This window comes from Engystomops pustulosus, chromosome 1 (assembly GCF_040894005.1).
Source record: "Engystomops pustulosus chromosome 1, aEngPut4.maternal, whole genome shotgun sequence".
Taxonomy (NCBI): Eukaryota; Metazoa; Chordata; class Amphibia; order Anura; family Leptodactylidae; genus Engystomops; species Engystomops pustulosus.
Window position 1 is genome coordinate 257,247,617 of NC_092411.1, and position 288,358 is coordinate 257,535,974.

A 288,358-nucleotide genomic window follows, 5' to 3' on the forward strand; every position below is an offset into this window, starting at 1 on the left:
CATTAATAAGGGAAATTGTTTTATTTTTTTATTTTTTAGAAAAATTTGTTTAACACTTTTTATGTCCCACTTGGGTGATACCATGACCATTCAAATAATAAGCTGCAATATTTTTGTACCACTGGCTGGGTCTAATAGGCTTAAATGGTGGACACTGAGGCCATTATCATGCATCCAGTTGCCATTCCAACCTAGTTCACCCCACTGTCTAACTCCGTAGATGCCACTATCATCATTGACCACAAAGTTGAAGGGAGTAAACTGCCATGGAAGTTTACTCCATTAACAAAGTTTATGTTACTTAATAAACTGGGACCGAAGCTGGTTAAAGAAAATATTGTATGTATGTATATGTGTTTGTATAGCAACTTATTATTAGGACCTGGTGCAAATTTGACATTGACATCATGAATGCAGCTACAATATTTTGTTCTGTACTCAGTCATACAATGGACTTTATGATGCAGGTTATGATGCAACTAAAATACAAATTGTTAGTATCCTCTGTATGGACTCTGGTTGCACCCTTTAGCTGCCCTTCAGTATCCCTGGAAAGCAGGGTGGTTCATATGTATCACCTGTGGGGTGAGATATGCAGGGCTTGACAGTCAGCTGCTGGGGGCGGCATTCTGGGGCTTCATATATGGCTGCTGATCAGGTGACTCCATGTGTGGTACACTTTCTGTGAATCTCTGCCGAACCTTGGACTGCTGACACTCATGGTACACCTATATGTTTCTGAATCTCTGTACCTATGCCTGAATTGGTATTGTTCAGTCTTGTGGTACGCCTGCCGGTTACCCATGACTGACTATGAGCCTTGCCCTGATACGACAACCCAGTAACCCTGAGTGAACTGTAGCCTGTGTTCTGACTAGAGATGAATGGGATTCTGTCATGATTCTGCTGTTTTTGTATTCTATCTCCCTCTGGTGGCAAGTATGCATATTGCTTGCTATCATGATTCTAGATTCTGACTCCCACTGGTGGCGAATATGCAGATTTTTCCCTGCTCTGCACTGCAGCCATATCCTCTAAATTTCTCTTGAGGTCACGGAATCTACTCTGTGGGATGGGCTATAAATGTGTTTCCTTAGTCTTTGCTCAAGTATGAGGTCTTTACCGCATGCTCCAGCCGTCTGTCTGCTCCATTAGCTCTGTGCACTTGTGTGTTCCAGACCACTGCTCCGCAACATGTTCCTGCCTCTGAGTCATGCTCTGCCATTTGCTTGTCCTCAGCCCAGACCTTGTACCAGTCACCATTAGTCGAGTTTTCACCATCTGCTGCTTCCCTACTGGTTAAGTGTCCTTTAAAACCCATCCCGCTTTGCAGCAGGCTCTGGTGAAGACTGGGGGGCTTGCAGGAAAGCATGTCCTTTCCTTTCGTGCTTAGGAAAGCTGGCGAAGCAGCCAAATTAGTGACTCCAGTTCTCCCGACCTGGACATATTGCCGGATTGGTGGCTGTGCAACCAATCTGGAAAATGTATGCCCTTACTTACTAGCCATGGCTGTGATTGGTTGGGGGTAGAGATGAGCGAACATACTCGTCTGAGCTCGATGCTCGTTCGAACATTAGCGTACTCGAAACTGCTCGTTGCTCGGACGAGTATTTCGCCCGCTCGAGAAAATTGCATCTCCCGCCGTTTCGATTTTTGGCGGCCAGAAACAGAGCCAATCACAAGCCAGGAGACTCTGCACTCCACCCAGCATGACGTGGTACCCTTACACGTCGATAGCAGTGGTTGGCTGGCCAGATCAGGTGACCCTGGGATAGACTAGCCCCTGCCCGCGCTGCTCGGATCATTCTGGATGCCGCTAGGGAGAGAGCTGCTGCTGGTCAGGGAAAGCGTTAGGGTTCTATTAGAATAGTGTTCTATTAGAATAGTGTTAGGCAGGAGTGATTCTACAAGAACCCAACAGCCCTTGGGTTGCATTATTTTATTTTTTTGCTGGTGGCTGGCACTAGTAGTGCAGCTACTACCATATTGTGACGAATTTGCAGGAAGACTTGCAAACGTTATTTTTGGCTCTTAGTGACACACATATCCATTTCAAACAGCTAAGTGGGACAATTTATTGGGGGTTTGCTTGAATTAGGCACAGGCTGACGAATTTTTTTTTTTTTTTAAAGTGAAAGTGAAAGTCACAGCACAAAACCTTTTGTGTGCTGTCAGTGGTGCAAATGCAATTTCATCTAGCTGAGTCTCCCTACTACTGTGTAGCAAGCTAGTCTCCAGAAATCCCAATCCACATTCTCTCTGCCGGTGAAGCGTACTGTACGTCACGTGTGGCGTAATCTAATACGTTTTTTTGTTCACATTAGTGTCATCGCCATGCTGTTGCCCATAATTTTGGCATAATGTTGTGATTAAGCAGCCTCAGAGGCATCCATGCATGCTGCCCCTGCTGTTTCCTGTCCATTTCCGTGGTGTTTCCATCCTTTTCTGAGGTTCCCAGGTGTTTGGCCAAGCTTCCCTGTGCAGAGCCTTGGTCCCCTTGAAAAATACTTGAGTCTCCCATTGACTTCAATGGGGTTCGTTCATCCGGAAAAGTTTGACTCGAATAACGAGCATCCGAGCATTTAAGTGCTCACTCATCTCTAGTTGGGGGTGTTCCCCTGGCCAATTACAGCCATGGCTAGTTGGTAGGGGATGCAGCTGAACCCCGGCCCGGACCCAAACTTAATTCTCATCTCTAGTCCTGATCTGGAACGCATGATCTGGTGATCTAGGGATGACTGTGCCCTGTATCTATCCCTGGGTATTCCCAGCTAGAGCCTGAGACCTGTGTACCACTAGCCTGAGTCCGGCATGTCTACGTGTACCGGTTTATCTGCCTTGAAAAAATAAATGTGGTTTTGAAACCATTATATATATATTCTTGTAAGGTGTTGTGTGCTTTACCACTGAGATGAGATTTTTAGAGAAGTCGTAAGCTATATGTCTTAAGCTATATACTATGTATATAACTTTACATTTCTTATGGTACTTACTCATAAACAGTTAAAGACATTTTTTTATTATTAATTAACTATTAACACAATGTAATTAGAAAAAATATACAGAATTATTTTGTTACTGCTGGTGATAAATACTGTACATATCAAGTATTGGATAGTTTCTTAAAGGGAATCTGTCAGCAGGGTGACTATACAAAGCTTCAGACTGTGTTAAGTAAGAGCCCTGGACATTTGTGTAACCATAACTTTGTGTGTTTGTTAGTAGCTGCAGGACTGTGAAAAAAAATTATTTATGTTCCAGGACCCAAGATTGTTTCGGAGCACTGGTATGAGAGATCTTATCACTGAAGAGAAACTTGCTGCAGGAGTGACTCAGGGCAGGGGGAAAAGGTTTTGCTGTGTTCAGTGAAGACAGGTCACATACCCCTACACCAAAGATGGAAGTCCAGCAACATAGAAAAATAGCAAAGTTCTCCAGCAAGACCAAGATAAAAAACATAGAAGATTTATTCCAGTATGATTAAAATAGAAAAACATTGTGCAGAAGAAAAGGAGTTGACACATTTCGGACCGAACACCATGTTACTACCAAGGAGAGGTTTCCGTCTACATGGAACTACCAAGTGCTTTTTTCTTCCTCCGTGCCTCTGACCTCGCCACTCCTCAGTCCTTGTGTAATCTTCTGAATGGTGAACTGAATCGGTATCTCTTTTTTTGGAAATCCAGCCTCATAAAAATACATTTTTCACAGACCTACTTCTAGTAACAACACACACAAAGGTATAGTTACACAGCTCTCCAGGACTTCTACTCAGCACTGTTTGCAGGTTTGCATGTTCAGAACTGCTGACAGGTTCCCTGTAATAAAGACGGGAAGATTTACAGAGTTGCTATTCCCCGCATGTTTGGGGCCCATTTCACTTTCATCTGTTCCACTAGATCACTTCTCCCACTCTTATGCAGATGTCGCGCTAGAAGTCGGAACTTATCTGTTGAGGTGGGGAGCCTTTTCTTCCAAAGACTCAGTAATTCATAGACCTGATTAGTCAAGTTATCGGGGCTTTTCAGTCTCACCAGCTGGATTGTACTGCGATGGATGGGAAGAGAAAGTAACAGCTCTGAGACATCTTCTTCTGAAAGTTCATGAGACACCCATTTTAGAACACTGTCCCACAACATATCTGTAAAGAAATACGGAGAAAATAAAAATGAATGAATAGAAATCAACATTTGATGTGAGTCCGAGTCCCTGATTTTAATATCATCAAATATATGTGAAACAACAAGAAGAGACAGAAGAATTTGAACTAGCTCACATCCTCACACCATCTGTTATTAGTTTTCCAAGATGTCTGAAACAACGTCCCTGCCGGGTTACCCAGAATTTCAGATTTCTTTGAAGGAAAAGAGTGATCAAGATTTTTTATTTTTTTTTTCATTTCTGTTTGTTTATACACTTTGCATTTTGTTCATTCATTAAGATATCAAGTATTAACACTTCTATTTTTAAAATCTTTGTTGCTTGTTACTAATTTCAAACTGAATCCACAACCATTTATAAGGGCAGTATAAAATCATAATGCAAGAGACAGTTAATAAGAGTCAGGAATACAGAAACCAAACAGAGTGAACGACAGACATATAACCAAATATCTGGCAGTGTATGCCAGTCTCAAGAAGGCTTTATAGTTAGTTAAAGAGTTGTCTGAGAAGCTATTCAAAGCTTTAACCTTTGTCTTCCTCTCGACTCAGCACCACTAACAGAAGACATCACAAATACGAGTACAAAAAAGACAGGAGATATGTCAGATCTTTTTTTTTTTATCAAAACAACTTACCTCCAGGACCTACTGATAACAGTTTTGTACTTGATGGCCGGCTGATATTTTTCTCCACCTGACATTACAAGATAAAGAGTAGAGTTTAAAACAAATCCTCATGGTTTCTTATGACAAAGGATTCCAATGATTGCAACAACAACAATAAAGAAGCAGTATGTAAAGAAGTAAGTACACTCTTACTGCTTTGATAAGAATCGGGAGGTATTGTGCTGCTTATCAAATCACCTTGTGTAGTTGATCACAAGCAAGTGTAACCAGCTCTATAAAAGCAAATGTTTTGTCACTTTGCTGGTTTGGATGTTTAAGTGTGTGTAAACGCAATACCAAGGAAGAGCAATCAACGCTGTGCAATATTATAGAAAGGATTAAAGAACATTTTCAGAAAATTTGCTGGTTGTAAAGAAAGTTTTATAAGTGGAAAACATTCAAGACAGTTGATAATCTTCCCATGAGAGGACATAGGATGGTTTTAGTGAATGACAGTACATTAAGGAAAAGAATGAACATATATGATATGTTTGGAAACTTTGACAGAAGAAAGCCTATTCTTTCTAAAAAAAAAAACATGTCTGCACGTCTTGATTTTTCAAAGTTACATCTAAATAAACCTGAAGTCCTCTAGAACAATGGTCTATGGACAGACAATACAGAAGTTGTTTAGTATAGTTACAGTATTTAGCAATAACAATCACAGCCTATCACCTCATACCAGCCAGTGGTGATTTAGGCTTGTAGCAATAAGTAAGAAAAAAATATTTAGGTGTTGCAATGTACCCGCCCCAACCTCAACCCAATAGAAGTGCTCCTTAAGTTTCCCAAAACAGTGACAAGTATCAAGTATTTCTAGGGTTAGACCTTATCTTCTGAATTTGGTGATAACCCAATATCAATATCATGGAAGCTCTGCATAATGAATGTCCACAAATTGGCAAGAAATGTTACAAAGAGGAGTGGGCCAATATTCATCAAGAACCATGTAAATATTAAAAAACATAAAGGGTTTTATCATGGTTTGTTTGCCAGTTTTCTGGTGTTCAAGCCGCTTAAAAGTCATAAGAGACAGAAATTGCTAAATCTTTCCTCCCTACACAAAATGGACGTGGAATGGAAGCCTCCAGACCTGGCGTAGAATCAGACGCCTCGCGTAGATGCATTATGTACCGGCTATGGGAGTATCACTACCGGTGGCGGTAACATATGTGGTTCATGCCCTACACTGTGTGATACCCTGATGTCCACGACTTTCTCATACTGCTGCCTGCTAACCATTCATCTCTGCTCCCAACCACCAGCTCTTGCATCCTAGGACACGAACCTATGCCAACTCTTCAGAGTGAAAATACAATACAATTCCGATACAATACCTTGCCAAATATTATGTAGTCCATGTTATTTCAACAAAACAGGAAACTGATACCTTTGGAAGAGTTATCGACAGCTTGCATACTGGAGGTCTCTGCTGTATAAAGTTCTCTGTCGACAGTCCTGATGTATAACTTCCCATGACTTCGTCTTTAGATATTTTATAGAAGGCGACAGTCCCTTTATAATGTGGAGAACTGTAGTTTCCAAACTCATCCACAACACTGATGTCTAAGTACTTTTTCTGCATTTTTTGTGAATGAAATGTGAGTTTGAATGTCTTCCCACACTCTGTACTATCTAAAGGTGAGAAAACAATAAGAAAATTGATGTAGGGACCTTCAGTTATACAAACCGACCTCTCTGCCAACTGTGACCTCTTTGAATGCCAAAAATTTACTGTACTTTAGTCCCAGGGTGCATTTATCAACTGTACAGTTTTGGCAATGAAGCTTTAATATTAATCCTTATTCATTGTCAACCCAAAATATTTTTAATTTTTATTGCAGAGATCAAAAATTATTTGGCTGGAATGAAACTTAGGAAATATACCTGTTCCAACTTACATACAAATTCAGCTTAAGAACATACCTATAGAGCCTTGTACATAACCTGGGGACCGCGGGTAATAGATGGTGCCTATGAAACCATTAAGGGACCTTAGCATTCACAGAACCATCATAATATCTACTTATGGGTCCTAGAGTTTGAGCTCCACTGATAAAGCATTTTTGGCCTATTCTAATCCTGGTCAGTTGGTGAAACTGTAAAGCAGTGTTGATACTTATTTAGGAGCATGTATACTATCAGGAATTGGGATGGGTCAACTACAAGGCCCTGCCAGCGCTTCCCTGTGTCTGGGTAAAATTATGAACCATTACAATGAAGAGAGCGTTTTAAAGCTCTAATTCCGCCTTTATACATCTATGATCACTCCGAAATCACAAAACACATGTCCCAAAATAAAAACAGTTTACTCTCAACAGATCATTTACATATTAATATATTGTAGAAATGTATTTTACCTGATGCTGTGATGTTTCCACCAAATTTAAAATGAATTTGATCTCCTTCTTGAAGAACAATGGGCTCAGATGGTTCGGGGGGGCCAGTGTATCCTGCCTCAAGGAGGGAAGGGATTTCCCAGTTTAACTCTTTGGATGGAACCAGTTCAACAATCACTTTGTTACAGTTATCGTTCCTTCTATACAACACAACATTGACCAGTGAGCTGTAAATAGCATATTCCAGGCTCTGAATAAAACTGACCAGGTGACTGTTGTCCATAGCCGAGGAAAGACGGACTACAATAAATCTGGAAAAGGATTGAGATTATAAATAGTAACGATCAGTTTGCTGTCTCCTGAAAGTATCTGGGATGTGTGCAGTATTTGGAGTAAACTAAGTAGGAAAAATTATCAACATGCCATATTATAGCAAAAATCTAGGAACTTTTTACTATAAACGTTTCAGCCGAAACATTCTAAGGCTCGTTTTGAGTTCAGGCACCATATCCGAACCTAAGTGCTCATCCCCTCTGGTAACATTTGTGATTGGGCTGGCACCAATCATGGTTGTTACCCTTTTAATGGTACCAGCAAAGCCACCAGCAACATTTAAGTCCCGGCAGCATGTGCATACCACCATTTTGCTTAGGATTGTCACTCCCATGACATTTAACAGTTGACATGCCCAGCATCAATCATGGGGATTAGTGGAAGGCAGGTGAGCCTGAACACTGGACCTGAAATTCTTCCTAAACAAAAACATAATACAGATGGAAAACCTGCTGCAGCATGCAAGAAGACAGTGAAGAAACTGCCTAAACTTAGGCTGAGGTAACACTTTGTTTTAATCTTCCATTATAAGCTTATATTGGGAGAAGTAGTGGATTATAATATAGGCGGTCTGGGTGGTAGCCCAGGGCCCAAGTCTTCTAGTGGGCCCATGACCAACCAAACCACCCATTAAATTTTATACTGAGAAGGACCTTCATCCATGAATTCCTATACATATGCTTTCATGTACGCAAGAGCCATTTCAGGACTTTCGAAGGTCTCCTCTGGGCTATTTTGACCTAAATTTAGTGTTGTCCACTACCCTATTCCATCCTGGGTTCCTGATGTATGCAGTCTTAAAAGGCACAAGCTGAAAGGCTACTGCATTGGCCTCCATCTGAAAACAGAAGGCTATTGAAATATTTAAATGGGTATTCCAGGAATAAGCATAATTCATATACAAATGGGTACTCAAAATATAAGCTAATGTGTAATTAGTTGTTATTTAAAATGTTGCTCTTCTTAGCAGAAAAATGCTGGTGACATAGACTGTAATGGAGAATTAAAATGCTACCGGCCCTTTAATCAGTCCATTAATTTCCTCCGCGCGGTCCGTTGCGGAGCAGACTCAGGACAGAAGATGGCTGCTGGTCACATGTCCACATCACATGTCCTGCACCTGGCTGGACAGGTCATGTGATCACCACTATGTTTGGCTGTAGTCAGTTGGTTGCGGTGCATCCAGAATGGCCAGTGTTGTCAGTTGCACATCATTACTATGGTAACAGAGCAAGAAAACCTGTTATATCATCACTGGGGGCAGGGCATAAGAGGGAGGAGGAGTTACTGAGAACTAAAGGATCATGGAACTCTAGTTTCCAGTGGCGGCCATCTTATTGATAATTCCACCTACTAGAGGCCATAAATTTTGTATCATAAAATCAAACTATTTAAGCTCCGTTTTGTGACTAATGACATTGAGTATTGTTGTATTCATTTATTTATATCATCATGGGTTTTTGTGCCAGGCGGTCATATTCCCGGAATACCCCTTTAACATGTATCTTGGGAGCTCTCCTGGTTTACACACTGAACATGTTCCAAAAACTAAGTTTGAAATAAGCCCATAGAAAACTACAAAAGAATGGCATGGCATAAACAAAATCTAAACATGAAAATTGCTATTAATACATGATCTCTGTATAATGATGTAACATAAATGTTTTTCTTAATTTTACATGTAACTAGTGATAAGTGGATTCATTACTGACCCCCCACCAGTGCTGGCAGTTGTCAACAACAGTACCAAGCTGATGGCCAATCTGAGTTGCCAATCCGGAGGACAGCATGTTATTAACATGACCACAGGGATCTGAATGCTACTGGCGACATTGTGGCTGGTAATGGCGGGAATGTGGAGTTGTCGTTTGGGTGCACTCAACACAACTAGTAAAATATTACTTTTATGACCGGTTTGACAGCAAATAAATTAAAGCTCAGAAAAAACCCTGAACTAATATTTATAAACACAAATTTCGGACAAGTGGCACAGGAGCTCATTTGTAATCCGGCCCAAACTTTTTAAATTTTACAGATTTTACATATAAATAACCACGGAAAATGTTTTTACCTCTGAATATTTTCATTCACTTCAAATGAGACTATACCATTCTGAACATTTTTGACCACCACGTCATCCACAACAATCCACTGCTCTTCTTTTAATGCCAGCAATTTGAGTACTTCACTAGGATTATCCCCGTGTTTCCTGACTGAGGCACTGACCGCTCTATGATATAGGAAGCAACATTTATGGGTTAAGTAAAATAGATTAGGAACATTGTACTTTTTGTTTTCTGTGGCTACATTTTTAAAATACTGTTTACAACTTTTAGAAATATTAATTGTGATTACTGGTAAATGGGCTATAGTTCAGTGTTCATGAGAATAACTTGTGTTTGGATTCTTTCTTAAACCAAAATCCATCATGATAAATCAGGGAAAGTTACTCATAGATCCAGGCACCGTGACTGTGGTAAAATTCTTATATTTCTTATCCATGGCCTCCTTTTAAAATTATGCTAAAGAGCCACCCCAAGCTGAAGTTTCACAGGTTGTTAAACTGTGCACTTCCCCCTGCTCTCCCAGCACTTCCCTGTCCCTCTGTCTGCTGTTATCTCACGGCAGCAGAGAAAGTTTTAGAACACAGTGGGAAAAGGAAGTGCTCCTTGAACAGTAGAAGCTACAGTACGGAGGGGCTCTGGTAATTCCCCCCAAAGCCCTCTTGTCTCATTAACAATATTTTAACAATTGATTTCAAAAGGAAGCAGGCCATGGATAACACATAGAAGAAGTTTTAATGGGCATCGATTTGTGCAAAATCCTACTAATAATTATTCTTTCATTTCTTTTCTTCTTTTAGAAATGGCTTACTTTTACTGTTTTTGCTATAAGCTGCTCAGTCCATGCTATGATATTCTTTTTTAGTCACTCCACGCGCCATTACTTTTTTTAATAGTTAAAGGGGTCATCCGAGGGTACAGAAAAACCCCTTGCTGGCCCGGATGGTGCAAGTTGAAAAAAATAAACATGAAAACATAAACATTACCTCCCGGCGCCCCCTCTCTGAATCCAGCGCTGCAGTCTTTCCGGTCCATGCCCCATATAAACAAACAGGGGAACAGACCACCACCACCGCCCAGAAGCTGACCGCACATACACACAAGAGCTGTATAGGACCTTTGAAGGTCCTGTAAGGGTCCTGAAACAGCAGATTGAAAGGAGGCAGAAGGGGCATATTCATCAATCTCTAAGAAGTTTGATTCTAGTACCATATTAGGAAGTGGTTCCCAATCTTGTATGAGCTATAATATTCATACAGTTCAGGGCCCATGGCATTCTTTATCCACCCCAGGAGGAATACATAGAAGCCTAACATCGGCCTCGCCAACTGTTCTGAATGCAGTTTAACATCTTTAAATGCATTAAATAGGACTATTCTTCAAAGCTTTCGGGGATATTATGACCATAGACACAAATTGAATTGAATTGTAGGCAGCAATTGCTTCCTAACATAATCAGCTATTGTATACCATTAATACTAGTGTACCTTGAGCCTATTTTGGTCGCCCCCTCACCTTATGCCTCCTTTATATTTTCATCTAATATCCTTTTTTTGCACCCACAAAGCTTCCATTTCTGAAGCGTATTTGAAACCACTTATTCATTCTTTCCTTATTCATCTTTTCTTGACTTATGCGGTTGTCCAATGTAATTACTGCAAAGGCTCCATGCAAGATGCCAGCAGCTCCCTGTTTCACCATTGTAGTCAACAGCATCTAAACATTGGCGAATGAAGATGGAGTTTGCATCCAGTGAGCAGCGTTTCCGGGCCCCTCTCTATATAGGCCTCAGGGAAGGTGATACGGCATTAGTTCCATCTGTGTGTAGCGATTCAAATATAACATAAACCACATATAAATACACAATACTTCTTTATAAATATAAATGTAGCAGACATAAGGCATAAGTACTTCACCAATCTTCGGCTAGATATGCCGTAGTCCATGAATAAAGTCCATACTTTAGACATCAATAGCTTCATTATTATGTCATGTCTGGGGAAGGAGGAACCTCCTCCGAAACATCACAGGACACACCGGGCGTTCGGGGTCTTAGTGGAAGCCATGGATGTCTAAAGTGTGGACTTTATTCATGGACTAAGGCATATCTAGCCGAAGATTGGTGAAGTACTTATGCCTTATGTCTGCTACATGTATATTTATAAAGAAATATTGTGTATTGAGATGTGGTCTATGTGATATTTGAATCGTTACTAAGTCACGGGAAAAAGAGTCTCGTAATTACTAGACCAGGTTCCCACTGAAAAATCAAATGGAGAATATACTCTATTTGCCACCTGTGTGTATACATTACCAAACCGCTGAATAGTGACTGCTGAATCAACCATCAACCACTAAATGAACTATTGTTCCCAAAACAGCAAAAAAAATCCCAAAAACTTAAAAAATTTTTTTAAATAAAATCCAATACTCTGTACATGGTAGTAAGAGCGCTGCCCTAGATTCTCTACAGATTATTCACACTTATAAGGTATAAATTCTCATAATATAATGCTTTTATGAATGGTTTACGATGATACTGTATGTCATTCTTTATTATAAAAGTGTAGGTTCACCAAAGGTTTTCTTTTGATCAGATAGAAATGAAGAAAACCTCCGATGCTAATGTATTCCAATAAGAAAATGTGTCTTTGTACCTAAGTGCAACTGGAATGTGGTAAAGAATTCAGTGTATGTCACAGATTATAAGACTTCTAAGAGAAGTGAAAAAGAATTCAATGTACTATACCAAAAAAAATAAAAACCTACCGAATATGATGTGTTCCTGTGGCCTTTGAAGCCGCAGTGCTCGCTGCCCTCTTATTTTCTGCATCGTCTCCTGCCTTCTTTTTCTCGGGGTTCGGAGGGCATGGAAGGAAAACTGTCACAGACTTGTGGAAAGCCTGAACTGATGGCTGCTTCACTTGAATGAGGGGGCTGCTTGACACGACTGGATGATATATATCATGCTTTGTCTTCAGTACAGAGATCAAGGATGTATCTATCGGTTGAACCTACAAGAATAATATAAAAGTTACAAGTAGGTTTGGAATGGAAGAAATAAAAAAAAAATGCGGCGAGAATCAGGCCGCGACCACTATGAGATGAAAAATAAAGTGAATATTAGATTTAAGAGCTACTAGGGACAAAAAGAAATTGTCATGAGAAGGTGAAAGTTCAGTTTGGAGAATTTGTTATAAAATGTGAGTGTATCTAAGAAGAATTTTCCTGGGTGAATGGTCATGAATAGTAATGTCTGATGCATCTATCATTAATGGAAAAGTTACAGTCAGAAACTGTAGAAGAATCTTTTTAAAACCAGGGGCGGATAAGACTGTCATGAGCCCTGGGATGTATGAATATTATATCCACTACATGTCTGAAATTTTCCTACATGTGGTACTAGAATCAAGCTTCTTGGGTAATGAAAGTTGTGTTCCTTCTGCTGCTTTCAATCAGGTCCTGAAATGGCTCTGGTGTACATGTGTATTGGGAGCAATAACAGGTATATAAGGATCTCATTGGTGAAGGTCCTTCTTTATAGGACCTTCAGGTGCTTGATTCCCTTCGTGCACGGAGATATAATTCAGAAGTCCACAAACAAGGAATAACTCCAGGACGTCCACAGGAATACTTTAAAAAATTTCTTATTTTGGCTCTTCTTATAAAACATCATCCATGGCAAACAGATAAATGATCAGACTGGACATAATGGGGCACATTTCCTCACCCGTCTCGTTGAATCCGCCAATCCGGAATGTCTGACGAGGATTCGGAGCTGCCGCAATTCACTTACAGCGTGTGCCCAATCTCTTGAATGAGTCGCTTCCCCGCTCAGGTCCGCCGGAGTTCCCCATCTTCTTCCTGGTGCATGTGAGTGCTGATTTTGCGACACAATTAGAATTTTAAATTATGCGTTTTTTCCGAATCAGTCGGGTTGTCCGACGGCCACGTCCCCCAATTTGTATTGCAATAAAGCCCAGCGCCAAAGCGCCAAAATCCAATCGCGTGAGCCAGGGCAAATAGGAAATATTCGGGAAACCCGACGGAAATGCTTCCGATGGACCCTTAGTAAATGTGCCCCAATGTGAACAGACTGACATGTTTCATCCTAAATGGACTTGTTCACGGTCATGTTGATTCTTTTCGCTCCAAACAGACGCGTCAGTTTGTTCACACTAGGCCAAGTCTGATCATTTATCTGTTTGCCGTGAATGATGTTTTATAACAAGAAATAAAGGAAGACATTTTTTAAAAGTATTCCCGTGGACATGCTGGAGTTATTCCTTGATTGAAGGTCCTTCTCAGTATAAAATTTGGTGGGGGGTTTGAGTGGCCATGTTCCCCCTTGAAGGTTTGGACTCTGGGATACTCTATTATGGTCTTATACTTACCCTGCTAAAGCCCTTTAACTCCTTAACGACTTGCTACGTACTAGTGTACTAATATACCCATTAGTAAAACTTGCGATTGATGTTGGCACAGATGAGTGTGAGTCTTAACCCTTTAACTGCCACTGGCAAATACATTCTTTTAAGACTCCAGGACCTTCCATTGCTGTAAATCTATAACATTGGGCCAATGGCACACATTTACAGATCTAGAAGAACTTCTCCGTATGTATTCCAGAATATGGTAGAAGCAATCAGACTTACTAGTGTTAAAGCACCCTAGAGGATCTAAAAAAATTGCAAACAAAAGTTAAAAACCTAAATGCTCAAGTCACCCACCTTTCCCTAGTACTGATATAAAAAATAAAAAAACAAATAAAATGATAAACATCGGGTCCCAAAGTCCTGATCAAATATATCATCATTATTCCTAAAGTTGAACCAGGTAATCGGAAATACCACCCAAATGTCTGAAATGCCATTTTTTGATCAAAAAGTCATGCAGTCCCTAAAATGGTAGCAGTGAGAATGTCAGCTAACCTCATAAAAATGACATCTTGCCCACCTCTGCGTACTGAAGTATGCAAAAGTTATTAGCATCAGATTTTTTTTTTCATTCAGAAGGTTTTACTTTTTTTTTACAATGTATTAAAGCACAATAAAACATGTATGAATTAGGAGTCATGTCATTTGGAGCACACATGAAAGCCTTAAAAAACTTATATTATAATATATCAAATATTACTTAATTTCTGAAGGTGGGGAGTGAAACAATAACAAAAAAGGGCCAATTAAGTATTATTAAGCGGTTAAGTAGGTAAGAGGACTTCTAACCCTTTGGTCTCCTTACAAGACAACTTATTTGTGGTGACTGACATGGATATTGTAGGTTAGTTGTCACATCTGTAACAACATCGTCCATCTCTCTGTGCTCTGCCTTGGTCTTGCCAGAGGTAACTCTTAGGGTGCAGCCACATGTTCGGATGCAGTTTTTGAACCCAAAAGCAGGCGTGGATCATTATGGGTGAGGACTTATCATTAAGAAGTTCTACTCCTCCTCCACATTCCACATTCACTCAACTCCTGGTTTTGGCATCAAAAACTGTATATGAAAAACTGTATATGTAGACGCACCTTTAGGCTACATTCACAAACATATGGGGGATGTATATACGGCGTATATACTACGTATATACATCTCCCATACACGGGAATGGGTGCATGGCGCCATATGGGAGCGGTACGGTGCAGCACATGTGCACCATTCCGTAACCGGGAGAAAGATATGTCCTATCTTTCACCGGAATACTGTGCCCTGCCATATATCGCTATGAAGAGCGGCAGTGGTGAGCAGCGCTCTTCCGCCGCCGTACCATAGTACGGTGGGCATACATCATGTGAATTTAGCCTTAAGGTAAGTCTGCTATTGCCTGTTCCCTCCACCTGGAGAAGGAACACTTCTAAGTGACCCTATAAATATTCAGCAGAGACCACACTTGCTGCTAGGACCAGCATCTTCTTGTGCTCTCCTGGATTGAGATTTTGTCAAAATCTGCACCCGCTGTTGCAGACCCCATTTGTCTACGCCTTATTGTGATGGATTGATGAAGGATTGTACACCAAGCACACTTACATGCTGGTACAAGCCCCATCAAGCAGGATCTGCTTTTCTTTTAGTCTGAATCTGATGGGCTTTGCGGTCCATAGGTGCTAATGGAGTCTGGAGCCCCTCAGGCTCATTTGCATTTTTAAAGCCCCTTTTTCTTAAAAAAAGCACATAAGAAGCTTAACAATGAGAAGATCCTGCCAGAGGGGGCACACACCAGTATGTCAGTGTGCTTGGTTTACAATCCTTCATCCTGGTGGTAGATGTCCTTTAGGTGGGCATTGTCTTCTAGTTGTCTAACCCCTACTTGGCAGTGGGTGGGGCTGTTGGAAAGTGGGTCTAGCAGGACCCACTCTCTGCATCTTCGGTCTGTTCCCAGGGTCTGCCTTACATTAGTAGTAGTGTGTTAAGCTGAGCATGTAATTACTCAGTACTATATAGTATTTCTACCTTGTATCAAAAGTCACCTACAGGTCAAATACATTTTCTATTCTAGTCTTTAGAAATAAAATGACAACAGTTTATGCAACACTTTATAACTTTCTGAATTAGTATCACAAAACAAAATCCTAACCGGGGTATTAGTGGTAAGCAGCTATATACAGTACTATAGCCAACTCAGCTGTGCTCAGCCCAAGGGGTTCATTTACTAAGTATGAAACTTCCATGAACATTAACTATGATTTTTAAAAAACTGAAAACAGCTCGGTTCATCTAAGAGATCAATTATCTCATGGAGTCTTTATACCTGCAGATGGTGAAATCTGAGGTGCGCACATAAAAGTCAGTATCTTGAAATACTTACCCCCTAAGGAGCACTTATCATTGCCTTCACATTACAATAATTCTAAGTTGTAATAATGCCTTTCCCACTCTTGTCTCAAGGACTGCTGCTTTGGGAAATAACTCTTACAATTTATGTGCCAGATGTAGCACATTTTAAAGAAAAGATCCAAATTCTGACTTACCTTAAACTGCACAATTACTGAAGAGCTGAAGCAGCCTGGGGGGTAATTTAAGGAAATCCGTGAATCCACGTTCAGCTTTAAAGATAATCCTTTTTTAAGAACAGTAAAATTCTCCTTCTTCAAACATGAAACCACGGAAAACGTGCCAAGTTTGTACACTTTAACCTCTGCAAAATTTCCCTGCAAACACGTGGAGAATGTAAACGAAGCAGAAATGTGATGCTAATATGAAATTGCTGCACATTACAATAAAACTGTAAAAATATCATTAAAAGACTCTCAATATGAAGAGTGTGAGCTTAGGAAAGTATGTCTGGACTATAAAGTAAGCATACTTACAGGAAAGAGCTGTGGAAATGACTGTAGCTACTGAGAAAACAAAGGGGAAAATTTATTAACCAAAATGTGACCATGTTCTGGCATAAAACCTGTCACCCTGGATTTATGGCATATTTATTATGTCATTCCCATAAGGCCTCATGCCAATAAATGAATACGCTTCTGTGCCATAGCAATGGAGAGCTTTCCCCCTTGTGCAGGAGATAGGAGAGGTCAGTGCTCCTCACCCCTCCTCTCTCCATTGAAAGCCGAGTGACCGGTGCCGTAACACAGCAAAATCTGGGGCATGTCTTGTATTTTTCATTGCAGTTGCCCAGTTCGGTCGTGTTGCATTGAGACAGCGTGTCCTCACCACACCTTGATTGGGTGCCTTAGAAGGCTGTAGGCACAAATTGTATCAGTGACTTTACTGAAGTTCTTCTCATGTTCTTAGTCGTGTTGAGAGCTGTGTGCTGGAACCTACCTAAGTGGATCGTCCACTTGGTTTCCTGTACTATGTGCAATCTGGTCAGCTCTCCTGCTGTATATTCTGCTCCCGGAAGTTAAAACATTTAAAGGGAACCTACCACTACATATCTACCTATTAAGGTAGATCCGGTGGTAGATGCCTCTAACATATGTAAGGATAGCCCTTTTTAGGAATAATCCTTTAGTCAACTTTTTTAATCTTTTATTGTGGTAATATCTTAATTTTACGACATGGCTACTCCACTCCAAAGTAGCCTCCTAGCCAGATATCTTCAGCGTGCAGCTACAAGAAGCTGTGCACCCTTGTCCGCGAAGCCGGAGATCTGAGCATGCGCAGAACACTGGCTTTGCGCACGAGTGCGTACAGCTCATCGTAGTAGGAGGATCAAGGAGGCTACTGGGATGTGAATTAGACACCTTGTGTAGCCTCAGCTCCGGCTACTTCACGCCCCCAGTAGCCTCTTTGATAAATTAGCATATTACAACTAAAGATTAAAAAAGGTAGAGGAGAGTAAAGGATTAGCCCTAAAAAGGGAGATCCTTACAAACATTAGATGCACCTACCACCGGATCTACCTTAGTAGGTAGATCCGTTGTGGTAGGCTTCCTTCAATATAATCTGCTCTGATCCATTTGCTCTATAAGATGCTCCCTGCAGATAGGACACTATGTACAATCTGTTCAGTTCTTCCTACTGTATTATTACATGGGAATCAGAGCACAAGAAAATAAAAAAAGTTGTCTTACCTTGAATTCGTGAAGAGGGTGGTATGGACTTACACCAAGAAATGGTGTAAAGTCATAAGAACATTAATTATAATCATAGAAGCCATGAACTGTGCCTCTTACCTTGTAATCTCCATGATGTCCATCTAAAGAATGAGGAGTTATATAACTTGACTGGACGTTTCCATCAATGATCTTTACCATCACATCCTTATAGCTTCCTCTGTAATGACTTTGGAAGGGAATCAATATACTAATTGGGAAAGGGATTTTAAGATGATCATCGAGACTGGATATATTCAACACATTGCTGACTAGTTCTTCTGAATCCGAGACCACTAAAGAGCTAATGTCATCTATGAATCTACACTGCAGCTCCTGTAAGATGGAAGGAGGAGCTCTAATAAAACAGGCAAGCCTTTCTTCACCAATCTCTTCATCATGTAGGGTATATCTGTAATAAATAATCACTATTACTATGCAAAGAATTATTTTTCAAAATATCTCATTTATGAATTACTATTAGAAATTAAGGATCCAGAAGAAATCAAAACTGAAATATTTTTTTTTTAAGAAGCAAAGAATAGATATATTTTGAAAGAGTTTTAGCTCTTGCATGGCGTTCAAACGGTTACTCCCACAAAGACAAGTTTTTTAAATATACTCAGGACAACAAAATAACACATTTTTTAATTCAATGATATTATCAAAAATGCAATGATCAAAAATACAGCATTTCACAGATATAATTCCAACCTGTCTCTATCAGTCTTGATGTACACAATTTCGATTCCCCTGGACCTGATCCTGAATCTTCTGACTTTAGGGTCGAGGGAGACATATTGCTCTCCTGTCTGACGCTGCACTGAGCTAGTCTCTGCACTCTAGCACCCACCCTTGCATTCCTAGATGAGCTCACACTTCTTGCCGGCAAACAATAGTGGGAGGAGAGTAAATCTATAAGATACAGGCAGATTAGGTCTTTATCCAGGGGATGAGTAGGGAGGTATATAGCAGAGCTGTGTATGTTATGGCTGTGATAGCCGAGCTGAGAATGTCATGTGTAATATGCATCTCATGGATCTCCTCATCTCTTGCCTCTGCCACATCTCTATTTCTATGTGTCAGATACTAGTACAATGTTCAGAAGCTAAATGAAAGTGTAGATAAACCTGTACCCTGGTAATCTAAGCACATTGTCAGCACACACCATCTCATAGCATAGAGGAATCATGAAGTGTCTGGTTAGAGATTCCCCGCCCACACTAAAATTGTAAAGTGAGGGGTTAATAAATATCTTTATTGTGTAAAGATTTTTAGGGGATTGAAATTTGAGAATTTTCTTTCATGGGCAAACCCCTTTAATGACTGGTCAAACTGAGCCATCACCTAGATTTGGCAAATGAGAAACCATCAGGAAACATTTGTGAAGCTCTGTCCAAGAGAATTTTAGAGATTTTAGGTCTTTAAGGAAATGTTTTGGCTATTTAAAAAAAAATACTATGTACAGGCAGCCATCTTTCCTAGTCTGCTATTATTAGCATATACAGATATCCTTTATTTCAGACACATGGTTTATGGACATGTCTACAGGTTATAGACTGAAATTTATGAGAGAGTATTGTGGGCATGCTCTGTGACCTCTGTTGAGGTTATTGTGCTGGGAGTAGAAGGAGGTGATCTGTAATTAGCATGTTTTGTTAGTGATTGAGGTGTTATTTTTAATGTTTTCCTGTATGTGATGATATTAGATAGAGAGACTACTAAGAAGAAAACAAAATTGGCAATTAATGTAAAAAATAGAATCTTTGTATTTTTTTTATATGCCATAGCTAATGACACGGACAAACAAATATACCTTAAAATTTAGATAAAAATGGAACAGTCTGTATTTTATAATCTCCCAAATCTCCCCTACTGAGTCAAGCGTTTGTGTGGTGGTGGAGGGGGTTAAGGAACATAATTGTTGGCAAAGTGAGATTTTAGCTTATACTTTAGCTTTACTGGACAGCACAGGTCAGCCAACCATTGGACAATTAAAATCATTCTACAACTGGTTAACAAAAGGAAAAAAGATTTGGAAAGAATAGTAATCCAGATCACTTTTATATACATGGAATGGATTAGTAGGACATATAAATAAAATTTATAAATGTTACCCTGTTTCTATAAAAGTAAATAGGCAATACTAAAAAAAAACTAGGAAACAAAGGGGAAAGACAGTTCCATCAAGGACTGGAGGCAGAACGAAGTATAATCTTAATTTAAGGAAATCTACCACCAGGACTGTAAACCAAGCACACTTACACGCTGATGTGTGCCTCCTATGAGAGGATCCACTATACTTTTACCATCTTTTGCCCTTGTTTTTACAAAAAAGGGTTTTAAAAATGATGCAAATAAGTCTTAGGGGCTCTGGGATCAAATAACATCTATGGAGCCCCTGAGGCATATTTGCATATTTTTTAAAGCCTTTAGAAAAAAAAACAAGGGCAACAGAAGCTAAAAGTGGATCCTGCCAGAAGGGGCACATATCTGCATGTAATTGTGCCTGGTTTTCAATCTTTGATCCTGGTAGTAGATTTCCTTTAATTGACTACTGAAGTACATGGAGAATTTTGAGGAAGCACAGAATGTTCCTTACTCTTTGTAGATCCAGCGTTCAAAATTTGATCTATTAGCTGTAGTACTTGTCCCATTCATGGTGACCTCTGCCTTAGACTTCTCCATAACATTCTCCTCCTTTTGTTGTGCTTGTGGATTGATGTCTAGGTCACAGGTGACATTTGTGTTTTGTTCCCGTTCCTCAGTAACTGCTATAGAACTCGTGTCCATACATTCTGCTTCATTGGTTTCCTCATGGTCATTGTTCTTGCTCGGTATGGAATTGTCTGGTTCATCACTTTGCACATTGGTTGAGGAATCTGTAACTTCACTTTCGTTTCCTTTGAAGTCAGGCGACTCTATGGAATCTGTGATGTCTTCATGACTATTAAGTCCATTGATATCTTCAGAAGATAATATTATTGCAGCATAGTCTTCGGAAGGTTCATCGGCACAGCGTTTTGATTGTTCATCGATATTTTCCAGATGTAGTTCACTTAGCTTCAAACCTTTTTCTGTATCCACGAGGATTTGGTTGACCACAATAAGATAATTGATGTAATCTGCATGTAGAGTACACAGGTATAAGTCTATATTCCAAGGGAATTATTTTCCAGTGAAATAAGTAACAATATACTAAAAACATATATAAAAAATGACTGACCCATAGTAGCACTCAACACACCAGTAACGCCTAAAGATCAGCCAATAGCCGGCTGGAGCAGGTCACTGATGAAGCCAGTTACTGTCAACCCTAGGCACATCCTTTATTTTAAGAGACAGCAAAATCCAAAGACCAATGAGATCTCCATGATAGAAGTAGAAGCCATTTTTACCTTTTTCAAGCTGTGACTAATACCATGACCAGAACAAAATCATTACCAAATAAAGTGTCACGTACTGTATTCACTCTATGAGTAAATCTTAACTTATACCAGTACTACAGCTATTTGAGTCCTACTTGTCATTGGAGTCGTTGTAAGATACGGAGATCAAACAAAATTCTCCTAATTGTAGAAATAATCTAATCAATTTTTTGTCGTAATCATAAGAGGTCTAAAGGTGTCACCAAAGAGGCTTATTACAACTACACAACACCATGGGCCTACGATTCCTCCAAAATGCCCATATGAAATAGAGTGTTCATTTACTTCTGAGACATCTATTTTGTGAGTAGTCTTCCTAAACTGCAAATTCACAAACTGCAATACATGCATTACAGCCTATTATAGAGGTAGGGTACAAGAAATAATGGGGCAGATTTACTTACCCGGTCCTATCGAGATCCCCAAGGTGCGTTCTCCGACAAGGATGAAGTCCGGCGTGATTCTTCAAGATCGTGCGTCCATTTTCCTGCATCTGTTGCTTCCCCGCTGAGGTCCGCTGGAGTTCACCTTCTACCCGGTGTATGTGAGTGCATGTCTTGTGACACAATTTGAATTATAAATCCCGTGCTTAGTCCAAATCAGTCGGGTTGTGCGTTGGCCACACCCCCGATTTGTGTCGCATGCAAGTCGGTGTGTTTGCACCAAAATCCAGGAAACCCGACAAAAATGCGCCATGCGGACCCTTCGTAAATGTGCCCAAATATCCTATGGGTGTAGTCACATACGGTAGGTCATACAGGATCACAATATTTCATTAAATCAATCTTATTCCAGCAATATAAGTATTAGGTATTGACCCTTAAAGGAACATGAATAATGTATGATGCTGGAACCAAAGGAAGGGGCATGACTCAATTTTATTGTATTCCAAAAACCTTACTAAAACTCTTATGCTCCTCCCTTCAGGCCCGGCACAAGCTATAATTAAAATACATCTACCACCAGGATCAGGGATTATAAACCAAGCACACTGACATACTGGTGTGTGCTTCTTATGTTCTTGTTTTTTTTTTTTAAAAAGGCTTTAAAATTATGCAAATGCAACCCTCAGGCGCATATGCATAATTTTAAAAGCCTTTTTTTTTAATAAAAACCTGGGCATAAGAAGCTAAAAGAACAGCAGATGCTGTCAGAGTGGGCACACACCAGTATGTCAGTGTGCTTGGTTATAATCCTTCATCCTGGTGGTAGATGTCCTTTAAATGAATAAGCTTTGTCTGGAGTGTTCCTTTAAGGTCTGTGTGATCATACCAATATAAGTTTGAAGCAACAGGACTTGAATCACAACTTTGCATCAAAGTGCTCCAAGTCCAGTTACAATCCTGAAGCATAAAGGCAGTTTTACAGACCTGAAGATACTAACAACACATGCAAAGGTATGGTTACACAGGTCTACAGGGCTAGGTGCAGATGGTCAAAAATTCCCCTTTAACAACACTCTTGGCAGGCTCATACTACCAATATGACCACTAAGTAGCAAATCATAGACATATATAGGAGAGATAGCAAGTCATGTTGCAATTAGAGATGAGCGAGCACTAAAATGCTCGGGTACTCGTTATTCGAGAGGAACTTTTCCCGATGCTCGAGTGCTCGTCTCGAATAACGAGCCCCATTGAAGTCAATGGGAGACTCGAGCATTTTTCAAGGGGACCAAGGCTCTGCACAGGGAAGCTTGGCCAAACACCTGGGAACCTCAGAAAATGATGGAAACACCACGGAAATGGACAGGAAACAGCAGGGGCAGCATGCATGGATGCCTCTGAGGCTGCTTAATCGCACCATTATGCCAAAATTATGGGCAACAGCATGGCCATGACAGAGTGACCGAATGAGGCTAGATAGCATCTAAAACATCCAATAATTGACCCTGACACTATAGGGGACGGCATGCAGAGGCAGCGGCAGCAGTGGCAGGCTAGAGAGTCTCATGGCGACATACCCTAAATGGACTCAGGTTTCACCAAAGGAGGTGAAATGATTTCCTATGTGAACAAAAGGTTGACGTTATATTTAGTCGATAACACAGCATGGTGGCGACATAGTGACCAAGTTCCATAACGTATCTGGTGAAACACCCGAAAAATGAGCTTGACACAGCTCTTTTGATAAGGGGACGACATGTGGAGGCAGCCATGGAGACGACTTCCATGATTAAGAGCGACAGTATGGGGCATTCATATTGCGCTGCTATGATTGCAACTTCAGGTCTCCAGCATGGCGGCGACAGATGGGCCGAGTTCCACTATGTATCTGGTGAAACACCTGAAAATTCTGCCTGACACAGCTCGTTTGATAAGGGGATGATGTGCTGCATATCCTCTCGTGCTCCAGCGTCTGGGGTATAGAGAGTTGAAATGAGACATTGGTGGACGCTGTGGAGGATCGTGGAGGCAAAATGGACAGGAAACAGCAGGGGCAGCATGCATGGATGCCTCTGAGGCTGCCTAATCTTGGGATGGAGCTGGCGGTCCACTGCCAGGCGAGCTTTCGCCTGTCCAAGCCCCTGTCTTTCGACTCCTCCCCACCCAAAATGGGCCTGGGGGCCAGAAGCGTTTACTTTGAAAAAATTATAATTTTCAAAGCAGGCCGGGTCGTTTGAATATTTCACCTAGGAATAATGGAATAGCATAGTGGTTCTATTTTTAATTGTTTTTACGGAAATGGTTCCATGATTAAGAGCGACAGTATGGGGCATCCATATTGCGCTGCTATGATTGCAACTTCAGGTCTCCAGCATGGCGGCGACAGATGGGCCAAGTTCCACTATGCATCTGGTGAAACACCTGAAAATTCTGCCTGACACAGCTCGTTTGATAAGGGGACGATGTATGGAGGCAGTGAACTAGTAGTAGATTAAAGGTGCTGCAGTTAAAACTATGTTAGTTGGATCTTGAGATGGAGCTGGCGCTCTGCTGCCAGGGGAGCTTTCGCCAATCCAAGCCCCTGTCTCTAGGCTACTCCCCAAACAGCACTTCTAAGAACCTTTTGTATAAGATCAAGTGTAGTAGCGTTCTTATAAGTTTAGGATATGGCGGGTGAGGGGAATGTAAACAGATGCGCAAGAAGCGCTGAAATAATATTGGTAAATGATAAAAGTTTGCCAGTATATTTTGTGGATTACACAGCAGGGTGGCGACAAAGTTAACAAGTTTGATGTATAAGCCATGAAAACAACCCAAAATTCTTCCCGACACAGCTCGTTTGATAAGGGGACGATGTATGGAGGCAGTGAACTAGTAGTAGATTAAAGGTGCTGCAGTTAAAACTATGTTACTAGGATCTTGAGATGGAGCTGGCGCTCCGCTGCCAGGCGAGCTTTCGCCAATCCAAGCCCCTGTCTCTAGGCTACTCCCCAAACAGCACTTCTAAGAACCTTTGTATAAGATCAAGTGTAGTAGCGTTCTTATAAGTTTAGGATATTGCGGGTGAGGGGAATGTAAACAGATGCGCAAGAAGCGCTGAAATAATATTGGTAAATGATAAAAGTTTGCCAGTATATTTTGTGGATTACACAGCAGGGTGGCGACAAAGTTAACAAGTTTGATGTGGAAGCCATGAAAACAACCCAAAATTCTGCCTGACACAGCTCGTTTGATAAGGGGACGATGTATGGAGGCAGTGAACTAGTAGTAGATTAAAGGTGCTGCAGTTAAAACTATGTTAGTTGGATCTTGAGATGGAGCTGGCGCTCCGCTGCCAGGCGAGCTTTCGCCAATCCAAGCCCCTGTCTCTAGGCTACTCCCCAAACAGCACTTCTAAGAACCTTTTGTATAAGATCAAGTGTAGTAGCATTCTTATAAGTTTGGGATATGGCGGGTGAGGGAAAAGTAAACAGATGCGCAAGAAGCGCTGAAATAATATCGGTAAATGATAAAAGTTTGCCAGTATATTTTGTGGATTACACAGCAGGGTGGCGACAAAGTTAACAAGTTTGATGTGGAATCCATGAAAACAACCCAAAATTTTGCCTGACACAGTTCGTTTGATAAGGAGACCATCTATGGAGGCAGCTATATGGACGACTTTTGGAGGCAGCTATGGCGATGACGTGTGGAGGTAGAAATGGAGACAACGTGTGGAGCCAGCTAAAAAGACGACATGTGGAGGCTTCTATGGAGGCAATTTAATTTGGATAGTGCCTGTATGTGGCAGTCCAAAAAAGTTTTCAAACCAGAGGAGCAGGTAGGTGGTCCTCCAGAAAAATTAAATAAATTGAGTGCCTGTATGTGGCAGTCCAAAAACGTTTTCAAACCAGAGGAGCAGGTAGGTGGTCCTCCAGAAAAATTAAATAGATTGAGTGCCTGTATGTGGCACTCCCAAAAATTGCTTAAAAAAGAGGACCGGGTAGGTGGCCCTCCAGAAAAATTAAATACATAGAGTACTATAGCTAGAGCCAGATCCAAAAAATAGCCAGTTTCCTATGCTTTAGTGTACAAAGAGGAGGAGAAGGAGGACAATAAGGAGGAGGAGTGCATACATTATTCAGGTTGAGCTTCTTTCACCTGGTGGAGAATGAAAATGCGGAGAAATCCAGGCTTTATTCATCTTGATAAGCGTCAGCCTGTCAGCGCTGTCAGTCGACAGGCGTGTACGCTTATCGGTGATGATGCCACCAGCTGCACTGAAAACCCGCTCGGACAACACGCTAGCGGCAGGGCAGGCAAGAACCTCCAAGGCGTACAGCGCCAGTTCGTGCCACATGTCCAGCTTTGAAACCCAGTAGTTGTAGGGAGCTGTGTGATCATTTAGGACGATGGTATGGTCAGCTACGTACTCCCTCACCATCTTTCTGTAAAGATCAGCCCTACTCTGCCGAGACTGGGGACAGGTGACAGTGTCTTGCTGGGGTGACATAAAACTGGCAAAGGCCTTGTAAAGCGTACCCCTGCCAGTGCTGGAAAAGCTGCCTGCTCGCCTACTCTCCCTCGCTACTTGTCCCGCAGAAGTACGCCCTCTGCCGCTAGCGCTGTCAGAAGGGAAATACTGTTTCAGCTTGTGCACCAGGGCCTGCTGGTATTCATGCATTCTCACACTCCTTTCCTCTCCAGGGATGAGAGTGGAAAGATTTTGCTTGTACCGTGGGTCCAGGAGAGTGAATACCCAGTAATCGGTGCTGGAATAAATTCTTTGAACGCGAGGGTCACGGGATAGGCAGCCTAGCATGAAATCTGCCATATGCGCCAGAGTCCCAACGCGCAAGAATTCACTCCCCTCACTGGCCTGGCTGCCCATTTCCTCCTCCTCCAACTCCTCCAACTCCTCTTCTTCTGCCCATACACGCTGAACAGTGAAGGACTGAACAATGGTCCCTTCTTCTGTCTCGCCAACATTCTCCTCCTCTTCCTCCTCATCCTCCTCCACCTCCTCCGATATGCGCTGAGAAACAGACCTAAGGGTGCTTTGGCTATCAACAAGGGAATCTTCTTCCCCTGTCTCTTGTGACGAGCGCAAAGCTTCCGACTTCATGCTGATCAGAGAGTTTTTCAACAGGCCAAGCAGCGGGATGGTGAGGCTGATGATGGCGGCATCGCCACTGACCATCTGTGTTGACTCCTCGAAGTTACTCAGCACCTGACAGATATCAGACATCCACGTCCACTCCTCATTGTAGACTTGAGGAAGCTGACTGACCTGACTACCAGTTCTGGTGGAAGTTGACATCTGGCAGTCTACAATCGCTCTGCGCTGCTGGTAAACTCTGGATAACATGGTTTATGTTGAATTCCACCTCGTGGGCACGTCGCACAACAGTCGGTGAGCGGGCAGTTGGAGGCGGCGCTGCGCTGCCCTGAGAGTGGCAGCATCTGTGCTGGACTTCCTGAAATGCACACAGATGCGGCGCACCTTCGTGAGCAAATCAGACAGATTGGGGTATGTTTTGAGGAAACGTTGAACTATGAGATTTAACACATGGGCCAGGCATGGCACATGTGTCAGTCTGCCGAGTTGCAGAGCCGCCACCAGGTTACGGCCGTTGTCAGATCAGTCTGCGCCGTGATGCCCTGTAATAGCTCTTGGGCATCACCTAGGCTCAGCAGTTTGAGCACCGCCTGCTGTCGCTTAGCGACAGCACTGCTGCTGTGCCTAGAGCTACTGACTGATGGCGACATGCCCACGGATGGTAATTCGGAGGAGGAGGAGGAGGAGGGGTGGGAGGAGGAGGAGGCATACTAGGCCTTTGAGACCTGGACCGAGGTAGGCCCCGCAATCCTCGGCGTCGGCAGTATATGAGCAGCCCCAGGGTCAGATTCTGTCCCAGCCTCCACCAAGTTAACCCAATGTGCCGTCAGCGATATATAGTGGCCCTGCCCAGCAGCACTCGTCCACGTGTCCGTGGTCAGGTGGACCTTGTCAGAAACGGCGTTGGTCAGGGCACGGATGATGTTCTCTGACACGTGCTTGTGCAGGGCTGGGACGGCACATCGGGAAAAGTAGTGGCGGCTGGGGACCGAATACCGAGGGGCGGCCGCCGCCATGAGGTTTTGAAAGGCCTCGGTCTCTACGAGCCTATAGGGCAGCATCTCCAGGCTAAGCAACTTGGAGATGTGAATGTTGAGGGCTTGGGCGTGTGGGTGGGTTGCGCTATACTTCCTTTTGCGCTCCAGCGTCTGGGGTATGGAGAGCTGAACGCTGGTGGATGCTGTGGAGGATCGTAGAGGCGAAGATGGGGTTTTCGCACGGGAGGTGTTTGGGCCATGGTCCTGGGCAGGGGGCTGACTAGCAGATGACACAGGGGAAGGAGCAGTGGTGTGCCCGGCCGGAGGTGAACGGGCTTGGTGCCATTGAGTGGGGTGTTTAGCATTCATATGCCTGCGCATACTGGTGGTAGTTAAGCTAGTAGTGGTGGAACCCCTGCTGATCCTGGTTTGGCAAAGGTTGCACACCACAGTCCGTCGGTCATCCGGTGTTTCTTTAAAGAACATCCAGACTTCTGAAAATCTAGCCCTCGCCACGGGAGCTTGACTACGGGCAACATTTGGCGCTGATGCACAAGCTCTGGCCCTGCCTCTCCGTCTGGCCCCACCACTGCCTCTTCCAACCTGTTCTGCTATAGGACTCGCCTCCGTCTCAGAAGAACTGTGTTCACCCGGCCTATCAACCCAGCTTGGGTCTGTCACCTCATCATCCTCCGATCCCTCAGTCTGCTCCCCCCTCGGACTTCCTGCCCTGACAACAACTTCACCACTGTCTGACAACCGTGTCTCCTCATCGTCCGACACCTCTTTACACACTTCTTCCACTACGTCAATAATGTCATCATCACCCACAGACTGCGACTGGTGGAAAACCTGGGCATCGGAAAATTGCTCAGCAGCAACCGGACAAGTGGTTTGTGACTGTGGGAAGGGTCCAGAAAACAGTTCCTCAGAGTATGCCGGTTCAAATGCCAAATTTTGCTGGGAGGGGGCAGACTGGGGGGAAGGAGGCTGAGGTGGAGGAGCTGGAGGAGTGCTGATTTCGGTGACATGGGTGGACTGCGTGGAAGACTGACTGGTGGACCAATGGCTAGAAGCATTGTCCGCAATCCACGACATCACCTCTTCGCATAGTTCTGGCCTCAACAGTGCTCTACCACGAGTCCCAGTAACTTGAGACATGATGAACCTAGGGAGTGTAGCTCTGCGGCGTTCCCCTGCTCCCTCATCAGCAGGTGGTGTCTCACCCCGCCCAGGACCACGGCCTCTGACCCCTGCAGTAGTTGGACGCCCACGTCCATGCCCTCGTCCTCTACCCCTAGCCCTCGGGTTAAACATTTTCCAAATTAATGTGTAAACTTTTAATTTTTTTTTTTTTTGTGTTTATTTTATTTTATTTATTTATTTTTTTTAACAAAACGATGCTATCCTATTGCTATGGCTAGTTTCTAACCTACACTGACAGCACACAATTGGATTTTGTGCTGTGCCTGATGACTTTGAGCTATAAAATGAAATAAAGGTAAAAAAAAAAAAAAATCAGCAGACTCTGCCTAATTCTAATCAAACCCCTAATAAATTGTCCCACTTCGGTGTTTGAGGTGGATATGCGTGTCACTAAGAGCTAAACACAACGGTCGCAGGTCTCCCAGCAAATTCCTCACAATATGGTACTAGCTGCACTACTAATGCCAGCAAGCCCAGCCACAAGCAAACAAAAAAAAGGAAAATATAACGCTATTGTAGGCCTAAGTAAACCGTTGGGGTTCTCCTATGGCTAATTTGTAGCCTACACTGAAAGCACACTGCTTTGCAAGATGAGTTTGAGCTATAAAATGAAATAAAGGTAAAAAATAAATAAATCAGCAGACTCTGCCTAATTCTAATCAAACCCCTAATAAATTGTCCCACTTCGGTGTTTGAGGTGGATATGCGTGTCACTAAGAGCTAAACACAACGGTCGCAGGTCTCCCAGCAAATTCCTCACAATATGGTACTAGCTGCACTACTAATGCCAGCAAGCCCAGCCACAAGCAAACAAAAAAAAGGAAAATATAACGCTATTGTAGGCCTAAGTAAGCCGTTGGGGTTCTCCTATGGCTATTTTGTAGCCTACAATGAGAGCACACTGCTTTGCCAGCAAGACCAGCCACAAGCAAATAAAAAAAAAAAAGTATAACGTTATTGTAGCCCTAAGAAGGGCTGTTGGGTTCTTGTAGAATCACTCCTGCCTAACACTATTCTAATTGAACAGCCTAACGCTTTCCCTGACCAGCAGCAGCTCTCTCCCTAGCGGCATCCAGACAGAGAATGATGCAAGCAGCGCGGGCAGGGGCTAGTCTATTCCAGGGTCACCTGATCAGGCCAGCCAACCACTGCTATCGACGTGTAAGGGTACCACGTCATGCTGGGTGGAGTGCAGAGTCTCCTGGCTTGTGATTGGCTCTGTTTCTGGCCGCCAAAAAGCAAAACGGCGGGAGATGCCATTTTCTCGAGCGGGCGAAGTATTCGTCCGAGCAACGAGCAGTTTCGAGTACGCTAATGCTCGAACGAGCATCAAGCTCGGACGAGTATGTTCGCTCATCTCTAGTTGCAATACAATATCACAAAAAGCAGCATTAATTACAGTTATGTGTGTCATAATGTGAAGAGGGCTCTAGATCTTATAACTATGATATCTCTGATCGGCCAACTTGACTATTATATTGCAGCTCTTGTTACTATTATGTGGTGTAAGGTTTCATGTTGTTCTGTATGAACTCTCCGTTCTGTAACCTTTCTTTGGCTTGGGGCCAGGAGTGCAGTATCCAACCAGTGTGTCTGTTCCCGGGTATGCACAGGATGAGCCCTGAGGGCAAAGTATTATCCTGTATTGTACTGGATGTAATATATGTCTCTTATGTAATATATGGCCATATATCATATTTATGGGTGGATATCAATTGTTATATTTAAGAAATCCTGTGAGCATGACTACAGAGAATTCCCTTTTTGGTACAAATGATATAAAATCTTGTGTAACATTTTTTCTTTCCTTTACACTTTTCCCTTTATTATAAATGCCCAACTGAGTCGACTAAACCTGCCAAATTCAGTAAAATCAACCAGTCACAGATATTTAGCTATTGAGCTATTGGATATCGATTGGATATTATTTTGTGGCTGGCTGTGTCTTACATGACAGGTTCCAATAGCCTATGGCATGTTGATCCCAAAAATGCCTTTGTCGTGCAACTAAATAATTTCCACTGATTTTTATTTTTTTCATTAACCCCCCATACCGGTAATATGAGCTTCCACTGCCAGAATTTTCATTTGAACTGCCCCTTCCCTGGGACTCACCACACACTGCTGGCAGGGAGCCAGATAAAGTTAAAGAAACTATTAAAAAAGCACTGGAATTATTTAGATGCGCACCAAAGACATTTTTTAAACCACCATACCAGAGCTAATTGGATCCTGTCATCATGCAAAATGACCTTTCTGATGACCGGTTTCCTTTAATCTCATCTCCCTTTGAATATATACAACACATACTGTACATTTGCATGTATATGGGTGGTTCAGATGGAATAACTTTTGGCAAAAATCTACCTAAAGTGTATGACCAGGTTAAGCCACATCCACACCCCTGTATGTTGAACAATAAAGAGCTCTTTGCTCAAGTGCAAATCTAATGTGTGCTATGAGACAATCGCTTAGAAACTGGACTATTGTCAGATCCACTGAAATCTAATTGCGGAGTGGGTACATACTGGGGCTTATTTAGTAATGGTCCGCGGATCGCACTTTCATTGGATTTTCGAAATTTTGGGGATTTGCGCTGCTGGGACAGGTATTTAACTGGGGATTATGTCGTATGTGATCGGATTATGCCGCAGCTGCGCTGATTTCATGCAACACAAATCAGGTGACGTGCCATCGGATGATCTGACTGATTGGGACTAAGCGTGGGATTTAAGATTCAATTTGTGTCACAAGACAATGCGCGTACATGCACCAGGAAGAAGAAGGTGAACTCCGGCGGACCTGAGCAGGGAAGCGACACATTCAGGATCGGGCGCACAATCTTCGTGAATCGCGGCAGATGTGCATTTTTGAGGATTGCGCAGGACGGGTAAGTAAATGTGCCCCACTGTCTGTACAATTCAATGAAAACTACTATTTGGCCATTTTTTGATGACACTTCCTGGTTAGATATCTCACACTGATTTTCTTCTTAAAAATGCAAGATGAGAAAAACTGATTTTTTGAATTTGAAAATATTAAGCATGCTACATTAAACTTCCATTTGAAAAAATCTGCTTTCATTAGGAAATATCTCTGTCTACATGGTGTCCAAAGAAACTGGCGCAATAGAAGGGACCACACAGGCTCCATACACTACCTAAAGGTTCTGTGCCAGGGTTCAGGAGCTGTGAATCTGGGTCTTGTTGGGCAGAACCTGATAGACAGGATGACATCAGTCATTGAACAAACTGATAATACAAATAGAGTCTCTATAGCATGACTTTGAGCCTTGATTCCTTATGTCATTGCATTGCTTGGGGTAAATTCTACTGAAAAATCACACAATCCTCATCATCCCTAAAATCAGCTACATGTGAATTTTCTGTACTTTGTTGCATATTTTAAAATATGGTCCTACGATGATGTTAGAGAATTTCCGAGTGAAAACTAGTGATGAGCTCATCATAAGATTAATGGGCGATCAGTGGGGGTGCAGTTCTTGTGATACTACACACATGACAGAACTGAAAGTAGATGGCTCCTTCACTAACAACTTTTCAGGTTGCTCAAGAACATGATGACCGGTGAAAATTAATCCTTGTGCTGGTCCTATCTCATTAATCAAACACAGTGCCATGGATGTGCAACACCCCTGTCAATACATAGGCAGGCTGGTAGTTGCAAGTAGCGCAGTCTCCAGGTCAGGAGCTGTTAGGGGGAGTCACAAACCCTCTATGAAGGTTCCAGAACCTGGTCATTATGTAATAACAGCTGTAGATCCTGCTTGAACAGACAATGGTAAGTGGGTGTAGGATGTGTGGCTGTATTGTTAACTGGAGTGTGATTGGAGAGGTGTTACCACCTGAATATGGTATAAAACCCCTGTGCAGTGGGAGCACATTTTCCAGACCTCATGCTCCTTCTCAGGAGTCTGTCCAATCCAGTCTACAGTGGTCTTACCACAGAGTGAAGAGAGAGTCAGTGTGTAGCAGTCTGTGACAGAAACTAATCCCAGGACCAGAGTCAGGAGACTCTAATCCAGAGATGCAGCTTCCACAGTTTGGACACAGCTCCATCAAAAATTCTCCCAGCCTGCGTCTACTACCAGGCTGGTGCACTATTTCTGTGGACCACTCTCCAAAACCACTCCAGTACCAGAATCTGCTGTTGACCATTTAGGCCCGTTGCCTGCTACCTGTTGTTCAATAAAGAATATGTTGATGTGCACAATGTTGCCTCCGTCTGATCCCTGGATACGGCTGTCTACCACCACGGGCTTCCCCATCCATTACCCAGGGACCTATCTTACAGACTATCAGGGGTTGCCCCAGGGAGAACCAGTACATCAGCCTCTCCCTCATATATTTTCTTGCACACACCACCTGCTGGAGACCTGCCAGACTGTGGGACAGCCCTCCGGTCCCCATACCAAGCACCGTGACATCAGCGTGCCCTAGGCCACAACCGCCAGCCACTCCAGTATTGTGGGCCCGGGCTACCTCCAGGCCCCAAGTAAAGGCTAGGCCCCAGTGGGAGATGTTCCAGATGGGAATCCTTGCATCATACAATACAGTACTTACAGTGTTGGTGCTGCAGTTCAGCTGGCAGGGATTTCATGCATAGTTCTGTATGACACAAGGATTCTCATCCTCATTGGGTTCAGACTAACACATGGGTTCGTTTCCATGGGTAGAACACATTCATGCGAAATAATTCTTACTTAGTCTGTCCAAAAGATGACTTTACTTTGTATTGAGCTTTCTGCTTCCAGATAACACTACTCTCATCTGATCATGGGGATGGTGGTTGTCACAAGTCTAAGATTAGATATTAATCACCTATATTTAAGATGGGTCATTAATAGTTCTTGCCTGTGTGCGGGGTGTAACTAGGAGAGGCTGGGCACCATAGCAGACTATGGAATGGGGCCTTCCCCTTAAAAAATAGACATTTGCACACATGTAAGTTACAATCTCACACATTTATGTACTCATGTATAGACACATTTATATGCTTATATACATGATATATACACCATTTCCACAGATACAGCATAAACATACCTACATTAAATACACACCATATATACATACATACCTTATATACTCAATCAGCATATACAAGACATACAGCATATACACATCACATATTCACACACATCTAGAGCATATAAACATCACCATATACAGATATACAGCATATACACACACAAACACACCAATACCCCAGATGCCGGGGCCCCTTGACACTGTGGACCCCATAGTTACTGCTATGGCTGATACCCCTGTAGGTATGCCCCTGCATGTGTGTACAATCCCTTTAATCCTTCCTAACTGGGGGGGGGGGGGGTAAAACAAATACAAATTGAAAAATATCAATATAGTTGTTCAATATAATGACCAACTGGGAAAAACTCTGTGAATGCCCATCGGTGGTCCATGCAGTGTCCTGGCTCATGGACTGTCCACACTACTGGAGATGAGATTCTATGCATCATAGTTCATATATGATGCAAGGAGTCGCTTCTTAAACAACAGCACAGACTACTTCTATTACATAGTGATTCACGGACCGACCACAGCCGTCTGAAACTGCCCTTATAGACTACTTTGCCAATTTTATCCACACCACTTATGATCCAGAGTTATTACCATATAATATATAATACCTTTTATTATCTTACCATTGGTTGTGCTGAGATCCTTAAACTTCTCCTGGAGTCCCTTTAACATCTGAAGCGTGGTCTGTAATGTCTCCGTTGTTCCACTCAGATTTGCGCAAAGACTTCTGCTAAGGTCGCGAATTTGGGAAATTAATGGACTTATGAGTTCTCTTACATCTTGCTTATTTTCGTGATGCGATTCCTCCAGTACATCCTTTATATTGTCATTGTACTGTTTAATCTGTGTCAGAATTAGATCCAGATCATCATCCTGAGCATTTGCTCCATCACTTAATGGCATTTCCATCCCTACTGTGAAATTCTATGATTCCTTCGCCAGGTTGCAGTGAAATATAGAAGTGTTTGTCCCCGCTCTGTCCGGCTTGTTAAAGTGACCTGAGCAGGTTTTGTCTAAGCACCCTGTCATTCAGTCACTAATGGTAGCGAGTTACTATAGCCACTGCGAGGAGTGGCAGGAGCAGCACAGGTACACAGAGATTACAGATAAGGAAGAGAATAGTAAATCACTTGGGTCAATGACAAGGGCTTGGAGAGGTTCTTAATAACTCAATTCTTTCCTCTGTAGTAAACAATGGCTTATCTGTGTTTGATCTCAGCATATGAAATAAGTTTACAGGTCAACATGGAACTTCTTTTGTTTTTCAATGACTGGAAATTTTTTGCATGAATAAAAAAGAATCAATTTTAAAAAATTGCAAAGAGCTTGAATGTTCTTTCCGTGTTTGCATGGGTTTCCTCCGGTTCCTCCGGTTTCCTCCCACACTACAAAACACACTGGTAGGTTGATTAGATTGTGAGCCCCATGGGGACAGGGACCGATTTGACAAGCTCTGTGCAGCGCTGAGTAATCTAAAGGCTATATAAATAAAGAATTATTATTTTTTTAAAAATGGCAAAAATTTGCAAGTTAAAGGGGTTGTCCACTTTCATCAAATAATTGATATGGTTTGTGTAAGGAAAAGTTATACAATTTTCCTTTTTGTATTACAGGCGCCCCCCTACTTAAGAAAACCCAACTTACAGACGACCCCTAGTTACAAACAGACTTCTGGATTTTTGTAATTTACTGTACATTAGTCCTAGGCGACAATGATGAGCTGTAGAAGTTATAAAAGGTGTGTGCAATTAAGATTTATTGTTAATTCTGGTTCTTATAACAATCCTACATTTTTAAAATCCAATTGTCACAGAGACCACAAAAATTTTGGCTGGGGATACAATTATAAAGTATACAGTCCCGACTTACATACACATTTAACTTAAGAACAAACCTACAGAAACTTTCTTGTACGTAACCCGGGGACTGCCTGTAATTCCTCACGGTTTTCTGGATCTCTGCTTGCTGTCCTGCTATAGAAACTTCTGTGTTTACAAATCTGCCCATGGTTTTATGATGGAAACGTAGGTGCACGAGCCATTAGTATCATAAAAAGTCATCAGAAACGTGCAATATTAACAGCTCATGCACCTGCATGTCCATTACAAGACCATGGAAAGATTTCTATCCACTGGAATCAAAAAATGAAGCTTCCTATATAAGAACAGCAAGCAGAGATCTAGAAAACTAAGAAGAATTGATACAGAAAGCACATTGGAAAATTGTATCACATTTGTACTATTTTTGTAGGCCATACCATTAGGAGCAGTGTTTTTTTTTGGTATAGACTTCATGAAAATGTTCAGCTTTCAAGTCTGGTTTGTAATTTTAGATAGGTAGTTTGATATTAAAAAAATGTTCACTATGTGCCCCAGATAATAAAGAACTTATACTTACCAAAGTTCTTAGTTACTCTTCACTGCCTCTCAATCTTTCACTAATGGGGTCACATCAGTTGTAAGACCCTAATAGAGCTGGAGGCTGTAGCCGCTGCAGATTGTCACCACTGAGTATCTGTATGGCAACTCAAGTCTACATATGAATAATCTACTCCAAAGTCTAGCAAATATGATTCTTCTCACCTCATTTTCACATGAGATCAGTCAAGTTTAGTGGTTGCAGGGGTTGTATCACTTCAGATGCCTATATCTTCTGTCCTATGGCACCTAGAAGCATGCTGCTGGTGTCATTTTAAAGACAAACTTACTTGCTCCTCCTTTTGTCTACAGGGTGTGGTGGTTTTTTGTAGATCTAGGAATGTACAGATTATCATAAAAAGACTTTATAAGAATATTCAAATGAGGGGCTCCTGTCTAAGTCAGTGAAGCGTCTCTAGACTCCGTCTTCTGATAGTGTATGCACGCCCCCTCCCTGTTCATTGCAGCTCAGTTTCACCCCCGATCGTGACATTATTTGATAAGATGAGATTCTTATTTTTAATTTCACACAATTTTTTATTTTTTCTAGGTCTTAGAGAACAGTAGACAGGGGCTTCTGAACAGGGAATTCTAGAATGGACAATCCATACCCTGAGGGGAGTAGTAGTTTAGTGCAGTATTAATATAAAACCCAGTAGTAGTTTTAGTGTAATTAATTCTAATTATCGTATTAGATTGCATTTGTTCCAATGAATGGTGGCCAGGTACTGCTGCTTTCTCCATTCACTACATGGCACAGTACAGCGTGTATAGATGATGGGTGAGTCAAATGGTACAACATAACAGCCTAAATCTATATTTCATGACAGTATATCATACATATATCCTGAATTATATTTTCAGGCTCCGGTAAATGTAGAATAAAACAAATAACCTTGAAAACATCCATGTAGCGTCATCCCGTGCTTCATACAAAGCAGAAAGCATAGGTCAATATCTTTTTTTCAATATCTATAATTCATTCTGATATCTGATGAGGAAGTTACAGCACATGGGAATATGAAATCCCATCTATCCTGAGGTTCATATTCACTAAGAGTGATCTCATCCAGCTTCTATACAGTAGGAGCCACCAGTGGCTATCCTGGTCCATGACCACCATGTTGGACCATGGCCTCAATATACATAGTATTTTTGATGTATAACACAATTTAGGGTAGTGGACAAGCTCCATTATCTTTGATGATAGATATATACATGTTGTATATGAATGCTGTTGACATTTACCATAGTGATGTATCAGATGTACTTAGCCGCCTGTCATCTCAGGCTGATCATTTACATAAGTTCCTCCAGGCGCCCTTCAGCGATCTAATCTTACCTTCAGAATTTACTAAGGTAACGAGTAGAAGTAGCCAAAACAAAGGATTATAATCCGTCTGTACATCAATATCCCCATTCCGTAACCTAAAATCTTACATAAAGCAAAAGCGACATAGGAGAGGCTCGCAGCCGCCTTCTGTTAACAAGAGCAAATAGAATTGGCTTTCAATAGTAAATAGGAATTAACATCCACTTTTCTAAGTGCTCCATAATAGCAGGATATGGAACTTATGTCAAAAGCCTTAAATACAGGTTGTATTAAAGTCTATTCAGGTGAAATTACCAGATATAGGCTACTCCAGTCTTTGGGTACATTGAGACACATATTAATTATACCACCTCAGTAATTTCATCTCTATTAGCAGGAGTGGAACTTGTGACCCAGAGAAGCCTCCTGCAAAGTAGAAGCGGACATGGAATGAAAGATTTACTGTGTGTGTTAACTCAAGCAAGGTTATGTCTGGCGACTCTGGAATTGGTTAGCTCCACTTCGAAGGTAAAGTATTCCGCCTATAAGTGCCTGCTGTGTCAAAGCTTTTAGCTGTATTGGTGTCCTGAGGATGCTGATACAGTGTCAAGCATGCAGCATGGAGTCCGCAAACTGGAAATTGTTTAAAAACTGTTCTAGGAGAAACATCTGAAATCTCTAAAGGAAACCAAGCGGTTGTGTTAAATGTGTTACAAGAAAATCAGCCAACATCCACAGTAGGGAATTGTTTAATGCTCATATGAACAGATACCCTTTCTGGAGAGTTCCACAATTGATTCATATTATTGTATGTTATGCACACAGTTCTATTACAACCTACACTCACCGGCCACTTTATTAGGTACACCATGCTAGTAACGGGTTGGACCCCCTTTTGCCTTCAGAACTGCCTCAATTCTTCGTGGCATAGATTCAACAAGGTGCTGGAAGCATTCCTCAGAGATTTTGGTCCATATTGACATGATGGCATCACACAGTTGCCGCAGATTTGTCGGCTGCATATCCATGATGCGAATCTCCCGTTCCACCACATCCCAAAGTTGCTCTATTGGATTGAGATCTGGTGACTGTGGAGGCCATTTGAGTACAGTGAACTCATTGTCATGTTCAAGAAACCAGTCTGAGATGATTCCAGCTTTATGACATGGCACATTATCCTGCTGAAAGTAGCCATCAGATGTTGGGTACATTGTGGTCATAAAGGGATGGACATGGTCAGCAACAATACTCAGGTAGGCTGTGGCGTTGCAACGATGCTCAATTGGTACCAAGGGGTCCAAAGAGTGCCAAAGAGTCATGCACACCATGACACCACCACCACCAGCCTGAACCGTTGATACAAGGCAGGATGGATCCATGCTTTCATGTTGTTGATGCCAAATTCTGACCCTACCATCCGTATGTCGCAGCAGAAATCGAGACTCATCAGACCAGGCAACGTTTTTCCAATCTTCTACTGTCCAATTTCGATGAGCTTGTGCAAATTGTAGCCTCAGTTTCCTGTTCTTAGCTGAAAGGAGTGGCACCCGGTGTGGTCTTCTGCTGCTGTAGCCCATCTGCCTCAAAGTTCGACGTACTGTGCATTCAGAGATGCTCTTCTGCCTACCTTGGTTGTAACGGGTGGCGATTTGAGTCACTGTTGCCTTTCTATCAGCTCGAACCAGTCTGCCCATTCTCCTCTGACCTCTGGCATCAACAAGGCATTTCCACAGAACTGCCGCTCACTGGATGTTTTTTCTTTTTCGGACCATTCTCTGTAAACCCTAGAGATGGTTGTGCGTGAAAATCCCAGTAGATCAGCAGTTTCTGAAATACTCAGACCAGCCCTTCTGGCACCAACAACCATGCCACGTTCAAAGGCACTCAAATCACCTTTCTTCCCCATACTGATGCTCGGTTTGAACTGCAGGAGATTGTCTTGTCCATGTCTACATGCCTAAATGCACTGAGTTGCCGCCATGTGATTGGCTGATTAGAAATTAAGTGTTAACGAGCAGTTGGACAGGTGTACCTAATAAAGTGGCCGGTGAGTGTATACTTGCTTTAACTTTAATATAGTTACTGCTATAAACATATCTGTTACAGGCATGGGTGCTCTTGCGACCCGGGCACCCATGTGGCTCCATGTGCCCTGGAGCCAGCCTGCATGGTAACTTACCTTCCCTTGCTCCGCGCAGGCTTGCTAAGGTTTAAAGGGCCAGCACAGCAATAATTTGTGCTGGCTGGCTGCCTGCCCTGATAAATTCCTAGCCCCTTCCTGGGTCCCCTGCCAAATCTTTGTGCTTCTATGCCTGAGAGAAAGCTCTGTTCCATGCCCTTTGTGATTATCCTGATTTCCCGTTGTGATCTCGATTCCGTCCCCAACTCTGATCCTGTGCTGCCTGTCTTGACCTCCTGCCTGTCCTCGACCACAAGTTTGCCCTACAATTCTGTACTTCGCATTGGCCACCACCACAGTCGTGCCTATGGAATGACCTGGTGGTACTATGCCCAACAAGTCCAACCTCCTTTGCGGTGGGCTCTGGTGAAACTGAGACTCTGGTCCCAGGTGTCGGCTTACGCATTGTCCACGGTAGTCCAGTGGGTCTACTAGCCTTGGTGCCTGACAGTAAGATCCGTTCATGGATCCTGCCAAGGATCCGCTACCTGAACTGGCTGATCTAACCACCATTGTGCTCCAGCAGTCCCAGAAGATTGCCATACAAGGTCAACAGCTTTGACAAGTCACCACCATGTTGCAGCAATTGATGGTTACTCAACAGGAGTGTCAAGTCCGTGCGGCTCTTCCTGCTGCTTCAGTTCCTCTACCATCTGCGGAGCCAAAGCTGAGAATCTCCATGCCATCTAAGTATGAAGGGGACCCCAAGTTGTGCAGGGGCATTATTACCCAGTCCTCCTTGCATATTGAATGTATGCCGTCACAGTTCACCACAGAATGGTCTAAGGTGGCTTTCATCATAAGCCTCCTCTCCGAGAAGGCCCTGGCGTGAGCTACTCCCTTCTGGGACAGGAAAGACCAGGTTACAGCTAACATCATCTCCTTCTGAATTCTGAATTCCGGTCCTTCTTTGAGGAACCTGCACGGGCGTCTTCTGCTGAGACTGCACTGATGAACCTGCATCAAGGGGACTGGTCAGTCGGTAATTATGCAGTTCAGTTCTGTACTCTGACTTCTGAACTAACCTGGAATGAAGCAGCTTTGGTCACAACATTTAAAAAGGGACTTTCTGGGACAATTAAAGATGCACTGGCTGCATAGGACTTGCTGTCTACACTGAGTGGTTGCATCTCTCTGGCCAATCAGATTGACATACTGTGTGCCGAGCTTTCTGTGGATCAGCGTCTGGAACAACTGCAAGTCAGGACCCGACGTTTGCCCCGCCTGGCTCCTGTCTTCCACCTTCTGTGTCTGCTGCAGGGGAACCAATGCAGGTGGTTCAACCTTGTCTGACCACCCAAGAGCGTACCAGACAAAGACAGGAGAACCTCTGTCTTCATTGTTTCTGCCTAGCGCACTTTTTTGAGACTTGTCCAGTCCATCCTCAGCATCCGAGAAATACACGCACCTAGGGTTCATGGGAGAAGCGTCCCTAGGTGGAACAAAGCTTCTCCACATTTGACTATTCCCATTCTGCTTAGCTCTGGCACAGGTACCCAGTTCCAGATTTCTGCCTTCTTGGATTGCGGCTCTGAAGAAAACTTTGTGGATGCTGCTCTGGTCTCCCAGCATCATTTCCTTGTGATGCATCTTGAAAAGCCGCTGGTCATCTCCTCTATCAGTGAGCAAATCCTTTCTGATCCGGTACCACACCTAGCCTGCAAAGCCTAGCCTTTGTTCCTGTAGGTCGGTGTGCTACACACTGTCCACAAACCCTTGCTTAACTGGAAAATGGGGCAGATTCTTTGTTAGGAAGTGCCAGTCTCGTTGTGTGGTGGATCCTCATCTTGTGTCCATAAAGGCCTCTTCGGTTTACACCAAGCCACTGGTCTGTTTCTGCTGTTACCGATACCCAGCTGCCCGTGAACTCATGTGGCAATGGACTTTATCACCGCTATTCCATCTTCCTCGGGTAATACCATCATCTGGGTGGTAACTGACAGGTTTTCCAAAATGTCCCACTTTGCTCGTCTGCCAGGTCTGCTGTCAGATCCATGCCTTGCCTGCACATCTTGTGGCTTCATGGACTTCCCCTGCACATTGTCTCTGTGGGGTCCAGTTTGTTTACCGTTTCTGGTGATTCCTGTGCAGTCAACTACCTGCACTGGCCGGCCATCTGCCCTGATAAATTCCCAGTCCCTTCCTGTGTCCCCTGCCGGATCTCTGCGCTATTATACCTGAAACAAAGCTTTGTTCCATGGCCTTTTGCGATTATCCTGATTTCCCGTTGTGACCTCGATTCCGTTTCTGACTTTGATTCCTTACTGCCTGTCCTAAACTACCGCTATGATCCTGTGCTGCCTGTCTTGACCTCCTGCCTGCCCCTGACCACGAGTTTTCCTTACGATTCTTTACTTCACATTGGCCACCAACATGGACAAATTTGTCCCAAGTTTTGGCTTATGTCGGGGTTTGGGTACCTAAACTTAAACAGATTCTTAAAGATTTTAACGGTTCTGCTCATTACTAGTTTTTTTGTACCTATTAAAAGTAATGATTGTGGATGGAATCACAGATGCATTTTTTGGGCTTTACTTTTATGTGATGTAGTATAATAATATGAGTTGGGTTCTTTGTGACAATCTATGGGAAAGGAGAGAAGCCCAACTGATTTTTAAAAATGGAGGTAATTGGGTACCTGTTTTTTGGTTTTTGCTTATATATAGTGTTGAGGGCACCTGAACCGCAAAGCTTGGGTTTGTACTGAACTTTGTGGGTGCAAATTCCCCGTGCCCAACTTCATTAGAAGTTTGATTCCGGTTTGGATCACCACCACACCCACCATTAACGTCTACAATCAGTGATGGCGCTGATTTTGGGTGTTAACTATTTCAATGATGCTGGCTATATAACTTGTGTCGCATGTGTCACTTGCTAGCAAAATCAGCACCACATACCTGCTAGATCCACTACCACGACCTGCCCATGCATAAGGCAGCGCGGCCTGCTCACAGGTACGCAGTGCCAATGTCGCTAGCAAGCTCGATATTTGAAAAGGGACTGCAGGAGGATGGGGAGGAGACGAATATCAGGGGCAGGGCCACTATCAGCTACATGGAGGGAAGGAGGCGGGGGTTACTGAACAAGGCGTCCTTAAGGGTGGCTGCTTGCTTGACTGCAGCTCTCCAAACCCCAAGCCCCTGACTGGGAGTTATACAAAAAAATAATTATTTTTCCAGACTAAAGCATCACTGCCAGTTTTGACAGACATGACTGTAAAACAGTTAACAGTCCGTATAAGGTATTTTTGGTGGTTTAGAAGCAATGGGGCTGGTGACAGGTTCCCTTTAAGTCTCACATTGGGGCACATCTACTTACTCGGCCAATGGCGTTCAGCCCGGTATGCTGCATGTGTCGCTTCCCCGCTCAGGTCCGCCGGAGTTCTCCATCTTCTTCCCGGTGCATGTAAGTGCTTGATATTGCGACACAATTTGAAAGTTAAATCCTGCGCTCAATTCAAATCAGTCAGATTGTCCAATGGTTCACCCCCCTGTCGCATGAAAGCCGGCGCATAAATCGATCACGTGCAACACAATCCCCTGCTAAATAGCTGTCACAGCTGTAAAATCCCCAAAAATTTTGTGAAGTCCGATGGAAATGCGATCCGCGGACCCTTAGTAAATAAGCCCCATTGTCTCTAATGTGCAATCTATGAACAGCAAGTGTTTGTATGGTACTCCTGGTCACTCTTGCCTGCAGGGCTCCTATTTGCATATCCTTGCTCTTGTATAGACACTTCACTGTTAAAAGAAAACTTGCACAATGAAATAAGTATGTTTACCTTCAAGTGAGAAGTAAATAAATCTTTACAGGAACGACTTCATGAGAGCGGCTATAACCACACACATAACTGTGCCAAAGCCTTTGAAGATGCTCACAACTGAAGATATACAGTATGAGACTAAGTGATAATAAGAAAGAAGGGATTTGTTTCAATATCTATGAAATTCATAATAATTTATTACCAAAGCGAAGTATAAAGTTCATAATGAACAAGAATTACATAAAAAATGAACAGACTTAATTCACACACATCAAGTTTTTTCTTTTTGCTGAGGAATCCTGCCGATCCTGCTACAACACAAAGTAAAATGTATATAAAAAAAGAAATATAAGGAAGTCTCCTCTACTGAATGTTTTCCACAGTGTAAAACACTGAACTAAAACCTGTGCCTCACTCCTACCCGAGACTTTCCAATTGTTACAAACCTTAACAAATTTCAGCCATGTGACCCTAAAGTGCAAAATTACCCTTGTGGTTCAAAGGTTGGAAAAAAAATGTGTCCAAGGCAAGAGAGAATTTTTTGTTTTTGTGGTTTGGATTTTGCTACAGCCAAAGAAGTAAATTAGGCATGAAATAGAAGTGTAATTACTTTCTTTCTATTCTCTGCTACTTTTCAATCCACTTCTGACTTTGCCTCAAAAACCTGCATCTAAATACACACTAAAGTGGGGACATTTATCACAAGTGTCTGAGGTAAAACTGTTTTGATTGGTTGCCACGGGAAACTGGAACAGTTCTGCTCTCAGACACTTCTGATAAATCTCCCCGAATGTGTAATTCTGGCCTTAGGCTCCATGGACACAACCGTGCTTACCGGCCACAACCCCCGGCCAGGTAGAGAAGGGAAGGGGGTGAGTGGTCCCGCTCTATATTTTGCAGCATTGCCACACAACTCTGTTACGGAGCTTTTAGACACCGTGTGATCACCACATCCTATGTGTCATAGACCTCTATGAAGGCCGTGATCTGGCTGCAAGTTCGGCTTTCATAACAATTTAGGAACATGTTTTCTCTAACTGTCCAAGACCAATCTACTTTTCAGGACCATATGTTTGGATTCAAGAAGACTATCATTAGGTGCTGGAAGGTAGATTGGTCATGTAGAGATCACATGACCTTCCATTTGCTTTAATTTTATGGACAGGGATGTCAGCTGGTGAGGAAAAAGCACTGAATCGGGGGTCTCTGCTTGACATTTCTAGAAAGTGGTGCAGAACATTTAATAGGTGTGTATTGGTAAATTACCTAACAGTCTGCCCCCTCTCCACACACACATACACACTACATACAGAAAAAATTAAATAAATGGCCACCCGTTTAACGACTAATAATGAAGAGCTATTATCAGCTATGAGGTCTGATATCAAATTGTCCACTACGTTGAAAAGCAGTGGATATGACACCTAATGACCTCACTGCTGGTGGACACACATGGCTGGTGATAAGAACCTTGTAGGCGCCAATGCTGAATCTGTAATGGGACTCTCACATACAAATGCAGCACTGGTGAACGACTTAGACTACATTTACATAACAATGAGGGGGACACACACTTGCCGCCGTACATACATCCCCTATAGACGGCAATAGCCACATGGAATGATGCATTGAGTACAACGTGTGCTCACCGTACCGTACCGTTCCGTTTTTGTCTTGAACTACAATTATAAAATATACAGTTTTGACTTACATACAAATTCAACTTCAAGGGGTTTACCCAAGAAGACAAGTTAGACCCTATCCACAGGATGGGGCCTAACTTACTGACCAGTGGGGGTCTCAGTCCTGAGACCTCCGCTGATTGGGAAAACGAGGGGTCGCTCCTCAGACTAATGGATCCACCCATGACCGATCTGCTCTATTAATCTCTGTGGAGCTGACGGAAATTGCAGAGCATGCGTTAACCATCTCCGTCAGCTCCATAGAGATTAATGGAGCAGAACGGTCATGCATGGCCGTCTGCTCTATTAGTCTGAGGAGCGGCGAGGGGTCGGTTGAACCCCTCGTTTTCGCGATCTGTGGGGCTCTCAGCACTGAGACCCCCACTGATCAGCAAGTTAGGCCTTATCATGTGGATAGGGCCTAACTTGTCTTTGTGGGAAAAACCCTTTAAGAGCAAACCTATGGAACCTATGCTGTACGTAACCCGGGTACTGCCTGTATAGCCGTTAATAAATATTATTCTATAATAGGAAATGAATAACAGGTAAACATGCCTCAAACTACGCCAAATATAATTTCTATGCCCTTCACTTTAAGGACGAGTGAGAAAGCCCAGCATCTAAATACAAGAGAACACACAGAGCTGAAATCCTCCATCCTGCCATTGAGACATGGAAATGGACAGAAAGTGAAGAGTCACAAGATCTCATTGACTTCTCGTAAGATGTTTGAAGGTGGTTATGACTTTTTAAAAAAGTATATAAAGCAACCTTATGTAGAATCAGCATTTTCTACTTTTTTACATACATCCATAAAACCACAATTTAGGAGATGATTTATAGCTGTTATATATTTAAGTTTAAATTCCCCGAACTCGAGTTTCCGTCAAGTCATTTTCATTATTTTATAATTACAAATTGACTCCTTGGGGACACGTCAATAGGACTCTCCTTCTGTAAAGTGTTCAACGCCATCTGCTTAGAATTATCTGTATCTCCCAAACCTGACACAGATTTTTTATGTGTTTGTTTAGGAAGTATCTGATTATTAACCTTTCATTTACACGATTCCGGTTCCCTATCAGTTCTCGTCTTGTATTTTGATTTTTTTCTTCACTTTCAGCGTATCTTTTCTTACAAGTCTCTGCATGTTGTAGAATAATTTGCAGATGGTGCCTGGAATTCCTGTGGGTTTATAGGAAGTATTTGCATTTTTGTGTACTTCACCTTGTGTTTGGCACTCTATGTCAGTCTTGTCAGATCACGACATGCGCTGGTAACTGTTGCCCTTAGTTGTATTGCAAAACTTTCTTATGAAATCCGATTTATAATTTGGCTTTCTCCTGCATATTTCATAAAAGGTATTAAAGGATCAGTGCTATATGGCCAAAGGAAATTTTACACTATCTTGACCACCAATCTAAGATTTGCACTTTACCTATAGGTTATGATTAGTGAACCAGTTAAAGAGCAGGTTTGGTCGAATTTGCCCGAACCCACACTTGTAAAACTTGTTTGTTCCCTGAACCCTACCCAAACTTACCCAGTAACCCCACAATTGGTGTTGGCATCAATGGGACACATATGTGCTGCCATTTTAGGGAAGATCTTTGCTCCCCATAATGTCAGCACCTCCACCTTGTAGGTAAACACATACCACATTGATTTAATTGCTGATGGAGGTTTTGTGCCAGCATCCATTGCAGGTTTTAACAGTGGAGGGGATGAGAACAACAGAACCAGGACCCGACGTTCTGACTGACACCCAAACCTGCAATGTTTGGTATGGATCCGGACATTGTTGTTCAGGTCCGTTCATCACTAGTTGTGGTAAAAAGCAAAGATAATAAGAATAACACTCATTGTTAAATGTGAGGTGCTACATATAGGACAGATGGAGATTGGGAGAATCAGGAAGTCATGGTCCCCCAAAGTACCCCATGGAAAATGGAGGAAATGTATACATCCTGGACAATTTGGAATACAATGGGTTCTGGTAAAGTCAAGTTGCCTTTACTGTTTGGAGACTTTCAGTTCTATGTTTTCCCTATTTCTGTGGAAAATAGGGAAAATAGATTCTTGAGAAATACCTCAAAATCAATGTGATATGTCTCTGATATTTCAAAAACCATCGGAAAGAGGATAGAAGTGGTGTTTCACCAACGCAGTCTTCAGTTGGGTAACTAAGAGAGACAGAACCCCATAGATTTCTGAATGGGGCCCCCTACCTCCTTAGAAAATATACATATTTGTATACTCACACAATTATACTGTACACTCTTATAAACATAAATGTGTATAAGAGTGTATAAATATAAATACACTCATGCACACACATTTATACACTAGTATATACATTTATGCACTTACACAGATCTGTCCCAGTGGCTGCTGACCACATGGGGTAAGTACATAGCAGGAATTAGAGATGAGAGATCCCTAGTCCTGTTGTACTTCTTTCCCCTTCCTCTTTCCCAACATTTCTCATTTGAGCTTCCGATTCATGCTGTGTAATGTGGAGGATGTGCACTGTTATATACATATTATGGGGGCAGCTCAGTGGCTTAGTGGTTAGCATTACAGCACTGGGGACCTGGGTTCAAGTCCCAGGGTCAACATCTGCAAAGAGTTTGTATGTTCTCTCCGTATTTGCATGGGTTTCCTCCGGATCCTCCGGTTTCCTCCTACACTCCAAAAAAATATGGGTAGGTTGATTAGATTGTGAGCCCCATTGGGGCTGATTTGGAAAACTCTGTGAAGTGCTGTGTGTGCTATATAAATAAAGGAGTTATTATTATTATATTGTGCTGTACGATGTGCAACATAATTTGTATATAATGGTGCACATCCTTTAGTCCTTAGCGTGGCAGGTCAGATGCCAGGGCCCCCTGACACTGCGGGTCCCATGGCAGCTGCCATGGCTGCTACCACTGTTGTTATGCCCTTGGCGGTCTTCTTACAAGCTGCAGACTGCACACAATGAGCACAGTATATGAGACACTGCATTGATTCCACTGGCCATGTTACCAATCAGGAGATCACCATGGTACACAATCAAGGATAGGCTGCTGGGTCAAATTAACTATTCCTGGTTTTCTGTAATTTCCTTTGGAAATGAAGGCATTTGTGGGGGCAACATGTTATCCTATTATTGGACCTAAAAATACTGATGTAGCAAATGTTAACTGGACCTTCTATGTATGAATATGACCATTATTGTTTGGGTAAATAATGTTACCTGTCAAGTTTTACTTGTTCTATGTTGAGAACTTCAGGAAAGATCCCTGAAGGTATCTCTATACATGTTTGGTGTTCCATATGATTTACATATACCACATGTACAGGTTCACAGGGGTTTACATGTCTCCACATACATAGCATAAAATTATAGAACAGAAAACAAGATATTTTATCTTCTTTGAAGATGCTTTCTTCCTGCAGATTAGGGGAGTACCAATGGGGGCACATTTTCGCCTCATTGGCGAACCTCTTCATGGCATGGTTGGAGAAAGAGTTCATTTATTCAGAATGGAATATCTTTGGTGGAGCATTGCCTGGTACAGGCGGTACATCAATGATATACTGATCGTTTGGTCGGGTGGTATATCTTACGTACCAGACTTTGTATCCTACCTAAATGAAAACAATATGAACTTGCACTTTACCTATAATCTGGAAAATGAGGAAATATGATCCTAAATGCCAGCAGCAACCATTCTGATCACACCTTAAGAGCTATACCTGTGGATGAATTGACCAGGTTGAGGAGAGCATGGTAAGATACAAACGATTTTCTGAATCAATCCGTAGACTTTAGAAATAGATTGGCATCAGGGAATTATTCAATATGGTCAATTAATATAGGTCTGAATATGGCTTTAGCTAAAGACCGCACCTCATTACTTAGGACAAATTATCGCAAAAACAAAATCGGAAAAATTTCAATGAATGTAAAGTGACCCTTTTCTACGCAGTTTAGTACAGATTATCAACAAATTGTATGCATTATAAAAAAAAATGTACTCATTCTGTACCAAAATGAAAAACATGACACAATTCTACGAGAAGGATGTAACTTTGTATTGAAAGAAAGGGATCACTTTAGGTGTCACCCTTTCCCCCAGTTTATTTACCAACAATTCAACTAGAAAAGATACATGGTTAACTACAAAACGATTTTATTGTTGTGGAACTTCTCGATTCAATGTGAGTACATACACTCACCGGCCGCTTTATTAGGTACACCATGCTAGTAACGGGTTGGACCCCCTTTTGCCTTCAGAACTGCCTCAATTCTTCCTGGCATAGATTCAACAATGTGCTGGAAGCTCCTCAGAGATTTTGGTCCATATTGACATGATGGCATCACACAGTTGTCGCAGATTTGTCGGCTGCACATCCATGATGCGAATCTCCTGTTCCACCACATCCCAAAGATGCTCTATTGGATTGAGATCTGGTGACTGTGAAGGCCATTTGAGTACAGTGAACTCATTGTCATGTTCAAGAAACCAGTCTGAGATGATTCCAGCTTTATGACATGGCGCATTATCCTGCTGAAAGTAGCCATCAGATGTTGGGTACATTGTGGTAATAAAGGAATGGACACGGTCAGCAACAATACTCAGGTAGGCTGTGGCGTTGCAACAATGCTCAATTGGTACCAAGGGGCCCAAAGAGTGCCAAGAAAATATTCCCCACACCATGACATCACCACCACCAGCCTGAACCGTTGATACAAGGCAGGATGGATCCATGCTTTCATGTTGTTGACGCCAAATTCTGACCCTACCATCCGAATGTTGCAGCAGAAATCAAGACTCATCAGACCAGGCAACGTTTTTTCCAATCTTCTATTGTCCAATTTCGATGAGCTTGTGCAAATTGTAGCCTCAGTTTCCTGTTCTTAGCTGAAAGGAGTGGCACCCGGTGTGGTCTTCTGCTGCTGTAGCCCATCTGCCTCAAAGTTCGACGTACTGTGCATTCAGAGATGCTCTTCTGCCTACCTTGGTTGTAACGGGTGGCGATTTGAGTCACTGTTGCCTTTCTATCAGCTCGAACCAGTCTGCCCATTCTCCTCTGACCTCTGGCATCAACAAGGCATTTCCGCCCCACAGAACTGCCGCTCACTGGATGTTTTTTCTTTTTCGGACCATTCTCTGTAAACCCTAGAGATGGTTGTGCGTGAAAATCCCAGCCCTTCTGGCACCAACAACCATGCCACGTTCAAAGGCACTCAAATCACCTTTCTCCCCCATACTGATGCTCGGTTTGAACTGCAGGAGATTGTCTTGACCATGTCTACATGCCTAAATGCACTGAGTTGCCGCCATGTGATTGGCTGATTAGAAATTAAGTGTTAACGAGCAGTTGGACAGGTGTACCTAATAAAGTGGCCGGTGAGTGTATGTCAAAAATACAAGTTCCTTTTTGGTTGCCAATAATACGAAACCATACCACATCAGGACATTTATAAACTGTGATACCACATTCGTGGTTTATGTGATAGAGTGTAAAATATGTGATATTAGATATGTAATGTGAAGACCAGAATTGCTGATCATCTGAGGGATTCCTCTAAAAATCCAGCAAATAATATATCAGGTGCTTCCAGACATTTTTGCACTTGTCACTCTGGGGATGTCTCATTGTTTTCTTTTTATGGCATAGAAAAAACTTTCCGTACAAATAGAGGAGGTGATAGACCCAGACCCCTGCTTAAAAGAGAGGCATATTGGATTTTCAGACAGGAAACCAGACATCTGTCCGGTCTCAACCTGAGATCCGATATCTCTTATTTTTATTATTCTATCTATTTTTTAAATTTTTGAATTTATTTTTCTGTAAAAATATAGAAAAGTTTTTTTTCTGGACAAATAAAAAGTATAAATATGATATGAACTGTGTTCCGGTAAATGAGTGGTACTTGAGGTTTTGAATCTTTTCCTGTGTTAATTCTCATTTATCTGTGTTTTGAGATGTGGAAATAGGATGCTATTCAGACTTAGATGAGCACTGGCAGGACTGATAGCTCAATGTTTTGCTGTGAGACCTATGCATTCATGTATATATTTTTTGTATATTTTGTATAAAATTAGTAATGCACAGTGGTCAATACTATGTACCTCTATATGGGGTTAGTTATTTTTTCTTGTGAAAGGTTATAGGTTTCTATCTTTTGAGACACAGTCATATGACGTTGTTCAGATTAAGTGGAATACTAGAGGACTGATAGACAAAAACAAATATTTTTGATATTCATGCATATTCATGTATTGTTAATATGAGATTAAAGTTATATTTCTGAATGTGGGAAAATCCATATTTAAACAATGTCATTATATATGTAAGAATGATCTGATATGGGAAGTTGTCTGCTGTTTACGGTGACACGCTATGTAGGGCATTTTCCCTCTAGCAAATCACCATCTCAGCAGTACACACCCCTCCCATAGGGATTGGTGGTTGTATGTTTTAAATATTGTACCTTGTTACACAGAGTTTATGATGATTAAGAGCACATAGTGCTCAAAACGCGTAGGCTCAGTCTCTGTCTTAATAAAGGATTACATTGTTTTAAAGAGGTGCAACAACTTTCCGTTACTCTGGATTGATAAAATTATAGAACATGAACAATAGACACATATGTGAACACAGTCAGCTGTTTAATCCACAAGAAATAAAACTAAAGCCACTTCTTAACTAAATTACATAAATCAAAAGTGCAGATGATGCTAGTAAACATTGAAGCACATTTACTAAGGGTTTTGCACCACTTTTCTGTCAGAATTTGCACGTTCTTCTCAGTGCAAACTGTTTGCACAGGTATTTAAGAAGTGTCTGCACCACATTTGTGTCGCAAACAACCATTAGTTGCACTAGTCATCACGCGACACAAATTTCTGTACTAATGGGGGCGCTCTGGTGCTCAGTCGGACTGTGTGCCCGATTTAACATGCAAAGACAGAATTGTGTTGCACGCCCCATGTTAAAGGTGCACCATATAAAAATATAAAAATAACCTACAAATATTTAAAGGGGTCTTAGCTAGAAAACTGGAATACAAATTCATATAAATCTGCCCCAGCATCTGATTGCCTCAGATTTCAGAATCTTTGAGTGAAGTATTCAGTAGGTATGGAAAGGTTACCGGAATCCTTTCAGAAACACTAATAATTAAAGAAGAAGAAAGGATCAGAAAAAAACGTACTGGGAAGCTTTTTTTCCTTAAAGGAAACCTCTCATCAGATTCGCTAATAACTAATAAAATGTTTATTATAGCCTTATACTGACTTGTATCCATGCCTTTTTTAGCTAATAAATGCATAGTTCCTATCCCTAGAAAATAAACTTTTTAAGCCCGCCTGGAACCATGCCAGAAGGAGCAGTGTGTCCAAAGGATGAGTGCTACATAAGGGAAGTGGGAAGGACACGAAGCAGGCATCAGGTGAGAGATATATAGTGACTGGCATGAAAAGCGCATGCTTTAGGGACACTCTGCTCCTTCTGGCAATGTTCCAGGAAGACTTACAGAGTTCATTTCCTGGGGATAAGAACTATGCATTTTATAGCCAAAAACAGCATGGACACAAGTTAGTATAGTGCTATGGAAAATCTGGTGACAGGTTCCTTGTTTCCAAAGCATATTACGTGTATCTGCTAAGAATGGGTCTCCTGGTAACATGTTCCCTTTAATGCAAAGTTATAGTATTAAAAGTATTAAATAAGGTTTTGGACTGGAATGAAACAGCTGGTCAATCATCTATGTTTACCTATGTATACAATATGTCTAAGATAGATAAGAAATGTTATGTGGCTTCTAGAATTTTCTCCTTCCTGTTCCTTCTCTTATCTTGTCTATCTTGTTTAATGATCAACTCTGCATTGTCAACCCCAGAATCCTCCATGCAGAAAAACAATGAAGTATTATTGCAATTTTCTTTTTAAACATGCCTGGTGTTACACCCTACCTGTTCGCTGTCAGTTTACTTATATAACTTGCTCTTTTCAATCATTACATGTTTGACATGTGAAAAAGTGTAATTTAATTTTAATAAAAAAAATTGATTTTGTTGGCTAAAGGTGCTCCAAGCAGAAAATATTATGCATTTCACTCCTATATATAAAAAATAAATTAAGTGAAATAATAAGTAAAACATGTTTTTATACTGTATACTGGTATATAATGTTATATACAGTACACTGCAATCCTAATTGCCATATATAAAAAGCAAACACTGCACAACTTATTAGCTACCAAAACATTATTTGTAGGAAACAGCAGTGATACTATGTATAAAAATACAATTTAACCTTCATGCAACTTTGCAGTGAAAAAATGCCAAAATTGCATGAAAATTCATTTTTGTGATTTAATTTTAAAAGTACATGTCTATACTCCATGCACAAACTGAACTCTCTGAAATGGCAAGATTTAAGATTTATACATGTGTACATTCACAGGTGCAGAATCTCCTCCTCTCACACACCTAGTCACCTCCATGCAACTTTGCATTGAAAAATGCAAAAATTCCAGGAAAATTCCATGTTGTGATTGAAATTTGTACTTCCTTTTAAAAAACTAAATTCCAACATGTCTATCTATTATTTATAGGGGCTGGTAAGTTCTACAGTAAAGAGTAGAAGCTCCTCTTTTCAGCCCTAAAAATAAAGGCCCTCATCCAATGTGTGATAAATCAGAGAACAAGTATTGTCTGTGATGGGAAAAAGAGTTCATATTACCTCTCCCTGCGGGTCAGCTATAAGTGAATATTTGCTGACGACAACAGAGCAAGGACCATATTAGATAGACTTAAGGAACTCCTTTCCCCTTAGATATCATTTTTGTTATTGGCCATACATATACAAATGTTATGGGGTCCTGTAGCAAAATATCCCAGCCCCCCATAATATTTTGTTATGATATTCATGATTTTTTTAAAGACCTCACATTACACCACACCCAAGTGCTTATATATTGATAAAAAATACTTGCTAAAGTGATACTTGATAAAAAATCTTACACTTGCAAAAAGTAAAGTCACACCATTTAGCTCAGTCCTCAGACTAACCTAATCTTAATCTGGTGGACTTGCAGTCGCACTTTCTAGAATGTACTGTCAAGAATGGCACCATTGTAGGTGGCTGCTTGTGCATCTGCTCCGGCTATATGGTCTTGTTAACCTGCACCGTACTGTACCTGTTTGTTTGCAACTACAGAACTAGCAACATTCAATGCGCCTCTAATAGTGTATGCATGTAACTGTAATGTCAAGCCTGTCTCTATGTGTAACAACTGCTGAAACAGTAGAGCAATAAAGTTGTATCATATTGTATATATTTCCCACATACAATACTAAGTTATAAAACTGTCTACCTACAGCCACCACTAGCGGGAGCTAAATATATACAAATTTCAACAGCTTTCACTGCACCCAATGGAAGCTGTAAAATGTGTATATTTTTTGCATTGAGCTTCCCTAGCGATGGAAATAAACCTATTAATGTTGAGGTACAGGACAAGATTAAGCAGAACTTCTTTCCCCCATAAGCCAAGAAGTCTGCCTAGGTGTAAGGTATGGTAACAGCTTCTAAAGTCTTAAAGGAAACCTACCACTACGGATCTACCTAATAAGTTAGATCCGGTGGAAGGTGCATCTAACGAATGTAAGGATAGCCCTTTTTAGGGCTAGTCCTTTACTCCCCTATATCTTTTCTAATCTTTAATCAGGGTAATATGCAAATTTTCTAAAGAGGCTAATGGGGCATGGAGTAACTGAAGCTGAGGCTATGCCACGTGGCTACTCCACGCCCCAGCATTCTCTTTGATCCTCCTACCCAGACATCTTCAGTTCACAGCTACAAGGAGCTGTGCACACTCTTCAATGAAGCCGGAGTTCTGCGCATGCACAGTAGCTCCGTCTTTGGAGCTGAGATCGAGAAGCCGCTGGCCTGTGTTTTGTACATGCACGGACGTGTGTGCGCAGCTCCTTGTAGCTGCGTGCTGAAGATGTCTGGGTAGGAGGATCAAAAAAGGGCTACTGGGGCGTCAAGTAGCCGCGCAGCGTAGCCTCAGCTCTGGCTACTCCATGCCCCAGTAGCCTCTTTAGAAAATTTGCATATTACTCTGATTAAAAATTAGAAAAGATAGACGGGAGTAAAGGATTAGCCCTAAAAAGGGCTATCCTTACATTTGTTAGATGCACCTACCACCGGATCTAACTTAATAGGTAAATTCGTAGTGGTAGGTTTCCTTTGAAGAGTAACTATAAAGATTTTTTATTTCCACAAATCAATAGCATTTGGGATGTTAAACATCTTTGCCTATTATCGTTGTTACCTAAATCCAGCAGTTCCTTTGCTATCTGCCTCAGATTATGTGAGTGCTACAAAGGCTGCATCCTCTGCCCGTGATGACAAGTCCTGGAGTCCATATTATAAACAAATCTACAAACTCTATAGACTCCTGAGAGGGAATGGGCTGCTGCTCCCTGCTCTCAGGGGAGGAAGTTATGTGACTGTGCTCTCTCTGTGTATATAGCAGAGCTGGATGTGTTCCAAGACTGTTGATACAGATGTCTCCTGCTCGGAAAAGTGAGGTACAAGATCTCCCCTGTCCCCTATCAGTCACTCCATCGCAGCCTGTGATTCTATAGAACTTTCTCTGTCTCACTCTCTGTACCTCATACTGCTCCCTTCCCCCACCTTCTCATTGGCAGTATCAGCTCTGTGCACATAAGCTATTAACCCTTAGTGCTCATACAGCAAGGGCTATAGACTGCATGTAACTGGTTTACTGATGATTTCTTGCACATATTAAATGGTCCCTGCTCCTCCACGTGATGTAAGCTGCCAGGCTGGTCACCATATACATCCCGCATGTGCTCTGTACATGTTCACTGCTCCTCCATGTGATGCAAGCTGCCAGGCTGGTCACCATATACATCCTGTATGTGCACTGTTCAGTGGATTTGCTTGTGGGAAACTAAAGGGATTTACTGCTTAATTACTTTGAGAGACAACACTAGGAATTATTGGATATGTGGGCAAGCTAACTGGTCTCAGCCTGAGGGCATAGACTGACAGACATTAGTCTCCGCCTACTTCACCTCTTGTGAGACAGATTTTTGTCAAATTTTTCAGAACAGAAAATGCCATAACTCTGAAAACAAAATGACGAGCAGCATAAAGTAGGCATCGTTCTGTTTGTTTATAAAGGGGGAGTCACATATAATAATTTGGTAAAATCACTGCAGCTTTACAGTTACACTTTAAATGACCAAGATTAGATGTATGTTACAGCCATTTACTGCAGAAGATTGCAGAGATGTGCTCAACTCCAGAGCCTAGTCCATGCCAACACTGTCCACATAACTTTAAGTAAAGAGTAATTTTTCCCTGAACATTGGGGCAGATTTATCAAGCAGTCTGAAAGTCAGAATATTTCCAGTTGCCCATGGCAACCAATCACAGCTCAGCTTTCATTTCACCAGTGCTCATGAATATTTTAAAGGGGAGCTGTGATTGGTTGCCATGGGCAACTGGAAATATTCTGACTTTCAGACTGCTTGATAAATCTGCCCCATTATGTTTTGTCCCTTTCATACACTAAGCTGTATCATGTTACCTTCCTCTCTGCATACATTACCTCATAGTTTATACGTGTGTACAGAGGTGGGTGGGGGACACACAACATGTTTTGATTTAAAAAAAACAAAATGAAAAACTTAAGGCATGCCTTCTTACCCTTAAAGTAAGACTTTATGTTCTACGACCAATAATATTCAATATCTTGGGATGTTCCCAGCAGTTATTTGCTACCCCGGGGCCATCCTTTCTGAGTACATATAATGACAGCTCTTTTGACATGGTGTTAAAAGCAATAGATTGCAGCTCATGCTGAAATAAAACATTCCTAACTATTGACTCAGGTAGTGAGTTTGCAGAACTGGGTGTGACTTATCGACATGCCTAGGTGAAAAAGAGAGAGAAACCTGTGCCCTGCCTCTACCAACAAGTATTATGTTCGGACAAAGTCTAAAAAGGAAGTAGGAAAAATGAAAAGGAAGAAACAGACGCCTCGTACTGGACATAATGTCAGGAAGGTTTGCACGACAGATATCTGTTCTAGACTATGAGGATATTGATAAGGGATTCGGACGTATACAATTACATTACACGTTCATTGCCTAAGGTAAGAGGGGAAGGTGTAGAAATTATAATATACAATATATCACATCTATTCTTTTGCTAAGTTTTATATATTAGATCAGCAATGAACTACAAAGCAACGTAGAAGATAACTGCAACTATGATCATTAGATTTCTATAAGGTTATTTTGTTTATTTCCTTCTCTATGAATGCTCCTCATATAATCAAAAATGCACAATTCCCCCTATTATGGGAATGTGAGTGATGTTAATCTAAGTACATTCACTCAAAGGGAAATTCTGGCATCCTATTAAGGACATTTTAAATAATTCACAGGACAATGTACAGGCGGTCCCCTACTTAAGGACACCCGACTTACAGACAACCCATAGTTACAGAAAGACCCTCTAATCTCTGGTGAAGCTCTCTGGTTGCTTTACTATAGTCCCAGATTGCAATCATCAGCTTTAAGGTGTCTGTAATGAAGCTTTATTGATAATCCTTGGTCCCATTACAGCAAAAAACGTTTAAACTCCAATTGTCACTGGGGCCAAAATTAGTTTGGTCTGGATCTACAATTATAAAATATACAGTTTTGACTTACATACAAATTCAACTTAAGAACAAACCTCCGGACCCTGTCTTGTACGTAACCTGGGGACTGCCTGTATTCTGATATTTTGAATTATTTCATGAAAAAGTACTAAATAAACCTATATATATGAGACAGTAAAAGGATTATGCAAAATAACATTGTGTTAGGCTCTGTCACCCTCTCACAATAAAAGAACATGATCTACTCTTTATTGTTTGGAACTATAACTGTTGTATCGTTGCTGTTGCTATGGTTTTTCATTGACACTGTAGTGATAGAAATACCCCCTGGCTACTGTTATCGAGTGATTGTATTGTACATGTTATGCCGTGTGCTACATACCTCCAGCTGAGAACCACAGCTCAATAGTTAGCTTGGAGGCCAGACACAATTTCAGTCCACCACTTCTCAGTTTTCACTTTTCTTATAGTCTCTTATAATAGTTGTCTCATTAAATCTATAATCATTAAAATTATTTCCATCTTATACTAAAGATATGCAGTTCACCAAATGTATCTATGTCTTACTTCCATTGATAAGTGGGGAATCCATAAGGTCTTCTACTGTATATATTGGGAGGGGCGCACCAACCCGATCTACTATGTATACTACTGTGTATTAACCAAATGTATTACGTTGGTCTTCTATGAGTATAAAGACATTATCTTAAGCAAAGAAGATCCTATATATTCATATTTTTTACTATATTATAAAACTGATCTTAAAAACCATGAAAATTTTACAAACTCCATAAGTCATGGTTGCATTGTAAATTTGTTCAAAGGAAATCTGCCACCAGTCTACTGGTGGTAGAGTGTCCCAATTAGGCTGCTTGTTCCGTCTTGGGGATGGGGAGACTGTTTTTTATATCAAGTCTTCTGGCATCTTTAATAATGAAATACATACTTTGTAAGACAGCTGGAGGTGCTCAGGCTGACGGCATCTGAGCGCCTCTCAGCTTCCCCAGGTTTTAATTTACGCACGGCTCCCACTGCAGGCCAGAGGGGGGTGTGTGCTCTCTCCTAGTTCCCCCGCCCAAAGGGGCCCAAAGAGTGCCAAGAAAATATTCCCCACACCTTGATACCACCACCACCAGCCTGAACCGTTGATACAAGGCAGGATGGATCCATGCTTTCATGTTGTTGACGCCAAATTCTGACCCTACCATCCGAATGTCGCAGCAGAAATCGAGACTCATCAGACCAGGCAACGTTTTTCCAATCTTCTACTGTTCAATTTCGATGAGCTTGTGCAAATTGTAGCCTCAGTTTCCTGTTCTTAGCTGAAAGGAGTGGCACCCGGTGTGGTCTTCTGCTGCTGTAGCCCATCTGCCTCAAAGTTCGACGTACTGTGCATTCAGAGATGCTCTTCTGCCTACCTTGGTTGTAACGGGAGGCGATTTGAGTCACTGTTGCCTTTCTATCAGCTCGAACCAGTCTGCCCATTCTCCTCTGACCTCTGGCATCAACAAGGCATTTCCGCCCACAGAACTGCCGCTCACTGGATGTTTTTTTCTTTTTTCGGACCATTCTCTGTAAACCCTAGAGATGGTTGCGCGTGAAAATCCCAGTAGATCAGCAGTTTCTGAAATACTCAGACCAGCCCTTCTGGCACCAACAACCATGGCACGTTCAAAGGCACTCAAATCACCTTTCTTCCCCATACTGATGCTCGGTTTGAACTGCAGGAGATTGTCTTGACCATGTCTAAATGCCTAAATGCACTGAGTTGCCACCATGTGATTGGCTGATTAGAAATTAAGTGTTAACGAGCAGTTGGACAGGTGTACCTAATAAAGTGAGTATATATATATATATATATATATGTGCTCGATCAGCACTGCTATGGGACTTAATCTTAAATGGGACGCCTTAATCTTTTGCCATAAGTTATGGTTTTTTTGGAGGAAGGAAGTTCCACTTATTAAGTTTTCTATTTATCAATGGAAGACTTTATATAATATTTGGCTACAATTGTTTCAGTTATAGCCATTGAGAACATAAGACTCTATCTTTGTAATTGGTTTGGTACATTATTAACCTCATAAAAACTGCACAGTGCCAATTTGACAGTCTCCCCAGTAACATTGTAACACCTCCTATTAAACATTTTTAAGTGCTCTGAGTATTTGTCATGTCGTGGCAGGTCTCTTGGTCAGAGCTGAAACACAGCTAGATGAATAAAATAAGGTTCAGTTGGTTTTAGGTTTTCACTTCTAAATAGTATTTATACTGTATAAATTTGGATTCACTGTTTATTGGATGTAACGTACTTCATCCGCTTTTGTTTTGGTGTGGAAATAAAATGTAGTAACATTTTTGAAATACAATAATAGAAAAAAGGGTTTTCTGGGGTTAAGAAATGCTATAATTCATGGAAGAGTAACAGAAACTACCTTGAATGGAAGGTAAATAAAGAAAACTATACAGATGCACGAGCACCTGGGTATGATAAATATCCCCCATTATGTATGTATCAGAAGGAAAAACTTGTTTACAACTGACCACCTAAAATCATTTATTAATACAACAACCTTCCTTTCTTCTAGGTGTTTATGTCTCACATGAAAGATCTCAAAAATTGATTCATCTACCAGTTATGCATATGCTAATTTCAGAATTTCATAATGGCCTCCAACAAGGAAAACAAATATCCAGTCGACCAAATGCTAAGTGACATTCATTTGGAAATTTATCACACTCTCTTCAGAATATTAGGCTACAGAACAGTTTCAGACTGTGTACGATTGAATCATGACACATTGCAGGAAATGGGAGTCTCACTTACTGGACATAGAAAGAGAATCCTGAGAAAGATACAAGAGGAACTCGAGAAGGAACGTGGTGATCTTGAATATCCTAATAGTGGAAAGCAAAAGACTGATGGAGGAATCTTGCAACCTGACAATGGAGACGGCACCACGACTGGTAATGAGGGCAATGCTACAGATTCTAAATTCAATTATCTCTCAATGGCACATAATGCATCTACACTGGATCATGGGATACCCCAAAAAAATGAGAATGGAATTTCTTTTCATTTAGAACTCAATGGGCAAGAAAAATCCCCAGAATCATCAGGTGAAAGTTATGATAAAACACTGGACTGTACTGAAAAACAGGATTCTGCAAACTTTTTTGAGTTCCAAGGACCAATGATTGACAATGAATTATACAAAGAAGTGAATCATGATGGCACAAAGAAAACTCAAATGAAGACAGGTCCTACAAGATCATTCATTCTAAGGAACAGACCTGTCCCAGATTTACCCATTTCTGCCAGTAATTCATCTAATAATGTGTAAGTCTTTATGTTTTTTGTCTTTATGTAAAACATTAGATTGTAAACTACTTATACTGTATATACAGGCGGTCCCCTACTTAAGAACACTCGACTTACATACAACCCATAGTTACAAACGGACCTCTGGATATTGGTAATTTATTGTACTTTAGTCCTAGGCTACAATAATCAGCTGTAACAGTTATCACAGGTGTCTGTAATGAAGCTTTAGTGTTAATCCTGATTCTTATGACAACCCAACATTTTTAAAATCCAATTGTCACAGAGGCCAAAAAAGCTCTGTCTGGGATTACAATGATAAAATATACAGTTCCGACTTACATACAAACTCAACTTAAGAACAAACCTACAGACCCTATCTTGTATGTAACCCGGGGACTGCCTGTATATATATATATATATATATATATATATATATATATATATATATATATACCCTGTTTACCTGAAAATATGACACACCCCAAAAATAAGACCCACTGCAATTCTTTTTTAGAAAGATAAGGCCGCCCCTGAAAATAATAACCTATTGGAGGTCAGCTCCTCCCACACTGTACATTAGTATAAGTAGATCATTTAGATACTACAAGAGATTGTGACATGGACAGGAAGTGCAATTGCTAAACCATACAAGGAGTTATAAGGACATTAGAGAACTTATTGACATAACGGTCCTTGAATAAAAAATGTTGCTTTTTATCTATCATTGATTGATGAACATACAGTAGAAATAGAGTCACAAGACTTTATTGATGGAATTCAAATTTTTATGCTGATACATATGATGGCATGGCTACCTAGCTTGTGTACATAACATGTAGGAAATGTACACAAATGTAGCCCAAATTTTGTCCTTTTCCCCAACTTCTTCAAAAGTAAATTATCAAAATGACTGAAATCTAAACCAGCTGTGAGTCCAAAGAGATTAAATTTTATTGACTTAACCCCTTCCCGACACGCAGGCCGAGCCCTCTCCACAGCCGCGAGCGGTGCTAGCAATGCTGCCGGCGGCTTCAAAAAGATGGCCACCATCTTGCCGCGGTTCGTAGCTCCCCGATGACGTCACGGGGAGCGGCGATCCATCGCCATGGTAGCCTCGGGTGTTCCGAATACCCGAGGCTACTTCGTTTTAACCCATGCATTACAATGTGCTAATTGAACATTGTAATGAATGGGGAGTAAAATCCACATATACTGCCATACAGTAGTATGGCAGTATATGATAGGATGAATCAGACTACCTAGGGTTAGATTACCCTAGGGAGTCTGAAAAATAGTAAAAGTAAAAATAAGTTTAAAAAAAATTATAATAAAAAAAACTCAAAATTAAAATCACCCCCCTTTCCCTAGTACTGATATAAATATAAATAAACAGTAAAAATCCTAAACATATTAGGTATCACCGCGTCCGAAAATGCCCAATCTATCAAAATATAATAACGGTTTTTCACTGCGTTTAACCCCGTAACGGAAAATAGCGTCCAAAGTCGAAAATGACTTTTTTTGCCATTTTGAAAAATATAAAAAAATTAATAAAAAGTGATCAAAAGGTCGCACTAACCCAAAAATTATAGCAATGAAAACGCCATCAAAATTTGCAAAAATGACACTACCCACTGCTCCGTACACTAAAGTATGAAAAAGTTATTGGCGCCAGAAGATGGCAAAATAAAAAAAAATATTTTGTACAGGAGGTTTTAATTTTTTTAAATGTATGAAAACATTATAAAACCTGTACAAATTTGGTATTCACGTGTCGCACCAACCCAAAGAATAAAGTAGACATGTCATTTAGGATGCAGAGTGAAAGCTGTAAAATCCAAGCCCAAAAGAAAACGTCGCAAATGTGGTTTTTCACCATTTTCACTGCATTTGGAATTTTTTTCTTGCTTCCCAGTGCACGCCATGGAATATTAAATACCGTCACTATGAAGTGAAATTTGTTATGCAGAAAATAAGCCATAACGCAGCTCTTTAAGTGGAAAAATTAAAAAGTTATAGATTTTTGAAGTTGGTGAGTGAAAAATGGAAGTGGAATAACTAAAAAAGGCCAAGTCGTTAAGGGGTTAAACTATCTGACTATTGTAATGCAGTGAAGGCATGGCTAGGATGGGCTGAAGACAGGGAGCCCTGAGGCTTAATCTTTTTCCTAGCTCTCCCTACCTAGTTGCCCAGCCTACTGTAAGCGGTAACAAGTTGTCAACATTTTCTTCTTTCAAACATAGAGAAAAGACTGGGCAATACAAATATTAGTCAACAGAAACTGGTCAAGAGGACAAATAAGTACCAAATCTAAAGGCAAATAGATGGTCAGAAAACAGGTAAATGGTCAATAAATCCATAATATAGAAGTCAAGATAAATGCCATCAGTTCCAAATAAGAATTTTAGCGAGCACAGATGGTTTAGCAGGCAATCCATATATGAAAAGTCTGAGTCCCAGTCCAGAAGTTGATTGTAGAGGTTCTCACACATCTAGGCAAATCAGACCAACAGGGGAGAAGTTTGAGGGGAGGAACAATCTGTGCACCCAGCTGTGGTGGAAATAAATGAAGTCAGGCATGAAATAAAGGAGTGTTCAGACTTGTGAGGACAAAATGTATTCCAAGAATAAAATGACACTTATCAGAATAACTTCGACCATATTTAAAGGACAGGGATGTCTTTTACAACCAAACAGGCACAGATGTTCCATCTATATAATAATTTGTCAAAATCATCATGAAGTTTTCTTCATCTAAATTCTTGATTGCAAAACAACTGAAAAGTCTTACTGTTTAATGTGTTTATTTCTTAACCTCCTTCTGCTGTTTTCTGCTAACAACCCACAATATCTAAAATTCGGCTGCTATTTTGTTCTGCAATTCACATTTACAGACACACAATTCTCTTATGATTCATAATTTCTCATGCTATATTACAGAAAATGATTATTTTCATAGCCTACTAAAGCTCTCCGAAAATAATAGCAAATTGTACTTTACAAAAAGCTATTTGAGAACAATTCAATAGGTTGATGCATTTCTATATAAAGAGCATTGGCACAAGGAGAAGCATTCAAGCATCATATCAAGGGGCAAAATGGACAGATGTGCTAGTCAAAGCAATCTAAGGGTCCGGTTACCATCATGTTACCAATTTGTGATAAAATACATTATTTAAAAATAAGCCAATAATTCACTAAAACAAATGTTACTCCTGTATATTACAGATCACTGAACTTATATGATAATGATATGATCATGATATTCCAATACAACTGGGATCATTGTGGTATTAACAGGTCCCTAAGTGCTAAGATCATACCTTACACTGGACAGTACGCTGGGTGGTAACTTTGAGTGTGGCTGCATCTGGGCCAAGCAGCCTTAGGGGGCCATAAGCCACTGTCTTCCCCATACATGAGACTATTAAGAGTTTACAAAGGGCCAAGCAGCTTCAAGTTACACCACTGACAATACTTCCCTGAATAATGCAACTATACGTACGTATCATACTATAGTGTGGGCTTCATATGCAAATTATTTTAATGTCAAATTTCCTTTTTTTTAAGCTATCCAAAAGGAAGTGTAACATCCGACTCCTATATAGGAGGAATATCAGCCCAGAGCTTTGGAAAAGGTAAGTTACTATATAATAAGTCTCAATTTGCTGTATATCTATGCAAATGAAAAGGCAAGGAGAAAAGTGCATCTTTTCATTTGTGTGTGACATTTTGGTGTAAAACAACGCTCCTGTATATGAGTGCAGTAGCAGGAGCATGATTGTATACAAAAATGTCACACACAAATTGATGCTGTATAAAAACAGAAGTCGGCAGTGACAAGAACAGGAGCTGGAGAGGTAAATAAGAATTTTTTTAAAGACCTCCCAACCATATATTTAAAAATACTTATACCCCGACAATCAACTATAAAACTTGCTCTACGCGCTCTTTACTGATTTATCTTTTAGCTCTCATACTACTTTACATATGCTAGCTATTTCATGCTTATCTGCCTCGGGCATTTTTTACTATACTGCCGACAGACGTAAAGGCTCGTCCAGATGTCTGAAATGCCACCTACATTGAGATCATACATGCAACTCCTGTCCAGAGGGCATACAGGATTCCCCTCTATGATACGAAATAGAGAACTGATAAACGACAGTCTTCCAGGTCCAACTTTGACTTTGAAGTTAGAATTGCGTACTACTTTTTGTTTGTTTCAACTACTTTAGTTGTTTTCAACACATAATAGATTTACTAAGAGTAATGGCCCAAATTGTTGAAACTGAAAGCACCAATTTTTTTCTGGTGCACCAAGTTTAAGTGGCATGCAACACATACACTCACCGGCCACTTTATTAGGTACACCTGTCCAACTGCTCATTAACACTTAATTTCTAATCAGCCAATCACATGGCATGCATTTAGGCATGTAGACATGGTCAAGACAATCTCCTGCAGTTCAAACTGAGCATCAGTATGGGGAAGAAAGGTGATTTGAGTGCCTTTGAACGTAACATGGTTGTTGGTGCCAGAAGGGCTGGTCTGAGTATTTCAGAAACTGCTTATCTACTGGGATTTTCACGCACAACCATCTCTAGGGTTTACAGAGAATGGTCCGAAAAAGAAAAAACATCCAGTGAGCGGCAGTTCTGTGGGCGGAAATGACTTGTTGATGCCAGAGGTCAGAGGAGAATGGGCCGACTGGTTCGAGCTGATAGAAAGGCAACAGTGACTCAAATCCTCACCCGTTACAACCAAGGTAGGCAGAAGAGCATCTCTGAATGCACAGTACGTCGAACTTTGAGGCAGATGGGCTACAGCAGCAGGAGACCACACCGGGTGCCACTCCTTTCAGCTAAGAACAGGAAACTGAGGCTACAATTTGCACAAGCTCATCGAAATTGGACAGTAGAAGAAACGTTGCCTGGTCTGATGAGTCTCGATTTCTGCTGCAACATTCGGATGGTAGGGTCAGAATTTGGCGTCAACAACATGAAAGCATGGATCCATCCTGCCTTGTATCAATGGTTCATGCTGGTGGTGGTGGTGTCATGGTGTGGGGAATATTTTCTTGGCACTCTTTGGGCCCCTTGGTACCAATCGAGCATCGTTGCAACGCCACAGCCTTTCTGAGTATTGTTGCTGACCATGACCATCCCTTTATGACAATGTCTGATGGCTACTTTCAGCAGGATAATGCGCCATGTCATAAAGCTGGAATCATCTCAGACTGGTTTCTTGAACATGACAATGAGGTCACTGTACTCAAATGGCCTCCACAGTCACCAGATCTCAATCCAATAGAGCATCTTTGGGATGTGGTGGAACAGGAGATTCGCATCATGGATGTGCAGCCGACAAATCTGCGGCAACTGTGTGATACCATCATGTCAATATGGACCAAAATCTCTGAGGAGCTTCCAGCACCTTGTTGAATCTATGCCACGAAGAATTGAGGCAGTTCTGAAGGCAAAAGGGGGTCCAACCCGTTACTAGCATGGTGTACCTAATAAAGTGGCCGGTGAGTGTATATGTCAAACTTCCGTCATAATTGCACACAATAGTTGCGCAAACACTACATGGATACATGTGCAATCAGTATTGTAAATTTTAAACATTCTAATTTTTATAATAACAAATATGGAAATGCTCACCTACCACAAAATGTGGAGATAATTGGGTTCTAGACACTAACCCTTGTATAGTAGGGTAAATGAGATATAAGTATAAAACAGCTGATAATGATGTTTCTGCAACACCAAAAACCTCACGTACTAGCAAAACAATATGGGGGAGAGCCCACATATGATAGTGGCCACAACCCTTGTGTCCTGCCATAGATAGGCTTAGGCTTTTTGAGGTATCCAATGGGCGATGCAGCCGCCGTGCCCAACCTTTCTGTTTAGGTGCAAGCTTTGGCACAAATTGAGTCCAGTCCCACCCTGCTCTATGTGCTATGACTTTTGATAGTATTTTGCCACTTTTTATGCAACCCCCATAGCCAATGCTACTTTAATGAATCTGATGGCAGTGTAAATCCAAAGATAGACATAGAAGTGGCACAAAGAGTTTGCATAATAATAAATTATTCATAATGACATTCACTTGCGGTGCCCATGCAACAATCAAAGAGTTGATCCAAAGGTTCCACCTGATATTAATATGTTGGTCCTAATCATACTTGCTGTAAAATATTACATGCAACATAACCAAACGGATCCTTCCAATAAGGAGTTGTTCAATGCAGAAGATTAGTAGTGATAATTATTGGACAGTGTGTAATCAAAAATAAGCGGAGTTGAATAATGTTGCTCTTAGTACGACTTACTTGTCCAGTATATGATAAATGGTGATGGCAATAATAATATAACCAGGCTGGAATGATACTCTAATATACGATAGGACTCCTTTAAATCTGTCACACTATCGGCACTTCTATGTCAGCATATATCCAAAGTGTGTGCCTCTACTGCTACATATTACACCAATTTGTATGGTTATGTTGCATATGATGTTGTACAGCAAGTATGATTGCAATCTGATTTTAGCATTTTCAAAAAGTTTTGTGATGGGAAAGGCATATCGGTCTTCAGATTTTATCCTGAATATGGCAATGGTCTGGTAATATGCTTGTTCACTGGGAAGGCAAAAACTGGTTCTGTGTTATATAAATTAGTGGAGAACTCTCCTTAAAGGATATCTACCATTTCTTTTCATGCATTGTGAACCAAACATGCCTTGAACCAAACATGCTGTAGCTACATTGATGCAGAAACACATCTTGATCAGAGGGGTTTTGCTGAAAAAACAATCATAAAAAATATGATAATGAGGCTGTGTTGCTCCTGTAGCTGCCCCGGCGCTTCTCCTTACCCTAATTATGCACAGCTTCAGAGAGTGATATTTTCACTGTGTTGTCCTGGCAGAAGTAATCAATTGCTGAACCATCCTCCAGCTGCTGTGTACGAGTCATCCAGCTCAGATTGATTAATCTTGTCTGGACAGTATAGGAGGCTCAGTGAAACACAGCAGTCATTATGCACACAACTTTTTCCAAAGTTCTGAATGTAATAATTGTTTTTGAGCAAAACTACTCGGATCAGAGATTAAATAAGATTTGTTTCTGCATCAGTGCAGCTACAGCATTCTCAAGGTATATTTGGTTCACAATGCATAAAAAGAAATAATAGATTTCCTTTAACTATCTGACTATCAAAGTCAATGCTGTATGTTGTGCCATTAACTAAAGAATATGTTATTTATTAATAAGGCTACAGGGACATAACACGATATATAGATGTATATAGAATATAGTTATAATGGATGCAGATTCGTGGGGTACTGTATAGGAGCATCACAATACTGTTCTATAGGACTATTTAAATATGGCATGTTTAATTTCCTAGATTGGGTTAGAATGGGTTATATAGTGTCCTAATTTAGATTCTGTTAATTTTTAGCAGTTTCAAATATATCATGAGTGTGACTGTTTATTATAATTAATGCAGAACAATCTGGAGATGAAAACTTCCCCCCTATCTCGCCATATGAAGAGACATTCTTTTTCAGAGATTCCGAGAACACAAAGGTATGTGAAAGCTTATACGTCAATGCAAATCAACTACAATAATAGAAAACCGGAAAACAATACATTTTTTGTTATATGAGATCTAATTAAAACTAAATGTATGTGGTTAAAATAGCTAAAGATCGCCTGGGGGTGAATTCTCAAAAGAGAAAGTAAGAGAACAGATGAAATATTTCCTTTACACATACAAGTATGTGACAAAGGTGATTTATCTTATAGATTATTCTTATGAAAAATCTGAGGTGGTTGTTTTTTCTCATTGTATCCTTGTCATGCTGCACCTTTCTCTTCTTCCATTACTGCCTACTATGATATCATTTGGCTTGGTTCCTGAAAATAGAGTTGTCTAGAAATTGCTGGTGTAGAAAGCATATCATAATGCCCATTTGTAAGCAAAAAAATGCTTAAAATATCATTCCCACAAGAGATGTGGAGTTGTCACCGGCTCCACGTTTCTCCAGAGTTGGCCTGAAGAAGACGTCGTTAAGGCGTTGAACTGTATAGTCTTTTTACCAATAATCACTGAATTTACTTCTCAATTTGAACAATTGGGACCAATGAAGACCCCTACCCTGTAGTGCGCCACTACCCCTCGTTATTTTTCCACCATTATCCCTAAGGGTAAAACAGAAGAGTTAGACTAGGACTAGTCTTATGCTGCACCAGAGTCGTCAAAGTGTTTCATGGTGGATGATAATCTGGTGAAGTTAAAGATTATGCAAGCCAATACCTGGGACGATGACGCAAGCCGAGACTTGGGACCAGAGTCTAAGTGGTACCCAGTTTTCACCAAAGCCCGCTGCAAAGCAGGTTGGACTTGCTACAGCATGGTACCACCAGGTCGTTCCACAGGTGTGAATTTGTCCACGGTGGCAGCAAGGGCAAGGTACAGAATCATCAGACAAACTTGTGGTCAGGACACTCGGGAGGTCGAGACAGGCAGTACAGGATCAATGTCAGGAACAAGGCAGGAAGTCAGGGCAGGAGGAGCAGGATCAGAGTCAAACACAAAACCAGGGTCATAACAGGAAATCCAAACACTAGCGCGTACTGTATCGCGGGAGCCGCAGAGACCGCCGCTGGAGCCGGGAGAGGTGAGATACCTTGCAGGGAAGATCTGGAGGCATCAGGAGGAACACAGGTGCATCTGCGACCCAGGGAATGGGTTGCAGGGGCACTCGTGCCCATGACACATTTGCATAATTTTTGGTAAACTGATTTTTTCCCTCCAGGAGGCCACATCCTTTGTTTCAGAGACCATAATTTCATACTAGTTGTAAAATTGTCTTAAACATGTTGTAAACCCTTCATGTGGGGCAGACCACTTTTGGTACAAATCACAGCAGAATTCTGTAAATCTTCCCCAGTGTCATACATGTGGAAGGAAGTCAGTAGGGGTATTTGTCATGACTTGTACAATGTTGTCTTGCATTTAAGCTAAGAATACATAGAACTGTGGCATTTTCCCACCATCACAACATCTCCACACCAAGTGGGCAATCTGACGCCTCTGAGAATATTCAATGTTACATGTGTGGGATTATGGTTCAGATTGTGAGAACACAATGGGGCACATTTACTTAGCAGCCTGCAACAGAATTATGGCGTAGACTACACATAAATACATGTGCAAAAAAGTTGCCCATGTATTTATGAAGTGTCTGTGCCAGTATTGTTTAACGACTGCGCTATTCATGCCACAACACAATCCTGTGCACAGAAAGGGACATTCCGGTGCATACTTGCACCTACCATCACATTAATGTTGGCAAGTCAGACAGAAACGTAGCATACTCCCTTTTGTACTGAGAATTTTTTTGGTGCACACAATTCCTATACTTCGGGCACCTGCAGCATGCACCATATTCATGAAAACTGAGCTCAGGTCTTCATGAATGTGTCATCTGCTGCACGATAGTAAGGCTAAGTGTACAGTTCCTGACCCAATGCAACAGTTCCTGACCCATTGCAATCTTAAAGAGTAACTTTCATTTCAAAATTAAAAAAAATATATATATAGTTCAGGTTAATATGATAAAAGAAACATATCTAACAGAGGAAAAAGCCTCTGTTTTCTCTTATCAGCTTTTATCCAGTCTAGTCAACTCCTTACATCCATCTTCATTAAGGGGAGAAGTAGTTAGGAGCAGCCATACACAGAGTTTTTGAAGATAAACGTATGGCATCTGTTTCACCAGAAGTTAATTCACATCTATATTTCCTAGTACTGTAAAAAACCTGTTCGAATATTGCTATAAGTTTGACGTAAATTTGCTAAACATTGATTTCATCCGACTCAGTCCCCCTGTCCCCTTCCCCACCTAATAGATATACCATTCAAAGTAAAATCCATCTTCATTCGAAACAGTTTTGACCAATGAACTGAGCAGTTTAGCATGCAGGGCAGGGGCTAATAACCTGTGTGTGTGATGTTAGTAACAGCAGATCAATTACAAAGGCATTTATATTCCAGGATTGTAGCTAGTGAAGCACTAGGGGTCTACTCAAACTGATTCATTATTTGATCTCTGCATTCAAATTACTTTGTGGACCCTCCCTTCCACTGTAATATCTAAAGAGAAGCTTCTACTGCTCTTACTCAGAGCAGGGGGAGGAGTAAATTGAGTCATAACTGACTTATTATAAATTAAATTCAATGCTCAAGAACATAATAGATCATACTAGATTATCTAGTCAGATATGTTTTCTGTACTACGGACATAGGGAAGGATTATCTTGACCTGTGTTCTCCAATTTAGCTAATATAAAGTAAAGCATGTCCCAATCAAATATATGTATATTGCTGGATATATAATATAAAGGAAGCTATTTAGTTCTCTTCTCTTTCTTTAACTAAGTGTAGTGGGTGGAAACATATGTGCAAACATATCTTTGTGGCCATGGTGAGAAGTCTAAATACAGAGAAAACGAAGTTGGCAAATATGTAAATGGTGACTCACTAGAATATAGAATAGAAAGTGTTCCGTAAACTGTTTTTACACCTTTCCCTTGTCCTGATTGACTGCTTCATTTTTGACACCCTCTCCTGAAGTGATTGTAGATCACCTTGCTAATGTCAGTGCCTACAGCATGAGAAATACTTCACATTTTCCATCCATTCCAGTGCAACATCAAACGTGCTAAAAATGACCTTAGGAAACTGTAGGGCAGAATTTGCTGAAAAGAGCCAAGCATTTGTAAGACCACCTACTGGGCACTTGAAGTCTCATTTGCATACCGGATTTTGTTTTTTTTATTGCAATAAGCACTGTCCTTGATCATAAAGGCACTGCACATTTGGGCATCTGTTTCCATCCACTAGCAGAGCAGGAAGAGGTAGGCCCTTCGAGAATTTTTTTTTTCCTGCTATATTAGAAAAGTCCATCTTTATAAGAAAATAAAAATTATTTTGTTAATACCGAAAGTTGTTTGAATAGATTTTTTACATTTATAAAATAAATATTTTCTAGGAAATCCCTGGTGATGCTTTTTTAAGTTCCAGTAACAGTGATCTAAGTGAAGGGACAGGAAACAACAATACAAGGTAAATGAAAAGCTTTTGTCACTATCCAGTAAAAATTATGTTGTTTTGTGATTTTTATGTCTACAATATATTTGCTTTATTGTGGAGTACAATTATAAGGTGTAAAAGTGATATTTACTTTTCCTAAACATTTCGCAATCTTGCTCTTCTCTTCCTTGACTTTCGTGTTCTACTTTAAATTCTCTTTCGAGACAAAACACATGGAATAATTTTTCTTTGCTGCTTTGATTCTTTGAAAACTATTTTTTTTTAACCTCTAATGTGCACTTTGATCTAAATTTGAGTTTTATCTCAAATAGGTATCTTGGGGCACATTTAGTAAGGGCTGTGCGCCCGGTTTCTGTTGGACTTTGCACATTCTTTTTGGTGCAGACTGCTTGCACAGGTATTTAAGAAGCGTCTGCCCCACAATTGTGTCGCAGGGGACCCTTTTGTGACGTAGCTGCACTAGGCACCACACAACACAAATTAGGGGGCGTTCCGGTGCTCAGCTGCACCATGCGCCAGATTTATCATGCAACGTTTGACAGATTTGTGTTACACGCCCTATGTTAAAGGTGCATCAAGAAAAAGTTTTACTAAAAAACCTTACTAATGAAAACCACCAGTGGAAGTTTCTTCCGGGCAGCCGGAAATATGTGATAAACATATACCCTGACCCCGAGAAACTGACGATAGGCATTTGCATAGACACCATAATTTATGTGTTTTTTCCACCCACCCCCAGTTAGTGATGTCCCTGAGAAAGGGATATTCATATGTTAATATGAAATTTACTGCTCTCCTCAGTAAGGCATATTTTTAGATGAGTAGATATAAGAACTCTTAATCTTACCCTGCTAGTCAGGCCTCATAACTACAAATAATGTCTGAGTTGTTTGATGAATATGATTTCCCAGAAATGTCTTTGTGTAGTATGATCAGATCATATATTTGATCCTATGCACAGGACAGACTATGGGCAAGGTGAGAATGGTCATCCTTCCCCCCTAAAAAGTTTTCTTAAGTCCTTTGAAGCCACAAGAAACCCTGAGGTCATTGGGCACCACAAAAGGTCCCTTTATCACAGACTCTAGACTCTAAAGTCTCACATTTGATAATGAGGCTTGTACTAGAAAAAGTGAATTTTTATGATTGACTCAGATACTAAATATAATTACAAGAGGGGAGTGGACTTCAAGCAATATATTATGGCTAGTGTCAGGTTCGCTAGGGAGATTGCTGGGACTTCTGGTTCTTCTGGTGGTACCAGCAGCGTTCTCCGAACCCCGGCGCGTATCCGCGCAAACTCCACCTCTTGTCCTGGGCAGCGGCTGCTAAGATCTCGCGCTGTCTAGGAGTGGCTGGGACTTTGAACCTCTGCTTGGTGCTTGGTTGTTTCTGCACCATGAGGGGTTAATTCCCAGATGCTGTCCAGCACCTATCAGGTTCTGGAGGTGGAGTTCTGGCTGCATAAATTGCAGCTTCACTAGTCACCAGTGCCAGTGTTTGAAAATCCCTTTCTCCACCTGGTTGCTGCTAGTTTGTATTGCTCTGTATCTGTATCTATATTGTTGCTAACTCGGCTAGTTTTGGACTTTGACTCTTGCTTACTGATTCTGCTTTTGACGTACCCTCTAGTTGTGACTCCGGCTTGTTTACTATTCTTTTATGTTTTATGTTTGTCAGTCTGTTTGTGTTCCCCTTCCCACACTTACCCAGAATATTTCGAGTCTTCAAGTAGTCGCCCCACGGTTTAGCGTGGGGGGGCTATAGGAAGGGACAGAGGTTGGGGCAAGCTCAGGGCACACTATCCCCTGTCTTTTGTGTACCAATCCTAACAGAAACACTGGCCACACATAGGTCTGCATCCTGTATCCGACCTGCTACATTCTCTCCTTCCATGGAGCCTTTGTCAGCTGTGGTCGCTCAGGTCCAGACCCTAACTCAGCTTGTTCAGGATCTAGCTTCCCGTCTCCAAATTCAGGAATCTATGCAGGTTCCACGGCAGACATCACCGCAGGATCCACTGCCACCCATGCCTGAACCTAAGGTTCCTCTCCCTGACGTGTTTTTTGGTGACCGTAAGAAATTTTTTTCATTTCGGGAGGGCTGTAAACTTTACTTTTCTTTACGCCCTCGTTCATCGGGCACAGAGATTCAAAGGGTGGGCGTGGTAATTTCCCTGTTGCGTGGGGATCCGCAAAATTGGGCTTTTTCTCTCCCACCTGACTCTCCATCCCGTTCTTCTCTTGACGCTTTTTTTTCTGCTTTAGGCCAGATTTATGACGAACCTGACCGCCGAGCACTTGCAGTTTCCCACCTTAGATCTCTGTGTCAGGGAAAACGGACAGCAGAAGATTATTGTGCCCAGTTCAGACAGTATGTGACTGACTCTCAATGGAATGACTGCGCCCTAAAAGACCAATTTATGTTCGGACTGTCAGACCGAGTACAGGACTTAGTCTTAGCTTATGCCGAGCCTCAGACATTAGATGATGCTATGACTCTGGTCATCCGAGTTGATCGTCGCCTAAGATCCAGGCGATCACCTCGGGTGTCCTCGGACTGTCAGCCAGCGGCCAGTCCGTCTCCAGGTAGTCCAGAATTGGAATCCATGGAGCTGGATAGCATCTCTCCTGCACAGCGGAAGCAACATCGAATAAGACGCCATCTTTGTTTCTACTGTGGAAGTCCTGATCATCAGATCAACACCTGTTCCAAGAGGCAGCAGCAGGAAAACTTCCGCTCCTAAGCAGTAGTCGGGGGGACTGCTTAGGAGCTCAGGTACTCCCTATTGTGTCTAGAATGTATTTACCTTGTACGGTTAAGTTTCAGTCTGTTTCCTGCACTGGTCGCGCCTTTTTGGATTCAGGTGCTGCGACTAATTTAATCGATTATAATTTTGTCTCTCAGTTTTGCATGTCATTGATTCCATTGTCCACTCCTATCCAGATGTCGGGTGCGGATTTGACCCCTCTACAGGCAGGGTTGATCAAATTCCGAACCCCGCAGATAAAGCTTATGGTAGGAGCTATGCATGAAGAATGGTGTTCTTTTCTAGTTATGGAAAACCTGTCTGAAAATGTCATTCTTGTTCTACCCTGGCTCCGGATCCATAATCCGGTAATTAATTGGGAAACTCTGGAGCTGGTTCATTGGGGTCCTCTCTGTAAGGAGCACCTGACCAGAGTTTCACTATGTACAGTAGTGACGGAAGATCAGGGTCTTCCAGGTTTTCTCTCGGACTACTCAGATGTGTTTTCAAAACCCTTGTCCCAAGTCCTTCCTCCTCACAGGGAGTTTGATTGTAAAATTGACCTTCTTCCTGATGCTAGATTGCCAAAGGGTCGTATATATAACTTGTCGGTACCAGAACGGGAGGCACTGAAGAGTTATATTGATGAGAGTTTGGCAATCGGACATATTCGTCCCTCTGAGTCGCCCACTGGGGCCGGGTTCTTTTTTGTGGAGAAAAAAGATGGTGGTTTACGGCCGTGTATTGACTATCGAGAATTAAATAAGATAACGGTAAAAAACTCAGGTCCCCTCCCCTTGATCCCGGATCTCTTAAATCAGGTTTCTGGGGCCCAAGTTTTCTCTAAATTAGATCTCAGAGGGGCTTATAACCTGATTCGGGTCCGAGAAGGGGATGAGTGGAAAACCGCATTTAATACACCTTTGGGGCACTTTGAATACCTGGTTATGCCCTTTGGTTTGAGTAATGCCCCAGCGGTTTTTCAAGGCTTTATGAACTCCATTTTTCATGATTACATCGGTGTGTTTATGGTGGTGTATCTAGACGATATTTTGATTTTTTCTCCTGATATGGTTTCTCACCAGCAACATCTCCGCCAAGTACTTACCAGGTTGCGCAAAAACCACCTCTTCGCTAAGCTGGAAAAGTGTGTTTTTTGCGTCCAGAAGGTTTCCTTCTTAGGTTATGTTGTGACTCCCTCTGATGTACAGATGGATCCGAGTAAGGTTCAGGCGCTCACGGACTGGGTTCGGCCTACCAATCTTAAGGCCCTACAACGATTTTTAGGTTTCGCTAACTATTATCGGAACTTTATAAAGAACTTTTCTGTGATCGCCAAACCCCTCACGGATCTAACCCGTAAGGGTGCTGATCCAAACAACTGGTCTCCTGCCGCTTGCTCAGCGTTTGAAACTTTAAAAGCGGCATTCTCGTCAGCCCCAGTTTTGGTTCAACCTGACCTCTCTCTACCGTTTGTTGTGGAGGTTGATGCCTCCGAGGTAGGAGTAGGTGCAGTGTTGTCTCAGGGGTCCTCCACTCTCACCAGACTTAGGCCCTGTGCATATTTCTCTAGAAAGTTTTCCTCTTGTGAGAGGAATTATGATATTGGTAATCGAGAGCTCCTTGCCATTAAGTGGGCATTTGAAGTCTGGCGACACTTTTTGGAAGGAGCTCTTCATCCGATAACTGTGCTCACAGATCATAAGAACTTAGTATATTTGGATACTGCTAAGCGTTTGAACTCACGTCAGGCTAGGTGGGCCTTGTTTTTCTCTCGCTTTAATTTGGTGGTCACCTACCGACCTGGGTCAAAAAATGTGAAGGCTGATGCCTTGTCCCGTAGCTTCGGGACTCCTGAGCTTCCAGCGACTACGGACAGTAATATTTTGTCTCCAGGTGTTGTGTTGGCAGCTGTCTCCTCCCACCTCTCCTCTCAAATTTTAGCAAGACAAAAATCTGCACCCAAAGACCTTCCGGAAGGCAAATTATTTGTTCCTCTTTCTTGTCGTTTGAGAGTGTTGGAGGAGACGCATTGCTCAGTATTGGCAGGTCATCCGGGAATGCGGAGTACCTTGGATCTCTTAAAGAGAAGTTACTGGTGGCCTCACATGACTAATGATGTGCACGCATTTGTCCAAGCCTGTCAGGTCTGTGCGCGAGGAAAGACTCCCAGGAGACGTCCTGAGGGGCCTCTTCTTCCGCTTCCAGTTCCCACCAGGCCATGGTCTAAAGTGTCAATGGATTTTGTCACTGATCTGCCAGCATCTCAAGGCTATACAGTGATTTGGGTGGTAGTGGACCGTTTCTCCAAGATGGGACACTTTGTTCCATTAAAAAAGTTACCTTCAGCTGAAGAATTGGCTGATTTGTTTATACAGAACATTGTACGCCTCCATGGTATACCAGATGATATTGTGTCTGATAGGGGCGTACAATTTGTTTCCAAATTTTGGCGAGCATTTTGTTCTAGACTGGAAGTTAATCTGTCGTTCTCCTCAGCGTTTCATCCTGAGTCTAATGGTCAGTCCGAGAGAATGAATCTGGAGATGATTCAATATCTGCGACTCTTTGTCTCGGACAGTCAGGACCAGTGGGTGAAATTCCTTCCGTTGGCAGAATTTGCTATTAATAACCACTGTAGTTCGTCCACACAGGTATCTCCGTTTTTCTGCAATTATGGTTTTCATCCACGTTTCTCTTTTTCATCTGTGCCTGTCTCTAATATTCCTCGAGCGGAAGCCATTACATCCAAGTTGCGCTCGCTCTGGTCACAAGTTCGGGAGAATATTCAGAGGGCACAAAATTCTATGGTCCAACAAACTGAAAGAAGGCGCACTAAATCTGATACGTTTGTGGTGGGGGATAAAGTGTGGTTATCTACTAAAAACCTTAAATTGAAGGTCCCCTCTTTGAAGTTTGCGCCCAGGTTTGTGGGTCCGTTTGTTGTTACTCATATTGTTAACCCGGTTTCCTTCAAGATTACACTTCCAGCAGGGTGGCGGGTCCATAACACCTTCCATAAGAGTCTTCTGAAGCGCTATGTTGAGCCTGTTTTGCCTCTTTCTGACCCTCCTTCTCCATCTATTGTGGAGGGGAATCTGGAATTTGAGGTGGAAAAGGTGGTGAATTCCAGATGGGTAGGTAACTCCCTGCAGTACCTGGTCCATTGGAAAGGTTTTGGTCCTGAGGATAGGTCTTGGGTTCCGGCTAGAGATGTTCATGCTCCACGGTTACTCAGGTTATTTCATCAGACCTACCCTCAGAAGCCATCTTTAAGATCTAGGGGTCCGAAGGCCCCCCGTCAGGGGGGGGGTACTGTCAGGTTCGCTAGGGAGATTGCTGGGACTTCTGGTTCTTCTGGTGGTACCAGCAGCGTTCTCCGAACCCCGGCGCGTATCCGCGCAAACTCCACCTCTTGTCCTGGGCAGCGGCTGCTAAGATCTCGCGCTGTCTAGGAGTGGCTGGGACTTTGAACCTCTGCTTGGTGCTTGGTTGTTTCTGCACCATGAGGGGTTAATTCCCAGATGCTGTCCAGCACCTATCAGGTTCTGGAGGTGGAGTTCTGGCTGCATAAATTGCAGCTTCACTAGTCACCAGTGCCAGTGTTTGAAAATCCCTTTCTCCACCTGGTTGCTGCTAGTTTGTATTGCTCTGTATCTGTATCTATATTGTTGCTAACTCGGCTAGTTTTGGACTTTGACTCTTGCTTACTGATTCTGCTTTTGACGTACCCTCTAGTTGTGACTCCGGCTTGTTTACTATTCTTTTATGTTTTATGTTTGTCAGTCTGTTTGTGTTCCCCTTCCCACACTTACCCAGAATATTTCGAGTCTTCAAGTAGTCGCCCCACGGTTTAGCGTGGGGGGGCTATAGGAAGGGACAGAGGTTGGGGCAAGCTCAGGGCACACTATCCCCTGTCTTTTGTGTACCAATCCTAACAGCTAGATTTCATACTTTTACCACGGGGGAAAAAGAGAACTGAGAAGGAGTGGAGAAGAGAAAACACCACCCTTGTCACTTGGTGCCTCTGCTGGCAAGGTGCCAGCTACATTTAAAAATAATTGATTTAATAAAGATATGAGCTATAAATTTTTATAATTAAAATGGAATGGGATTACGCTTAATGATGACAGGTTTAATTTAAGAGAAGGTAAGGATAAAAAGAAAGAGAAACTGAATGCAGTTGGAGTGTGAAATTCAGCAGGAGAGCCAGCTAGGTGAAGGAGTTGTAGAAACTCTACAGCAGCAAAGTAGTGGTGATTTTTATAATATGTTATAAGATTGGTTATAAAGTTGCATTCATAAAAGAAATGAAGAATAAGAAAAATGTTAGCAAATAATACAATAACATTTATAATGGTAGAATAAGGCTGTATTTACACTGAAAGCACATTCAAAATGTTTTCATACTATACATCTGACGGAAATCACATTTCACAATTAATTGTAGCATATTTTTTTAAACAGCAGGCAACACATTTCTGAGAGGGAAACAGATTTATCACTGCATGGAAGTTCAGAGGAATCAATATATTCAACATTGGAGGAGACAAATAGCCAGTTGGGTTTGACTACGTCATCTACTGAGGACTCACAACGTCAATCTTTCCAAGATACCATAATTCAAAACAGTGACTTAAATCATCATATAATAGAATCGGAAACTCAAAATTCATTATCTACTCAAGAACACTCCATCACGCCATATGCATGTTTCTATGAACCATATTCTTCACTGAATAAAGCTGGCTGGCTAGATAAACTTTCCCCACACAGGTGAGCTTTCCTTTGGTTATTCAGCATTTTGAAGACACTTTGAAATCCCATAAAAGAAGGACTAGATCCATAGTAGATGCTTAGGGGCTGGTGCTTGGGGGGTCCAAAAGATCCTTACTGCTGTCTTAGATTTTGTACTGAAGCCTTTAGGACAAGGTAAAAGTTGACCTGGAAAGGGCCTTGGATGTTTTCTTCTGTAAAGATCAATAAGGTTATATGTATGTAATATCCATGCCAGTGTCTCTGATGGGCAGACCTCTGCTCCAGTCATCTGGAGCGGCAGTTCTTTTGTTCATTGTTTGTTAATTGTTGTGATTCTTGTTTTGTGTCCTCAAGTAGGGAGGGAACATCAACCAGTTACTGGCCACTGATTAGAGTGGTGCCCAGTAAGTATGCAGGTGACAGTTTTGGGGGGGGGACAGTTTTGGGCTCACTGTCCTGTCTGTCATTACAAGTTCCAACCTTCCAATACAATGGGGGTCATTTAACGGCGGGTTACCCCAATTTTTCCGTTTAGCGCCGATTTTTCCTTAATTGCCCCGGGTTTTTGTCGCACGCGATCAGATTGTGCCGCATCGGCACCGGCATGCATGCAACGGAAATCGGGGGCATGGCCGTACAAAAACCCGGTGGATTCGGAAAAAATGCCGCATTTTTTAAAAAAAAGTGTCGCTGGACACGCGCTTACCTGCACCCGGCCCGGCTTTTTGAACTTCAGTGCATTACGACGAACTTCAGCGCAGCAACGACACCTAGTGGACATCAGGGGAACTGCCTTAGTGAATCGCCGGAAGACCCGAATCCTCCACACAGAACGGGCCGCTGGATCGCGAATGGACCTGGTAAGTAAATCTGCCCCAATGTGTTCATATTTGATTTCTGTAAATTGTTTGGGTTGATAGTTCGTGGAATGAGCAATGTATATTCATTGAATTTACAGTCACAGGAAATCAAGTCTGAATAAAGGGGAAATCTGAGGTTGTACAGTCCTCTATGGCAAGAATGATACAAATCCATAGTACAATAAACAATAATGTAACACTTCACAAATTGACTGATGTGTGGCTAAGCTCTTTGTCTCTAGTCTCCGTTATTTGTGTAATATGTAAATTCTTTTATACACAATCATAATAGTTTAGACCTTGCTGCTAAATGTATATAAAAGAGCATATGTTTATTGAGGTATTTCTCCTTTACAAACACTGCCAGCTGAGAGCATGTGGGGACATGAATCATATGCAGACATCTAGAAAATTGATTGTAACAAAAATAGAAAAAAGACATGACGCATATGAAAAAAGAAAATCAAACTAAGTGAAATTAATATTATTGAGTTGACCTAGACAACATCTATTGTAATAATTATTATTCTACCTGTTGGACTTGAATGAACTTTAACAATAAGACAAGTGTTCAATATAGTTTTTAGAGCAAATTAAATTAAATATTAGCCTCATCTCTTGGGCAAAACTGAAATAAGAAGTAGTCACCTGACAACATCTGAAAGAGATTCTGTTACAGAATTTTTTTGTGTATACACTCCCGTATATACTCCCGTATAAAAGCAATCTGGTAGTATAGTCATAATTTTACCCAATTCTCGGATTATCCCTCTGTAGAATACTGATATAAGTGGTTATGCTATCTGGAGAACCCCTATAGGAGCTTCCGGAATATAAAGTCCAAACTGATATATATGACAGTAGTCTGGTAATGTAGTCTGGACCTCCCACTAGAATAATATTCTGAATCTATATGATAATTTTATTCGTATCCACAGGGTTTAGCCCTTTGACCCTGAGTCTGCTTCTTGTCAAGTGAGCACCTGCCTTACACTTACATTCACACATTGTCCATATATTTTTTATTTTTTTCATTTCCACCTCTTATTAAAATTGTGAATTGGGAAATTCTTCATTACTATGGACAGCTCCACATTTTATCTCTACTAACCTAGTTGTGTTGCTTATATACTTTATGGAGCCGTTCTGTTCTATAACACCATTTAGTGTGCATGACTTCATGGTAGATTTTAAGGTTTTGGTCTCCCTCTTTCACATATGAATGAGATTTACTATATACCAAGAATTGGAGGCAGCACTCAAGGAAATTTATTATTAAAGGAAACCTACCATTTAGAATGGTAGGGGTAAGCTGTAAGTACCGAGCACCAGCTCAGGGTGAGCTGGTGCCGGTACTTACTTTCGTTAGTGTTATTAACCGCTGTATCGCGGTTTTAACACTTTTTAAACTTTAGAGCAGAAGGGGCTTCGGCGCTGCGCGCGACCGTGCGCGCGCAACATCTCCGCTATTTCCTATGTAGGCGCGCGCACGATCGTGCGTATGCAGTGCCAAAGCCCCTTCTGCTCTAAAGTTTAAAAAGTGTTAAAACCGCGATACCGCGGTTTATAACACTAACGAAAGTAAGTACCGGCACCAGCTCACGCTGAGCTGGTGCTCGGTACTTACAGCTTACCCCTGCCATTCTAAATGGTAGGTTTCCTTTAAAGGCACTGTCCATTAATTTTGACTGATGGTCTTTCTTTAGGAAAGACCAGTACTCTCTGAATGTGACGTGCTGACGCTCAGTTTCCATACCAGCTTTTTCGGCCCAGCATAAACTCTGTAGAATGAAGAATAGAGTTGTTTTCCCCTCCGTGTTTATGCCAAGAGAAAACACTGAGTGGTATGGGTTTACGTAGCTAGTCCCTCACTGAGAGATTGATAGCCTAGTCTAAGGATTGGCCATGAATAAAAAGGCCTGGACACCGTAAGGACACATGACGTACTATTACACCTTGGCATCGTTAAGGATCTTTGGAGAGGGCTCAAGAGCTGAGCTGTCCCCTAACAGGGCAAGTGTCTGCTGTGTAATACTAACTATGCCACTAACGTCCATGATCAGTGCTGGCATATTTTTACTAATATATGGCTTTTCACAGCCTGGCATATAGCATTATTTTAGGGAAGAAAAGATAGAGAAAAACAATTAACAAGTTGTCCTATAAAAAGATAACTGAATTTTCTCCTGAGATAGTGTATGCCTTATATTATTCAGCTGTTTCATTCATATGGTATAAACCGAACCTGCAGCTCTTTATTGATACAACAGCTCAATTAAAGATCTTTCACGGCTCCTTACTGCCCTCTTACAGCTTTATAGGTAAGTCGTCCAGTCTCCAAATCCAGCAAACTGACTTTTTTTTCAACTCTGACCAGGGGGTGAGGTTCCTGGAGAGAAAACTAGCTTAAAAGTGAATTAAGTTCACTATAGAAATAAAAGAGAAAAACCTCTTGTTTCTGTCAGGTAGGATTTATTTTATAGATATCATGTCATGCAGGATCTACCAGGGCTTAAGTCACCACTGTACATCAGTAGGAAATCTCATTCCTACTTTTAAATAACGACCTAACTTATTTTTTATACACAATATCTGAAACTTTTTTTTGTTCAACGTTTTGATTCAGAAACAAGAGCAGCGAGGCTAACCCTCAAACGGAGCAAGCACTCACCCACCTTGGCACTTAGCATAGAAGGTCACAGTCGTCTTTTTAGGCGTGAACCTGCTTCTAGGAACTATAAATAGTGCTGACAGAATTGTGATTTAATTATGAATCCTCAGGATGTGTAGATCATCCTAAATTTCACATAATTGGTGCTGATAAAAAATTGTCCAACATTGTTTACACTAAATTCATTTCAGTTTTTTAGACAGTTTTATGACTTGTATGAGGGTGGGGCTTGTATAAGGGCGGGGCTTATCAGAAAAGGGGCTTGGCTCCACAGAAAGTAGGCACAGGCTACAGAAAATGGAATGAATAAAAGGGGTAAAGTTAGTTTTTACAGTATTTCTTAAGCAGTATTATAGATTGGTAAGATGTGTAGACAAGCTGCTCAAGATTTGGATAACAAGAGTGCGATAGGCCATTTTAATTCTATATCAGCAAGTATGGGATTACATGTTTTAGGAATGCGCCATTCCCTTTATAAGGTCTAGAAGTAATTCAGTCGATTACATTACTCCCTGTTATATCAATTCTTTCTTTCAATCAGTAATAGAAACTTTGGGATAGTTCAAACCCTCAAAGACCAAATTTTTGATAGTATTAGGGAGAGCCTTAACAAATTTGTAACAGTGATGTCTATACATAGGAGAACTGTGTGTGGACAGTTTTGTTTGGGTTTAACAGAATAAAATATTTTACTATGGAGTTTCCCATTAAGGGAATAGGTAAGAGTAGGCAGCAGAAGTGATGCAATACAGAGAACGTTGTAAAAATGAAAAGTATACAATCAGGGCCGGATTAAGGGTGGTGGTGGCCCCTGGGCACAAACTGGTGGGGGCCCTTACAACAATGTTTTTGGAAGTATATAGCCTGCCAGACCCTGTAGTTTATAGCCTGCAGCCCCCTGTAGAATACAGCCACCAGCTCCCTGTAGTAAACACCCACAAGCCCCCTGTAGAATTTAGCTGCCAGTCCCCTGTAGAAAATGGCCACAAAATAATAAACTTCATACTTACCCTCACCTTCCCTTCCAGTGATCCCATGATTCTCTTCCTCGCTCTTCAGGCAGCCGCCGGCCACTGAAGGCACAGCTGCCATCGCTGGGGGAGATTGCTGATGCACTGTTTTGGCAGCAGCATGTAGTGATCGACTGACTGTCGGAAACTGGTGGGGGCCCCTTAAAAAGTGAAAGTGGTGGGGGACCCAGGGCTAGAGCCCCAGGAGCCCCTCCTTTAATCTGGCCCTGTATACAATTCTCTGAATGTATAGAATATATATATGACCTTGAGGGTGCAAGATTATTGTAGAAAAGAAAGGAAGAAATCCAGAATTCTAAATGAAAATCAATTTTATAAAACTGTAATATGGAAATGACTATAACATTTGGTGTTTACCTATGTTCTACTTTATTTTTTTTAGCAGTCGCATGTTCCAGAGGAGGTGGGTAAAAGTAGATGGACACCATATTTCGTACTATCACAGTGACAGGGTAAGATATTTATCCAATATGATGAACTGAAGCTTAGCATAATAATAATAATAATTCTTTATTTATATAGAGCACACAGATTACGCAGCGCTGCACAAATCATGTCAAATTGGTCCCTGTCCCCAATGGGGCTCACAATCTAATCAACCTACCAGTATGTTTTGGAGTGCATAGTATGTTGCTTTTTGATGCTTGTTATGCATTTTATTAAACGTATTGAAGTGTTCAATACCAAAATGGCATATATGTATCGCAGTATCTGAAATTTAGCTCATATTGCATTGTACATGAATTCTACATGGGATTCATGTATTTAGTAAAACTTCACAAAGATCATTTTTTGCAGAACATAAACTACATATGGTACATAGCAAAGCAAAAAAACAAATCAATCAAAAAATGCCTTTCTCTAATCCTAAAAGTTACAACTTTAAGCCTAAAAGCATCTTAGAAAAATTAAAAATTGACCTATTGCCCAATTACCTCCATTAATTACACTGATCGTTGGGTCATTTCATTAGATGCATTCAGGATTTGGATGGAATCATGCTTACAAATTAGATTTAGCGAGCACCAGATGTTGGATAGAGGATGAATTGGACACACAGTAGCCATTAACGGAAATTGGTAGTTGGCAGACAAAGGAATTGAGAAGGGAAAAGAGAAGTAAAGAAAATTGGCAGTTTGGGTATAAATCAATGGGTGGAGAGATTGTATTACTCTAAAGGGATTGGATTGGAAAGAAGAAGTGCAGAAGGAATTATTTTAATAGCACCCGGAGCAAAGTATCAGAACAGCAAGGGTCAAGAAATCAGCAGCGTTAGCCGAAGATAAAAACAGATGCATTTCTTTAATTAGTTGTCTTACCACAAACCACAATTCATGGCCGCGAACCTACGTGAGGCTTTGATCCATAAGATTATGGGAATAGTTGCATGACATATTGTAAAGTACATGGATTCTTCAACTAAATAAAGATCCAGGGGCCTGGATGATGGCTGATGAAGAATTGTATTTTATAGATTTGTTAGTTTTATATCCTTTAAATCAGTTATTATTAGTTTATAGCTCAAAAGAAACAATACTTTATGCTCTGTACAATTTTTGGGAAACATTTTTGTAGGTGTAGCTGAACACTCAAAATATTTTTTATATTCTTTACGTCATTTTTATTGGGTTTTCAATTAACAGGTACTGTATTGCTTGTTAAAGGGAATCTATCAGCCTTTCGAAATGCAATTCAACAGCTGTGGGGGGAAATTAACCTTATTGCATTTTATTATCATGAACACAATGTTAACACACCATAATTGCATTTTGTTAACAATGTGTTAACTACATAATTAAAATAACGTAAACACAATGTAAACAGCTTAAAGTCTCCTCTCCACAGCTGTCGAGTTACATCTCTAGACACAATGTAAATGCAATGTGTGACTGCACCCCCAGGTATTGTCCCTGTAGAGCTGTGTGTAACCTGTGTATATATTGTAAGTAATAACAGGACTTAGAAAGGTGAAGTTATACCTTGGTCTGCAGCTCTTATAAAGTTCTTTGGGTCGGTCTTTCAGACTGAAGAGCTTTCTGCTCTCTTCTACATGTAGGAGCTGTATCAGGATTTTGGTTGACTATTTAAAGCAGTCACTCAGAGCAGAGGGGAAGGGCTTAAACAGATCTCCTGGGTCTGTACCCAGCACTGTCTACAGTTTATTATGGTCAAAACTGACAAGGGGTAACTTGTGGAATTTATTGTTCAAAATATATTGTTGCTGATATATTAAAGGGGTTGACCACTTTACCTTATCTTTTTTGTAATGTGTGTTTAAGTGTGGGTTGCAGGATGTTATGTAATTTAACAATACACATCTACTAATAGTTTTGCTCCGCTTTCTTGATATGTAAAATCTTCATTTTTCCCTCATCTTTTAGGCCTTTTACCTCATCAGTCAGACATTACTGTGCATAAAATGGCCGCAGATAGAGGGTCATATGATCTCTTTCTGTCCATAAACAATTGCCCTTGCAGGACCTAATGATAATATTCATGAATATAAAATCAAGATCCTGGCAGGGAGATTGCTCATGAACAGGCAGAGATCGCATTCTCCCTTTATATATACTCAATTTGTTGCAGCATTAGAGAAACACAAAACCTAATTGAATTTCTTTATCTCCAGGATGTGTTTTCAAAAGGGAAGGTTTCGCTGTCCGCAGTCCTGAAAGCTCAAAAAGTTGGTGATAATAAATTTGAAGTTGTGACCACGCAAAAAACACTAGTCTTCCGAGCTGAAAAGGAAGGTATGGAGCAAATCATGTTCACAATATGTTCAACTGTAGGATATCACATGTACCATGCACTTTGGCTGGATAAACTAGTTAGTCTTCTCTAGGTCACAAGGGGGTCCCCAGACTATAACGAGGTGCTCCTTTATTTGAGAATGACTAACTGAGTGTTGTTAATGTGAAACAGGCATAAGTTAAAGCAACAGTAGGGTTTTTTTGAGCTATTTGCATTCCACCAGACTTTACCTGCACTGAAGATATTTTGACAAATTTACCCCAAATTCTTTATTATATTTATTATGTATCTTAGACCTCATATATATTAATCTATTTAATTGGATGTCATTAAAAAATTATCTGTGTGAAGATAATTCCCCATTAAAGCCATGTTGTCATTTAGAAACAAGATTGTTGTCCTTGGGTACAACCACCACTGCTGGAGTGATTTCTAAAAAAAACAAAAAATATTTGCTTATGAAATGTCTGGTTATGACATGTTACTGCATGTGCCACAGGCATCCTGTGGTAAGGAACACTGACTCCAGGTGGTTGAGCGCCTCATTAGCATGTCTGGCCACTGCTGCCAGAATGCAGGGTGGTTTTATCTAAGAACATCTATCTAATTTCTAAGGGACCATATGGCTACTATTATGGGAAATACATGAACATTTTTTTAAAATAACATCCGACTGAAGAAATGTATTGATATGGTAGATGAAATAAATGAAATGTGAAAGCTCAGCTTGGAATACCCTTTATTAAGTTTAAGTTTATTTCTAACATACAGTTAGCCCGATAATAGGAGGGCTAACATTCAATTAGAAAGCCTGGCCCTTCACCATTAGTACCACAAATTTGAGGATTTTAGGACTGTCTAACCTAAGGCTGCATTTAGCCGAACATATTCCAGCACGACTACGGCCGGGCGGGCATACGACTGGCGCGGTGGAGAGAAGGAAGGATGACCCCTCCACTCTTTATAGCAATGCACGACGTATGGATCGTAACATGGATAAAGATAGGACTTGTCCTATCTTTATCCCATGTACGTATTGCTCTGTGCGGCCATTGTCGTCTATGGGAGATGTCTGAATGCAGCTTAAATCTTAGAAAGGTTTCTTCTGCCCCTTACTTTTGACAGCCTGGGTTTTAATGTTAAGCAGACCCGAAAGTTTGGGTTTGTATCAATCTTTGCTGAGTCGGATATCCCTGACACCACCCTGAACTTCATTAGAAATACAGATGCAGGTTTGGGTGCAGCTCAGCCCCTCCTGTACCCGAACCCGAACAGATTTTTAATATTCAGGCTTGAATCAACTGAAATTGAATATTATCCGGGCGTGCTCATCGATACTGGTGGTTATTAGCTATCTCTCCGTAGCGTATCCAGCCAAGCTGCCCACACAACTCTCACATGAGATTCATGATGTCAGACTTTACGTATACCAGTAGATTATTGGGGATGTAACTTTACTGTTGGCTTCACTTAACTCAGGACAAAAAAAATTGGGTGCCCCCTGTGGCATTTATATGAACTGCAGCCTGACCAGGGATTTTTTTTATGTAGGACATCGATTGTACTGAATTTGCATTGTGAGATTTTGGTGTCCTTGAAAAAAAATTGTGAAAACCTAAGGCTGGCCAGATGTATGTTTCTAGAATTAGACATTCTCAGCAGGGTTGTATATCTATCTGTAAATTGTTTATCTTTTCGTAAGAGCCTGAGTTATATTTTTTCGCTGTCAGTGATTTTCCATCATAGATTCTGTTTGTCCTGGACTTCCGCCTCCATTTTCTGTGTCTCCAAAAAATGTAAACACATAAACAAATAAGTGAAAAATGGAGAATCCGGCTGGAGATGATTACATTGCCTCTCTTGGAAATAATATTACTCATGCAAACACACTATGGATGCATGAAAAACAAAATCCATTTCCCATCTATTGCGTCTCTCGTGTCTTCATGAATGAAAAATGATATGCTGGTGCAGGTCTCCTAGGTACATTACACATCAAGTCATAACTGATAATATATATTTTATAGCAATAGACCCAGTTGGTGCAAACATTTACATGTTACTTAGATCTATGACACAACTGGAATAGGATCGCATTTATATAATATTCGCTTCCACCGATTTTTTTTTTTCCCTATTTATTTTTGCTACAAAAAATTATTGGTTTGGTTACAGCAAAGAATACCCTATTTCCAGGGGCTATAAGTCCTATTAAATACATCATTACAGTTTATATTTCCTGTCTTGTTATCTTAATGGGTAAAGGTCACCTTTGCATTGGCAAAGCAATCAGCACACCGGGCTGTGGGATGAAGAAGTAGCAGTGCAGAGTTTGTCATCTGGTACTGCCCATGCATCATGATGTATCTGCCGGTTTCCATAGGACTACAGGTAGACCGCGTGGGTTATCTTACATCAGTAAGTAATAATGGATTGTCTTCTTAGGAAACAGAAATATCTGGATGAGAACGTTGCAAGACGCATTGAGAAACCAAGCGGAGAGGAGTCCTGTGCTCAGCAGCGGAGATAAAAGTGGATACCTGGAATTAAAGGGATATAAGAACAAAATTTTTACTGTAGTTGATGGACGGCAATTATGGCTGAGTAAAAGTAAACAGGTAAATCTAAAGATTCCGTTTTAAAACTTTTAATCTGAATTATTGGTGGATTTAGCTCAAATATATCATTTAGCATTATATTAAAATTTGAGATAATGGGGCAGATTTATCAAGCAGTCTGAAAGTCAGAATATTTCCAGTTGCCCATGGCAACCAATCACAGCTCAGCTTTCATTTCACCAGTGCTCATGAATATTTTAAAGGGGAGCTGTGATTGGTTGCCATGGGCAACTGGAAATATTCTGACTTTCAGACTGCTTGATAAATCTGCCCCAATGACTTACACTTTTAGTAGAATTTTTATCTAATTCAATTTTATTCATGTTTGCATTGGTTCTTTAGTTCATTAGGGTTTTTCCTAGTCTTTGGCTGACAAAATGTGTAGCAGTAGGTTGTGGTTCAGGTAATCGGGCCTCTCGCTGTCAATCGCTGTGTGTGGGTGGAGCAATCAGGACTTCCACTGTCAACCACTAAGTTGTAGGTCCTAAGGACTCTCACTGTCAATCACGGTGTTTGGAGGAAGTAATTTGAGTGTTATGTCTTAAACTGATTTTCCCACATAACAAGTTACCCCCATTCTCGTGATCTGTGGGAATTTGGTGACTGAGACCCCCTCCTATGGATACAGCCTAAATTGCTTAGTGAGAAAACCCCTTCAATCATATGGTAGGTGAAGTTTAATGTGGACCATTGAAATCCATCAAATTTACAGTCTAAGGGCGCCCGGCCACTCAACCCGCCTCAAAAAAGAATGGAGGTTGTGCACTGCTATATACATAGTTTGCTACACATTGTACAGCATAATATGAATATAATATTGCACATCATTGAAAGTACACAGCTGAGCTGGTAGCTAAAATTACCTATGCAGTACATATGTGTGTATCAGTATATAAATGTATGGATGTATACACTCACCGGCCACTTTATTAGGTACACCTGTCCAACTGCTCGTTAACACTTAATTTCTAATCAGCCAATCACATGGCGGCAACTCAGTGCATTTAGGCATGTAGACATGGTCAAGACAATATCCTGCAGTTCAAACCGAGCATCAGTATGGGGAAGAAAGGTGATTTGATGCCTTTGAACGTGGCATGGTTGTTGGTGCCAGAAGGGCTGGTCTGATTATTTCATAAACTGCTGATCTACTGGGATTTTCACACACAACCATCTCTAGAGTTTACAGAGAATGGTCCGAAAAAGAAAAAACATCCAGTGAGCGGCAGTTCTGCGGGCGGAAATGCCTTGTTGATGCCAGAGGTCAGAGGAGAATGGGCAGACTGGTTCGAACTGATAGAAAGGCAACAGTGACTCAAATCGCCACCCATTACAACCAAGGTAGGCAGAAGTGCATCTCTGAACGCACAGTACGCCGAACTTTGAGGCAGATGGGCTACAGCAGCAGAAGACCACACCGGGTGCCACTCCTTTCAGCTAAGAACCTGTAACCTCAGGAAACTGAGGCTACAATTTGCACAAGCTCATCGAAATTGGACAGAAAAACGTTGCCTGGTGTGATGAGTCTCGATTTCTGCTGCAACATTCGGATGGTAGGGTCAGAATTTGGCGTCAACAACATGAAAGCATGTAACAACGGTTCATGCTGGTGGTGGTGGTTTCATGGTGTGGGGAATATTTTCTTGGCACTCTTTGGGCCCCTTGGTACCAATTGAGCATCGTTGCAACGCCACAGCCTTCCTGAGTATTGTTGCTGACCATGTCCATCCCTTTATGACAATGTACCCAACATCTGATGGCTACTTTCACCAGGATAATGCACCATGTCATAAAGCTGGAATCATCTCAGACTGGTTTCTTGAACATGACAATGAGGTCACTGGACTCAAATGGCCTCCACAGTCACCAGATCTCAATCCAATAGAGCATCTTTGGGATGTGGTGGAACGGGAGATTCGCATCATGGATGTGCAGCCGACAAATCTGCGGCAACTGTGTGATGCCATCATGTCAATATGGACCAAAATCTCTGAGGAATGCTTCCAGCACCTTGTTGAATCTATGCCACGAAGAATTGAGGCAGTTCTGAAGGCAAAAGGGGGTCCAACCCGTTACTAGCATGGTGTACCTAATAAAGTGGCCGGTGAGTGTATATATAGTATGCATTTGTGGTGTGTATAAGCTATATGTGTGTGTATATGGTATTTATATATTGTATGTCTGTATATAGTGTATGGTGTATATAATGTATTAATGTGTGTATATGCTGCATATGTGTGTGTTTGTATGTATTTATGCTGCTATATGTATGTATATGTATGTATCTATATATTTATGTATGTGTGTTCTCGCTGTATGGCTGTATGTGTATATGGTGTATTCATACTGTATACAGGTACATGTATACATGGTGTATACAGGGGACGTGCGCAGCTCAATCAGATGGGAGGACCGTGGCCTACTCGGGACCGACGCAGAGCCAGGAGCCCAGAGAGCTGCATACAGGCGCGTGGGGGGGGGGGGGTCAGGGGCACCGAGACATGTATCGCAGGGTCACCCATGACAAAAATGTATATTTACTAAATTTGTATTTGATGTGTGTATACTGTATGTGAGTATGTGTGTATAAGATGTATATGCAAGAGTATGAAAATGTATGTATGTGTGCATAAGTAAAAAAATGTGTGTGCGTATTAGTGTAAAACTGTTTGTGTGCGTATATAAGTAGATAAATGTGTGTGATTGTTTTTTCAAGCACAAGTGGGAGTTCCAGGCAAAAGTTTGCTAAAAGGGCCCAGCCTCTCCTAGTTTCTATTTCAGTCCCCTTCAAATAAATGGGGCCAAGCTGCAATTGGAATACCTGGTTCAAGAAGTCCTCTTGTATAAGCTATTGTACAGTGGTATAGACAATTAAAACTAAATAGAGAGACTTATGAGCGGGGCGCCTGAGAATGTATACTTGTACTCGACTAGCTGAAAAGAGCCATTGTAGTGTAGGTGCTGTGTCCGTAACTATACAGATGAAAATTTTAAAAAACTTAAACTGTAAATAAACAATATAAAATGAAAACGTACATAAACAATATGTTATATACCTTTACAAAAATTAGACTATAAAAGATTGACAAAATGGGTAATCAGAGAGTAGTAAAAAATCTTTACAGTATTTTTTAAAAAAAGAAGAAAGTTATTATTTTTTTATAGCTCAGTTTTATTATGGTTTGCATCCATTAAAATACAATCAAGCTTCATACAAGCATGTCAATTCAGGGGGTGTTAGTAGATAGGAGCGGACAGCACATGTTTTTGCTGCTTATGAGATTCTGAGAGATACATGTGAGAGTCATTCATTAGAATATAATATGACGTGTAGAGAAATGTTTACTACTATTCTGCACAAAAACAAATGATCTCATACATCATTATGTTCGAAAAACATACCATGCTCCCTTCAAAAGACTTTCTTGGTGGTCCCAAGTCATCTAAGGCAACGTCCAGAACTCTTATGTTGAGTTGGAAGTTACAACTTGCTGTTCCATGTTCTGAGCAGCAGAGGACAATGTTGTCTTATAAACTGGGAAGCGTTTGCAATAACCCTGAAAATTCACCAAGGGATGAGCTAATACTCTTCTTATATTGGCACTCACATCCGTGCTAGCACTACTCCCATTGTGATTTATAGAGCTTTATTATGACTGCAGCGCTAAAACTTACCTAGTGTTAAAATAAGAACACATCACACTGAATTCTATTAACTCCAGTCCTGACAAAAGTGACTCCATATAGTGTGTTTTTTTTTTTTGTTAAGATTTTCTCAAAGCGTTCACATGAAATGTAAATTGCGGCATAAGATTTGTTGTGTGTGTGGCTGGCAGGAGCCTGCTGCTCGTGGACGGTCATAAATATACGAGTGACGTATTCAGGGAAGACATCTGCTGTTTTATGTGGCGGCCAATGTACAGGAACACAAATACCGGATTGTTAAGAAAAAAAATAATACATTGTGCTAAAATTTTATTGCTAATTATCTGCACAATGAAAGCAAGTACAATATTAGTTCTCAAATGTAAATTGTACATTAGCGATTCTCCTAATGGAAAAACACACATAGAATAAAATCTTACGATGTTATATACATTTCTTATTATTGCTTCCTATAAAAAGCCACATTTACTACAGGCAACAGGCAAACTAGGCATCTGCCTAAGGCAGTATTAATATTTTATTGTTTTTATGTAGTTTACATGGATAACCTATTGTCATTGTATAATTGGGGAAGATAAACCATCCTGAGCACAATGACGGTCTGACCTTTGCTGTACCATTGCTGCAAGATGCAGACCCAGGGTCATAACCTTTAGGGGAGCAGTTCCATATAAGAAGACAAGTGTAGCCTCTGACTCCCCCCTCCCGTCCCATGTAAGAGGTTGAATCCTCTAATTGGCCCCTGACCCAGTTTAATCTTGTCTACTTTTACCCTTTGCAGTGTAAAGTCCTCATAACAGAAATATACAGAGACAAATTCTTGGGAGCAGGCTTCAACTCAAAAAATGTATCGGAACTTGTGACGTTTTACCAAATTGCAAACAGGACTGGTTTATTGTAACATTATATGTAGCTGTAGAATAGGCCCCCAGCATGAGTTCAACTGGTGGGCCCAAGACTTCCAATTCCAACAATGAGCAAGTCAATACACCTCCAGCTTATTCTTCCCTCCTTCTGGATTGGCAGAGATGCTGGTTGTATAACTCACAAGAGAATTTCTGAGGGAGGAGTGAATGAGGGATCTGATTTCTCTTCTGCAAATCAGACACAGACAATCAGCGTCTCTCATTCCTGAGTGGGGGTATGAATAATGTAGCAGAGCGAAGTTCTCTTGAGTGAAGAGAAGGATGGCGCTTGTCAATCAGGAAGCTGGAGGCGTGGCTAAACTACACTAGAAGAACATTAATATGCATAGATGCATACTATAGCATCTAATAAGTTAAGCTTTGGTCTTGTCAAAATGTTATTATGCAAATCATAAAGGAAATTTACCATCAAAATCAAGAAGGACAAACCAGGGACACTTACTGAGAAATTCCCAGTCACAGTACCTGGATATATGAAAACATGTCCTCGGTTTATCTATGCTTGATTTTGATGGTAGATTTCCTTTAAACTCACTTGATTATACGTTGTGTTTAGCAATGAAGTCTTGCTTGGCAAGTGTGCATACCAGCCATGGAGTTACTTATTGAAAGAATTGTATCCGCTGATTCCAGATATTTCTGTGGCTTACCGTAGGTGGTCCTTGGCTCCTGGATAACTCTTTGAAAAGTACTTTTAGAAACATATTTCTTAAATCGATGAAACTTATATTACTTTTTTTCACAACTGTTAATATACAGTTTGTCACGGGTGCCCCTGCGATCCCCACCTCGGATCGCTGGCACACCTGTGCCCATCTCCGTGGCGGCACCCCTGTATGGCCTAATTTACCTCTCTGCGTTCCTTTTCCCATCCCAGCTGGCCAGCGTGCGTGTCCCCACTTCCTAGGGCACGCACGCTGGCCAGCACTTGAAGATTTAAAGGGCCAGCATGCCGCTGATTGCCGCTGGTCACTTCCGGGATTTCTGAAAAGCCAGCTGCTCCCATCAACCGACGGATCTTAGTGCTCCCAGCTTATGAGAAAGTTTCCTGTGTGCATTCCTTATATTCTGGCCTCCCCTTGTGACCCCGGAACTGACCAAGACTTTGCACCTTCGCTGCCAGCCCTGACCTCCTACTCCGTTCCTGATTCTGCACCACTGCCGCCTGTCCTGACTATCTGCCTGTGCCCGATCTAGAGCCTGCATTGTGTTCCTGTACCTTGACCTTGGCTGCCATCGCGGACAACTCGCACCTGTGGAACGTCCTGGTGGCACCACGACACAGCAAGACCATCCTGCTTTGCGGAGGGCTCTGGTGAAGACTGGGTGCCACTTAGATTCTGGTCCCAGGTGTCGGCTTGTGTCATCTTCTACTGAAGTCCAGGGGGTTCACTACCCCAGAGGCTGACACAATCGATTAAATGGTCAACAATTAATTATTGCTAAAAGGTGCATCTTATAGTCTAAAAATACTGTAGATATGCAGAGAAAAGATCTTTTAGAAAATGAAGATTACAAGCCCAGGTGTTACCTGAAATATGAAATGTAAAAAAGGTAGGAATTTATTTTGTTAATTTGTGTCAAATTGCCAATCTTAAAGATAGATAGATAGATAGATAGATAGATATGAGATAGACAGATAGATAGATAGATAGATATGAGATAGATAGATAGATAGATAGATAGATAGATAGATAGATATGAGATAGATAGATAGATAGATAGATAGAATACTGTAGATGATAGATAAATAGATAGATAGATAGATAGATAGATAGATAGATAAATGTAAAAATGCGTTTAGATTCTGTTTTTATTTCCTGTTGGTAGATTTCATATTCTTTATCTGTTACTTTACTATGAGGTCAGCCATTGAGCCTACAATACTGTTTACACCATCCAGATACAGGATTTACAGCAGCTACAACTACTTGCCAAGTGCAATTTGAATGGATTAAGAAAGAAAGAAAATTTGCCAAACTTCTTTATTGATTTTCCAAAATGCAAATTAATCTCAGCCACTTTGCATCTCAAACACTAGTGTGACTTAAAGCTACTGGGCTCCAATGATGAATCTGTAACATGACCTTACACCTGGTAGTTGATACCAATTAGCATACACATTGTCATTTAAACATTTAAGGGGTTATGTACCTAAAAGATTGAGCTCATGATGTAGGTCAGATAACAATGAAATCATTCACAGAAGAGTTACATGTATGTTTACTTCTACATGCAGAAAGAAGTAAAACCTGCTGTGCATGTAAATTAGAGGACAGTACCATATGTTTTGGACTATAAGAAGCATCTTACTATAAGACGCACTCCATATTTGGATGTCAAAAAAAGAAAAACCTTTTATATTGTCACGGGTGCTCCTGCTACCCATATCTTGTGTCACCTACCTGCGCTTCTTACCTGCCTCTGCTCTTGATCTTGGTCCTCCGGCCGTGCATGCGCATCCCTGTCTCCATGGGCGCGCACGCTGGCTTCAGAGAATTTAAAGGGCCAGCGCACCGTTAATTGGCGCTGGCCATTTCCCAGAATTCTATACAAACTTGCCTCTCCCTGCACACCCTGCTGCATCTTTATGCTATATGCCTCAGAAAAAGCTTGTTTCATTGCCTAGTGCCTGTCTGCTGATTTTCCGTTGTGACTCCGGCTGTTCGTTCCTGACCTTAACTCCGTGCTAATTGTCCTGACCTCCTGCTTTGTCCCTGACATTGACCCTATGCTGCCTGTCTCAAACTGTTGCCTCTTCCTGACCACGATTCTCCCTCATGACTTTGTATCACGCCTTGGCCACCACCGCGGGCAAAGTCGCGCCTTTGGAGCGACCCGTTGGCACCCTGCCGCAGCAAGTCCATCACGCTTTGCGGCGGGCTCTGGTGAAAACCAGGTGCCACTTAGATTCCACTCCAAGGTGTCGGCTTATGCCAACGATCGTGGTGGTACAGAGGATCCACTACCTCAGATCCTGCAATATATCATAGAAATTAAAATTTCTGGTTGTCACACAAACATCTTTTCAATAGCTCTGACACAAGTGGCTCTGTAACATGCACACAGAAAGCTCTGTCACATCTGTGCACAAACACACACAGCTCTGCTACGTTAAACCTCCCTCTTCTCACACACACACCATTAGCTCTCAACCACTTACAATGACTAAACCCCTACATACCCCCAGCTCCCCATCCTCTCAGTTTGCCCCCCACTGCCCCAAACCTACACACACACCTTTTTGCTCATTAATGTACACTCTACATCCCATCTTGACAACTACTTGAGTAGTTCATTAAACCTCATGATTCTCATGACCTGCACTGTGAGCTATGAGGTCACATATAGAAAAGTGTCTTTATTTCCTAATCAAGTACAAACATTTTGGCCCCCGGATCAATTATGTCACTTTAAGACACTGGTACAAATGATCACCTTCTGGCTACTCTTATTTTCTGCCCCTATGCTGCGTTCCTCGGGAGAGCTGGATAGAGGCAATATTTAAAACTCACTTACCTTGCTCCCCCAAAGCGGTTCTCATTTCATCACATCACGTGTGATGACAGAGGCGCAGCAAACTGCGGGCGCATGCTGATGAAAGGAGGCAGCTGTTTGCGCTGCTTCGGGGGAGCGAGAAAATGTGAGTTTTTTCCCAGATTTGTGGGGACAGGGTGGCTACAGGAGGAGGGGCGGTGTGGCTTATTAGTGCAGGGACCGTACAGATACATGGGGGGGCAGTGTGGCTATTGGGGGAACAGTGTGGCTAATGGGGGGACAATGTGGCTATGAGGGGGGGACAGTGCGGCTTATGGGGGACAATGTGGCTTATGGGGGGACAATGTGGCTACTGTGGGGGGGGGATAGTGTGGCTACTCAGGGGAGGGAGAGTGTGGCTGCTGGGGGGAGGCAGTATGGTACCAGTACGCGAGTTTTCTTAAAAGGGTCCCACTAAGGCTTTGTTGCCCAGCGGCCTACATGAACCTGGAGCCGGCAATGCTGGAGTCTCATAAAGACTCCAGGCTGTCATGGGAATGGATTGTCGCTCCCTGATGACCAAATAGAGAGCGACGGTCCTGGGCAAAGTCGTGGCTCCGATGCACCTCTGACTTTTAAATGCCACTGGCAGCTTTAGTGTTACCAGTGGGTGTTTGTTGCTATATATAGAAAACATGTGTTCTGTATAGAGAAGGCTCAGTCTGTGACATATGATTACTTAACAGTTCGTTAAGGGGTTATTAGCTGTGAAATGTAATGTTTTATTGTTTGTTTGATTAATTTCCTTCATTAATGCAAAATTAAATAACTTTAAGGTCATCTTCATCTATAATACATATAATTTGCTATTATGTAGTCTTCATCACATAACTGGCTATACTGCAGATGAGCATAGCACACTCCAGGTCACCCCTCTGTTATTACAGCATATCAACCAAGGTCAACACCCGTGATCAGTGGTGGCACCAATCATTTGTGTTAACCCTTTAAATTCTGTTGGCAAAGCCAGAGGCACAGATCTGTAGCCAGTTCACTGTGTACTACTATACTGTTATATTGCAGTATATGATAGAAACAAACTGACCAACAGGTTTAGGTTCCAAAACTAAACTTGTGTTCAAAGTTTTGGTGAACCCACCTCTGAACGGGTCTGTGCATAGTTACTAGAGGTATGCAGTTAAAAGACTAGACTTAACAGCAGTTTCTAATGGTATAGGCCAAGTCCCTAAATCAAAGACTAGAAAGATTCCTATAATGTCTCTGATAGTTTTCCCGTAGGAGTTGGAGAGGTATTAAAGAGTCAATAAATTAGGAACATAATTTATAAGTTTATATATAAAAAGTTTAGAATAAATAGTTTTTGTCTTTTTAAGCTTTTTTGGGTTAAATCAAAAACCTGAATTGTGATCAGGTCAGATCATATAAAAGGTGTCGGCAATGAAATTTTACAAAAATAGGGATCATCATAATAAAGTGGATGAAAATATTTCGATATATAATCTTTCCATATTTTAGAGAGTCGTTTTTTTTTTCCTTTTTATAGACTATAAGTTCAATCACCTGCCTCTTGGGCAATGAAAGTTCCAGTGTCCATGGCTAATCCAAGCTATCATGTTGATAAATTGCACCTTTCCCTGCAGGAATGTGCATTAGCATTGCATTAGCATTGTAAGTACTAGTCAGTGCCACATCTACTATAAAGTCAACTGAGTATCTGGCCTCAGGGCAAAAATGTGCTAACTAACTGTGTAAATATTGCTAATTAAGGTTACTTGTACTTTTAACTTGTACTGCTCCCATATATACCGAAAAGCCTACTCCTCCCTACTCACAACAGGAAGTCACCCTGGGCTGTCCACATAGAAAGAGTGGAGCTTAATCATTCCTACTGCTATGGAACGAAATGCAACTCAGGCAAGTTAGTGACAGAAGGAAAGGGGGTAGTCCCTACACTGCCAGGTGGTAAATATATGGAGTAGGTGCTCACCAGTACTATTGCTATCCAGTAAAGCTGAATTTTAGGGTGGCACTTACAGAGACCTAAAATTTATACCTAAAAGCCTTGCTGTCTCTGTCCACATTGTTGGTCCTGCTTAGCTTTCCCTTTTTCTCTGCCTGCACAGGACCTGCTAAACTACACTAGTATGCTCTATATGCAGCAACCACACCATGTGTGTGTGGGGAGGATTCATCACACTATTTTCTCCTTTTTGCAACTTTTTGGGGTGTACTGGTGGATTAGCACCTTTTTTATGACTGAGAAAACCACCCAGCAAAGTTTGCTGCAACTCAGATTTTTTGCCTTGCTCCTGATTTATTTTAAATGTTTTAAAAAGTTGCATATTTTTGTGCAAAAAAGTATAAGCAAAATACTTTGCCCCCCTGCTGGCTTTAAAATAGGATAGTTAACAATTTGCAACTGTGGACTCAAATGTTAACACCCTCCAATATAATGCTAAAAAGCACTATCCCCCAGGTGAAGATACAATACCTCCATGGGTACATTCTGATCTTTGTATTTCTTACTTCGGTCTGTCTGACTATTAGGTTATTCCCTGTTGCCTTGCACCAGTGTCTGATTAACCATGGTCATCTCTACTGGAACTAGTCTGAGAGTAAGCAGCTTTTTGATTAGTCTTGAGCAGGTCATAACCACAAAGTTCAGGTCAGTACTTTTCGAATTTGGAGCCTGAACTTGGTCAATTGGTGTCTAGTTCAACACCATTTAAATTAACAAGGGGCACACTTGTCAGCACATATAAGCAGCGGCCCGTGCACACCACCATATTGGGGGAGGGTCCGCCTTAGCGCATGATGTCACGGGGAGCGACAACCCTCATCAAAATAGCGGAGCTTACTGGTGATCGGTGCAGGTGTTCCATGCCACTGGCAATTGGTACAAGTGGAACTGTTTGGGTTGTTTTCCGACTCCCATGAAAAAGGGACATGTCCTCGGTAATAGGGCATGAGTCTGCGCCAGAAATAAACTGTGTGACAGAAAATTCAATATTGTGCTGCAGCAAACCAGACCAACTAAAAGGAGGTGCAAAATACAACTCGCTAGTCTTATACTGCACCAGATTATTAATGATGATTCATCATCAGACACACTGGATAGTCTGGTGTTGCAGAAAACAGTCTAGTTCAACTCTGCACAGGTCTAAAGACAAACCCATTAATACATCTCCCCCGCTGTCTCTGGTGCCTAATATCTATGAGAAGTTCATAGTTTTTCTACAACCTGCCATCAGTATATATATATCTATATATATCTATATAGAAATATTTTTTATTGATCATATACTATTTAATGGCACAGAGAACTTTCGTTTTTTCATTATTTTTCGTCTTAAAGCGGTTTTCCTATGAAAGAAAATTCTCAGATTTCAATCCCCAGGTGATGTTTACATAATAAAGATCATTTTAACCCTTTACTTTACAATTTTACTTAATTGTATTGTTGTTTTAGCTCTTATCACTCAGTGATGGTCAGTGCAAAATTACAGGGTGTGGGTCTCTCTAAGCAAACATATTGGGGCTCATTTACTTACCCGGTCCTGTCGCGATCCCGCGGCACATTGTCCGACGCTGATTCGAAGCTTGCCGGGATTCACTAAGGTCCGTGCGCCCGATATCCACTAGTTGTTGCTGCTGCGCTGAAGTCTGCCGGAGTTCACCTTCTTTGTCACGGTGTAAGTGAGTGCTATTCTTGCAACACAAATTTCGCGGTTTTTCCGAAACCGGCAGGTTTTCCAATGGTCACGCCCCCCGATTTCTGTCACGTGAAAGCCGGAGTCAATGCGCCACAATCCGATCATGTGCGCCAAAATCCTGGGGCAATTCGGTGCAAATCGTAAATATTCGGAAAACCCGACGAAAATACACCATTCGGACCCTTAGTAGATGAGCCCCATTATGATCCCTCTAGTTCTGTGAGCTGACAATGTGGTTATATTATCAGGGTACAAGGTTTATTTACACTTTCATTTACCTTCTGAACATTGTACTAGTATCTGGCTCACAGAAAAAGAGATGAAAAAGATCAGAGCTCCTACATCTCTGCTATTCCATAACACATTATAACTGCTGTGAATTCTTGCTGTGCCTCCCCAGATAAAGGGCTTATCTGTCTGTAGCTTGTAGTTCTCCTCACGCCGCTGCCGGCAGGAAGTCAGTGTCTGTATCAGTGTGAGGTTGTTCTGGACTTCAGGTGGCGGGGTTAGAGTGCAGGGAGCAGAGAGAGAGAAACTCAGCTCCACAGCCGTCATACAGAAATCCACAATGGCTTCCCCGACCCTAAGTCAGAAGTTACAAGGTCATGTCTCGGGGCAACTGAAATTGTGTACACCAGGACAAATAGAGACTTATATCTTTGAAATGCTGTATACATTGAATTAGAGAATGTGTTATTTTGCTTTCATGAGTACATTTAAAAAACTTGTCTTCATGTGAATACCTCTTCAACATTTTTTCCATTTGTTTGTCTTTCTTGGAAAAGTTATTTTGCTTTCACAACTCTGTCCACAAGTTAGAATGTAAAGTATTTTTTGTGCTTAAGCCTTAGACCAATGCATCTCTGCCAGTGTAAGTAATGTCGGTTTAATAGAAACAAATACATGCTGCATTGCAAGATAAATCTATTCATAGCCTTTATTTCCCAATTAAGAGCGACTAAATTAAGAGAAGTTCATTACATATACAGGCATAATAAACCAATAAAATATTTCAGAGAAAAACGCATTGATTACGTGTTAGGCAGATAACCAAAACATTGTGTGCATCAGCATTAGATTAGTCCGCGAAATGCGTCGCAGAAACAAAGTAATGAAGCGGGCGTGAAAACATCTGCTGCATCTGTACAAAGTGATGCAATCATTCTTTATTTAATTAGTTCGACAGAAGAGTTCTAATTTTACAAACCATTATAGTAATTTAATTAATTTGTCATAGCGCAGAGTGGAAAATACATTCTATACATAAATAGCAGCCGGAATTAATAAAGTGCACTACAATATACAAGCCGCAATTTATAAAATATTTAGTTTTATTGCTGAATAATTTACTCCTCGATATTGATTTTTTTTTTTTTTCCTGAACAGCGTCAAGACAGGTGTTTGATTCCGCGCATTTCTCGTAATGATAAGCTATGTTCCAATTGAGGATAATCTATTTGCATGATCCAAAGAGTTACAGGTTTTATGTTGTTTTAATTTGGTGTTGCTAGATTTTGTGCACTTTCGTTTGGACGCAGAGGCGGCGGTGGCGTCTCCAACAAATCACCGTTTGATTCTTTGTTTTGTTTTATAATGAAATAATTCTAATTAATTGTAATACCATAAATTACTGACAGTGCGGGAAGCGGTAAAATAAGACAAGGCAAAATTGAGCTGCCAGTCGGAGTGAGGAATTGAATAAGCATCACTTGAATATATTTTCGAGAATCAGATTACAATGGAAGAAATAGATTCTGCAAAGGTCCTCGGAGGTATAAAAATAATAGAAGGAGGAAACTGGTACAAAAATATATTGATAAACGGAGCTAAGGAAGAGACGTTGGGGAAATCAAAGAAAAAGGAGGAATGGGGACCAAAATGTATCTAGTTATTACATGTGATAAATGTTCCCAGTTGTGTTACCTCTGGCACTGGATGTGAGATGAAATCTATGCACAGTGTTAATGATCACCATTTCTAGTGGGTATACACTAAGGAGGTGCAACCTTTCATTTGTAGATTTATTTAAAAGGCTTTTGCCCTTGAGTCACTGAGTGGATGTGTTGTGGATTGAAATTGCTTTATAGTACTCTACTTAGTTATACTGAGTTACTGAGTTATTACAGCCCTATGTCATCCCCATATTGTATTCATACCAAATCTATTGCAGCTCAGATAATCCTACAAAATCTGCCCAAAGATTAAACAACTTGAACGAGAACGCATCTAAATAGTCCTAATGGCAAACTGATGTATTTACTCAAAGCGTATGGAATAAAATCAGCACAGAGGACAACTGAGACAAACTATTCCATATCTATTGTATTGCATTTCCGAGAAAACGGAAGTTGGAAACAAATATTTATTTTAAAAGAATCAAGAGCACGGACAAAGCAGACATATGCTTTAATTAGTGGTTCTTGTTATAGCCATGTGATTACTGTGCCGTATGTGCTATTGATGGGCTTGGTTTCTTCATAGAATAAGGATTACTGCAATGGAGTGAAATCGAAAATGCATAATAGGGGAAATGCAATGAAAATCCAAGCAGGTCTCAAAGAAGCATGGTGCAAGAAAACGGGTTATTGCTGAAATACTGTATATGCAAGTCTCTGGCTAGAATAGATTACAATTATGGGAAAGGGATTTGGCCAGCAGCTTCAATGTGTTTTTTACTATAACGGGACAGAAAATGATAAATCACATTAACAGATGGTCTATTTTGACATAACACCCCTTATTAATTGGCTTGAATTACAACATGACTTCAATTTTCCGAAAATAATAAAGGGGGCTGAGGTGGAGTACCCGTTCTATATCTCTCACCTTCTATCTATAAGGAACCTTCTGCTTCAGGTCCTATCTACTTGATAGGTTCCATCAAAGAGAGCTGGAACAGCTGAGTGGATCATGTCCTCAGTGTTAGACTACCACCAATTATTACCACCAATCACCTATCTTTAGGTTAGTATAAAAATGGATGTGAGGATAGGAAATCTCTGATATTTAGAGTGCCATCTCCAGAATCCGGCCTTTTCTGACATTTGAAACTTCTAAAATGGTATTTGTTGCACTTATTCACTCTCGACTTGACTACTGTAACTCCCTACTAATCGGTCTTCCACTCTCTAAACTCTCTCCTCTTCAATCTATTCTTAATGCAGCAGCCCGGCTCGTCTTTCAGGCCAAACGCTACACGGATGCCTCCAGTTTGTGCCAATCACTGCACTGGCTACCTGTCTCCTTCCGTATTCACTTTAAAATAATAACCCTAATACACAAAGCTCTGAATAATGCTGCACCTCCCTATCTCTCTTCTCTCATCTCAGTCTATCGCCCTTCCCGTGCTCTTCGATGTGCCAGTGACATTAGATTAATCTCTACCTTTATTCGAACCTCCCATGCACGTCTCCAGGACTTCTCCCGAGTTGCACCAATTCCCTGGAATGCCCTTCCCCAGACTCTGAGACCAATACCCACCCTCCAAAGCTTCAAACGTGCTCTTAAAACCCATCTCTTTAGGCAAGCCTATCACACTCGCTAACTGCTTGAAATGTCAACTCTCCCTTTACTAATCCATCCTATGTCCTGTCTCCCATCTGTTATCTGGCAAACAGCTGATATATACCAAGCTCCAGGCTTCTCTGCAGTCTTTTTCACCTAGGACCCTGTAAATAAGATGGCGGCTGATGGCTGGTTCAAGCAGCAACATCGTTGTTTAGTAAATTATTTATTAAATTATTTTATATTGTTCCCTTATAAAGAATGGCTGGACCATTATACGACCTCTTGTGTCACCCCTTATCCTCATAGTCTGTAAGCTCTTGTGAGCAGGGCCCTCACTCCTATTGTTCCATATGACTGTTTGTTCTTTGTAATGTAATATAGTTGTATATGTCCCCTATGATTTGTAAAGCGCTACGGAATTTGATGGCGCTATAGAAATAAAGATTATTATTATTATTATTATTATAGTGCCAGCATATGATAAAGTATCTGCCCCTTTGCCCCTGTCCACTGTGCCTTACATTTCTATGCCAGGCCCTACCAGAGAATTGTGCCGCAGTCTGTGAACTTTTTCAGGCAGTAGTGAGTGTGTACATCTTCCATTCCCCAAGAAGCTGATTTTGGTACAATATGTAGGGGCTATAATATTCATACAGCTTGGGGCCGATCAGTCTCTTGAACCACCCCTGCCCAAGAAGATATTGCAAATTAAGTAAGGAGATCTGTAAATGTTGAAATTTTTAAACACCTACAATAACATGCTGGGAGGGGGGCATTAAGGCCAGATTGAAAGCAATTTTTTTCAGCCACATAAATACCTCAAAATCAGATCGCTAAAAAGGACAGGGTCCTTCAACTGAAAGACCTTGGTTATCATGCCAGATGTTTAGTCATACAGTGGGTTAAGATTTCAGTACTGTTAACAGTTGCTTGTCCCAGAACAATTACAAATCTGAAAGACAGGAAGAAGTGCGTGGAGGCAAACATCTGCATCAGTGTTCCATTGACCTTACACCTCTGCTCTCCAAGACTAGCATGGTCTAGATCAGGGGTCTCAAACTCGCGGCCCGCGGGCCAACTGCGGCCCGCGGGACAACATTTTGCGGCCCCCTGCATGGAGAGGGCTCACGGGCTGAGCCCTCTCCATAGCCGGTAAGTCTTTGCTGCATATTGCAGCAAAGGCTTACTGGTAACACCCGCGATCGGTGCCAGCACCGATCGCGGGTGCTTTCACAGCGATGGCTGCCGGCAAAGCTGCCGGCAGCCTCAAAAAGATAGCGGCGCATGGGCGCCGCCATCTTACCCGGGATCGCCGCTCCCCGTGACGTCATTGGGGGCGGCGATCCGTCTCCATGGTAGCCTCGGGTCTTTCGAAGACCCGAGGCTATTTCGTTTTAACCCCTTCATTACAATGTGCTGATAGCACATTGTAATGAATGAGGAGGAAAATCCCCTTATACTGCCATACTGTAGTATGGCAGTATATGGTAGGATCGATCAGACAACCTAGGGTTAAAGAACCCTAGGGAGTCTGAAAAATAGTATAAATAAAAATAAAAAAAAGTTTTTTAAAAAAAAATTAGAATAAAAAAAAATTAAATTTCAAATCACCCCCCTTTCCCTAGAACTGACATAAATATAAATAAACAGTAAAAATCATAAACACATTAGGTATCGACGCGTCCGAAAATGCCCGATCTATCAAAATATAATAACGTTTTTTACAATGCGTTTTACCCCGTCACGGAAAATAGCGCCCAAAGTCGAAAATGGCACTTTTTTGCCATTTTGAAAAATATAAAAAAATCTATAAAAAGTGATCAAAAGGTCGTACAGTCCTAAAAATGATATCATTGAACATATTATCAAATTTCGCACTGAGCCCCTGACTGGGCTCAGTGCGGTAGGAGCTTGGGACCCCTCGGTGCACAGGACGCGTTCATAGAGAAAACACGTCTCCCAGCTCGGGGCTTTCCTTGCGCTGGGAGACGCCATGACATTTGAATCTGAATAATGATATTTTGTAAGCGCATTTTGTGTGGAAAACTTGATGCGGCCCAGCCTTACCCAGAATCTACCTCCAGCGGCCCCCAGGTAAATTGAGTTTGAGACCCCTGGTCTAGATCAAGACACCAATGGAGGCTGGTATTGAGGCCTATCCTCTTGAGCCACTTTTGTCTCAGATGATATGATTAGCAAAAACTTGTCTAGAGACCATGTAGGCAATGCCATAATGAGGCTTTGGAAAAGTAATGTTACATTGGTCCTTTCCAAGTTTTATGGAGTGGGTTGGCAGCAAAACTTCCGTCTTACTAACACATCCATGTTATTTTGGTATGATCAGTATTTCTGGTATTTCTCCAGAACAATACCAGGCTTCCAGTAGCTAGTCCTTTTAGGAGTCTGTGTGGTCTAAATATGCTGCCATGGTCTGCATATCTGAGTTTTATCCAAATTAACACACCTGCAACATCTATGGTCGGTAATCAATGAGGAAACAGGCAGCAGCAGTGTATTCAGTGTGGCAGAACCATTCATGACCTAACCAATCTCAGGCCAATGCAAGTAAGAACTTGTTCTTTGTGTGGTGCTCATAGTCTATTTTGAATGTTTCCAGAAGTTGATTCCATATTCTCTTCATTTGCACATCATCAGCGTATCTTTCAGTTATATGCTTTCTATAGTTTCCCGACTTTCTCTTCTCAGTGTGGCACTTTCTATGTTGAAGACAATGTACATGTGGGGATTCTTTTTAGTGAAAAGTTCTCTTGTTAAGTTTTTCCTCCTTAGTTTGACTATATCAGGCATTGACTTGTATACAAAATATCCAGCGTGGGCGCACAACATGAGCTAAATAAGCATTACTAGTATCCTGTTACGAAAATAAAACAGCAAATAAAACACTTTGTCTGGCCCCAGCTGACTATATCTCCACGTCTTGCCTCCTGGAGTTGGAAGCAGGACGAGACACATTTCCATCAGACTGGTAGAAGGTGGCATAAAGGAAATCGAATCATCATGTTACAAGAAAGCTGTTGTAAGAAAATCTAAAATGCAGAAATGTGTCTTTCCACATAAAGTATATGCTATTTATGTAGTGATGCTCTAATGACAGTTAGGTAACATAGATTTTTTTTTAATGATATAGTCTCATGTCATTGATCACATGACATTATTTATGACATTACATTATTTATAGTAGCACTTCATCTTCTTGTATTATGTTTGTTACAAAAAATAAAAAATACAATGATCATCCCGATTTTATAAAGATTCCAGGAACATTACAATCCTGTTACTGGCTAAGGACTTCAATCAATTTTTTTCCTAAGATATTTGTTGGTTTTTAATCAGAAATTCAACCTCAATTATTTAGTGCAAGGGAGAGAAATGAGTATCGGCATCACATCCAACTTCATAACACTCAAAGACATTGGCAAACATATTTAAGACTATTTGATGAATTGTCTTAAATTAAACCTGTCATCCTATTTCCACCCTAAACTGGCCCGGAAGTAGGTAGTGTCTTGTGTTGCTATGACTGCCACTTTAATGCCAAGTTAAAGGTGTTACTTCTGTCCATATGGTCTGGCTTAGGATACGCTGTTAATTATTGGTTTGTGATTTATTTCCCCAGCACCCATCATCTGCCTCATGCAAACTCTGTTCTGGTTCATGTACAGTATATTCCCTGTGATTGACAGAATCTCTCCCCAATAGCCTGTCTAATGTCAGGCTATTGATTATCTTCTGGACCACATTTCCTGCATCTCCAAAAAGCTTTTCTGGACTAGTTCTGTTTGCCTGCTATAGTATTCTACTTGACTTGTCGCATTTTTTCTCTCATCTGTTTTTTGGTACCTTTGACTTCCTTTTTACTTGTGTATCTGACTATCTGTTTGCCTAGTGATTTTTACTGTATTGTGCTTCTGATTCGTATGTGTGACTTGTATGACCCTTATGTGATGACTATCCCTCTCTATTTGTCTTGTCTTTGTCTTTGTGTTTGCTTTCTGGCGAAGAGAAACTTATGTTGTTTCCTATGGCAGTTATGCACAGCTGGGAAAGGCATTTAGTTTCAAGGTCTTTGTCTGTCCACTCCAAAACCCTGCATAACAATATGTTTTTGAAACCTTAGATGAGCAACCTTCATCAGATAGGTAAAATAGGCAAGTATAAGAAAAACAGAGTCTACTAATCCCACTCTAGTTCCACCAGCCACAGTTTGCAAGCAAAGGTAAAGCCTGCAAATGCTGCTGTAGCTGGTTCAAAGCTGTCATACCAATGTTGTTGCAAGGTAGTGAATGGTGCTGACACACTGCAATAGAGCACCGGAGAGCGTGAGTCTAGCATGTTGGTTATTTTTATATGCGTTAACCGGGCCCCTATATTTATAAACACCTGATCCTGGACAACCCCTCTGAAACATAAGCAGCACCGAAAGGAGCACCGCAATTATTAGCTGATCAGAAATTGATCACCTATTGAGATATGGTGTGATCAATTTGAAAACCTTTAATACCCCTTGAAAAACTAAAATCATATGATGCACTTGCCAAAATAATCAGTGAGAATTATTAATAACTGGGCTAAATGTGTTGTCGAGTGGTGGTCACACTAACTCTAGTCCCTATTGTTGCAACTCTCCTTAGTATAGGTGATCATTCAAGATTGGTGGAGTTTCCAACAACCGTCAGCCCTCACCAATGCCCCAATTGAAGCAGTTGAATTGCTCCGACGATGACACATTCACTTTTCTGCTGAGCTGCAATGTCCACTATAACCGCCCTACCATGTACCATTTATAGCACAGATAAATAATCCAATCCAATAATAAATAATTGAATAAATCTAAACCATTCACAGCGCTGTACCGCTATAATCTAATTTGAACCTTCTAAGAATAACAGAAAAGAATTGATATTTTACATACAGCTCGGCTCGCTAATGTTAAATTGGTGTAATGACAGTTTAGATAGAAATCAGCCGCCTCTTGTTAAAACTTGTATCATCCATCTAGCGGGACAATAACAATGGCTTTCAGCATTCAATCTTTTTCTCAGACAAGACTGTCAGGTCGTTTCTTTCTGCTTAACACTGGAACTCAAGACACGGGAAAGAATTTCCAGCCAGTTTTTTAGGTTAGTCTGTTTAATCTTCCTTAGCGGGAAATAATAGGGCGATATAATCTAATCAGCAAAGCCATTCTTAAGCTATTGAAGTATCTCTGACCAGTCCCTAGGTGCGCACTGTGCTCATCAGTGTGAGCCTTGTTTGTGCCTCACATTTCAAGGGACAGTGGCTCTTACTAAAATTATGTCCGCTCTACCTCCTATTTTATGTTGACAGGGAATAGAAAACCTTGCTAGAGCAAATCCTCAGCAAAAAATATATGTATGTAATACAGGAACACAGCTTGCCTTGCCGCTGATGCTGTGAATGGATTCATGATGGCTGACTGAAAAGAACATTATTAATGGTGCACACTGAGGTTTCATGCGTCAGCACGTGCAATCCTCATATCACCTCTCTCCACAAAATCCATTACACATCCCAACATGAGAGATAATGTGCAAGCAGGAGGCATCTATTAGAAGTGATCATAGAGTGGGAAATAAATTCGGACCATCCCCAAGACAAATAAATCTTACAGTGACAGATAATCTATGTTGGGGAGGCATCTGTCACTTCTCTAATTAGAACAATGGATATTGGTGTAGTCACAGGTACATGTGAACAGCCGTATGCTATCACACTGCACAGAGCAAGGACCTGCACTCTGGGCTTACAAAGAAAACATGGGGCCCCACAGTAGACCTTAGGTCTGCCCCCCCCCCAAAAAAAAAGTAATAAAGTTTCAATATATATAACATGTAACAGTACTTTTTTACGAAATGGCATATAACATTTTGGGGTACACAGAACTTATTGATTGTCATATTTATTTCTACAACAACACAACATTAGTTTATATTATAAAAGATGCTGAACATGTATTGTTTCGATATTAAAACCTCTGTATAAAGACCAATAAAATCACTGAACCAGTACTAAATATTTCCTCCATACTGTGATCAACATTACTTTCCCACTTTATAACACCCAAATAATACAGCCATACTATCACCACTACCACTACATAATGCCTGAATAATACAGATACTTAATAATACTGCCACACCATAATCACTACCATTACCAGTACCATGACATTATAATACTATTAACATGATCCAGAGTAATACCGCAACGCCATGACTTCAACTACTAGCACTGCATAATAACTGAATGCAACCACCACTGCTTCTGTATACTAGCTGCCATTACCGCAACATAGAGACTGAAAAATACCAATCATATTGCTTCTGTACAGAGCAGCAACATCATGACTACTTCTGTTACCACTACATAATGACGAATAATACCACCATACTGCTTAAGTATACTGCAAGCAGGGTCGGCTCCAGATTTCAGTAGGCCACTGGCCGACAGAACCTCAGAGGGCCCCTTTGCAGTAAACTCATGTGGCAGCATTCAAAATTCAAGAATGAAAAAAGTCTCCTGTTCCCTAAAATATTCCTTTGTTAATCATACCAAACAGCCCCTGCATGGTTATTTTACCATGTTATTTTACAGTCCCCCTCACACCCTATGGATTCATTAGATACAGCCCTCTCACCCCTATGGATTCCTTATGTACAGCTTTATGTGCCCCCCCAGCAGCTTTGGGCCCTAGAACTTGCCCATATATGCCCAGTGTTGGCGCCGGCCCTGACTGCAAGCACTCTATAACCAGTACCATTACTGCAGCATAATGTTTGATAAATGCCACCAAGGCATAACTACTTCTGTTACCACAACATAATGATGAATAATACCAACATACTGACGACCTATACCATGACCTATACCATTGCCACCACATAATGATTGAAAACCAGTTTACAGATTTTGAATAATACCACCATACAGATACTGAAAAAAAATGACTCATTCTCTACAGATGCTCTGGAGACCATACACATGATTGCAGTATAATTATGTCTGATGACTTACGGACAATATCTTGCCTTCATTTTCTTTGTATTTTTTTCCACTCAAAATATTGTTTGTTATACAATGGCCATCGTAGTTTGCACCTCTTGAAGTGTACTGACAATTGTGCTCCAATCAATAACCCCTGGGTGTGAAATATTGATACAGAATTCAACACCAGATGCCTTAATTTACAGCAATAGATTTCCCCACTGTGCGCATGAAAATACCACTGTCGCCTACATATAGGCCCAGATACATGAATGAGCTTGCGCCAGTTTTATGTCTAATTGTGCACTAACAATAATGTATTCGGAGCTCGCACAAAGCGCTTGCACATTTGTCACTTTTGTGTTTGCACCACTTTTGTGTTGTGGTTGCACTATGTCTGATGCTTTAGAAAACTGTGCATTTAAGCTGCCTGGTAGTGTTTAGCTCCAGTTTGCAACACATTTATTACTGCAATTCGACATAATTGTGCCGCACGCGGTATAATTTGTAGTATTTCTGATCCTTGGCTTGTTACTTTGAATATTAAATTGTATTACGATTTTGTAGATCGCTGCCATCTTGGTTTTCACTTATTTTTGTCAGACCGTGCATGTTCTTCATGGCTAAAACAGCTAGCACAGGTATTTAAGAACTGTCTGCGCTGAGATTGTGGCCTAAGCAACCCATTTGTGGTGCAGTTGTGCTGGCCTCCATGTAACACAAATTAGGGGAGGTGAACTCTGTCAGACAATTGTGGGGAAGCACCAGATTAATGATTTCTGGCACACAATCTTAATGAATCACCGCATAAAGCCTAATAGATGGAAAATGCACTTTTAGAGAACTGTCCGACTTTGTAAGTAAATGTGCCCCATTGTCTCTCTGTTTATTGATCTTACTGTTCTGTGCATGAATCCAGGGTGGGGACCATCGCCCAATTGTCAGCTGTGATTTAGAGTAAGTAGGCAGGGATAGAGGTTTATGCAAGCACAGGGCTTGCACTTTTTCCCTGTTTTGACTGCACCTTTCAAATAAATGTATATAGAGTGTCATAGAGAGTGTAGTAGAGAGATTGAATACAGGGGTATCTCTGTTGCGCCTTTGTTGTATAGTTTTTAAATAGTTGAGTTTCCCTTCAAGGACTTCCAATGTGATGGTCCTACGTTTTATTCCAAAAACATGATCTGCAGAATACAGTTCATATTAAATAAAAAACTATAGGTGGTATAAAACTTTTCCTTCACAATAACTAATTAAAACATAAAGGCTGTAAATGTGCAATAGTTTACACGGAGCAGGTTTAAAGGAAACATGTAAATAGTAACTTTTGCAGAACCCAAACCATCAGCTCATGTCTGCTGTCTACTCCTCCCGCGAACCAACATTGTTGTTATCAAGTTGTGTCACATTAGATTAACATAGCCCCACCTGCTGAGATCTAGTGACAGCAAATGTGTTCTTCAGAAAACACTGAGCCTGTCACTCCACATTGTGCTGCCAGATTGAGGATTTTCTATTCTGGGAGATAACGTTGAAAATACAAGAATTGTGAATATGGAGAATTTTTAAAAGAGTTTGATAATAAAGATATACTAACACACTCACATTACTAGGTGGAAATATCTATCTACCCATCTGTCTGTCTGTCTATCTGCCCATGCTAAAGTAAGACATACTTAAAGGAGATTTAAGGGGTTAACCAAGAGAAGAGATAGTTAATCTTCTGAGGGTTATGAAAGCATATATGTTGAGGCAAACATTTAAAAAATAAGGATCTGGACCACATGGTAGTAGGGGTGGACATTTTATTAAAGGGGTCCATCTAGGGTGGACATTTAGTTAAAGGAGGCATCTGGGGTGGTCATTTAGTTAAATGATGCCATCTGGGGTGGATATTTAGTTAGAGGGGCCATCTGGGGTGGACATTTCATTAAAGGGTGCCATCTGTGGTGGAAATTTAGTTAAAGGGGCATCTGGGGTAGACATTTCATTAAAGGGGGCGTCTGGGGTAGACATTTTGTTAAAGGGGGCATCTGGAGGTGGATATTTCATTAAAGAAGGGCATCTGCTGTGGACATTTCATTCAATTGGGCATTGGCTGTGGACATTTCATTAAAGGGGGAATCTCAGGTGGAAATTTCAGTAAAGGGAAGCTCTGCTGTAGACGTTTCTGTAAAGGGAATGAGGTGCGGCTGCTGGTGGATATTTTAGCAGAGTAGCTGATGCGTTTCCTATTCTGTGGCTTATACTCCAGTCAATAACTTTTTCAATTTTTTTTTTGTGGTAAAATTAGGAGCATTCACACTATGAGGGGGAGTTCAGCTGCAGAGCGCACCGAGGCCGGGTCAGCTAGTGGTAGCATCCACATCTCCTGCACTGTCTGAGGATCTAGTCGGGACGGTAGTCCTCGGGGGGGGGGGGGGTTCATGCAGTTAGGGAATGTAATCAGCTTTCCTAAATAGAAGGGTTATAAGGCATGATTGAAGGTGATTGTTTAACTTTATGAACAGTATAAGATTAATGATATAGAGAATGTAGAGTATATAGAGAAGTAATTAAGTCCTAACATCCGGGCACGTGTTGGTTTGGACCCTAGGGGGGGGGGCTTGTCGTGTGAACAGCTTGGGGCCCATGGGACACAATCCGCCACCTTCTATGCTCCAGTAGAGTCTCCATCACAGGTGCGAACAAAGTTTAAGTTATTATGGAGTCGACAAATGTATAAATTCAAGATAAAATATACAATTTCATCTCCATTGTTTCTCAATACTAAATTTTTAAAAGTTGTTGCCTTGAACCCCAAACCAGACATGTATGTTTTTTTGGCTGATGGTGAACCCTAGAAATAGATGTTGACAGGGGTTTAACTAGAGGCGGCACAGTGGGTGTAGTCTCAACTGGGACCTTTATAGGGGGCCCATAAAGTGTCACTTTCCCATACTAGTTCTATAAACAATACATCAAAGTTGGGGAACTGGCACAGAATTTGCGCTGGGGCCCATGGGCTTTTTAGTTAGGCCACTGGATGTTGAGTATATGCGTGTTCACTTAACGGCCACAGAATTTACAGTATATGGTCACTTTTAACAAAACCCCTGTAAGGAACGGGGAAGTCATCTATCATAATATAGTTGTTGAATCATTTCTGTATAATTTTCATATTATTTATTTACTTTTCTAATGATTGAATTATTCTGTGTAACCAAATATACTAACTAGAGCTATGTACAATGTTTCTTTTTGTGATACAAAGCATCAACATGTGTAATGTTTGTTTTTCCTTATACTTGACCATCTCCCAATTTTTAGGACTTCGGTTCTGGAATTACCATTACTGACATCCCTTTGACAATAGTCACCCTAAAAAATACAGACCGGAAGAATTTTGAGATCATAACACCATTCCGAAATTTTTGGTAAGTTGTGATTATATTCTTTTGGTATAAGGGGCAGATACTAGAACTATGTTAAAGTTAAAGAGGGCAATGTGTAAAGTCTTAAGTAGTGGACCCACCTGTGTGAGACAAGCCAGAACCAATAAAAGGTTTTGACCTCTTAATGATTCTTGGGTAGCACGCCCAATCTATGCTAGTACTAGACTGATGTACAACTACAACCTGTTTAATTTTGTCCAACAATACTGTTTTAGGTGTCATGCAAACTGACATATAAGATCAGCTGTGTATACGGGTAGCATACTGCCCTATACATTACAATGAGCAATATGTCCATCTGTATCAATGGCTGTATTGTCCAACACACCATACTGTAAGCTATATGTAAAAAATGATAGAACAAGTCCTGTAATCTCATGTATTAAGTTCCGCAGGCCCCATAGAAGTCTATGGAATGTATAAAATATGTGCTGCATACAGTTGTTCTCCATATGTCCCATATATATATATCTCCAGTATATAGGGAAACCAGTGGGAGGTGCATTCTGACAGCCAATAGTCAGCCATTCATCATTTGCCAGCCCACCATATTTTATATGGATATGGAACGGATGCAGTGTCATATCAGCTCATACAGGTGAAAAATGTCCGGTTTTTACAGTAAAAATTCAGCTGTACAGTATTTACAGAACAGTAAAAAGCAAACAGTCCCATGCATGAGGCTTTTTACTCCATCATATACTGTATTTGTCACAGTAGCTGTTGCATTATCAGATGGTTAATTTTGGAACTCCTTTAAACTGGTTATGTATACAACACAAAATAGTGTTCTACAGTACTGTTAACTCACAGCATAGATCACATCCTTCTGCCTGAAGCCACGTCTTTCAGCCAATATGCTACACACCCTTTTAATAAAATTTTTTAAAATGTCTAAAAAATTTTTTAAAGCATGCAAAACATGATTTTTCTTATGCAAATAAGGCTATAATCCTAGTGCATTCTGATACGTATTTCTCCCCCAGTGTCTACTGTTTGTGCATTTGCTGGATATTGCAGTACATTAGGCACACTGGACGACTGGGCATATGTTCTTATCTTCAGCATTATTGATCATCTACCATAACACGAATGAATCCATAGGGGGAAATCTGCCCTATATATGCCAGTAGTATGTGCTTTTGTCCGTTTATGTATGGACATACTTTATGTTTGGTTTGCTTAGAATAACTTGAGTTCCATAATATCATGAGTTTCTGTAACATCAAAAATTATAAAATTAATATTAATTCATTTAAATCCTGATATTTGGTTACAATTTATTACAATCTACTAATAGATGAAAGTGAAATGAATCCCTGCAATAGATAAAATACAGAATTCCACTATTAACCATATAAGGGATTTTATTTTATTTTTTATTATTATTTTTTTAAACAGTTTTTATTGGTTTTATAACAGTAAAATAATAACAAACAATATAAACACCTAACACTGCACTTCTAATATTTTAGCTTTACAGCAGAGTCAGAAAGAGAGAAGCAAGAGTGGTATGAAGCATTGCAGCAATCTATAGCCGAGACTCTGGCTGATTATGAAGTACTTGAAAAGATTTGGTTCAATGAATCGAACAGGAGCTGTGCAGATTGTCGAGCTCCAAATCCTGACTGGGCATCCATCAACCTCTGTGTTGTCATCTGCAAGGACTGTGCAGGTAAATGAATCCCGTGATTTTCTGCTTTAGCATAGCTGTCTCTTCATTAGTAAGTGGATTGTTTCTATTTCCTTTCTCTTCCTTTAAAGAGATTTTGCAGCCACATGAAGGAAACAATAATTACAGATGAGCAAACAAAAAATTTGGGGATGTTAACTCTTTAAACGCCACTGGCAAAGTCACCATTGGCATTTAAACTGCTGGGACTATACACGTTGGCATTTGCAGGTCGTCATGGGGAGGGACGGTCCAGCTCAAAATCACGGCACTCGGTACCCAGACAGTTTTTAAAATTCGAGTTTGAACTAATTTTAAGAAGTTCACTCGTAAATTATCCAAATCACATCATAGGTACTGTCATTGGATCTCCCACCATGAAGCACAAACATTTCATTATTACTTACATAGTATAAAGTTCACCTAATACATCCATATATTCTAAACATTATGGGGAGATTTATCAGGGCTTCTATGCCACTTATGCACTGCAAGAAATTGTGAATATTCATGTGACTATCTCCATGTCATGTCATCTCCATGTCATGTTGGCGAAGAGGGGGCGTAAAGGGGGTGCAGCCGCCGGCAGAGTGGGCTGGCGAGGGGCGTCTCTGCCCTGTGCCTCACTAAAGAAGGAAAACATTCACCTCTGCATGTTTGTAGGTTTTTACACAAAACTACACAAGTTTGGGCCTGGCGTAGTTTTGGCCGGTGTTTTGGCCGTGCCTAAGTCTCCTGGGGTATCCGCCATGGAGGATGGGCGGCGACTTTATTATTAAGTTCCAGAAAACCACTTTAATACACACCACATTGCAGAAGAAAAAGGGGTGTTATGGATCAAAAATGTGCTCTGTGGCGAGGAATCCTCACAGATTGATGTTGCAATTTGAGAACAGTTTTTTTAATATTGTGCAATCAATCCGTTCAAATCCATCAAATTTTTGTCAACAATTTGTTTTATTTCAGAAACACAAACACCTCTCCCCCACAAATTTAGAAAGGAATGGTGAAGAAATGGACATGGATAAAATAAAAAAAAAAAATACTAACAAAACATAGATTGAAAATGGAAGCATTTTATGTAGATGTTGAATGCCCATGACTGTCTAAAAAAACATAAATCATACCTTGACACATCATCCATACATTTCCAAATTTCTGCTGAGATGTGACTTCTCCTGCTGATGGCCCCCATTCAACCATTAGTTAGGTGATTGCCATGTTGAATCGTATTAAAAATATTAGGCCCTGAAATATATTTTGCATACTCTTCATTCTCCCAGGGACAATAATTCTAAAAATACATTTAAAGGGAATATTTTTTGTAATTTTAGGCAGTCATTTCAATGAAGCTTTACTGAATATACAACTACTCATATTTGTCTGAATGATTGCCATATACTGGTTCCTGGCTATGGGTGTCTGCAGTTTCCTCTACAGAGATCAGATAACAGACAACACAACCCTAATGTATACAAACTGTAAAGGATTAGGTCCGGCATCGTCTCTCCTGGGGTAGACGGGCACAATTCACCATTCACAAATTCACAGTCCACATTTTGCAATTTGATTACAATTGACCTCAGCCAGTTTTATTTGGCAGTAATATAAAATAAACAAAACATCAAAATTAATCCTAAACTTCACAGGCACTTACTAAACAGAGTGGTTCCATACTTCACCAGGTGCTGGCCTACTGCCACGCACCACAAAACTTACTGTATCTCAGTTCACAATTATCTTGGCCCCACAGGCCTTTGGAATGACAGAATTGTGTTGAATTCTCTATGGTAAAAGGTGCACCAAAAAGAAGATGGTACCCACTTCCCGAGCAGTGCGCCGTGGCACCGGTATTTAATAATCTGGTGCACCCTGTGCATGTGTAAAGTAGACTTCACATAGTTTTCACTACTTTCAATAAATCTGGCCCGTTATGTTTTATTGGGATATAAATTTTAAAGGGAATGCTTTACCTCTCAATAGTCTTTGTCTTAAAATACTAGATCTTATATCACAAACCAAGCCCTGCATCATTTACCTTTAGTTACAGTTTCCGAATTCCACATCAAGCAGCAATTTACAGCTTTGAGAAGTAATGTCATTCAGGATCTGAAAGAAGAAACAGATGTTTTGTCTAATACGATTTTGGTGGCAGATCCTGCAATTTACTTGCTGTAGGGCTTCATGGAACAATGCAAAGTGTTGCTGTTATAAAGTGTCACTGAAAAGTGATTTTTGTTTTTTTGATGGAAGAGACGGCCAAGATTAAACTTTTTTAACTTTTTTAACAATATCTGTTGAAGAGACGGCCAAGATTAAACTTTTTTTAACTTTTTTAACAATATCTGTTGGTGATTGGTTAGAAACATCGAAACAATGAAACTTAACTGCTGCTGGGCATGGTCCACAGCCAATCAGAGTCAGTAGATGGATTGTGGCTTTTTCACAAAGAGCACGATTGAAGAGGATACCATAAAGCTGTCCTAATACGGTATAAGCATGAAGCAAAGGTGGACACGTAACACAGTAGCAGTCAGGCAGGGCTGTAACTAATAAGCTTAAACATATGATATAAAAGTAGTAAACATAACAAAAAGTGAATTAAAAGTGTAGGGACACCCATTTATTTCAGAAACGAAAGGGAAAATTACGTATTTATATTGCCCAATAAGCAGTGGGTGATGGGGCCTACCTTTCAAGTTATGTGGCGAAATGTTACAAGCTGCATTGATTTAAATGCTGTTGCGCCGATAGTAAGCATTACTGGTGGTTGGTTGAGCTGCATCTGCACCTGGACTTCTGAGGAAGCTCAGGGTCATGTCCAGGAAACCTAAACCACCAAATTTCCACATGGAACCAAACTTTGCGCTTCTGGTCCGCTCAACACTGTCCACAATGAGATTTACAATGTTGACAAAGAACTTCTCTAGAGATTCCCATGCAGTCTCTTAACAATTTGACCCAACACCTTCAGCTCTGTTTTCAGCACCATGAACAAGACATCAAATAGCAATGCATCATAGTCATCACAATTTGCTCTTTCTAATTTCTGTGTTCATAACTGTTGAAGCACAAGAAATATTACAAATTTGATTGTTGCAAACGAGATAATTCTTCGACAAGCTACATGATTACTTGAAATAAATTCCCCTTGATCCAATATGGTGGCTTTAAGATGGTGGCCATGTTCCAGACATAGCCGAAAAGATAGGACCCTCACCCATTACTTATTGGCGTGCCATCATCATGAAAATCTGTTTTGAAGTAAAAGTAAATTAGTTGGAGTGGCAGAGCTCATCTCTGCGATCAAGCTATCCATCTCAGAATTACCCCTATGATGTCCTTGAATCCGGTTAATCAGCTCTCCTGAAGTCTGGTGTATGATATCAAGCCCACAAGGGGGAAAGCTCGACTTCAGTGCTTAACTTTCAACCTCCGTGACTTTATACAAGGAAGAATGCAAATAAGTTTTCCAAGGTGTTAAATGGAAAACAATACCTCCTTTTGCTACCTTGAAAGGCAGCCCCCTTAACATCAAGTATGACCTACAAGAAATCTAAAAACATGATGTGGGATTAAGCCAAACCAGTATATCTATTCCATAAGGAACAGACTCCCAACTGTAGACAGCACTGTTTCGACCGGGTTGGGTCTCCTTAGTACAGCGTAGGGAACTGATTTGGCTATGTCAGTGCTGTCTACAGTTGGGAGTCTGTTCCTTATAGAATAGATATACTGGTTTGGCTTAATCCCACATCATGTTTTTAGACTTCTTGTAGGTCATACTTGATGTTAAGGGGGCTGCCTTTCAAGGTAGCAAAAGGAGGTATTGTTTTCCATTTGACACCTTGGAAAACTTGCATTCTTCCCAGAATTCCCTAGTGGAGCATCTATGGCTTTAAGTCTCCACATGCCTTTAAGGTGGCCTTAATTGGCATTGTCTCATTAAGGAGAACACCTACTGTCTGACTTTATACAACCAATTTACATCTCACTTCAATGTAGATTTTCTGGATACCACCACACTGAGCCATGAAGGAAACAAATGTTCCGGAATGTATTTATCTACTTGACAACATACTGGTAGTGGCTTATTATCCATGCTGACTGGTTCCCTTTGAATGTAAGTGGTCCATTCCTAGCAGTTGCAATATCTTTTGTTATCATCAGTTGAAAGCCATATTTTTCTAATCTTCAACCAATACTGAAAAAAGTCTCTGTGTAACGGGGCAAACTTGAAACAAAGAGACAAACACAGACTGTGAGTCCTAAAACTGAATCCACCAGTCCTTCGCAACCTACTTACTTGAAACCACCCTAGGCCAGTAACAGGGCAACAATTCCTGCTTAACAATAAGTGATAACAACTGATGAGAACAAGACAAACAAATTATTAATAAATATTGCCATAGCCAACAAACCTTGAGGACACTGATGTACCAAATCAATAAACAAAGAGATTACCAGTAAGAGATGGCAAGGGGTCAGCACAGAATACAAGTAAGCTTGGTCCAGTGTGAACTATAAAAAGAATGAGGATAAATTCCCGGGACCTTTTATGTAAAGTCAGAATCCAGGTTCAAACGTTCATAGGATAAGGATTATGTCCATTACAACAGGTTAAGAGAACCAGAAAGGACACTGCTGGGTGTGGTGCATCATTAATCAAGACTGATAGGAAGAAATAGAGCAGTGAAGACAGAACAATGTTTGTCGGCACATCCTCTGCCACACATTGTCGACCAAGGATATTGCCAGCACAGATATGAGTGTGTTTTTACGGTCCATAGAAATGTAGTTTACAACACAGATTATTGTTCTTATAAATTAGCAAGCCAACTGCAAATAATAGCATTTTTTTGAGTTTTGTTCCCATATGGATGCAAGTGTCTCCATGACTACAAACAAACCTTGTGTGTAGATTTATCCCGCAAACGTGTTATTCACTTAAAGGAAATCTACCATTTTCTTTTATGCATTGTGAACCAAACATACAGTGAAAACGCTGTAGCTACACTGATGCAGAAACATATCTTGTTTAATCCCTGAACCAAGGTGTTTTGCTCAGAAAACAATACTAAAATTCAGGGTGCAGACTGAAACAGAGCTTCCTGAACAGTCCAGACAGGACTAATCAACCTGATCTGGATGACTCATACACAGCAGCTGGGGGGATGGTGCAGCAATTGATTATTTCTGTCTGGCAGGGAGAACACATTGGATACAGCGTTCTCTGAAGCAGTGATTAATTACGGTAAGAGGAGAAGCACCGGAACAGCCACGGGAGCGTCAGAGTCTCATTATCATAATTTTATAATTGTTTTTTCATCAAAACCACTCAGTTCAGGAATTAAACAAGATATGTTTCTGTATCAGTGGAACTACTACTCAATGTATGTTTGGTTCATAATATATAATACATAAAAGCAAATTTTAGATTTCCTTTAAAGGGGTTTCTCACAAAGCAAAGTTAGGCCCTACCCACAGGATTGGGCATAATTTGCTGCTCAGTGCAGATTGAGAAAACTAGGGGTCCGTCGGACCCCTCATTGCGCCGTCAGATTACTAGAGCAGACAGTCGCGCATGACCATTCTGCTCCATTTAACTTCATGGAGCTGACGGAAATTGCTGAGCACTGGGCTTACCAATCTCCATCAGCTCCATAGAGATTAATGGAACAGAATGGTTATGCGCGGCAGTCTGTTCCATTAGTCTGAGTAGAGGAGAGGTCCATCTGACCCCTCATTTCCGCAATCAGCAAGTTATGCCCCATCTGGTAGATGGGTCCTAACTTTGCTTTGTGGGAAAAGCCCTTTAAGTCTGTCTCTCTTGGAACTTAGACTTCCGGGGCGGCGCCCGATGGTGATGCACGGCTAGTGCGTGCATGAGAGACTCCCTCCTCTTGACACCGGGGAAAAATGCCGGTTCCTGATACCCCACGCATGAGATGATGACTCTGAAGGGCTTTGGCGCCGAGGCTATGGGGAGCCGGTCTATGGCCTTGTAAAGGTAGACAGCCGAGACACCCACAGCAGATCTCTGATTAGCTGATCGGCTGTGACCTCCGGAGCCCGGTGAGAGCGGTGCAGGGGAAATCAGCTGTTCAGTGCAGACCTCGGGGCACCGGTGTGAGCAGAGCCGCGAGGTGTGGTGAAGGTGGAAGTCAACCCCGGTGCCTAGACAAGTCCCCAAGAGAGAAGAGCTGCAGGCGTTTTAAACTGAGGGGACATGCTGGCTCGCTGTTTCTTCTTCAACTCCAGAGTCTGGTGAGAGCAGCTCAGGGGGAATCAGCTGTTCAGCGCGGACCTCGGAGCACTGGTGTGAGCAGAGCTGCGGGGGACGCAAGCTGCGGTGAAGGTGGAAGCCAACCCGGCGCCTAGATAGGCACCGAACATAGCAGAGCTGTGGGGGCTGCAAACTGAGGAGACACGCTGGCTTCCTCCAACCCCGGAACCTGGTGAGAGCAGTGCTAGCGGAGGGCGACTGTGGAGAAACCGACCGCCAGGCCTGGGAGTCAGCTGTGCAAACGGAGCGCTTCTGAAATTACAAGCAGTCCCGTGGATATGTTGCGGCTGGCTTTGGGTGGCAGCTGATCCCTGTGTTACAGCAAGGTGCTGAGGAACCAGCTGAAGAAGGGACACTCGAGTTCCAGAAATCTGCCACGTGTGAACAGGTCGTATGAGCATATATTTATACTTGTATATTGACCGCATTGCTGGCCTCTTTGAAAAACCTACTGCCGGGGTAAGGACCTCTCTCTTCCCTCATACCCCATCCTATCTGCAAAAAAATAACTATCTTTGATTCACTAACCAAGTTTCTAACAGGCCTATTATATTTTTTTTTTTTTTTTTTTTTCTCCTGCTTTTTGTTTTTTGCAGAGGCAATCATCTACTAACTATTGCATTAACCCATTAACCTTTGGATGAACTCCGACATTTGTGCTTTTTGACATTTTTTTTTTTTTTTTTTTTTTTCTGGTGTATTCTCTGCTTTTGCTTCCTTCTCTGGATGGACTAATGGACGCATTAATCCTTTAACATCTTTGTATCCAGCTAAAACTTCTCCCTCCCCCCTTTGTAATAACGCATAAGAACTATTTATTTGTGTGGGAGTGTGAAATCTATGCTGGGATTGCTGGTTACTGGCTAGAAAATAGCAGCTAATTGGGGGGGAAGAAACAGGGACTGGGGGGTAGGAGGAGAGGCAGAGGATAGGGTGTTTGTGCAAGGGTTTCTTTTTCTTTTTCCTTTTCTTTTTCTGTTCCCGTTTCCTCCCCTTCTCTCTCGCTCTCTCCCGGCCCTGTGATCACCCTGTAATCAACCATGCCTGGCAAAGGGGGCACGTTAACTAAGAAGGTGGACACCTCCAGACGTGAATCAGCAAAGATCACCCCGGAGAAAAAAATGGACCCCCCAAAGAAGAACAGTGAAGGAGCGCAAAACGAAGAGAATTTCCAGAACATAAATGTTAAAGAACTAGCGGAGGCTGTGGCTAAGGAAATTTTACCAACTCTGTACTCTGCCATTGATTCCGCGGTAAAGAAAACTATGCAAAAGATGAATACGGAGTTGGACCAACACAATGAGAGAATCGAATATTTGGAACATAAATTGTCGACCATGGAAGATGAAGTGGAAAACCTCCACTTTCAACTAAGTGAGATGCATAAAGAAAAAGAACAAATTCGAGAAAAGTTAACAGATCTCGAAAATCGCTCAAGATTGAATAACATCAGGATTGTGGGAATCCCCGAATCAGTAGCCTCTGAGGAGCTAAAAAAAATTATTGCCAAGGACATTCCGGAACAACTAGGCTTGGGTTGGGTCCAAAAAATGAGGCAAGACAAAGACCGAGAGTCGTGATAGCAAAGATCCTGGACTATAGTGACAAGATGGATGTCTTGAGACTGTATAGACAAAAAAAAGAGCTGAAATTAGAAGACTCTAAGATTTTACTGTTTCCTGATTATTCCGCAGACACAAGCTCAAAGAGGAAATTCGCTCCTATATGCTCTAAACTGTATAAAAAGGGGATCAAATTTAGACTACAAGTTCCAGCAACATTAAAGATTTTCCAAGAAGGTAATGAAGTAAAATCCTTCGCTAATCATAAAGAAGCAGAGGAATACTGCAAGAAAAACCTTAATATTGAATGAAGGAGAAATAAGGCTGAAGGCCGAGGCGGGGGAGGGTGGGGGAGAGCGATGAGAGGGGGAGAGAGGTAATAATATTATTACTCGGCTTGTTTCTTTCTCTCTTTTTTTTTTTTTTTTTTTTCTCTCTTTCCCTGGTGTTAGGGTGTTCTAGAGGAGGGAGGTTGTATATCCGATGAAGACGATAAAGAGACCATTAGGGAAAAAAGGAAGTCTCTATGGAAGTAGGAGGGTGTTGGGAGGGGAGGGTGGGGGAAGGGTATCTGCTCTGGTGTCGGAAAACCTGCAAATAGGGATTTTTTTCAGTAACCTAGCATAATAATGGGCTTGCCAAATCTGAAGGTGACATCATGGAATGTGAGAGGTATAACTACTCCAGCCAAAAGACAAAAAATTTTAAACTATTTAAAAAGATCGGATTCTGATATAGTATTACTCCAGGAAACCTATTTAACTGATAAGGAAATTAAGAAATTAGAAAGTGGATGGGTAGGTAAAGCCATAGGCCAAGGAGTAAGGAAAAGGAAACAAGGTGTGATAGTATTGGTGAACAAATACTTGCGGGCTGAGATTGCCTCTGTAGAATTTGGTATTGAGGGTAGAGCTATGAGAATTTTGCTAAAATATGAGTCGCATGCCATTATGATCTATAACATCTATGCCCCTAATGATAGGAAAATGAACGAAAATTTTATAGGCCAGCTACTTAACTGGATTAATAAAGACGACACAGAACATAAAATAATAGGAGGGGACTTTAATAGAACCATCAATTTGATGTTGGATAGAACTGAAGGAATTAAAAAAACAAAAAAAAAGGAAAAGTATTTAGAAGACCCTGTAATGTCTAACTTGTTGCAACTTACCGGAGTAATTGATCCATGGAGGTCTAAGAATCCCACAAGAGAGGAATATACTTACTTTTCAGGGGTCCACAATATATGGTCAAGGATTGACTATCTGTTTATCACTTCCTCTCTGGGAAAAGAGATTTTACACACAGAAATATCAGATATTGTAATATCGGACCATGCACCCATACACCTGTCACTGAGACTACCGGGAAGAAATCAGGGATGGATGTTTTGGAAATTCCCTAGGGGGTATAGCTATGATAAAGAATTTAAACAAATGCTGATAAAAGAATGGGAAAACTACGGACAGGAGAATGACGAACAAAAAATATATCCAATTTTATACTGGGAGGCGGCTAAAACAGTGATCAGAGGAAAAATTAGATCATACGTTGTAGCAGTAAGGAATAGAGAGGCAGCAAAGCAAAAAGACCTGGAAAAAAAATATAGAGAAGCAGTGTCAATTTACAGGGCATTTCCCAATAATGGGAATCGTAAGACAATGTATGAAAAAAAAGAGGTACTAGAACATCATATAGATCTGACTCAGAGGAATTTCCAGAGAACCAGGGAGAAGAACCTGTTTAACAATGGTAATAAAACAGGGAAAATGCTCTCTAATCTAATAAAGAAGGAAAAAGGAAGAGATCATATAGAGGAAATGCGAGATAGTAAGGGAGAATTGACAAGTGATAGGCATAAGATAAACCAGATAATGGCAGAGTATTACAATAAATTATACAAAGAAAGGGGGGAGGATGAACAACAAATGGACACATTTTTAGAAAATGTCGATCTGAATGTACTAACACTCGAGCAACAAGAAAAATTATCACTCCCTATAAAATCAGAAGAAGTCTCCACAGTAATTAGATACCTAGATAAAAACAAAGCGCCAGGGCCAGATGGGTACTCCTCCGATTTTTATAAAATAATGTCCCCCCAGTTAGTTCCCCTGTTAGTTGAGGTGTATAATAAAATGTTCATGGAGAGGGCAGAATTTAAAACAGGTAATTTGGCCCATATTAAAATTATACCAAAAAACAAAGGCGACCCTAAAGACCCAGGAGCGTACAGACCCATCTCCTTGATAAACATTGACATGAAGATATATACAAGAATTCTGGCAAACAGGCTAGCTGAGGTTATTCCGCAATTAATTCATCCCTGCCAGAATGGCTTTGTGAAGGGACGTCACGGTGTCAAGAACGTGCGCACAGTTATGGCGGTGTTGGATTGGGCCAGGGCAAGGCCAACAGAAAGCAAAAATAAAGCAATAATTGCAATCGATGCTGAAAAGGCATTCGACAGTGTGGCCTTGCCCTGGCTCAAGAAAGTTATGCATAAGATGGGGATAAATGGATATTTTTATGGGGCTATTGAAACAATGTATAGTAAACCTTCGGCACAAGTAATAACACAAGGGGTTATGTCACAACAATTTTCCTTAGGAAGGGGCACACGGCAAGGTTGCCCCCTCTCACCTTTATTATTTAATTTAACTATTGAACCACTTGCTAGGAAGATTCACAATGAAAAGAATATAGTGGGGATAAACTTGGGTAGCAAACAAGTCAAAATGACTTTGTTTGCTGATGATTTATTGTTATTTATAGGAAATGCACATGGAGATATACACAAAACATTCAGTTTTTTAAAAAGTTACGAGGAGATTTCAGGGTATAAAATAAATATGCACAAAACAGAAGTGTTACTGTTCGATACGGGGCAGGATCTGTCCTGGAATAGGGATTTGGGGTTAAAAATTGTGAAAGATAACTTTAGGTACTTGGGGATTAGGTTAGACAGGAATATCACAAAATTGTATGGGTTAAATTATGCAGGTTTGTTTGAAAAGATAGCACATGATTTAAGGAGATGGATGGAGCTCCCGCTTTCACTATTCGGTAGGAAAAATTTAATTAAGATGGTTATTTTTCCAAGGTTACTATATACAATGCAAATGCTCCCTTTGTTACTTAAACATAAAGACGTAAATAAGCTAAATGCCATGTTTCAGAAGTTCCTATGGAGAAATAGGAGAAGTAGAGTTTCCATTAAATACCTGCAAAAATCACAAGGCATAGGAGGCGTGTCATTTCCAGATATAAGAACATATAACATAGCTTGTATAATGAGATTTGCGGCACAATGGCTAAATAAACAGAACAAGTTTGTAGACTTGGAGGTGGAAGAGAGCTTGACTCAACCCTTGACGTTGGGAAGGTTCTTGCATGAGAATACTGCTAGCTTGAAGACCTTAGGCAAAACTTCTATTCTTCTAAGAGACACAAGAGCAGTCTGGAAAACGGTGAGGAGGAAGTACCAGTTACCAACTGATATTTCCAGATATCTGTCCCTGGGAGATTTTTTAAACATGGTCAAATGGAAAGGAGAACAGGGATGGCTTGCTGCTTGGGAAAGGAAGGGTATACTTAGATTACATGACCTAGTAGACAATCAGGCAAGGGAACTAAAAACCTTTGAACAAGTCAAAAAAGATTATGAATTAGCAGACTCAGAATTCTTGTATTATATGCAGATTAAGGGGTTGATCAGGGAAGCGGGTCTCCTGGGTAAAATTTGGAAAGGTAATTGGTTACAATTTAGCAAAATTCTCAACGCAAATGATGGCAACCCTTCAATAGCTAGCATTAGAAAGTGTATTTCATCTGAGGAAGAAAGCCCATTTAAGGGGAGAATAGCTAGCAAGTGGGCTAGAGACATAAGGGATAACACTCCAGAAGACGAAGTAGAGTTTAGGATTTTGAAAGGCTGGAGGAATATACAGAATATTACTAGCTCTGAAATATTAAGGGAAATGCAATGGAAAATATCAATAAGGGCATATCGGGCGTTTAATGTTCCTTACGGGAAAAATATTTTGGGCTATAAGATTGAATGTCCTAAATGTGGGGAAATTAATGCAAATGTGATACATTGTTTGTGGCACTGCCCAGCAGCCAGGAATTTATGGAATATGGCGGAGCAGTATGTAGGGTACATATTCAGAGAACCAACTAAATTTGACATATGGCGATGTTTATTCCACTACTACAGATCCAAATACACCAAACATAAAGAAGAATTGATTCACCTGATGATACTAGCAGTAAAGAGAGTCTTAATGATGGAATGGTTGTCAATGCATATACCAACAATGATACAAGTCAAGAGGAAGTGGATGGAATATTTGTATTTCCAATGGTTGAGTAAAAATAGGAAACAAAAAAAAGATAATGAAATAAAGTGGAAGCGTAACTGGTTGCCAATTATTAATCGCATATTTTCCCAGGAAGAAAAGGTTGCTTTCTATGATATAACTTGTTAGGAAAGAGAGGAATGAAAGATTTTAGTGGGTTCCGGACACCAGAGCAGAATATGGAAAAGAGGGAGGGGGAGGGTATTAGGAGAGGGGAAAAACTATAGAATAATTATAAGAATTTATTGGACTGTTGTTTTTCTTCGTGTAATAACATTGTCAATTTTGCACATTCTTTTTATATAAGTAGACACCCAAGAGGGGTCGAAGTTAATGTATTTGTGAAGAACTTAAAATCTTAATAAAAAATTAAAAAAAAAAAAAAAAAAAAAAGTCTGTCTCTCTTACAGTATATTGCCTTTCCTAAGACTGTCTTTGTCTTGCCTTTGGTGTAGTTTTGTTTCGGTTTAGTGTGGTCTGATTATTATTTCTATCTATACAAGACAAAAAAATTATTTGATAAGACAGTAATTATTAGCATTATTGTTACATTTAATTCCCATTGATTTATTCAGCACTTTGTAGAAAAAAAGTTTCTATCTTTTGAATTTATTTTAACTTAATTATCACTGCAACAGATGTACCGAACATGCAAATTGGCTTAGCAAAAATTCGAGTTTTTGCCACCTTTGCATTACAGTTTTATTGGAAATGATAAACAAAGTGTTTGCTTAACTACTTGTTTTCCCAATTAGTTGCAGAAAAGCAGATTGTATTAAGAGTATATTAGTTTGAGCAAACAGGAAATGGCTGACATTTATAATAGAAGCAAATGAAAATAAGTAATGTGAATAGACAATTAAGACTGTTACTTTTAAAACAATCTTATAATCGCAAACTGCAACTACCAGCCATGCATTAAAGGAGTTGTCCACTTTCAAAAATTATTGATATTGTATACATTATGTAATGAAAAGTTATACAATTTTCAATATACTTTCTGTATCAATTCTTCAGTTTTCTCGGTCTCTGCTTCCTGTCATTCTATCGGAAGGTTCATTATTAACTTCCTGTCGATGAATAACGGTCCCTGATTGTAACCCTGATGTAACACTGGTGCATGGTTCATTAGTATCGCACAGCTTTGACTACTCTCTGTGATATAACAAGCTGTGCATCTGTGTAGCTGTTCACTGGTGTGTAACCAGGGATGTGAAGCATTAAAGTAAATCTACCATCTAAAAAAGTAAAAGCCATCTACAGATACTCACCTACTTTCCTCTTAATGTTGATCCCAATGCTGTCCTTCGCTAATCTTAAAACACTCCGTGAGAGGTTTGCCGCCAGTACTGGGAAAACTTGTCAAGGCCTAGAGCTGCTGGGGGGGCCCACAAGGCTATACATAAGGAATCCATCAGCGCTGAGTCTAATGAATCCATTGAGTATCAGGGGGGCTGTATATAAAATAACCATGAGGGGGCTCCATATAAAAATTCCATGAGGGGTATGATAAACTAGGGAATATTTTAGAGAAGAGAAGACTGTTTTAGTTTGTAAAATATTAATGCCGCCATGTGATTTCACTGCAATTGGGCATACCGAGGCTCTGTCGCCCAGGGGCCTACTGAAACCTGTAGGTGACCCAGCGCTGGAAACTTGTGATTAGCAACCCGGAAAGCAGGGACAAGATGTCCAGCGCTCTGTGCTGCTAATTATGCATGCCCCCTTAGTCCCTTTGTCCTCTAACATGGGAGAGGAAAGCATCTGTCATGCAGGAATTCGTACCTTTCAAGTGAGGTTACCTCCCAGCATGGGAGAGAGAGGGGTGGCCCCTGCATAATTAGTAGCCCGGAGAACAGGACATTTTGTCCCTGTACTCCAGGCTACTAATTATAACTTTCTTTTTTAGTGGCTTGTGACGTCAAGAGGAGGATTGGTCAGTATCTGTACATGTTTTTTTACTTTTTTCCCTTTAAGCTATTGGCTCTGTGTCCCTCTTATGGCAGAAAGTTGTAACTACAGTGGTCACTCTTTATGACTTTCTATAGAAAATATGGCTGCAGGAGTATAGAGCCAACTCTATAGTCCCCATTGTCACGGATGCCCCTGCGATCCATGTCACGGATCATGGGCACACTCGTGCCCCTCTTCGTGGCCCCGCCCCCCACCCAGCCCGCACTCACCTCTCTGCGCTCTCCCTTCCGTCCCGGCCAGGCCGACGCGGCCCTGCTCCATAGGACGCGTGCACGGGCATTCAAAGATTTAAAGGGCCAGCGCACTGCTGATTGGCGCTGGCACTTCCAAGTTTCCCATAAAGACCAGCGGCTCCCAACTCTCCCCACCGGATCTTTGAGCTATATGATGAGGGGAGAATGCTTCCTGTTCCCTGCTATTATCCCTGTTCCTTTCTGCCTTGATTCCCTGTACACTGACCGGGCATCTCTGGCACCTGACCCTTGTCACCTGTGTGTCGCCCCTTCCCAATCAACCAACGATAACCTATCCCGAGCATAAACCATCACAAGATTTTCGAGCTCAATCACTTTTCAGTGGTAATTTGTTTTACTACAAGGAACATAACAGAAGCAGTCCCTGGTCTATTGGCCTGGTTTCATGGTTGCATAGTCCAATCAAGCGGAAATGGAAGGAAGGAGGAATATTCTACACATTTTGGTAAGATTTATCATAAGTCTCTTAGAGCAGAAGATTTCTAGTTGGTCATGGCCACCAATCAGAGCTCAGCTTTCATTTTCCCACAGCTGTTTTTAAAATTAAAGCTAAGCTCTAATTGGTTTTCATAGCCAACTAGAACTGTTTTACGTCATAAACTTGATGATAAATCTCCCCCAGCATATGCCATGTTCAATGCAGAGACACCTTGCCGTAACAGGATTTCAACAAATGGTTTAAAATGATGTGATCATGGTGAATAGTAAAAACATGTCTTTAGTAGGTATGTTCTGCAGTGTTTACATCACTACTTTATCTCCAGTTTTTTATCACTTATTTTGAACCAAAAATGGGAGAAGTAAAGCAAACAGGAACAAATCTTTCCATAATAACTTATCTTTGGATATAGTCAGGCCCTTAAATTTTGAGAGTTCTTGCCATTAACTTAATTCATGTTCTAAAATCTAAAATAAACAAGGAAATGTTTATTCAGTGCCATATTTTCCTTGAGTCTCTAAATTACTGTAATCTCTTTCGATGTGTTTTTCACAGGCCATCATAAGACCCTGGGAAGCAAAATTTCAAAGGTGAACAGCTTAAAACTAGATCCAACAGTATGGAGCAATGAACTTGTGGAGGTACAGTGCCATATTAATACCTTATATTTCTTGTTATTGAAGTAAGTACTTAAGAACATCCGACTTACAGACGACCCCTAGTTACAAACGGACTTCTGGATTTTGGTAATTTACTTTACTTTAGTCCCAGGCTACAAAAAAAAAGCTGTAACGGTTACCACAGGTGTCTGTAATTAAGATTTTTTGTTAATCCTGTTTTTTATGACAACCCAACATTTTTAAAACCCAATAGTCATAGAGACCAAAAAATTTTTTGCCTAGGGTTACAATTATAAAATATACAGTTCCGACTTACATACCAATTCAACTTAAGAACAAACCTGCAGAACTTATCTTGTACGTAACCCTGGGACTGCCTGTATTGTAGATTGTTATTCAATAACTTAGTGGGGCTCCTGATCACTGCCCACAGTCTAAGCTTCATCAGCGCAGTAATGTAGAGGTGCTAAGACTTGAGACCGGCAACACATATAATAAATGATTTCATTATGTTTGGGTTTTTTCGTGTTCTTTTTTGGTAGCTTTTCATTGTTCTGGGAAATGAAAAAGTTAATAGCTTCTGGGAAGCAAATCTTGTGCCTGAAAACATGCTTTGTGTGACCTCCACTATTAATCAGAGAAGATTATTTGTCGCACAAAAATACAAAGAAGGAAGATTTAAAAAGACGCTTTCTCCAAACCCAACTCTTCAGCAACTAAATGAGGTGTGTAAGTATCACAATGTGTGTATGTTATTTTTCACCGGTGATTTAATAATGGAAGTACGCTGAACGTTACTGCATGAGAGGAGAAGAGAGGCAGCGTACAGTCCATTACTGAGGATCCACATTGCATTACATTTTCTTTATCTATCTACGTTGCCTGTACACATAGCATAAAGGTGGCTATACTCATTAGACATGTATAGGTACATAGCGGAATGGCCATTGTGCAGATACACTCATGGGGGAGATTTATCAGAAGTGTCTTAGAGTATAACTGGTCTAGTTGTCCATGGCAACCAATCAGAGCTCAGCTTTCATTTCAATAAATTTATTTCAAACCATGTATACCAGGGAAGGGGGTATATGCAAGCTCTTCATGTTCCCTCCACCCCATATATAGCGCCTGTTAGACTAAAAGACTCGGCTTCAGGAATCCGGAAGTGGTTAATGGGGCAGATTTACTAAGGGTTGTGAGCCAGTTTTCTGTCAAACTTTGCACATTCTTTCTAGTGCAAACTGCTTGCACAGGTATTTATTTGTGTTACACACAACACTTTTGTGTTGCAGACTATTCTTTATACAATATCCAACAGAAGTGTATTGCATGGCCCATGTTAAAGGTGCACCACAAAAAGTTGTGCACTCTGTTGGAACTGAGCAGGGAGCACCAGATTAATGAAGAACGAGTGCCAGCAATCCGGAATCTGGCGCTCCTTGCACACTATACAGGGGTGCAGTTTGCACTGTGTTTAGTAAATGTGCCCTAACGTGCAAGCACAGGTTATCTCTGACATTACATGAGCCATTCCGCACCCCTGCCTGCCCACTTGATATGGGAGTAGAGTAAGTTGGGGAAAAAGACATGCGCCAGGAATTGTGACTCTTTCATGGCTTTTATGCCAAAACAAGCCATGTTGAATGCCCCTCTCCCCAATGTTTTCTAATAGAAAACTTCAACTAACTTCAACGCTCATCAAAGGGATAGTCCATTTTCAACAAATGATTGATATTGTATACAGTATGTAATGAAAATTACAATTTTCCAATATACTTCCTGTATCAATTCTTTACAGTCCTTGTATAGGTAGCTTCATTGTTTGCTTCCTGTCCTTAACCCCTTAGTGACGATACCTGAAAAGGCTCTAGTGACTGAACTTTTTTTTTTTTTGCATGCTAACTTAAAATTTTTTGCTGTGTTTTTTTTCGGGACACATAGAGCTAGTAAAAAAGTTATAAAAGTTAAATTTTTCTTTAATTTTTATTATTATCTGGGGTTAAAAGTGGAAAAAAGTAGGGTTTTTTTTCCGTAATTTATGGTATTTTTACAATTTTCAAATGAATTCAAAATTAACATTTTTAATTAATTTAGATTTGGTTGTTTTGATATATAATATGTATAGTCTTTGGCAAACGAGGCGACTATGGCAGTGTTTTATTCAGTGGGGAAATGTCATTGGTTTTTTTATGAATATTTATTAATATTTTGTGTATCCCAGAACATTTTTTTCTTTGCTTTTTTTCTTTTACTTTGTTCTTTATGTTTTACAAGTTTTCCCCTGTAACTGAGGCATCTATAAGGCCCCTTCCACACTAGCGAGTGTGATGCGATGAACTCGCATCACACTCGCAACGCAAGCTGCTGGGACCGCACGGCCCGAACCCTGCACCGCGGGAGTGAACTGACATGCTGAGTTCACTCCCGCGGTGCAGCGTTCGGGCCGTGCGTTCCTGGCAGCTTGCGTTGCGAGTGTGATGCGAGTTCATCGCATCACACTCGCTAGTGTGGTAGGGGCCTAAGAGCCCCATTAACAGAGGAAAACCACCACTTTTGACTGGGGATTGTGATCAGAGCTGGACTGGGTCTAATTAAGACCCAGCAGTTAAGTGACCGCAGAGTCTATAGAGCTGGCTCTGTTCCTCTATGCATCGTGCTCCTTCAGACCGATAATAAGGAGAGAATAAACCGTGTCCTATTCCTGGGACTAGCGTGGGAGCGGTTGAAAACTGCAGTGACGTCTAAAGTCAGAGGGTGGTCCGAGAGGAGTTAAAAAAACAGTCCCTAGTCATGTGATGTCACACAGGTGCATGGTTCGTTAGTATCACACAGCTCTGACTACTCCCTGTGATATAACGAGCCGTACCCCTGTGTAGCTGTTCATTGCTGTGTAAATCCAGGGATGTAAAGCATTAAGCTATTGGCTCTGTGTCCCTCTTGTGGCTGTCTTATTGTTTTTTAAATAAAGCTCCAACTTTCTTTTATTATGAAATATGCCATATTATTATGTTTCTGTCATATGTGTTATTGTTGTAGGCTTTGTGCAGTGCAGTGACTAAACCTGACATACTGGAAACCATGACGTTAGTGTTTAGTGGGGCTGATGTTATGTGCACTACTGGGGATGCTCTTGATAGCACTCCCTACCTTCTAGCAAAAAGGGCCGGGCAACGCTTACAGATGGAATTTCTACACCACAACAAATTCTCAGGTATACAGTTTCACACCTTCATGTGGGTTAAAATAAATAATTTTTTGTTTCACCCTTCAATAATTAATGATTAATGAGGCTGACATAGATGTAGTCTAGCAGGACCAATGTAGAGGGAGTCTTGTAAATAAATTCAACTATTCTTTTAGTTACTTTTCTTTTAACTTTCTTGTTAAATGTAACATTTAAAAAACTTTTACAAATGATTAAATATAAATAAGGTACAACATGAATCTAATAAGCAAAGGATATAATCAGATCTGTTACAAAATCATTAGCTGTATCCAGGTGTATTTTAAAACAGAAAACCAATGCAGCTTTTTACTTTTTAGATTACAAATCATCCTATGATCTTCTGGACAATGGAAGCAATCCAAATATGTCCTATTGTGGATTCTTGTATAAAGCATCTTCAAGCTCTTCAAAGATGTCAGCTAACCGAAAAATAAAAGAAGGTAAAATGTATCATCTTGTGTATATGATAATACAGAGGAACAGGAAGAATATGTCTTTATTAATATACAAATCTAATAATGTTATAAGTCACAACATAAAACTGTACTAAAATTATAAATAATGGGGCAGATTTACTTACCCGGTCCATTCGCGATCCAGCGGCGCGTTCTCTGCGCTGGATTCGGGTCCGGACGGGATTTATTAAAGCAGTTCCTCCGACGTCCACCAGGTGGCGCTGCTGCGCTGAAGTTCCCTGGAACGCACTGGAATACACCACGCCCGGCTGAGTGAAGGTAAGTGCAATGCGGCAGTTTTTCCGAATCCGTCGGGTTTTCGTTCAGCCACGTCCCCGATTTCCGTCACGTGCATGCCATCGCCGATGCACCACAATCCGATCGCATGCGCCAAAATCCCGGGTCAATTCAGGGGAAATCGGCGCAAATCGCAAATATTCGGGTAACACGTTGGGAAAACGCGAATCGGGCCCTTAGTAAATGACCCCCCATATTGTTAAGATTAGGTTTTATTTCATTCTTCTAACCATCTGAGTAAAAGAGGTGCAGGCCCTAAGCTGATTGCCAGACCTTGCACTAAACCATAGGCAGCAACAGGTAGACGTTCACTATTAATAGTGCTTACAACATAGGAAAAATGAAAGAGAGAGGGAGAAAACAAAACAAGGGTCACCAGCACTACAATAGCACTACATACAGCCCTGGGTGAACTGAGAAATAGATATTTAAAGAGTTCTTGGACGCTGCCCAGGAAGCTGACTGGGCAACAGCACTACAAGTAGTAGGAGACCAGTATAACGAATCCTGAATGCAATGAGTATTAAATATTTATGGAGTACCTGGATGCTTCCCTGGTATCTGATTGGATTGGCTCACACTTACAGTACTAAGTTTACAGAAAAGACTGTCAATCACAGACAGCCTCAAGCTGTGGTTCACAAGCCCATAACTGTGCAGCAAGTGCACTTGCCCATTCAGTGAGTTTTGACACCATCATTTAAAAAAAATTGCATAGAAGATAAAAGTTAGACAGTGCAAAGTCTCTGCTGGTATCTCCCATAATTATAATAACACTACCCACTAAGTGAATGAAGTGGAAGGTTCAAGCATGTGTCCTGGTGCTCCAATCAATGTTATGGCAGGGTCGGGAATTGCTGAGCACAGCTCTGTACCATCTCCATAACTTTCACTTATTATCTATTGGAAAGCCAGAGATAGCTGAGAATTGTGCTCTGCAACTTCTGGTTCTTCCATATTATTAAATAAAGGAGCAGGATGAACGTTCAACCTGCCAACGGAATCAATTTGTGAGAACGGGACCCTGTGAACTGCAGAGGTCCTTTCTCATGACTGTTGGGGGTCCCTCCCCCTGTGGATAAAGAAATCTGTTATAGTTCAAGACTGTGGGGCAGATTTACTTACCCGGTCCATTTGCGATCCAGCGGCGCGTTCTCTGTGGAGGATTCAGGTCTTCCGGCGATTCACTAAGGTAGTTCCCCTGATGTCCACTAGGAGTTGCTGCTGCGCTTAATTCCGTCGGAGTTTACTGAAGTTCACCAAGCCAGGCCGGGTGTAGGTAAGTGCGTGTCAAGCAACACAATTTTTTTTTTAATACGGTGGTTTCTCCGAATCCGACGTGCGCCAAAATCCTGGGGCAATTAAGGGAAAATAGGCGCAAAATAGTAACATTCGGGTAACGCAACGTAAAAACGTGATTCGGGCCCTTAGTAAATGACCCGATGTATTCTGTACACCAATATGTATTATTTGGCTTTGCATAAAATACATCAAAATTTTGTTGCAACCTGCTGCTCCAGTTTTCAGACAAATTGTGACAATTTGGCAAACTCTGTGCAGCGCTGCATAATCTGTGTGTGCTATAATAAAGGACATATTATTAATAAAGTTTAAAATGCTTAGAAAATCTTGTCTTGTAATGCAGACTTCAATTCCATTTTGCTCATATAAACCAGCCTTAAAAGGAATAATAATAAATTATTTTTTACCCATCTCTGTATCCCTGTCCCCAATGGTGCTCACAATCTAATCAACCTACCAGTATGTTTTGGAGTGTGGGAGGAAACCAGAGGACTCAGAGGAAACCCACACAAACACGGAGAGAACATACAAACTCTTTGCAGATGTTGAGCCTGGGACTTGAACTCAGGACCCCACCACTGCAAGGCTGTAATGCTAACCACTGAGCATAGCTTAGGCTCCAGGGATGCAATTGCCAATGGCATCTAAGTTTTTAGAGTCACTACCATTATTGTTACCAATTAATGCATTATAGTGCTATTGTATTCCAGCATGTATGTGTCATACGTACACACTGCTCAGTTTAGTAAAGCAGAATTAGAGGGCATCTACCACCAGCATGAAGGGTCATATGCAAATGAGCCTGAGGGGCTCCAGCTCGAGGGCATCTACCACCAGCATGAAGGGCCATATGCAAATGAGCCTGAGGGGCTCGAGCTGGAGCCCCTCAGGTTCATTTGCATACAGTCTTTCCTCCGGGTGGTGCAGAAAAAAAATATGTTGCAGTATTTCAGGCAGGAGAAAATGAGGGTATGTACTTGATTTTTTATAGACTACAGAATACAGAAAATTACACTTTGGTAAATATACAAGATGTTTGAAAAACAAAAACACTATGATACTTTTTAATAAAAGAAAACATATTGTATTTTGAATTTCTGTCAATTTAGAAATGAAAAAATGGTGGTGTACCATAGAAAGCAGTCTCCTAAGCTATTACGAAGATGAAAATCATTCTGTTCCAGAAGGATTTATTGATTTAAGTGAAGCTGTGTGTTTGGAAGTCCATTCAGAAGAGTTTATGCTTAATGCAAGGTATGCACAGGGATCAATTTTTCATTGTTAATCTATCTACAGAAATTTCGTTTTTTACATCAGTTCAATTTAAAATGTATCAAATTTGTCAGCTATAAATACCGTATATCCTGTATCTCAGGAGGAGAGTATAAGAAGGGTCAGGAAAAGTCGCCTTAACAAAGAATCTGAATGGACGATTTACTTTAAAGGGGTTTTCTGGCAATTGAAAGACATGGCTGCTTTCTTCCCGAAACAGCTCCTCTCCTGACCATGTGTAGGGTGTGGTATTGCAACTAAATTCCATTAATTTCTAGACGGATGAGCTGCAAAACCAGCACAAACCATGTGTGGAGCTACAGTTTAAGGCTACAGTTAAAAAAAACTGTGTCAGGCTAAGGAAATCTTAAAAATCAATATTACAAGTAATATTAAATCAGTAAATTATTATAATTTTTTAATAAATATATCTAATATTCTTTGGGACAGAATTTTTTTCCATGTTTCCCTATTAGAGATGAGCGAACATGCTCGTCCGAGCTTGATGCTCGGTCGAGCATTAGGGTACTCGAAACTGCTCGTTGCTCGGACGAATACTTCGCCCGCTCGAGAAAATGGCAGCTCCCGCCGTTTTGCTTTTTGGCGGCCAGAAACAGAGCCAATCACAAGCCAGGAGACTCTGCACTCCACCCAGCATGACGTGGTACCCTTACACGTCGATAGCAGTGGTTGGCTGGCCAGATCAGGTGACCCTGGGATAGACTAGCCGCTGCCCGCGCTGCTCGGATCATTCTGTGTCTGGATGCCGCTAGGGAGAGAGCTGCTGCTGGTCAGGGAAAGCGTTAGGGTGTTCTATTAGCTTACTGTTAGGCAGGAGTGATTCTCAAAGAACCCAACAGCCCTTCTTAGGGCTACAATAACGTTCTACTTTTTTTATTTTAATTTGCATCTAGTACCATTTTGTGAGGAATTAGCAGGGGGACTTGCTACCGTTGTGTTTAGCTCTTAGTGGCACACATATCCATAGCAAAGACCGAAGTGGGAAAATTTAGTAGGGGTTGGATTTCAATTAGGCACTAACTCAGTGTCATCTCATCTGGCATAGTAGTGTGCTTTGATACTTGGCTAGAAAATAGCCATAGGAGAATACAAAGAGCTTACTTACGCATACAGTAGCGTTCTATATATTTGATTTCTGGTTGATCTGCTGGTGGCTGTACTTTCTGCAGTGCATGTACTAGCCAATTCTGAGCAATTTGTAGTGAGACTTGCGACCGCTGTGTTCTGCGCTTAGTGACGCACATATCCATAGCAAAGACCGAAGTGGGAAAATTTAGTAGGGGTTGGATTTCAATTAGGCACTAACTCAGTGTCATCTCATCTGGCATAGTAGTGTGCTTTGATACTTGGCTAGAAAATAGCCATAGGAGAATACAAAGAGCTTACTTACGCATACAGTAGCGTTCTATATATTTGATTTCTGGTTGATCTGCTGGTGGCTGTACTTTCTGCAGTGCATGTACTAGCCAATTCTGAGCAATTTGTAGTGAGACTTGCGACCGCTGTGTTCTGCGCTTAGTGACGCACATATCCATAGCAAAGACCGAAGTGGGAAAATTTAGTAGGGGTTGGATTTCAATTAGGCACTAACTCAGTGTCATCTCATCTGGCATAGTAGTGTGCTTTGATACTTGGCTAGAAAATAGCCATAGCAATAGGATAGCATTGTTTGGTTTTAAAAACTCAAAAAAAAACAAAAAACACAAAAAAAAAAAAAAAACACAAAAAAAACAAAAAAAAGTAAAAAAAAAAATAAAGTTATAACTCTCATTTTAAAAATGTTTAACCCGAGGGCTAGGGGTAGAGGACGAGGGCGGGGACGTGGGCGTCCAACTACTGCAGGGGTCAGAGGCCGTGGTCCTGGGCGGGGTGAGACACCACCTGCTGATGAGGGAGCAGGGGAACGCCGCAGAGCTACACTCCCTAGGTTCATGTCTGAAGTTACTGGGACTCGTGGTAGAGCACTGTTGAGGCCAGAACAGTGCGAACAGGTGATGTCGTGGATTGCTGACAATGCTTCGAGCAATTTGTCCACCACCAGTCAGTCTTCCACGCAGTCCACCCATGTCACCGAAATCGCCACTCCTCCAGCTCCTGCACCTCAGCCTCCTCCCCCCCAGTCTGCCCCCTCCCAGGAAAATTTGGCATTTGAACCGGCATACTCTGAGGAACTGTTTTCTGGACCCTTCCCACAGTCACAAACCACTTGTCCGGTTGCTGCTGAGCAATTTTCCGATGCCCAGGTTTTCCAACAGTCACAGTCTGTGGGTGATGATGACCTTCTTGACGTAGTGGAAGTGTGTAAAGAGGTGTCCGACGATGAGGAGACACGGTTGTCAGACAGTGGGGAAGTTGTTGTCAGGGCAGGAAGTCCGAGGGGGGAGCAGACTGAGGGATCGGAGGATGATGAGGTGACAGACCCAAGCTGGGTTGAGAGGCCGGGTGAACACAGTGCTTCTGAGACGGAGGAGAGTCCTCGACCAGAACAGGTTGGAAGAGGCAGTGGTGGGGCCAGACGGAGAGGCAGGGCCAGAGCTGGTGCATCAGCGCCAAATGTGTCAACTAGTGAAGCTCCCGTGGCGAGGGCTCCTGCGGCGAGGGCTAGATCTTCAGAAGTCTGGAGGTTCTTTAAGGAAACACCGGATGACCGACGGACTGTGGTGTGCAACATTTGCCAAACCAGGCTCAGCAGGGGTTCCACCACTACTAGCTTAACTACCACCAGTATGCGCAGGCATATGAATGCTAAACACCCCACTCAGTGGCAACAAGCCCGTTCACCTCCGGCCGTGCACACCACTGCTCCTTCCCCTGTGTCAGCTGCTAGTCAGCCCCCTGCCCAGGACCCTGCCACAAAAACCCCATCGTCGCCTCCACGATCCTCCACAGCATCCACCAGCGTTCAGCTCTCCATACCCCAGACGCTGGAGCGGAAACGCAAATATAGTGCAACCCACCCGCACGCCCAAGCCCTTAATGTGCACATCTCCAGATTGCTTAGCCTGGAGATGCTGCCCTATAGGCTAGTAGAGACCGAGGCCTTTCGCAACCTCATGGCGGCGGCCGCCCCTCGGTATTCGGTCCCCAGCCGCCACTACTTTTCCCGATGTGCCGTCCCAGCCCTGCACCAGCACGTGTCAGACAACATCATCCGTGCCCTGACCAACGCCGTTTCTGACAAGGTCCACCTGACCACGGACACGTGGACGAGTGCTGCCGGGCAGGGCCACTATATATCGCTGACGGCACATTGGGTTAACTTGGTGGAGGCTGGGACCGAGTCTGACACTGGGGCTGCTCATATACTGCCGACGCCGAGGATTGCGGGGCCTACCTCGGTCCAGGTGTTTCAGGCCTACTATGCCTCCTCCTCCTCCCACCCCTCCTCCACCTCCTCCTCCGAACTACCATCCGTGGGCACGGCGCCATCAGTCGGTAGCTCTAGGCACAGCAGCAGTGCCGTCGCTAAGCGACAGCAGGCGGTGCTCAAACTGCTGAGCCTAGGCGACAAAAGGCACACCGCCCAAGAGCTATTACAGGGCATCACGGCGCAGACTGATCTGTGGCTGGCACCGCTGAACCTCAAGCCGGGAATGGTTGTGTGTGACAACGGCCGTAACCTGGTGGCGGCTCTGCAACTCGGCAGACTGACACATGTGCCATGCCTGGCCCATGTGTTAAATCTGATAGTTCAGCGTTTCCTCAAGACATACCCCAATCTGTCTGATTTGCTCACGAAGGTGCGCCGCATCTGTGCGCATTTCAGGAAGTCCAGCCCAGATGCTGCCACTCTCAGGGCAGCGCAGCGCCGCCTCCAACTGCCCGCTCACCGACTGTTGTGCGACGTGCCCACGAGGTGGAATTCAACACTGACCATGTTATCCAGAGTTTACCAGCAGCGCAGAGCGATTGTAGACTGCCAGATGTCAACTTCCACCAGAACTGGTAGTCAGGTCAGTCAGCTTCCTCAAGTCTACAATGAGGAGTGGACGTGGATGTCTGATATCTGTCAGGTGCTGAGTAACTTTGAGGAGTCAACACAGATGGTCAGTGGCGATGCCGCCATCATCAGCCTCACCATCCCGCTGCTTGGCCTGTTGAAAAACTCTCTGGTCAGCATGAAGTCGGAAGCTTTGCGCTCGTCACAAGAGACAGGGGAAGAATATTCCCTTGTTGATAGCCAAAGCACCCTCAGGTCTGTTTCTCAGCGCATATCGGAGGAGGTGGAGGTGGAGGAGGATGAGGAGGAAGAGGAGGAGAATGTTGGTGAGACACAAGAGGGGACCATTGTTGAGTCCTTTACTGTTCAGCGTGTATGGGCAGAAGAAGAGGAGTTGGAGGAGTTGGAGGAGGAAATGGACAGTCAGGCCAGTGAGGGGAGTGAATTCTTACGCGTTGGTACTCTGGCGCATATGGCAGATTTCATGCTAGGCTGCCTATCCCGTGACCCTCGCGTTCAAAGAATTTATTCCAGCACCGATTACTGGGTGTTCACTCTCCTGGACCCACGGTACAAGCAAAATCTTTCCACTCTCATCCCTGCAGAGGAAAGGAGTGTGAGAATGCATGAATACCAGCAGGCCCTGGTGCACAAGCTGAAACAGTATTTCCCTTCTGACAGCGCTAGCGGCAGAGTGCGTAGTTCTGCGGGACAAGTAGCGAGGGAGAGTAGGCGAGCAGGCAGCTTGTCCAGCACTGGCAAGGGTACGCTTTACAAGGCTTTTGCCAGCTTTATGTCACCCCAGCAAGACACTGTCACCTGTCCCCAGTCTCGGCAGAGTAGGGCTGATCTTTACAGAAAGATGGTGAGGGAGTACGTAGCTGACCATACCATCGTCCTAAATGATCACACAGCTCCCTACAACTACTGGGTTTCAAAGCTGGACATGTGGCACGAACTGGCGCTGTACGCCTTGGAGGTTCTTGCCTGCCCTGCCGCTAGCGTCTTGTCCGAGCGGGTTTTCAGTGCAGCTGGTGGCATCATCACCGATAAGCGTACACGCCTGTCGACTGACAGCGCTGACAGGCTGACGCTTATTAAAATGAATAAAGGCTGGATTTCTCAGAATTTCCAATCTCCACCAGGTGAAGGAAGCTCAACCTGAATAATTGATCCACTCCTCCTCCTCCTCATTTTCCTCCTTCTCCTCCTCTTTGTACAGTAAAGCAGAGGAAAATGGCTATTTTTTGACAGGGCCCACTGGCTCTTGCTATAGTACTTCATGCATTTAATTTTTCTGGAGGGCCACCTACCCGGTCCTCTGTTTGAAACAATTTTTGTGAGTGCCACATACAGGCACTCAATCTATTCCATTTTACTGCAGGGCCACCTACCTGCTCCTCTGGTTTGAAACATTTTTGGGACTGCCACATACAGGCACTCAATCTATTCCATTTTACTGGAGGGCCACCTACCTGCTCCTCTGGTTTGAAAAATTTTTGGGACTGCCACATACAGGCACTCAATCTATTCCATTTTACTGCAGGGCCACCTACCTGCTCCTCTGGTTTGAAACATTTTTGGGACTGCCACATACAGGCACTCAATCTATTCCATTTTACTGCAGGGCCACCTACCTGCTCCTCTGGTTTGAAACATTTTTGGGACTGCCACATACAGGCACTCAATCTATTCCATTTTACTGGAGGGCCACCTACCTGCTCCTCTGGTTTGAAAAATTTTTGGGACTGCCACATACAGGCACTCAATCTATTCCATTTTACTGCAGGGCCACCTACCTGCTCCTCTGGTTTGAAACATTTTTGGGACTGCCACATACAGGCACTCAATCTATTCCATTTTACTGGAGGGCCACCTACCTGCTCCTCTGGTTTGAAAAATGTTTGGGACTGCCACATACAGGCACTATCCAAATTAAATTGTCTCCATAGCAGCCTCCACACGTTGTCTCCATTGCTACCTCCAAAAGTCGTCCATATAGCTGCCTCCATACATCGTCCCTTTATCAAACGAGGTGTGTCAGGCAGAAATTTGGGTTGTTTTCATGGATTCCACATCAAAGTTGTTAACTTTGTCGCCACCCTGCTGTGTTATCCACAAAATATACTGGCAAACTTTTACCATTTAGGGATATTATTTCAGCGCTTCTTGCGCATCTGTTTACATTCCCCTCACCCGGCATATCCTAAACTTATAAGAACGCTACTACACTTGATCTTATACAAAAGGTTCTTAGAAGTGCTGTTTGGGGAGTAGCCTAGAGACAGGGGCTTGAATTGGCGAAAGCTCGCCTGGCAGCGGAGCGCCAGCTCCATGCGCATCATGCGCTTCTTGCGCATCTGTTTACATTCCCCTCACCCGGCATATCCTAAACTTATAAGAACGCTACTACACTTGATCTTATACAAAAGGTTCTTAGAAGTGCTGTTTGGGGAGTAGCCTAGAGACAGGGGCTTGAATTGGCGAAAGCTCGCCTGGCAGCGGAGCGCCAGCTCCATGCGCATCATGCGCTTCTTGCGCATCTGTTTACATTCCCCTCACCCGGCATATCCTAAACTTATAAGAACGCTACTACACTTGATCTTATACAAAAGGTTCTTAGAAGTGCTGTTTGGGGAGTAGCCTAGAGACAGGGGCTTGAATTGGCGAAAGCTCGCCTGGCAGCGGAGCGCCAGCTCCATGCGCATCATGCGCTTCTTGCGCATCTGTTTACATTCCCCTCACCCGCCATATCCCAAACTTATAAGAACGCTACTACACTTAACTTGGTGCAGGCTGGGACCGAGTCTGACCCTGGGGCTGGTCATATACTGCCGACGCAGAGAATTGCGGGGCCTACCTCGGTCCAGGTCTCAAAGGCCTACTATACCTCCTCCCACCCCTCCTCCACCTCCTCCTCCTCCGAATTACCATCCGTGGGCATGGCGCCATCAGTCGGTAGCTCTAGGCACAGCAGCAGTGCCGTCGCTAAGCGACAGCAGACGGTGCTGAAACTGCTGAGCCTAGGCGATAAAAGGCACACCGCCCAAGAGCTATTACAGGGCATTCCACATCAAAGTTGTTAACTTTGTCGCCACCCTGCTGTGTAATCCACAAAATATACTTGCAAACTTTTACCATTTAGGGATATTATTTCAGCGCTTCTTGCGCATCTGTTTACATTCCCCTCACCCGCCATATCCTAAACTTATAAGAACGCTACTACACTTGATCTTATACAAAAGGTTCTTAGAAGTGCTGTTTGGGGAGTAGCCTAGAGACAGGGGCTTGGATTGGCAAAAGCTCGCCTGGCTGCAGAGCGCCAGCTCCATCCCAAGATCCAACTAACATAGTTGCAGCACCTTTAATCTACTACTAGTTCACTGCCTCCATAATAATAATAATAATAATCTTTATTTATATAGCGCCATCATATTCCGTAGCGCTTTACAAATCATAGGAAACAAATACAAATGTATTGTAACAGAGCACAACATTTGTATGGAACAACAGGAGTGAGGTCCCTGCTCGCCAGAGCTTACGGTTTATGAAGATGATGGGGTAACACGAGGTAAAAGAATATTTAACGGTCAAGCCATTCTTCTTAGGGAATAGAACAAAATATAATAAATGGAATTGCTGTCGCTTGAACCACTCAGCCGTCATCTTATATACCAGGTCCAGGGTGAATGGGACTGCAGAGAAGTCTGGTGCCTGTTGGTTGCTGGATAACAGATGGGAGGACGACACAGGACGGGTTAGTAGAAGAGTTAAAACTTCATGCAGTTAATGAGTGTTATAGGCTTGCCTAAAGAAATGGGTTTTAAGAGCACGTTTGAAACTTTGGAGGTTAGGTATTAGTCTGATAGTCCAGGGCAGAGCATTCCATAGAATTGGTGCAGCTCTAGAGAAGTCTTGGAGACGCGAGTGGGAGGTCCGCACTAGGGTAGAGGTTAATCTAAGATCACTGGCGGATCTAAGAGCACGGGTTGGGCGATAGACTGAGATAAGAGAGGAGAGGTAGGGGGGTGCAGCATTATACAGAGCTTTATGGATGAGGGTTATTATTATTTTAAACTGTATTCGAAAGGAGACTGGCAGCCAGTGCAGCGACTGGCATGAACTGTAAGCATACATGGTCCCCTTATCAAACGAGCTGTGTCAGGCAGAATTTTGGGTTGTTTTCATGGCTTCCATGTTAACTTTGTCGCCACCCTGCTGTGTAATCCACAAAATATACTGGCAAACTTTTATCATGTACCGATATTATTTGAGCGCTTCTTGCTCACCTCCTTTGGTTCCTCTCTGACACCCATTGGTTTGAAGCCTGAGTCCAATTAGGGTATGTCGCCATGCCACTCTCTAGCCTGCTGCCGCTGCCTCTGCCTCTGCATGCCGTCCCCTATAGTGTCAGGGTCAATTATTGGATGTTTTACATGCTATCTAGCTTCATTCTGTCACTCTGTCATGGCCATGCTGTTGCCCATAATTTCGGCATAATGGTGCGATTAAGCAGCCTCAGAGGCATCCATGCATGCTGCCCCTGCTGTTTCCTGTCCATTTCCGTGGTGTTTCCATCCTTTTCTGAGGTTCCCAGGTGTTTGGCCAAGCTTCCCTGTGCAGAGCCTTGGTCCCCTTGAAAAATGCTCGAGTCTCCCATTGACTTCAATGGGGTTCGTTATTCGAGACGAGCACTCGAGCATCGGGAAAAGTTCGTCTCGAATAACGAGTACCCGAGCATTTTAGTGTTCGCTCATCTCTATTCCCTATGTATGAAAATTAAATATCACCAGATAACTGCTATCTTATAAGTACAATCTTGAAAACATGAAAAGCTGGACGCCTTATGTCTTTACTTGGTATTGACTTCAATTAGAAGTCAATGTATTTCAGTGTAGGAAACTGGGCAAAAGTAAAGAGTAAATACCTTTTTCTTACAGATAAACTTATGCTGGTGACATGGTGACAAGGTCCATGGCAAACATTGGGAGTTCAGTTTCCCACACACAAAGCCAGACTTTGCTGGTGTTAAAGGAAATCAACCAGTGTAAAAAAAACACCTTGACACCTTCATCACCTAGAAAAGAATCTTATAATTAGCCATACGAAGCACAGGGACAAGCGTGAATTCACCCCTCTCACGTGACGTCACTTCCCTCTTCCAGCATGGGAGAGGGAAATGTTCCGGGTGTGCATAATTAGCAGCCCTAAGCCCCAGACAGTTTATTTTCTAGGTGATCCTGGTGTGTCAAGACTAGTGGAGGGCAGCGCCGGGATTAAGATGAAAAGGAGCGGGAGTGAGTATCTGTAGTTTTTTTGAACTTTGTTACACTGGTTGATTTCCTTTAAAAGCAAGCTGCCATTTTTCCTAGGATCCTTGATCACCGACGACATCACAAGAACAACAATCCAAAGAAAAATGGCAGTGGTCATGTATCACGAGTATATAAATGCCCCCACTGACATTTAAAAAGGTTAACAGCCCCAAGTGGTGGCGGCACCGATGACCAAGTCACCGGTGAGACTTTCAGGATAGGGTTTGACGAACTTGGTAAACCTGAACCAGAAAGAATCACTCATCCCTACTCATGGACCCTTCTGTAGAATTAACTTTGTCATGACAATGCATCGGCACCCTGCATTTGCATTTAAGGGTGCTTATATGATCTAGACTATAGAAAAACTTTACAAACTAACCCTATTTGGTTGTGGCAACGACCATTGTTTTTTAGACATAGACAATCTAGAGAAGATTGTCAGCTGTATGAAACAAGGCACACCTGCTCTAGATGACAGTCTATTTAGCATATTAGATCAAGACTTTTTTAAGGATTTTAATCATAAAAGGGTCACCTTTCTTGTACTAAATTATTCTATTTCATTTGCTGTAAAACCCAAAAGAATACCCAAATTTGTTGACTTCATTCATATATACATGTTCCTGCATAAAATACATCAAGTCCGAACACAATCTCCCTGATTACTAAATGTTTCCTTTTATTTTTTCAATCATTTGTTCCTCCCTTTAAATTATAAATTCAAATATTCCAAGCCAAACCTGCTACTTTAACGCCAACACGTCTTGTTCTCGATATTATGTTGCTGCCGCATGTCAACGCGAGCTGCTTCAATAACTTGATTTCAGCACACCTCTTCTGGAATAAATTGTTTTGATAGTGACACAATAAAGTTAATGTTGAAATGTGCAGCACATTGAGTGCAGACCAACACAATTTTTCAGTAGGTATAATTGTATGTGAAAACCTTACCATTTTCTACAACCAGTCATTTCATTACTTTGGGCAGGTATGTTAAAAGTTTATAAATTTTGGGTTGTCAGGCTGATTTTTGCACAGAAAATTCATTTAATGATGGCCTTGGGTGGGGGAGGGGAAATGAGAATAAAATAACTTATTTTTCTGTCAAATTTTGTTGAGTGATAATGTAGAAAAATATATTTTTAATACAAAAAAACTTGTAGTGAAGTGTGAATAGAACTTTGAAATGTTCTTTTAAATTCCCTATTTTATTTGCTATGCTATTTTTTATATTTCCTATTTTAATATGCTATTTTATATGATATGCTATTTTTTATATTCCCTATTTTAATATGCTATATCATATGCTATATGAAGAGGACACATTGTTATCAACTTCTTTTTTTTTCAAATCTTTAAAAAAAATCTTAAGCATGCCACCTCTTGAAATTTAGATGAAAATCGTCTCCCATTTGTTGCCATCTATATTGAAGACTCTATTAGAACCCCGATCATGGTAAAGCATGCTGCGTTATGTTTTTGCCAAGACATGAAGAATTCATTGTCTTTTTTATGGTCTGTAAGATCCCTCTGGCTCTGGTGGTCTCCAACAGAGAAAAACTATTGAAATGATTAATGGAATTGTGACAGAGCCTAAAAGACAAATATAAGTTAGGTTCCCCACAGCATATGAATAAACACTAAAATATAGACCCCGTCTACTCTACTAGGACATGTGGAAAAGTTGCAAAAAATTATCTGTACAAAAATCGGCAACTTTATACTTCTACCATTTAGAAGAAAGGTAGTAAAAAATCTCCAATAAGGCACATGTGTCATAACTCTGACTTTGTGCTGTTGCTTTATTTTTTTGGGGGGAGGAGTTCTGCTGGTCAGATGTATCTCAGTGTTTTTCCCTTATTTATACATGTGGCATTTTAGGAGTTTAGGTCTGTAGTGACTTCCCTATTCCTGGTGGGAAGTAACCGTGGATTTAGACTAAAATCTGTGACTTTTTAAAGACTTTTTTTAAACAGTTGCAAATTTGAAATTGGTTGAACGTTACAGAAAACTTAACTTTGAAGGGAGTTTGCCTTATGTGGAAAAAAAGTTGCCAGAGTGCTCAAGCACTATGAAAAGCTGCCAAAAAGAAAGAAAAGCCAAGACAAGAATTAAATATGTGTTCCGAAACAGGAACACTAAGTATATAATAGAAAACTATTTGTGAACAATGTTCAGGGATTTATAATTCCATTGTTATCCTATGTCAATTGTTGTTGTAAAGCAATGGGGGTCATTTATTAAGGGCCGTGCAGCTGCGCTGGCTTTCATGCAACACAAATTAGGAATGTGCCGTCAGATAGTCTGACTGATTCGGACCGAGCGCCATATTTAACTTTCAAATTGTATCGCAAGCCCAAGCACTTAGATGCACCATCACTGAAAACAGGGTGAACTCTGTCGGACCTGAACAGGAAAGCGGCACATTCATGACTTCGGGAGTACCATCTTAGTGAATCACCGACACGGTGCATTATAGTTGGCCAATGTACTTTCAGTGAACTTCAGTGACCCTGTAAGTAAATGTTCACCAATAGCTCTACCTGTCCAATTACATCTGAGAGCCTAATCGTAAATTTTAGGGACACAAACCGGATCATTTGAATGATTCGTGTTGCATTGCAGCAACTGAAAAATGTGTCTGTACAACAATACATGTAAATCCAGTGTTTATTACTATAATTTACTTTTCCACATGGGGTTTTTTCCCTTTCTGTTTCATAACCTTTAACTCAACTTTATTGTATTGTTTAAAAGGTTTTTTATTATATCAATAAATAGTGACATTAATATCACCACTAAACTTTTATTGTATTCCCATAAAATCAAGTGTGGTGAAACTGTAATTTTAAGAAATTACAGTACACACAGGCACAGTGGCATTTTGTACCATTAACATCCCTGAGGAGACACCATTGTTATGCACAAATATTAGAAGTCCTATTGTATGGAAAAGCATTTTTCATATTCATTTAAATCTGTGGATGAAACCTCTTTATGTAGAACTGCATCATCTAAATTACAGTAGGAGAAACAGTTTTCACATACTCATTTGATCACAGGGATTTACAGTACACTCCTATCTGTTATTTCAACATGTTTTCATCTTAAACCTCAACAATTTTATTTAAAGGGAAATGGTTGCATTTAATGGGATGTGTTGAGGGAGGCCGGGTTGGCTTAGAGATGTACACCAAAAAATTTGTCAAGAATTTAATAAATTTGGCACAATTTACTTGAGTATCAGATCAACAGCCTCCCTGTGGTGGGGTTTGTCTCAGGTGCCAATTAGAACGAGGGACTGCAGTCGTCTGCAGGGGTGGCATACAGTCAATCTATCTGTCAGTTTAATAAATGTGTGCCTGTTCTTACTGGCTCCCTTGTGATCTTCTGAAATGTGATGCTGACTTTGTGAACTGTGCCTTGACTGCTCTTTTGTCTTACAATTTTGTACCTCACCACCAGCTTGGTTTGTTAGATGTTGACTTCTTGTCTGTCTTCTGTCTGTAAGTTTTCAATACTGTGAAGTTTATGGACCATCAAAAGGTCAGCAAGAAGGCACTTTCAGATTTTAAAGAAAGCTCAGGGCCCATGCTTCTTTCCTGCTTTCACAGGTACTGTGCAATATACACACAACACTACCTTACACAATGTATAAATCTATCTCATGACATGCTCCAAAAAGTGCAACATATGCCATAAATCAATGTCATAAATATGTAAAATACAAATAACCACTAATAGCTTGCAAAACAAGATGTCTAAAAACAGGTTGTATCCATCTAGACCAGTTATATTATATTAACTTTTATAAGTAACAGGTTTTCCAACTTCTAATTCAATCCAGTCTGTCTTCCTTATAAATAATAATGTAGTGTAAACCTATTATTAGGTTTGGTGACCAGAATGAGAATTTCAGGATTAAGAATTGTCTTTATATTTTGATTGTGACATGGAAAATTCAGCTAAAAAAACACATTTAAAAAATAATACATTTAAATAGTTCACAATCACAATAGTTAATTTTTTTGTGGAAAATTCCATTAAAACAGTGATTAATGAGGGACTCACTGTCATATCCAGACCTCCACAGTTCTGTACAAAGGAATTGTGACACATAATAAAATTACAAGACTCAATAATTTGTTGACTCTTCTGACCCTGTGTAGACATTGTGAGTAGCAGAAAACATAAAATATTTTCTGATGACATATTTCCTTTAATTAAAATTAGTCCCAGTTGAGGCGTCAATTGTTTTGGATATGAAAGCGGGATATTGATTGACAAGAGCATACCATCAGCTAACAATATGCAGCTCTATAAATTATGAAAAGATCAATCCCTTCCATGTAAACAGCACTGTGATCCACAGTGACCATCTACATTTTGCAACCAATTTTTATATTGCTTTAAAAAAACTTGCGACTTTGCAAAATTCTTAATTAAAATAGTCCTTTGAGGTAATAAATAGGTGCCTGCTACTGCGTTACTTGACAGAAAACAAATCAAAACTCTATGAAAGCTACGTGACTGCCCACGGGTGTTGACATAATGGTTATAACTTAACTTGCCCACATACAGTATAAAAAATAAACATTCCACCTAAGAGGATAACAAAAGAAATTGCATGGTATTTATAAGTGTTCTTATGAAAGACTTTGTAATGGAAGTCCATTGTGGTTCTATAGATATCAAATTTTAGGCAAGAATGAATTTTTTGCACTTTTTTCGGCTGACGGAGCTTCAAATGTTCCTTAAATTTCAGCTAAACCTATTGCAGTAAAAAATATGTAAACAAATCTGAAAACTCAATTATTTGTTGTCGTAATTGGACCAGCCACTCCTTGATTTCTTTAACCCCTTATCACCAACTCTGGTGATATTGAGGTGATTTTGAGATTGTTTTCTCAAGACACATTGTACTTAATGATATTTGTAAAATTTAAGTGATAAGTCTTGCGTTTCATTCTGAAAAAAAGTTACAATTTGCCAAATTTTATCAAAATTATTAATTTTCACAGTTTGAAATGTTCTGCTTTCCAGGCAGATAGTTAAACTACCCCAAAAGCTAGACAACTAACATTTCCGGAATGTCTGCTTTATGTTGGAATGATATTTTATCCATCCTCACCTTTTTCTAGGATGTTATGAGGCTTAGAACTTTAGGTGCAATTTTTCAAATTTTCATGAAAATCGTCAAAACTCACATTTTGAGGGACAACCTTGCTTTCAAGTCACTTTGAACTGACTAAATGATAGTAAAAGCCCATAAAATACCCCACTATAGAAACCACACCCCTCAATGTATGTAAAACAACTTCTATAAAGTCTATTAACCCTTTAAGTGTTTTACATGGGTTAAAAAAAATGGAAGTGCAATTTAGAAACTTTTGAAATTTTTTGGAAAATACATTCATTTAGGCCCAAAATTCCTGACTTCATAATGAATAAAATGCTCTGCAAATTTTGATGCCCAATTTCTCCCGAGTGTACTGATACCCCATATGTTGTTGTAATCTGCTGTATGGGCAGATGGCCGGGTATGGAATGAAAGCAGCGCCATTCACAGCAGATTTGTATTGTAACATTGTATAGGCTATAAAATTTTAATTTCTTTGTTGATGCGTACATATGAGGGCTTATTATTTGCGAGGTGAGATACAATGTGTAGATAATTTATTTTGGGGGTCTATAGCTTATTCATGAGATTTTATTAACTATTCCCGCCTGCCATATTTAAACATAACATTTTATCTGTATTGCCTGGTTCACTGCAATTACAATGATACCTCAGTTAAATAGTTTTTCTTATCTTTGCTCAATTTTACTGAGCAAAACCAATATTGGAGAAAATCACATCTAGTTAAAGGCTTATTTTTTTGCAAAAAGAGTTATTCTTTTCAGTCGTATCAAATTAGGGCACATACCTTTTTTTGATCACTTTTTAGAATATTTTTTTGTGAGCGTATTTAATTAAAAATTGTAGTTTTTATTACATCGCTCACAGAGCAGGTTCAGTATTGTTTTAGATTTATTGTACAGATTGTTACAGACGCGGTGATACCAAATATGTACTTTTTTGTGTGTTTTTGTGTTTTATATATTTTATTTGGATTTTTATAAGTAATTGGGCTAATTAGGGGACTTTGATTTTATTTAATTATCATAAAATGATTTTTACTTTTTTTTAACATTTTTTACATTTTCCAGACTTGGGCTTGAACAAGCATTCATCCTGTCACTTGTTCAAGCCCTTACACTGCAATACACTTTGTACAATGTAAGCATGCTCAATGCACATGCTCAGTTACTTACAGCCGACAGCCAGCAGCCTCAGGCTCACACTGGACCCTGGGGCTGCATCAGGAGGGATCAGATCCCCCGGTAAGCACACCGATTACCATGATTATTTTACATTGTTCCCTAGTAAAAGTATAAACAACTTCCAAAACATCTTCAGAAATTAAGGAATGCAACCAGTGGACTTGACAGGCTAATAAAGGATAGCATCATTGTGAATAAGCATACAAAAAACAGGAGACAAATTTATAGGCTCCACACAACAGAGACAATAAGACATAGTTGAATACACTTAAGACAGTGAGACGAAGGAAGGGGTAAAGGGAAGAGGGGGAAAGGAAAAATGGGGTCAAGGGAATTAGATGTGGATTCTGCTACATCTGTCCAGAAACACAAAACAATTGACGCCAACCCATTAAATGAGCAACTCAATATAGATACTAGTGACCCCCGAAATAGATGATCTCCAGGGTCCTCACAGAGAATTGAACTGTTGTACTGTATCCACCACTAAGCTACTTGATCATTGACAATGATCCAGTTAATTTTCTCTCTGACTTATGCCATGGGTATTGTTGTGCTTTTAGATGCTTGTGCAATGGAGATTCCCAACGTCAGACAAAATCTATGAACTTGTGTTTAGCCTGAGGAATCTCTGGTCTAGTGGCACCCGTGTTACTACCATCTCCAACAGATTGTGAATCATATCCCATACTTCAGACCAGAAGGCTGCCACCATTGGATAGGTCCACCACATGTGGAAAAGCATGCCCTCATCACCACAACTACAGAAGCAAAGCCCATCTGTAAAGCAAGCAATTTGGAGTAATGTAGTTGGGACCATGCACCACTGCATAAGTACCTTGTAACTTGCCTCTACCAAGGAAGTAATGATGTATAACCTAGTTGTGGAATGCCCAAGTCTCTCCATTTAGGTAGTTCCAGTTCCACTCCCAAATCCTCCTCCTATTCCAGAATGTATGGTAATTTACCTGGGGGAGTTACAATGTGTGTATATATTACCAATATTGTACCCCCAAACGCCTTAGAGATATTCTAACAGGGTCAGTTTAGAGATGTTTTCATGTCTAGCGTTCCAGGCCAAGAGAAAGCTCCAAAGCTGGCAATAGCCGTGTTCTTCTGCGGGTGGGAGTGAATGCAATTCCCGAAAATATTCCACTGACCGTAGAGAGTCCTCCATCCAGAAGTCCCTTATATGATAAAACTCCTTGTTCAACTACCTCCGTGCGCCAAAGTATGAAAAAGTTATTGGTGTCAGAAGATGGCAAAATTTTTTTTTTCTTTTTTGTACACATTCGTTTAATTTTTGAAAATGTATTAAAACACAATAAAACCTGTATAAAGAACGTGACGCACGTGCGTTTTTTTTCAATTTTTCCACATTTGGAATTTTTTTTCAGCTTCGCAGTACACGGCATGTTAAAATAAATAACATAACGGGAAAGTAAAATTTTTTACGCACAAAATAAGCCCTCACACAGGTCTGTACACGTAAAAATGAAAAAGTTATGGATTTTTGAATGTAGAGAGCGAGAAATGACCAAAAAAAACCTGCGTCCTTAAGGGGTTAAGCTTAAATTTTTAAATACTATCATAAGGTCCTGGAAGGTAGAGTTGTCATGGAGAGTTTGGCGCATGTGACCCTCAATGTGAAGCCATTTTATGGACAGGAATGGCAGCAGATGAGGTAAAAGACATTTATGAAACCAGGGGCTTTACTAAACATTTCAAGAAAGTGGTGCAGAACTTTTAATAGGTGTATATTGGTAAGTTATCTAATATCCTGCCCCCCCTAATATACATGACAAAAATGCATAAAGTAAAGTGACCCACCCCCTTTAACAATAATGTAGAACATGAAATGCAATTAATAATACGCAATTGTCACAAACAGCAAAGAGATTCAGCTTTAGTAAATGTCACCCGTCACCGCATTTACTTAACATTTTACCTTGAGCATCCATTAGATTTTTTTCCATCTTTTTTTAGTTTTTTTTTTAAACCTAGTGCAGCTATTTTCATCCATTTTCAGTTTCTTGGAAAAAATACATTGCATCTACCCCATACTACAGTCTAAAGGGCAGCAATCAGAATAATTTTCCACTAATGGACGCAATAAAATACTTCTGTTTTCCACCGAACAATAATTAGTTTTAACTAAAATGGATTGCTTTTAGCATGATCAATGGAACGCAGCGAGGGTTGTGTATTTAGCTGCTGTAATTTGTCTGAGAGGCCTTTTAAAACATAACTAAGTGTATTTTAACTTTAGAGGTAATTACAAATATAGCACATGTCAGACTGCCAATTTACTCCAAGGAGCTTGCAGGAAACGACACATAAAACGCTGTCTGAGGTTTGTTTTCCTTGGTATAGAACAAAATGATTTCTTCTTTCTCCGAGCACAATGCAACTTTCGCCTTTTAAATGTTTTATACTATTCATTATTAGCAACATTTTGCATTTTCGGAAATGATGCGTTCGCTATCTCACTAACTCGGTTACATTAATTCTCGCCATCAACTCCCTCCACTCTTCGTACCATTGGAGTGGAAAGAATACCTCCAAAATTGATGGCATTAATCTCTATTACATTTTTATTCTGCCACCGCACTATACACTGGAGTTTCACTGATTGAACACATATTTCTCGGCGTAAAGCTGAAGAAATCTAAACAGCAACGATCATTATATCGAAGATAACGCTTGTTATTAATTTCAATCATTTATATTTATGTATATATAAAAAAAATTAAGTAATATGTCTCTATATCAAAGTTTTCCGCAAGGATAATCTAGCCGTGTTTTTTAAATGAGCGCTACTTTTAAATAGCTTTAGGAAATGAGCTGTAAATCTATAAAATAATTGTATCTGATATATTGCGAGAACAAATAGGCGTTTAGTCGAAGAAGACAAAAAACTTCTAAGTGGTTATTGACTATTTGTGAGCAGAAGCCTAAAGTCTTTACTGGGGATTTAATATAATTGTTTTCAGGACTCTTGGTTAAAAAACTGAAAATTTAAAGGGAACCTACCACCACAAATCTACCTATAAAGGTAGATTGGGTGGTAGGTGGATCATTGGGACGTGAGGATAGCCCTTTTAAGGGCTAATCCTCACGTCCCTGCACTTTTTTGAGAACTTTAATTTGATATTTATTCAAATGTACTTATGTGGCTACCGGGGCGTGGAGTAGCCGCTTATGAGATTACACGAGGCGGCTACTCCACGCCCCGGTAGCCACTTTACTCCTCCTACTCACCCATCTTCGGCGCGCAGCTCCGCGTAGCTGCGCGCCCTCGTCCGGCGAGCCTGCCGTCTGCGCATGCGCAGAAGAGCAGGCCCGCGCCTGTTTCGGAGTTGTGACCGCGCAGGCGCGGGCCTGCTCTTCTGCGCATGCGCAGACGGCAGGCTCGCCGGACGAGGGCGCGCAGCTACGCGGAGCTGCGCGCCGAAGATGGGTGAGTAGGAGGAGTAAAGTGGCTACCGGGGCGTGGAGTAGCCGCCTCGTGTAATCTCATAAGCGGCTACTCCACGCCCCGGTAGCCACATAAGTACATTTGAATAAATATCAAATTAAAGTTCTCAAAAAAGTGCAGGGACGTGAGGATTAGCCCTTAAAAGGGCTATCCTCACGTCCCAATGATCCACCTACCACCCAATCTACCTTTATAGGTAGATTTGTGGTGGTAGGTGCCCTTTAAGGTTGTTGTATATGCGATATAAGCGCCGGTGGTTTCTCTAAATGGGGCTATTTCTCAAGCGTTCAATATATCAGACATTATTAGAAATTTTTCTCCTCACTTACAGATATGAGTAAATATTCTACCAAGGCGTAAAACTGCAAACGCTATTGACAGGAATTCGGCCTCTGGCTATGTTAGATTATGGGATCTAAATACAGTACAACTTTTTTTTATGTTTGCTCTAGGGCCGTATTTACCTTTGAGATCTACTTATTGTCGGAACGTATGTTTCTTTTTGGAGCTGAGAATTCAGAGTCTCAGAGAGAATGGGCCAAGGCAATATCTAAGGTAATACTGATAATTATTTGATAAAGTAAAGCCTAAGGCATTAGCATAAAATAAATTGGCACAGTTAACGGTAGGGTCTCAAAGGAACCAGCTTTAACGTTTTCCAATGTATTTATTTATATAAGTTTTGCAGCGTACTTTAAAATGTGTGTTTTTTATTTGATGTTTTTTTATCTATTAATTTATATTTACGATGCTTAAGGGAAAGTACATTCTGAACGTGCATGAAAAGTTGCTAATGTTCTAAGATATTGCAAATGGATTTCCAACTGTAGCACTTTGTGAGAATTATTGGTGTGAAACAAGCAGCTTAACAGACTTATAACAATATGTCGCCTGGAAGAAATATGAATGTGATTCAATGAAAAATTTCCAGAAAATACTTTTGTTAATTAAAATATTAATGATTACTTTGTGTACTCACATATGGAGACCAATTTTTTTTAAAACTTCATAGAAATTTATATATTATATTTCATTCTCATTGCTGTGCTATTGTTTTCTCAACTTTGTAGAATTCGCCTTACCTTTGAAGGAAACCTACCATCACAAATCTACTTAACAAGGTAGATTTGGTGGCAGGTTCCATTATTTTGTGGCAGCCCAATGTTTTTTTAGTAAAACTTTTAGTGCTCCAGATCTATTTTAAAAGTTTATCTTATCAATATGTAAATTTTCTCTGGAAGCTACTAGGGTGTGGAGTAGCCATGCCATGGAGTGGAGCTGTCAGCAACTCCACGCACCCGCAGCCTCTTTCGATCCCTCCTACAGGCAGTCTTCAGCACGCAGCACAGAAGAGTAGCCATTGCTCCTGTTCCACAGCGCGGCTTCTCTTCTCCCCAGTAGCCTCCAAAGAAGATTAGCATATTGATAAGATAAACTTTTTACATAGATCTGTGGCACCAAAAATTTTACTAGAAAATCATAGAGCTCCCACTAAATACAGGAACCTGCCTCCAGATCGACCTTAGGGTATGATGACAGGTTTCCTTTAATGTAAATCTACCATCAGAATCAAGCATGAAAAACCAGGGACACTTACTCATAGATCCAGGAAGCATGACTGTGGCAATCTTCTTATATTTGTTATCCATGGTCTCATTCCTATTAAAATCAAATTTTAAAATTATGCTATTGAGCCAGAAGGGCTCTGGGGGTGTTATCAGAGGCCTTCCATGCTTCAGAATGACGGGCTCTGATTAAGCCCCCAAGAGCCCATTTGGTTCATAAGTCTAATTATAAAAGTTGATTTTAGAAGGGAGAAGGCTATGGATAATAAATATATGAAGATTACCGCAGTCACTGTGCCTGCATCTATGAGTAAGTGCTCCTGGTTTATCATGCTTAAAGCAAATGAGTTCATTCTGGCCTGTACAGTGCATGTCTATGGAGGCTGCATGGGCTCAATTCTAATCTCCCTGTGTTTGGTTAAAAAGCTCTGAGGTGGGAGGATTAACTATTTTCAGCTTGATGTTTGCATGCTACAGAGTGGGTGCAGCAAGGGTTAACACTCACAGTTATGTTACAAACAGGAAAGGAAAGAAAGACCCATCTTCATTGATGAAGACAGATTTGCCATAGTAACATAGAGGTAACATCGTATCTAATGGTGTATGGTATTAGCTTCACTGCAGAGTGGACATGTTTTTTTTTTGTACTATATCAGGCAGCCATGTTTTTGTAATTGCAGTGAAGGTTATTTAAGAAGCTAAGGATTCTACTTCAGTCGCCAATCCACATGTTTCTGTCTGCAACTTCTAGACATTGGGGGTCATTTACTAAGGGCCCGATTCGTGTTTTCCCGACGTGTTACCCGAATATTTCCGATTTCCCCTGAATTGCCCCGGGATTTTGCCGCACGCGATTGGATTGTTACGCATTGGCGCTGGCATGAACGCAACGGAAATAAGGGGGGGCGTGGCCGAACGAAAACCCGACGGATTCGGAAAAAACGCCGCATTTAAAAAAAGAAAAGGGTCACGGGACTCGCGCTTACCTTCACTCGGTCCGGCTTGGTGAAGATCAGTGCATTCCGGGGAACTTCAGCGTAGAAGCGCCACCTGGTGGACGTCGGAGGAACTACCTGGATCCCAGCCGGATCCGTATCCACCACAGAGAACGCGCCGCTGGATTGCGAATGGACCGGGTAAGTAAATCGGCCCCATTATTCTCCAGCACTTTGGTCTCATTTGCCCTTGGTTCTTTAAAGTCTTGGATCTGTCTTATTTGCTCCAAAATTATAATATTTTTTGTTAGATTCTTGATCGTTCTACTGTGTACTCTTGGCATCAGCTACTAATTCTTGGCCCATCCTTTTGAGACTGATATATACTTACACTGTCCTCGATTCATGTTCTACCTCACCTGTTCATATGCCTTGACTATGACATTCACTTCTACATCAAATTTTTGGTCTGATTCCTACACAAGCTCCTTTCTCTAAATCTTCTCATCCTTGATTCATATAGTAGCCATTAACATGAAAGGAATGTTCGGCAAACTCAGAATTTTGAATGTATCAGCCCACCATTTTCAGCTTATGGTAGATGGTAGCGGACAAAAAGAGTTGGATGTTCTGCAGATACCCATTTTACTCCAACAGTCACCTGTCACATGCAGGAAGTTACTAATCATGTCCACCAGTTCCCTATAAACTCATAGGTAGTGATGTGCGGGTGGTAACTGTGGTAAATGCCAGTGGTAAAGTCATCATCGGGGAGCGATCCTTCCCAAAATAATACACGGACGCGAGTAATTTAAATGCCTCTGCTGACTTTGCCATTGCATTTAAAGAGTCAACACCGACGATCAGTTCCAGCAATGATAGTGGTTGTTCACAGCAGGGAAAAAGGGGTCCAGCCCCAAGCTTCTAATGAGGTTCAGGGTCAGGTCTAGCGGACCCGAAGCTGCACATTTTGGTATGAACCTGAACTTGGTGGTTTGGGTCTAGCCAACACCACTCATGGGGTCGTGCAGTTGGCATTTGCAGCAGAGGAGGAAGTAAAAATACACTATAATTTTGTGATTTATAGCCACATTTCTTAGTTATTTTTAACAGTTTAAGGTATTTTATACTTTCTTTTTCTAGAATTTTGTACCTGCTGTAGATGAATATTTAACAGACTTGGAATTTGATTTACTTGGATATTTATACTACAAAGACACTTACAGCCGTATGGAGTGGAAAGAAGCTTGGTTTGCCTTGGAGAAAACATGTCTACACTACAGTCATGGGCAAGGAAATGGTCAAGGAGATATAATACATCTGAAGAAATTGCAGGAACTGAGTAAGATAATTCACCTCTTGCTATGCTTGTAGAAAAAAATATTTAGTGCTAATAAGCTTGGATCCACTGTCTACATTGCTCTAGCTGATTTTTAATGAAGCTGGAATGGCAAGGATAACTGGATTTAAAAAAAAAAAATATGAAGATATTTCTGATAAGTTCTAAATGTATAGAAGAGAATTGCTGGGTAGTATATTCAAATTTAGAATGACACACCTCTAAAGTAGAAAGTAGAAATTACCCTTTTAATGGGTGTAGGGATACTTTCATCATAGATATTGTCACCACACCAAGGCCGCCCAAGCCACATATGATACCTTATTCTGTTATGTTAATAGTATTCCATGTCCTGTGCTGTTTTTCTTGTTCCTATATATATCATAATTTTTATAAATACAATTTTAATCCTCCTCTTGCTTTCTAAGATAAAGTCAAGGAGATGGGGACCACAACCATACAGTCAGTCTCCTTCCCCTCCTGGCATTTGACCTGTTTCCTAACAAAGCACCTCAGTGACTATTTCACACTCATCCTGTGTAATGCGCCTGTGATTCCAGCACCAATCTTCACCTCTGGGCTCTACTAGTGTCTTATCTTGTGCCTAAGTGTGTGGAATAATAGCAAGATATCTGTGATTGAGCGTGCACACACACACTTAAAGGAAATCTACCATTTTTATGCACTATGAACCCAAAAAAACCTTGAGAATGCTGTAGCTACACTTATGCAGAAACATATATTGTTTAATCCCTGATCCGAGTGGTTTTGCTCCAAAAACAATTATAAAATTGAGGACCTTGGGAAACCTGAGTTCCAAGCAGCCTGCAATTCACAATCACATTACACAGAGCTTCCCGAACTGTCCAGACAGGACTAATCATCCTGAGCTGGATGACTCATACACAGCAGCTGGGGGATGGTGCAGCGATTGATTACTTCTGCCTGTTAGGGACAACAAAGTAAACACAGCGTTCTGTGAAGCAGTGCATAATTAGGGTAAGAGGAGAAGCGCCGAGTCACCCACAGGAGCGACAGAGCCTCATTATCATAATTTATAATTGTTTTTTTTAGCAGAAAACTCAACACTCAATTTAGCGCTTAAACAAGATATGTTTCTGCATCAGTCTAGCTACAGCATTCTCAAGGAATTTTTGTTTCACAATGCATAAAAGCAAATGGTAAATTTCCTTTAATCATCAAGCAACATTAGAATGACTAGCTATTATGGCACTGAAGTGGCGCATGCACAGTGCACTTGAAAACCAACCACCACCATCCAGAGAGACAAATGACTGACCCCATAACTATAGGTGCACTGCGATGGCGTAGAACTTTGCGAAAGGGATAGTGGGATGTAGTCATTGAGGGGCAGAGCAGACGTGTGAGGGGTAAGCTTGACTACATAATTGAGCTCCACCCTAGGTTCATTTTGGTACAATGTGTAAACCTTTAAGAAGAACAGCACTTGGACACTTTTAACATACAATATTAGTTACTATTTGCAGTTTGGTGGCCTCCGTGTGTTGACAGGTTCCCTTTATGTCACCTCGATAAACAATCAACTTGTCTTTATTATCACTATGTATGTAATATATGTGACACAAATTCAGGGAACATTTAAAGGATCCATAATTTATCTTATTACATGTTTGTTTGCTAGCTCGAAGTTCAACTATGATAAATGGAGAAAAGAGAAATCCTGTATTACTGGTTGAAAATGGAAGGTAATAATTTTACAAAATGATGTTACATTATTTATACAGAAGGTGTTGAAAACAAATGTGACAAGCGAGAGGGACCATTTTTCACTTTTTAATTAAGCAAACGCTACCCCTAGAATTTGTGAGACACAATATATAAATATATTTTGTGACAAATGTTTTTCTTAAACGTAGACAAAATTTAAAGGAGATTTGCAGACAAATCTTTACTTAATACAGTACAGGCGGTCCCCTACTTAAGAACACCTGACTTACAGACGACCCCTAGTTACAAACAGCCCTCTGAATGTTGGTAATTTACTGTACTTTAGCTTTAGGCTACAATAATCAGCTATAACAGTTATCACTGGTGTCTGCAATTAAGATTTATTGTTAATTCTGGCTCTTATGACAACGAAAGATTTTTTAAAATACAATTGTCATAGAGATCAAAAAAATTGACTGGGGTTCCAATTATAAAATATACAGTTCTGACAATACAGGGAGTAGGTAGGCAGCAGGAAAAATAGATCACTTCCTAAGGTCTTACACTAAGTATATCTGTTTTTTGTAAATTTCAGTCCAAAAAAAGAGGAATTGTTAGAAAATTAAATTTGAGCGCTTACACTTAATACCTTTCTCTTCACTATTTTAATGGTTGTGGTCTACAGTGAATTTTCTTTAAAAATGTTAAATTCAGAAAATGAAAAAAAAAATACTTAGAACTAGGGCAGGATATAGTTACATAGAGATTGGATGAGGAAGCGATTTTGGGGAAACAATTCTAAATAACATAATTTTATCTAGGTGTAACTATGTGCCCCAAGCCGGCCCATGTGAAGGCTGGCATTGTCCACTCTGTTGCCTCCCTGCCCACTTGGTTAGGATGGAGGCCGCTCAAAGAACTACTATCATGATGTGCTTTCTCATTTGTAAGTTGGGTGTTCTTAAGTAGGGGACCACCTGTATTGGCAACGGAATCCTTGAAGGGATTTGTCATTCCATGCTTATATTTAGTCACCAAATACTGTTCCAATGATCTTTTGTCGATGAGTTTCATGGCCCGGATACAGGACACTGGGGGCAGTTATCCAGAGCTGCCCCCACCCCACACGTGGCCCATTATATACTTAGAGGATCTGATGCTCAGCCTTTCTTGAGAGTATATTTGCTCCATAACCTGCATCAGTCACAAGCTAGAGCTAATGAGCAACTATGTGCCAACATAGCATGTAGGTGGCATATATGGTGGCTTTTTTTCAAGCTTTGACATATACCTTTCATTGACGTGTCATCATTTTGGTAGCTAAGTCAGTCTAGGCCAGTGGTGGCGAACCTATGGCATGGGTGCCAGAGGCGGCACTCAGAGCCCTTTTTGTGGGCACCCAGGCCATCACCCCAGCACATCAGACAGGACTCAAAGAATCTTCCTGCAGTTCCAAGCAACTTAAAAGATGCTGCTTTCAGTAATATATTAAAGTGATACTGACCTCGCTACTTGGGAATGTAGGAGGGAGAATGAGTAGACAGGGCCGAATTTTCTTTGGAGGTTCTTCTGCTGGCCCCACGATTCTCTGTGTACAGAGAATTGTCCTGAGAAGGGCCAATATGATCGCAGGTTGTTGAGGAACAAAGAGCAATAAGTTACTGCTTTAATTTTTGCTTGGCACCTCGCAATAAATAAGGGGGGTTTTGGGTTGCAGTTTGGGAACTTGGCTCGCTAAAAGGTTCGCCATCACTGGTCTAGGCTGTGTTATGGGCAGAAATGGTGGCTGGTTTAGCTTCTACACTCAGCTACACTACACAGCACCGATATCATAAATTGTCTTATATAAGTGGAACTGTGGGACCCCAGACAGATGATGACAAAATAAAAGCCTTGCTACTATATCTTGTTATTTCAAGAATTTTTTTTGAGGGAAAAAAGAACATTTAGGCAACAATATTTGTCCAGCCGTGCCTTAACTAAGGTTTCTTCACTTACTCTCGTAAAGACTGATGGCTTGGGGCATCTTGGATTTTATACCCAACTTGTACAAAATGTCCATCTTTTATTTTATCCATATTGCATTTATGTCCCAAATCTACTTTGCCTAACTTGTTTTTTTTTGCAATGTGCAGGACATTATACATCCACGGACACACAATTCTGGATTTCATGGTCTGGCATTGTGCAATTGAAAAAGCAGCAGGTACAGATGGCAATGCACTACAGGATCAGCAGCTCCGCAAAAACAACATTCCTATTATTGTGAACAGCTGTATGGCATTTGTTACACAGTATGGTGGGTAATACAGACTTTATGCTCAGCAGATTGTTTCTAAATGATATTAGTTATTTGTGAGACTGCTAAAAATCTGTATTTTTTTCAATACATGTATATTAATTAAAATGAGAAAAGTTGGATTTGGAGGCTTGTTGTTTCCTCGGCAATTATAATCAACCTTCTGCTTTTAGATCTGCACTGCCGATGTGTGTTGGAATAGGCCGCCACAATAACTATAAAACCTGAATGTGCGGTTTGTCTAACAAGAATTATTTACAGACTTTTATCCCTAAGTACACTGTAACATTATGAGCTGGGGCTGGGGGACGGATTAGGACAAAGTTGTCATTGTAATAGCAGACATCATCACATTTCCACATAAAAAGCGGCAGTACAATCCATGCAGCGTACACACAATACAGTGCAATTCTGCTACAAGGTCTGAGCTCGGGACAATACTTAGCCTTTCCCCTTCATATACTGTCACAATGTCAGTTGTTTGTATAAATTCACATGAAGGTAGAATAGAATACAATGAAATACTATAGAAAAGAAGTTTTTTTTTATCACATCGGAATTATTTTGTATAGTTGAGCATAAAAATCAGTTCATATCATATAGAAACACAAATCAATGATAGATGCATTTAATAGATGTGTGCTAAGGGGCGGGGGGAGGGGTTGTTCAATGTTTCTTATTGGCTACTAGCTGGTTGTAAAGTTCAATTGTTTTTAGAACAAACACATTGGGGCAGATTTACTTACCCGGTCCAATCGCGATCCAGCGGCGCGTTCTCTGCGGTGGATTCGGGTCCGGCCGGAATTCATTAAGGCAGTTCCTCCGACGTCCACCAGGTGGCACTGCTGCGCTGAAGAGCATCGGAACGCACTCAAGTTCACCGGCCTATTCCTAGTGAAGGTAAGTGCAAGCTCCGCAACACATTTTTTTTTAAATGCGGTGGTTTTTCCGAATCCGTCGGGTTTTCATTCGGCCGCGCCCCCCGATTTCCGTCGCGTGCATGCCTACGCCGATGCGCCACAAACCGATCGCGTGCGCCAAAATCCCGGGGCAACTCAGGGGAAATCGGCGCGAATCGGAAATATTCAGGTAACACGTCGGGAAAACGTGAATCGGGCCCTTAGTAAATTACCCCCATTGTGAAACCTTGGAGCCTGGCAACACATTTGGCAATAGAGGATACTTATAGGTAACTGTTGGTTGCATGGAAATATCCATGGGCATCAGAGTAGGCTCCAGGTTTCAGTAGGCCCCTTGGCGACAGAGCCTCAGTAGACCCCTTTGCAGTGAATTTCCATGGCAGCATTAAAAATTCTGAAACTATTCAGAACGAATTCTCCTGTTCCCTAATATTGGACATATGCGAAAATACTGTTCCCCTATGCATGTGAAGGGAGGGAGGGGGCTTAAACCTTGCCTTCCAGTATTTTCCCGAATTTGTTTTCATCCTCTGCAAGGGCTTTATGTAGAGTTGAGTAGATAGAAAACTTTGACCTACAGTATCTACTGGCATCATGTTGTAGAGCAGGAGGAACTGATCAGACAGTACATAGTATTCTATCTGCAGGCAGTATGTTATAAAACAGGAGGAGTTAAGCTGATTGTACATAGTGTCCTATCTGCAGGCATCATGTTACAGAACAGGAGGAACTGAGTAGATTGTACATAGTGTCCTATCTGCAGGCAACATGTTATAAAACAGGAGGAGTTAACCTGATTGGTTATAGTGTCCTATCTACAGGCAGCATGCTATAGAGCAGGAGGAACTGAGCAGATTGTACATAGTGTCCTATCTGCTGGCAGAATGTTATAGAGCAGAACAAGCTGAGCAGATTGTACGTAGTGTCCTATCTGCAGGAACTATGTTATAGAGCAGAAGGAGCTGAGTAGATTGTACATAGTGTCCTATGTACAGGCAGCATGTTATAGAGCAGGAGGAACTGAGCAGATTGTACATAGTGTCCTATCTGCAAGCAACATGTTATAGAGCAGAAGGAGCTGAGCAGATTGTACATAGTGTCCTATCTGCAGGCAGCATGTTACAGAGCAGAAGAAGCTGAGGAGATTGTACATAGTGTCCTATCTACAGGCATTATGATATAGAGCAGGAGGAGCTGAGCAGATTTTCTTTACTTGCTTTTCTATATTTTGGCAAGACGTGATGTAATGTAATTTGTGCAGAGTATAACTTACAAGACTGTTTACATACTTCATACATCATTGTAACATACATTATTATAATTCGCTCAGACATGTTTATTTTCCTGTCCCTTTCTATTAAGGTTTAGGGAGCAAATCTCTGTATCTGAAGGACGGGAACCCACTTAAAGTAAGAGAGTTGTTAGAAGACTTTAAAAAGGATGCACGGAGCATTAAGCTAAAAGTCGGAAGACATCAGCTGGAAGATGTGACTGATGTCCTGAAATGTTTCTTATATGAAATAGATGATGCACTTCTGACAAAAGAACTTTATCCATATTGGATCTCTGCCCTAGGTAATGACACTGTGTTCCAGAAATAGCTGTTTCATTATTCATTTGAACGAATGCATCTACTAAGTAAAAGATGTTTATTTAAGTGAAAGATTTTTGCTGAAACTCCCTTGAGACTGCAGACATAATGCTATTAGAGGAAGCTTCCTATGCTGTAAAATTAGAATGAAGCCTCCTGCTGTCAGCGAATACAGTACCTTGAACCTACCACTTTACAGAAAGCTGATAATATAAGCAACATATGTTATCAGATACAAACTGTTACATTAAGCGTCTACATTTATTCTTGTAATGTTTTTAAAGATGATTTCATCTGTGCTGTACGGAGCCTCAGTCTGTGAACATATGATTGGTACATCACCGGCGTTACTTTACTTTCCAGTCTTGAAGTAGAACATGTGCCCTAGAGGCTGCTAAAATGTCTCAGGCAGAGCCTACTGCACACATGCTAAGATATCTCAGGAAGCACCTTCTACAGACATGCTGTGATATCTCAGGCAGTGCCTACTACAGACATGCTGTGATATCTCAGGAAGTGCCTACTACAGACATGGTGGGATGTCTCAGGAAGCACCTACTACAAACATGCTTAGATGTCTGAGGCAGAGCCTACTACAGACGTGCTAGGATGTCTCAGGAAGTGCTTACTACAGACATGCTAAAATGTCTCAGGCAGAGCCTACTGCACACGTGCTAAGATATCTCAGGCAGAGCCTACTACAAACATGCTTAGATGTCTCAGGCAGCACCAACTACAGACATGCTACGATGTCTCAGGCAGAGCCTACTAAAGCGGTTCTTAGATATCTCAGGCAAAACCTACTACAAACATGCTAAGATTTCTCAGGAAATGCCTACTACAGACATGCTAGGATGTCTCCGGCAATGGCTACTACAGACATGCTAGGATGTCTCCAGCAATGGATACTACAGACATGCTAGGATGTCTCCGGCAATGGCTACTACAGACATGCTAGGATGTCTCCGGCAATGGCTACTACAGACATGGTTGGATGTCTCCGGCAATGGCTACTACAGACATGGTGGGATATCTCAGGCAGCACCTACTACAGACATGCTAGGATGTCTCAGTCAGTGCCTACTACAGACATGGTGGGATGTCTCAGCAACACCTACTACAGACATGCTAGGATGTCTCCGGCAATGGCTACTACAGACATGGTTGGATGTCTCCGGCAATGGCTACTACAGACATGGTGGGATATCTCAGGCAGTGCCTACTACAGACATGCTAGGATGTCTCAGTCAGTGCCTACTACAGACATGGTGGGATGTCTCAGCAACACCTACTACAGACATGCTGTGATATCTCAGGCAGTGCCTACTACAGACATGGTGGGATGTCTCAGGCAACACCTACTACAGACATGCTAGGATGTCTCAGGCAGTGCCTACTACAGATTTTATATATAGGTGTGGGCACGTTCAAAACACGGTTTCAGAAGTGAAAAAATAAGGTTTTTCATTTCTAACGGAGTGTTAGCTCTCTTTTAAAATATAACAAACATTAAATACAATTACAGCAAACAATATAGGCACATCCACATACGAATATTATATAAACCCCAGTATGGGTACAGGGACTAAATCCACCCTTTTCTATATGTGCAATGTCTTACTAACAGAGAATTAGTTCTTTTTAAATATTACAGACAATTATTATACTTATGAACAATATAGCAGTATATATCTTAATTTTCTTAAAAATACGAGGATTTGGTTTGTCCTGTTTTGTGTATAAAATATCTTTCTTTATGGAACCATATATTGTACACAATGAGAAATCCTATATTTTTATAGTGTCCCAATTTTGATTTTTAGACAAAAGGATAAGTCCTTATTGTTTGATTCCTCTAATGTTAAAAATACCAATACAAAAATGAAAAAGTAAAAAGTAAAAAATAAAAAGTTGCATGCATAAAAAATGAAAAAGTTAAGAAGATAACATTTTTTGAGGGTAAATTGGTATCCAGGAGGTTTTAATATTGCACAAGGTGTAGGGCCCTACACCTGTGTAGACTCTTACAGATCGTTTTCAATAATACTTGAAGTTTAAACACTCACAGTTGGTTGATCGCATATGGCTGTTTGGACACTCACGGTTAGTTGGTCACATATGGCTGTCTCTATGTTCGTGTTGCTGCTTCTAGTGAGCAGAGATATCTGGAGACGCCCAATATTATAGGGATTCCTTGTTGGCCGCTTTCAATGCGCGATGGCATCCTCCACGTGCAACGGCGTCCATGTGTGTCCTCCGGGAACGCTACCAAGAGAAGTAAGTTTGTACGTTCCCCACTTTTCGGTCTCTTCCTTTCACAACGCGGACTCTGCGGTTGCCGTTGCGCGGATGATGTTGCGCTCGTTGGTGTGCAGAGTTCTGAATGATGGACTCCAGCCCACTAGCGTCTCGTAAGTGAAAGTCTTCCTATAGTTGTATTTGGTAAATCCAATTTTAGGAATATTCAGATTCTGTAAGAGTCTAATGGCTATGGCTAAACGCATTTCGAAGCGCGATGCTTCTTCCTCAGTAGCTTTGCAATTGTGAGGATTGCAAAGCTACTGAGGAAGAAGCATCGCGCTTCGAAGCGCGTTTAGCCATAGCCATTAGACTCTTACAGAATCTGAATATTCCTAAAATAACCGTGAGTGTCCAAACAGCCATATGCGATCAACCAACTGTGAGTGTTTAAACTTCAAGTATTATTGAAAACGATCTGTAAGAGTCTACACAGGTGTAGGGCCCTACACCTTGTGCAATATTAAAACCTCCTGGATACCAATTTACCCTCAAAAAATGTTATCTTCTTAACTTTTTCATTTTTTATGCATGCAACTTTTTATTTTTTACTTTTTCATTTTTGTATTGGTATTTTTAACATTAGAGGAATCAAACAATAAGGACTTATCCTTTTGTCTAAAAATCAAAATTGGGACACTATAAAAATATAGGATTTCTCATTGTGTACAATATATGGTTCCATAAAGAAAGATATTTTATACACAAAACAGGACAAACCAAATCCTCGTATTTTTAAGAAAATTAAGATATATACTGCTATATTGTTCATAAGTATAATAATTGTCTGTAATATTTAAAAAGAACTAATTCTCTGTTAGTAAGACATTGCACATATAGAAAAGGGTGGATTTAGTCCCTGTACCCATACTGGGGTTTATATAATATTCGTATGTGGATGTGCCTATATTGTTTGCTGTAATTGTATTTAATGTTTGTTATATTTTAAAAGAGAGCTAACACTCCGTTAGAAATGAAAAACCTTATTTTTTCACTTCTGAAACCGTGTTTTGAACGTGCCCACACCTATATATAAAATCGCTATTTTCCTACCTTTGGTCTTTCTCTGTGTTGGGACCTATTGTTGTTGCACTCAAACTCGGCCTAACAGAGATCGATAAGTGCCACTATAACTTCAATTTAAGTGCCTACTACAGACATGGTGGGATGTCTCAGGCAGCACCTACTACAGACATGCTGTTATATCTCAGGCAGTGCCTACTACAGACATGGTGGGATGTCTCAGGCAGTACCTACTACAGACATGGTGGGACATCTCAGGCAGCACCTACTACAGACATGCTAGGATGTCTCAGTCAGTGCCTACTACAGACATGGTGGGATGTCTCAGCAACACTTACTACAGACATGCTAGGATGTCTCAGGCAGTGCCTACTACAGACATGCTGTGATATCTCAGGCAGTGCCTACTACAGACATGGTGGGATGTCTCAGGCAGTGCCTACTACAGACATGGTGGGATGTCTCAGGCAGCACCTACTACAGACATGCTAGGATTTCTCAGGCAGCGCCTACTACAGACATGGGGGATGTCTAAGGCAGCACCTACTAAAACCATGCTAGGATGCCTCAGGCAGTGCCTACTACCCACAGACTACAATAGCCTCTGAGTTTTTTTCTCCAGGTCAGGTTTAGAAGAACATGTGTTTTTTGGTAGATTTTCTTTGTATCACTCTATATTCAAATATTGTATGTAAGTTACACTGAAAAGGTTTAGATTGCAAGCTGTTGGGAGAAATTAAAATTGGACCTATAGTTAAACACACTGTGGAGGATGTATCATTGCAGTGATATCTGTTTTCTGTCCTCAAAATGTCTCCAAATTATTACCTCTGCTGATTTGCGACTTTTTGACTAAAATGTTGCATATAATGTAGACATTAACACGTCATGTGTTACAGTTATCAAGATGTCTAAGACCCCATGATAAATATGACTTCCTATTGAACTCCTAAGACTTAACTCCTAAAACAAATTCCTGCCCTATGATAAATATGCCCCACTGACAATTGATTATACTACTACTAATAATAATAATTTGTCCTAATTTACTCTATTTAGACTCTATTAAGTCAAAGTATAGAATACTGTATTTTAGGTATTAGCACTAGACACCCCCACCAACTTTCTCAGAAGCACACTGTCATCTTTGAGTAAACTTATTAAAGGTAGAGCAATTAGGACATGTGTAATGACCTGCAGGATGGGTCATTACGATAAGCTTTCTGGCTTGCTGAAAGAGAGTGGCCAGCACTATTATGCTAATCATTGGAGTTCTACCTCATGTCACTGAAAATTCCGGTTATCCTTTGTTGCTAGCTAATGCCAGTTGAACATTTACAGCCTGTTACCTGCAACTTTGTTGGACTATGTGCCAGTTCTCTTTGTCCAGCCCCGTGACATATTTCTGGTGCTAGACCGCACCACAGCCAGTCAATCATGTTCAAGGGAATTCTGCTGATCCCACATTATGTATAGACCCCAATGGGGTAAACGTTGCACATGTAGCTTGGAACCTAAGCCTGGCTATGGGTGCCAACTCTTTTGCATTGCAGTACTTAACAAGTAGAATTAAATACCCATCGCTAAAATTAACTCCTTCCTCAATGTTAAACTAACAAACTAACTAAACAACTATCCAATTCTGATGTTAAAATAATAAGGTTGGGTGAGAAGGCTACTAGATTTCTTTTGGGGATGTGAAATTAAAGTAAAACCCCCCTTCTAAAACCCCTCCTTAGACCCCCCCCCCTAGGTTTTTAATTGAACCCTATACTGTTCTGTTTTTCAGCCTTGCTTATCGTGGACTATACCACAAACAACAAATCTGGTTTAAAAATTTCCATTTGTGAAGCCTTAAAGAGAACCTGTCAGGCAAAAAACCTTCTAAGATCACACATTATAGTAAGCAGTTCCCTAGCCCTACCCCTATTATAGCAGTGTTAAATTGTTAGCTTTATTGGAACATACCGGTAAATTAGGAAACACGGCAGTACATAGTACATAGTTGTCCAAATGCCGAACCAAGCCGGACCGCATATTCATGAGAGGGAGGTCCGAGGTGCTCCCCTCTCCTCAGCTTCTGCCCCAGACCGACCTTCTCACATCTAATGCTGGCGGTGACTACCAGGCTGCAAGCTGCAGTCACCGCTTCCTCAGACTGCCCCCTCATGAATACGCCGGACGGCTGTAAGCTTTGTCCGGCGTTCGGACAGTTATGTACTGCAGTGTTTCCTAGCTTATCTCTAAGGGAGCTGCTTACTTTAGTAAGTGCTCCTAGAAGGTTTATTAGACCTGACAGGTCCTCTTTAATGCAATAATAGACAATCAAATACAGTATACAACCATATCAGTTCCAGATAGCGCTGCACTGTGATGGAAAATGCCATGTCATGCACAATGGCTCTGAGTTTGCCAGGGGCAACATTGTACCAGACATTATATCGGCATGTGGCTTTGTTTTAATTCGCTCTTCATCACCACTTAATAAAAGTCCCAGAATACCCTCTAAGTCACAGGTTGTCACCTATGCATACATACAAATCCAAATATAGAATGTGTGTTAACGTCAGGCTTTAACAATCAACACTTTCGTCATGATATGTAAATTAGTGATTCTCATGGTGTTAGCGATGGGTAAAATTGCAACTCCAGCAGTGTTAGATTTGTATGACAGTATTTTGTGTTACATTGTGTATTAGTTAATACCTATATATAATAAAGGAGCAAAAGTAATACTGTGACGCTTGTAATACTGGCGGACAATGTTCAGTTTGTCCATCAATCTATTCATTTGTTGAACCATAGAAGACAATAAGATTGTTTAAGTTCATCTAAGGACACAGAGGTGAATAAAGAAGGATTATCAGTGGCTTCCCGCACTCAAGTAGTAGAACCACAACTGAATTGGGACTAAAGGAAGTCATCTGTTTTTGAGGTGCCTAAAAATTGTACCACATACAGTGTATAGAAACAGAATGATACCATCATGACTCAGATATATTTCACTCTCACAGTACATCATCATATCCTATTTATGAATTAGATTGCTATGGAAAACATCTCCCTTAAAGGAAATCTACCATCAAATCCTGTATGCCAGGGGCACTTACTCATAGATCCAGGCACTGTGACTGTGGTAATCTGCTTATATTTTTATTAATGGTCTCCTTCCTTCTAAAATCAACTTTTACAATTATGCTAATGAGTGTGAAGGGCTCTGGGGGGCTGTGGCTTCACAGGCTAACACATTGTGCAGGAGCACATTTCACTTTTGCCTTCTGCCCCTTGGCACTTCCACCCTTTCTCCAACAGGTATAATTTTGCACTGTTGGAGGGGGATGTGCTCTTGTACAGTGTAACAGCTTGTAATTCTACAGCCCAGAGAGGTTCTGGTAACAGCTCCCAAGTTCTTTTGGCTCATGAGGCCTACTTTTAAAAGTTGGTTTTAGAAGAAAGAAGGCCGGGATAACAAATCTAAGAAGATTACCACAGTCCCGGTGCCTGGATTTATGAGTAAGTGTCCTTGGTCTATCATGATGGATTATGGTGGTATATTTCCTTTAAGATATTTGTACCTTTGTACATATTTCAGTGTTGGGCCTATCTGATATATTTTTTAATTTGCAGCAAATGGCCAATTGGCAAAAAACAGCTCTTCTCTATCATATTGTAGCTCTCAACGGAAGTCTAAATGAGGATTTTATTGTAAGACATAATTGTACATTTATAGCTCATCATTCAGCATACGTCACTACCAAAATTGCCTTCCATTTTTTTGGTTGGCTACCGTAACTTACTGTACCTAATTGCTCCATTGCTCATCAATTTTATTATTTTCCTTTTTTTTTTATTCCTTTATCATTTAGCCTGAAAAAAATCTAAAAAATAAGAATTAAATAATCTTAAAATGTAATCATTTAATGCTCTGTTAAAGATGATCAATCTTTATTGGTTGTGAAATTGTGTGAGACATTTTGAAATGAAGACAGTGAGAATTGTTGTATACCTTATCAATGTATCACTTTATCCACATATATACATGGATTACAAGCTCTTTAATCTTTATGTGTGGATAACAATTGTTGCACATATTATTTTACTGCTTTTATTAATGATAGGTCCTGGGTAATGATAGAGACAGCGCTTGGCTTGGTTCAGTCAGTTCCTATTAGCTGTAACACTGCACATCAGATCATTATGTAATATTATATCACAGTATTACTGTGTGATAAGCTGGGACTTCAAAGAAAATAGAATGAAACCTTTGTGCAATCTGTTTTCATTTTACAAAATGTAGAATTCCAGATTTAGGTCTGTCTCTATATTCTTTTGCTGTGCATAGATTATAGTGTTCCTATAGTGAGGGGACAATGACATCTTTTTGATCTGTCTACATCCCTCCATTTGCACCAAATGTGTACATCCGCTACACCCAAATGTCACCAGTATAAAGCTGCTAACACTGGCACAGCCAACCAGTAAACCAATGTACAAATGTAGGGGCACACGTGTCACAAGTAGTGATGAGCAGACCTCTCAAAATTGGTGACAAAACCAATCACTGGTATTACAAGTGGGGGGGTTGAGTGTTGAGTATACATTACAGTACAGTACACAGTACAGGACAGTTTACTGTACACTACAATATATGGTACAATACAGTTTAGCATACAGTAGAGTTTAGTATACAGTACAGTACAGTATATATAGTGGTGGATTGTGTCCCATGGTCCCTGGGTTGTTCACACAACTTGCCCCCCCCCCAGCGTCCAAAATACATGTGCCCAGATATTAGGACTTAACTACTGCTACTCTAAATCCTCTAAATCCTTAATCTTGTACTGTTCATAAAAGTAATTTAATGCATGCATCAGTGTAGCTACAGCATTCTTAAGGTATGTTTGTTTCATAATGCATCAAATCAAATTGGGTTTGGTAGGTTTCCTTTAAAGGGTGACAGATGTTACCGGTGGGTATTCAGGCTCAGTCAGCTCATCCTTAGTAATTAGGTCATTTATTGATAAGCACATATAAATAGGTTTATCTTTCATTAAAATGATGTACTGTCATAGTAATGTGAAGTCAATTTTCTTTTATACCCCCAGATATTCAGGATGATCAAGAGCGGGTAATAATGTATAAAACCTTAATAGATACACTTCCAACACTGAACAAGACAACGCTGGCTGCTTTAATTGAACACCTTTACAGGTCAGTCTGCCCATCTCTGCAATATGATTAGATGAAGCAAGACGAATAGAAAATGAATTCCTTGTTTGTCTTGATTGGCTTCCATAACAATCATCTCATTATTACATTCTGGAACAGACAGTGGTTTATTTTATACACTTGCAAACATAAATGCAATCTTTATAGAATACAATGCATTGAAAATAAAATAATGTAAATTAAATGTGTTTTATTTTGTTTTACAAATAACTTGCAAAATATTTTATTTTCATTGTAGCTTGACATAAAGTGCCGTTTGTAAGCTTCATCAAGTTGAAAGTACAAGGTTATTATACCCAATATTCAAAAAGCCTAAGGTTGGAGTTCTTTACTGATGCAGAATTCCATTGCTTTTGGGACATCAGATAATGGGGCAGATTCATCAATCTGTTAACAAAATCAATCTATTTGTGCCAGAAACTGTCTACAATACTATGCCGCACAGTTGTAAGAGTAGGGAATGGTTTTGCAAAATGTTATGGTTCTTTGAGGAAGAAGCATGAGCTGAGTAAAGGCAGAGGCACCTCATTTTTCCACAAAAAAAATGGAAAAATGTATATATATACTGTAAGATTAGGGTGTGAAATTTACCTAGCCTAAAATCCAAGAGCCTCCCCTCATAAAAAATGTCAAGCATTTCATCTCCTCATTGATAAAATGTCCAGTAGCTTCCACTAATCAATAAAATGCCCAGCTGCTTCCCCTCACTAATAAAATGCCCAGCAGCTTCCCCACAATAATAAAATGTCCAGTAGAGTCCCCACAAATGTTCAGAAGCCTCCATTTGTAAATGAAATGACCAGTAGATGTCCCTCTTCATTAATAACATATCCATCAGCAGCCTCCCCCATTTATAAAATGTGCACAACAGCCCCCCTTTCATTTATAAAATGTCCACATCAGCATCTGTTCAATAATAATATGTCCATAGCAGGTCATCTCAATAAAAAAATGTCCACGGCAGGACCCCTCATTAATAAAATGTTCAGCAGCAGCCTCCCCCATTTATAAAATGTTCATAACAGCCTCTGTTCATTAATAATATGTCCACAGCAGCCCCTGTTCATGTCCACGGCAGGCCCCCTCATAAATAAAATTTCAACATTTATGCACTCTGCCACAGCAGACTTTATGATGTCATCTAGGGTTGCCACCGCTTCCTCATGCTGTGTGCATTGCACAAGGCTTATACTCGAGTATATACAGTAAGTTGCCTCAAAAATTAAACCACATTTGATGCCTTTTGTAGCCAAACCCAAGCCAAAAAACTGATGCAAAGTACGTTTAGACAAACTTTATGTCCGATCTATGATTCAACATCAGATACTGATAAGTTTTGTGCAGTCTGGCTATCTGGTCTAACGCTGCACTGTAGACTCTTTCAAGTATCCCAATGTCTGTGGAAAACAAAGAAATGGTATGTTAGAAATGCTATTTTGTGTCTCGGGTGCTCCCGTGACCAATTTCGCGGGTCGTGGGCTCCTCTCCCCCCGACTCGTTGGGCGCGTGTGCCGGCTTCAAAAGATTTAAAGGCCCAACGCGCCACTTATTTGGTGCTGGCCATTTTCTAGAAAACTATTTAAGCCTGCCTCTTTCTGCAAGCCCTACCAGATCTTCATGCCTTGAACCATCGAGAAAGATGTGTTTGATGACTTGCACTATTATTGTGATTTCCCGCTGTGACCCCGGTTCCGTTTCTGACTTTGCCCCTTTGCGCCTGCCCTGACCTGTTGGTAGGTCTCCAACTTTGACCCTGTTCTGCCCATCCTGACCTCCTGCCTGTCTCTGACTACGAGATTGCCTGCCATTCCTGTATCGCAACCTTAACAAGTCACACCTGTGGAATGACCTGGTGGTACCACCCCGCAGCAAGTAAAACCCACTTTGCGGCAGGCTCTGGTGAACACCGGGTCATCATCCACATTGATTCAGAGGATCCACTGTCACTGAGCCTGACATTGTGCTTGGAACAAAACAGAATGAAAAGTCAAAAAATGTGCCATATTTTAAATGTTTATGAGTTTCTGATCTTTAAACTGTTTAGTCTTTGTTTATAACATCTATTGAGTGACACGCTATGAATAAAAATTTTACACTGAAACTCTGGTACACATTTCCTGCTCACAATTCTATCTTTTCTAACCGTGGTGTTAAATACAGTAAGAAAAGATCAAAGCAGCACTATCAAAACAGACAATGGTTAATCAAAAATAAAAAGCGGGTGCACACCTAAGAGGGCGGGGCATCAGGTCCTTCAGTTATAGATACAAAGGAAAAAAAGGCAGCACACCAGATTGTAGTGAAAAAATACCTTAGTGGATTTATTTCATGTGAAAGAGCAACATTTCGTCTCCAAACAGTGAGCCTTTCTCGAGGTGTTAAATAGTTTCTTTTCTGTCATACCACACCCCTTAAAGGAAATATATCATCAAAATATCAAAATCCATCATGATAAACCCAGGACACTTGATCCTACATCCAGGCACAGTGGCTGTGGTAATCTTCTTATATTTCTGATCCGTGTTCTCCTCTGGGGGAGCGCTACTAGAGCTCTACCGTGCTGCAGTTTTACAGGCTGTTACAATGTATAAAACTTGTACAAGTTCACAATTTCAATAATTCATAGTAGTCACCAATTAAATGACGTCTTTCATCCATTTTCAGGTGTTTTAATGATATAGATTTTGTTGAATATAAGTTTCTTCCTTTATTAGGTGTGATACAAATGTTACTGGTAGAAATGGTCATTATCTTAATGAAGGCTTTACACCTAAGTAGATTCTGCCTTGTCTCTGAGTGCGATCATGTGGTCCAGCGTGATTTTCTCAGAATACCTGCTGATTTGCAGCCATTAGTAGACATACAAATGTGTCTTCTCTCACAGGAGATGCAAATGACAGTAATTAGAAAGAATAATGATATAATCAGGATATTATATTCTTACTGGGATTTCCATACTCATTACCCATTCCTGAGCTCTGCGTGTTTTAAAACTATGTTAAACAAAAAGTTTGTGACTAATCCGCCAGCTCTCAGCGATGCACCAGAACTAAGTTTGTTATATTGTTATCCCCTCGATAACCTGAACACCTCATTGACGAGAATGTGAATCACACCGAGGATACGGACAGAGTAGTATTATTCTCTTTATTCCACCATCAAAATCCATCATGATAAACCAGGGGCACTTACCCATAGATCCAGGCACTAGGACTGTGGGAATCTTCTTATATTTATTATCCATGGTCTTCTTACTTCTAAAATTAACTATTAAAGTATGCAACCAAACCAGAGGGGGGTTTTACCAGAGCCCCTCCATGCGGTAGCTTTACAGCCTGTTACACTACCTCACCCTTCCCCTGCTCCCTCAGCACTTCATCTTCCACCCGCCTGATGTAATCTCACTGAAGCAGAAGAAGTTTCAGCACAGAGTGAGAGAAAGTGGAAGTGCTTGGACAGTGTAACAGTCTGTTAAACTAAAGCACTGGGGGGGGAGGAGTTCTGTTAGTGTCCCCCCAAAGCCTTTCTGGTCAGTCCCAGAATCTCTTATAATTCAGCCTCTCCCTGCACACCCTGCTGGATCCGTCATTGAGAAAGCTTGTCCCTGATGCCCTGTGTTTCCGCAGCGATTTCCTGTTGTGACCCCTGTTCCGTTATTGACTCTGATCCTGTGCTGCCTGCCCTGATCTACCACTACGTCCCCAACTTTAATCCTGTGCTGCCTGAATCGACCTCCTGCCTGTACCCGACCACAAGTATGCCTTACGATTCTGTACCTGAACTGTTTTGTGGTGCAGCTGTGCTGGCCACCATGCAATACAGATTAGGCGGTGATCCAGTGCTCAGTTGAACCATGCGCCTGATTTAACATGCAAAGTCTGTTGCACGCCCTATGTTAAAGGTGCACCACAAAAATGTTGGTGAACTCTGTGCAAGGAAGCGACAGATTCATTATTTTTCGTTCACATTCTAAATGAATCTGGCACACTGAGTGTTATACACGGGGAGAGCACATTCAGTGCAGTTTCCCACATTCTTAGTAAAATTATCAAATTTTTGTTTAAAGTTGCCAGCTTGTTTCTTGAGTCCCTGGGGTGCGTGGAGTAGGGAGCAGAGTCCCCTACCTCCTCCATTTCACTACTTACCCCCTCCCTCCTCTTCTTTGTGTTCTCAATGACCACAGCAAGTAAATCTCACACTTCCGCTGTCAGAACCTTCTTCTGGACATACACAGATACAGTGGAGACAGTTGGCTTGTCTATACTTATATCTGTGCATGCGCTGTAGTGAATTGCATACCTGGCTCACTGCCTAGTAACCAGGTGTGTGAACTAGTGCATGCACAGAAAGCAGTGAGGACAGGTTGGCTACCTGTATCAGTGCTTGTCTAGAAGAAGGTGCTGACCACGCAAGCACAAGATTCGCTTGTTGCGGTCAGTGAGAACAGGAATTAGATAAAGTAAGGGGCAAGGAATAAAAGGGGAAGGGAGGATTTTTTAAAGGTGAAGGATGAGAAGTCTTTTCTAGAGGGGGGATCTGGTCCTTGCTACACATGCCCCTGGGACTCATAAAACAAGCTGATAGGGCCAGGTAAACTTTTAATTCATTTATCTTTTAACAGAAATGAAAGTAAGGATAGCCCTTTTTTAGGGCTAATCCTTTACTCCCCTCTATCTTTTCTAATCATTAATCAGGGTAATATGCAGTTTTTCTAAAGAAGCTACTTGGGCGTGGAGTAACCGGAGCTGAGGCTACACAGCACAGCTACTCCATGCTCCAGTAGCCTCTTTGATCCTCCTACCCAGACATCTTCAGCTGGCAGCTACAAGGAGCTGCACACACTAGTCCATGAAGCCGGAGTTGTGCGTTGAAGCGTGGAGTAGCCGCGCCGCGTAGCTCAGCTCTGACTACTCCACACCCCAGTAGCCTTTTTAGAGATTAGTCCTAAAAAGGGATATAGTTAGATTTGTTAGATGCACCTACGTGTACATAGAGCATTCTACATTTTTCAATGTATAAAATTTTGTATTTTACATGAATAGTAAAAGTATGAATTATTTTTCAAAAGCCATTCATCTCAGAACCTGACCATCCTTGGTTTTGTTGGGATTTAGGCTTAAAGATTTGTATAATTTTAGGGCAAATTGAAAACACAGAGAATATATGAATAGCTTCCTCCACATGTCACTTCTCTCCCGTCGCTGTGGTCTGCAATGCCGACTGCAAAAAGTGCAGAGCCCATGGAATAAAGTTGCGGATAAGGAAAATCATACATGTTTAGACTGGAAATAAATGTGCTGGTGTACTGAGCTGTACATTACCTCTGCAAAATGCTATCGCTTGCTGCCTCCGCAGCGGCGTAATGTTACTCTAGATACCGATGTTCTGTTAAGGGGTGAGGTAATGTAGATCAGCAAAATCCGTAAGTAAACATTGACTCTCGGGACTTCTCTTCCAGACTCTTTCTTGACATTTTCACAGGAAATTGTTCTCCTAGAGAATCAGTAACCATACTAACTAGAAAATAAGTGCAAACATTAAGTGGAATAATGCTAATGCGGAACAGAATTCTAGCAAAGTTTCTTTGGGGAAATAATGAGTTTATGAATATTTCATATTTAAACGCAGTAAACTTCTGTACATTGCATCTATACAGAACCGAATCATCATTAATCTGCAATACCTTTGACTCTCATTTCATAGATTCTCTATAACAAACTGGCGTAGAGCCTCAAAAACTGAGTTATGTGAACAGAGATGTAGGGGAGCAATGCTTATTATAGAATTTACTGTATTAAAGAGAAAAAATATATATTATTATGAATTTTTCATGTCAAACAAATTCTTAAAACATTTATTGTCATATTCTTTCCATTTTACAGTCTTTTTTTCAAAAAACATTTGAAATATTGTGGCCATTAGGTTTAGCATCATCAACAGAAGTATAAAAAACATAGTCCCATAGGAACTGTAATCTGATTAGGGTACATAGTATCAAGCAATTAAAGGAAACCTACTATCAGAAGTAGATCTGATGGTAGATTCCTCCTCTGCCTCTGCCCTAATCTGTAATTTAAAAATCCTGGAACCTAAATTTTTCAAAACTTAATTTTAATATTATGTAAATTAACAGCAGAGGCTACCGGGGCGAGTAGAGTACTAGCTTGGCCGGGTACTGGGAGCTAAGACTAGTACACGCCCCAGTAGGCTCTGCAATTTATTTACATATTACTAAATTCAAGTTTTTAACAAGTTAGGTTCCAAGATTATTACATTATAGATAAGGGCAGAGGCAGGCGGGAGGAATCTACAATGAGATCTAATTCTGATAGCAGATTCCTCATTTTTGGTCCTAGGTTTTAGATTAATCAGCCCTTTATGCCCTACCTGTTATTATGCCCTCAAATATAATGAAATGTGGGGACTAAATAGAGGAATACAGACGAGACAGTGAGAGCTGACACTGAACCCTATTATAGGCTCTACCTTCTTGCCCACTTACCATGGGTGGTACAGGACAAGTAGATAACAATCTTTCCCTATGGCAAAGTGCAAAACATGGACACCAGGATAAACAATGCAAACAGATAAGAAAATTTCAGAAAGCCGTGTCACGTAGGATAAGGGCAGCACAGTACAAAAGCTAAACACGAGAGAGGTCAGAATAACAACGCAGAGTTAGGATACCAGCAACACAATGAACAAAGTCTTAAGGTGAAAATCTAAAATGAACCATAGAGGTGGGCAGTACTAATATGTGTTCTAAAAGCCCCAGTTCAGATAGTGATTGGGTCAGAGCTCAGAGAACCAGACTGCACAGAGAGTGAAGGTTGTTGAGCACCACTGCCTAACTACCACTGGCCAAAAGCTAAGCTGCAGGAAGCATCAGGTGTGGCGCCAATTAATCACAACTGTACAGCAAGTAAAACCTGTGTTCACACTACCAGAGTACAAGAAGGCAAAGAGATAAAATCAACACCTCCTCTGTCGCACAACATAAACTGAGGATTGTATTTTCCTAAGCTACCGAGGTGATGCTTTGGGATTGTCAATGTTTTTGGTACAGTGTTTGGTGTAGGCCAGATGGCTGCTGTAAAGATCTATGTTAGAACACAAAAAGTATTGTGTTGCATGATTCGGAGAAAAAGTCAAAGTGCATAAAAATCTCATTATTACTTTTTTGATTTTGGACTTTTATACCTCTGATATTTCACTATGACTTAAGGGTTTATTTACTAGCCTTAAACGGAGAGTGGGAACAGATGTAGCATTAGTATTATTGTTTTTATGCCTAATGTACTGTAAACCCCTTTTTGAATGTACAGTGGCTTGGATTTATTACTGCACTTGAATTTATTAATATAAAACATGTTGGTTTCAAGTAATTATTTTTTTAATGTATTTATAAATGATTTTTTTTTTCACAGAATACACAAGTGTTCAGATGTCAATCACCTTGATACACACACATTGGCTAAAGCTTTTGCTCCTTGCCTCTTTCAAACCCATGGACAGCATGAGGCGGAGGGCCGCGTTGTTGAAGAGCTGATCTGTCGATTTGCTGAGATTTTTGATGTAAGATTGTTCCTTTATCTAATGTTTTATGAATAAGAAAGTGAAATGTGGTGCTACCTTTGTGTTTATTTTTGATAGGTAAGTCAAGAACAACTGCAGCAAATGGATATTGAAAACCGCTTTATTACCAAGTGGAACACCGCCCAGGTGACAGACTTAATCTTTTCCGTTGTCCCATCAAATGTAATGAATTTCTAAAATGTATCACTTTCAAAGTCTACAGTAAATACATCTTTCAACTAATATTTTCTCTCAAAAGTTAGGTTTAATTAGGGAAACATGTATAGATCTAGTTTTATTGATGTGTTTTTATGGAATTCTTTGAGGAGCCACCACTCTTTATTTTATTACATACTTATTAGTGACCTGAACCGCCATTTTCGAATCTATGGCAAACACTGTTGGTTCTGGTCCCTGACTCGGAACACAACCAGAAGTTCCAGTGTTAGTGGCGGGTTCCAGCCCCCAAACCTTTTATCAAGGTTCGGATGAGCCAGCCAAACTGAAACCCGACCCGTTCCATTCCTCACTTATTCTTTGTAAGGTCACGAATCAATGCAGAAAAGTCTTGGAAATTACAAAAATAATTTGGGAGAAAAAGTAGTTCTACATGAGATAGTTATTATACTTTGTACTTTGATACATAGATTCTTTGCATTGATGACTATTGCCGCTGAGCATGTGAACATCATAGCCAAGTGTTTTAGGGTGATGATGGGATTTCTGTTTGGAATACCAGTGTCTTTGATGGTAAGAATAATCTAGTTTTCAGTGCCATTCTCATATCTAAAATTTTAGACACTGTTGGAACCCTTTTGGTTCCCATTAGAGGCAATACATCTCTGAATGATAAGAATACTGGCCTATCCCAATGACATGGGTTATTTTTTGATGGGAAACATCTGTATGCTGACATCAGAAATGCATTTACTGACAGCCCAGGTTATAGGGTATTTTTCCATAGTCATAACTTTGTGTTTTTTGGTTGTCACAAAAGAAATCTCTAAATTGGTTCCTAGACTCAAATCGTAAACTTTTCAGATATTATATTATCTAAAAACCTGCAAAAGACAGCAACTATAATATTAAACTTTACATTGGAACTTATGGTCTGGATTTCTATTAAATGGTAGTGAAAGGTATTTATGTTATGGTTTGCACTTTTGCTATGTTTCTTTGCATACAATATTGAAAAATGATCTGAATTACTTTTCAACCTGTCACAAAATTTAATTGTCTGATCAGTTGGGTTAACATCATTGGGAAATCCATTAGCCGGAGTCATGTTATATTGTCCGAGTGGAGCAACAGTCAAGAATATGTATATGTGTTCCATCCAATCTCTAAGGCACTAAGAGGAAAAGGCAAAAAGAGCTCAGCTATCTCCATCAGTCCAATAGATTCTGAACTATCATGTTTCTTGTAAAGTTTATCTAATATAACTGCTTTTCAGAAAACTAGCAATGATAACTTATGATATCTTTACTATCTAGAATCTAAGCTATTTGTCAGCTATTTCTCACTGCTGTAACCATAAAGAACCTGGCCCTACTGTATGATGATTTTTTTGTTAATTCTAGAAATATCTCTGCATTGTTTAGAATAATAATTTTAACTTGTTTGAAAATGTGAAAACAATAGCAAATTTGTCAAAATATGTTGTGTGACCGGAACAAGACTAATTATAAATTGTAAAATATAATTAAAAACTTTTTGTTTTTTAGATTCAGATACCACAATCTGGAGACTTGCTGCTGGAAGTATTTTTAGAAAGAAAAGACCCTGACATGTCTGTTATTATAAGGGTAATGACTTCTGTAATGTAATATTCTTGAGAAACCATACATACCCTACAATGATGTACAAAAAGACTGTGCTTGTAGGCTTATAGTTTAACCCATTCACTGTATATGTACGTAAAAACTGAGCCCACAAGAAAGTGACACAAATGCATTTTTTGCCAACCTTACCACATTTGGAATTTTTTTCTGGCTTCCTAGTACACAGTATGGAATAATAAATAATGTCACCGAGAATTAGAATTTTTTTACGCCCAAAATAAGCCCTCTCACAGCTCTCTACATGAAAAAAATAAAAAGTTATGGGTTTTTGAAGGTGAAGAGCAAAAAATGAACGAAAAAACCCTGTGTCCTTCAAAAAATATACACAAAGTAGCGACCTGATGCAAAGCCAAAAAAACAATGATGATGTTTGGGAACGTGGGGAAAATTAAAACACAAAATTAAAATACCAACAAACACTAAGCGAGCATACAAACTTCACAAAGACCTTGAGAAAAATGTAAGATCTAGTTCTACAAGTGAATAAAACATGCCATAAAGACATAATTCTGCAATATATTAAATGCATAAGGTGAACCACCTAATTGATGAGTTAGTTTACTTGAAGATCTAAAAATACCAATAAATACAAGAAAAAACTGTAAAAAAACAACTTTTTGTGATATTACAGGTATCCCCAAATATGGCAGCTGCAGAACTTACAACTTGTGTTGCTGGTATAAGAAACATCAGCTTGTCAAAGGAAACATTTTGGACCATATTTGAAGTAATTGATAACGGGGAACTTGGTATGTGCTTTATTAATGCAGTTTTATACTGTGTATGGTTGTTTATATATCCGAGAATGGAAATGTGATACTATTGAGAAATCTTTTGTGATGTGGTTCAGCAAAACTCAGATTCACACCGGAGGCTCTAGTAGGATCCTCCACTGCAGACTCTATCAAATTTAATGAGAAGAATGATGGACATTATGACAGGAAACTGATGGACTTCATCATGTCAGCGTGGTCCCTTTGTATCAGACATGTAAGACATCTAGCATTTCAAAACTTTCAGTTTCTTCTCCAATAACAGCTGTAGAAACATGTTAACCAAGTGGGAATGAGTTATAAAGACAAGGCTCCTCTACTGGATTCTTTCTCTGATATGATCACTTCATTATCACTTTAAGTCAAGATGGTGTTTTCATTTTAAGAAAATTCAACTTGTATCTAAAAAACATTCTACACAAACATAGGATTTTTATAAATCATTTAAAGAAACATCTATCATGATAAACTAGGGGCACCAGGACTGTGGAAATCTTTTTTTTTAATTTGTATTTATTTTAATTGTCAAGAAAAAGCAGGAACCGCAGATCAATGGTTCAAACATTGGACCCCCAAAGACCCCCAAAAAGGGAGGGGGGATAAGGGAAAGGTGGTTGGAGGGTAAAAGTCCACATTATTTTGTAGGTACTCTGAAGTTCCATTTTATAGCAGCGAATCACTACAGAGTTCGTGGAGTCCTTCTGTGCATGAATTAGGATCCGAGTCCAGGTAGCCAACTAAGTTACTGTAAGTTTTTGTAAAAGGATTTCACCACATTGGAGAGGATGAGGGGGGTTGGGGCAAAGGGTTGGAGAACATACAAAACATTCAATGCAGAGCAAAAGAAAAAACAAAAAATAGAAAATGTGACACATGCTCATCATGACATCCCAGGAGGTCGAGCCCCCCATCCCATCCCATCTCAATCATGGTGTATCAGAAACACGCTACCACCGTTAAGTTTTATACAATGTATGCTATCATTTCTGACCAATTTTTAACTAAGTTTGATAGATGGGTCTTCTAAAATTTTTATCCATGACCTCCTTCGTTCTAAAATCAATGTTTAAAATTAAGCTAATGAGTTGGATTATTCATAGGTTATTACTAGTACATAGGCAGGTTTTCCAGATTTTGATGATCGTGACAATCAGCTGCATGCCCCTGCATTACACATGGAGCAGGAAGCAGGTAGATCTGTCTGTAGAGCCTTGCTAATGGTAGACTGTTTGCACTGCCCTCATAGTAGGGATTTGTCTGCAATTCTGAAAAAGTGAAACTGTGTGCTTTCTGATTTGTCCCAAGTGTAGTGGCATCGGCAAAAGCTGGGAGTGCTGATTGTCACACCCTTGTAAGTAAACTTCTAATGACCTATCTTATAAACTCTTTAGGGGGTATTGTCATCTGGGCATTGATACTTAATATAATTCATCTGCCATATACATACATTTCTTCAACCCTCATAAAGGCTACATTCACATCTATTTTTTAGCTCATTGTAAGGATATGTCCTCCTGTTCCAACCCTCCATCTCCACCCTGTGTGAGTAAGGGTGAACATCGGCATCAGTCATTGGTTCCCGCCAATGTTTATAGTGTCTACTTATATGGACAGTTACATCACTGGGACCTCCCAGAGTGTACACCAGAAGAGTCTGGGTATGGATAAAATAATGTGGCAGTTGCCCCCATAGGCAATTATTGCCTCAGCTGAGTGTATACTTTGCAGAAAGCAGGATCATATAGTGTAGCTTGCTGCATCACGTGTTGTCTTCAGGATGCAATGTATTTTGTTCAAATGGAACCAAGAAGAATGCCTCTGCTTTCCACTATAGTTTGGAAGCTTTCCTGGCTAATACACTGAATGTATCCAAAAAACAAGATGTGATTCTAGTCTCATCTAATGTACTTGATTCTTTTTTTTTCTATTCTATCTTCTTATTTTATACTATAGAACGACCCATGCACTATAAAGAAAATGTTTTAGCAACAGTTCTAGATTGGAGTATGCTTCCCGATCCAGGAGCAGCTTACCTCCTTGTCAAGCCATTTTACAGAAATCCTCACATGCTGAATGTTGGTAAGCTTTTATTTTCTCTCTAAAGAAGTTATGGATTAGCAATGACGATTACAGTAATTTATGTTGTTGTTAGGCTATTTGCACGCTTAAAAGACCCAGATGGATAGCTTGCAAATTTAAATGGTGAGGATTTAACAGCCATCTTTTTGAGAATTGTTGGTCTCCCATTGAAAGAGTTAATACAATAAGTACCATCACTAGTTAAAGGAGTTTGCCCATGAAAGAAAGTTCTAAAATTTTAATCCACTAGTGCTGTTTACACAATAAAGAATATTTTTAACCCCTTACTTTACAATATTACTGGTTTAGCTCCTATAACTCAGTTAAGGTCAATGGAAAATTTCACATTCTATGTATAATAAACTCATATTCCTCTGTGCTATGAGATGCTGTGTGCTGACAATGTGCTTAATATATCAGGGTACAGGGATTATTAACACTATTATTTAACTTCTGAACATTCTACTATTTTATCTGACACATAGAAAAAGAGAGATGAGACAGAGATCAGAGATAGGAGATAGAAGATATAAAACACAATGACACACTCCAGGTCTGCTATCTCACTTATAATACACACAGCCAGCTCTGATATAAACCTCCCTCCCCTTGGATATAGACCCTACTTGTCTGTAGCTAGTAAAGTAAGGCTCTGCACCATGCTGCTTGTCAGCAGGAAGTGCCTGTTTCTGAGCTGGTCTTGTAATGCAGAGGGAAGGGGCAGACAGAAGAGAGCACTGCAGTGTACAGACAAGAAAATCTATTCATGAGAAGAATCCAACCATAGTCAGAAGATTTAGGGTCAGATCCAGGGACAACCATAAATGTAAACACTAGGACTGACACAAGTTGGAATTATATCTGTGAAATGCTGCATTTTTGTTAATAACAGTGAATAAGGGAATTTGTTATCCTGAGTTTATTTAAGAGTCTTGTCTTTGTGGAAATACACCATAGAATAACAAAGTGCTTGAAAGCTTTAACTTAACACTCTTTCAATCTATTATAACTGTTTACTGTTTGAATATCACTGGCAAAGTCACCCGTGATGTTTAAATTATTAAAGGCACATGGGCGCCGGTACTACCATTCCGACAGCGCACAGCATCCTCGGGGAGGGACAATGCTCCAGACTTGACCAACATCACATAGCGATCAAAATATTGCATTTGGATGGAATAAAGCACTCCTTTTTAGTTCAACCTTTCCTGTGCTGCGGTTATTTACCTTCTTATTGAATTTACATTGAACCCTGGACTAGGGCAAATGGACTGCGGGCACCCTCCACATCTATTTGTCCTACATAATACGATGTTTACATTTTATATAACATCAAGTTATGTCTAAACCTCCAGTTTATATTTCGGAGTCATCCATGAAAAGAAATTGGGTGCACCATATTGGAATTACTTTTACCGAAGATTTTTATTGCATTACATATAGAAAAGTAAAGAGTCAGCATTCAGCTATGGAGACTCTGCACACATATAGCATCCTCATCCATTGGTTTGCAGTTTGTTGATCTCAAATTATTACAATAAGCATTAGTGGTAACATGGTTAATTATAAAATTATAAAGTTCAGATATACATAAAAAATGCAATCTCCGAGGTGAAATTCCCTGCAGGTTTTCATTATTATACAAGTGTCTGGTTACACAGAGGGAATAAACTATCTAGAAATAGTCAATGATCTAATATCATTGAGCCTCATGGATGTAAACATGACAATGTGTGATCTCGTATATGCAGTTTTCCACCTCCCTTTTCTCCGATGTGATTCTTTGTTGCTGGGTAACACATTCATAATTTCACGGAGCATATGTGTTAAGAAGACCTGGCAGGTTGAGAGAAATAGAAGTTTGGATATACTTTAGCGAGAAGTCAGCACAATTCATGGCCAGGATTTTAGTTAAATATTGTCTGTTACACGGCAATAAGTGAAAGAGGATTTAGAGCGGCTAAATTGTTAAAGCTTTTATTGAAGTGAATCTCAAAGTTGTTATTAAATGCTGTTCTCAGCTTCCTCGGACTCTTGCAGGATAAATTTCTTTGCACTTATTTCACTTCTTTCTTAAGCTCATTCTTTGGTATAGATCAATGACATCCAAGAGCCAATTAAAGAGGAACAATAATCTATCAGAGGCTGACAAAGACCAAAAGGACCCACAGGACAACTAAAGACCTGGCTTCAATTAGTGAAAGCTTGCCGGAGTCCAGACATTATTTCCACATCTACAAATACAACATCAAATAGACCTTAGACACAGTCAAGATAAACAAATCGTTTGCTGAACTATATATATGAACACATTTTTGGGATAGATTTCAATGCAACTTTGCAGTTACACTAACTATACAACATTTGTATGGTTTTCCATTTACACTTCAATTTACAATTTATGGTTGGTTTCAAATTATTTATTAATGACGTCGTAACATAGACTCTGGGCTACCTTTGTCATTTCCATATTTAGTATACTTAATAAATTTAGTGAATGAGCAGCCTCCTCCATAGTGGACCAGGATCAATACCAGGATAATCATATTTTTGAGAACAGAAATAGTGGAATTGGGTCCAAAAGTCTGATCTTATTTCTATGTTACATTAATTTGGCATATGCATCTATTATAGTAAAGTCAAAAGGTGTGTTCCCATATTAGAATACCTAGGAAATGCCATCACACCAACTTCGACTAATAATGACATCCCTATGCGATAACAAATTTTTTTTGGTGATTTTCATATTTCAGAGGACAGACCACAATAGGTAATGTGCCAAGACTAAATCCAACTGTACTGGTGTGAAATGCACCAAATTTGTTAAAGAGAACCTGTCATCAAGAACAGGAAAAATAAACCTTACTCACTCCCCCCTCACTAACTGTGCATTTGTTGCAGCACAGGTGTCCCATCTTGAATCTACCTCCTCCAATCAAAATCTGCCTTTGTCTATGTAGACCCAGGCAAGTGCTGGGGCACAAGGCTGCCAAGGGGTCCAAACAGCCATATCTCAGTCTTTTGCAGCTTTGGCGCTGGTCCCAAAAAAAAGCCACTCCGTGCACTGCAGGACACTGACCAATAAGTGTCCATTGTGGTTGTTTTGTCTGCTTTGAAAAAGTTAGTTTAAATAAAAAAAACTGCATAAAAAACTAGTGCTTTATTATTGCAGTCACTGTAGAAGCCATTCTGTAGAAGACCTTTTCTGCTTTCCAACCTGACATTCACCAGCAATATGGCCGCTATGTGTATTCATTTAAAAGGGATATTAACACAATGAGCAGGAGACATGTTATTTTCAGTTTAGGTTTTGCAGAGGTAGTCCGGGTCCTGTGCAGTGACTGTCAGGTGTGAGTGCTCAGCTCCGAGATTTGGGCTGCATACATGTCCCCTCTGCCACGGTAGAGGCCTCTAGTCATGGAGGCGGTGAATGTCTTTAGGGGGTGTTCAGGATGCCATAGTATTGTCTATAGGTGGTTACAGGACACCATAGTCATGAATAAAATATTACCACGCTTGGGCTGTATATAATACAACCTATGAAAGGCTATATATGCTATAACCTATAGTATGTGGGTGCTGTTTATGATAGAATCTATGAGAGGGCTGTTTATAATAAAACTATAAGGGGCTGTATATAAACTATACATATTTAAACTATGTTTTAGATGATAAACTAGGGAATATTTTAGGGAACAGGGAAATGTTTCAGTTTCTGAATTTTTATTGCCGCTCTGAAGGCTCAAAGGGCCCACTGAAGGCTCTGTCGCCTAGAGGCCTACTGAAACCTAGAGCTGACCTTGCTGATAATTGTAAGACAGGAAATGTCTTAAGAGGTCTTAAATTTATAGCGACACAGAGCTGTCAAAAGAAGGAAGCATGATTCACTGGCAGCCTCTCTTATACTAAACCTGTTATTGCCACACCAACAATATCTAATTAAATATTCTTTTCCTATCTGTGAATGAGATGGAAGTTTAATGTAGAAGTACAACTTATGCTTACTACATAACCCTATGGGCACACTAATCCCTGATTCCTTAGTCGTAGCCTGAAAAATTGACACAGTCCCTAAAAGGTCCTGTAGCACGGCAACGTCTGGGTTGTGTCCAGTCGGTATGCCAAACCGGATGAAGCTCCATTAAATTCTATCAGACTTTTAGATTGGGGAACAGTATGGTCAATACCCAGAGGTCTATAGGAATTCAAGGAATTTGCCAGGACCCCTGCAATCATAGATTTATCTACTATCCAAAGGATTATTAATGACACAACCTCTTCAAGTGGATGAATCCAATTTAAAAGGGATGCATTGGCAATTTTTATTTTGTTGAATTAACATTTTTTATAATCTCTCCCAATTTTCTTATTTTTTAACCTTTTTTCTCCATGATCAGGGGAACTGCCATATTGCAATATTTAAGCAACCTCATCGTCCTATGCAGCAATAGACTGGAGCCACAGGGTTGTGATTAAGAATCTGTGACATCTATTGCTAGTAGTTAAAGTAATGAAGGTGTTTTCTTTAGAGATGTTCTATATGGATCATGTTTGTGCTGCTTATAAGTCTATTAGTCTATTCTAAGGCTTTGTATCCAAATTGGAAAAGAAAAATAATCAAAAATGGTTAACCTAAATATCTGTAACATCCTAAACCATTTATTCTATGGCTTTTATCTGTATCTTATACATTTTATTTAACTTTTTAGCATTCCACTTGTAGCTTACCTTTCAGAACTTATCTTATGTGTTCTTTCAAAACCATTATCATTTATTATATAATTTAAGAAAACCTTAAGTATTACAAATCTAATTTAGCAGATTCAAAGTAAAATATAACCATTCTGTATAACTAACTAGCTACTGCATTTCTCTTGGGATGGTTGTATTATCATTTATTATTGTTTTTCTATTTATGGGATCTAATTTGTCAATTCTACCTGAAAATGATTGTAGAACATTGGTAGACATATGGCAGATGGTCTATTAATGTCTAGTTTCTCTAGTGCCTTCATATATTCATTTTGCAGTTATCTTCACTTTGACAGCCAGAATGATGAAAAAAAACATAGTTTTTGCTAAATCTTTTATTGTTTTTTAATGACATGCAATAAAATTCTCACCATAACAAATACATAAAAACGCACATCTTCTACAGAATGAATTACTTCAACAATTTAAAACACTGGGGGGTATTTATTTTAACATTTGCAGTTCTCTATTCCTCAGTTTTTTTGTGATTCACCGGTTTCTGAACTCTGGTACTTACCTTTGTTATTAATAAAAAAAAATGGTGTAGTTGTATACATAATCTTTGTGCAAATCTGTAGAAACCATAAAAAGTTCATCAAAAGTCAACAGCACTTTTGTGAAATGCAATCAATAAATGACCCCTGTACTTTTAGCGCCCCCTTCCCGTTATATGCTGAATATTGGTGGCACTCTAGTTGGCAATGGTAAAGGGGTTTTCCTGTCTTTGGACCCATTTTGACACTTTATCAACTTTTGGGGGTGAAGTTGGTATGGGTAAATAGAACTGCCCAAAGCTGAAAATCACCAAAATCTCCAAAGTTGCACATTCCTTATTTTGCCTCCTAGTGTCCACACATCTGAATAGTGATTGAAATTCAGTTTGGGGGGAATATGTGGGATTATTAGTGGATTATTATATAGGCAGTTTGGGCAGTTGCCCAGCGTCCGTCCTTCTAGGGGGCCCATGGCCACCCAAACCACCCACCAATTTTATACTGAGCAGCATATGGTATTCACACATACATCTGTTCCTGTACACATACATGTACACAAGAGCCTTTTCAGGACTTTTGAGGGTCCTCCAAATGTTCTGACACAGGCAGAAGGGACATTGCACCAGATAATCCAACAGTGGCACATGCTCTTACTTAATCAGGTCTGCTTTTAGGATTTGACACAGCTGCACCTGTTTTTCTTGGTGCACTTTGCTTTATTCTGTTGCGACAGAATTGTGTCAAATTACAGTAATAATCCTCAATTACCCAAGAATCTTGATTCTAGTACCATATGTAGAAAGTGAATTACAGAAAGTTAGCTATTTTAATGTAAGGACCATTAATCATTACTATTTTATACACAGTATTAAACTTCATGGTTTCTTTTATTATCAAATTCATAAACAAAATTATTGTTAAATTGGTACCCTGCTCCTTTTGCTATCTAACACATTAAAAATGTGCAGCAATGCAAGACTCATTGAAAAAAAATGAAAAAATTATTAAATGCAAAATGTTTGCACAAAAATATTTTCACTTCACTGCATATTATGATTAATATAATCACACATACAGACCTCTGCCAATCTGATATTAATAAACTAAAGATCAATAACATAGTGAGACATTGTTATGATGCTTTAAATAGTAGTCTGGCTTCAACGTTCTGGGATTGTGACCACACATGGGGATTTGCTCTGCTTAAGGCTATGATTGACATACTGGCTGTTTCTCTGTATCGGGGATGGGTCTCAGGTGCCTATTGGAGTGACAGTCAGCCAAACCAATCAGCTGCAAGGACAGCGTCCAGGCATGCTAATTGAATCACCTATCTGTTCATTGAAGGCCTGATACTGGATCTTTGTACTCTAGTTGTAATTCTGCTATTTTTGGTTTCTTTGACTTTTGTCTGGCCCCTGACAATTATGTTGCCTGAAGTATTTGTACCTGTTGGTTCTGACCTTGTTTTGTTATCTGCCTCTGTTTACATTAATTTCTGTTGTTGTAACCTTATCCAGTGTTGGGACTGCCACCTAGTGGTTGTCAGCAATTTAAAGCAGGGCTGGCAATTAGACAGGGACAGAGGTTGTTGGATTCTCAGGGCTCACTCTCTTTTGTCATGTCATGATAGAAATATTCCCCAAGTTTTCCTAGAATAATATTGTGAGTATATAAGTGTTTATAAGTTATAAATGTTACACAGTATTTAATATGAACTTTTGAGCCTTATTGCAATTTCAGGTTTATTTAGGTGACTCTAAAAAGTTGAAAGTTTTAATTTATTGCCTTAACTATATTTATGCTATGAATAGTCTTTTAAATTTGGTCACTTCTTGCAAGTTTGATTTTAGCAAAAGAAATTACATAAAAATACATGTCCAGTCCACCACTGTGTACATTTCCAAAGCACACATAATGTTCCCAATATTAGTCTTAAATGTCTTGCAATTTGTTCGTGATTAAGTCTCTTGCCAGCAGATTATCACCGACAAAATAGAGACTCATGTAAATGGAACAACTGTACTTGCATTTAGCGGTGTAATGGCAATTAAAGAATAATGCCAGTTAAGTGAGGTTTAATCCCTAAAGTCGCAAGATCGCCTCTAATTATGTCTTTCTGGTGTATAAAGCATATAAATATATTTTTCCGTAGGAGTTGATTTTAGTTCCATATCGTAAATCAATGATAAAGGGCAGCAAAGTCTTTTTCATTTGGAACTAGTCAGACCAATAAAGAGTGAATATAATGATATGGGAATTTATATCATTTTACTTTTAATGTGATCTGAACTCATATAAAATTATAAATGGTCAGAGAAATTGATAAATTGTCAAATTCACCCACACTATTCTTACTAGTAACCATTTAAGGACAAAGTAAGTTTTTGGAGCAATCTAGTGAAAACTTTATTTTTTTTTTATCACTGTACTGCTTACCTTGTTGTCTGTTATACTTAATACTTATTTTATGTATATTGTTAGCTATCTTTATGCTCTTATTAGAATCCGTTTCGATTTTTTAGATCTTTTGCTTAGTACGTTAATACTAATCCCATGTCTCAGCCCGCATCACATGGGCAGCTAGATACAGTAAAATCTCTTAATTCTGGTGGACAAGCATTTGCTTTTCAATCTTTGGGCTTTGACATTAAGTAGTTATTTACTCAACAAATAAATTCTGTGTAGGGTAAATGTAGTTCTTCTATTGTGCATGATCGGAGCATGGGGTTTATTTTATTTTAATCAATGAAAACAGTTGCAAGGTCCACACATCTGATTAATTTGAAGTGGATCCCAGCTCCCCTATCCCTGTACTGACTAGTAATGGTCTACAATACAAAAACAATCCACAGTCCAGCTAAATGAAAAATAAATTCCTTAATAATAAATGAAAAATAAATAATCTTTATTCCGTTACATGCTTAAAAACATTGTTTCATAAATTCCATGGTCACAATTGTCTACACGTTTCAAGCACAAAAGATGCCCTTTATCATGCTTATAGATAGTAGCCTATTTTGAGAACATGCAGTGCAGTGGTCGGTAAGTGAAGTACAAATGAGGTCAAATACACAGAATGGCAAACAAAAGAATAGCAAAAGCACCAGATCAGACTGAATATAAAGAGAGCAATGGACACCTCCTTCGGCACTGACTGGTGCAGCCGTCCGCCACTCAAATCACATCTGCAGACCGAACAAGCTCAAACTCACACCCAGCAAGGAAAGATCTTGAGAAGGAGTTGTCAATTACAGTCAATTACAAGCCTGAACCTGATCCAATTAAGAGCAATTTGCAAGTTCTGACACCAATTTTGATCAATGGAGATTACAGTTCTGAAAATATCAAGTGATCATACATTGTTTTTTAATTTTGATCTCTATTGTAAATTATTTTTCCAGTCATTCCGATTGGAGATAGCTATAAAATATCTGCCCCTTGGGTCAGTGAATGTATCTAACAATTTAACCGGTTCCCAACCGCCCGCTGTGTATTCACGGCGCACATTGGGAGCCAGGGTATGGAGAGGGCTTACGGGCTGTGTCCTCTCCATAGCCGGTAAGTCTTTGCTGCATATTGCAGCAAAGACGTACCGGTAACACCCGCGATCGGTGCCAGCAACATTATAGAACCTATACAAATTTGGTATCCCCATAATTGTATCAACACAAAGAATATAGTAGACATGTCATTTGCGGTGCACAGTGAAAGCTGTAAAATCCAAGCCCACAAGAAAACTGTGCAAATGCATTTTTTCACCATTTTCACTGCATTTTTTTTCTGCTTCCCAGTACAAGCCATCACACAGCTCTTTCTTATGTGTAAAAATAAAAAGATAGATTTATGAAGGTGGGGAGAGAAAAATGGAAATGAAAACACAAGAAAGGGCCTGGTCCTTAAACAGTTAAATGTCATAGCACCTGTTAAGGAGATCGCACTGGTTTCGGACGCCATCTTGACTACTGTCCGCCATCTTAGAAACAGCGGGCATGTTCCCTGACCATTGTCAAGTTAATTTCATGATTCAAACTTCATTTTATGTAACCTGTTTGCTCGCCTGTCAGCTAATACCCTTTGACAATTAATGAGAAGCCAGTCTGTCCTTGATTATATTATGATTCTGGAGCCCACTTATCTTATTCTTCTCAGCAAATTAGTATAAACAATATCTGTGTACAAGGTCTCTGAGAACTGAGCACAATTAATTAACTTTTTTTCCAGAATGTGCTGATGTCCAATGGAATCGAAGTGCCTTATCTCCTTTCATACAACACCCAAAATGCTGATTTCTCTGTATTAAAATACAGCTGGGGTTTTTTGAAATAAACAGTTTCATTTGAGTAAAGACCGGACTGTGTCTTTCTTTTACTCTGTCATCTCGCTGTCGGCAGCTATCTCATCCTCCCTCAAAGGGTTAAGTAGGACTCACCTTACAAAAGTCAAGAGGGCTGTTGGGGCCCTGCATAAAAATCCCTATCAGTATTGGCGTCCCTGGGTGGGCTTAGGAGTGAGCAACAACAACACCGAGACAGCCTCCGTGAAGGGTCCCCTCCAGCTTGGTGAACAGAACTGACCAGAGAGCTCCCAGGGTAAGCTGTTTTTTTTGTCTACCTTGAAATGTCACTTCTGGTTCACTAATTGGATGGACCGGGTAAGACTGTCTCTGTGTTATATGTTTGCCACTGTTGTTCACTGTAACCTAAGCTCATAGTTTTTGGCAAATAACCACTTTGTAAGGTGATTGGACAGAGACTGGACAGAGACTGGACAGTGACGGATGGTCAGACAGTCTGTGATGTTAGCTGAAGCTGTGAGATGGGAAGTAGTAACCCTTAGATGTCTGCAATGCTAGAGTGGGAGAGTGGGAGATATTCTGTCAGATTATCATATTGTCTATAGTACTGTTTGACTGGTGCCAATAGGGTTGCCCATAGAGGTATAGAGCTCAATTTTTGCACGTGCAGCGGAGACCCACCCTGATCAGGTGCGCGTTTAGCTTTCTTTTTGGGGAGTCTGAACGGCCTCGTGGGACTGTAAGAACTAGTAGTGACTTAGTAAAGAGTCGGTAAGAGAGTGGACTTGGTGTAGAGTCGGTGAAAGAGTAGTGACAGGTCAAAGTTGACTTGGTGTAGAGTCCTCTGTGGAAGTCTGGTATCTAGTTTCTTTGGGGTCAGTAAATCGAGGTGTTGGCATTCGCTGTGTCTGTGGGGACAAGTTTGGAGTTGCAGTGTTGCAGTAGTAGGCATTTATGATGAGTTGTGAATTGGAATTGAGCCAAGTGCATTGCAGACAAAGAGATGTAGGTAGACAGAAGATTGGCTTGATGTAAGTAGACAAAAGGTTGTTGAGTTAATTAGGACTCACTTTACAAAAGTCAAGAGGGCTGCTGGAGCCCTGCATATAAATCCCTATCACAACTTAAATGTCCATCAATAATCCTCAATTTTTGGTGATGCTCTATAATAGCATATTTGTGGGGGTTTTCTTTTCTTTCAGCTAACATTTGCTTCTTTAAAAAAAATTTCAGGAATAATAACCAGAAATAATGTTTAATACTTTATTTATGCTATTTTAGTGATTATTGTTATGTTGTGGCCACATGTTGATACTATTGATTCTAATTTTGAGACCGTAGTAACACATAACCAAGCAGCCATAACTGCTGGTAGGAATTGCTTAGAAACAATTGTACTGTACTTTATAGTGATATCATCTTCGTAAGTAATCTCTTTCCTCTTTAATTCAGACAGAACTATCTCCCGACACATTCAATCAGGTAATCTAAAATACAAAGAGGACTCATCAAAACGTCTTTCTGGAAATAAATTTCAGGAAAAATACATTGTATTAAGGGAGAGAAAGCTTCTTATCTACAAAGACATAAAGGTAACAATATCTCAATATTTTGGTATGTGATTGCAGGATACTGGATTGCTTTCTGAGCCTTCGGTCTAAAGAATATTTCAGTGCTGCTCATAATTTAGTAAATTAAATTATAATAGATTTTACATTTCAGTGATATATTTCAAAGATTATTGAAGAATTTTAATTATTTATGATAAATGTATAAAATATGTTGAAGATGCTCCGGTGGGTGGGTACAATCCCCATTCTGCAGGAGGCATACTGTATTGAAATCTTCCATGGAAATAATAATGTAAACTATTGGTCTGGAGAAAACTGACAAAGGCTACATACACACAACCATTGGGGACGTGTATACTGCAGCAAGCTTGCGGTCTATATACGTCTCCCCTAGGCCGGCAATGGGAACACGGAGTGGTACGGAGCGGTACGATGCCATACAGGTGGCACATGTCATATCTTTCCTACGTACTATGGCGCCATGTACCATGTTTCTCTATGGAGTGGGGCGGGGCAGGCAGCGCTCTCCCATCCCGTGCATCGCCGTTAGTGTGAATATAGCCTAAGATGTACTTAAAGATGACAGTATCAAACTAATCTACCTGGTCTAGACTTAAAGTGTAACCGTCAAAAAGAGCAAAAAGAACCTAAAATACATAATTTTGCTCCAGGTGTCCCTGGGAATCATTCCTCAAAGTATTTTTCCTCTCGGTCCTCATTTAGTACCTTTTTTGGCCCATAGCAACCAGGGTTTCCAGCTCTCAAAAAGCCTACAATCAGCAAGATGGAGAGGCGGGACCTGTCCCCTGTAACCTCATCACAAGCGCCTGCTGCTGACCAATGAGATTTGAGCTATCTATCTATCTATCTATCTATCTATCTATCTATCTATCTATCATCTTTCTATCTCCTATCTATATCATATCTATCTATGTATGTATGTGTCTATATCATATCTATCTATCTAACACTCCAGCACAGCACATGAGGGCACAGCTTGCCACTTCCTTGTGTGAGGTGATGTGGGAGGGGGGCTGCAGTTTCTGTCTGTGTGGATTATTTGTTTACATACAAGTGTAGGGAAAGCTGGAGAGATAAGAGTGTAGGTGCTTGGTTTTTACAGTAGTTGGAGCTCCTGGCAGCAATTAACTGAGTGCTGGAGCAGTGAGACATGAGGTGATCAGCTGGCTGCAGGGAGAGAAATGTGGGTGCGTCTCTCCCTCCGTAGTCTCTGCTTCTTTCTGAATGTCTAAAGTAACAGCTATCTAAGCAGTCACTGACATCTAGGGGAAGTCTACAGAATACAAGAGGAAGGAGCAAGATTTGGGTAACTAATCCAATTGCAAAAGGGCTTAAAATTTCCTGCCCTACAACATATCAAAATTTTTTTGAAATGACGGTTACACTTTAATGGAAACATGTTAGCAGTTTCTCCGTCAAGTAATGTTCTTTTTCCATGGTTTGTAATCCTTATATTTAGCTTAACAAGTCACAGGGCCAAAAAACTGATGAATCCAATCCTGTGGGAAGTGAATGACCTATATAATTCTATGACTACATGAGAAACTTGTGGCTTTTTAGCAAAAATAAATCTTGGTAAAGAGGAATGCTGCAAATTCTATGGCCACTAACACCCACTGGATGAGCAGATCCTTTGAGGGTTTGTAAGTTCAGCCAAATACAGAAAAAAAGTTTGGCTTGGGTACCTGAGCCAAACCCTAACACCAGGGGTAAAACTAGGAGTGGTTGGGCCCCACAGGAGACTTTTACATGGGGCCTAACTTCCAATAAATAATACACGCATATTTTTACATGTATACACATATTTCTACACTTATATACACACTTATTTACACTCATACACACACTTATATGCACATATACATATATACACTCATGCATGTACAGTATGTAATTATATACACATTTATATATGCATACAGGGGCGTTACTACAGTGGTAGCAGCCATTGTGGCTGCTATTGGGCCCACAGTGTCAGGGGGCCCAATCATCCTACCTGACGTAATAAAGAATGGTGGATTTGCACCATTATAAACATGTTATACTGCACATTATATTGCATAATATGTAAATAACAGGGCACATCTTCGATGGTACACAGCATGATATGTCAGGGGAGATGGAGGGGACAGCAGAATGACAGGCCTAAAGTTCTCTCATTTGTAATTCCTGCCGTCTACTTTCCCCATGTTGTCAGCAGCTACTGAGACAGATCTGTGTAAGTGTATAAATGTATATATCAGTGCATATGTGTAAAAGTGTGAGCATAAAAATATGTATGTTTTCTGAGGGTGAAGGGGGTCCCACTCAGAAGCCTGTGATGGGGCCTTGCCTCTCCTAGTTACACCTCTGCATGTATACATACAGCATGTATGCACGTATAAACACGTTGTATACACATTATATACACACATAAGGGGTTATTTATCATATCCCGACTTGTGCCACATATAATAGCCCTGTCGCTGCTCTGGCACAGCCAGATACATCAAGAGGCTTCAGCGGGGTCCTGCACAGTGACAATCCCTACGCCATGCCCTGCCATGTGAATTGACATGTGAATATTCGTTGGCTGCATCGAGTGCGCAGGCGTAGGGACAATAATGCTGTGTGATGGCCCAGTTCCTGGCCAGCCGCACAGTCTGCTCGCCTAGCGTGAAGGTGGTGGTTTGTGGAAAATAATCGCAAGTGCTAGCAAAAAGCTAGCATTTGCAATTATTTCAGGGCTTCTTTGCCACTGGCGTGGTGCAGAGACCTTGATAAATATCTCCCATATGGTATATACACATCAATTACACACTAATAGAATATACACATCATAAACATACACATAATATGTATTCATCAATACACACAGTATAAACACGTATATATAAAATAAACACACCATACAGACAGAGTGCTTTATGCTGTACATATGCTGTACACTGTGCAGTATAATATGTATATAATGGTGTAATTCTGCATTTTTTAGTGTGGCAGGTCGAGGCCCCCTGACACTGCAGGCTCATAGCAACTGCTATGGCTGCTTCCCCTATTGTTATGCTACTGGCTAACATCCACTATTCATGCTGGCAATGATCTTTTAAATGCCACTGGAAAAGATGTGTGTGTGTCATTTTACTTGGTATTGATGTTCCCGATGGCACAATGCACAATTGTATGAAAAATATCTTCTATAGTATCTTTTGCAAAGCCCAACTCTTAAGGGGGGCTTAACTAGAAAGGCTATGATGAATGAGGCCCAGATGAATGAACCTGTCATATATTGTAATGTGTAGCATCTAAACTGAACCTGTAGCAAGATCATAAGCTTAAAAAAGAGTTTACCAGTTAGGCCCACCTCTTTAAAATAAATGGGTGCAGCTAGTCAAGACAACCTCAGTTAATTACGATCCATATTTTGGATGGATGTTGGTTGTGTGCACAATTCCGCTCTTAAGCTGACCATATGTATTAGAATATTGGACAAACCTCCACCCCATAGCGCAATAAGACGTACCCTTACGTCTTACTGCGCATGGGGGAGTATGAAGAGGGCTCACAGGCTGAGCCCTCTTCATACTCACCGGGCATTTGCTTCATAATGAAGCAAACGCCCGTCGCTAACACCCGCGATCGGTGCTTGCACCGATCGCGGGTGTTAACCCTTTGATTGCCGCCGGCAAAGCTGCCGGCGGCATTAAAGAGCCGGCGGCGCGTGGGCGCCGCCATCTTGGCTCCGATCGTCACTCCCCGTGACGTCACCGGGGAGCGGCGATCCGTTGCCATGACAGCCTGGGATCACACAAAGATCCCAGGCTGTCATGATCGAGGCTATCTATTATAATGTGCGATCTGCACATTATAATAGATGGTGTGCAAAATCCCCATATACTGCCATACTGTAGTATGGCAGTATATGGTAGGATCAATCAGACAACCTAGGGTTAAAGTACCCTAGGGAGTCTGTAAAATAGTAAAAAAAATAAATAAAAAAAAGTAAAAAAAAAAAAATTATATTAAAAAAACATAAAAATTCAAATCACCCCCCTTTCCCTAGAACTGATATAAATATAAATAAACAGTAAAAATCATAAACACAATAGGTATCGCCGTGTCCGAAAATGCCCGATCTATCAAAATATAATAACCGTTTTTCACTGCGTTAAACCCCGTAGCGGAAAATAGCGCCCGAAGTCGCAAATGGCATTTTTTTGCCATTTTGAAAAATAGAAAAAATTCTATAAAAAGTGATCAAAATGTCGAACAGTCCTAAAAATTGAAGCATTGAAAACGTCATCAGAAGTCGCAAAAAATGACACCACCCACAGCTCCATACACCAAAGTATGAAAAAGTTATTAGTGCAAGAACACGGCAAAATGAAGAATTTTTTTTCTGTACAGGAGGTTTTAATTTTTGTAAATGTATGAAAACATTATAAAACCTATACAAATTTGGTATCCCCGTGATCGTATTGACCCAATGAATGAAATAGACATGTCATTTGGGGTGCACAGTGAAAGCTGTAAAAAACCAAGCCCACAAGAAATGGCGCAAATGTGTTTTTTCATCATTTTCACTGCATTTAGAATTTTTTTCCCGCTTCCCAATACATGGCATGGAATATTTAATACCATCACTACGAAGTTCAATTTGTTACGCAGAAAATAAGCCATCACACAGCTCTGTACATGGAAAAATAAAAAAGTTATAGATTTTTGAAGGTGGGGAGTGAAAAATAAAAACGCAAAAACGAAAAAGGGCCTGGTCCTTAAGGGGTTAAAGCTAAGAGTGTGTGTGTGAGTGTGCGGATAGGGAGTTTGGAGTTGGGAAAAGGACTGCTGGGCTATCATCTAAAATGAATGATAGTCTTAAAAAGATTTAATTTGAACATATAAATGGGCAAGCAGAGTTTTGGATATATCTTTAAAAACATACAAAATTACACCTTTCTTGCTCTCTAAATTGTCTTTAGTGTTTCAAAAATTATAAATATTTAATTAAACAAATTGTCCCAGTGTCCCAACAATTTGCCAGTAACTTTTCAACACTTTGCAGAAAACAGTACAGTATACAGCAAAACAAGCTTTGTAATACCTCTTTCATCACTTTTGCTCTTATCATCTCTGCTGAATTCTAACTTGCTAGCAACAAGGCAGAAAACTCTTTGTAGCTTTTTTTTTTTTTACTTTAAAGTAATACTTTCTCAAACAATTGTTCTGAAGTTTGAAGACTCTCTGGTCAGGTTAGTCAAAACTCTCATAGGTTTTTTTGTGCCAAAATTAAAACTTCTCCAAAAGTTTGAGAATTTCAATGTTATGCTCTAAATCATGCCTTTTGTAAATAGAGGTGTTATGTAGTTTTCTAAATTGTACTGTGAAAGGGGAAGTAATATTATTTTATCTTGCCAATTGCTAAGCACTAGTTCCAATAATTTGGCAAAATCATTAGCATGGCTTGCTACATCATTAGAGTCTCCTCAAAATCTCTAATATATCCAAACTATTTCAAGAAACAAAAATTGAAAATTACATTTTACATTACATAAGAAATGGACTGGTATTATGAAAAAAAAACTTTTTTTGTTTACCCTTTTGGTAGAATTGACATACTGTACTTATGGGGTAGAAGGATTCCAATTTGGAACCTAAACTCATATTTAAAAGAAGTATTTGCATTTCCTATATTAGGTATTTCAATGTGTCCTACAGAGGCCACAGTAATTTTAATGCCCCTGGACATTGCACCTTTTAAAACTTAATGACCAGGAATGAATTTTACTTTAGTAATATGATATATATTCAAATGTATCCCTATGGCGATACTTTATAACATGCAAATTCAGTAGAGTGTCCATTATGTAGCCGTAACTGTTATTAAAGGAAATATGAGGTCATAAACTAAATGGTTCATACCACAGTTTCTGCTAAAGGAGGAACCAAAGAAATAGTTGTTCTAAACTATGTTCATTGGAAGAGAACGCAGTTGAAATATTTTCATACCAATGGCCACCTAAGAACATTGGGGGTCATCTATCTTATCAGTGTTTGTTTTGTCTAATTTTTGCCTGTCCCTTTTCCATCTGCTACTTTGGTAATTTATGAGTCTCACTTTTTCCTTGCGTTAAATGTTTTTCCTTTCAGATCTGTTTTTGAGACATTTGTTACAAATGTCTCAAAAATGTTGAACAAATGTCTCAAGTCATTTATTTCCATTTCCAACATTTTCCTTAAGTTTTCCTATGTCTGGAGTTTTTTTTGCACCAAAGAATGTTGCAAATTTTAGACAATTTGAAATGATTAATGTCATTTGCAACTTTGTGACATTAATGTCATTAGCACATCTGGAATAGAAGATAAATGTGTCTTACTGATGAAAAACTAATGTTCATCTGACATTTCAAAATGTCCCCAAAAAGGCGCAAAAATTGCAATGTGCCAAAAAAATCTCATAAAACAGAAAAAACTGGAAGAAAAATAAATGCCCCCCCCCCCCAATGGGTGCTCTTCCCACTTGCGCCTGTTGGATCATTCAGGCACGTTGTTAGCGATAAAGGGATGAGGATGTAACAGATCTATGACTTCTATTATTGTTTTTTCCATAAATAATGTAATAATCAAATATGTATTTTATTTAGAGCATTAAGCCAGATAAAGAGCTGCCTATAGTGCCATGCAAGGTCTACCTGGGAGTGAAGAAAAAAGTCAAACCACCAACAAGGTTTGTATAGAAGGAATAAATGCAGGTGGAACAGATTGCAGTTTATAGTAGAATAAAGTACATAGGGGATGAGGTTGAAACTAGAACATTAAGTCCAACCCATAATTGTACATTATTGACACAGAGAAGGCAAGAATTCCTATAGAAAGGAACCCAATTATCCTATAATGAGCCACATTTATTACTTACACAGCCTTGTTCATACAGTTGTCAACTTACCTGGAAACTTCTGAAGCAAAATGCTCTCTTTTGTTAACTGAATGATCATTGATATTTGAATGCTCATTGGTGTACTTATATTTGCAATGTAAAATATAAAATCAATAAACAAAGTTTAAAAAAAAAACTTATCTGGTATTGTAGGTTAATACCATTTACTTGATAGTGGCTAGGCTGAAGTATTGGGCACAATTACCATTGTGTCTGTGTGATCAATGAAATGGACACTATAGAGGCTATCAAATTTATAAATTGAGGGGCCTGTTCTATAGAAAAAAAACAACTATATTAAAGTTAAGAAAAACCTGTGCTGTGCAGAATATATATATATATATATATATATATATATATATATATATATATATATATATTTAAGTTAATTGGATTTTATTACATTTTTCAGGTTTGGCTTGACAGTCAGTCTAGAAAAACATCAATGGTAAGAAGACATTTTCATAATAGATTTACTTATCTTGCGATTTCAGTGTTCAAATAAAGTAATGACATTAAGAAAATAAAGTCTGCTTTTTCAGTTAGCAAAACATAGCATATCTATCCTTTGTAATTTTTATTTCCTGAATTTTCACATCAGTGGTGAAGTGGGTGGAGACTAACCTCTTGCTGTATCAGCCCTGAAGCCGAGTGAAATTTAGGTTGCCCACAGTTCCTATGATGCCTCATGCTCTCTTATTAAGTTATTTAGAGGTAAATCCAGTGAGATTCTTACAAGTAAATCCACTGAACACTGCATAGACTTCATACAGGACTATATAGTGACAGCCATGTAGCCTTTAGCACATAGTACAATTATACTTAGCACATATTACAAAATGTAATAAATAATGGAAACAGTTACACGAAGGGTGTAAACTGTGCTGTATGGGCACTTAAGGTTACAAGATTTTTTGCAATGTGCAGAAAATATGGGAAAAGCAGAAGGTGAGGTGTTCTGCAGACATCGTAGGAGTGTATGAACAAGGGAGATCTTGTATCTCACTATTCTATGTATGAGCCTTTTGTATCCACAGCAGTGAACACACTCAGCTATATACAGAGTTTATTTTCACATGACCTTGCCTTCCTCCCTTGTGTGTGAGCTAGGAACAGCAATAGGGGATTGAAATTTGAGAATTTTCTTTTGTGGGCAAACCCCTTTAACTTAATAATAAAATGATGGTTTGAACATACTTAATACATTAACACATTGTGCATCAGTCTTATAAATCAGCGCAATCAGTCATAACATGTCAGAATTGCTAAGAGGTTTGACCTCTTATTCACTTTTGCACTGTACTGACGCATCAGAATTTAAGTGCCAGGTCCAAGCTGGCGTAATTCCAGCTATAACATGTGCTATAGTAAATTTGTCTGGCTCAAAGGGTAAGAAAGTAAACAAATCACATGACGTACGCTTGGAAATGAAACTTTTTCATAAATTTTTTTCTTAAAAACTGCCGCACAAGGCATTGTACATCTGTACAATCTGTACTAGCTTCAGTGCCATGCTCAGCTCATAAAGTACAGTAGAAAATGTTTTCATTCTATCATGCACTAGTCTGAACGCTGCTTTAGTTCATTCCTGAACTCTTAATGATTTCCACCTCAACTGTCTCTCTTCTGTTGACTTTGTTGTGGGCTGCAAAAAGTGAAAGGAAATCAACCACTGGCATAGTATGGTTTTGAGTTGAGCTCACTTCCATTCTATTGTTTTCATGCTGAAACCATCTTTTTTCATCAAACATCTTTATTGCTAAGAGAAAAATATTTATAAAAATATTCAAATTAGGATCTAATGTTCCAGGATGTCACTGTTCAGTCTTATGGCGCTCCATCAACTGTGGATAATTCCCTACTCCTCCTGCACTAAGAGCTGGTTATCCACATTACATGTGCGGCTGCACAAATGGAGCCGGAAGTGGCTTCACGAAGACTTAAACAAGAAGAAGGGGAGGGAAGAATCATGCATAATTATGTGTGGATGGAGCACCAAACGTCCGAACGTCTGCCCTGGAGCGACAGAATCTAATTTGAATATTAAAAAAAAAATTTAGCAATGGCAATGTTTGATGGAATAAGACGGTAACAGCTGGTTTCAGAATGAAAACACCAGCATTTCTGGTGGTGAGATACAATGGACAAAGCATTGGTGACCTTAGAGATGCAAATACTTACAAGAATCCTGCTTAAAAACAGATTATCAGCAGTGCTCTGGCACCTACCCTATTTGTCAATATTTATTTTGGCTATGTAAGTCTCAGACTGGGCATGGAGAACTACACTACAGGCTGCAGGTCCAGATTTGACTGTTTTTCAACTAGACAAAATTCCACTCACTCTTCTGGAAAACCAATTACCACATCTTGAACTCACTAATTGGCATAAAAATGGCATAAAAGTGGCATTAAATCCATACATGACCTGGTTTCTAATTCTAAGCCAGTATCCTTTTCACTAAAAGAAAAGAAAAGAGAAATTTAGACTAGTACAACAAAAAATCCAAAAAGTCAAATTGCCTAATATGTCTAAATGGGAAGCAGAGATGGGCGAAATATCAGAGGACTGTCAATAGCCCAAAACATTCGCATTCATTGACTCAGCATTTCCTTGCACTGAGGAAGCCATTATTATAACCAAGATGCGATGGTACTTTTCTACAGTTAAGTAAGCACTTATATTCCCATCTGCATCCCCAACTTGTTGGGGGTAAGACTCTTCACATTCTATGGGAATGCCAAGTCATCGCTCCTCAGTTCCAAGCAACCTCCGATGCTATAAATACCCTAATATCCATCTTTGCCTATCCCTATCATCACACCACAGAATTGTGATAGCTCATATCCTAATCCAACAGTCATCTCTGCTACATATCGGGGAAACCAGAACTCTGTGCATCATATATAATTATAATGCACAGAGTTCAATCCACACTATAGTGATCAGGACGTGGCACAGACCCCATTATGGCCTTGATCACGTGATGTAAAACAGCCCTTATTTGGGCCAACTCTGAGAATCAATTTCATATCTCTCTGTTGACCACATCTAATAGGTTCTGCTAGTTACTTTCCTGCCAGTCTGGTTTGTCTGGATGCCAGGGGACCAGTCATATCAGTCTTTATACAAGGATTACGCTATCTAATAAGAGGTTTGTCTGCTCCCTTCACAATGCTTGCAAATAGTTTTTTGCTAGCATTTTCTAAACTTCCCTATTTTTTTATATTCTGACCCCTGCTTGTCTTCTGACCATTTGTTTGTCTCTGGATTCTGTACTGCATTGTTCCATTGCTTTTGTCCCATATTCGTACAACATTTCTTCTGTATTTGTCCTTTATTCTGTGTTCTTCACTTTGGCGCAGGAATAGAAAATGAACCAGTAGTCACTTATCTTCTAGTGTTGGATAAGCAAATAGATAGCGGGAGCTGGGTGCTTCTACCATTAGGACTTACTGTCTGTGTCTGTCCTTTCCTTTACCATTTGTTGTTTGTTCCCAAACATTAGATCATCATCCCCGTTGTTCTTATTCTTATTAGGCTCTGTAGGTTAAGTTGAATTTGTATGTAAGTTGGAACTGTATACTTTATAATTGTATCCCCAGCCAAATTTTTTTTTTATGTTCTTTATAGATTTTAAAAATGTTGGGTTGTCATCACAACCAGGATTTACAATAAAGCTTCACTGTAGACACAGTTGATAACTTTTATAGATGTTAATAGTAGCCAAAGGTTAAAGTGCAGTGGATTATCAACATTCAGAGGTCCGTTTGTAACTAGGGGTCGTCTGTAAGTCGAGTGTTCTCAAGTAGGGGACTGCCTGTTATTTTATCTTTTACTTTTATTTATTATTGTAGATCAAAATATACTGTACATCTGCAGACTGTAAAAATGATCTTCCAGACTCCAAATGGGAATATATAATGAAGAATACAAGAGTTTCCCATCTTCATTTCTGTCATCTAATATTACAGCTCACAAATTCTAGCTGTTCTGTTTTATATAATATTGATGGCGTTTATAGTGTGTAAAGGGAGTTTTATGTGTGTCCTTCTATCTCTCTCTATAATTATACTCTAATCCATTTCCAGGTATCTGTGCTGTGACTCTGCCGAAGCCCAGATGGAGTGGCTGATCAGTATTCTTAATGCGCAGGTAAAGTAGTGTTAGTAAGATCAATGCATACACATATTTCTGTGATTTTAAAGACACACATTTTTCTTTCTAGATATATTATACAAGTCATAAACCTGTTATAGAAGAGCCACAAATCAACCTGCTGGGAATGATTTTATGATTTGGGTATTAAAGCATCATGCATAAAATTTGGCTAGAATTCAATCATGACCAATAAAATTTATGATGAGTCTCAGGAATACTAATTAACAATCTTTCAGATTTACAGTAATGGAAATGTTGATGAAAAAAAACATTGCCGTACTTAACAGATCTGGATAGAAAAATAGACTTCTAGCGTTGTTTTCTGTAGATATTTTTGTGAGATTACTTGTTCACTGACATTTTATTTTGTTACCTTCATATGCAAAATTATTATAGCTGAATGTCAGGTAGATCAATTAAAATTAATTATGTGCACCATGCCGATGCCTATTTTGTACTGCAAGAGAAGAGTCAGTAAAAACACTAAATTATTTATGACTATTGTTAATTTGCTATTTACAATTAAAGAACACTTTATTAAACTAAAGTACCGTATATACTCGCATATAATCCAGGAGAACCTAATTTTAGGTAAACCTATTGACTTGAGTATAAGCCTAGGGTGGCAAATGTATTGGTGCCAGCCCATGCCCCCAGTATATAGCTATCCATCCCCCTGCCCCCCTAGTATATAACTATCCAGTGCCCTTCCCCCAATATATAGCCAGACAGCCTCTGCCCCCAGTATATAGCTATTCAGTCCCTTTCCTCCAGTATATACTTAGTGAGCCCTAATCCCTCTGTAGACAATCAATCCCCAGTATATAGCCAGATCCTGCACCAGTATATAGCCAGCCAGGCAGCCCCCAGTATAAATCCAGCTAGTCCCCAGTATATAGCCTATCAGCCCCTGCCCCCAGTATATAGCCAGCCCTTCCTCAGTATATAGCCAGCCCTTTCTCAGTGTATTGCTTGTCAGCCAGCCCCTAGTATACAGCCAGCCCCATTATATATCAAGCCTGCCTGCCCCTATTATACAGCTAGTCAGTCAGCCATAGTGTATAGCCATCCAGCTTGCCTCCAGAATATAAAAGAAAAATCATTACTCACCTTTTCGACACCCCCCCGCAGTTACTCTTCTTTCTACCTGTGCTCTTGAAGTTGCAGAGCCATGTGGGGGGTGACCGCAACAGGTCCTGCGCAGGCCATGTACATAGTATGAAGTCATAGTGTGCATGCGGTTAGTGCACATGGACCTGCCGCTGCCAGAAGAAAGAAGAGCACCTACGGGGACGTTGGTAAGATGAGTACTGATTTTTTTTTCTGTTGATTTTAATATAAGCCGGGTTTGCGGTTTTCAGCATATTCTTTGTGCTGGAAAGCTTGGCTTATACTTGAGAATATAAGTAAGGCATATTAAACAGCTAGGCAACTAGCAATGACTCTGAATATAGGAAAAATGGAACATGGACTCTCGGTTGTGAGTTTTTATGAGGTGTAGATCATTTTAACTTTGCCTTTACATGTGACGAGAGAGTATTTCAGCCCTCCATGCCCTTCAAATGTGAAGTGGTGCAGTTATTAGCTGTTAGCAGACAGAAGAGGCCATTTTGGACTTAAGGTCAAGAACAGGGATAAGTGCAATTTCTTGTGTTTTTTCTATGATTCATCCTGTACAACCGCTTTAAACTGCAATCAATATGTTACCACTTCTGCTTCTCCAAATTCCATGTTTTTAAAGCTTTGTTTTCCATATACATTAACCCAGCCAAACATGTCTATTAGGGTGTCGGGAGTTTATAAACAAACATTCTCCTGACAGGTGAATAATTCCCGATTTTTTTTCTCTGTAACTTCAGTGAGGTACAAGAGAATGAAGTGGGGGTGGGGAGGGTGATTGTCATGAAGAGAAGTAGGGAGTCCACATTTGGAGGATAGCAGTTAGTACTTTTTTAATCTCTAGATTTTTTGAAGGGGAAATACCAACTTCTATAGACTCCTTACTTCTCTGCAGGAAGATCAACCTTCCCCTCCTCCCTTGTTCAGTTTATCCTCTGGCACTTGAGGGCACCTTTCTCTTAGTGCAACATAAGTACACGAGTCTTGACTGTATGACACGCTAGCACAAAACTTAAGAGTCTATAACAAAAGCTCCTCAGCTAAGCATCCACCCTAAGGTGTAGATACAAGGGAGACATTTTTATTGCCCTCTATTAGATTGTTCTCCGTAGCTATCACTTTTTAAGAGTTCCCTCCAATACCACTTTACTTCAAGTTGATAACACAATAAAGCAGTTAATACTTTGCCATTGAAGAATGTGCAATGTCATCACTGAAGCCAAACTGCAAAACAAATTGGAAAAGCCAATAATTCTTAAAAGAAACATTTCATATACTGGGGAATTTTGGAAAGGTTTTCCATTATAATATTATTATCCACTTTACGTACAATACACTCTCGGCATTCCTGAGTTGCCAAAAGTATTTACAACCTATATATCGTTTGTTTATTGGATGAAAAGGAAAAACATAAAAAATACTATTATTTTTATGACGGACCATGCAGAAACTGTGAACATCAACTTTTAAACACATCTTGACAAGCATTTACTGAGACTGAATTTTCATATACTGGGCTTAAAGAGGACCTGTCACCCCAAAATAGCCCCCCACCAAATGGGCCCCCCATAACCCTCTCCCTAGCCCCTTTCTCCCCAGCAATTTTTTATTTTTAAATCTATGGTCAGAAACGTGATTTAAACAGATCGGACCTCTTACAAAATAAGTCAGATCCTCATATCTGGTGGGCTGCAGTCGGCTTTATTCATAAGGGGGGCGGACGACACTCCCCCAGCATGCCCCCTGTCACCTAGGACCAATAGGAGAAGCTGGCAGCATGTATTGCGTAATCGCTGGCGTCTCTCCGCGATGCGGCCGCGTTGCCACTGTTCCACTAACAGCGGCATGGGGCTTATTCACATGGCCGGCCGCGCTGCACTGACAGCGGCTGCGGCCGTACCGGGCTTATTGACAGTGCCGGCCGAATATATATAACATTCGCATCGCAGAGAGACGCCAGCGATGGGACCCCCCATTTTTTGTTGTTGCAGATTCGTATTCCTCAGGAAAAATTTGATTTATTCAATCTAATATGCAAGGCATTTTCATTGGCAGATGGTGCAGTTATTACTGCAAAAAGAATGGGGACACAATGGATCAAAAAAGAAAGAAATATGTGACAAATATTTCTAAAAAATCTATTCAATTTTTGCTAAGTTGACCCTGTATTTTTAACCCGTGGGGGTGAAGTGGGGGAATCTATTTTGTTTCATGTAGAAATTACATTCAGCCTAACCGAGGAACAACGATGTGGACATAGTAGTTTTCTGCTCTCTTCAGGATGGGGGTTTAATTTGAGCCCCCATCCTGAAGATTCGCATCATGGATGTGCAGCCGACAAATCTGCGGCAACTGTGTGATGCCATCATGTCAATATGGACCAAAATCTCTGAGGAATGCTTCCAGCACCTTGTTGAATCTATGCCACGAAGAATTGAGGCAGTTCTGAAGGCAAAAGGGGGTCCAACCCATTACTAGCATGGTGTACCTAATAAAGTGGCCGGTGAGTGTATACTCGAGTATAAGCAGGCCGAGTATAAGCCGAGACCCCTAATTTTACCACCAGAAACTGGGAAACCTATTGACTCGAGTATAAGCCGAGGGTGGGAAATAGATTGGTCACAGACCCCCCCCCCAGTATATAGCCAGCCTGCCCCCTATAGTATACAGCCTGCCACCAGTAGTATACAGCCACCCCAGCTTGCCCCCAGTAGTATACAGCCTGCCCCCAGTAGCATACAACCTGCCCCCAGTAGTATACAGCACTGCCCAGCCTGCCCCCAGTAGTATACAGCACTGCCCAGCCTGCCCCCAGTAGTATACAGCACTGCCCAGCCTGCCCCCAGTAGTATACAGCACTGCCCAGCGTGTCCCCAATAGTATACAGCACAGCCCAGCCTGCCCCCAGTAGTATACAGTACTGCCCAGCCTGACCCCAGTAGTATACAGCACTGCCCCGCCTGCCCCCAGTAGTATACAGCACTTCCCAGCCTGCCCCCAGTAGTATACAGCCAGCCCAGCCTGCCTCCAGTAGTATACAGCCATCCCAGCCTGCCCCAAGTAGTATACAGCCCAGCCCAGCATTAAAAAAAATACTAAACTTCTATACTCACCCTCCGGTGGCCCGATCTGCAGCGCTGCTCCCCCGATGTCCGCGCGGCTCGTCTTCTGGCTTCCGCGCCCGTCTTCTGTCTTCCGTACATCGCGCTGGGCGCCGCCATTGCTCTCTCCCGGACGGCGCCTAGTATGACGTCAGCAGTGGTGCCCGGGAGAGAGCAATGGAGGCGCCCAGCGTGATGTACAGTGGTCAGAAGACGGGCGCGGAAGCTAGAAGAGGACCCGTGCGGACATCGGGGGAGCAGCGCTGCACATCGGGCCACCGGGGGGGGGGAGTATATAAGTTTATTATTTTTTAAGTATTTTTTACTTATTTTGTGACTCGTGTATTAGCCGAGGGGATGTTTTTCAGCACATTTTTTGTGCTGAAAAACTCGGCTTATACACGAGTATATATGGTAATTAAGATTTGCTGGAATCTCGTCTATTCACATTTTATACAATAATTTGAAAATATTGTAAAAATAAAGCAAAAGTTTAATCGAAATAAGCATGCTCCTACGATGCCTCTTCTTTGTCCTTTTTCTGTTTATATCTTGGATTCTGTGCATGCAATCATTTCTTTTTCTTGTAACATACCCAGCTGTGTAGTAGTTTGGAGATGCATACAATAGAGAAAACATTTATACTTATAATACACTGCAAGTGACACTGACTTCAAGGTAACACATAAATAGTCTAATCTTTTCCTCATCTTTTTGTCACCGTGCGGCACAAGATTAGTTTTTTTGAGCTGAAGCCATGTAATTCAGAAAATCAGAAAATTGTTGATTCGCTGTATTCTTATTTATTCAATTTATAAAACTAATAAAGCTGAATGTATAAACCTGGAAAATCTGCTGACAAGTGAGTTGCTATAATTCACCGTAAATATTTTTATTCCTCAGAGCGTCAGAGAAAAATTGAGACAGAGGAATGCGTTAATATCAGTTTGTTTGCATGAAAGTATGTCTAAACCGCTATTTCGATGTGCAGTTTTATTCTAAGGAGTCTCAGAAGCATTTATGTGTGAGATTCATCTACACTGCATATTTAAGTCTATTTGCCAAAATATAGATCATTTACTGACTTAAGTCTTTCCATGTTTTGAATACAGTGAAGCATCCGATATTCAATATCAAATCTAATTTATCTATAAAACTGCTTTTTTAATTAAGAATAAGATATACAGTACAGCTTAAATAAATAAAAAAAACTGTATGTTTGTACCCATAGTAAATTGTAAAAATATTTTACACAAAAAGAGCTACAGGGTCAATTTACAGGTAACCTGTCAACACAGACTTCATTTTCAATGGACCATTACAGCCGCATTGCAAATAAGTGTTTCTGCTTTCTCTAAGCATTTGCATTACATTATAATTGTGTGTTTTAACTTACCTTGCATCCTGACAGCATTCTCTGTTAAGTCCCAGAGGTTGGCTCTGGTTTGGATGGATTGAAAAAAAACACTTACACTTACTCCTCAGCTCTCAGCCCCCACCTTTGTGCTCCTGTACAGCTCCTCTTTAACAGAGCTCACAGCCTGGTGTGCTGACATCAAAGGTAGAGGGATGAGCTGTACAGGGGCACAAAGGTGGGGCAGAGAGCTGAGGAGAAAGTGTGAGAGTTTATTTTTAAATAGATCCAAAACAGAGCCAACCCCGGGGACTTAACAGAATATTGTATCAGAGTGCAAGGTAAGTTAAAATACACAATTACATTGTAATGCAAATGGTTAGTAAAGGCAGAAGGACATATTTGCTCCTGCAACCTGCCTTTAGTGAAAATGAGGTCCCTGGTGTCCTGTTCCCTTAATTAAAACTGGGAAGTTATATCTTAATCATCGGCACACCCACTGCATTGTCATACTCGAGGGTTGTGGATCCTCTGGACCACTGCAGACGATGACATAAGCCACTACCTGGGACTGGAGTCTAAGTGGCACCCGGTTTTCACCAGAGCCCGCTGCAGATCGGGTTGGATTAGCTGCGGCGTGGTACCACCAGGTCGTTCCACAGGTGTGACTTTTCTGCAGTGGTGGCCAAGGTCAAGGTACAGAAATGGCAGACAATCTCGTGGTCAGGTCAAGGCACAGGATCAGGGCAGGTGGCAGAGATGCAACCTCAGAGTCCAATCCGGGATCAGCACCAGGAGGTCCAAGCAGATGGGTATTGGAACACGGCACACAGGACAGCAGCTCGGAGGAGCACCACTGGTACACAGGAACAGCAGCACGGAGGAACACTGGTACACAGGAACACGTAGGTCCCCCCCACCCCCTCAGTATAAAACGATTCTGGCCGCATATAAATATATATAGATGCCTCCAATCCCCAACCCTGTTATATTAGTATTTGCCCCTTATTATCCACATTTAATTAATAAGTGTACATGAAAAATAATAAAACTTATACTCACCTCGAGGCATGGTGCTCCCACAGTGCGCTGCTCTGGTCTTCTCATGGCCCTTCAGCTGCAGCTCCACAACATCATCCGCCGCCTCTGTCACTGCATTCAACGGAGAGGTGCTACGTCAATCCACATATAAATTGCGACAGGTGTGATTTATTTATCTGGTGGACTATTCAGATGGCTATAGGCTCCTGAATCGTCCACATTAGAGTGGCATATTTTGCCACTCTTCAAAGGGATCAGCATTCTGCCGACTGAGGCAAGATCTCGGATCATGACAGATGTGGCCCTATGGAGAGGGTCTTGAATGCCTTTCTGGAGAGCAATAATATATCATTGTATAGGAATAAAACTTTTTGTACGTCATTTCTGATGATCCATGGAGTTATTCTGGCCACCATATTAGGGGCCTGGAAGGAATTTTTTGGTTTGGTTCAAGTGGCATCACCTTGCAAGGTTTTTGCCTTCTTTGGTATCAACATGGTATAACTTAATCAACACGGTAAAACTTAATAGGTTGGATTTGATGGACTGATATCTTTTTAAACCTTAATTACTATGCTACAATGATATAGGAGTATAATAATTATTTACAAATAAAAAATGCTGCAATATAGAAATTGTTTGTATTACTGCACTAATTTCTACTTATAATCATAGATCTAATCAGTGAAGTCTAAACAATTCTGAATATTTTATTCTCATGTAAGAGACCAATGCTCTCACCACCCAATTAGAGTTGTCATTTATAGTTGTGTTCATTATAGAGCCTTACAATTAACAGTAAAACTTAAGGTTTATTTATGTTGCTTGGCTTGTCTAAATAGTAACAATGTTTTTATTCAGGAAAGGAAACGTTACCACAGTTGGCATCGCTGGCAGAGGAAGTTTGGAGCTTCTTCATCTACTTAACAATGTCTAAAGTTGTGTATTTCCAGAGCAGATTGACATTTTTTTAGCCAAGTTGAAAAAGCAATATGCAAAATTTTAGATGATTATGTATTGTTGTTGCATTGTGGTCATTCTAGACCATCAAATCTGTTACCGTCTTAACACATTGCCCTCGAAAAATATACTATAAAATCTGATTCTTTCATCTGTCCAATGTTTCTGGCTATCCGACTTAATGTAATGCATATTGCATAAATACAGGATGTATTCATAAAGAAACTTTGCAAGATGGACTCGCCATGGAGGCGAGTTTACTGTTCAAAAATATCATGCAATTGTTGGGGAGCCCCAGAAATAGGGGGCCACATATGTTGGTGGGTTTTAACTGATTTGCCCAAACTACCTGTTGAAATAACTGGAACTTGGGGTTACTGGAGAAAGTAGGATGCAGACCCATTTCCTCTTCGAATGCGTTATACCTCAATGTTGTGGGGACATATACACGGCACATAACGCACCATACACGGGGAAAAGATAGACTGTACTGTATCTTTTACCATGTCTACAGTTGTGCCGCAGTATATCATATGGAAAGGAGAAGGATGAGAAACGCTCATCCACCCTATTCTCAAATGGCCGGGCGAACACACGTTAATGTGAATGCACCCTTAATCTGTATTGGCACCCTCAGTCTAATCCAGTTTTTAGCTAACATAGTAAGAAGCAACAGACCTCCAATAGACTTCCCATTTGCATGTTAGCTATAAATTAGTACAGTACAACTTTGCTTTAGCCTCAAGAAATAACAAATCTGCACTTTAATAACACAGACTTAAGGAAAGTTGTTTAGTTAAAAATACAACCCTTTTAATATTTAATCTTATATTAATAGTATGTGGGGAAAACATTAATGAATGTACTTATCTATTATTTCTTGCAGTATGCTGGCGATTTGTTTCCAAGAAAAAGGAATGAATATACTGTAACTGCAAAAAATCTGCAGATATTTGAGAAATCATTAAAGAGCACCACTGGAAGAAAGCACATGCCAAAAGTAAGCCTCCAGTTTAGTATATTCAAGCCTCAATTCTAGTGCTTTGTCTGAATAATTATGTGCTTGGTAACAGAAATATACTAAATTATACCACATCTACATTGGTGCGGATAATAATATCAATTAAGTGCTTGAAGATTAAACAGTACATTGGCTCACGGTATGATGAATAGCTGGTTCTTCTACAAAAAGACTGATTAATATCATTCTGTGTCTGTTTGGGTTTGCTGCTTCAATAACTAATAGTTACATGGTAGGGGAAATTAATAATGTGTATTATACAAGGGATCCTTTAACACTAACAACCAGAAAGTATTACGGCATCTACTAACTTGAATCAGAAAACTGCTTGAAAAGTAATAGTAATATCTCACAACAAAAGATTTTGAAAGCTAGTGAAAACTTCCAGTTAAGGTTTTTTGGATGTTTATTTAACTTGCTAAAAAACACACCTAATTGAAAAACAACTTTCCATGCCTGTACTTTCTGTCTCATCATCATTCACTTCTTTTATATATACTCAGGGCCGGATTATAGGATGGGCATCTGGGGCGCCCACCCTGGGGCCCCCACCACTTTGCCAGTAAAGGGGCACCCACCAAGCGTGAGTGATTAGGGCAGCTTCTGCCACAATCAGGCGCAATGTGTGCGGGTTCTTCTCCTGGGCTTGTCTCTGAACCGGTTCCAAGACACTTAGTTGTCCAGTATCCAAGGCACTTAGATATGTCGCAGAGCAAGGGAACAATAAGTTCCCTCCTCTGCCATTGAACTATTAGTGAATACAGGACTTTTGCGTCCTGCCGCTGCCGGCGCAGTGACATCATACACTTTGCTGGCAGAGCCAGTATGCTAACACCACAGGGGAAGAAGAGGTCGGGATGCATCAGGGGAAGACGAGTACAATGTATTATATTTCCTGGGGCTACATTACTGGGAGTGGGGGCCATCTATATATGTGTTACTGGGGGTGGAGGCCATCTAGCCATGTATACACTACACTTAATTAAATTAATAATTTATCTTCTCCCCTGGACTGCTATGATTCCCATGGTGCCTCAGCATATAATCACTGAAAATATTTTCTCCATCTATGTTCTCCATTAGCTTTGAGTTCCTATTGAGGCCCTATGAATACAACCGTGTGTTTCACCTGGGCTTGAACCCAGCAGAAGTATATGAGTGGGTGGAAAAGGCGGAAGTTTGAGCACTGTACACTGCAGCATGGCCATCAGGATTGTGAGACACCCTGACAGTGCACCAGAGACCTCTCTGGGGGCCGTTATCTGTCCACAATATGTTTGGCCAGATCGTGGCCCCAATATGGTCATGGGCATGTAGCCTAAGTGTGTGACAGAAAACGAATTATTGTTATTAACATCCCCTTTTAGAGAGCTGTGTGGTACAGTTTACACAATATACAATATACACATTGTTCTTATGCCAGTAAAACAAAGAGCTACATAGATTATGTAGACTAAGCTATGAAACATGTCCCCTGAGGCAGATTCACAAGAGGTTGGCCACTTTAACTCATTTTGTAATGTAATATATATATACTTTCTTGATATGTAAAGTGAAGCCTCCTGTCTTTTACCTCATCAGCCAGAGATTGCTGTCCATAAAATGGCCGCAGATGGAGGGTCATGTGATCTCTTGATCTTTGATCTTATATTCCTGAATACTTTGATAAAGTCCTGGCAGGGGGATTGCTCATGGACAGATAGAGATCACATGACCCTCCATCTGAGGCCATTTTATGGACAGAAATCTCTGACTGATGAGGTAGAAGACAGGAGGCCTCACTTTACATATCAGGAAAGTGGAGCAGAACTATTAATAGATGTATATTGGTAAGTTACCTAATATCTTGCCCCCTGCACTTACACACATTACAAAAAAACATGAGGCAAAGGGGTCAACCCCTTTAATGCCACTTCTGTGTTTAGTATAATGAATGATGGTTTAGTATTTGTAAAATGTTACATAACTGTTTGTCCATGGAGGTACATGTAGGGTGCTTCAACAAGGATGCAATAAAAGAAGTTATTACCATACTCCATAGTTTGACCCATCATTTGCTCCGTCTATTTCTCTGTCAGTGATAATGGGGTTAAAAAAATGGTTGTGCCTCTTCAGATCCTGTTGGCTCAATTTAGTCAATTTTTAAAAGCCTCATAGATGGCTATTGATTTTGTAAGGCTCCGCACACGACATGGAGAAAAAGTGAATGGAGCCAAAAAGAGTTACAGCATATGAAATCTAAGCATATGAAATATTAAAACAAACAAAACATTTAATCGATTTACCTTTTATTGCCCTCTTTTCTAAAGTTTCTCCTAAAATAGATATATTTACATAAAATATTTTTTATGTTCCCCAGGATATTATTTTCATCCCTTTTCATCAGAGAATTCTGTGCCTGGTATTAGGACAGCTTACTATTGAAGGAACCTCCCCCACTTACTCTACATATAGTAAATATATACTTTAAGGGGTTGTATACTTTAAGCATATTCCAGCAAACAATTAACAACAATTCTTTACATTATTTCTAAATCTTGGCAACCGGAAACTTCATTATTTACTTCTTGTGGATAAACACTGGTCCATGGTCATGTGATGTCACACAGGTGCATGGCCTGTTATATCACAGAGTGCTATCAGAGCTGTGTGATGTTAACAACCAGTGCACCTGTGTGACATCCCATGATCCTACAGGAAGTAAAGAATGAAGCTTCTTGTTGAATGACAGCAAGCAGAGAGCTAGAAAACTATAAACTTATACAGAAAGTTTGGAAATTTGTCTAACTTTTACGTTTACCTTACCTTTAACGTACAATAGGAAAATAGCTACACCTTGGAAACAATACTATCCACCAGATTAAAGAATATCTACCATCAAATTCAGGCATGATAAACCCAGGACTCTTACTCATAGATCCAGACATGGTGACTGTAGCAATATTCTTATATTTGTTATCCATGGCCTACTTCCTTCTAAAATGTACTGAAACTATGTCAATGAGCCTGAAATGCTACTGGGTGGTTTCCAGAGCCCCTCCATGCTGGAAATTCACAGGCTGTATGCTGGAACTTCCTGTGCTGCAGTAAGATTACATCAGGCAGAAGAAGAGGGAAGTGCAGAGGGAGCAGGGGGAAGGGAGTATGTGTAACAGCCTGTTAATCTGCAGCAGGGAGGGGCTCTGGGAACCACCTCAATAGACTTTTAGGCTCATCAACATAATTGTAAAAGCTGATTAAGAATGAAGAAGTTTGCTGTGAGTTTTTCAATGTTACTCCTGGTATATCTTAGAATCCAGATGTGGACTTATGAAAAGTTGCAAACAATTGCAAAAATTTAGTGCAAATAAATTCCATTCCCAAGCAAATATAGGCAAAAGTTTAAAAGGGGTTTCAGATGAATTTGCTACCTGAGTGCAACTTTAAAAAAAAAAAAAATGTTGCAAAAAACGGCTATGGTGCCTGATATATCACCCTCTACGATAAATCCAACAAGTCCAAAATCTATACAAAGCAAAAAAATAGATAAGCAAAAATGTCCAGACTAAAGATAAATGACCCCCTAATTAATTCTTACAATTTTTTTATGTATAATTGTAGGTTAAGGTAAAGGAAATATTATTATTTTAATAGAAAAATATTTTAAAAAGTTGCAAATATATTAAGTTCCATTTACTTTTTCTAACCTAGAAGTTATATTTTCCGTCTTATGCTGATAAGCCATATATTTTAATGCACATTTATTTTCCTTATTCTAAAGCCGGGTGACAGAATAAGAACAATGAAACATGAGGAACTCAGTGCCTCGGTGCAGCAGAGAATGTCTATGATGGTGGATATTTTCGACTATAACGGAGAAGAAAGGCTGACTAACCAGAAGAAGCACTACAGTTTGGTTGACCTTGACAGTCCTGAGAATTATAGTGAAGATACCAGAGAAATACAAACAATGAATGTCAAGGGACTACACAATCCGGCTGATCAGTGGAACAAAGACTTGTCATCCTCCATACAACTGCCCCAGAATGTTATCAAGGAGTTGAACCTGGTTATTCAGAAAGGCAAGAAGACTGAAAGAGAATAATGCAAGGGATTCTCGACATAGTACAATGGACGAGCAAAGATATTTGGGGGAACAAAGGGATTTTCTAATAATTAATTCTTTATCTGCAGAAATGTTTGAATTATTGTACAGGATGTTCTTCTCATTTATGTCTCATATTCATTTCTTAGGGTGTTGGCTATGTATATGTACCCTAAAATAGTCTCATAAAGTCACATAATTATTCCGTAAGTCTGTTCACACTTCCTTTAAATTATTTATTTTTTAAGTACAAAAAACAAAATAAATATGATGGATCAGTCACATGATGGATATCAACAGCACCCAGAGGACCCTTATGACATACAGTAGGTTTTATCCACTATGATGTCTTTCAAATGAGAATATTGCGGACAATGTGAGAATATTGATTCCACCTGCAAATGTGATGGAATCTCTGATGTAAGATCAGTTGTGAATGCTTTCTACAAAAGTATAACTATATATATATATGTGAAGATAGCTTGTGTAGTGTACATATCACTAGTGTTGAGAGACCCAAACCGCAAAGTTCAAGTCGTGCCAAACTTTGTCGGTTCAGGTCACCCAATCCCAAACATCATCAGAAGTTTATGGTCCAGCTCCACCCACTGCCAGTAGTGTCAGGGAAAATTCACCAGGGGCAATTAAATTGATCCAGCTGTGCGCCAACACAGTTGGCATGTATGTGCCACATCAATTTGAATGCTGCAGGTATCTTTGCTGGCATCATGTGACCAGGTAACACCCATGATCGATGCTGGGTTTTCCTGGGGGATGTGGTTTGGGTTCAGTACCTGGACCCCAAACAGAACACAATGTCAAGTTTTGGTTAGTCCGAACTCATCTTATCCCGAACTGCTATTGGTCCACTCATTACTACATATGAGTTAATATACCAATGGTGAACAACTGGACAGGGTGAAACATGTATGTGAAGATCATGCACTAAAGTTTTTCTAGTAGTAGACAACACATAGGGGGCATTTATCATGGCCTCTGCGCCACACCAGAAGCTAGCACTTGTGATTTTTTTCCCCTTTCCACCACCACTCAGTGTCGGACTGGCCCACCAAAGTACCAGAGGATCCTCCGTTGAGCCCTAGCTCAACCCAGTGGGCCCTCAGATTGATTTTCTCTGGTGGGCCTACGGAAACCCAGTCTGACACTGCCACCACTCCAGTGTTCTCCTGCGGGATAGCAAACCTTAAAGTTTCAAATAACAAAGAAAACTTTATTTGATGCAATTTCATAAATGTCCCCCCCCACTTTTTTCTGGATTAACATAGGGATTTTACAGTATTTATATATGAGTTGTAGGTTCAGGATCCATCATAGAGGATGATTTCAGATGTCCTCTACTTTAATATTACTAGCATTATAGCTTGTAGATTGTTATGCACTATGTATGATTTGTAAAACAAAGCATATATAGAAATGAATGGACTATGCAGGAGTAGGATTCCTTTCTACTCCATAATAGTAGAACTTCACACTTTGAGACACAGTTACAAGAAGCAATTGAAAGGCAATCGATCGTTACTGTGTGTTCAATATGTTGACGCTCAGGATTCCTACTGTGATTGCAGTCTGATATTTGACTTCTTTTCAAGCAGCGATCATCTTACCTTTTCCCGCATGTAGTCTTGATGTGTGAATTGCTATTTATGAGGCTGTTCTCTGTGCACATTCTCTGACTCTCTGTTATATCTTCTAACATGTCTCCCACAGGAAACTTTAGATGTACTAACAATCCAGGGTACTTCAGGCAGGAAAACAGGGAAACTTAAAACTGCTCTGAGGTAGGAAATATCCTAATATTCCCTAATAAGAAATGTTACATATTCACATGTGCTGGTGATTTATGCAAAAACATCTATCCCCATGCTCATGAAACCACAAGTCACAGAACCTTAACAAATCTACCATGGAGAATAAAGTTTTCATCAGAATATCATGGTATCATAGTAGATTAGATTCCATAAATCCAGAAATTTATCAAGTGCAACCTATAATACTAAAGTGATGATTCAAATGAAAAACTGTTTTCTAAAAGTAAGTTTAGGGGGCAGGCTGGTATCATAGTCAGGAGGAAGTCAGTTTCCTTGGCTTAAATGCATAACATTACATTTACCTACATCAAACTTCATTAGTCATTTCTCAGCAATATAATAATATCCTTTAACAGCTTAGAAAAAAAAACAGGCAGATAATCTGATCCGGTAGACTATTGTGCAGCTGTTTCTAGTATGTTACACTCATAAACCTCTTGCAACAGCCTATATTAAACAGCGTTTATCACTAGTGAAATATTAAAGGGGTATTCCGGGAATATGAATGTCTGATACAAAAACCCATGATGCTATAAATAAATGAATGATTTATAAATAAATTAATGATTCACAAAATGTTATGGCCTCTCTAAAGTATGTGGAGTTATCACCAAGATGGCTGCCACTGGAAACTACAAGTCCCATGATCCTTTAGTTCTCAGTAACTCCTCCTCCTTCTTATGCTCTGCTACCAGTGGTGATCTAACAGGTTTTCTTGCTCTGTTTCCATATTAATGATGTGTAACTGCCATCACTACAACACAGGCCATACTGGATGCACTGTAACCAACCAACTACAGCCAAACCAGGGGGTGATCACATGACCTGCACAGGCAGGTGCAAGAACATGTGATGTGGACATTTGACCAGCGGCCATCTTCTGTCCTGACTGATTAAAGGGCCAGTAGCATTTTAATTCTTCATTCCAGTCTATGTCAATAGCATATCTCTGCTAAGGGGAACACAATTGTAAATAACAACTAATTACATATTAGCTTATTTTAAGGACACATTTCTATATGAATTATGCTGATTCCTGTAATACCCCTTTAAGAATATACTGAGACACATTTTTCTGATATTGTATATTGAGTTTTCAGGTCTCCTGTATTCCCAATGTTTTTCTGTGTCACAGTCCCCTGCACTATTGCTGGATAGGAATAACTTGTCACCATAAAATCAGAAATAAAAAAAATTACATAAATAAAAGACTGAAACCCAATGTACAAATCTAATTTATCTTGTTATACTTTATATATAAATTTTATGTTTCACTCACTTGAGATAAAATGCTTTTTTCATGCTTTTTATTCAGATTGTATGTAACTGTATGTATGTAACTGTATGTAACTTCAGCTTTTATGCTCCATTATATGTGTGGTCTATTTTATTATTTGAATACATTATGATTTTTGCTCATAAGGAAGTAAGGACAATAAAAGTTGGGATTATCAATTAGCTTTTCATATATTTATATTGTATTTTGCAGATTGTAAGAGGATGGGAAAAACATTAAAAAAGTGCTCAGATAAAAGAGAACAATACTTCCACAGGAACCCAATGTACTAGTGTGTGCTATGTGTTTGCTATGTCTTGCTATATTCTTATTATCAGTTAATATGTTGTTTTTCTATAAAGTAAATCGATTATCCACTAGAGACACTTACTTTTAGATCCAGGCACTGTGACTGTAGCTATCTTCTTATCTTTATTACAGATAACATGAATAACAAATATAGGAAGACCAGGTGGCTTCTGTTACCCACCTGTTTTGCTGCATCGAAGATGTATACATAAACTGCAACTGCCAGGATTGCATGGGTTGAACAAAACATAGCATAAAATAGCGAAAAAAAAGTAGTAAAAACAACAAAGCAAAATTAAACATAAGCTAAGGTAAATAATACAAGCCTAAAAGTGAGAAAAACGTAAACAGGTTCAAAGCTCAACAAAAAAACAAGGGGTTTTTGTGGTGCTCTGCAATTTCTGTTGGCTCCATTGAGGTGTTTGGAGCAGAATGGTCATGCATGGCCAACTCTCCCAAAGCGACGAGGGGTTTGACTGAGGTAACTGGGACCCCATCGGACCCCTTATTGTGTGGATAGGGCCCAACTTTGTTTGTGGGGAAAACCAAGACAAGTTACAACACTGTTTTTTTGATGAGTAACAATCAAAAATAAAATATTGTCTATAATCTGCCTTGTGTTAATCTCAATGGGAGACACTTCCTCCTCACAAAATAAAATTGTCTGATTGGAGGTTTCAAAGTTACGTTAGAACGGATTTCAATTAACTGGGGCAGGTTTTTTTTTCTGATTTTCTATTTGCCATGTTTATTGTACACCTGTCATAGAAGGTAGAGTATGCTGTACATTTAAAGTATTACTGATAAACATTCAAAAATGGTGTATATCCCTGAAAGAAGGCTCCAAAGTTGTCAACCATATTGGGGGTTACTTATTATTGGTTTTGTTATACATTTTTTTAGCGTCAAAAAAGGATCAAAAAGTTGGGCAATTTTCGCCAGCAAATCATAGAAACATTCTTCCAGCTAGTGCAGAGCCAAATTTTTTTTACTGGGAGTTGCAAAGTCACTGCAGCTCCTTTCGAGTGTACATGAAGCAAATGCAACTTTTTAAACAGCAGAACATGGCAGACAGATTTATTAAAGGACCAAAGGAACAGTCGTAGAACTCTCCCAAGGCACCTGCCTAATGATAAATAGCCCCCACAGAGTGCATGTTGGCTATGTCTTTTCTCTATTATTTTTGCTAGATGCATGTACATAGGGTAAAATAGTAAAAAAGATAAGCTCAGTGGATTTTGGCCCAAAAGGTGCTCATTTGGGGTCTTTCAGGTGCCATATTGGTTCATTATATGTATAGGTTTTTCCAATGTGTTTGGAGAATGTAAGATTATAAAGGGAATATGTAGTCAATTTTAGCTCAAACCAGTGAAATCTATCACTATTTTTTGCTCTTTTATTTTCTGATTGCCAATTTGTTTGTTCTATTTTCTGTCCATGATTATGGGGACCGCCATCTTGCTGGTGCTTCTTTCAACAGCATTTAGTGATTCACTAAGCAGCCACAGGCAATGTAAATAGAAGCATTTACCAACAAACCGAACGTGCAGTCTATTGGTTGGCTATAGGCATGAGCCACAATAGGTAGTGGGACAGATTAACTTCTCCTAAACTGCACATGATTAAAGTGTCTGTTTTTGGATCATCAATTAGATTAAGGCTACATTCATAAGATGTATGCCTGCAGCTCACCTTCGCCCCTCTCCATAGCGATATATGGCCGCTGCGCTGTCCTACGGGGATAGATAGGACATGTCCTATCTTTCTCCCGCTACGGAATGGTACTGCACCGTTCCCGTAGGGCACCATGAGCCCATTGCTGTGTATGGGGGACCAATATACGTCCCCCATATGTTCGTGTGAATATAGCCTTAATGTAATTAGTATTTATACCTCCAATTTGTTTGCTTAGTGTACATCAAAAATATAGCAGAATTCTGACACACTTTCAACTTGGGCCATGCCCAATTTCTTGTGAAGTCTAACCTCTTCCATAAGCAAACTACCGTATATACTCAAGTATAAGCCGACCCGAGTATAAGCTGAGACCCCTAATTATACCACCAAAAACTGGGAAAACCTATTGACTCGACTATAAGCCAAGGGTGGAAAATACATTGGTCACAGACCCCCCCAGTATTTATACAACCAGCCCCCTATAGTATACAGCTGCCCCCTGTAGTATACAGCCAGCCCAGCTTGCCCCAGCAGTATACAGCCAGCCCAGCCTGCCCCCAGTAGTATAGAGCCAGCTCAGCCTACCCCCAGTAGTATACAGCTTGCCCCCAGTAGTATACAGCCTGCCCTCAGTAGTATACAGCCTGCCCCCAGTAGTATAAACCTTGCCCCTAGTAGTATACAGCCTGCCCCCAGTAGTATGCAGCTTGCCCCCAGTAGAATACAGCCTGCCCCATGTAGTATACAGCTTGCCCCCAGTAGAATACAGCCCAGCCCAGCATTAAAAAAAAAAAAGAATCTTATATACTCACCCTCCGGTGGCCCCAATATGCAGCGCTGCTCCCCCGATGTCCACGCGGCTCGTCTTCAGGCTTCCTCGCTCGTCTTCTTTCTTCTGCAGGGCGCCGCCATCGACCTCCTACGGCCGCGCCGCTGCTGACGTCATCCTAGGCGCCGTCAGGGGGGAAAACATGGAGGCGCCCAGCAGAAGAAAGAAGACAGGCGCGGAAGCCAGAAGACGAGACGCGCGGACATTGGGGGAGCAGCGCTGCACATCGGGGCCACCAGAGAGTGAGTATATAAGTTTATTATTTTTTAAGTATTTTTTACTCTTTATACTTAAGTATATTGACTCGTGTATAAGCCAAGGGGATACTGGGCTTATACACGAGTATATACAGTAATTTTTTATACATGTCATGCAAGCACCTAAAAAAACTAATACATTTTAACTAATCAGTTATTAGTTTAGAACTTGTTCTTTTTGCATCCACTGACAACAATGGATCAGGGGAAAAAAAACTGATGTCCATTGAAAAGAATGGTTCAGTAAGGCATCAGTGAAAAATCACTGAATCCCGGCAGAGCAAACCAATCTGTATGTATGTGACCATAAGCCAAAATCGGTTCAGTGAAAAATCACTGATGTGAAAAAAAACATGTGTACCCCCCTTTGCTTGTGTTAAATTGTTCCTGTGCCTGTAAGTCTAACAGTCGCAAATTTTTCACAAAGTTGGTTTTCTTGCTTCTTCCTACCAAGTTTAGCACCTGACACCAGCAGAGCTTTTGCACACTTTTTTGCAACTTTTTCAGAAGTCACAGATGGCCAATACAACTAACTTTAAAATAGCTGGATACCTTAGATAAGTAAAGTGAATCCATCTAAAAACTGCAACATGAGTTGTGGTGCGAATATGGAAAAGTCACAAAAACTGTGCAAATTCACAACTGCTCAAAAATCTGAGACTTTTTCATACTAAGATAAAGAAGAAAAAAACAGATACACCTCCCCCTTTGTGTTTTTGGAATACAGTAAAGCTGATTTTTATTGTAAACATATTATATATATAACATATAAAACATATATGCTAAATGTGTCCCATTGTTTCCAAAACCATTGAGGTAGATGTATCTAGCAATTTGTGCTTGCATTTAATTTCTAGCAGCTCTGCTCTTTGATTTACCATTGGTCTGATTTCCTTTAGTTAAATGACATCTATCACCAGATCAAGGATTGTAAACCAAGCACACCGACATACTGGTGTGTGCCCCTTCTGGCAGGATCTGTTCTTTATTTAACTTCTTATGCCCTAGTTCTTAATTAAAAAAAGGCTTTTAAAATTATGCAAATAAGCCTGAGGGGTTCTATAAAGTTAATGGAGCCCAGAGCCCCTCATGCTAATTTGCATAACTAACTATTAAAGCCCCTTTTTCTTAAAAAACAAGGGCATAAGAAGCTAAAAGAACAGCGGATCCTGCCAGAGTGGGTGCACACCAGTATGTCAGTGTGCTTGGTTTACAATCTTTGATCTGGTGATAGATGTCATTTAAATCATGCTCTTACCTTGCACAATTTTTTTTGAGCAATTTAGAAAATGTGCACAATTTTTGGCGCAACATAGGCAAAAAAGTTTCCTGATGGGGACTGGAGTGTATCTGCACATTTTTTTTAGGCGCAAATCAAGGATAAATCAGATTACTTATATAAATCAATGTTTCAAAAAATGTGCAAATGCAAAAAGGAATGGAAAAAAATGCAAAAAAAAGATACATCTGCCCCTTTATTTTTAAGACTGTATTATATCACTATTATAAACTGGAGATAAAACATGAGATTATCACTGTTCAGGAACAATGTTACGAAAAGTGTGGATAAAGGTTTTGACAATTGAACACATAAATTAATAATAAACTGTGAATTCTATGATGTTGGACACATTTCTAAAATAGAAAATTGACTCGGTGCCCAATTACTGGATCTGCCATGGACGTATACAGTGTGCAATATGACAGCGAGTAATTATGAAACAAAACTAACAATCACGCTGCCTATAAGTGACAGAAGGTGGTTCCCTTAGCTCGCTGGCAGCAAAGGTTGTTTACCTGGTTTCTGATTTTTAATTGACTGTCTGGCATTCTTAGTAGCAGCTGGTCTTTAATTAGTTGGAAAATTATTGTCACTTTAAAAAAAAGAAAGAAAGAAAAAGAACAAAGCAATTAAATACAGAAATCCATATGGTGTAACATTGTTGTCAACCTCGTTTCCCCCTTCTTTTCTCTATCTTTATGTTTCTTAATGTGAAAGGAAGTCAGTGAGCCTTCACATTTGCTTTTTATTGGTTTTCTATGGCTCTTAATAATTAATGATATGCCTGTATTGTTTTTATGTGGATATAAGCGAGGACTGTGCGATTGTTCTGAACACTATCCTGTGGCTGGAAGCAAAAAGTTTCAAAAAGTTAAATCAAAATTTATTACCGGTTTACTAGTAAAAAAAAAGTTTCTGTGTTATTAACAACTTAACGACATGTGACACACACTGCTGTTAAGGATGTATGGAGGGGGCTGAGCAATGTAGATACATGTGGCTGCAAACACCCATCAATGCCGACATCAATTGCAGGTGTTAAAGAGAACCTGTCATGCAGATGAACCCAACCCAAAATAAATACTTAATTACTATGATTAAAAACATTGCCCTTATCCCTAAATGGTTCATTTTCTTGGCTGCAAGGTTAAAAAAAATCAGTTTGTAAACGTATATATGCAACTCACTTGATGTAACTTGAATGAAGCCCTGCATATTCAGTAAATACTGCACTGCCTTGATTTTTTCCTGATTGACAGGTCTCACTGCTACAGTACATGCTGCTATGTGGAATATTGAGAGAGAGCTCTGTTATATCATTGGGCACTTTATGTCCTGTGACCACGGTGATGTCATCTAAGGTCCTGATGCATTTGCACAGTTTTCACCATGTATGTATCTGATCACATAAATTCGAAACATACCTCCAAGGCGGCATGGGGAGGAATAGCTGTTCATGGAGGCATCAAACAAGGGAAGAAGGGAGGTGTAGATGGGAGGGGCCATCCAAGCAGGACTTGCCCCTTCTGATGCCAGATTATATAAGATAGTTTTTATTATGTGGAAGGGAAAAAGAAGGGTGTCATTAGCTGTATTTGTGAAAATGTGTTGACAGGTTGCCTTTAACTATTTAAATGCCAAGATGCATGCCAGAATGAATGCCAGTACGCGAGCCACCATCTTTGCTAAGATCATCTTTCTCCCCCTTGAGGCTGAGATCATTGCACCACAGGAGGTGACAATACATTGCCATGAGACTTGAGTTCCTGTCATTTAACCCAATCTGTTACAAATCAGTATTAATATGACCATATTCCACTGTAACCCTCAAGGGTTAAAGTATCCTGGGGGGGGGGGCTAAAAACACAGTACAAAATTTTAAAAAAGAAAATTAACAAATAAAAAATATACATGTTAAGTAACTAAGTGTCCCAAAATTCCCAACCTATCAAAATTTAAATATTATTATTCCCTGCAATGGAAAATACATTTTAAACATCTGAATTGATACTTTTTTGCTATTTTTTAACGCATAAAAAATTTCATAGAAAATGATCAAAAGGTTTTAGCTTGAATCAGCATCATATGCGTTGTAAACCTACTGTAAAAGTTTCTTTTTCTTACAAAAGAACATTATAGGTCTGAAACGCGTCTCATCTCTTTGCTGTTTTCTTTATGTACAGTAAAAAACATTTTTAAGTTTTTTTCAATAAAAATGAAATATTTTTACTATATTAGAAGAGCTGGTTTTACACATTGTTTCATATACACTCATCTCATACACCTTACGTTTCTTCTTTTTCATATTCACATTTGAGCAGCCAGTCAACCATATATAGTATGTCTGTGGTAAGATGAATAAAAAAGTCTTTATTTATATAGCACCAACATATTATGCAACACTTTACCGACGAGGGGGTACTTATACAGACAAAATAAGACATAAACTCATGGGGTGATATTTATCTTTTTAGGGATTTTCTGGAATAATAAAGTCTCAAAAAGTAACATGGAGGTTTTATGGGACCTTCCACTGCTAAAAAGTTAAGCAGGACCATTTCCGCCACTTTGTTTATGTGGTGTTAACATAGAACTACTGCTAGAGCAATGCCATGCAAAGTCAGGTTCATGACTTGCAACTTTTGCAAAAAGTCACAGTAAAAAAATCAAATTTTTATGCATTTGGAACCTTTTGAAAAAAAAAAAACAGACACATATTAGAGCATACGAACATTTATTAAAGGGCACAGCTGTCATGCAGCAAAGCTCCAAACACAGATATCGGGGGGAGTATTTAACAATGTGTCTCAGGTTCTAGCTGGCAAACACTTGTCTTTTGCTGTGATGATGAATTCTGGTGATGATAAGACTGTCGGTTCCTACTTTAGACCTACTTTTAGTTGCTCTAAACTGTGCGCCATAATTTTGGCCACACAAACGATTTCCTGCAAACTACTCCCTTTTCTCATGAGGCCACGCCCATTTCCCCCGAAGGTCACGCCTCTTACTCGTACAAGTGCCAAAAAATGCATCTATGCCGCTCATTGGTGTCTGTAGGCCTACCTACTTTGTATTACCTTTCTTTTCCATGTCAACTATTGCCCTATTTCATTCTCCACATGCATTGTATCTTAGTTTTTAATTCTTTCCATTTTTGTGCCGATACATTTGTAAATTCGTGTGTGTTCAATGAAGACTATATTTTCCCCATATATAATATTTGAATATGTTTTCTGAATGTGTTTTGATTTTTTGATATAAAGTGCCAAAAAAGGTCAATAAGCCTTGAGAACTGTGGTTTTAGACAGAGTTTTTTGGGTGCAAAACAACCCCAAAATTGTGGCGCAAGAGCCACCTAATCATCGATAACCCCCATTTATAAATGGATTTTTTGGCTTTTTGGTATAAAAAAAGAGACAAAAAATCACTATGGGGTTTCTTAGTGCCAAAAGTTGCAAGGACGTATTCCCAACACTTAGTGAAATAGTGGCTTATCTCGTACATAGAACCACTGCTAGTGCAACGCTTTGTACATCAAGACTTATGACTTGCCATTTTTTTTAAATAATCACAAAAAAATTGTAAGGTCACTCCATGACCCCCCCTGCTCTATGGCCTTGTGGTTATTTTACTCATTTTGCAATTATTTAAAAAAAAAACTGAAACCCTGCTGGGATATTTATTAAGGAGCCAATGCCACTTTAATAAACCTGACGGCCAGCGGATCTCCGCAGACATTGATTTTAGGAGCCAGCTCATGATAAATAACCCCCTTAATGTTTTGGTTTGTGCTCAACCTTCAAGTTTTTATGTTTCATGTCATCATTTAAAAATTAAATTGACTTTAACAATTGTACAAAAAGCACTTAAAACCTCCATAAATAATAAATTTATTATGTTTTACAAGGTGAAAGAAGAGACATCTCCTGCTGATGATTGTAATTCATGTATCACTTTAAATGAATGCACGATGATCTCTGCTATCTGGCTATGACACACATGATAATGCGTTGAACCATGTATTTAATTCAATCTTTCCCCTTCGGCATACAACAAAAAACAGTCACCTGACACCAAGAAGAACATGCCAGCTGCTAGATTCATGACAACATGCCTCGGGCACAAAAACAATAACCCTTTTCTGACAGTAGACTCTACCTTGAAAGTTCACATGGAATAAAGAAAAAGGAAATTTCAGGTTTTCAGCAAATTATTACTACTTTTTTACTGTATATTGTATATCTTTTTTATATATTTTTTTTTCTTTCAAATTTAATGATCGATTATTGTATGCTATTTCAGAATAAATCAGGAAGACTATAAATAATCTATCTAAATGGTTCACTGAGGAACATTTGCTGGTAAGATCCCGACTACTCTTATCTATTTCAAGAGTCACTGATGTAGTATTTAGGAAATAAAATATAACTTTTATTGGAATATAAATTAAAAATTAAAAAATCCCCAATGAATAAAACAAAAATAAATATCTGGTATCTAGTCCAGTATATATAAGAAAAAATATAGGATTAGCTTGACCAATAAACAATCTTGCTAATATATGTGAATAGATAATAAAGATTCACATAATAAATATTTGGATTGACAACAAAAAATTCTTAATTTATATACCAATAAAAGTTATATTTTATTTCCTAAATACTACGTTAGTGAATCTTGAAATAATCTAATTGATAAGAAATCACTAATGAAGATACATTTTTTAAATTTAGTTCTGTTTATTTTTGGTTCTAATAACACTCAAGAACAGGCTCACCATTATATGGCAAGATGGCTTACTTTATGCTAAAGCAGATGTCTAGTTGTGATCTGCAGAGTCTTATGTAATTACATTTCTGTGAACAATGTTTACATGTTATTCTATTTTGGATACTTTTTATTCCCCTCCTGTCTCCACATTGGTTCTGGCCACTGCTCTTGACTACTTTGCTACTGTTCTGCCACATCAGATTGGCGATAAGCTTTCTATGACATCATATTTGAGGTGCAGATTATTGTTATAGGAAAGGTAAAATTATTACAAAGTACAGATAACCAATGGTTATATAAAAGAAGATTAGTAGGTTAGTTACTCCGAAATGTGTGCTGCTCTACCGTGTTCTGGATTTAATTTGCCAGATTAAGCAATAGTGAGGCCATTTAATTCAATCTTTCCACTTAAGTGCAGTCTGTGCCTCACGAATGTGCAGAGTGCAGCAGATTATTGAACACTGGTGCACAGTCTTCAATAATCTGGCACCCCCTGCACGGCTCGGTAAGTGAGCGCTATTTTTTAGGCGCACCTTTAACCTACAGCGTGCAACACAATTCTGTCGAGTCTCTGTATTAAAACTATCGCAAACGCCGACTAAGCACTAACACGCCCTTTATGTGCACATTTTTTCTTCTTGCACTTGGCAAAGTGCTGCCTCAACACCAAAACTGGCGCAAGCACTTTATAAATACATGTGCAAGCAGTTTGCACTCTCTACTAGTGTTGAGCAAACCCAAAACCCAAAGTTTGGGTTCATATCAAGACCCGACCCCAAACTTAATTAGAAGTTAGAGTCCTGGATTAACTCAAACACTCCCCTTCCCACTGATTGCAGACGATAACTATTTAAATACCACAAAACAAAGTAGCGACACCAGTATGTTAGTGCCAGCGTGTGACCATAGTGATTTAAATGCAGCGGGTGACTTTGCCATCTGCATTTAAACAGTAAGTACCCAGCAAGGCCACCACTGATCGAGATGGGGACACTTGGAAAGCACACTTGAGATTAGCCAAAAGTCAAACTTGTAAAAAGACACAGTTGGTCCACAGTCCATTATTAGTTATGCACTGTTTGACTTGAAAGTATGATCATTTGAAGGAAAGGAAATATTGCAGCAAACAGCCATCGTTAATACCTGTGATCGGGGCTACTACCAATCACGAGCCTTAACTCCTTCATCACCACCAGCAGAGCCACCAGTGGAATTTAAAATACATTGAGGTGTGGGCGTTACCGTTACCTGTGAGGTTGGACTGTATGACTTCTGCAGCTTATTTTATCAAAAAATAAAACATGTTTACTCCCGGGAGTGAACCCCCTAACGGAAAATATATCCCAGATATCGGAAACCTCACTTTTACAACATTTTACATCATATAAAAATTTTTATATAAAGTGATCAAAAGGTTATACATGGTAGCAATGAAAACATCAGTTTATGTTGCAAAAAATGTCCTACACAACTCCGTACAAAGAATGAAAAAGTTCTTAGATGGCAAAATAATATTTTTTTTTTGTACACAGTGTACTTTTCAAAGATGAATTAAAACACAATAAAACATATATAAATTCGTACCAAACCAAAGAATAAAGTAGACCTATCATTTTGAGCGCACAATGAAAGTAGTAAAAACTGAGTTTTTTCACCAATTTCACCACATTGGAATTTTTTTTTCCAGCTTCCCAGTACACGGCATGGAACAAACCTTCTGACGGGTTCCCTTTAAGCTTTATTCCAGGCACTAACACGCCCCTTTATTTGCAGAGTGGACACAGTGCAGCCGAAGCAAACACTTCATAAATACATGTGCAAGCGTTTATTCTTGTATTTGTGTGAAACCTATACCTGAAAACTGGCGCAAACAGTTTTATGAATCTGCCCAATTTGTTTTGCTTAAAAATGGGAAGATTGACTTAATACTTCCTAAGGCAGAATAATACACCATACATAAAAACTAATTTCTGTATGCTGAAATGTACATTTGTCATAGTAAAAATAATCCTGTAGATGTCTGACTAGTTTGTCACATATTTGATTGTTAAAGTAAAGAATATGTGGAATAGACTGGAAAACACCTAATAAAGTGAAAACAAGTCAATTCTTTTATTTAGCTGTTTTTTTATATATATTTTTTGTTTTACATCTTTATTGCACTTTGCAATTCTGTAGTGATAAACTTTCATGAAAATGGTTCCTATGAAGCCGTCGTTAGGTAACAGAAATGTTATTATCGTGACAGAAAGAACTTCAAAGTTTGGGATTTTAAAACATCCTTAATCAGAAACAAAATCCTGCTGATACAGGTGATAAAAAAGATAATGCTCTGAAAACAATCTTTTGTCTCTTAATAAAAAAGAAAATCACAAACCCGCAGACTGAGGCTAATTTGCAATTGAAAAAATGAAACACAGCGCTGCATCCCAACCTTTTCACATTGTACTTCAATGCACAATTCTGCCGTACAAAATGTCCTAAATAGAACAGCGTTCACACAGGCTACACTCCAGTCAAGTGCTTTGACAGGCCAACGCTTTGTTGTGAGTTATTTGTCAAAATTTCATTAAAAAAAATAAAGCTTACATTTAAGGGAAGCAAAATCGATTGTTTTGAGGAGAACGAAGATCAATGTAACCTTTGCAAAGTGATGCGGAATTTATTTTTTAGTGGACTGAGCTATTTTTTTTTTACAAGCTCCTAACAAACACAGTTAAATGGAGGATCAGACTCGACATCATTTTGTCCTTTATAGTCACTGTTAACTAGGGAGGAGCAGACCCAATCAGGTTCGGATTCAGTGCCTTCAGCCTAACCTCAACTGAACCCAAAGGGCGCGGTCACAAGTTTGCTTTTTCAGATGCAGTTTTTTGATGTCCAAACCCAGAGTGCAGTGAAAATAGAGAAGAAGCAGCCACTTCTTAATAATAATCCTCACCCAGTATCATGCACAATGGCTTATGGCTTCAAAAACTGCATCTGAAAAACTGAACATGTGAACGCGCCCAAACAGTTATGTGTATTAACCCTGTAGATGTCACCAACAAAGCCGCCGGTGCCATTTAAATGCCAGCTGCTCGCACATATATAAACAAATCTAAGTGCTGGGATGTTTAAGGGGGTGGCCACTTTACCTCATGGTCTTTGTAATGTAGATGTAAGTGTGGGGGGGGCAGGATATTAGGTAATTTACCAAAATACATCAAGTAATAAATAGTTCTGCTCCACTTTCTTGATATGTAAGGTGAAGCCTCCTGTCTTTTACCTCATCAGCCAGAGTTTCCTGTCCGTAAAATGGCCGCAGATGAAGGGTCATGTGATCTCTTTGGGGAATATTTATCATATGTATGATAGGCCTGCCAGTACATTTTTGCAGCACGATATATCAAGAGGCTTCAGGCAGTTGCTACAGCTACAATTACACAATACACCACATTCTACGTGACATGGAGAGGGTGCTATTCGCAACTACCAGCCTGCATATGTATTGGCAGGGGTGTTGCACATCATTAACTTGATGTTAACACATGAGTTAATCATGTGTTAATGCATCTTTTTTGTTAACACATGTGATAACAATTGTGTTAACAAATGTAAACAGTAATGTAATTAGGAAAATCACCTCTCCTCAGCTGTTGTAATGCATTATAAAGCACAATAAAACACAACCAAAAAGCAATGTGTGAACGCAGCCTCATGATCAGTAAAACCTGCCATGATGTCAGAACAAAGTGACTGATCACATGCTTCAGGTCATCTAATTACATACCAGAGATGGGATGTAGTAGTGCTGGGTGTGTTTGAAAGTATATGTATAAATATATATATATACAGTATATATGTGTGTGTGCACATATTGTGATGCTGCCATGTGTTCATCTTGTTATTCCTATGTAGGTGTATATTATATTATAGTGTAAGTGGCCATATTTTAGGGTGTGCTCTGAGGTGGCAGTAACACATGCATTTTCAGAACAGCTGAGAAGAGGAGATTTAACAATTGCATATGTTAACGCTATGCTAACACCATGTTCACATCATGGTATGTTTTTGTTAACAATTTGTGTCGCCATTGCATTAACAAACAGACACTTTAATGCTATGTTAGCACTATGTTAACACATGTTAACATTGCATCAACACATGCATTTTAAAAACACAATGTTAACAGCTATGTAATCAGGAAAATCTCCTCTTCTCAGCTGCTCTGATGCATGTGAAAATGTATGTGTTAATGCCACATGGGAATACATCTTTAGGCTACATTCACACTGCCGTATGGGGAATGTATATATGGCTGACGTATATACGTCATATATACGTCCCTCATAGACGGCAATGGGTGCTGTGCTGTATAGGAGCCATATGCCATAGCCATATGTCATAGATCACTATGGAGAGGGGCGGGGGTGAGCAGCACTCACCCCCTCCTCCTCTCCCCGGGGCCAACTTGTGCCATCGTGTGAATATAGCCTTAATATATCGTTTTCTTTGATGTAGTAGATGACTTTATGATGCAGAGCTACAGTGATCGCCCCTGCCTTGCTCTTGCACTAGATCTCTGTACAAGCAGTAACACTGATTCTGTATGCTGATTGGCTGAGCTGTTTGTTCACGTTCATGTGAATGGCCTAAGTACCAGCCAATTCAGGAAGAGCTGAGAGGAAATTACAGATAGTCTCATATATCTACTATCCCTATATCTCAGGATAGGAAGAAACCAATACAGGTATTGGAATTGCTTTGAAAGTCTCTCTCCAGCTGCGCTAAAACAGTTTTTTGTCAAGTAATTTAAGTATCTCCCAGAACTGAATGGAACATGGTGTATGCGTGGACCCTTACCAATTAGGATTGGAGATTACTTGCTAATTGATCATGACCCCATCATTCATGAGAATGGGACCATCAGCAATAAGGTGGATCGGGAAGTGAGCATGTGCCCTGCTACACTATTCAATTGTGGAGCTTAGGGTACGGTCACACGTCGCGTTTAAAAACACACTGCCACAGCTGAAGAGAGATTTGCATCCGTTTACATGTGTGTTTACAAAACACAACTGTTAACTTATTGTTAACATGTGTGTTAACATCACATTAACACAAACATTAACAGATGCATTTTGTAAACAGAAGTGTTAATGCTGTTTAATTAGGCAAATCTCTCTGCAGCTGTGGCAGTGCCTTTTTAAACTGGTTAAACGTGACGTGTGACCACACCCTGAAGCACTCAGCTACCTCATAGAAAAGAATGGAGCATTGGGAAGGCTGGGATTCTAAGGCTGGTGCCACACGTAGCGCTTTGTCTGCTTTTGAAAACACAAACGCAGACAAAGCCACGCCCACCGGGCCGGGCCTTGGTCCGATCCCATCGGCGTTTCTATGGAAACGCCGATACGATCGGGCCGAGGCCTGGCCCGATGGGCACGGCTTTGTCTGCGTTTGCGTTTTCAAACGCAGACAAAGCGCTACGTGTGGCACCAGCCTTACGGATTAGGATTGGGGCTTATTGGGGCACCTATGTTCAGGGTCTCAAAACCCTTGGGACCCCATGGCACTGCAAAGTGCCTTAAAAATGACACAAGACCTTATTTATACCAGTGGGAAGATTGTAGGAGTAACACAATGGTAAGCCTGAAGCCTTTACATTTGCCTGAGATTACAAATAGACATTACAAAAAGCTGAAATTGTCTGTTTTCTGATGTGTATAATGCAGAAACTTTAACATTACTAAGCTTAATCACCACATCATAATATGTGACAGGTCACTCAGTAATCATTTCCACTACAGATTTATTTTTCCCACAATGTGTGTATGGGATGGGCATGAATCCCATGTCCTACACTGCTACTGTATTACCCTGAGGGCACGTTCACACATTCCGCTAGTGTTATCGATCGCATGCATTTCCCGGGAAATGCATATGCGATCGGGCCGAGGCCCTGCCCCCTGTGTGCTAGCGTCTAGTTATGAATGCCCTCAATGCACATTCACACGATTCATTGCATTGCGTTGTGCGTTGCGTTTTTGTTGCATTGCACTGGCTTCAGCCTTCTTTACATGCTAAGGTTACAGTGCGTTTTAGCAGATGCAACATAACGCATCGTGTGAATGTGCCCTGAGGATTTATGCTAAAAATCTGCAGGTTATACGTAAAGGGAGAGATTTATAAAATGTAATTCTTGGGGCACAGCGCAGCAGCGGGAGTGTTGAAGTAGAACATTATATGACGATACAATATGCATAATCTCCCCTTAAAGGGGTTTTCTCAGGAAACAAAAGACCCCCACAGATCATGAGAACATGTGGTCCAATGGGATCCCCCGCCAGACCCCTCGTCACTCCCATAGATGAGCGGAGCAGAGGCTGTGCAAAACGGACATGCACAGCTGTCTACTCCGCTCATCTCTGGTAGCGGGGAGGGGTCTGACGGAGGTACCTAGGACCCCGTAAGACCATCCCCATGTTCTCGTGATATTTGGGGGTCTCACCACAGAGATCCTCACCAAGGCCCCATCCTGTGTTTAAGGACTAACTTGTTTCTCGGAAAAAAACCCTTTAAGTGCACAGTTACTCTAAACGCTCCAAGGAGGAGAGCGTAAACTTCTGTGTAAGTGTTTGGAATCTTAGCTGCACCCTTTGTTTAGGTTTATGGTCTGGGGTCTGTAATTATTTTTATTTAGCTTAGGTTTTTTACACTTAAATTTGTGTTCCTTCTCACAATATAATAATTGTATTATCAATGTTCCACCAATCACAACCCAGTTTCCATATAGAGCAATAGTATATTCCAATGACTACAATCAAATCTTATTTTTATTAAATGGCTCCGGCTATGTAGAACTAAATGAAGTTCAGCTCAAGAAAATACATTTTCTTCAACTGAATTGATTCTAGACTTCCATACCTTATGCCTTATTAAAGTCATTTTGTTTTTCGCAGACTTCTTTTGGTTTCTATAGCAACAGCCAAGTCGTGGCTCAATGCATAAATGAAATTAAGTATGTGAACAGAAAAGGCCAAACCTGGAAAAAAAGGAATGAGAGAAGTAAAAAGATCATTGACCCAATATTTTACTAATGGCAAAAGTAATAATTCCCTTCAGTTAGTTATTTTATTATTTTTTTATTTCAGTGAAAATGTTATTCTTTAATGTCACGTTAGGCACTAGAAGAGGCGCACTTCACCGGAGGACTTGCCGAAACATTTTCTAATGGACATGTCAATTTAACAATTTCTACAACTTGGAGGTTCTATAGCATATAACTAAACTGATTATAAAACTACCATGTCCCATCTGTCACAAACAATCGAGAGAACTAAGCTGGCGCTGTCAAATGTGAACAATCATATTCCTAAATCTCTATGTAATGTATTTTGACACGACAAGTAACCTGACTGCTCCTCAGAACCTGCTGTGACCCTGTATTCTTAGCATGAAATATTATACAGTACTTTCTATGTTATGTGACTGCAGTACTGGAAGCCAATATTTTCCTTACATGGCTGTCAGTAGAGGAGGATTTATTTTTATAAAAGTATATTAGTAAATTATTACATTTACATTTGTTAAATTTATTAACAAAATCAAAAGTTTCAAAAAATATATTTATTTTAAAAAAATGGTGTAAATTTTTGGTTTGATTCTTTGGCCTTATAAGACTTATACTGTAGGCTGACTTTAGAAGGGCCATAAATGTGGAAGGACAATAAATATGATTGGGGACAGGTGGAATAAGGTTACTTCATAAATGGTGTAATGAATGACAAGTGACAGAAAGTTTGGCTTGAAGTGAACTTCAAAGCTTCATTGTGAGTAGGGATGAGTGGATCTGTCAAGGTTTGGGTTTAGCCAACTTTACCTGAACACAAGCCTGGAGGTCCAGTTCGGGTATTGAATTTAAACTGTCAGAACTCGCAAATTGTTCTGAATGGCATCAGGTTCAGGCTTCTGTGCTTGTAACCACACCCAGAGCTGCCTGTGATTGACAGCACTTTTTCAGTATCTTTCCTTGGGAAAGCTGGGTGTGAGTTTGAGCTTGTTTAGTCTGCAGCTGTGGTTTGAGGGATTGATGGCTGGACCAGTCAGTGCTGGTGGAGGTGTCCATTGCTTCCTTTATATTCTGCCCAGTTCCTTTAGAGCAGTGGTTCTCAACCTTTCTAATGCTGTGACCCCACAATACAGTTTCTCATGCTGTGGTGACCCCAAACCATGCAACTCGCAGTAAAAACACAGTAAAATAGCGGCTCCGATGGCTTTAGGCGACCCCCGTTTTTGTCGCCTAACCCACAGGTTGAGAACCACTGCTTTAGAGGGTGCTGGTTATTCAGTATGATCTACGCTATCCAGTGCTTTAGCTTATTTGTTGTTTGCTATACTGTGTATTTGACCTCTGCTTCGCCTACCAACCATTCTACTGCTATATGATTCCGTAACTTTGCCACCATCTTGGATTTGCCCCAGTTCTGTCGAACTCTGCTTCTTTGTCTCTGTCTCATCAGTGTTGTGTATCTCCCGGTGTTACCCCGCTTCACATGTCCCAAGTTTCTTTGGTTCTGGCACACAAGGGCAATAGAATATTCCAAGACAGATAATGTTAGGGAATGGAATAATTGAAATTGTTTAGTTTCAACACCACATACTTTTGTGTCCGAAGAGATAAGATGCTGACACAAGTATTTAGCATCAGTTTTCTCCTCTCCAGTCAGCGACGGCACACACATGCCCAAAAAGGAATTAAAAACAATTCAGAAGGCAGAGAGCACTGTATGGCACAGACAAGAGAAGCTATTCATGCAAAGAATCCGACCATAGTCAGAAGATTTTTGGTCGTATCCAGGGACAACCAAAATTGTAAACACCAGGACTGATAGAGACAGGTTGGAATTATATCTCTGAAATGCTGTATTTTTGTTAATAACAGTGAATTATTTTGTTATCCTGACTATATTTAAGTGGGAAATGCCCTTAAATCATGACTAATCATAATTAAGGGCACAGTAAGTGCCTGAAACACTTAGGGGCTTATTTACTAAGGGTCCATAAACCACACTTTCATTGGGTATTCCAACTTTTTCAGGTTTTGCATTGCTGGGACAGGTATTAAAAAGGTGAATTGTGTTGCACGCGATCAGATTTTGGCACAATCACGCCAGCTTTCATGCTACAGACATTGGGGGGCGGGCCATCCGAAGGTCCGACGGATTCAGACTGAGCGCGGGATTTAACTTTAAAATTGTGTTGCAAGACAATGCACTTACATGCACCAGGAAGAACAAGGTGAACTCGGACCTGAGCGGGGAAGCGACACATGCAGGATATCGGGCGCACAATCTTCATGAATCGCAGCAGAGTTCATCCTTGTCAGACAATCGGATCGGGAATAGCACCAGGGACGGGCAAGTGAATGTGCCCCATAGACTTTACCATCTGAATGTTTCTTATTTTGCACTACTAAAGAATCAAATGGAATTTAGACACCAAGCTGGATCATTTTTAATTCTTTTTTGGACTTGATTACCCTTCCATTAAAGGGATCATGGAATATATAAGGAGCCACAAGGAATAGCATTCAAGGAAAAGAGAACGGTGCTTATTTACTAAGGCTTGTGGTTCGCACTTTCATCAGATTTTGCATAGTTTTTGGGATTTGCATGGCTTGGACAGGTATTTAACAGGTGTCTGTGCTAGGATTGTGTCACAAGCGATTGGTTCTTGGCGCAGCCACACTGGTTCAAGGGGTTGTGCCATCGGGCGATCCGACTGATTCGGGCTGAGCGCGGGACTTAACTTTTAAATTGTGACGCAAGACAATTAACTTACATGCACCAGGAAGAAGAAGGTGAACTTCGTCGGACCTGAGCAGGGAAGCGTCACATGTAGGATATTGGGCGCACGATCTTAGTGAATCGCGGCACAGTGCATTATCATATAACAATGCACTTTCTGTGAACTCCTCGGACCTGGTAAGTAAATGTGCCCCAATATGTGTGACCTTTCACCTTTCAAAAGTTGAATAAAGAAAGTTGAATAAAGGAAATGCAAAATACTCTAACCCCAAATTCTTTAATATTTATGATCAACCATCAATACAAAATAACTTGTCTTAACCAGAATGTTAGATATCAACCATCAAGCACACAAACAATGACTGTGTGTTGATCACACCTTCCACTGGCAGGATAATGACGACGTAAAAAGGCATCGTACCCGTAATTAACATTACAGTATTAAAATAAATTTTAGCATAAGGGAGTTTGATGCCAAAGCTCCATAAATTTGAAGTTTCAGTGACCTTTTGGAAATGTATGAAAGCCCAACGCAGCCTGGAGCATACATGCAATATTAATATGCTGGTGTTTTATTTTTGTAATATCATTTTGATTAAATATTAATTTCATAGGAACCGAAAGGTGCCATGTAGCATAAATGATTGCTTTAAAGGAAGAAGAAACACATCAACAGTATCTAAAGAAAGAAGGGCTGAGTGCCAGAAAGAATTTAATAAAATGCAGTGGTCAGAAAATTTGGGTTTTAATAATTGATGTATTGTTTGGAGAAGTTACTGGCAGTGCCAAGAGAGCACAAAATTCATTCATTCACTTTTATATCTTATCATAGGAGCATCAAAGAAAGAGAGTAACGAAAATCCTACAACTTGACTTTGAAACATAATTCCTTGGTTTTTCAATATAGATCTGTATATGAATATACAATCAGCTCCCGGGTTACGTACAAGTTCTGTAGGTTTGTTTTTAAAGGGGTTGGCCACTTTACTTCATGTTTTATTGTAATGTGTCAGGGTCTGGTTAGGTAACTTATTAATATACATCAATCAAATGCTCTGCATTACCTTCTAGATATGTAAGGGCTTATTCCAACATGCGTTTTTGAGGTCCATATGCTATCCATTTTTTTTGCGGATGGCATACTTACCCATGAACTCCTATGGTTCTGTTCATGCACCATTTTTTCTCACATGCAGATCACAGACTTCCATAGAAGTCAATGTATCCGCAAAAATAAAAACGGATAGCGCTCAGATGACATCCGTGTGCGGACCATTTTCTCTCAACTGTTGCTAGTCAACCAACTGGGCAGGGCAAAAAGTAGATTAGGATGTGAAAAAAAACATATGGACGTGAAAGTAACGGATGCAGATACGATAGTGACTGAACACAGACATCACATGTCCACATTTTTTTGCAGATGCAAAGCAGACACACCAGTCTGAATAAGCCCTAAAGTGAAGCCTCCTGTCTTTTACCTCATCAGCAGCATATTCCTGACCATAAAATAGCCATAGATAGAGGGTCGTGTGATCTCTATCCGTCCATCAGCAATCACCCTGCCAGGACCTTAATCTTATATTCATGAATACTATTATAAGGTCCTGGCAGGGCGATTGCTCATGGACAGATAGAGATCGCATGACCCTCCCTCTGCGGCCATTTTAAGGACAGTAATGTCTGGCTGATGAGGTAAAAGACAGCAGGCTTCACTTTACATATCAAGAAAGCAGAGCAGAACTATTGCTAGATGCATTTTGATAAATTACATAATATCCTGCCCCCCCACACTTACACACACATTACAAAATACATGAGGTAAAGTGTCCAATCCCTTTTAACTTGAATTTGTATGTAATTCAGAACAGGTATATTTTTAAAGGGGTTGTCCAGAGGTTGAAAAACATGGCTGCTTTCTTCCAAAAACAGCTTATCTCCTGTCCATGGGAAGTGTGTGGTATTGCAAAAAAATGTAATTCATCTTTTTACAACTGAGTTGCAATATCGGTTCACCATGGTCAGGGAAAAAAAGCAGACATATTTACAGACAACCTTAATAATTCTTACAGCTAATCAATGAAGTCTGGGGCTAAAGTTCAGGAAATTGCCGGCACAGAGCTTCTCCAGAGATCACAGTGGGCACAGAGGTCTGTCTGTAACTAGGAGATGTCTGTAAGTTGGGTGTTCTGTGCCAGTGTTTGCCTTTATAAACGTCCTTATTTATCTATAATGTGTAAATGGGACTTATATTTCAACTAAATCAACAGTAAATCTTCAATATTTAATTTGACAGCACAATCCAATCAAATTGATAAAACATTGATATATTATTTTTGTCTTAAAAAGAGCCAATTACAGCTCAGCAAGTGAGACCATGCACCAGCAAAGGGTAGCCATCACACAATGGGGCAGATTTACTTACCCGGTCCATTCGCGATCCAGCGGCGCATTCTCTGTGGAGGATTCGGGTCTTCCGGCGATTCACTAAGGTAGTTCCCCTGATGTCCACAAGGTGTCGCTGCTGCGCTGAATTCCGTCGGAGTTCACTGAAGTTCACCAAGCTATCGTGGGTGCAGGTAAGTGCGCGTCAAGCGACAATTTTTTTTTTTTAAATACATCGGTTTCTCTGAATCCGAGGGGTTTTCTGAAGGCCACGCCACCCGATTTCCGTCGCGTGCATGCCGGCACCATTGCTCCGCAATTCAGGGAAAATCGGCGCAAAACCCTTAGTAAATTACCCCCAATGAGAAAATATGGTTACCAATGTTCTTAGATTGCACAGATTACAGTTCTACTTTTTGGTATAAAATTATTTAAATAAAATTATTATATTGAATTACTTATTAATTAAAAAATAAATTCTAACAGGTTTGGTATCTCTTTTCAATGTGTTAACATGAAAGACACTGGTCCTGTTTTAGTACAATATGAAAACAAAATAATAATTTATTTAAACCGATTAACCCTTAGATGTTTTAGTTAAGAAACAGGATTTTTTGATGAGGACATCTAGGCACCTTGGTCATAAAGGGGTTAAATATGGGTTTCCTTCAACAGTATCTTTTGCTATGGCCATCATTGTCAACAACCTGTGTAATTTACTGCTTATAAAAATGATTTATGTTTTTTTTAAGTATCCTAGACATTTCCCAGACAATGAGCTATTGGTTATAAACTGTAGTTTCCTAAGTAAAAAGGAACACTTAAAGGGAACCAGTCACCAGGGAACTCATTTTCACTAAAGACAGGTTACAGAGGTCCATCACCCCTGCATTGAAAATACCATTTATACTCAAGTATAAGCTGAGTTTTTCAGCAAAACTTTTGTGCTGAAAATTCCCCAATCAGCTTATATAAGAAAAAATAAACTCAGTACTCACCATTCCGATGGCAAGGTCAGCTCCTCTTCTATCTTCATGTGCACGGCAGGTCCCTGGCAGTTCTGCGGTCAGCGCCTCTTCTTTCTGGCTGGCTATATACTGGGGCTGTGACCAATGCATTTCCCACCTTCGGCATATACTTGAGTCAATAGGTTTTTCCAGTTTTTTTGTGTTAAAATTGTGGGCCTCGGCTTATAGTCGTGTTAGCTTATACTAGATTATATATGGTATGTAGAGATGAGCGAACACTAAAATGCTCGGGTACTCGTTATTCGAGACGAACTTTTCCCGATGCTCGAGTGCTCGTCTCGAATAACGAACCCCATTGAAGTCAATGGGAGACTCGAGCATTTTTCAAGGGGACCAAGGCTCTGCACAGGGAAGCTTGGCCAAACACCTGGGAACCTCAGAAAAGGATGGAAACACCACGGAAATGGACAGGAAACAGCAGGGGCAGCATGCATGGATGCCTCTGAGGCTGCTTAATCGCACCATTATGCCGAAATTATGGGCAACAGCATGGCCATGACAGAGTGACAGAATGAAGCTAGATAGCATGTAAAACATCCAATAATTGACCCTGACACTATAGGGGACGGCATGCAGAGGCAGAGGCAGCGGCAGCAGGCTAGAGAGTGGCATGGCGACATACCCTAATTGGACTCAGGCTTCAAACCAATGGGTGTCAGAGAGGAACCAAAGGAGGTGAGCAAGAAGCGCTCAAATAATATCGGTACATGATAAAAGTTTGCCAGTATATTTTGTGGATTACACAGCAGGGTGGCGACAAAGTTAACATGGAAGCCATGAAAACAACCCAAAATTCTGCCTGACACAGCTCGTTTGATAAGGGGACCATGTATGCTTACAGTTCATGCCAGTCGCTGCACTGGCTGCCAGTCTCCTTTCGAATACAGTTTAAAATAATAATAACCCTCATCCATAAAGCTCTGTATAATGCTGCACCCCCCTACCTCTCCTCTCTTATCTCAGTCTATCGCCCAACCCGTGCTCTTAGATCCGCCAGTGATCTTAGATTAACCTCTACCCTAGTGCGGACCTCCCACTCGCGTCTCCAAGACTTCTCTAGAGCTGCACCAATTCTATGGAATGCTCTGCCCTGGACTATCAGACTAATACCTAACCTCCAAAGTTTCAAACGTGCTCTTAAAACCCATTTCTTTAGGCAAGCCTATAACACTCATTAACTGCATGAAGTTTTAACTCTTCTACTAACCCGTCCTGTGTCGTCCTCCCATCTGTTATCCAGCAACCAACAGGCACCAGACTTCTCTGCAGTCCCATTCACCCTGGACCTGGTATATAAGATGACGGCTGAGTGGTTCAAGCGACAGCAATTCCATTTATTATATTTTGTTCTATTCCCTAAGAAGAATGGCTTGACCGTTAAATATTCTTTTACCTCGTGTTACCCCATCATCTTCATAAACCTTAAGCTCTGGCGAGCAGGGACCTCACTCCTGTTGTTCCATACAAATGTTGTGCTCTGTTACAATACATTTGTATTTGTTTCCTATGATTTGTAAAGCGCTACGGAATATGATGGCGCTATATAAATAAAGATTATTATTATTATTATTATGGAGGCAGTGAACTAGTAGTAGATTAAAGGTGCTGCAACTATGTTAGTTGGATCTTGGGATGGAGCTGGCGCTCTGCAGCCAGGCGAGCTTTTGCCAATCCAAGCCCCTGTCTCTAGGCTACTCCCCAAACAGCACTTCTAAGAACCTTTTGTATAAGATCAAGTGTAGTAGCGTTCTTATAAGTTTAGGATATGGCGGGTGAGGGGAATGTAAACAGATGCGCAAGAAGCGCTGAAATAATATCCCTAAATGGTAAAAGTTTGCAAGTATATTTTGTGGATTACACAGCAGGGTGGCGACAAAGTTAACAACTTTGATGTGGAATGCCCTGTAATAGCTCTTGGGCGGTGTGCCTTTTATCGCCTAGGCTCAGCAGTTTCAGCACCGCCTGCTGTCGCTTAGCGACGGCACTGCTGCTGTGCCTAGAGCTACCGACTGATGGCGCCATGCCCACGGATGGTAATTCGGAGGAGGAGGAGGTGGAGGAGGGGTGGGAGGAGGTATAGTAGGCCTTTGAGACCTGGACCGAGGTAGGCCCCGCAATTCTCTGCGTCGGCAGTATATGACCAGCCCCAGGGTCAGACTCGGTCCCAGCCTGCACCAAGTTAAGTGTAGTAGCGTTCTTATAAGTTTGGGATATGGCGGGTGAGGGGAATGTAAACAGATGCGCAAGAAGCGCATGATGCGCATGGAGCTGGCGCTCCGCTGCCAGGCGAGCTTTCGCCAATTCAAGCCCCTGTCTCTAGGCTACTCCCCAAACAGCACTTCTAAGAACCTTTTGTATAAGATCAAGTGTAGTAGCGTTCTTATAAGTTTAGGATATGGCGGGTGAGGGGAATGTAAACAGATGCGCAAGAAGCGCTGAAATAATATCCCTAAATGGTAAAAGTTTGCCAGTATATTTTGTGGATAACACAGCAGGGTGGCGACAAAGTTAACAACTTTGATGTGTAATCCATGAAAACAACCCAAATTTCTGCCTGACACACCTCGTTTGATAAAGGGACGATGTATGGAGGCAGCTATATGGACGACTTTTGGAGGTAGCAATGGAGACAACGTGTGGAGGCTGCTATGGAGACAATTTAATTTGGATAGTGCCTGTATGTGGCAGTCCCAAACATTTTTCAAACCAGAGGAGCAGGTAGGTGGCCCTCCAGTAAAATGGAATAGATTGAGTGCCTGTATGTGGCAGTCCCAAAAATGTTTCAAACCAGAGGAGCAGGTAGGTGGCCCTGCAGTAAAATGGAATAGATTGAGTGCCTGTATGTGGCAGTCCCAAAAATTTTTCAAACCAGAGGAGCAGGTAGGTGGCCCTCCAGTAAAATGGAATAGATTGAGTGCCTGTATGTGGCACTCACAAAAATTGTTTCAAACAGAGGACCGGGTAGGTGGCCCTCCAGAAAAATTAAATGCATGAAGTACTATAGCAAGAGCCAGTGGGCCCTGTCAAAAAATAGCCATTTTCCTCTGCTTTACTGTACAAAGAGGAGGAGAAGGAGGAAAATGAGGAGGAGGAGGAGTGGATCAATTATTCAGGTTGAGCTTCCTTCACCTGGTGGAGATTGGAAATTCTGAGAAATCCAGCCTTTATTCATTTTAATAAGCGTCAGCCTGTCAGCGCTGTCAGTCGACAGGCGTGTACGCTTATCGGTGATGATGCCACCAGCTGCACTGAAAACCCGCTCGGACAAGACGCTAGCGGCAGGGCAGGCAAGAACCTCCAAGGCGTACAGCGCCAGTTCGTGCCACATGTCCAGCTTTGAAACCCAGTAGTTGTAGGGAGCTGTGTGATCATTTAGGACGATGGTATGGTCAGCTACGTACTCCCTCACCATCTTTCTGTAAAGATCAGCCCTACTCTGCCGAGACTGGGGACAGGTGACAGTGTCTTGCAGTGTCTGGCAAAAGCCTTGTAAAGCGTACCCTTGCCAGTGCTGGACAAGCTGCCTGCTCGCCTACTCTCCCTCGCTACTTGTCCCGCAGAACTACGCACTCTGCCGCTAGCGCTGTCAGAAGGGAAATACTGTTTCAGCTTGTGCACCAGGGCCTGCTGGTATTCATGCATTCTCACACTCCTTTCCTCTGCAGGGATGAGAGTGGAAAGATTTTGCTTGTACCGTGGGTCCAGGAGAGTGAACACCCAGTAATCGGTGCTGGAATAAATTCTTTGAACGCGAGGGTCACGGGATAGGCAGCCTAGCATGAAATCTGCCATATGCGCCAGAGTACCAACGCGTAAGAATTCACTCCCCTCACTGGCCTGACTGTCCATTTCCTCCTCCTCCAACTCCTCCAACTCCTCTTCTTCTGCCCATACACGCTGAACAGTAAAGGACTCAACAATGGTCCCCTCTTGTGTCTCACCAACATTCTCCTCCTCTTCCTCCTCATCCTCCTCCACCTCCACCTCCTCCGATATGCGCTGAGAAACAGACCTGAGGGTGCTTTGGCTATCAACAAGGGAATATTCTTCCCCTGTCTCTTGTGACGAGCGCAAAGCTTCCGACTTCATGCTGACCAGAGAGTTTTTCAACAGGCCAAGCAGCGGGATGGTGAGGCTGATGATGGCGGCATCGCCACTGACCATCTGTGTTGACTCCTCAAAGTTACTCAGCACCTGACAGATATCAGACATCCACGTCCACTCCTCATTGTAGACTTGAGGAAGCTGACTGACCTGACTACCAGTTCTGGTGGAAGTTGACATCTGGCAGTCTACAATCGCTCTGCGCTGCTGGTAAACTCTGGATAACATGGTCAGTGTTGAATTCCACCTCGTGGGCACGTCGCACAACAGTCGGTGAGCGGGCAGTTGGAGGCGGCGCTGCGCTGCCCTGAGAGTGGCAGCATCTGGGCTGGACTTCCTGAAATGCGCACAGATGCGGCGCACCTTCGTGAGCAAATCAGACAGATTGGGGTATGTCTTGAGGAAACGCTGAACTATCAGATTTAACACATGGGCCAGGCATGGCACATGTGTCAGTCTGCCGAGTTGCAGAGCCGCCACCAGGTTACGGCCGTTGTCACACACAACCATTCCCGGCTTGAGGTTCAGCGGTGCCAGCCACAGATCAGTCTGCGCCGTGATGCCCTGTAATAGCTCTTGGGCGGTGTGCCTTTTGTCGCCTAGGCTCAGCAGTTTGAGCACCGCCTGCTGTCGCTTAGCGACGGCACTGCTGCTGTGCCTAGAGCTACCGACTGATGGCGCCGTGCCCACGGATGGTAGTTCGGAGGAGGAGGTGGAGGAGGGGTGGGAGGAGGAGGAGGCATAGTAGGCCTGAAACACCTGGACCGAGGTAGGCCCCGCAATCCTCGGCGTCGGCAGTATATGAGCAGCCCCAGTGTCAGGCTCGGTCCCAGCCTCCACCAAGTTAACCCAATGTGCCGTCAGCGATATATAGTGGCCCTGCCCGGCAGCACTCGTCCACGTGTCCGTGGTCAGGTGGACCTTGTCAGAAACGGCGTTGGTCAGGGCACGGATGATGTTGTCTGACACGTGCTGGTGCAGGGCTGGGACGGCACATCGGGAAAAGTAGTGGCGGCTGGGGACCGAATACCGAGGGGCGGCCGCCGCCATGAGGTTGCGAAAGGCCTCGGTCTCTACTAGCCTATAGGGCAGCATCTCCAGGCTAAGCAATCTGGAGATGTGCACATTAAGGGCTTGGGCGTGCGGGTGGGTTGCACTATATTTGCGTTTCCGCTCCAGCGTCTGGGGTATGGAGAGCTGAACGCTGGTGGATGCTGTGGAGGATCGTGGAGGCGACGATGGGGTTTTTGTGGCAGGGTCCTGGGCAGGGGGCTGACTAGCAGCTGACACAGGGGAAGGAGCAGTGGTGTGCACGGCCGGAGGTGAACGGGCTTGTTGCCACTGAGTGGGGTGTTTAGCATTCATATGCCTGCGCATACTGGTGGTAGTTAAGCTAGTAGTGGTGGAACCCCTGCTGAGCCTGGTTTGGCAAATGTTGCACACCACAGTCCGTCGGTCATCCGGTGTTTCCTTAAAGAACCTCCAGACTTCTGAAGATCTAGCCCTCGCCGCAGGAGCCCTCGCCACGGGAGCTTCACTAGTTGACACATTTGGCGCTGATGCACCAGCTCTGGCCCTGCCTCTCCGTCTGGCCCCACCACTGCCTCTTCCAACCTGTTCTGGTCGAGGACTCTCCTCCGTCTCAGAAGCACTGTGTTCACCCGGCCTCTCAACCCAGCTTGGGTCTGTCACCTCATCATCCTCCGATCCCTCAGTCTGCTCCCCCCTCGGACTTCCTGCCCTGACAACAACTTCCCCACTGTCTGACAACCGTGTCTCCTCATCGTCGGACACCTCTTTACACACTTCCACTACGTCAAGAAGGTCATCATCACCCACAGACTGTGACTGTTGGAAAACCTGGGCATCGGAAAATTGCTCAGCAGCAACCGGACAAGTGGTTTGTGACTGTGGGAAGGGTCCAGAAAACAGTTCCTCAGAGTATGCCGGTTCAAATGCCAAATTTTCCTGGGAGGGGGCAGACTGGGGGGGAGGAGGCTGAGGTGCAGGAGCTGGAGGAGTGGCGATTTCGGTGACATGGGTGGACTGCGTGGAAGACTGACTGGTGGTGGACAATGCTATCCTATTGCTATGGCTATTTTCTAGCCAAGTATCAAAGCACACTACTATGCCAGATGAGATGACACTGAGTTAGTGCCTAATTGAAATCCAACCCCTACTAAATTTTCCCACTTCGGTCTTTGCTATGGATATGTGCGTCACTAAGCGCAGAACACAGCGGTCGCAAGTCTCACTACAAATTGCTCAGAATTGGCTAGTACATGCACTGCAGAAAGTACAGCCACCAGCAGATCAACCAGAAATCAAATATATAGAACGCTTCTGTATGCGTAAGTAAGCTCTTTGTATTCTCCTATGGCTATTTTCTAGCCAAGTATCAAAGCACACTACTGTCAGATGAGATGACACTGAGTTAGTGCCTAATTGAAATCCAACCCCTACTAAATTTTCCCACTTCGGTCTTTGCTATGGATATGTGCGTCACTAAGCGCAGAACACAGCGGTCGCAAGTCTCACTACAAATTGCTCAGAATTGGCTAGTACATGCACTGCAGAAAGTACAGCCACCAGCAGATCAACCAGAAATCAAATATATAGAACGCTACTGTATGCGTAAGTAAGCTCTTTGTATTCTCCTATGGCTATTTTCTAGCCAAGTATCAAAGCACACTACTGTCAGATGAGATGACACTGAGTTAGTGCCTAATTGAAATCCAACCCCTACTAAATTTTCCCACTTCGGTCTTTGCTATGGATATGTGCGTCACTAAGCGCAGAACACAGCGGTCGCAAGTCTCACTACAAATTGCTCAGAATTGGCTAGTACATGCACTGCAGAAAGTACAGCCACCAGCAGATCAACCAGAAATCAAATATATAGAACGCTACTGTATGCGTAAGTAAGCTCTTTGTATTCTCCTATGGCTATTTTCTAGCCAAGTATCAAAGCACACTACTGTCAGATGAGATGACACTGAGTTAGTGCCTAATTGAAATCCAACCCCTACTAAATTTTCCCACTTCGGTCTTTGCTATGGATATGTGCGTCACTAAGCGCAGAACACAGCGGTCGCAAGTCTCACTACAAATTGCTCAGAATTGGCTAGTACATGCACTGCAGAAAGTACAGCCACCAGCAGATCAACCAGAAATCAAATATATAGAACGCTACTGTATGCGTAAGTAAGCTCTTTGTATTCTCCTATGGCTATTTTCTAGCCAAGTATCAAAGCACACTACTGTCAGATGAGATGACACTGAGTTAGTGCCTAATTGAAATCCAACCCCTACTAAATTTTCCCACTTCGGTCTTTGCTATGGATATGTGCGTCACTAAGCGCAGAACACAGCGGTCGCAAGTCTCACTACAAATTGCTCAGAATTGGCTAGTACATGCACTGCAGAAAGTACAGCCACCAGCAGATCAACCAGAAATCAAATATATAGAACGCTACTGTATGCGTAAGTAAGCTCTTTGTATTCTCCTATGGCTATTTTCTAGCCAAGTATCAAAGCACACTACTGTCAGATGAGATGACACTGAGTTAGTGCCTAATTGAAATCCAACCCCTACTAAATTTTCCCACTTCGGTCTTTGCTATGGATATGTGCGTCACTAAGCGCAGAACACAGCGGTCGCAAGTCTCACTACAAATTGCTCAGAATTGGCTAGTACATGCACTGCAGAAAGTACAGCCACCAGCAGATCAACCAGAAATCAAATATATAGAACGCTACTGTATGCGTAAGTAAGCTCTTTGTATTCTCCTATGGCTATTTTCTAGCCAAGTATCAAAGCACACTACTGTCAGATGAGATGACACTGAGTTAGTGCCTAATTGAAATCCAACCCCTACTAAATTTTCCCACTTCGGTCTTTGCTATGGATATGTGCGTCACTAAGCGCAGAACACAGCGGTCGCAAGTCTCACTACAAATTGCTCAGAATTGGCTAGTACATGCACTGCAGAAAGTACAGCCACCAGCAGATCAACCAGAAATCAAATATATAGAACGCTACTGTATGCGTAAGTAAGCTCTTTGTATTCTCCTATGGCTATTTTCTAGCCAAGTATCAAAGCACACTACTATGCCAGATGAGATGACACTGAGTTAGTGCCTAATTGAAATCCAACCCCTACTAAATTTTCCCACTTCGGTCTTTGCTATGGATATGTGTGCCACTAAGAGCTAAACACAACGGTAGCAAGTCCCCCTGCTAATTCCTCACAAAATGGTACTAGATGCAAATTAAAATAAAAAAAGTAGAACGTTATTGTAGCCCTAAGAAGGGCTGTTGGGTTCTTTGAGAATCACTCCTGCCTAACAGTAAGCTAATAGAACACCCTAACGCTTTCCCTGACCAGCAGCAGCTCTCTCCCTAGCGGCATCCAGACACAGAATGATCCGAGCAGCGCGGGCAGCGGCTAGTCTATCCCAGGGTCACCTGATCTGGCCAGCCAACCACTGCTATCGACGTGTAAGGGTACCACGTCATGCTGGGTGGAGTGCAGAGTCTCCTGGCTTGTGATTGGCTCTGTTTCTGGCCGCCAAAAAGCAAAACGGCGGGAGCTGCCATTTTCTCGAGCGGGCGAAGTATTCGTCCGAGCAACGAGCAGTTTCGAGTACCCTAATGCTCGACCGAGCATCAAGCTCGGACGAGCATGTTCGCTCATCTCTAATGGTATGCCTTTCTGATTTCTCTAAGCATTTGCATTACAATATAATTTTGTGTTATAACTTACCTTGCACCCTGATAGAATCCTTTGTGTAGTCCCAGGGGTTGGGCTTTGGTTTGGATTCATTTAAAAAAACAATATGTGACTTGTCAATGCTGCTCTGTCCTCAGGACTCAGTCCCCACCTTTCAGCTCCTTCACTGGAGCAGAGCTCATAACCTGGTGAGCTGTCATCAGTGGGGGGAAGGAGGAGCTATACAGGAGCACAAAGGTGGGGGCCAAGAGCTAAGGAGTGAGCAGCACAGTGAAGTGTTGTTTTTTGAAGTGCATGGAAATTAAAGCCAACCCTGGGACTACACAGAGGATTTGTAATGTAAATGCTTAGAGAAGGGAGAAAGGCATATTTGGCAGTTTAGAAAATACAATTTTTCTGCTGCTATGCAAATGTAGCAGACAACAAGTAGAAATCATAGGCAATTAGTAAGACATCCCCTATAAATGAGTGGTTCTGTAGGTAGTTACCACATACCATTTCTCTGTTCTTTTTCTGTTCTTTCTTGCTGTTGTTTTTTTTACTTTTGCATTTTGTCACTATTCTCACTCCCAGATGTAGCATGAGGCATTGTTTTTAACCCACAGAAGTTGCTCAGGTATTGCAGCTCATGCAGGTCGGCACAACCTTGCAAGCTGTGGCAAGCAGATTGCCTGTGTCTGTTAGCACAGTGCCCAGAGCATGGGCAACAACCCTGCAGAAGGACTTCTACAAGGAGGAACTGGAGAAACAGTGCCAAAGCTGTGCAAAATGACCTCCAGCCGGCCACTAATATTCATAATTCTGCTCAAACTGTTACAAACAGGGCCTGATGCCCACAAGTTGGTGATGTCTGTGTAGCCCTACACTGCGTAGTGTGAAAAGTTTGGCAGATTCATCATATACACCCTGTGCTCTAAACAGCGCAGATTTACAGTGAGCACATGATAGAGAGAACAGAGTCTAGAGATACCGTGGAGAAGGTTGTGCTGCATGCAACATCCTTCAGCATGACTGGTTTGACAGTGGGTAAGAAAAAGTTTGAAGCCGTACATTTAATGGTACTTGGACTGTCTAGGTACTAGAACGAGATCCTCAGACCCGTTGATAGACCATGTCTGACAATGCTAGGGCTCATTGGGTGGTAGTGTGTCAGCTGTTCTGGCATGTTGAAGCCATTGATACAATGGACCAGCCATCCCATTTCCCAGACCTGAATCGAATCTATCACATCTAGGACATCATGTCTTGTTACATCCACTAATAGACAGTTGCACCACAGACTTTCCAGGAGTTCACAGATGCTTTATTCCAGGTCTGGGGAGAGATCCCTCACGAGAACATTCACTGCTCCATTAGAAGCATGCCCAGGCATTGTAGGGAGGTCATATAGGACTGTAGACACCGCACACACTACTGAGCCCATTTCCTTGTCTTGAGGCATTCCCACTGAAGTTCATCAGCCTGAAATTTGATTTTCCACTTTGATTTCAAGTATCGTTCCAAATCCAGCCCTTCATATTAATTTTGTTTTTTATGTTTTATTGTCCTTAATGTATTCCACTATGTAATAAATGAAGAATCCTAACAAGCACGTTACATTCTTTGATATTTGCTATCTAGGATGCAGTATTTTAGTGTTCAGCTTTATTCTTTTGAGCAGTGTAGATAGAAAGATTCATGAAGTGTAGTATTCAGGTCCTATTTTAAAAATTCCTGTAGAGTAAGAAAATGTTTGTCATGGGTGGTCTAGTGACCCATATCTCGGGTTGCCGGCTCACCGGTGCCCCTCGGTGAGTGCTGGCGTGGCGCCTGCGCTTCTTACCTGTCTTACCTGTCTCCTGTTCACAGTCCTCCAGCCATGCATGCATGTCCCTGTCTTCTAGGGAGTGCGTGTGACGGCTTTAGGAAATTTAAAGGGCCCTGGTATCGTTAATTGGCATTGGCCATTTCCCAGAATTCTATATAAACCTGCCTCTCCATGCACACCCTGACGGATCTTTGTGCCTTGTGCCTTAGAGAAAGCTTTGTCTCATGACCAGTGCTGTTATTGTGATTTCCCGTTGTGACCCCGATTTTGTTCCTGACTACTCACCTCTGCTGCCTGCCTTGACCTATTGCTACGGCCCTAACTCAGATCCCATGCTGCCAGTCCTGACCTCCTGCCTGTCCCTGACTACGATCCTGCTCAACTTTTTTGTACCTTGCCTTAGCTGCCACCGCTGTCACATCATCTGTAGTCAGTTGTGATTTAATGATGGGTCTGTGCTATCTATATAAAGGTCATTGTACAGGGAGGAGGAGGAGATAAGCTGTGACATCATCTATTGTCAGTAGTGATGTAATGATGGGTCCATGTTATCTATATAGAGGTCATTGTACAGGGAGGAGGAGGAGATAAGCTGTGACATCATCTATTGTCAGTAGTGATGTAATGATGTTTCCATGTTATCTATATAGAGGTCATTGTACAGGGAGGAGGAGGAGATAAGCTGTGACGTCATCTATTGTCAGTAGTGATGTAATGATGGGTCAGTGTTATCTATATAGAGGTCACTGTACAGGAGGAGGAGGAGATAAGCTGTGACATCATCTATTGTCAGTAGTGATGTAATGGTGGGTCAGTGTTATCTATATAGAGGTCATTGTACAGGGAGGAGGAGATAAGCTGTGACATCATCTATTGTCAGTAGTGATGTAATGATGGGACAGTGTTATCTATATAGAGGTCATTGTACAGGGAGGAGGAGGAGATAAGCTGTGACATCATCTATTGTCAGTAGTGATGTAATGATGGGTCAGTGTTATCTATATAGAGGTCATTGTACAAGGAGGAGGAGGAGATAAGCTGTGACATCATCTATTGTCAGTAGTGATGTAATGATGGGTCAGTGCTATCTATATAAAGGTCATTGTACAGGGAGGAGGAGGAGATAAGCTGTGACATCATCTATTGTCAGTAGTGATTTAATGATGGGTTAGTGCTATCTATATAAAGGTCATTGTACAGGGAGGAGGAGGAGATAAGCTGTGACATCATCTATTGTCAGTAGTGATTTAATGATGGGTTAGTGCTATCTATATATAGGTCATTGTACAAGGAGGGGGAGGGGATAAGCTGTGACATCATCTATTGTCAGTAGTAATGCAATGATGGGTCAGTGTTATCTATATAGAGGTCATTGTACATCGAGGGGAGGCTATAAGCTGTGACATCATTTATTGTTTGGAGTAATGTAATGATTGGTCAGTGGTTTTATCTATATTAATGTGTGCAGTGTGGAGGGGATAATGGTGTTATCTTCTGCGGCAATCCCATAGTTTTTGTGTTTAAAGTAAAAGCGTTGACTGCTGTCCAAAAAAACCTAAAAAATTAAAAGGTGCAAGTTCGAAGCTAAAGTGTGAGATAATAAAAAACATATTCATTGAAGATTCTTAAATAATTATGTAACCTCAAGCTTTGTCTTAAAAGTAAGTAATTTTTTGGTGGCACATTTCTTATAATGATTCAAGGAGGGTTCCAGCCAACCTACCTGCACTGCTCATAAATTATCTTATCATTTACGGTTTATCATGAATAGTGTTTGGAGCTCTGTATTTTTGACAACTTGAATTTGGATTTGCATAATGAAATCTCCATAAAATGGGTTAAACCCTTGAGGGAGTGCTCATGTATTTGCATCTAGTACTGCACATTATTTTATGGTTTCTCAACTTCTTTTTCTATAAATGATTTATTACTGTGTTGTATTACGAAGTTTGGTATAATTCCTTTGTGGTCTTCCTTCCTCCACTGTATTATGTGATGTTTTCTGAACCTGATTCTATGATCTTATACCTTTAACAAAGAAATAGTTTTGCCCTAATTTGCAAGTTGCTCATTTAATATTCCTCATCTCCAAAAATTCCCCAAAAATCTACTGCAATAACATACTGTACATGCAAAAATATCCAGAACTTTTCAAAGTAGATCTTAATCTCCTATATTTGACGCAGTGTTCTGAATTATTTTGTCTTTTTATAAAAAAATGGAGAATTTTTTTATGAAACTGATTGTGGAAAGTGACTTTTTAAATTACAGCTGTAAGTGATAGGAAATTACTGACACTCTCACTGATCCGTGTTTCTGACAGTAATGAAGACTTCCTTCTTTCATTACCCATGGATCATAAGGTGCTTTGATCAACTCAGCAGGAGCTGGAACCTTTTCTTGTTTCTTCCTTCAAGGAGACAATTTTTCCCTTAAAGTTACTGTAGCGTATCGTAGTACAGTCTTCTTATATGAGCTTCGCACACAACTTTTGTGGAGTTCTTATACTGTAAAGATGTGCAGCTATATTTATGCTGCCACTGATGTGACCTGCTCCATATTTCTAGAAGCAATGGAGAGTGATATTGTATTAGGAGTATACTAATGAAGACATTTCGTGCTTTTTTCATATTAACTCTTCTATAGATATAAACTAGATATAAATACTTGGTTTATCATGGCTTGTGAACCTCACATCGATTCTGCACCGGATAATGTGCCCATTCCCCCTCTATTCCTCTCGGGCGGACATCCGCACTCGCTATAGTCCATAGTCCTTGGTGTAAAACTGAGGCAAGCACACAACGCGCCCATACCCCCAGATATCTATCATGGTGACATGAGCCTTTTAATAGATCCAGCAGGTGCTCTGGCAGGGTTTGGATCATACACGGAAGCATGATGTGCCAACATATAATACATCCCCAATTTTTTTTTTGTTGACATGCTGTTTAACATTGTCTCTATTCAGTATTGTATCAAATATTGTGAAGACAATCCCACATAGACAGATAATGATTTTCCTTATAGTGCTATTTCACACAACTGTAGGGTATTTGTTGCCCAGCGACAGCCCCAAAACATCACTGCTCTAGAGGATATCTGCATGGAGGAATGGGCCAACAAAGATTGATGGTGAATCGAAACGTTGCAGTTTTTTCTATGCCTGTGTTTTTTCATCATATTGGATGCTGTGGCCTTTTTTTGTCTTGGACTATGGATCCTGCACACTAGGACCCTGGGCTGCGTGCATCAAACAAAACCGCTTTTGGTAATTACATGGGTTGCTGTCTTTTTTCTTTTTTTTTTTTTGGCTAAACCTTACCAAGCGCTGATCTTATAAATGGTTCAGTGGTGTTATGTATATAGAGGTCGTTGTGCGGGCAGGAGGATGAGATAGATTGTGGCATCATCTGTTGTTGGTAGTGATGTAAATGGATTACTGGTGTTGTCATATAAAGTTTACACAAAGAATAGTATTGCAGTGTTTTGGGAATATAGCGCTCGTATATTACTGTGTATTTCTGGTAGACTGTAATATTAATATCCTGATGATAGCTATCGGAGTCGAAGATGTCCAGGGGGCGCCAACATGCATTTAAAGACACCCATGAGCATACCTGTTAGGTTAAATAGGTTGCAAGCATCAACGTTGGCAGTTACAGGAAGGTATCAGCTGTGTAATACTGCTGACACCCACTGCTGTATGAAGTATATAAGTATACAGGAACTTCAAAACAAAAACTGGTACTTTTTAGTGACACATTTCCTTTAAGTTAAAGGGGTTGTCCACTTGTTATTAAAAGTTATACAATTTTCCCATATACTTTCTGTATGAATTCCTCATGGTTTTCTAGATCTCTGCTTGCTGTCCTTCTATCGTAAACTTCTGTGTTTATTTCCAGCTAATAAAAATCTGGTCATGTGATTTCACAACAGAGCACAGCTCATTATAATACATATCTCTTATTACTCTCTATGAAACCAACAGCTTGTGCACCTGTGTGACATCACATGACCAGGGACAGATTTTATCTACAGAAAGTATACTGGAAAATTGTATTACTTTTTATTACATCAACAAGATCAGTTATTTGCTGAAAGTGGACAACCCCTTTAAAGCTTTGTACCACAATTTACTTAATGCATTTAAATTCATGTTAAAGAAGCACAACCAGCTCCGATTTGAATTTTCAGGCATATTGTAGATTGGGCAGAAACAGCATTTGGCCTCCAGCTATTGTAAGAGTGCGGTCAGTTCTATTCCATTCTGTAAATGCCGAAGCAACAGGAATAAAAAAATTCTGATGTTTTAGAATGTATCGACGCTTCTTCCTTTACAGTAATGCACGGTCTGTATAATATCTCTTGCTTCATTGTGCAGACTGCAATGTGTGATCTGATAACTATACTCATTGGGATTTGTTGTGTACAATGTCCTCCCCTCAATAGTATCACTTACACAAGATTTCTATGAGAGGAGTGAACATAGCTGGCAGAAGCAGAGCTCATCTAGGTTATAAGCTTCAGGACATCCTGCTATGTGAAGATGTTGAACAGACAATACACCAAAAATATGGTAAGTATAATTTTAAAAAGTCTACATACAAAATTGCTAAAAGCATTTTGTATAAGGAAATAATAAAATTAAATTCGGCAGACTTAAAGAACATCTCTTACCAGAATGAAGGATTGTATACAGGCAGTCCCCGGGTTACATACAAGATAGGGTCTGTAGGTTTGTTCTTAAGTTGAATTTGTATGTAAGTCGGAACTGTATATGTTATCATTGTAATCCCAGCCAGAACCTTTTTGGTCTCTGTGACAATTGGATTTTAAAAATGTTGGGTTGTCATAAGAACCAGGATTAACAATAAAGCTTCATTACAGACACCTGTGATAACTGTTATAGCTGATTATTGTAGCCTAGGACTAAAGTACAGTAAATTACCAAAATCCAGAGGTCCGTTTGTAACTAGGGGTTGTATGTAAGTCGATTGTTCTTAAGTAGGGGACCGCCTGTACTAAGCACACAGGTACACACCAGTATGTCAATCTGTCAGGATATGCCTTAAGCTACTTTATTCCCTTCCTTTAGCTTCTTAAGTCCTTGTTTATAACAAAAAAAGGCTCTAAAAAGTATGCAGATGAGCTTGAGGGACTCCAGGCTCCATTAACACCTATGGAGTCAGGAGCCCCTTGAGCTCATTTGCATAATTTTAAAAAGTTTTTTTTGTAAAAACATGGGCATAAGAAGCTAAAGGAAAAGCAGATCCTAACAGAGGGGGCACACACCAGTATGACAGTGTGCTTGGTGTACAATCCTTCTTCCTGGTGGTTGATGCCATTTAAGAATTACAGTTGGGGGCAAATTAGACACATTCTAAAACCCAGTGTATTATGATCGGACTAGATAATATTCACAAATGTAGGCAGGACCATACCAATTCAGGACAGGAAACCAGTGTAAATTGGCATAACTACACAATGCAGGACAATATAAGAAAAAGAAAACCTTTGGTCAAGAGTGTCTGGTTATGTGTTGGGGGGGTCTATATTTTGAGTCTGGTATCTGTGTTCTGTATATTATGCAGAGGGTCTTTCTAAAGACATGAGTAAACCTTTAAACACCATGGGGCAGATTTATCAAGTGTCTGAAAGTCAGAATATTTCTAGTTACCCATGGCAACCAATCGCAGCTCCCCTTTAAAATATTCATGAGCACTGGTAAAATGAAAGCTGAGCTGTTATTGGTTGCCATGGGCAACTGGAAATATTCTGACTTTCAGACTATTGATAAATCTGCCCGCATGTATCTGACTTAGAAATGTATTTCCTTTGACAATGAAAGATTTGTCATCGACTTCTTTACCAATAAGCATCAAATTATTGTATCACTTGTTATGCAGGTTTTCTGCAGGGGACAACCACCAAAAGGTGTAGAAAAATCTTAATGTATTTATTTAGGGTCTTTTGTCAAGGATTTGGCTTAACTACCCCATTTTACCCCATTAAACTAACTACCGTATATACTCGAGTATAAGCCGACCCGAGTACAAGCCGAGGCCCCTAATTTTACCACCAAAAACTGGGAAAACCTATTGACTCGAGTATAAGCCGAGGGTGGGAAATGCATTGGTCACAGACCCCACCAGTATATAGCAAACCAGCCCCCTATAGTATACAGCCTGCCCCCAGTAGTATACAGCCCAGCCCATCTCTTGCCCCCAGTAGTATACAGCCAGCCCATCTTGCCCCCAGTAGTATACAGCCCAGCCCAGCTTGCCCCCAGTAGTATACAGCAAGCCCAGCTTGCCCCCAGTAGTATACAGCCAGCCCAGCTTGCCCCCAGTAGTATACAGCCTGCCCCCAGTAGTATACAGCCTGTCCCCAGTAGTATACAGCCTTCCCCCAGTAGTATACAGCCAGCCTGCCCCCATGTAGTATACAGCCAGCTCCATGTAGTATACAGCTTGCCCCCAGTAGTATACAGCTTGCCCCCAGTAGTATATAGCTGGCCCCCAGTAGTGTACAGCCAGTCCCCAGTAGTATACAGCCACCTCAGCCTGCCCCCAGTAGTATACAGCTTGCCCCCAGTAGTATATAGCCTGCCCCCAGTAGTATACGGCTTGCCCCAGTAGTATATAGCTTGCCCCCAGTAGTATACAGCTTGCCCCCAGTAGTATACAGCACCCCAGCCTTCCCAGTGTAGTTTACAGCCCAGCTCAGCCTGCCCCCAGTAGTATACAGCCACCCCAGCATAAAAAATAAAAAATAAACTTATATACTAACCCTCCGGTGGCCCCGATGCGCAGCGCTGCTCCCCCAATGTCCGCGCGGCTTGTCTTCAGGCTTCTGTGCCCGTCTTCCTTTTTCTGCTGGGCGCCGCCATTGCTCTCTCCCGGGCCTGACGTCATGCTAGGCGCCGACCGGGAGAAAAACAATGGCAGCGCCGAGCAGAAGAAGGAAGACGGGCACAGAAGCCTGAAGACGAGCCGTGCGGTTATCGGGGGAGCAGCGCTGCGCATCGGGGCCACCGGAGGGTGAGTATATAAGTTTATTTATTTTTAAGTAATTTTTATTGACTGACCGCTGTATTGACTCGTGTATAAGCCGAGGGGACGTTTTTCAGTACATTTTTTATGCTTAAAAACTCGGCTTATACACGAGTATATACGGTACAACATCAGTTAGGGTATGAAATGTCCTTTCTAGAATTTAATTTTATGTAAAATCTCACCTGTTTACCTATAAATATTGCCATTTAATGGCATATGAAAATGAGCCAAGAAGAATCATATTTTGCCTAATATAAGTCAAGTTTAGATACTGGAGGAGTGCCAGAAAAAAAAATGCTGAAAAAGCTTTCTTTACAACAATGTTGCACTTACCTTACTGGTCAGTACTGTGTGTGTGCTGACTTATGTGAGCTGCTGGCCTCGCTGATACTGCACCACTGTGAGGATAAATTTTACTCTTTGTACTGCAAAAATTCAAAACTAAAAAAGAAAGCCACCTATTCATGGAAGATCAGGTTTGTGACACGTACATTTTATATTATAAGGCTGAAAAGCGCTGTATGGAAAAATTTAATGAAAAGAAATAGACATTTTATCTCATGAAGCAAGGTATTTTATAGCATTAATGCTTGCATTCCCCAAGAAAAACTAATCTAACACAAATGTTGTGATCCAGGTTTCAGATAAGAAGATAGGACTAAGGTACAAAGATTGCCTGAAATACACTCACCGGCCACTTTATTAGGTACACCATGCTAGTAACGGGTTGGACCCCCTTTTGCCTTCAGAACTGCCTCAATTCTTCGTGGCATAGATTCAACAAGGTGCTGGAAGCATTCCTCAGAGATTTTGGTCCATATTGACATGATGGCATCACACAGTTGCCGCAGATTTGTCGGCTGCACATCCATGATGGGAATCTCCCGTTCCACCACATCCCAAAGATGCTCTATTGGATTGAGATCTGGTGACTGTGGAGGCCATTTGAGTACAGTGAACTCATTGTCATGTTCAAGAAACCAGTCTGAGATGATTCCAGCTTTATGACATGGCGCATTATCCTGCTGAAAGTAGCCATCAGATGTTGGGTACCTTATGGTCATAAAGGGATGGACATGGTCAGCAACAATACTCAGGTAGGTTGTGGCGTTGCAACGATGCTCAATTGGTACCAAGGGGCCCAAAGAGTGCCAAGAAAATATTCCCCACACCATGACACCACCACCACCAGCCTGAACCGTTGATACAAGGCAGGATGGATCCATGCTTTCATGTTGTTGACGCCAAAATCTGACCCTACCATCTGAATGTCGCAGCAGAAATCGAGACTTATTAGACCAGACATCGTTTTTCCAATCTTCTACTGTCCAATTTCGATGAGCTTGTGCAAATTGTAGCCTCAGTTTCCTGTTCTTAGCTGAAAGGAGTGGCACCCGGTGTGGTCTTCTGCTGCTGTAGCCCATCTGCCTCAAAGTTCGACGTACTGTGCGTTCAGAGATGCTCTTCTGCCTACCTTGGTTGTAACGGGTGGCGATTTGAGTCACTGTTGCCTTTCTATCAGCTCGAACCAGTCTGCCCATTCTCCTCTGACCTCTGGCATCAACAAGGCATTTCCGCCCACAGAACTGCCACTCACTGGATGTTTTTTCTTTTTCGGACCATTCTCTGTAAACCGTAGACATAGTTGTGCGTGAAAATCCCAGTAGATCAGTAGTTTCTGAAATATATACTCAGACCAGCCCTTCTGGCACCAACAACCATGCCACGTTCAAAGGCACTCAAATCACCTTTCTTTCCCATACTGATGCTCGGTTTGAACTGCAGGAGATTGTCTTGACCATGTCTACGTGCCTTAATGCACTGAGTTGCCGCCATGTGATTGGCTGATTAGAAATTAAGTGTTAACGAGCAGTTGGACAGGTGTAACTAATAAAGTGGCCGGTGAGTGTATGTCATATAAATAACAGTGAGAAGTTGTTGTGTTATGTTCTTTTTGGGGGTAGTTGCCATCCTTCCAATGAATATAGAACCTACATATGATTTCTGCTCTCCCCTCCTGCTACCTTCTAGACATACAGGAAAGGCTTGGTCAATCACTGGTTAAGCTGGGTCACTAAAGTGGCTAAACCCAAGGGAGAATGAAGTAGAGAACCTCCCAACCTGTGAAGCTGCTGAATAGAAACAGTGCAGATTTGTTAAAATAAGTATCTTTTGCATATTTTGCACCATTTTTATCCATTTTTATTTTTTTATAAAATATTTTAAATTGTAATACAATGAGAAAAGTAGATAAGGAGCCTTCTTTTAAGTGTTTAAGTATTCCTGAAGAAGGGTTATTTTGGATCCTGAAAGTAAAGGAAGCCTCTCAGCAGAAATTGTCCAGACAAACCACAATGGGGCAAATTTACTTACCCGGTCCTGTAGCTATCCCGCGGTGCGTTGTCCGACGAGGATTCAGGTCTGCCGTGATTCACTAAGCTCGTGCGTCCGAGTTCCTGGCGTGATCCCGCGGTGCATTGTCCGACGAGGATTCGGGTCCGCCGGAATTCACCTGCTTCTTCCCTGTGCTTGTAAGTGCGTGTCCGAATCCGTCGGGTTGTCCGACGGCCTGTCTCCCAATTTCTGTCACGTGTAAGCGGTCGCCAATGCGCCAAAATTTTATCGCATGCCCCAAACTTGGTGCATTTCAGAGCAAAAAGGAAATCGTTGGGAAACCCAAAGAAAATGCATCCAACAGACCCTTAGTAAATGAGCCCCAATGAGTTTGTTGTCAAGCAGCCAAACACCTTCCAGATCATGTTTCTACATGACCCAATGTGGTGACATCATCTGGTGAGATGTAAACTGGTGGTATAAAGTCACATTAGTAGAAAGTCTTGCACTGAAGTCAAGCTCTCTCCACCTCAGAATACCCATTCACTGTGATTAATGGTCCTGCATCCAAGGACACCATAACTGGTTCTCCAAAAGTGATTTGTTCTGAAGTGGGGAGAGCTTGACTTTGGTACTAACCTGTCTACCCTCCTTGCATTATGCTCCAAATTCCAGCTCACTTAAAAGTTGATTTTAACAGGTTCCCTTTAAGTGTTTGGGATCAAAAAACCCACATATTACTTGGATACAATGGACACATTTCCATAAACAAATGGAAGGGTATGAACCACTCTTCTTTTTTTAAAATCTTACATTTATTTTATGTTAAAAGTATTAATAATCAACCTCTGGCTTCATGACTGGCTGTGTAAAACAGGTAATAGACATGTTCCCACATCTTTAATATGTTATATTATTACAATATATCTAAAATATTGTAACATATACACATTGATAGCTCACATACACATGGAGGAGCCCTTAAAGATGTATTACATGTCTCTACAATCTATTACTTCACATTTAAAAGATGTTATCAGGCAATGTCTTAACGACCACAGGATGTCACTGTTGATCCAAGTATAGTAACTTATGTATTGCTTAAACTTAATGTGACTCTCAGCATTTCGCCTAATAATCTGCTGTTCCTGTAAATGTTCAGAAAACTGCAGCTTGGGAGCAAATGAGAAATATTACAAAATTCGATATATTTTTTTTTTAATTTAAAATAATTGCATCTGCTAACATAATCTTGTTTGCATCTTTTGATGAGACAATGGGGCAGATTTATCAAGCAGTCTGAATGTCAGAATATTTCCAGTTGCCCATGGCAACCAATCACAGCTCAGCTTTCATTTGACCAGTGCTCATGAATATTTTAAAGGGGAGCTGTGATTGGTTGCCATGGGCAATTGGAAATATTCTGACTTTCAGACACTTGATAAATCTGCCCCAATGTATAGACTTTTTCAAACAGGCTCATTAGTATCAAGCAATATAGAATATTTAATATAATTTTTTGACAGTTATTACGCTTACTTAATATTCATGTTCAGATTGACCAACATCATTGAGGGTCGGGTAACACCTGCAAACACCCTTTAAATGGCACCAGTAAAAGTGTGCTTGTGTATGATGTCCCAGGAGCAACAATCCTAAGGGTTTTTGGCAGCATTTAAAGGGTTCTTTAATGCTGCCAAAACTTCTGACACCAATTGTGTTCCATAGTACTGAACAGACCCATTTAAATGTTGTCTGCATTTAATGGGCCAACACCTTGCGGGTGTTTGAGGTACGAACGAACTCAGCAAACCTGAACTGGTCCGCTCATCGCTTATCACTAGTTATTTGAATAACAAAAAATAACAAAAATGGTGATGCACCACATCTTTAAAGGGCATCTACCACCAGGATGAAGGATTGTAAAACAAGCACACTGATATACTGCTGTGCATGAAAGGGCAATGTAAGACTATGTACTATCTCACTAATATGCACACCATAAGTAATCAGTAATTTACAAGTGTATTAAATTGACGGATGGCCACATTCAGATACCAGCATAAGGAAAAGGGTTGGTGTGCTGTAAATATAGAATTACCATATATACTCGAGTATAAGCCTAGTTTTTCAGCACCAAAAAATGTGCTGAAAACCCAAACTCGGCTTATACTCGAGTAAAAAAATATAGGTTTTACCAGGTTTTTGTGGTAAAATTAGGGGCCTCGGCTTATACTTGGGTCGGCTTATACTCGAGTATATACGGTATACAGCAAGATGGGGGGGGCACATGTCAGGTTTTGTATTGTTCATTTTTGCATCACACTTGCCCCACCCCCAACCTTATCTTGATTAGCTTAATTACCTCTGTGGACAACATATCTTCAAAGGCCTAGAGGAGAGCCCAAAGGTTTTTCTTAGAAATCCCCCCTCTTTTTAGACAAAGACTCAAAGAGCTATAAAAATCAAATAATGCATCGAACCATTATGCAGGTTATGAATTCAAAGTCCATCCCAGCCCAATGCCAAATAAATATTTCGGATCAGGGCATTAAGGCGAATGTGTTCCTGGGTCTCAGCTTATTCTGTCAGTCCTGGAAAATTAGATATACAGAACTCTAAATGTGAGCATGGTAAGTGGGTTATGTTTGGTCTCCAAAGACATGAGAGGGCAGGACAGGTCAGATGAAACCAGGACTCTGATCCTATAACCTCCCATTGCGAATCTAAAACCCCCAACTAGGGGGTGTGTCTACACCTAATAATTAATAATAATAATTCTTCATTTATATAGCACACAGATTCCACAGCGCTGCACAGTGCTTGCCAAATCAGTCTTAATTTAAGCAAGTAAACTTTTTTTTCTTTGTCTTTGCCTGAGAGAATTATTTACCATGACATCAAACGCAAGAAGGGTCTTCAAATATGGACCAACCTTTTTCCCCATTAGTCTAGCACAAGGTAACGGACTCACTGATTTTCTTTTACTCATACAGTAAGGATCGTATGTGGGGACTTTTATTATATGAAAGGAATGCTAAGGATCTCCAATTTCTGACTGTATTAGAGTGGTGAGACTAAGCTTTAGCTGGATTGAACTGTTCATATGTAAATGAGTTGACTGTTGACTTTTTATTTTATAATTAAATATATAAATTTAACCTGTAATGATCTTTTATCTCAATCAACCAATTGCCACATTTGTGTCTTAGTAATAAATATTCTACTGAGGGGACCTCTGACTGATATAATCCTGTTATGGACCAGTTTATATCAAACTAGAGTTGGTGGCAGTCTACTCTACTGATAAGGCTCTGTTTCACTCAGGGGACTTTCAGCCATGCAGGGTTGTGAGTGAGTGTTGTGCCATGCCAAAGGTTGCGTAAACAGCTTTAACTCACTTCCTGTACCATCTGGAGTGTCTATAAAAACAATAATAAATTGACCTTGTATACCCTTCGTCCTGATACAAGAAATCTGACAAAAAGAATTCCAACCTGTTGGTTCCTTTTCCCCTCATTGTCTATTTAAACACAATCGCAAAAAATATATACATTTATATATTTATTATATTTATACATTTTTATTTTAAAAAGAAGCCATAATGTCAGGTAGGATAATAGTTTGTTGTGTTTTTGGTGTTTTTTCAAAAAAACTTTTTTTATTAAATAAGACCTCCTTAAATATATGCAAAATTAAGTATAATGAATTTTGCAATAGGTATGGGAAGTGTACATTTCTACATTATACACAACCTTTCTTTTCAATCATCTCAGCTTTGAAGTAAGAAATCCTTGTTGTTTGCTCCTAGTTGGAACCTTCATAAGAAGCTTCAGATATTCAAGACTCCACGGGTAGTAAGAGGCTTCTGGTTCATGCGCCCAATATCCTGCATGTGTTGCTTCAGGTCAGGTCTGCTGGAGTTCACCTTCTTCTTGCTGGTGCATGTAAGTGCAACACAACTTGAAAGTTAAATCCCGCGCTCAGTCCAAATCATGAGAATCGTCCCCCAATTTGGCTTTCGTATGGAAGCCAGCGCAGCTCCGGCAGAAACCGATCGCGTGCGACACAATCCCAGCACAGACACCTGTTAGATACCTGTTCAAGCCATGCAAAACCCAAAAAAGATGCAAAGTCCGACAAAAGTGCGATTTGTGACCCTTACTAAATGAGCCCCATTATGTGTACTCTGCAAAGACAAACTCTGCAAGCTGCCTCCATATCTCTAAGACATGTAAATGTACATATGAATATGTGCTGATATGCATTCTTATTACACAGTCCTTACCAATCTAAAGCAGTTAACTCTATTTGCTAAAAATCCTTCCTTTTTCCGTCCTGAGCGGTTCTCTCTCAGGCTCCAGCTATGGCAGGTGTACAGCTATAGTTCTATACAAATATTTCCTAAATGCTGTCAAATTTGTAACTGGTTGATTCAAAATTTAAACATTATTTTTCATTGATAAATACAGTGTGTACGGAAAGCATTCAGACCCCTTTAAATTTTTTACTCTTTGTTTCATTGCAGCCAATTGGTAGGATCAAAATATTTTTTTGCTCAGTAATGTGTACTCTGCTCCCCATCTTGACAGAAAAAAGAGAATGTAGATATGTTTGCAAATTTATTAGATAAGAAAAACTGAATACCACATGGTCATAAGTATTCAGACCATTTTCTCAGTATTGGATATAAGCACATCTTGAGTTAGTACAGCCATGAGTATTCTTGGATTTGTGGATCCTCTGCCTCTTCCTTGTAAATTCTCTCCAGTTCCCTCAGGTTGGATGGTGTATGTTTTAGACAGACATTTTCAAATTTCTCCAGAGATGCTCAATTGGATTTAGGTCAGGACTCTGGCTGGGCCAGACAGGAATGGTCACAGAGATGTTCTGAAACCCCCGCTTTATTATTTTAGGGTCAGTGGGGCACATTTACTTACCCGGTCCAGTCGCGATCCAGCGGCGCGTTCTCTGCTCTGCATTCGGGTCCGGCCGGGATTTATGAATGTAGTTCTTCCGCCGTCCACCAGGTGGCGCTGCTGCGCTGAAAGTCATCTCATCGCGCCGGAATTCACCACCTCGGACCAAGTGAAGGTAAGCGCTCCCCAAGCGACACTTTTTCGGTTTTTAAATGCGGCGGTTTTTCCGAATACGTCGGGTTTTCGTTCGGCCACGCCCCCCGATTTCCGTCGCGCGCATGCCGGCGCCGATGCGCCACAATCCGATCGCGTGCGCCACAATCCCGGGGCAATTCAGGTACAATCGGCGCAAATCGGAAATATTCGCGTAACACGTCGGGAAAACGCGAATCGGGCCTTTAGTAAATGACCCCCAATGTCTTGTTGGAAGGTGAACATTCGGCCCAGTCTGAGGTCCAGAGAATTACGGAAGAGGTTTCATACAGGATCCTTACTTGGCTGCATTCATCTTTCTTTCACTTGCAAGGAGTTGTCCTGTCCCTGCAGCTGAAAAATACCCCCATAGCATGATGTTGTCACCTCTTTGTTTGAATTAACACCAAGATCCTCAATCTTTGTCTCGCCAGACCAGAGAATCTTATTACTCATAGTCTGGGAGTCCTTCATGTTTTTTTTTTTTTTGCAATCTGTAAGCGGCTTTCATATGTCTTGAACTGTGGAGCAGATTCCATTGGCACACTCTGCAATAAAGCCACCACTAGTGGAGGGCTGCAATTGACTTTATGGAACTTTCTCCCATTTTCCAACAGCATTTTTGGAGCTTAGCCACAATGATCTTGGAGTTCTTCTTTACCCCTCTCACCAAGGCTCTTCACAAATGATGACTTACTGTGGCTGGATGGACAAGTGAAGGAAGAGTTGTGGTTATCCCAAACAATTCCATTTAAGCATTATGGAGGCCACTGCACTTTTTGGAACCCTGAGTGCTGCAGAAATTCTTTTGTGTGCCTTGCCTTAAATCTGAGCTTCTTGGGCAGTTCCTTAGTACTCATGATTCTCATGTGCTTTGACATGCACTGTGAGCTGTGAGGGCTTATATAGACAGATGTGTGCCTTACCTAATTAAGTCCCATCAATTTGGACAACAACACAGCAGGACTCCATTGAAGGAGTAGAAGCATCTCAAGGAGGATCACAAGGAAATGGACAGCATACGAGGTAAATATGAGTGTCACAGCAAGGGGTCTGAATACTTATGGCCATTTGATATTTTAATTTTTCTTGTTTAATAAATTAGCAAAAATATCTACATTTTAGTATTTAGTATATTAGTATCTTGACTTAGTATTTTTCTGTCAAGATGGATGCATTGTATACATCAATGAGCACAAAAAGAACTTTTTCAATCTTTCCAATTCTCTGTAATGTAAATTTAAAGGGGCTTGAATACTTTCCGTACCCACTGTATACACCAAATCTCATTTAAAATTATACACGTTTTTCATTTCTTTCTCTTGCCTTTTACTTCAATGTATAAAAACATTTATAAAAGATTGGAATGGTTTATTGTGGGAAAAAACATTAAAATCAATGGTGAGTCATGATAATGTTTATTTCCATATGTTTTCTTTTTCTCTCAGAAGTTCTAATGGAAAATCTCAAGAAACATTGTGAGAATTTTCTAACAGTGTAGGAAGCAACCACTCATACCAGCAGAATGCTTTCAATGGTTTCTGGTTTCTTTTACCTTGAAAAACTATACAATTCCTTTGTTTGATCCGTTATGTTCAATGTTTTTCAAGTCTAGATCACTTGAGTTTAGATCACTCAAGAATTTTTTTCAATATAAAACAAAGAAATGTTTATTTCCTGGGTGTATTATTTTAAAGCATAAAGTTATAATTATTTAACCAATTTTTTATATGTGGTTCCCCGTTTAGACTGATGGATACTTTGTGCAGCTCAACCTTTTCTTTCCAAAGTTATGGCATTTTCAGTTTTGAAAATGTTTGACAAATTTTCTCACCAGAGGTGAAGTGGGCGAACACCAATGTCTGTCAGTCTATGCCCTCATGCTGAGGCCAGTTAGCTTGCCCACAGATGTCATGATGCCTTGCGTTCTCTCTCAAAGTAATCACTAAAGGTTAATAGTAGAGATGATGCGAGCACTAAAATGCTCGAGTGCTCGTTATTCGAGACAAACTTTTCCTGATGCTCGAGTGCTCGTCTCGAATAACGAACCCCATTGAAGTCAATGGGAGACTCGAGCATTTTTCAAAGGGACCATGGTTCGGGAATAAAATGTGTTATTTAATTGAAAAAGAATGTCTTCTGATAAGTAAGCAGATGTATGCAAACATCTGCAATCTATTCTTCACTGTTCTGCGTGTATATTATCTCCCGACAAGTTAGCAGATGTGAAGAACAGTGAAGAATAGAATAAAAACAGTGAACACAGGATCATTTAAGTGAAAAACGCAGTGAAAAACACAGTGAAGAATAGATTACAGATGTTCGGCACATCTGTTTACTTGTCGGGATCCGTGCTGCTGCTCCCCGGTGTCTCCGTGCTGCTGCTCCCCGGTGTCTCCGTGCTGCTGCTCCCCGGTGTCCCCGTGCTGCTGCTCCCCGGTGTCCACGTGCTGCTGCTCCCCGGTGTCTCCGTGCTGCTGCTCCCCGGTGTCTCCGTGCTGCTGCTCCCCGGTGTCTCCGTGCTGCTGCTCCCCGGTGTCTCCGTGCTGCCCCGGTGTCTCCGTTCTGCCCCTGCCCGATGTCTCCGTGCTACCTCAGTGTCTCCGTTCTGCCCCAGTGTCTCCATTCTGCCCCTTCCCCGATGTCTCCGTGCTGCCCCAGTGTCTCCGTGCTGCCCCAGTGTCTCTGTGCTGCCCCAGTGTCTCCGTTCTGTCCCTGCCCGATGTCTCCGTGCTGCCCCAGTGTCTCCGTGCTGCCCCAGTATCTCCGTGCTGCCCCAGTGTCTCCGTGCTGCCCCAGTGTCTCCGTTCTGCCCCGATGTCTCCGTGCTGCCCCAGTGTCTCCGTTCTGCCCCTGCCCGATGTCCCTGTGCTGCCCCAATGTCTCCGTGCTGCCCCAGTGTCTCCGCGCTGCCCGATGTCTCCGTGCTGCCCGATGTCTCTGTGCTGCCCCAGTGTCTCCGTGCTGCCCCAGTGTACCTGCCCCGATGTCTCCGTGCTGCTGTTCCCCCGATGTCTCCGTGCTGCTGTTCCCCCGATGTCTCTGTGCTGCTCCCCAGTGTCTCTGTGCTGCTCCCCGTGTTCTTCAATGTGTTCTTCACACATATATATTGTTCTTCACATGCTATTTTGTTCGCACCGTTCCACGCGTATCTTCCGACAAGTGAGCAGATGTGCCGAACATCTGTAATCTATTCTTCACTGTGTTTTTCACTGTGTTTTTCACTTAAATGATCCTGTGTTCCCTGTGTTCACTGTTTTTATTCTATTCTTCATTGTTCTTCTCTGTGTTTTTTTAATTAAATGCTCGATCTCGAGCAGGGGAAATACTCATCCGAGCAACGAGCCGTTTCGAGTACCTTAATACTCGAACTAGCATCAAGCTCGGACGAGTATACTCACTCATCTCTAGTTAATAGCTTATCTGCACAGAGCTGATGACAAGGTGGGGGAAGGGCTGCAGAATGAGGTGCAGAGAGACTGGGATGGAGGAACTTAAAGGGAACAGTGGAGATCTTGTACCTCACTATTTTATGCAGCAGACATTTGTATCCACAATCTTGGAACATATCTGCTACATACACAGAGAGAGCTCAGTTACATGACCTCCTGTGAGCAGGGAGCAACAGTCCCTTCCCATAGATTTTGTAAATTTGTTTATAAGATTGACTCCAGGGTTTACCAGCAGAGGGAGAGGAAGCAGCCATTGCAGCACACATATAATCTGAGGGGGATATCAAAGAAACTGCTGCAGAGGTAACAAAGATAATACATTGGGGCAGATTTACTTACCCGGTTCATTCGCGATCCAGCGGCGCGTTCTCTGCGGTGGATTCAGGTCCGGCCAGGATTCACTAAGGTAGTTCCTCCGACGTCCACCAGGTGGCGCTGCTGCGCTGAAGTCCGCTAAAATGCACTCAAGTACACCGGCCTATTCCTGGTGAAGGTAAGTCCACACTTTTTGTTTTTTAAATGCGGCGTTTTTTCCGAATCCGTCGGGTTTTCGTTTGGCCACGCCCCCCGATTTCCGTCGCGTGCATGCCAGTGCCGATGTGCCACAATCCGATCGCGTGCGCCAAAATCCCAGGGCAATTCAGGGGAAATCGGCGCAAATTGGAAATATTCGGGTAACATGTCAGGAAAACGCGAATCGGGCCCTTAGTAAATGACCCCCATTATCTTACATACATACATTTTACATTCTAAGAGCTATTGATTTGAGGAAAAAATTAACTTTACAGTTACTCTTTAAAGTAAAACATTTCCTTATCATTTTAGAAGTGATACCTGTGATAAATCATATTTATAAGCTATCAAAGCATAGAGCTGCATCCATATTGGCTGAGATTGTCCAACAAGATCACTGCCAAAATACTGGTACCGACAACTGCATGCCATGGACGACTGTGCCTGTGGCATATAAAGGATAACACCAGCGATCACAGGTGTTACTGATGGGGTGAACCAGACCCAAATGAAATGAAATCCTTGTTCATGTTCTACAGCCCTGAACATGCAATAATCGGTACAAATGCGAACATTGCAGTTTGGGTCTGCTCATCACTAGTCATAATATTTATTTCCATATCTAATGGAAAATCTCAAGAAACTGTGGGGCAGATTTATTTTCCCGGTCCATTCGCGATCCAGCGGCGCATTCTCTGCGCTGGATTCGGGTCCGGCCGGGATTCATTAAGGTAGTTCCTCCGCCGTCCACCAGGTGGCGCTGCTGCGCTGAAAAGCATCGGAACGCGCTGGAGTTCACCGAGCCAGGCTGAGTGAAGGTAAGTGCAAGCTCCGCAACAGATTTTTTTTTTTAAAATGGGGTGGTTTTTCCGAATCCGTCAGGTTTTCCTTCAGCCACGCCCCCAATTTCCGTCGTGTGCATGCCAGCGCCGATGCGCCACAATCCGATCGCGTGCGCCAAAATCATGGGGCAATCAAGGGGAAATCGGCGCAAATCGGAAATATTCGGGTAACATGTCGGGAAAACGTGAATCGGGCCCTTAGTAAATGACCCCCAGTGTGTGAATATTCTAACAGTATAGGAAGCAACCACTCATTCCAGCAGAATACTTTCAATGGTTTAATTGTACTATTGTTTGATCCTCTATATTCAATGTTTTTCAGGTCTATTTAGATCACTCAACAATTTCTTCAATTTATGAAACAAAGAAATATTGATTTCTTGGGTATTTTATTTAAAAGCAAAACATTTTTCCAATTATCTTAGGTAACACTTTTCAACATCTAAATGCTGAACAAGTTTTGACTGCCCAGTGAATAGTACAAAAAGAAAAGAGAAAAAACATTTAAGATTCTAAGGATAAATCCACAATGTTAAGGATCATTATTCTGTATTTGAAACTGGGGTCAGCTGTTAAAATGAAAAATCAAAACTATAACAGTGATAACAGATCAGTCACTTATGCAAAGATAAAGTGAAATAATAGGGCACATTTACGAAGGGTCCACGGACCGCATTTCCGTCAGGTTTCCCGACTATTTCCGTTTTGCGTCGCATTTAACAGGGATTTTTGGCACACAAGATCGGATTTTGGCGCAACCTTGCCAACTTTCACGCGACACAAATCGGGGGGCATGGGAATCGGACAACCCGACTGATTCGGACTAAGCGCGGGATTAAACTTTAAAATAGTTTCGCAAGACATGCACTCACATACACCGGGAAGAAGAAGGTGAACTCCGGCGGACCTGAGCGTGAAGCGACACATGCAGGATCTCGGGCGCACAATCTTGGTGAATCGCGGCAGACTTCATCCTCGTCAGACAACACACCTCGGGGATTGCGCAGGGATAGGATAAGTAAATGTGCCCCTATATGTGTGTTTGGATGTTTCCATGTAGGTATTTTAGAAGTAATAACTGTGATAAATCATATTTATAAACTATTGAAGCATAAAGGTCCCTTCATCTGTCTCTTTTTTGTTCTAGCAAAAAAGCGCAACATTTAAAAGACGTTACGTGAAGACATTGTACATGCAGTGATACATCATTAAGATAAGCCAGGGGAATCATTTAACACCTGGATTTATGGCTCATTACTTAGGCACAATTCACAGCAGACAGAAGGCTGAATCGAGAGCTCTGAACTTAGACATCCCCTCCTCTGCCCTTCCATGGGTGACAAAAAAAACATTGTATAATTGCCCAGGTTTATCTCAATGATGTCATGATGTCATGTCCTATGTCTGCATGCAACATCTTGTAAATGTGTCTTTTCCCAATCATTAATTTCCATACTTGAGGGAGGAAGGGGCTTCCAATGATTGCAGATATAATTGTTTTCATTAGACAACAAGCAAATCACGTTTATCTTGACTTTTTAATTTACACAAAAATATTTAATATCTTTATTAATTTTCTGGCTAAAACTTTGTCAAGCTACTTTGACCTATATTAGGATGTGATTAGGATGTGATGAGTATTTGGATCCAGCAGGCTTGTCTGAAACCCTAATCTGAACACCGGTGATCTGTCCTTGCACTAATTACTAGTGTTGACCCTATAAATGGGTCTGTCACCCACCGATAATAACAATGCTGGCACCGATTTTCAGTGATATCCTTTACATGCTGATGGTCAGGGGCTCATTAAGACTGCCATGAGCCCTGGGCTGTATGAATATTACAGCCCTCACAAGTCTGCAATTCATTCCTACATATGGTACTAGAATCAGCTTCTTGAAATGGAAAATGTGCCCTTTCTGCCTACTTTAAATCTCCAGGATCTCTCAGGACCATTGAAGGTGTACACGTAGATTGAGAGCAGGAACTGATGTAAGAGAAGTTACTGCGTGAAAGCAAGATCTTAATTAGTGTTGATGCTGCCCTAAGCACTCTCAAAGCTTATGCCCCCTATTGGAGTTGTCAAGGTAATACCTCTGCCCATAATCCTCAGCATGTTACTAGAAGAGAGCAGTGCAAGACCTTGGAGGAGTCTCTCCAATGATGCCCTGCTAGCAACTGCTTCAGGCTGTGTTCATATGAGGCATTTTCATTGTGCTTTGAAATGCATGGGGCAAAATACATCATCACATGTAAATACATTTTTAGTAGGAGCATGCTTGTAGTGTGTGACATTATTATCACTATATTTGTTAAAAGATAAAACACATAAGGGGTCATTTACTAAGGGCCCGATTCGCGTTTCCCCGAGGTGTTACCGCAAATATTTCCGATTTGTGCCGATTTCCCCTGAATTGCCGCGGGACTTTGGTGCATGCAATCGGATTGTGGCGCATCGGCGCCGGCATGCACGCGACGGAAATCGGGGGGCGTGGCCGAACGAAAACCCGACGGATTCGGAAAAACCGCTGCATTTAAAAAAAAGATGTGTCGCGAAAATTGCACTTACCTTCACTCAGCCCGGCTCGGTGTATTCCTGGCCGGACCCGAATCCAGCACAGAGAACGCGCCGCTGGATCGCGAATGGGCTGGGTAAGTAAATCTTCCCCATATTGTTACTTACAATACACATAGGGGTTTGATCCATGTTTGCCAATGCACTTATCTCAGGTCCCCATGCCCCTCTGTGTACGCCTGCACGGCGTACACAAACTGTTTGCCTCTCCCCGCTCCTGATCCTGGTTCTCGAGACATGTGCACGCGTCCCTGTCTCCTATGGTGCTCATACTTTGGCCTCTGAGCTAGCCTGGATTGATGCAGCCCTTACTGTGACTTTTAAAAAGGGACTTTCGGGACAAGTTAAAGACGTGTTGTCTGCACATGATCTGCCATCTAATCTGAGCGACCTTATCTCTCTGGCCACATGGATTGATATCCGTTTTATGGAGAGCTTTAAAGAGCAACGTCTCGAGCAAGTGCAAGTCCGGGTCCGACATTTGCCACATTTGGCTCCTGCCTTCCAAATACCACTTCAGCCACCTGCCGTGATAGTTGCAGAGGAACTGATGCAGGTGGACAGAGCTCGGCTGTCTTCCCAGGAACGTTACAGGTGACCTCAGTAGAACCTCTGTTTCTATTGTGCCATCCCGCAACACTTCCTTCAGACCTGTCCACTCCTTCCTCAGCATCCGGGAAACACACACACCTAGGTTCTTGGGAGAAGCATCCCCAGGTGAGAACAAAGCTTTTCCACATCTGAACATATCTGTCTTACTCAGCTCTTGGACGGGTAATCTGTTTCCAGCCTCTGCCTTCCTGGATTCTGGTTCAGCAGGAAACATCGTTGATGCTGCCCTGGTCTCTCTGTACTGTCTTCCTGTGGTCCATCTCGAGAAGCCACTGGTCATCTCGTCAGTCAGTGGCCAAGACCCGATCTGGTATCACACTGAACCCCTATGTCTACTTTGGATAGGGGATAAAACACCTATTATATTTTTACATCAAGGGCTTTTACCAAAGACACTTTATATATTTTGTCTCGTAACTGCTCAATCAGAATAGATGTTTAAGGTCTGATATCTCAATTGTCAACTCTCATAACAAAATATTTATTTTGAGCTTCTGAATCTCAATTCTACCACACAAATTGCCAATTGAGTCCTTAAATGCATTTATTATTGAGCCGATGGCAAAAGTAAGAAAGTTATTTAGTTGTGTTAAAATGTTAACTGCTTAAAATGAATGCAGTGTGTTTGTAAAATATCAATAAAGCAGGGTTACCAAGGTTAAAGAATGCAAGCTAACACCTCTTCTGTAAAGTCATTAGCATGGCTATTCCCTTTCATTTCAAAGTCATTACTGCTTCATCTTGCCATTGACAAACTGCCTTATTTGAACAAAGCAGAACTGTGTGATATCAATCAATACAAAACAAAAGCAGTTTTTACTGGGTTAAAAAGCTAAAAACCCAACCTGGTTTTGATGTCGATGTTTCCAAAGTTTGCAAATACAATGTTATTAGATTTTCAACCTTTCTATTAGTCAAGATAATAGTTTAATAGTGAAAAAAGACAAAATTAAAATATAATTTTGAATTATTGAACAATGTTATTTTATCTTATACACACAATCCAAATGTTAAAAAAAAAAAAAATATATATATATATATATATATTTATTTATACACTCACCGGCCACTTTATTAGGTACACCATGCTAGTAACGGGTTGGACCCCCTTTTGCCTTCAGAACTGCCTCAATTCTTCATGGCATAGATTCAACAAGGTGCTGGAAGCATTCCTCAGAGATTTTGGTCCATATTGACATGATGGCATCACACAGTTGCCGCAGATTTGTCGGCTGCACATCCATGATGCGAATCTCCCATTCCACCACATCCCAAAGATGCTCTATTGGATTGAGATCTGGTGACTGTGGAGGCCATTTGAGTACAGTGAACTCATTGTCATGTTCAAGAAACCAGTCTGAGATGATTCCAGCTTTATGACATGGCGCATTATCCTGCTGAAAGTAGCCATCAGATGTTGGGTACATTGTGGTCATAAAGGGATGGACATGGTCAGCAACAATACTCAGGTAGGCTGTGGCGTTGCAACGATGCTCAATTGGTACCAAGGGGCCCAAAGAGTGCCAAGAAAATATTCCCCACACCATGACACCACCACCACCACCAGCCTGAACCGTTCATACAAGGCAGGATGGATCCATGCTTTCATGTTGTTGACCCTACCATCCGAATGTCGCAGCAGAAATCGAGACTCATCAGACCAGGCAATGTTTTTCCAATCTTCTACTGTCCAATTTCGATGAGCTTGTGCAAATTGTAGCCTCAGTTTCCTGTTCTTAGCTGAAAGGAGTGGCACCCGGTGTGGTCTTCTGCTGCTGTAGCCCATCTGCCTCAAAGTTCGACGTACTGTGCGTTCAGAGATGCTCTTCAGCCTACCTTGGTTGTAACGGGTGGCGATTTGAGTCACTGTTGCCTTTCTATCAGCTCGAACCAGTCTGCCCATTCTCCCCTGACCTCTGGCATTAACAAGACATTTCCGCCCACAGAACTGACGCTCACTGGATGTTTTTTCTTTTTCGGACCATTCTCTGTAAACTCTAGAGATGGTTGTGCATGAAAATCCCTGTAGATCAGCAGTTTCTGAAATACTCAGACCAGCCCTTCTGGCACCAACAACCATGCCACGTTCAAAGGCACTCAAATCACCTTTCTTCCCCATACTGATGCTCGGTTTGAACTGCGGGAGATTGTCTTGACCATGTCTACATGCTTAAATGCACTGATTTGCTGCCATGTGATTGGCTGATTAGAAATTAAGTGTTAACGAGCAGTTGGACAGGTGTACCTAATAAAGTGGCCGGTGAGTGTGTATATATATATATATATTAAGAATTAAATTGTAGATCTTCAAAATACAACAAAATAAAGAATCACATAGTGACTAAAGAGTACACACCTCTATTATGCTTATGTATGTTGTTATGTATTGTTATGTTATGTATGATGTATTAAGATCCCATTGTTCCACAATGTCCAGTACAAAAGTTTGGACTCACCTTTTTATTCAAAGGTGTTCTGTATTTGAATAACTATAAAAATTGTAGATTCACACTGAAGGCATCAAAACTATGAAATAACACATGTGGAATTATATACTTAACAAAAATAGTGTGAAACAACTGAAAATATGTCTTATATTCTAGGTTCCCTTTGCTTTGATTACTGTTTTGTACACCCTTTGCATGTTCTTGATGAGCTTCAAGAGGTAGTCACCAGAAAAGGTTTTCACATCATAGGTGACCTGTCAGGTTTAATAAATGGGATTGCTTGCCTTATAAATGTGGTTGGGACCATCAGTTGTGTTGTGCAGAAGCCCGGTGGATACACAGCTGATAGTCCCACTGAAAAGACTGTTAGAATTTGTATTATGGCAAGAAAAAAGCAGTAAAGAAAAAAAAAGTGCCCATTATTTCTTTAAGAAATGAAGGTTAGTCATTGCAAAAAGTTGGGAAAACTTTGAAAATGTCCCCAAGTGCAGTTGCAAAAACCATGAAGCGCTACAAACAAACTGGCTCATATGAGGACCTCCGAGTCACCAGCCTCAGAAATCGCAGATTAACAGCAGCTCAGACTAGAGACCAGGTCAATGCCACTCAGAGTTCTAGCAGCAGACACATCTCTACAACAACTGTTAGGAGGAGACTGCTCGCAGCAGCCTTCATGGTAACATTGCTGCTAGGAGACCACTGCTATGGAGAGGCGAAAACACAGAAGATACTTCTTTGGGCTAAAGAACACAAGGAATGGACATTAGACCAGTGGAATTCTTTGCTTTGGTCTGATAAGTCCAAATTTGAGATCTTTGGTTCCAACCATTGTGTCTTTGTGCGATGCAGAAAAGGTGAATGAATGGACTCTACATGCCTGATTCCTATTGTGAAACATGGGGGAGGAGGTGTGATGGTGTGGGGCTGCTTTGCTGGTGACAGGATTTTTTCAAGATTGAAGGTATACTGAACCATCATGTTTACCACAACCAAACATCCTACAGCAGCACACTATTCCATCCAGTCTGCATTTAGTTGAACCATCATTTATTTTTAAACAGGAAGGAGTGAGCTGGACCACAGAGGGAAGGCAAAGGGGCCAGCCAGTGCTAAGCATCTCTGGGAAGACTGTTGGAAGACCATTTCAGGTGACTACCTCTTGAAGCTCATCAAGAGAATGCCAAGAGTGTGCAAAGCAGTAATCAAAGCAAAGGTGACTAGTTTGAAGAACCTAGAATAAAGACATATTTTCAGTTGTTTCACACTTTTTTGTAAAGTATTTGATTCCACATGTGTTAATTCATAGGTTTGATGCATTCAGTGTGAATCTACAATTTTTATGGTCCGGAAAATACAGTAAATTAGAATTTCCAAAAAGAAATTACAATCTATACTTTCCATGAAAGAGAGGAATTCTTGACAATATTCTAAAACAAGTACACTAAATAATAGCAGAAAGTAAAGAAATTTTCTTTGGGGAAAAGTGGATCAACTGGGTCTCAAAGTTGAGGGTGGATTATTATTTTTTTTTTTTAAAAACAACTTTAAGTAACCATTCTGAAAATTTTGGGAATGTTGGAGAAGCTCATGGGATATTTTAAAACTTAACTTTAGAACATTGTTGTATTGCAGTATATTGGAATGGTACAATATATGGAAGTCTGAAAAAACTACGAATAATTTTTTTTTAAGCTGACTTAAAGGCGTATTCTCAACTGGGAATTCACATTTAATGGAATTCATCTGATATATAGTGAGATACTGAAGGGGATAAAAGTGGATGGGCGATATGTTTCCCCTGATTCAACGTGGTGGTTGTGTTTGTCCAGCTGCAAACACTATAAATCTGGGAAGTATGGCTAGGACAGGTTTTGTGTTGCTCAGCACCTTGGACACAGGTGGTGAGAGTAGCCAAATCAGGCTGCATAAAGCTGCTGAGCAGAGCTGAGAGAGTTGGCTCTCTGAAAGGAGATTGGAGAGTGTACACAGCCCCGACTTCCATGCCTTGAGCAGCGACGTCCTTTATGTTTTTGTGGTGAGTTAGAGCAACTCACTGTTTAGCTAGCACCCAGAAGGGTAGGTTTTTGTTTATGTTTGATACCTGAATGTGAAGGCTGCTGGAATAAACGCAGGGGAGACCTGTTTGGACTGAACTTTGGTTCCACTGTCTTGAACTGCATCACAAATCTCCACTACCTCAGTCTCTACTGGGCCAAATCTCCCACAATATATATATATATATATATATATATATATATATTATTATGTGGATGATAATTTATCGTAAGTATAGTTATATGATCCCTCAATAGAAGAGTACAGCTATCTTTGGAAACAACTGCACCTTCCTGAGGGACTGTGCATAGAAACAAGTAGTTTTTATATATGAAATGGATGGGATACTACATGTCCCACAGGGTAATAAGCGCTGAATCCAGTTGGTCGGTTGCATAAAATCGCATGTGTGTCCACTGCTGCCAGAACGTGGGGGTGTTTATATCCGAGGCAC

At 40.8% G+C, this 288,358-nt stretch overlaps 2 protein-coding genes across 4 annotated transcripts; one reads left to right on the top strand and one right to left on the bottom strand.

Annotated features, from left to right (window-relative positions):
* Window positions 1-3,273: 3,273 nt before the first annotated feature.
* On the bottom strand, window positions 3,274-35,265 carry DTHD1 (death domain containing 1). The gene is made up of 10 exons (XM_072132436.1): window positions 34,885-35,265; window positions 20,706-21,228; window positions 18,185-18,515; window positions 16,529-16,708; window positions 12,333-12,577; window positions 9,572-9,730; window positions 7,189-7,478; window positions 6,219-6,463; window positions 4,799-4,856; window positions 3,274-4,141 (listed from the first exon to the last, which is right to left on the bottom strand). Exons 1-10 carry the CDS (start codon window positions 35,168-35,170, stop codon window positions 3,840-3,842), a joined length of 2,619 nt encoding a protein of 872 aa, XP_071988537.1. The 5' UTR covers window positions 35,171-35,265; the 3' UTR covers window positions 3,274-3,839.
* A 22,314-nt stretch (window positions 35,266-57,579) lies between these two features.
* ARAP2 (ArfGAP with RhoGAP domain, ankyrin repeat and PH domain 2) lies at window positions 57,580-228,614 on the top strand. 3 transcript variants are annotated; one of them, XM_072125916.1, is made up of 33 exons: window positions 57,580-57,807; window positions 60,909-61,660; window positions 65,216-65,283; window positions 69,163-69,242; window positions 72,713-72,786; window positions 79,991-80,299; window positions 85,226-85,295; window positions 87,473-87,593; window positions 90,040-90,212; window positions 115,858-115,964; window positions 117,458-117,657; window positions 133,089-133,174; window positions 133,696-133,878; window positions 136,190-136,364; window positions 136,697-136,819; window positions 139,543-139,687; window positions 159,239-159,341; window positions 162,430-162,628; window positions 164,289-164,352; window positions 166,450-166,613; window positions 168,896-169,108; window positions 177,551-177,656; window positions 185,102-185,249; window positions 185,328-185,396; window positions 186,974-187,054; window positions 187,722-187,839; window positions 189,817-189,942; window positions 200,938-201,077; window positions 207,698-207,780; window positions 208,403-208,438; window positions 212,082-212,145; window positions 220,613-220,726; window positions 224,508-228,614. In XM_072125916.1, exons 2-33 carry the CDS (start codon window positions 60,987-60,989, stop codon window positions 224,829-224,831), a joined length of 4,740 nt encoding a protein of 1,579 aa, XP_071982017.1. In that variant the 5' UTR covers window positions 57,580-57,807; window positions 60,909-60,986; the 3' UTR covers window positions 224,832-228,614. The 3 variants fall into 3 exon arrangements, with proteins under 3 accessions (XP_071982017.1, XP_071982026.1, XP_071982030.1); XM_072125925.1 differs by having other exon boundaries at window positions 79,994-80,299; XM_072125929.1 differs by lacking the exon at window positions 133,696-133,878.
* Window positions 228,615-288,358: the final 59,744 nt, after the last annotated feature.

Excerpts from the sequence above, each read along its gene's own strand:
- ARAP2 (XM_072125916.1), top strand. The coding sequence starts at position 60,987 with ATGGCCTCCAACAAGGAAAACAAATATCCAGTCGACCAAATGCTAAGT. Across the intron at positions 133,879-136,189 it reads CTCTTCAGCAACTAAATGAG|GCTTTGTGCAGTGCAGTGAC; the intron begins GTGTGTAAGTAT and ends TTATTGTTGTAG. Across the intron at positions 212,146-220,612 it reads TCAGTATTCTTAATGCGCAG|TATGCTGGCGATTTGTTTCC; the intron begins GTAAAGTAGTGT and ends TATTTCTTGCAG.
- DTHD1 (XM_072132436.1), bottom strand. The coding sequence starts at position 35,170 with ATGGAAATGCCATTAAGTGATGGAGCAAATGCTCAGGATGATGATCTG. Across the intron at positions 16,709-18,184 it reads GACATCATGGAGATTACAAG|GGAAATTTTGCAGAGGTTAA; the intron begins GTAAGAGGCACA and ends ACGTGTTTGCAG. Across the intron at positions 4,857-6,218 it reads TGTCGATAACTCTTCCAAAG|GTGGAGAAAAATATCAGCCG; the intron begins GTATCAGTTTCC and ends TTGTAATGTCAG.